At 42.6% G+C, this 285,884-nt stretch overlaps 16 protein-coding genes across 28 annotated transcripts; 11 read left to right on the top strand and 5 right to left on the bottom strand.

Moving 5' to 3' along the window:
* The first annotated feature begins 4,821 nt into the window (after nt 1–4,821).
* ppap2d (phosphatidic acid phosphatase type 2D) lies at nt 4,822–21,857 on the top strand. Its single transcript, XM_056401914.1, has 6 exons — nt 4,822–5,655; nt 17,388–17,545; nt 17,693–17,979; nt 18,118–18,175; nt 19,878–20,054; nt 20,282–21,857. The coding sequence occupies exons 1-6, from the start codon at nt 5,448–5,450 to the stop codon at nt 20,384–20,386; spliced, it is 993 nt and encodes a 330-aa protein (XP_056257889.1). The 5' UTR covers nt 4,822–5,447; the 3' UTR covers nt 20,387–21,857.
* Nucleotides 21,858–27,286: 5,429 nt separating this feature from the next.
* On the top strand, nt 27,287–37,977 carry LOC130184535 (uncharacterized). Of its 4 annotated transcripts, none has more exons than XM_056400486.1 (16): nt 27,287–27,458; nt 27,636–27,778; nt 28,385–33,474; nt 33,682–33,788; nt 33,922–34,047; nt 34,157–34,199; nt 34,336–34,377; nt 34,483–34,581; nt 34,689–34,799; nt 34,886–34,978; nt 35,117–35,194; nt 35,316–35,357; nt 35,448–35,486; nt 36,101–36,199; nt 36,487–36,562; nt 36,674–37,977. In XM_056400486.1, the coding sequence occupies exons 7-16, from the start codon at nt 34,367–34,369 to the stop codon at nt 36,716–36,718; spliced, it is 693 nt and encodes a 230-aa protein (XP_056256461.1). In that variant the 5' UTR covers nt 27,287–27,458; nt 27,636–27,778; nt 28,385–33,474; nt 33,682–33,788; nt 33,922–34,047; nt 34,157–34,199; nt 34,336–34,366; the 3' UTR covers nt 36,719–37,977. The 4 variants fall into 4 exon arrangements, with proteins under 4 accessions (XP_056256461.1, XP_056256460.1, XP_056256458.1 ...); XM_056400485.1 differs by having other exon boundaries at nt 36,487–36,586; XM_056400483.1 differs by lacking the exon at nt 36,674–37,977 and having other exon boundaries at nt 36,487–36,664.
* Nucleotides 37,978–44,246: 6,269 nt separating this feature from the next.
* adgrl1a (adhesion G protein-coupled receptor L1a) lies at nt 44,247–185,948 on the bottom strand. Of its 3 annotated transcripts, XM_056400918.1 has the most exons (27): nt 185,801–185,948; nt 185,304–185,713; nt 95,843–96,027; nt 82,337–82,550; nt 80,973–81,082; nt 74,392–74,406; nt 65,870–66,077; nt 65,385–65,649; nt 63,577–63,904; nt 61,863–62,156; nt 60,360–60,463; nt 59,150–59,335; nt 58,902–58,940; nt 57,035–57,215; nt 56,761–56,883; nt 55,597–55,805; nt 55,331–55,504; nt 54,551–54,760; nt 53,885–54,105; nt 53,514–53,580; nt 53,263–53,354; nt 52,907–53,075; nt 52,486–52,641; nt 51,214–51,310; nt 48,234–48,356; nt 46,711–46,728; nt 44,247–46,557 (listed from the first exon to the last, which is right to left on the bottom strand). In XM_056400918.1, the coding sequence occupies exons 3-27, from the start codon at nt 95,910–95,912 to the stop codon at nt 45,635–45,637; spliced, it is 4,596 nt and encodes a 1,531-aa protein (XP_056256893.1). In that variant the 5' UTR covers nt 95,913–96,027; nt 185,304–185,713; nt 185,801–185,948; the 3' UTR covers nt 44,247–45,634. The 3 variants fall into 3 exon arrangements, with proteins under 3 accessions (XP_056256893.1, XP_056256892.1, XP_056256894.1); XM_056400917.1 differs by lacking the exons at nt 185,304–185,713; nt 185,801–185,948 and adding an exon at nt 133,303–134,206; XM_056400919.1 differs by lacking the exons at nt 74,392–74,406; nt 185,304–185,713; nt 185,801–185,948 and adding an exon at nt 133,303–134,205.
* Nucleotides 185,949–191,825: 5,877 nt separating this feature from the next.
* On the top strand, nt 191,826–200,508 carry LOC130185883 (adhesion G protein-coupled receptor E5). 2 transcript variants are annotated; one of them, XM_056402630.1, is made up of 19 exons: nt 191,826–192,146; nt 193,993–194,073; nt 194,358–194,519; nt 194,616–194,768; nt 194,903–195,043; nt 195,439–195,561; nt 195,714–195,757; nt 195,863–195,967; nt 196,260–196,413; nt 196,636–196,758; nt 196,860–197,050; nt 197,142–197,303; nt 197,471–197,665; nt 197,929–198,146; nt 198,253–198,313; nt 198,411–198,502; nt 198,730–198,898; nt 198,983–199,078; nt 199,400–200,508. In XM_056402630.1, the coding sequence occupies exons 1-19, from the start codon at nt 192,116–192,118 to the stop codon at nt 199,439–199,441; spliced, it is 2,343 nt and encodes a 780-aa protein (XP_056258605.1). In that variant the 5' UTR covers nt 191,826–192,115; the 3' UTR covers nt 199,442–200,508. The 2 variants fall into 2 exon arrangements, with proteins under 2 accessions (XP_056258605.1, XP_056258604.1); XM_056402629.1 differs by having other exon boundaries at nt 195,427–195,561.
* A 693-nt stretch (nt 200,509–201,201) lies between these two features.
* On the top strand, nt 201,202–204,605 carry ptger1c (prostaglandin E receptor 1c (subtype EP1)). Its single transcript, XM_056400515.1, has 3 exons — nt 201,202–201,593; nt 203,050–203,952; nt 204,094–204,605. The coding sequence occupies exons 2-3, from the start codon at nt 203,062–203,064 to the stop codon at nt 204,298–204,300; spliced, it is 1,098 nt and encodes a 365-aa protein (XP_056256490.1). The 5' UTR covers nt 201,202–201,593; nt 203,050–203,061; the 3' UTR covers nt 204,301–204,605.
* Nucleotides 204,606–204,740: 135 nt separating this feature from the next.
* Nucleotides 204,741–210,635, top strand: slc27a1a (solute carrier family 27 member 1a). Its single transcript, XM_056400507.1, has 13 exons — nt 204,741–204,859; nt 205,428–205,595; nt 205,682–206,076; nt 206,726–206,893; nt 207,522–207,591; nt 207,685–207,776; nt 207,866–207,975; nt 208,099–208,308; nt 208,390–208,516; nt 208,623–208,760; nt 209,034–209,198; nt 209,318–209,464; nt 209,574–210,635. The coding sequence occupies exons 2-13, from the start codon at nt 205,429–205,431 to the stop codon at nt 209,729–209,731; spliced, it is 1,947 nt and encodes a 648-aa protein (XP_056256482.1). The 5' UTR covers nt 204,741–204,859; nt 205,428; the 3' UTR covers nt 209,732–210,635.
* Nucleotides 209,955–215,809, bottom strand: trim35-13 (tripartite motif containing 35-13). 3 transcript variants are annotated; one of them, XM_056400512.1, is made up of 7 exons: nt 215,434–215,804; nt 213,176–213,381; nt 212,120–212,215; nt 211,801–212,031; nt 211,666–211,688; nt 211,442–211,560; nt 209,955–211,350 (listed from the first exon to the last, which is right to left on the bottom strand). In XM_056400512.1, the coding sequence occupies exons 2-7, from the start codon at nt 213,281–213,283 to the stop codon at nt 210,812–210,814; spliced, it is 1,116 nt and encodes a 371-aa protein (XP_056256487.1). In that variant the 5' UTR covers nt 213,284–213,381; nt 215,434–215,804; the 3' UTR covers nt 209,955–210,811. The 3 variants fall into 3 exon arrangements, with proteins under 3 accessions (XP_056256487.1, XP_056256486.1, XP_056256485.1); XM_056400511.1 differs by lacking the exon at nt 213,176–213,381 and having other exon boundaries at nt 215,434–215,809; XM_056400510.1 differs by lacking the exon at nt 215,434–215,804 and having other exon boundaries at nt 213,176–214,539.
* Nucleotides 215,810–216,678: 869 nt separating this feature from the next.
* On the bottom strand, nt 216,679–220,065 carry vac14 (vac14 homolog (S. cerevisiae)). The gene has a single exon (XM_056400506.1). The coding sequence runs from the start codon at nt 219,921–219,923 to the stop codon at nt 217,551–217,553; it is 2,373 nt and encodes a 790-aa protein (XP_056256481.1). The 5' UTR covers nt 219,924–220,065; the 3' UTR covers nt 216,679–217,550.
* Nucleotides 220,066–220,093: 28 nt separating this feature from the next.
* On the top strand, nt 220,094–222,794 carry LOC130184552 (zinc finger protein 287). The gene is made up of 4 exons (XM_056400509.1): nt 220,094–220,543; nt 220,642–220,760; nt 221,427–221,532; nt 221,635–222,794. Exons 1-4 carry the CDS (start codon nt 220,267–220,269, stop codon nt 222,543–222,545), a joined length of 1,413 nt encoding a protein of 470 aa, XP_056256484.1. The 5' UTR covers nt 220,094–220,266; the 3' UTR covers nt 222,546–222,794.
* Nucleotide 222,795: 1 nt separating this feature from the next.
* LOC130184722 (zinc finger protein 93) lies at nt 222,796–231,258 on the bottom strand. The gene is made up of 9 exons (XM_056400762.1): nt 230,684–231,258; nt 230,489–230,567; nt 230,314–230,398; nt 227,709–228,389; nt 226,735–226,766; nt 226,209–226,557; nt 225,379–225,515; nt 225,148–225,253; nt 222,796–225,062 (listed from the first exon to the last, which is right to left on the bottom strand). Exons 1-9 carry the CDS (start codon nt 230,980–230,982, stop codon nt 224,449–224,451), a joined length of 2,382 nt encoding a protein of 793 aa, XP_056256737.1. The 5' UTR covers nt 230,983–231,258; the 3' UTR covers nt 222,796–224,448.
* Nucleotides 231,259–231,380: 122 nt separating this feature from the next.
* On the top strand, nt 231,381–234,133 carry pgls (6-phosphogluconolactonase). 2 transcript variants are annotated; one of them, XM_056400521.1, is made up of 6 exons: nt 231,381–231,512; nt 231,886–232,176; nt 232,268–232,375; nt 232,757–232,858; nt 233,123–233,263; nt 233,573–234,133. In XM_056400521.1, exons 2-6 carry the CDS (start codon nt 231,913–231,915, stop codon nt 233,717–233,719), a joined length of 762 nt encoding a protein of 253 aa, XP_056256496.1. In that variant the 5' UTR covers nt 231,381–231,512; nt 231,886–231,912; the 3' UTR covers nt 233,720–234,133. The 2 variants fall into 2 exon arrangements, with proteins under 2 accessions (XP_056256496.1, XP_056256497.1); XM_056400522.1 differs by having other exon boundaries at nt 231,459–231,512; nt 231,902–232,176.
* A 444-nt stretch (nt 234,134–234,577) lies between these two features.
* Nucleotides 234,578–244,198, top strand: colgalt1a (collagen beta(1-O)galactosyltransferase 1a). The gene is made up of 12 exons (XM_056400508.1): nt 234,578–234,964; nt 237,174–237,284; nt 237,381–237,498; nt 238,126–238,260; nt 238,387–238,591; nt 238,707–238,826; nt 239,008–239,084; nt 239,215–239,321; nt 239,437–239,569; nt 239,652–239,779; nt 239,875–240,081; nt 240,187–244,198. The coding sequence occupies exons 1-12, from the start codon at nt 234,735–234,737 to the stop codon at nt 240,452–240,454; spliced, it is 1,839 nt and encodes a 612-aa protein (XP_056256483.1). The 5' UTR covers nt 234,578–234,734; the 3' UTR covers nt 240,455–244,198.
* gmip (GEM interacting protein) lies at nt 242,743–256,095 on the top strand. 3 transcript variants are annotated; one of them, XM_056400503.1, is made up of 21 exons: nt 242,743–242,878; nt 244,358–244,448; nt 245,040–245,136; nt 245,327–245,393; nt 247,597–247,722; nt 248,870–248,934; nt 249,062–249,169; nt 249,327–249,407; nt 249,664–249,825; nt 249,994–250,131; nt 250,730–250,920; nt 251,053–251,144; nt 251,240–251,302; nt 251,433–251,513; nt 251,594–251,733; nt 251,868–252,044; nt 252,138–252,275; nt 252,397–252,596; nt 252,729–253,053; nt 253,553–253,655; nt 254,612–256,095. In XM_056400503.1, exons 1-21 carry the CDS (start codon nt 242,836–242,838, stop codon nt 255,265–255,267), a joined length of 3,144 nt encoding a protein of 1,047 aa, XP_056256478.1. In that variant the 5' UTR covers nt 242,743–242,835; the 3' UTR covers nt 255,268–256,095. The 3 variants fall into 3 exon arrangements, with proteins under 3 accessions (XP_056256478.1, XP_056256479.1, XP_056256480.1); XM_056400504.1 differs by lacking the exons at nt 242,743–242,878; nt 247,597–247,722; nt 248,870–248,934; nt 249,062–249,169 and having other exon boundaries at nt 244,369–244,448; nt 245,045–245,136; XM_056400505.1 differs by lacking the exons at nt 242,743–242,878; nt 247,597–247,722; nt 248,870–248,934; nt 249,062–249,169 and having other exon boundaries at nt 244,408–244,448.
* A 103-nt stretch (nt 256,096–256,198) lies between these two features.
* Nucleotides 256,199–274,058, top strand: lmx1al (LIM homeobox transcription factor 1, alpha-like). Its single transcript, XM_056400514.1, has 9 exons — nt 256,199–256,797; nt 258,979–259,067; nt 259,845–260,034; nt 269,990–270,222; nt 270,948–271,111; nt 271,286–271,363; nt 271,459–271,579; nt 271,682–271,837; nt 272,372–274,058. The coding sequence occupies exons 1-9, from the start codon at nt 256,754–256,756 to the stop codon at nt 272,527–272,529; spliced, it is 1,233 nt and encodes a 410-aa protein (XP_056256489.1). The 5' UTR covers nt 256,199–256,753; the 3' UTR covers nt 272,530–274,058.
* Nucleotides 274,059–274,477: 419 nt separating this feature from the next.
* Nucleotides 274,478–275,867, bottom strand: LOC130184560 (coiled-coil-helix-coiled-coil-helix domain-containing protein 5). The gene is made up of 4 exons (XM_056400523.1): nt 275,726–275,867; nt 275,366–275,506; nt 275,115–275,266; nt 274,478–274,825 (listed from the first exon to the last, which is right to left on the bottom strand). Coding segments are annotated over exons 1-4 (324 nt in total). The 5' UTR covers nt 275,728–275,867; the 3' UTR covers nt 274,478–274,796.
* A 139-nt stretch (nt 275,868–276,006) lies between these two features.
* Nucleotides 276,007–285,663, top strand: atp13a1 (ATPase 13A1). 2 transcript variants are annotated; one of them, XM_056400502.1, is made up of 25 exons: nt 276,007–276,651; nt 277,521–277,610; nt 278,075–278,338; nt 278,450–278,605; nt 278,753–278,822; nt 278,914–279,020; nt 279,669–279,798; nt 279,939–279,994; nt 280,142–280,268; nt 280,406–280,543; nt 280,648–280,768; nt 280,914–281,071; nt 281,390–281,565; nt 281,658–281,768; nt 281,869–281,994; nt 282,081–282,189; nt 282,372–282,565; nt 283,151–283,247; nt 283,338–283,522; nt 283,816–283,930; nt 284,030–284,226; nt 284,340–284,482; nt 284,616–284,727; nt 284,815–284,958; nt 285,059–285,663. In XM_056400502.1, the coding sequence occupies exons 1-25, from the start codon at nt 276,142–276,144 to the stop codon at nt 285,167–285,169; spliced, it is 3,747 nt and encodes a 1,248-aa protein (XP_056256477.1). In that variant the 5' UTR covers nt 276,007–276,141; the 3' UTR covers nt 285,170–285,663. The 2 variants fall into 2 exon arrangements, with proteins under 2 accessions (XP_056256477.1, XP_056256474.1); XM_056400499.1 differs by having other exon boundaries at nt 278,072–278,338.
* Nucleotides 285,664–285,884: the final 221 nt, after the last annotated feature.

Raw genomic sequence — 285,884 nt, 5'->3', positions numbered from 1 at the left:
AAAGTCATGAACTTATAATTCATCAGGTGGAGGATAATGTACAGAATGTGAATGAGAGTTCTTTTGATTTAATTATTGAACCTTTTAGTCTGAGATGCTAGATTTTGACAGAATTTTCCCTCTACAGTTTTTATCCATTAAAAGTTTTGTGGGAAAAGCAAAAAAGACCAGAAACTATAGAGATAAAATTATAAAAAATAAAAAAGGGTTAAATTTATGGACATTCAACTTTGAGAATCTATTGCATCCCGGGAGGATATTACATCCTTAATGTGTAAAAGTTAGTGCTATTATGTAATTCCATATCTGGAAAATAAAATAGTAATCCTTTAACAGTTTAATCATCATGTTTAATCATGTATTTACATTAAAACAAACAAATAAGCACATAAGCATCATTATCATTATCTCATCTGGCATTGCAAGATAACAGAGGAACAAAATGTCACAATTAGTAGTGGGACTCACAAAATGTCATCACATGTTTATTATTTGCACTTCTTGAAAATTCCCACCTCTGTCTAAATTCTGGTTGAGGTCAGTAAATGTGGTTTCACTTTCTCTGTTTGTACTTTACTGGGGGAAAGTTTCATGGCAGCAAAACAGGATGGGCTTTGGTTCAGGTATGTGTCATCACACTGAGGAGCAGACAAAATGATACCTGCGGTAGGCTACCTATATGAATGGCGATGGTCATGTAACACAGTAGCAAACAACATACCCAGAGTTGTTACTGACTTTAGTAGGATTGTACTTCAGTGAAATAATGGCTGACAGGATGTAGGTTATCATTTGATACATTGGATGGGAAAAGCAAGAGTAGTTGGTTATTGCGAACCAGCACTATCCAGTCATGTGTAGTGAGAAATCCTGTGGCCTGTGATGACACATATGATGGAAATACAGTGAGAAATAGAATTGTTTTTGTACTGTTTGTAGCTTAGTTGGCATTTTCAGGTGCTGTAATACCAAGCCAAATGGTATGAACCTGAATGAATCATAGTTTCATTTGAGAGGCACAGAGGAAACCCAGTGTCACAAATATTTCAAGATGGCCGATGCTCCAACATTATTAGTGTGGGTGAAGATGGACAACTTCAATACTAAATTAATAGAGGAAATGGTGCAACGAAAATATCAAAGAGGGATAGAAAATCAGGTCAGAATTTCCCGAGGGTGATGACACATAATCATTGTGACTCCACCCATCTTAGATCCACTCTTCAATTACTACTGTTGATATACACGATATTTACTTCCTCTGACTTTCTCACCCATTAAATGATGATTTACAGCCATCTAGTGGATGTAAATCAATAATACAGAAAAAAGTGAGACGTGATATTGAAGACAAAAAGAAAGTATCAGGCTATATAACTAATTACAATATGCTTTATGCTGTATTATCTGAACTGTGGCACTGTAATAATTTTTATGCCTGACTATACAATAATTTATTTATGGGACGGTGAGAAGGTTCTGGGTTTGAACCTGGAGCCTGGGGCCCTTCTGCGTGGAGCCTGCATGTTCAGTGCCTCTGTGCGCTCATTCTGAGCACTCTGTCTTCCTCCCGCAGTTCAAAGACGTGCAAATTTGGTTTAATGGTGACTCTAATGCCTTACTGTACTGTGAGATTTTTTAGCCTTATATTATGAAGTTTTTATACCATTCTTCTTCTTGGTTTGAATCCAATTCTTGGACCCTTTCTGTGTGGACTTTGCATGTTCTCCCTCTTCTTTGACGTTTTTATGCCTTACTATAATGTGACGTTTTTGACATTTTTACAATGACATTTGTTGACATTTTTAGGCATTGCTATACTATGATGTTTTTTGACATTTTGATGCCTTACTATACTATGATGTTTTTTTTTATTTTTAGGCCTTACTAGACTTTGACATTTTCTGACATTTATATGCCTTAATATACTATGACGTTTTGTGACATTTTTTTGTCTTACTATAATATGATGTTTTTATGACTTTCTATGAGTTTTTACACCTTACTGTACCACAACCTCTTTCAAGGTAGTGCAGTGATTAAAGCTGTTGGTTCAAATCCTGATCTTGTAGTCATCCTCTCTGTTTGGAGTTTGCATGTTATCCCTCTTTTTTTGACATTTTTATGCCTTACTATACTATGATGTTTTCTTGAAATTTTTATGTCTTACTATGCTATGATGTTTTTATGACTTTCTATGAGTTTTTATACCTTACTGCATCACAACCTATTAATGCCTTACTTTGCTTTGATGCTTTTTATGTGTTAGAATATAACAAAAAGGTTGTTATGTCTCAAGGTAGTGCAGTGGTGAGAGCTGATTCCTGGCAGTCAGAAGGCTCTGGGTTCGTATCCTGCTCTTGCATTCTCTATGTTTGGAGTTTGCATGTTTTCCCTCTTTTTTGACGTTTTTATGCCTTGCTATACATAGACGTTTTATGCCTAAATATTATATGACTTTTTTTTCTGACTTCCTCTGCATCCTCTCTTTTTCGGGTTTGCATGTTCTCCCTCGTTTTTATGCCTTACTATACTATGACGTTTTTTTTTATTTTTTTTGTCCTACTATACTATGATGTTTTTATGACTTTTTATGACTTTTTATGCCTTACTGTACCACAACAACTTTATGCCTTACTATACTTTGATGCTTTTATGCTTTAGAATACAACAGGTTGGCTTTCATGTCTCAAGGTAGTGCAGTGGTTAGAGCTGTATCCTTATAGTCAGAATGTTCTAGGTTCAAATCCAGTTCTTGGATCCTTTTTGTTTGGAGTTTGCATGTTCTCCCTCTTTTTTGACGTTTTTAGGCCTTGCTAGACTATGACGTTTTTTGACATTTCCATGTCTTACTATACTATGATGTTTTTATGACTTTTTATGACTTTTTATGACTTTTTATGCCTTGATGTTTTTATGACTTTCTATGAGTTTTATGCCTTACTGTACCACAATGTCTTTATGCCTTACTATACTTTGATGCTTTTATGTGTTATAATACAACAAAAAGTTTGTCATGTATATAATCTTATATAATATAATGTTTTGTTTTATGCCTTCATATAACATGATGTTTTTTGAAATTTTTAGGCCTTACTAGACTTTGACGTTTTTAGACGTTTTTATGCCTTGCTATACTATGATTTATTTAGTCATTTTTATGCCTTACTTTACTATGAGGTTTTTTGACGTTGTTATGCCTTACTATACTATAACGTTTAACGCCTTAATATAATGGTAAGTTTTATGCCTCACTATACTGTGACGTTTTTGACATTTTTAGGTTTTGCTATACTATGAGGTTCAAATTTTTACGTCTCACTATACTATGACTTTCTTTGTTGTTTTCATGCCTTACTATAGTATGGCTTGTTATGCCTTATTATTTTACATTGTTTTTTGACAGTTTTGTGCCTTAATATAATGTTATGTTTTATGCCTTCATATAAAATGATGTTTTTTGATGTTTCTATGCCTTACTGTACTATGACGTGATTATGCCTTACTATACTATTACTTCTCATGCCTTACTATACTATGACTTTTTATGCCTTACTTACTTACTTACATTCTTTGACATTTTGATGCCTTATTATACTCTGATGTTTTTTGAAGTTTTTATGCCTTATAATGTTTTTTTTTATGTATTTATGCCTCACTATATTATGACATGTTTTGACATTTTAATTTCTTACTATACTTTGACGTTTTTATGACTTTCTATGACTTTTTATGGCTTACTGTATCCAAACATTTTCATGCCATACTTTACTATTACTTTTTTATGACTTTCTGCAACTGCAAATGCAACTTTATTGAAACAACATGCTTATTAAAATTTTATATGTTTGTATATGATTGTATATTCTTAATAATTTCTTATTAAATTTAAACATACATGTCTATCTTTCATATTTACATATATAATATGAACATATACTGACAGGCTTTGGTTTATATATATTTATGCAACGAGTGTATAAAATAAAAATACAAAAATTCTTTTTTCTATTAGGTAAAAATGTATGTCAATATATGATATTGTTTCAATTTCTAACAGGTTTCATATGTAATTTTTTACATAAATAGGCTATACTTTAAAAACATGATTTTACGTCACATGTACATATATTACATATATATCGAAATTCAACACAAATCTACACCCTTGTTTATTTGCAATAAACAACAGCAGTCAGTGTCTTTACAGTCTCATCATGCTGAAGCTGTGCCTTTGTCTTTACACCAGGTGGCAGGAAACCTCTGTTCTAAAACACACGGTGAGCGAGGCATTAACAACTACTAGGAGTTGATCACTGAGAAATCAAACGGCCTGTGTAGTTAATTGATTCAGTCAAGACACCTGAATTCGATTAACTTTCATAAACGTATAGGTTTCCTGAGATTTTTTTCCAGTTCATATCATGTGTTCAGGTTGTCTTTGGTCTATCTGTCTAGTGTATTGGCAGACAGCCAAACACCAGGAGTCAATATTGTGGAAAAAATTTGCCAGGCAGTCTTGCATGTATAAGGGCATAGATGGAACAATAAATATAATTTTATTAAAAAATGAAAATTATAAAAAATGATAATAGTGTCGAACCCGGTCACACGTGGGCACTTTTAATTCTTTCATTAAAAGTCGATATTAAAAAGATTCGATTTTTTTTTTTGCAGATGTTTCTTTACTGTTGGGTTTGTGAAAACGAAAACAAAATTCCCTAAATTTGTGTTATTAGTCTAGAGAGGGGCTGAAGATGTGTATGTGGGACGTGTCCTCACATGGGTGGGACAGTTGAATGGGACAGGAAACATCTCAGTGGAGAGGACCACTCACTGAACAGCTGTCAGGTGGATCCAACACGTTTTGAGCTACAGCCTGATCGTCAGGCTACACGTTGATTTTTGTTGGGTTTTTACCGGAGAGGTTTTCAGATCTGCAGCTGCGTCAAGTCAAACCGCATTACACCGGAAATAATACGATTTTTCGACCAAAGTTGTGGTTTCACAGTTACTCGACCGAGTTTTAATTAAGAAAGAACTTTATTTTGAAAGTTTGAACCAGTTCTGTGTGACATAAACGTGAACGCTGGTCGGCTGGGAGCATATTGTGGGCTAAAACACGCTCCCACTTAGGAGAAGTTTGTTGTGATTTAACTGAGTTGTTTGAGGTCCGTCCTGTTTCCAATTAACTCCCACCTTTCTTTGTCTCAGCACTTTTTTTTAATAACAAACGTGAAACGTTACCTCATCTAGCTTGTCGGTTGGCTGGTTGACCGGGGGCTGCTGCTGTCAAACCTTCGTTGACATGGATTTGTTGCACCGACGAAGGACGGACTGAAAAGTTTGGGAATTTCCATCATTTACCAGCTACAGCAGCGACAAACGGACTAACTGCAACTACTTTTTTGAAAAACAAGTTGTAAGTAGCTTATTTAGCTAAAGACATGCAAAAGTTCAACTCCACCGGTACCCACGGCAACACGCTGCCCCGGGACGCGGAGCTCCAGCTCCGGTTAGCTGACAGCGGAGGGACCGGGGAAGGGAGGGAGAACGGTGCTGGGAAGCATTTCCTCACCCAAACTGAGGAGGAGAGCTCATTTTGCACCAAGAGAAAGATGCTTGTCGGCTTGGATGTAATATGTCTTTTTGTCGGTAAGAATAGTTGTATATACTTAATTTACATGAATGGTTTTGAGCTCAGGCAAACACTTCAGTGTTATTAGAAAGTGACCATAATTCCTATTTGAATGTACCGTATACCACTATCACTGGTTGTTTCAAAGGTTTGTACAGATATTTTTTCAAGTGCCCACATACTCGCAGCTGTGTAAATCATATTGACTTTCTCAGGGGTTATGAGGAGGTGAAACGACGCTGGTTTTCGTCAGGGAAAAATCACATTGGATGGGAATTTGTTAAAGTTAACGAAGCTGCAAAGCATTTTTCCAGGAGTCAAATGGAAACTGTTCAAAGGAGCAGAAAACTTTCAGCTCGGTCCCCGTGGTGCACGTGGGGGCAGAAGGCAGAGGGAGGGGGGTGGGGGTGCAGAGTTGTCCCAGGAATTAATATGTTCCCATGGTAACCCTCAAAGTTCCCGGGAGAAGAACGTGGGAATTCTGATAAAAACATGACCGGTGCTTGTGTTCTCGTGCCGAAAATTACCTCTGTTCTATAAGTGCTTCAGTCTCTCTCTCACTGCAGGATTACTGAATGTCAGACACAAACAACTTACAGCGCTCAGCTGGAAAATTAAACAACAGTTTTCAAAGGGAAAATTAGAAACATCAGTAACAACATGTGGACAACAACTCAGGGGAAAGTGACATAACCATGATGTAGTGGTCAAAATGAATGACTCTACAAATACATACTTTGGATTTAATAAGATAATTGTGACAAATGATTTCTTTTAATCATGAAGTAGAACATCAGTCATTGTGTTTTTACATTTTATTGTACAAAATCATATTGATTAGTTTGTGTACCAGCCCTCACAAAACCTCAAGGTTTTCAATTTATAATGGAGAAAAGTCATCTTGCAATTTTTTGTTTTTTTACTTGATAAATGGCAAACTGTTTATAGATAATAATGACTGTTAGATGAGTCATAATTACCACTTTCTGTAAGGGCTGCATATGAAGATGATTTTTTCTTATCGATTAATCTGCTGAAAATCTTCTAAATCAACTGATTAATCATTCTCTAAAACATCAAAAACACAGATATAAATGCCCATGACAATATCCTACAGCACCAGTTGATGTAATTTAACATCATGTCTTGTCTGATCAACAGTCCAAAACCTAAAAATATTCTTTTACAGTAAAGTAAGACCAAGAAAAGCAGTGACTCTACCACTTGAGAAGTAGGAACCATTAAATGTAATTTTTGCCTCAAAAAATTACTTAAAGGATTAAATGATTATCAAAGCAGCTGGAGATGAACTTTTTTTTCATTCAACTAATTGAATAAACTACCCATCCTTGGAGCTCTACTATCCATCTTAACGATAGCTTATAGTATAAGAGTCCAAATTAAAAAAAAAAAAAAAAAAAAAAAAAAAGTTAGTCACCAAATTCCAAACTGTTAAAATATTCCATTTAAAATAATGGATTGATGTTTATATTAAATAAGTATTCAATTAACATGTTATCAGGTATTCAAAAATGATTACTCTAAGTCACAGGAATTCCTTTCACAGTATCAAATAATTGATATGCCAACATAAAGGCAGTGTTGAGATGCTTGGTATAAGTGATTCATATGTCTAAGTAGTGTAAACTATATACTCTATAAATAGCTATAAATCTTGTGTCTACAGCTGAAATATAGGGGAGGAAAAAGAACAATATTTCCAACTGAAATGTTGTTCATTGAAGGTTCGAAAACATAGGAATACCCCTGTGAAGTGCCAGGAGGGCTGGGTGATAAAATAATACCAATAATTATTGCAAGTTTCTTCAATAGAAATATAACAAATGGTTGATGGATGTTCGATATATTTGATTTCCATGCTAGCATGCAAAGAAATGAATCATGGACTGCCAATCATGTTGTGAAGTGAGATACTTGTACATAATATAATTCCATAAGTTTCATGTTGTCATATCACATGACTATGACTATGGTAGGGAGGGGAGCATCTGTGTTGTGTGAGTGAGTAGTTATTTGGACCTGCAGCACGAGAGAGGCGGAACCCGTCTAGGCAGACCGACAGGTCTCAGCCTTGTTGGCAGTTAAAGCATAGGAAGTAGTCCGGCAAACAAAACAACAGTGTGAGGCAGTTAGTTTCATTACAGTATTATTCTTCACCCCTGCAGGTATGCTATTAACTGTTTGCTCTGCATACTCCTCAGCAGCTTTGTTCTGTGTGTAGGAAGTGGCGAGCAACCCAGCATCAGTCAGCACGATGGAGGAAATGGTCACTTTCAGTTCTCCTCCTATGACACGCACTGAGCGCGCCACTTGTTTTCTCACTAAATTGTGTGCCCTGACCCCTCCTCTTAACACTGAGATTGAATCATTTAGCCTCAAGGTGGACACAACTTAGAGGATTTATAGAGTAAGCTGGTATTGTGACTGAAATATACTTTAGTAAATTTGAAGGAAGTCCCCTTCTTGCTAGCAATGTAACAATCACAGAGGTCCTAGTTTGAATTGATTGACACTGTGAGTACAGTAAAATACCTTGTTTTGTGTTTTCAGAATAAGGGTTGAATGTTTTAGAGATTTCCTGACCTATTTAGTCTCGTTTCTCTCCAGCAAAAATAAGACAAAACACAGATGTTGCTTTGCATTTATATCAAACACAAAAGAGTTGTTTTCTGAGGTCAATAACCTCAACATTACCTAATAAACAATATGTAGTGAATTGTTCAAATAGTTAAACAATACTAAAATCAGAGCATAATATTGGATAATACAGTACAATATGATGTATTGTTACACTGGTAGAGTGTATTAGCTATTAAGTTACTTACAGATTCCTGCCTGTCTGACTGCATCTTGCATATCTCTGATAACCACCATGGCAGTTATCAGCAGAGGCCTGACCCCGACTCATCTGTGGGCATTTGGCACTGAATGTCATCACTTATTGGAAATGAATTGAACCCTTCTTTTAGCTAAACCCTCTTATCTCTGACTAACCCAATTTTCCTTAAAAAATGCCATCATCGGATTCTCTCAGACGGCTGACCCGCTGGCATTATTCATTCCGTAAAGGGGCTCATTCACCACTGTAACTGTGGAATTTTACCCTGAAGCATCCATGCTCATTATGCTATCAGCTGAAGAGGGATTCCACAGTGTTCTGAGGTTTTCACAGCCTCTCCATGTGTATTAGTGTTATCTTTGGATTTTAAGTCATGACATAAAGGTAGTATTGTGTGGCATTATGAATGAGCTTAAATCTGTCTGTTGACTGCTAGGATATTGATGTCATTAAGTGAGGCTTTGACTCAGGTTACCTGATCATACTCGTAGTCAGCACCGGGCTTGTCTAACATTGTCGTATTTTAGTAATAAGGCTGCGTTGTTTATGGGGCTGTTCTGACATGCACACGATGGATGCTTCACAGAGATTGATTGTTCTGGTTGAGCTCAGTGTCAGTAAGCTCCATGGAAGCTGCAGAATGCAAATGCCTGAATCTGTTCAAGTGTTTGCTTGTGTGTTAAAGTGTATGCAAGGGACTGTAGGGGTTTGACCAGGACAGAGCTGACAGAATCTGTGCCCTGTGGCTGCATCTAAGATCTAGTGTCCAGCCAACCAGAGGTCAGGAGGTGTCGGGTGTTTGTCATATCTACCAAGCATGCAGGGACAGGCCTCCCAGACTGCACTTCTGTTTCCCTCCTGCACAGGTGGTCTGTACTCTGTCATCACCCCAATAAAGCCAGTTATTGCCTCTCTTAAGAGTAATTGGGAAATGATTGGAAGTGGCCCCCATTATTAGCTTATACAGCTTAGAGAAACATGACAATTGCCACTAGACTTGACCTTCTTATAGGGGTTAATTGAAAGATTTCAGTTTCATACTGGATATACATAAGTTCTTAGGCTCGGTTAAATGAATACAATAGAGAAAAATTATTCACACTGTTGATAAATTCCATACATTTATCTATTTAAAACAAGAAAGTGATCGATTCAATAGTAAAAACAGAACTAGTTTTTGGATACTTTACAAAGAGAAAACTTGAATCTGTTGATCACTGTTGTGTGCGAGTGTGTTTTTTGTTCTAGACGTGAAGCAGCATGCCAGGACGAGAGGTTAGGTTAGGAGAGGATAGGTATCTACCTGAGTGATCTGAATTCTAAAAGGGATTAGTCTTTCCAGCTTATCTCTGCCTTTGCCCCCTTCTCTTTTTCTCCTCTTTTCTTTAGACAATCTCTATTTTGGGACTGAAGGTGTTCCAGCAACATAGCGAGGTGTGTGAGTGTGTGTGTTTTATGTCTGTGTGTGTGTGTGTGTGTGTGTGTGTTTTGGGCGGGTGGCGGGTTTATGTTAGTAAGATTCCTGGTTCTGTTCTTTTGGCAGAGAAAGCTGCCAAGTGAGTGAGACAGCAAGAGGCCGACACGTCACAGCATGTTGGTGTGTACAGGGCCAGGAATATTAAATTATGGATGTGTATTTATGTGTGTGTGCGTGCTTATGTGTGGGTGTGGGTGTTTGTTTGCGTATGCGTCATCGCGACTGCTAACGCAGACACCCTACTACAGCTGCCATGTGCGTGCTGTTTGTTGACATATTCGCCGGTGCTGTTTTGCTGTGCATTTTAGGCCATGATCAAACACACACAAAGTTATGAGACACATTGGCGTCACTCTGAGGCTGACAGATGGAGAGCCATTAAAAATGGCTCAGTCAAATCATTAGCTAGTGGAAGAAGTGATCTTGCTTACTCTCTGTCGTTAGTGCACTAATGCATCTCCCTCCCATTTGAAAGCACTGCAAAAGTTCAGGAATTCATTAGCTGCGCCCTTCATTAGACCGACTATATGGCTGCATTCACTGTACTTTGCTGTCAATATGTCTTCCTTCACCCATTAGCACACCAGAGCCAGCTCAGGCCTTAGAGACGTCTCAGTTGCCTGAAGGCTGAGGGGCAAGTGAGAGCCTGAGTCGGCAAGCACCCAAGGGGAGGGAGAGTAGAATGAGGCATGGAAAAAGAGAAGGGGCTGAGGGTCTACTGTAGGGGTCAGAGGTCAGACCCAGGGGCGCCTGAGGGATCTTATCTACAGCTGTCTGTTTATGTCGTAGTGAGGAAGTATTATTCAGAGAAGCACTGGAAAGGTTCAGACACCAAATAGCTTCAAATTAACTTTTAATGAGACAGCTGCAATCTTCTTCTCGATGACGGTTCCATAAGTGCCCAGGGTGGTCCATAGGTATTAGCCGTAATGAGTGAATAAAGATGTGAGTAGCTCTCTAATCCTCAGTGCTCATTAGCTAGAATGGGTCTGGAGAGGCTTACCATCAAAGTACTGTATGTACCTGTATCCGAATACAACCTGTAGCCCTGCATTGTGTCTGTCAGAATTAATGACTCGTTCTCCTCCTATTTTTGGAGACTTAGACACCCCCCTCCTGGCACCATGGCATGGTTACACATCATCAGGAACATTTTATCATTGTGTCACATCTCACCTGCTGGAGTCTTTACTCCCGTCATCCCCTCAAGTTCCTCTCAGAAGTTGCTCCAACTGCATATTCTTTTGACCAAACCAAAACAGCCCTGCAGCCCTCAACTCTTTCCATACATACAGTAACACCACAACCAGGCCGCTCCATGCCAAACACCTCCCCTGCAGTCTAAACCACAACCCTGTGTCATTCTCACATTGCAGACTGCCAGCCCTCACCTCACTGCGCACACCCTTACCTTCTCACCGCAAAACCCACCAGATAACTCCTTTAAAGTTTTCAAGGTGCATACCACAGTGGCGGGTCCTTTATGTTCTTGCTGAATCAGACAGGCAGACAGACAGCCCACTTCAGACCTCACCACTCATGCCCTGAACTCCAGAGCCGAGCTCCAGGAAACAGGTCAGTGAAGTGTGGAGAGAACAGAAGCAGCTGTGGGAGGCATGTCTCCACTGGCCAGCTTCAACAGTAACAGTGGAAGGGGCAAGCAACGATGGTGCGATGGTGGAAGGTGAAGCAACATAAAGGCAGCTCGCAAAAAATATCATTTTGCTTCACACACTCTCATGGCTTTCTTTTGCTCTGTGAATTTGTTGATTTTGCGCACCAAAAGCTTCAATAAATATTAGCATATTTGGCTACTGAAGTACTTTAAGCTGCCTCACTGTTTCTCTCTGGGCCGTTTTTCCCACTGCATATGAGGTGGATACATGCATCGTGTGTCTTTTAAAAACAGAACAAACCTGTGTGCCTGAATCAATTGAATCGGATACTAGCTGATTTGATCAAAATATTGCGAGAAAAGGGAAGAAGGCCCGCTATTGCCTACAAAAACATGTTTTTTAGGTGGGTGTGGGGGTGGAAGGGTAATGCGCCATAATAACTGAAGCAGTGGTTGTCTTCTAGAAGAGGCTGTATGGGGTCCAGCTGCAGCAGATGCTGATGATAGCAGATGGTTAACAAAGATCCAGAGCTTCTGTGGCTCCTCAGTCCCTCTTTGTTCTTCGCTGATTAATCTCTTTGTGCTGCCAGCAGGGCAGACAAAACAGATCAGTCTCCCAGAACAACAATCCAGCAAATTATGGGAAAAGAAATGGGTGTGTGTCAGTGCAGGGGGCTGCTGTTCACCCTTATTCCACCTCTCCACTACCTGGATTGGGCCACCAAGGAAGAACAGGAAGAACCACCTTCTAGGACACTCACATGCACTCACAGTACTTAGTAATTGGGTCTGTTGCAGTTTATGGTTGCCAATCATAATCACCGCCTTGGTGCGAATGACTTCACCTCCTATTTAAGTGTTACCTACCATACAGTGGTGTGTGTGTTCATTCTTTTGTGTGCTTGAGCTTGTGTGATGGTGTGCACTCTCTTCCCAGACTGCTTCTTTAAACAAAGACTTTTTTATATCAGCTGAAATGTAAAAAAAAATTGGCTGTGCCCTCAAAGTATCTGATTCTAAATGAATAGTGATTAGATAAAAGAGCAGATCATGGCCAGTTTATGGAGACAGCTTTGTGCAGTTAAAGTCATTATTGCACAAATAATCGTACAAGCCCACCCAGCCCCACTGCTGACCACTGTTTATGAGCATGTTAGGCAGACTTATAGTGTTGTTACCAGGGATTATCATGCTCGCAAAGATTCAAATTACAACACTTCACAAGTCAGTTCACTAGCTTATTATTTTTTAGCAAGGTTGACTTGAAAGTAAACAAGCAGCTCAGAATTTTGTTGGGAAATACTGGCACATGCAAGCTGGATGAGAGGCCCAGCGAGGGTGGACCACCCCTGAAGGGTGCTGTAGCAAGCTGGTTCCACAGCTCAGGCCCAGCCCAGTATAAGCTGCAGGCCAGATGGACCTGTGTTGACAGGTCACTAATTGTATGTCCTCCAGTCCTATCAAAGGGCAAATGTAGAACGAAGCCTGTACAGTCAGATATTATTGGGTGTGATGACACAGATGGCCCTTGTTGTGGCTTAGATATAGCTTTAGGCTGTGTGTCATGCTAATCTATTGGGATGCACAGGGTGTTTGTCCTACAGCAGCAGCAGCATCCACACGAGTTCATTTAGGTCTGTGATAGTGAATGGGCTGTTCCTTTTCTTTAGGATTGTTTGATTGTATGTGGTTTTCTGGCTCTAGCATGGTTTATTTGGTTGGTTAGTGTTTTTTTCTAGGTGCTAGTGGGTTTTTTGCGGTTTGTTTGGTTGTCTGTTAGTCTTTGTGGCTGCAGGTTTGGTTTGTTTGCATCCAAGTGTGGTTTTTATGTGTATGTGAGTGTGTTGAGTCTGTATGTGTATTTGGGGGTATTCTGCTGGTCGAGGCGGGGTTGTGTTTACAGAGCGGGTCCCAGCAGAGCCCAGATCTCTGACCCTCACATTCCAGAACCACCACTAATCGCCTCCGTCTGCTGTTCTCCATAGAGAAACCCTTGCAGCATCTCTCTTGGCTCCATCATTACAGTTTTCTCTCACCCTACCATTACTGCCCTCACCCTATTTGTCAATTTTCTAGCCTTTTGGCCATGCATTTCAGCCTAGTTTTAGTTTATGTATTGATCAGCAGATGTTCAGCAATATGACCTGAAAGTATGTCGATGAATAATTACCATCTACCCTCTTTTCTTTGCACACTGTCTTTAATCACTTTCTGCATAGGTTTTTTTTTTTTTTTTTATTTCTTGCTTTTGGTTGTTGTTATTCTCCTCTCACAGTGAGCTCATTCTGGGCTGTGGTCATAGATGTGTAAATTAGAACCAGAAAAGTTTCTCAGAGTGAGGCACATATCCCCTCTGCTCTCATTCCTCCTCATCTCCTTCCTCCCTCCCTCTCTTCTGCCCCCTCCTCCTTTCTTTCTGTCCCTTTTGACTATTTGAAAGCATTCCTGCTTTGAGTGTCAGGCCCAGCGAGCAGCACATTTTGGCCTTGCTGTGGGAGCCGACCCACTCCTCCACCTCCTTTTGGGTCCCCTCGCAGGCCTTCCTGGCCTGGCTCTCTTTTGAGCATGTCTTGGCCAGGTGCAGAGGTTTGCTCACAGCTGCCTGACAGATGATGTGAGGGTCTCTAGAGTGTTTTTGTCTTGTTGTGAAAACTGTTTTAATGTAGTTGTAAAGCATAGCGGCTGACTGTGAGCCTGTAATTTGTATAGGATTGCACAGATACTCAGTAACTTTGCATATGATTTCAAGCACTATTGTTTCATATTTGATTTATTGTACAGCACTGAGACTGGCTGCTTACTCACACATTATTCAGGTTAAGGTAAAGTTTGTGGCTTTGTTTAATTGGGAAACTTTGCAAACAACTTTGTTTGTCACTGGAGTGACCTTTGATTCTTGGCCTTTGGTGCCGTGCCTGTCCATGAACTTCATGCAAAAACAGGAAAACAAGACAAGCCATCAGTACTGGCAGGCCTGAGGTAATAGAATATGCTGCTAACTGGCTGAGAGCTTCATTATTCCCATTAGACCACCATATGAATCTAAAATGATCCCTTAAGAAGCCCATGTTCCTACTGTAACTCAGAGTGTTTAGGCCTTAATGGAGAATCTGTCCATTACCTCTCCGTCAATGCAGCTAAATATTGATTATTTAGAGAGGCCTGGCCATATTGTGGAATCTGATGAGGATACAAAGAAAGTCTGTTAATGGATGGTATGGAAAGCAAAAAACATTTTTTGTTTCCTATAAAACTGACGTAATTTAAACCCAAAACCAGTAATTTTATGGCAAAATAGATGTCAAATGCTGTACTTGATGTAAAATCTGAGCACACAAAAAACACAAAAGTATGATTTATGAAAAAAAACACATTTCAGAGAAAATAAGGCATGCCTGAGTCTGTGTAAAATGGCTTACAAAGCACTTAGACATTCATTATAAGTTTTCCACTTTTTGATCAAAGACAGTATGAAAGAAGCTGCCCCAATCAATGGTCATTATTAAATATTACTCTCATTGTTAAAAGTACATTGATGCATTGAATACAATGCATACTGATAATTTTGCCATTTTGATTCATAGTATTCACACAAACATACTAATCTGCAGCACAATCATTCTGTTCCCCCTCCTGTCACACATTCAACACACATGGACACCAGGAGGACACCAAGCCAGCAGTCTGCAACTGTTGACCGTGTGTTAGCTGGTCTTTTTTTTTTTTTTTTTTCAGTTAAAACGTGTTTAAAATGGAGTGTACTTCATTTGAAGCAAATTTAAAAAAATCCCCACTCACCCACTCACTTTAAACTAGACATGAACCAGACCATATCTCTGCAGGTCTCCAGGTATGATACACACAGATAAAGGGATTACGATATGGGGATTAAGAGATGTGTGTGCAATTTATGCAGGTGGCAGAAATGATCCAGGAAACCCTCCTACCGGATATTTATTTTTAAATGAACAGGAAAAATGGACTTAATCTAGTACTCCAACCGTCTTAGTAAATATAAAACCAATCAGAATGACTTGAAGCACAGCAAACTGTTTTCTGTTCCTAAAGACATGTAATGTAACTGTACCTAACAATAAGGTTATGTATAGCACAAACAGCACCTGTATGTGGTCACGTACAGATGTGTGTTATTTTGAGCTACATTAGTGCGTGACTTAGCTGAATTTACGTAGGTGTGTGTGAGGAGATGCCCGTGACTGTGGCGACGGATTGAGATGCGCGAGAGATGTGGGTCAGATGAGAGGTGTTTCCTATCTCTCTCTCTCTCTCTTTGTTGGCGTCACAGCTGCTGCTATCTGCCTGCAACGTGTTTCCCTCCCTCACTTCCTTACTCAGGCACATTTAAAAAAATAAAAAATAGAAGTGGGCTGGCTTTTATCTGTGTTTTGTCTTTCTGTTAGGGCAGCATGACTTTGAGTACAGAGGTCACTAATGCACACTTTTTCGAGTTCAGTTATATCCAGTCTGGCTGTATCTCAGGTACATTGCAGTCACACAGCAGTTGAGAGTTGTGTCTTTATTATAGCTGATAGCCACAAATCTATAGATTATTATTCTAGTTTATCAGTTTGGTGAGGCTCAACGAATCATATGGGTGTTTTATTAGTGGACCTAATGGTTGTGATAGCAATCACACAGAATAATAGCTAAAACTGAAACAAAGCCAATGTGGACACAGTTACCGTACCTAGGTCAGGTATTCATATCCTGTCCTTTGTTGGTTGAAAATTATTAATATATTGCACTTAAAGCCATGTTTGCATTCTATTGTTTGCATGTTTGGGTGTGTGTTTATATGTTGTTCCTTTTGGCCTGATTTTGAGTGTGTATCCTGTGCACTACTCAGTCACGTAGTCTGAGAGATTCCCTGGCAGGAGCAGTGTTTTGGCCTGGGTGCGTTCCAGCCAACCAGCAGGCCTGGGATGACAGGGAGAGGCACAGAGGTTAATGATTAGTCCCATGTTCTCGCTGCATTCCATGGGGTGACAAGGGGACATGGGATAAGGGACAGAGAAATGGAGCAGGCTGGACAGGCCTTTGCAGGGCTATTGGCTATTAGTACATTAGTACAACACAGAATAAAAGCAATGCAGTTCAGCCCTCATTTGTAGGAGATACAAACACCCTCTCATCCTCTTGACAACATTAAAATGTTGCACAACTTTTACCCAGTGAACATTCACCGTCAGGCTGTGAGGTGTGTTTGCTTAAGTGAGTCAGACCTTGACCCCTCTCACCTGATACAGATTAGTGACCAACCAGGAAGTGTAGTGAACAGATATGTAGGGCAGTTGTTAATGTAAGATAAAATGGACTGATTAAAGTAAGTGCTTTTCAGTAGAACAATATGTCATTGTTAAACTATACCTTGTCCTTCTCACAATGTTTATTGTCCCCTTTTGCACACTGAAATTTTCTGTGCAACATGCTCTCTAATATCTTCTTCCTCCTTCCTCATCTTAATTCTCAACTGTCATTCCCTTCTGTCTGTCTTCAGATGTCCATCATCTCTCCTTCTCCCTGCTCCTCTGGTGGAAGCAGCCATGTGTGGAATGCTTGATCCCCCGGTGATCTGGAAGTCATGTTGTATCTCAATGCCATTCTCCTGTGAGACAGGAGAAGGCCTCCTTTATGTTAGTCTATGCTACCGACTATCTCTGTATCTTGCCGTTTCTGTGATCCTCGTTGCACAGACCACATGCTCACAGACATTCATCAAGCCATCTTTTGTTTTTTGTCTGCCTCCCCCCTCCCCTTCTCCCCCACATTTCATCAGCCTCCATCCCATTCTTTGCATGTGAGTTGAAGGCAGTGACTCCGTACAAAAGAGGCTTTTTCTGTGGAGACTCCAGTATCACCTATCCCTACGTGGAGAGAGAGGCCATCCCTGACAGCCTGCTCATCGCTGGCGGTATAGCCATCACTGGCCTAACGGTAAGCAGTATACCTGCTGAATATTAGTACACTGAGTTAAAGTTGTCATCAATTTAATATGGTTAATGATGCATGTGTTTGTAATAAGAGTAAAACAAGCGGCTCTGTGGTATGACTTTCGTTTCTCTTGTCTTATTCCTTTCTCAGATTGCACTGGGTGAATGCTACCGGGTGCGTTTCCGAGGTGTACACTCGCGGGCTTTTGTTCGAAACCGCTATGTGTCATGCCTGTACAAGGAGCTGGGAAGCTTCCTGTTTGGTTGCTGTGTGGGTCAGTCTCTCACCAATATGGCCAAACTAAGTGTGGGGCGTCTGCGACCCAACTTCCTGTCTGTCTGTAACATCACCTATGCGTCCATCAACTGCAGTCCAGGCAGCTATGTGTCCCAAGTCAACTGCAGGCAGCATAATCAGAAGATGGTGGAGGAGGCAAGGTGTGTGGTGTGTGTGGTGTGTGTTTTTGCTCAGAAATGATTTGGTGTGTTTGCTAAGGGTGGGGTGTGCTGAATTTTAGCTTGAAAAGAATAGTAAATATCTAACCTTTGGCATGTTTCATTGATTTTCTCTTTCAGGAAGTCTTTTTTTTCTGGCCATGCTTCCTTTGCAATGTACACCATGCTCTATCTGGCAGTAAGTCACCTCTACCTTACAAACACACACACTCAACCACACACATCTGGAATGTGACCTTCACCATTCAGCTGAGCTTGTGTGGTATAATTACAGTATTTGGTTCTGTGTTTACAATGATGGGGGAATATTATAGCTCTCACTTTCGTTTAGTTATTAGAGAAAACATCAATCCCTAGAGGCCAAGAACACTGTGTGCAACTATTAACTAGATAAGCTAATTAAACATACACAAACACGCACATCAAGGCATGTGCTGTTGAATATATTCACACTTCCTGATCATGGGGGAGGAGATCTTTGAGAGCAGCAGTTCTCCAAACGCCTCCTGCTTCAAACTAAAAGAGCTGGTGAGACAGGGAGGGTGTGTGGGGTGGTGGGGGAGTTAGAGAATGAGGGAGAATGTTTTCCACGGGGAGCATGAATAGATGAAGAGACTACGCAGACAGTGGAGGCCTTGTTGTGGGTCTCATTTAGAGGGGGGGGATGTAGGGCTGAATATGCCTGCTGAGAGATCGACAGGCTTCTTTCAGCAATAGACACCCTCTAAACCCCTCCTCCCCTCCCCAGCCACCCCTCTCTTCATCTTTCTCTTTCTCTCACACACTGCCCAGTAGTCATGGATGCATTGTGGGAGAGAAATGACAGTTAGAGGGAGACAAAAGCGCATTATTTTCCATAAAATATTAATTTTTCTCAGGTATTCCACCTCTTTAACCCTTAAATTATGCTTTAAAGTGACTTAAATATTTTATTGTGTGCAGCTAAATTGAAGTGAAGATGGTGCTGTGGAAAAAAAAGAGAAGAAAAGAAAATCTGCCTCTTCTATTTGCACTTGTGCACTATAGAAGTGTAAATGAAAAGCAGCTCCTTTCTGAACAAAAAGAGATAGACAAGGATGAGTAGGGGGAGACTGAATAAGAGAAATAAAAGGGTATAGAACTGAAGGGAAGAAGTGTTCTGAGAAAACCGAGGGCCTCAGTGTTTGTTAACCTTATTTTCTCTCCTCTCCACATCACACTCCATTGTTTCTTTCTCCACACACACACACACCACAGGCACAAGCACACAGCCTTGCATGCAAGTTTGCTGCTAGCTAGTGTTTCAGCAGATTGTAGACAACCTGGAGAGAATGCGTCAAACCTGTAGCTACATGCCACCCGCACCGTGGCCAGCTGCTTGAGTTTAAGGCAGGGACAGTGACACCTGCTCTCAGTTGGGATAGGGGAGGAAGAGAGGGACCTGGCGAGGGTCGGTCTAAGTGCAGGAATGTAGGCCACGTGCTCCCCAGTGGTTGACGGGTCCAGACAGACCTACAGCCACCTCGTAAAGTGAGCGCTGCATCTGAATCACGCTTGCACTGTGACCCCATTTTTACAGACACAAACATCCATTCTGCACTGTAGCACTGATGCAGGCGACGAGGATGAACAAAAGGAGGAAATGAGGTTTAGATAGTGTTAATGGACTCTTGCCAAGCTTCTATTTCCCCCTCTGGGTAGCAGACTGAGTGGATGTCTATGTTTCGCTTAAAGGGCTCTGCTTGCATTTATAGAACTTGAATCATTAGACATAATTATCAGTTTATGTTTGTGGGGCATACATTAACACACAAAAACCCTCATGCTTATATTCACGTGTCTGTAGTGATGATCAAGTCAGTAACAATATAATAGAAATATTTCTATTCTTTTCTTTGCAGTTTTACCTGCAGGCACGGTTGTCGTGGCGAGGAGCTCGGCTGTTGCGTCCACTAATACAGTTCCTCTTATTGATGATCGCCATCTACACCGGCTTGAGCCGCATCTCTGACTACCGTCACCACCCCACCGATGTCCTCACAGGCTTCATCCAAGGAGGGCTCACTGCGTACTGGGTGGTATGTCGAAAATCACTGTTGTCTTAATAGTTGTCTAGAACAACAGTTATCTCTGTCTTCACGGGATTTGTTTCTCTCTGCTCTCTGTTGACTGAGTTAGCTTACACAATAGGCTCTCGCCTTCGTTTTTCCCACTCTGATCTCTCTGGTGCTTATAAACAATGGGTGATTGACAGTGTGTGTGGTCTGTGTATATTTCCTGACATGTTTTATGTCTGTGCCCGCAGGCCTTCTACATCTCCTCCATGTTTAAGCCGTGCGCCCGTCCAGACCTGTCTCCCACTAGCACGTCCCTGGAGAGTCCACTGTGCAGCCAGCAAACTGTCTGTTAGCAGGCACATGCAATCATTCCAGGAATCAGATGATAAGAGAAGACTGACTGCAGAAAGACAGAGAGAATGTCAGATAGCGCAGGTGAGCAGCAGAGAGAAGGGAGAGTAAGTTTTTAAGAAAGGGAATTATTCTAAGAGAGGGACACAATTAAAAGTCTACACATGCTTGCTCTTTTGGGCATACTGCTACACATACAAAACATACATTCACACAGTAATCTAAGATACAGTGAAATACAAGAAGCACATATGACTGTGAGTCAAACCCGTCCAGTGAAAAGAACTGCATAGTAATATTTTTTTATATATGAAAAAATAAAATAAAATAAAAAGTCTATTTTTCAAGAGGATTTTTAGAAGCTGCTAATGTTGATAGTTGCCAGTCTGAACTTGTTTTCTTCTGTGATGGAGGCATTTGGTCAGTGCATTTGGTTCGCTTTCAAAGCAGAACTGCTCGCTCTTTGGTCTTGGGTGAGAGAGGAGAAAACGCCCGCCTCCTCTTTGTTTTTGATCCTCTGCTCAGCTTTGGAAGACATTACCCCGCCGCTGTGAACTGAGACCATCAGACCTCAGATGTAAAGACAGCTCTGTACAAAGTTACAGAACTAGCAGCGATAAGGAACAAGCACTGGCTCCAACTTCTAACCGTTTTTACCTTCCAGTGGCCTGATGTGTCACTGCTCTAATCAGACTGCCCTACAACACTATGACTAAAAAATAACCTATATGTAAGCAAAGAAGACAGTATTTGTGCTGTAATACAATGTTATCTTTCTTTTTTGTGAGTAACCAAGGCAGTGACAAAGAGGAATCAGGTTAACTTCCTCCTCTTCGCTGCCACTTTTCTGTACTAACCACTTTTGACTGTGTCTCAGAGGCGGAGTTTTGACTGAATTTTTTAACCTTTGACTCTTGCCCCTGGACTCCAATCTCTGAGCTGCACCTTGATTTATGCCACTCTGTGACAGGAGAGCTGACATGGTCGTGTGACCCCAGCGGCCCTCCTGTGCATCTTTATTAATAGCACTTGAACGTACATAATGGAACCTTCTAATTATAATCAATATTATATATTTTATCACAATTTTAAATAATCAGTGTTTATTTTTGTTAATGTCAGACTCATACACTATATTTGTTTTTTTTTGTTTTTTCTTGAGATGATAATTATTCAAATTGAATGTAAATAGCTATGTCATTTTATAAACTACACAGAATTTCAAAAGTATTAGTTCCAGTTTTGGACAGTTTTTACATGTTTATGTTTGTATTTACATTTGTGTTGATCAGGTACGGAGACTTACTATTGTATCTGTTGTAACTACTAGACTGAGCCACGGATATTATCAGAAAGCTATATTTTTTGTGTTTTCAGTTATTGTTCCATGTTTGTTTTGTCTGTGAATGCCAGAAAGGCAGAAATAACCACTGTAATCAAAAAACCAAACCAATAAAATGAATGTTGAATGTTTTTAACTTCTTATGTCGTCTGTTATTTTTAGGGGTCAGCAAACTGAAAAGCAATGCACCACAGTCTCTCATGCCTACCAAGACACACAGTCAGAAAGTCAGTCAGCATACAGTAGAGCCATTCATTTTTTTTTTTTTTTTTACAAACAGGATACCAGCCTCTGTATGGGCTGAAACAAAATGCAAACACTGAAATGATAAGTGATTTAACCTCTTGTTGTGTTTGGAAGCTTCCACTCCAGTGTGCTCCTCATTTCTTTCATTACTGCAGCTCTCTCTCTCTCTCTCTCTCTCTCTCTCTCTCTCTCTCTCTCTCTCTCTCTCTCTCTCTCTCTCTCTCTCTCTCTCTCTCTCTCTCTCCCCTTCGCACCCTTCCTCGGTCTGCCCCTTCCCCACTCTCAGTCCTTTTCAAGTGCAGTGGAGCATGATGGGTTGTTTCAGGGGGTCATGCTACCATGGAGATGCTTAGAAAGATACAGGTTGTACCGTCTGAGGCATTTTCTTTCATTTTTTTTCCCTCTCTCCAATCTACTTCCAGGCTGAGGGAGGAGAATAAAAAGCAGCCCAGATTAGTCAGAGAGAGCAAGAGACAGAGAGAAGGAGAGAGAGCTGCAGTAATGGGTGTGTTCATAATGCTGAGGTAAGGGAGACAGACAAGCAGGAAAAGTGGTCCAGTAATGAAGGGAAGGAGTAATGGAGCAGTTGGCAGAACAGATGGGGTGGTAGATTGGGGAGAGTGAGGGTGATGGGTGTGGGGCGTCAGGGTGGGAAGGAATGCGATCGTGGTTTTCAGGCCTGTTTTGTTTCATAATACTGTAACTAGGGAGACATATTTCATTCCTGAACAATGTATATGCCTGTGCTTGTGTGACAGGTTCTTGTCTATCTGTGCCTGCTTCACTCCTTGTTATTGTATTCTGTTTTGGTGTGTGTGACTGAGCTGAGCGAGAGCTTGGCTGCTCCACTGAGCTGAGCACACACACCCTGTCAAACATGACATCTCGTTTACACTGTGACTGGTGTCCTCCTCACTAACCCTTTGGCCTTAATGAAAATGAATCAGGGTCGACAAGCAGAGGCAGATTCTGTGTGCTCAGATTACTAAGGTCCAGGCACATGGGCCTCACTATTTACACTGCTGTGGCTGTGCACACAGTAGGAACAGTAGCCTTGCTCTGTGGTCATTTAGAATGGGGGGGGGGGGGGTATTTGAACCCTTATCTCAACAGGTGAAAGCCATTACTGTCTACACGCTTCACTGTGAGAGAAAACTAAAGCCACTTTCTCCCTTTTACTCATATTTAACTTTGGGGAATTCCTTGATAAGATTATGATTTTTGTGAAATTGGACAGGTGCAAAAATAGCAGGGCGGATGCGAGGGAGTCCTGATTCAAATCAACACACAGATAAGTGTGCTGAGGAAGGCACGTAGCTCACCTGCATAGCTCTTTCTGTTTGAGGAAAGGACACATGTATCATACATGTTTTTTTTGTCGGACATTGATAACATCATCACGGCATTTGCAGCTTAGCCAAATTCCATTTGGGAAACTCTGGCCTTGTTTATGTGATGAACTGGCCCTTTTGATGGACATGTAAAAGATATCTCTTTGCACAGCCCTCACCTAACTCACCCTATCTTTGTTTACTACCAACTAAAAGCTGCTTAAGGCTGTAAATTGATTCAGCTGTGGAGAGGAAAAGAAATTTCCTTGCATATGAATTTTTGTTAAGTAAGAGCTTTTCACTGTGGGTCTCCAAGGCATTATAGATGTAGTCGCTGGAACTCTGCTGGCCTCTTATCCAGCTGTAGTCCAATTCTTAATAGAATTAAAAAGGATTAATGGGCTCTTTAGTATGCTCAAGTTCAGGCCTGCTCCCCCAGCCTCACTGCTGTGCATATTTCTAAATCTCCCACAGTAATGACAGTCAGTGAATGCACTGGCTGCAGACATTAGGACAGCAAGTGGGCACATTGTGTCCTGATATGGGTCTGTGAAAAGCATTAGTTTGCATGTTCCTGGTGAGATGAATATTCTTGCTTCCCCTGTCTTCTCTCTCTGCTCTTCAGGGATTAGGATGTGCCAAGCCGTGTTGGCTCAGTGAGTGAGCCTAGAGATCACCTCAGAAAACTGATCTTCAAAGAACAGTGGATAGCAGGGTCACAATCACTGCCAAATGTGGAGACATTGCTGTTTGCGTGTGTGTGTGTGGGTGGCTGATGTTCGTGTAGTTCCTCACATACACAACAGTAAATGCATACCTAATTTATCAGTCCAGCACATATGCACATGTAGATAGTGCGCATACTATCTGATGAGGGCAGTGTCATTTTGCTATCTGATCAGGACAGCATAACGTAGCAAATCAAGGCTCTGTCAGGTAGTGCAGCACACAGTACATACTGTGAAGGTCAGCCTAGGCTGAGTATCAGCTATTTTTGAACATTATATGAAGAGCAACATTCAAGTCAGTCCTTCTATGAACATCAAAGCGAGTAATATGATATACCTTACTGCCCTGGGAGAGTCATTCTCAGAAATGTGTCTGTTACAAGAGTGTCAAATTTGTATAAAGAGGATACAGGACATTTTCTAAGAATCTAGTTTCGTGTCAGCTTTTCAAGAGAATAATTAAACATCTGTTTGCTCTGAGCCGAACATTTCCTCAGGGGACAAATATTTAAATATGTGCAAAGTTTGTTGAAATGCAAATGTTGTCTTGAAGATCTCCTGTCTGCAGCTCAGCCAATCATAACATGAAGCTAATGGAGCAGAAGACACATTCATAAGCCACTATTTAGCACCGTAGAGGTCATATTATTGTCTCTGTGAGGCTGAAAAAGTGTTACGAAAGCACAAAACAATGGAAGGTTACCTGATAAGACACGGCGCCATAATGTGTGGTGTGTTTACTTTAGTGTCAAGCTGAATGTTTTAGGATAGGGTGACCTTTGCTACCCGCAGCTTCTCTTTGTTGAGGATGAGGCAACCTCAGCCAGTCTTCTTGTTCTGTCACCTGTAAAACAAACCAGAAGTAAACATATCGAAATAAAAATCTTTCTGGGCACAAGGGTTAAACTGACAGGTAAAGATTTGACGTAACATTCTCCAATAAAACAAGCATATCTAAACAGACCTAGACAAGACATGTTGTCGATAGGGATACTAAACCACTTTGTTTATATTGTGCGGTCTGAAGGATTAGAGATTTTGTGTGTGTGTTTGTCTGTCTGCGTGGGTTTGTGTTCATGTTTGCTCCGTAGCTTGCAGGCTGCTGATGGCTGACTGGAATGCGAAAACAAGATCATGTGAATAAAAACAATAGTTAGGACCTGTGAGGTGTCGGTGACGATTGCAGCAGAGAGGGGGGAGGACAGTCCAGAGTTCCAAGGTCAACAAGCATAAGCCACACACATTCACGTGTTGTTGTAATGTAATAGTGACATGACACTCAGCCCATGTTAATACGGGGGGGGGGGGGGGGGGCCATGAAAACAGTCCATTCATCACTTAAGCAAACTACAATATATTACTCAAGTCAAGCTCATAAAGTTGAATGTATACAACTGACCTCACTGCTTACTCTACAGCTCTGAGGAGAAGATCTCCCAAGAGACATGTCGTGAGGATAGAGTTGGCATTAGCAGTGTGTATAAAACATGTTGGGTCAGTGTATGCATGTGTCTTCATTTGTGTGTATGTGTTGAATCTGACTTTTTGCCCACTAGGCTAACATGGTTTTGCCTTTAAATGTGTATGACTATGCACATACCTACATCTGTGTGTCTGTCTAAGAGGCTATTTAGACCATGAATCACTCCTTCCCTTACACATACCATCATAATCAAACACATACACCACTATACTCTCCCCCACAAATACTATCACTCTTGCCTACATATACCATACATTTGCGATAGAATAGTGGTGTGTGTGAGAAATATTGATGTTATTTATAATAAATTAAAGAGAGAAATGATGTGTGTGTATGTGAGATAGACCAGCTGAGTGTGTGAAAATGGTGGATGAAGGTTTTATGTGGTAGAATAGTGGAATGAGTGAGTGAGCACATCATTGTTTTTGTGCGTGTGAGTATTATGTCTTGTGGAGGAGAAAGTGATTGTGAGTGTGAGGCAGAGATTGTGTGGTGAATGTTTATTAGGAAAGGAAGGAAGTGTGATTAAATGAGTTAGTTCACATTTTCAGCTCCTGATAGGCTGATAGGCTGAAGGCTTGCTTATAGTGAGACTGTGTCATTTTTGAAAGAAGCAATAACACAATCTTCCTCTTAACAATCAAACATTAAATTTATTATTTGGAGTGGCTATAGTTTTACTTGGTCTGATATGACCAATGTTTTACCACTAATTTTAGCAAACTTAGATAGATATCACTGAATAACTGACATCTATTTACTGACTTTGTGGCTCTTCTTGCATCACTGTTACACTGCACTGAATCATGTCAAAGCCAAGCATTTTAATGGTTTAATGTGCCATTATTCTGTAATTGTTAGTTGTGGCCACTGTTCACTGTTTCAGTTCACTGTTTTAGCCTCATACATCAAGTCTCCTTCTTGATGTATGAAGCCAATGTGAGTATAAAAGAGTGTAAATGTGTGCGTAAGAGTGAGTATATAAGAGTTATAGCGCAGTAGTGTGTGTGTCTGTCTATAGTAACAATGGTGCTATAAGTGCAGTGCAGTCCTAATTACTAAGTCTTCGACAGGAACCGGCTAGAATAACATAGAGAATTGAAGAACCACAGGTGCTGAGGTCACACTTACAATACTGAAGCACAGAGAGCCAATGAAATGTGCTTGCTGGAGCCCAGATGACTGTTAAATACAGTGCAAGCCTCTCCTGTGTGTGTATGTCAGTGTATATATCCTTTCATCATCATTTTGCACATAGCTTAGTGCCAATAGTTTAATGAGTATGCACACAGCAGACACCCGGTAATATTCCTGTGATTCCTTGTAATAAGTGAGATGAACTAGCGAGTAATTTGTGTGTGTAACACCGATCCACTAACATCACTTGCCAAGGAGAACTTGTGTAATATGTACAACAATAAGTATATATATATATATATATATATATAAATACATAACAATAAGTGTAAGATATCCTCTTTAACAACAGTAACAAATCATTATTAAATCTGTTGCCCGTGCTCATCTTTGTCTTATTAATTTAGCAGGATATATCTGGTCTTTTTCCTGTTGCCACTGGGCAACAGGTGGACTACAACAGTTTTTTACGATGGATTGTTTACAGTAATTTGGTGTAATTGTTGAACAATGTCAATCTGACAGTTACAGCTGCTGGCTACTATTGTTATTAGTGTTAAGCTTGTGGGTTGAGTTATGGCTGCCTCTGCCCTGTAATTATGTTTCTCCTTCCCCTTGGTCGTGGTGACAGATGATGGCAGCAGTGGAAAAGCCGGTGAAGGACACCTCCTGTTGGAAGATGAGGAATGATGGTCGTGACAGGGAGGCAGTCCCAAGCATGAAACCGCAGAGGCATCTACCTGTCTAGACACAGAACAGCTGTCTTCAGCAGGAGCTGACATGCTGCAAAAAAAGAAACATTCACAAGTAAGTAATCTAGTCTCAAAATTCAAACAATAACTTCATTAAAGGGGCTATTTGTTTGCTATAAGTTTTGCTATTGCCATATGTCAGCGTACATTACTTTGCAAAGAGCTTCAGTCATTGTTGCATTTACAGTACAAAAACTTACAATATGCCCTCTGAGAAACACTATTTCTTCAGGACAGACTGGACGTCACAGTGACGAGATGGGCCAACTGGGCTGGAGCTACCTGGTTAGCATGCTAACTTCAGAGGAAAAGAAGTGATAGAAACAGAGGAAAAATAAAAGGGCTGCTTTCCACAACTGGAGACAAGTAAGAAAAGTGAGTAGATTTAAGAAAGTAAAGAAATGAGGTTTGATGCTAAACTCACAACATTTGTTCTAGACTGGTAAGTAAACAGCTGTTAATGCTAATGTTGGCTATGTAGCAATAGCAAAAGCTTACATAGCTTGTATATATGTTTATAGCATGTAATGAAGCTGTGAATTGATTTAAAATAAATGAATTGCCATCATCTATGTACTGGCAGTCGGTTGAGTTGTCAGCCTTACATCAAAGGAAGAAAAAGCGGAGATTGAGATTGTGGCACACAGTAGGAGTTTTTCACAGCAGATATTTTCACTTGTCATAGCAGCAAAGTCACAAGTGGCACTAATAACCCTAATGACGGCTCCACTGAGTTTGAGTGTCCCAGTAAGGTACCAGGGCCATCGAACTTGAGCACCTAAATGGCACACAGCCATTGTTCATGTTTTCAGTGCTTTTCATGCTATCACATGTCTGACTGTCTGCTGTGAAAATGGCTGGCACATTTTTGTGAAGTCTTTAAGTGTGTTAAAATGTAAATCTTTTTTTTTTTGCAGTCTCATTGTTCTGTTCTTTTTTCCATTCTCCTCTCTGCTTTTTTTTCCCCCTCTTAATTTTCAGGTGAGCACCGGATCACCTCACTGATCTGCAACACAACCAAACACAAGGCTTTGTTTATTTAACAATAGGACCCAGTCAAGTGTGAACAGCTACAGAAGGGCTGCCTTGACAAAACATGACAGTGACAGACGCACTGACTTAACCGACATTCTCACAGCACCGCAGCAACTCCCCATTTACAAATCCCCATCCCTTAAAACTCCTATCATGTCACTCATAGCTTCAGGTGAGACAGTCTTGGATATGCATAGTGAGCAGCTTATAAAAGAAAATGAACCAAATGGGTAATTTGATGTGAACTTCTTACATACTTTCTCATGAGTCCATTTAGTGTGCAGTGCATGCCGGTGCTTGTACATGTCCTTGTTTGTGTGTCAGAACAAATAGTGGAGTGTGTGAATTGAGTTGTATTGTATGTGTGTGTGCATGCTGTGTGTATATTTACGTGTGAGCCTACAGAAATAACAAAGGGCACGGTATAAAAAATATCTCAATTGTTTCTCAGGGATTATCCCTCACAATGTAGGGCTTTATCAGAGGGCCTGGACTGCTGTAACAAGACACGCTCGCCCTGGGTTCGCCCAGCCAAATTCTCAGAGTTATGCCAGCAACAAATCACAGGGGGGAAATAAATGAAGAGAGCAAAGAAAAGAAACACTGGGAGTGGGGGGGACAATGGCAAAGGAGAGTAAAGAGCAGAGAGAGGGAGGAAGAGAGATGACAGGGGAAGAAAAGTGGAGTGAGAGGGAAAGTGGGAGAGAAAACAGAGTAAGAAGGAGGGAGAAATAGAGAGAGAAAGGCAGAAGTTTAACTGGAGGCCATGCTTCAAACAGAGAGGTTTGTTTTCTGACAGAGATCCCTCTCAGGAGATTGAGCTGGAAAAAAGATTAATAGAGCTTGTCCAAGTTGCTCTATGATATTGCGCAACATGTGTCTCAGCAGCATATGAACAAAAGCTGCTGTGCATCATACTGTGCAGTGCCTTCCTTGACGTGGCAGTTTGCAAGTTATAGCCTAATGTAAATGATGCAACCACACCAAGCCTTTCTATTCAAACACTGATAGGCCCTCTGTCAGCAGATCTTTCATGTTTGGCTCTGTGGAGGAGAGGTGTTTGTGATTGGGTTGTTTTATTTGCTTCCTTTTATAAGATTTTCTCAGCAGGATCAGGTTGCTGTGCCCAGGCTAACCACGCTCTGTAAAGGGGAGCTGTGGTTTTGGAAATGAGACGGAGAGTTAGGGGCTTTGATATGTGTGTAGGAGGTATAGATGGGGTGGGGGTGTACACAGTATTGTGTGAAGCCCTTCGTATATTCATATATTCCCATGACACCTCCACTCCTAGCAAAGAATATTCTGGTATATAATTGCCATAATGTAACCGCATAGCATAATTGAATGTTTATGTATTACAGAACACACTTGGCACATCGCTATACTGTGTGTGAGCTGGGTGAAACCCAGATGAATGTGATTACTGCCTACATATTTTTCTGTATGTGTGTTGGTGTTGGTGTGCTTCCTGTGCTGGACATGTGTAGCTGTCCCTTGTGGTGGTATCCAGTCTTTGCCAGTGGGGGTTTTGGGCTTCATACTGAGCCGACTGGACGGACCAAAGTTTGTGTAACAGTCCCAGCACGATTTTCTGTTCCCTAAACTCACCTCTCTTTTTGGTCCTTGTACTCAGAGTGAGGGATTATGCTTATTACCATTTACTTGAAAGCACCCCTAGTGACTTGATGTTTTTCCTAGCTACAGTTCAATCACACAAGGTTTGGATTCAGGGTGAATGCAATGTAAAGGCCTGTGATGTTGGTCTCTGCATTAATAATGTAACTGGAGGAAAAAAAAACACTTTAGAGTGTGAACATGATACTGTTTTCTTAAAAGGAGTCATATCTGGCTTGTATATGCTGTTTTGGTCGCGGTTGGCTTTCTATCGGGTGTATTTTGAAACTGCTGTGGAGCTACGGAGGAGCACGGAGCAGCCAGCACTATTGTCTCAGAGCTACTCAGGATTCTCGGGGTGTTGCTTTGCCTCAGTGTTGACTCCACAACTCACATGCCCTGAATGGTGCACCCAGTTTTTGTTTTCAACTTGAGTTCATAATAATGAACCGTAAAAACTTTATGGGATTTAATTTAGTCGTCCTTCTTACCTTTGAAACTCTTTAAAGAGAATGAAAGATTTGGAGGGGAGAGACAGGAAGAGAGCTGTTTATCTCTCATCACTGCTCTTATGAACAGAACAAGAATTGTAATTATTTACCCTAAAAGTCCTGTTTGGACTGTTTGGAATTTAGTCCTTCATCCAGGCTGCAGAAACAGACGCACAGTGTTTGTGGGAGTGTGGACCGTGGGACATGCATGTTCCTAGCCTTGTGTGTGTTTTCAGGCTGTCCTGCGTCATCACTGCTCTCCTCTGTTTATGCAGAAGCTCTGAGGATAACGAGAGGCATGGTCGGATATCCAAGCCTCCCACTGTCACTTGATATCTATGGAAAATGGATCAGATGATTGGACAAGCCCACTTCCACACAGTGTTTTTTCTTTTTTCATTGAGGCCTTAGCCAAGGAGTGATGAAACCTTCAGGAATGATGCAATGTTAAGCTGGTTAGACACACCAAACTCGGCTAATAAGTAAATATACTTGGCTTCTCTGTCACTTGATCTACTCCCACATCCAATGCAATAAATTATATTTAAGGTGGAAACCTGAAAGTATGTTTGGGAAGCACATTTTTACTCATCTGCGCTGGTGGACTCTTGCCATCAAAGAGAGACAGGGAAGGGCAAAGGAGAGAGGGGCAGAGAGATCGAGGAAGGGGAGTAGTCAGAGTTGAAGAGATAGAGAGGGGCCCGTATTGAGTGACACAGTGTATGGTCTGTGTTTTCTCGGTGGACCAGAGAAGATGCAGTGTAAATGAAGCGTGCTGCACCATGGCAGCTTCTGCTTTATCTTTGCACTGTGCATGTGTGTGTGTGTGTGTGTGTGTGTGTGTATATGTGAAAGAAAAATGACAGAGTACTGAGAGGCCTTTGTTCTTCCTCTGTTCTCTAATGGTTAGAATAAGTTGGGAGGACTGCCATTCTCTGTCTACGAGCTGTCTCTGAAGATAACAGGAGGAAATACGCAACACAAATGTGAACATGGATAAATACAAATGCATCCACCTTGAGTAGTGGAAACATCCTGTCACAATACAGAACTCCTAGTGGGCTGAAGGATGTGTTTTTCTGACACATCCCTGTGCATATCTTTCAGACCACATGTATAATACATTATGTGTTTCCCCTTTTTATTCTCATTTGATCTCCAATGAAATTAAAACCTTGTGGTGATCTTAAAAGCCAGGGCTAGCTGTTTATCTGTGAGTCTCTGACCCATAGGACAAGGGCCTCCCCTTGTGTTCCACACGCAAAACTACACTCACCAACCACTTCACTAAGAACACCCGTACACTTGCTTATTCATGCAATTATCCAATCAGCCAATCACGAGCCAGCAGTGCAATGACTAAAATCATGCAGATATGGGTCAGGAGATTCAGTTAATGTTCACATCAATCATCAGAGTGGAGCAAAAATGTGATCTCTGTGACTTTGCAGGGCTGGTTTGAGTATTTCTGAAGCTTCTGATCTCCTGGGATTTTCACACACAACAGTCTCTAGAGTTTTTACTCAGAGCGGTGTAAAAAAACAAAAAAAAAAACACCCAGTGAGCAGCAGCTCTGCAGACAGAAACACCATGTTGATGCCAGAGGTCAGAGGAGAATGGCCCGACTGGTCAGGGCTGACAGAAGGGATATGGTAACTCAGACCACCACTCTTTACAACTGTGGTGAGCAGAGAAGCATCTCAAAAACAACATCGAACCTTGAGGTGGCTGGGCCACCAAAACTGGACAGTTTAAGACTAGAAAAAGAGACTGGTGGTGGTAGCTTGATGGTGTGGGGAATGTTTTCTTGGCACATTTAACACCAGTCCCTTGTCGTTTGAATGCCACAGCCTATCTGAGTATTGTAGATGACCACATGTATCCCTTTATGGCCAAAAAGGCTTCTAATGGCTACTTCCAGCATGATAACTCGCCAAGCAAAAGTCATCTCAAACTGGTTTCATGAACCTGACAATGAGTTCATCGAACTTCAGTGGCCTCCTCAGTCACCATGTCTGAATCCAGTAGAACACCTCTGGGATGTGGAGGAACAGGAGATTTGCTGCATGAATGTGCAGCTGTCAAATCTGCAGAAATAATGTGATTGAATCATGTCAACATAGAGCAGAATCTAGGCAGCAGTTTCTGACATGTTGTGGAATCAATGCCACAAAGAATTGAGAGCAAAGGGAGGACCTTCACATTATTAGCATGGTGTTTTTAATAAAGTGCTCGGTGAGGGTACATTAGAAATCCATTAGAGGTGTTTTTTTCATAATATGAGCAATATTTCATCAGCAAGACCAGTATACATACTTATATTTACTTAAGAAATTAATATGTCCCTCATGATAATTTGAGTGAAAATCTGTGATGAGTGACTGAAGGACAGACTCCGAGCTAGTCAAGTCCTGCGCGTTGTGTTGTTCCTCTGTTTGTTTCTTTTTTGTTTGTTTATTCAAGAAGGGAGAAAACAATATGATGATATTTACATATATATGACAGATTTCATTGGAAGACTGGTAAATGAACAAACTGGTTGGTATAGAGACAGAGGGGACTGCATTGTTTGTCCCTTCTGTTTCAATAGAAGGTATGTGTGGAGTTATGTGACCACAGTAAGAAAAACAATAAATGAACAAAATTGTAAAATTACACCGCAGGTTACCCATACTGTATAAATTGATTTCATAAAAGATGAAGAAAAACATCTTTTGAAACTAATATAAATCACATTATCGTAGCCCAGTTCAAGAGCAGTATAAACCTTAAGCCTGCCCCTTCCTGTATCAGTGCTCTTCCTCATTCGTTTTGTTTGCCCACACGGAAGACGCTGCCTTCACTCTTACCTTTGACTATCCTTCGACAAAATGACTCTTCAAATCTATGTTTTGGCTTCTGTGATAATATCATCGGGTGCCACCACAATAGGTAAGAGATGGACCTTTGTGAGCATATATATTTCTTTCCTGTTTTTCCTTTTTTTTTGCTGGGTTTATTGTTGACTGAACACTGAGTTAATACACTGTTTAAGTCTAATCTACTTTTTGATGCTGCTTGTGTTACCATTTAAGAATGTTTCTCTGAGGCCTAAAAAAGTTAGTTAATGATACAATGTATAATTCTCATGTTTCAAAGACTATTCTCAAAGAAACACTTCCTGCTTTGACATCAAAAATGGCGATGGTTTTAACTTCGCACATGACTGCCCTGCTGGATCTGAGATATCTGCATTCTATGACAAGGTATTTTGATTAGCTTTCAAACTCTGTTATAGCTCATAGTTTGTTATACAAAGTAATGTTAGCAAGGTCTTTAAGAAATAGACAGAAGGAAAGAGAAAGTGAAAGTAATCCTTTTCTTACTGTACTCCAACAGATTCTGATTGCTATTGCCAAGCCTGGAAAACAACCTGTATATTCGGATGAGGTGAAAAGCATCGACAACTATTCAGTTGTTACAAGAGACTGCAGAGACCTGGAAGTAAAATGCTTCATTTCTATGGTGAGTTTCCCTCATAGTATTTATATGAACTCATTCTATAGAAGTCAGACTGGCTTGTTGTGTTGTAAATATGAAATATTGACTCACAACTTTGCTTTCGCCTTTCAAGGGTCGGCTTGTGAAAGAGAACTGGGTGTTTTTTAAAATTACTGGTAAGGCAATGAGATGTTGTGAATGCCTGGTTCACTATTGACCCTGATCTTTCAACGCTGATCATATACTGTATGTATACATATATATCATATATACATTATATGTACAAGTATCTCACCTCTTTACTTTTAACAGAGGAAATAAAGGATCCTGAGCCAGATTTACCATGGAGCCTCAGTGAGTGGAAGTTCATTCTGTTAATTATTCCAATGTCTCACAACATTAAAAATATAATTCAAATGAATATTTGATTATGACATGTTTGCATTTTGTCTGTGTCAGCTGGTGTGATAAAGCTTGTCATTGGGATCATTGGATCATTGGGATCATTGGGATTATCGTGCTTGTTTTGTGTTACATTACTTGGAAAAAGGACATGAAGTGAGTTCTATTCTGTGTCCAACAACAATCAACTATTAATGTGATTTATACACGTAGATATCACAGAATCTTGCATGGATTCAGAAGTGTTTGTTTTCTTGTTTCAGGGGGCAGCACAGATCATCTACACTGACTTGCTTCTGTAGATACCTACTGACTTCCTGTTGTCTCAGAAAGGGGAATTCCGAGGCAGAGTTAACAGAGACAGCAGAGACTACGTGAGTCTTTTTATGTGTGAATGTTACTTTTAGAACAGATCCCTGAAGTTCTGTTAATCTTCTACATCTTTTCTTTGTCACTGTAGCCTGGTTGACATACCTCCTGCCACTGATCTACAGGGAAGTGGTGGAAATGATCCTGAGCAAGATGACACTCTAAAAACTGTGCATGTTCACAGGTTAGGCTGCCATGAAAACATCTATATACACACATACAAAAACATGGTGCTTGTCAAAACCATCAAAGTGTGTTTTAAAAAAAATAATAATAAGGAAGTCTAGACTGTTATCTGAAAAAGCTGCATTTGTCTCCATAGTGTTAATCCTAAAACTGATGGCAACAGTCCTTACAACAACGGTCTGGACCACAACTTGAACAATGAGTCAACTGAAAAGTGAGAATGAGAATTGCTGACTTTTTCTTGTGCCTGTAACCAGCTTTGCTTGAAAGATTTAGTGGAAGTGTCCCTTTAACTGGACAGGTAGTGCCATTCTTAACTGTTATTTGTTTTACAGTGGCGACATAAAAGCCCCTGATGTTGACAGAGCCATGAACAGGTAAACTGTTGGTACTGGACGGATTGTTGGTGTGTTTATTATCAATTCGTATTATTACTATTAGATAACTATTGTATATGTCTACTTCAGGGACTTGAGGGATGATCCAGGAGGAAGTGACGTTGTGACGTAAGTCTGTTATCTAACAGTTTAAATTGTGGTGGATACTATCTTGCAATAGAGTTGAAGCGATTTTTAAATTTGCACATTTTTGCATAGCTTATATAACACACTTTAAAGAGTTGCTAGAAGATGTGAATTGAGAATGTGTCCTTTTGAAAATGTGTATGTTTATGTTTCTGCCTCCAAGAGATTAATCACTTTTTTATTAGTGGTTCATTTTTAGATATTTATCATTTATTCTATAATTTATTATTATTCATTTTATATTCATAATGTAATTACACAGGTTGTATTAGCTTCTGTTACAGATGTTTGCAAAATGATAAGTAAAGAAAGTGAAAAAGAATCCACAGTGATAAAACATGATTAAAGCTAGAAACATCAGATGCAGATCAGTGTGAGGCTGAGATGAAAATAAACTACCAATTACCAATACTAATATTAGTTTTGGTAACTTGAGCTGATGACTACAAACTGATGTCAAATCAAATCAAATCAAATTTAACTTTAATTTTATCAAAGGTACAAAAAGGAAAAAATAAGAATCGAATGGAGATAAAACTAGACAGAAAGTTTTTCTCTGCCCATCCTCATAATAATGGCTGTGAATTCTTCTCCAGGGTCACAGACATGCACAGTGGATGTGTGTGTGATGATTTTGGTGATTGTGGTCGTGAAGATCATGAGGCAGAAGGAGAGTCGCTGTTGCCGAATGAGCGGTGAGACTGGTTCTCTGTCACTCTGCACTCATAACTGTCCCCAAAGACAAATCTCTGTTGCTTTCCAATTTCCAGTCTCCCTCATACCTTGTTTCATTTGGCCTGTAGACAGCTGTCAGGAGTAACTTTATGAACTGCTCCCCCCAACCCGCATCCCAAAGATGAAGGGCCAGTCTGAACTTTCAGAACTTGTCTGACATGTGCTCGGAAAAGTGAGCACAAACCAGGCTTTGCTGCAATTGTGCTGTTAGGTTCACGTCTCTATTCCTTGTTGTTTCTGTCTCTAGAGCTAACATCCAAGGTCCTGACATGACAGGTGGAGCCGAAGCTTTTGTGAACAAGTGCGGCTTTGACCCAGACCAGGTCAGCAGGTGCTTTGCTGCACCAGTAAGTAGAAAGCTTTCCATACCCGCTTTAGTATATTTTTTTGTGTTGTTTTTCTTTTGATTTCGCTTTCCTTTTGGTTTTCTGCAGAACACTGACGTGGAGTCTACACCCAAGATGAAGAACGTTATATAAATAAATACTAAACAATAATAGTAATAATAATAGTAATAATAATAATATAATAATAATAATAATAATAATAATAATAATGATAATGATAATGATAATAACCTGTATTATATAACCAACATTAAGTATTCTCACTATCGGTGTATTGGGTACATTTACTGGGAACTCCTTTGGGATCAAGTCAAGCAATTTTGTTTAAATGATAATTCTTTTCCCACAATGCTTTTCTCTCTTGATCAGCATGTCTTTTTTCACAGTGTTAGAAAATATATTTTTTTTACAAGCCTTATTAGATGAACGTTACATTTTGTAATCATTACATCAGACAATGATTACATTAACTGACAGTTATCACAATATAGCTTCATCAATCAAATGGAAGACACTGGTCTCATTAAAATAATACTAATAATAATGATGGGATTTTTTTTTTACTGAGAGTATTAAATGCTTGGCTTGACGAAAGGATGGGTGGACCTGTCAGAAAATGTATCCCATACACAGGTGAGACAACTTAATTAATGCACCTATATATCAGATATAATGTAATGTATGGCATAAATAAATATTTATAAAATAAACTGATATATCTTATATAAAATATTCTATATTATTAAAATGAAAATGAATAGCTTTTCTTTAGTTTTTCTGTTCTTTTTGAGTTTATTACATGTACTTTTTTTTATATTTTCTAATCAGTTGTAAATTGTAACTTCCTTTGTTTTTTGCTGACTAAAATTATTCTGTATTAGTCACTTGCTTGCATTTCACTCCGCATTTGATGCTATATTTTTTATCACTTATGAAATCAGTATCATTTCTTTTGCTTTATAGTTCATCGATTTATACTGTATATGTAACAATTACAATATTGAGCTATTAAAAATTATTCTATGAATTATTGCCATGAATTTTGAAGTGATTTCACTGCCTGGTCATTTTTACCTTGGTGTCTTAACTATTGAAGGCAACACAGAACACAGAGCAGGGAGTATCAGCTTTATACCACATGGGGGCAGTGAATAGTCATGAGTCCTACAATACTGAGATACATAGGCAATAACATCTCTTCTTACTTTTGTTGAGTAATGCCAATGCAATAAACACATATTTATTCCAGACTGCAATAGCTTCAAATAGCTGCAAATGTATGAAGGCCTAAAATGTACTTCCTATTTTTACGTATTGTATTTTTTATGGTCAAACACCGTGGGTGGAGCTAAATATTCTTTGGGTTCAATAAATGATTATAGTGCTGTTGAGTAGCTATTGTTCTATGCAATCAGTGTGTGTGTTTGGGTTGATAGATTTATTTCCTAGTATAGTTATTGCTCTGATTTATGAATCAACCAATAAAGGAACAGTAAGTACATCACATATCATTTGATAATTTAAGTGTTTTTTGCTGTATGTTATAGCACTTAAAAGATTTGTTGCCCCTGTGGCTTGATGTATGGTAGTAATTACAGTAACACACAAACACTCAGGGGTTCAGGCTGAATTTAATACATCTATTTCCTCTATCTCTTGGGATCTGCTGAGAGCTGCTGTGAGTCTTGGTTTGTCGATGTCTGATTCTATTTTAAGCTTCTCTAAATGTGCAATGACCTTGAAAAAGACGTTTTTTTTACCCCTCAGATGGACTGAGAGCCGGAGAGTGACTGTGTCAGGGGTTAGAGGCTTGGTTGCTCATGTTTGCTATGTCAGTGTGTGAAAGTGTTACTGCAGCACCGGTGGAAAGAGGGTGATTGAATGGTCAAGGCCTCTGAGCCTCCCCTCTCGGGGAGTTTCACTGAAGGGACATGAGGGAGGGATGCAGGGGCTAGGAGGATTGTTGGATGGGTAGTGCAGGGGTGAGGGGTGGGGGTGGATCATCACATGTCATCATACATGTACAGCATACAGAAGGACATGAAAAAAAAATGAATAAAAAGGAAGAGGCAAAGTTTCAGCAAGGCTGCAATTACACATGAATACTACATGCTCTGATGCACATAATAATAAGATATTGACTAATTAGTTACCAATCACACTCCATTGTGAGCGGGATTATGAGCAGTCAAGGGAACAAAAATCAGCGGGAGCTGAACTCTGATCATACCACATCAGGGATAAGGAAGGCTTAAGGGAAGCTATGGGCCGCAGTTTCAACACTTAGGTTTGTTATCTCTAACTGATCTCTGGCTGATCACTATGTTTATGCTTACTCTGGAGTGTACTATAGGTCGCCTACTGTTGTGTGCTGCTAGGGCTTAATAGGCCGCTGCAAGCAAACAGTGTTTCATTCAGAAGTCAGTAAGCTGTACTCACACTGCAGTTATTAAAAGATTACATCAGGGATCACACCACACCGTATGATTAATTAACCTTGACTGATGCTTTGTAAAGCTGAATCCAGCTGAGCGAGTATGCCCACAGGTCTGCATGTACATACACATACATATGAGATGGTTGAAAGCATTACTGTAGCTGGGCTCTCTAATACTGACTCAGGGTTACTGTAGTGAAACAAAGCCTTGCTTTCTCCAGATTAGTATGGGACCAGTCCTCCCATCCTCCCTGGTACGTGATGCTCTTATTAGTCCCTGTCCAAACACTAAGAGTTTTGGGGCTCTGGGTATTGTTTCCTAAACTGACAGCTTGCTTTATTTCTGCATCTCTTTGATCACCTTGTGTAGTATGCTTTGGACACAGGCCAGTGTTTGGCAGAATCATCATCCCAACCACTGGGTCAAATCTGCATATGCATACAGTGTATGGTTCAAAGGGGAGCTGACTCAGGAAGGTGCTGGGTGACTTGGCTTCAGTCCCCTGCTTCCCATGGTACACAGATGAGCAACACAATGCTGTCGTAACCTGCAGGACAGCCCATGAATAAAACATAGCCACCGTATTAGTGCTTAAACATGTCTTTTCTTTTCCAGTTTGAATCATGGGGTATAATGAAGCTTATGGCACTGCAAAAGATTAATAATTCCTGTGTGCTGTTATGCTTTTATCACACTGGCACATGCACAAACACATAAGTAATTATGCTGTGCATCAGCGCACAACCATACGTACGCACACACAAAACTGAGCCCCTTTGAGATGTTTGCAGAGAAATCCTGAAGCATGAACGGAGTATATTTTCAATAGTTTTTTATTAATATGTGCTGATACAAGGTCGCTCTGACCTGCAATGACGCAAACACTCACAGAAAATCATCCCCTTTGGCCCAGACAGCTGTCAAAGCAATGACCATGAGAAAAAAACAAAAATCAAATAAAGCAAATGAACATCATTGCTCAAAAAACAAACAAAACAGAAACAGAATCAAGGAGTTATTATTAAACTCAGTTTACAAATGTCTCAGCGGTACATGATAAATTATCCATTTCATAGAAAAGTCACAGAAAGCTCTGTAAATGGTGCTATATGAAGAACCCCACATGGCACAATGTCAGTTCTCATTGTTCCTACCAATGCCTACACCCTGCTATGTAAAACCACTAGCACCCAATAATATAATCCCATAAATATGAGCATGTCGGGGATGTCCAATACTGACCAGGTTCTGCTGTAACGAGCTCATTAATACAGCCCTTTGCTGATTCTCAGAATATCCCATTCGCACCAGCTGTAGCCAGCTATTCTACCTCTGACGACAGACGCAGACCCTGTGGGGCTGCGTTTTTTTTCTGGCAGGCCTGTGGATGATCATGGGATGGAGATCACTATAGCCATGGACAAGCACATGCAGGCACAGTTCAGCTCCTCCCCACTCTAAGAGACAGTGCACTCAGCGGAGATAAAGGACGAAATAGAAAAAAAAAATCATGCCTACAGATTCAGCTTGCTCCTGCTGTGGACAGATGTTCATATGTAAAAAGCTGATCCACATCTGCAGTGTATAAAACTACTGAACCTGACTGAATAAGTGTATTGTACATATGTCTGTGTGTCAAAGGATATGTTTGTTTTGGTTTTGGACCTCGGGGTCTCTATGTAGAATGGGCCTCACATCTTCAGCATTGCATTGAGAACCCCATTCTACCTAAAAGCCCCTCTTGTTGTTGGTCCCACCCTGTGCATCAAAGATGGCCGCTGGCCTGAATTGCTGGCACAGCTCCCCATTCATATTCAAGACAAAAAGAGAGAAACAGCACAATCCTCATCTCTGGGTTTATGCCATACCCCTACATATTCTTAAAACTACTCTATAAGTACTGTATAGTAGTCATGTGGATACGTAACAAGAGACCAATAATAAAATAGTACTACTTTATCATTGTTTACATTTGCTTTTTAAAAATCTCTATAGGAAAATCCTGTCGCATTACTTAGAACTCCAAAAATCTTGCTTTAATCAGCTGACGCGGCAGTGGATTCATATTCACATTTTTTTTTAAAGGAAGCATCCATTAGACCGAACAACAATCACATCATGTTTCTTCCTCGACAGGCCGATCTGTTTTATTCTATGAGCGAACACGAGAGCCGACATACCAGGTTGATCGAGTTAAACCACAGAGTGATAACCTCTGGGCTGCAAACCACCAACAGCCATGTGAGACAAAGCAGCACATCCATCTCCTTATCTCCACATCCAACCCTGCGCAGGCTCACTGCAAACCCGCCCCACCAGCCGCCCTCCCGCTCCCACCGCCTTTGGCTATGAATTTGTGACATCTGTGACATCTCTGCTGATGTTGTCCCCGCTCCGTACCCTCTTGGGCCAGTCTTTGCAGACATAATGACCCTCTGCTTCTCTGCTGCTGTTGAACACCCTCCTCCCCCCACCCACAACTGCCCTCCTGGTGTGATATAGGCCACACAAATCGCTGGAAAAAACAATAAATGAAAAAAAAGTGTGTGAAAGGGTCAACTGCAAGAGAAAGGACAGTAGGCCTGCTGGGACCTCTGCTGTCTAATGATAGACTCAACAATGCCACAGCTCACTTTCCACTGACACTAAGCTGCAGGGGTGAAACAGCACTGTGTCAGAGGTTGGGCATCCCACCTTTTAAACAACTTCGCTCCTAACCACTGAAGCACACGCATGCCAGGCTTGCCACCAGCATGGAATGGGAATTGTGTTAAACATTTGCAGACCAAGAAGGAAAAAGAGAGCAGGGAAGAGAGTGAGGGTGAGTTCACTGCAGTAAATGAGTACCCACGGTGTTATTCTTATAATCAGAGGTTTGGAGGGCTTTGAACGGTGGAGAAACTCCCGTTATGTGAGCCTCCGTCCGACAGCGTGGGCCCCAGACCTTCCTACTGTATAATCACTATCATTTACCACAGTACAGCACTCCTCTGTTTATTGAGATATTAATCTGGGGTAAACAAAGCTTTTGACAAAACAAATTAACACTCTCAAAGAAGTGCAGCACTAATGGAGTCCATTGAGATTGATATTAAAATGTGGATGAGATGGGATGGGGGTTGGGGGGGTTGGGGCTGGAAAAAAAAAAAGAGAAGCAGGCCCAAGGTGACGCACATTCGTCCTCTCATGGGGGGTGCCTGTCTAAACAGTGTTTCTCCCCGGGGCAGGTCCCAGCTGAGCACTAGAGATCAGCATCAGCACATTATGTCAAATGCAGTGACGGAGGGACGGAGTTAATGGTGATGGTGATGAGAATGATGAGGATAAAGATGATGATGGCCGTCTTGTGTTTCCCATTAACACTTCCACCCTGGAGTGAATTGTTTTATCTTTTGTCCTGCTTGTTAAAATACATTCAGTTGTCCTCAGTTGACCAGTGAGTGCTGTCTCAGTACGGTGCCCGACAACTGAGCCATGAGATCCGTGCGTCACATTGTCCAGCACTGCAGCAGAGCAGAATACATATGCATACTGTCTTTTCATTTGTAAACACAGACAGCTCCCTGGTTCAGGTCCACATCCAAGTCATATACCATCAAACCAGTATTGCACATGTTCCCCCTATGGCTCAAGAGATGATACAAGGGCCTTCTTTCTGAGCTGCGTTGCACTCCGTGGCCCATATAATGTTACACAAATGATTTGAATAACAAGAATAAATGGCGGCAAATCCTTGTAATCCCTCTCCCTTATCTGTCTTTAACCCTCTCTCTCTTCCAGCCCCAGGAGCCACAGCTAAAAGCTGTCCTTTGGGTCCTCTTAGAAGTGGGACAGTCAGGCCGTAGCCAAATGTCACACTGCAGAGGATGCATCTATTTTCTGCTCACGTTCCGTCTACTTGCCACACTCTTTCATTTGCCGCAGGTTTATGAGGGAGAAAGTCCCAAAAAAACAGAAACAATGCCATGAATAAATCAATGTGAATAAATATTCCAAAAACATACATTAAAACTGATAAATAAACCATAACAAATACCTATAAATAAACCGTATAAGAAGGCAAACTCTCAGTTTAGTGAAGGTCAGACAGATTTCAGCTGGATGAAAGGAGCTTCATGAGCAGCTCTCTCTTGACAGCTAATTTCTCAAATGTATCGCTTGCATAAGGTGGCATATTGGAAACCTTTTTCCTCCCGATCGGTCAACCCTGCTTGTTATTTTCATAGTATGTGGGTATCTCATGTCTCTGGAGGCGGTCTGATTTCTCCTGTCCTCCTCGTACCTGAACGCCACGACAAGAGCAACTTCCATTTGAGGCGGAGAAGTAATGGCAGCACTCGGAAATACGTACCCCCACCCCTGCCCCTGTTTAACTGATGTGCATTCAAGACACGTCACAAAAAAATAGCCTTTCAAATGTGTGTGCACATACAAAAGTCTGGTGCACAGCACATGCGCGCGCACACACACACACACACACACACACACACGCACACACACACACGCACACACACACACACACACACACACACACACACACACACACACACACACACACACACACACACACACACACACACACACACACACACACACACACACACACACACACACCACACACACACACACACATACTTACACACATGCACACAGGAAATTAATGAATTGTCACATTAGGCGCTGGAGTAATGCTGAAACTATCTTCAAGAAACAGCAAAATGCAATATTCTCTGATAGCAAAACAAATGTCATTATCATACATGCTAAAACCCATGTTGTTAAAAGTATGTAATCTGGTTATATCTTCCAAATAATACAAGAACAAACCGAATCACTTCATGGATGTTGTCGTTCCCCCACAATGCCTTATCGTGCCTGTGAGGCACAGCATGACATTTGACGACATCTATCTTGCTTGGCCCACACCTCCCGCCCCCACCACCACCACCCCCTGCTGCCCTCGGCAATTCCACCCTGGGAATGTCAAAGGCCAAACATTAACAACATGTAATGGATTATATTACATAAAAACTGTGCCGGGATTTTTTTTTTTTTTGTTCCATTTTTCATTTGTATAAATAAAAATCTACTACACATTATAATCTCTCTCTCTGTGGCTTTCTCTCTCCATCGGATCACTAAGGAATTTCACTGAATGGCACAGTGCTGGGGCACAGAAGAGCGAGAGATCAAGCATCGGGGGAGAGAGATAGAGTGTATCATTCAGGTCACAAACTCCAAAACATTTTATTTTTTTCTTTTGGCTGTTTGTTGCAGTACAAGAAGTCATTTTTCATAGTATTTGTTACTTTTTGTTGCTTTTGATCATCTGGTGTCTCTATTTACATAGCAGGAATAAAGTAGATTCATGTGTGGTTTTTATTTACACGGTTATACCAATTGGTCGACCGGTGTGTTTGCGACGTTTACAGTCTTGGTTGTCACAGCCACACGCAGGAAACAAGTCCACTTCAACTGGCTAGGCTCTAACAGCAAAGTACAGGGGAGGGGGGCGGTGACACCAGTCTGCTCCCGCAGCCCCCGCCCCTCAGAGGATGCAGACCCAAAGTCAACAAATTGAATACTCTCTTCAAAAACAATGGCAAGGCAGTCATTTAACTTTTCAAATGCCTAAAGCAAACAACCAGAGAGAACAGTGGAGAGGATTGGCCAGTCTTATGTGTGCAGGTTCTCCTGCTCTGGAAGGGTGGTGCAACGCCTCCTCAGTCTCCGTCTCTGCCTCTACTCCACTTCTGTACATCGTTGTTGATTCATCACAAGAGAATATGAAGGCAACTACACTGAATCAGCTCCCACTGCCTGCTTGGAACAAAAGCTCTTGCTCCGTTTGACTTAGATGGAGCACTGTTTTCACTTTTGATGTTCGGTAATGAGCACTTCTGGATGAGTGAGTGTATGTGTGAGTGAGTGTATGTGTGTGTGTGTGTGTGTGTGTGTGTGTGTGTGTGTGTGTGTGTGTTTGCCTTGTGAATGTTCTAGTTTTTTTTTTCTGGCTCAATAAAAGATATTTTTGGCAACAATGAAGAGCTTTCTGTGAGACATTTTTTAGGTTATAATAGTGTACTATATTCCCTGTCTCCACAGCTAACTACTCCTATCAAATCATGACTCAAAAAAGACCTATGGATGGTAAGAAAGGGAAATGAGATAAAATATAAAATGATATTCCCATCTCCGGAGGCAGGTCTGAAGAGAAATTACATAAAAAACTTTAACAAAGTTTTAGAGTTTTGAAATATTTGAAGGTAAAGGGGGTGGATTGGTACATTCAGAGTGCTGGACTTGGCCTTAGGGTACCAAAAGAACTGGGGAGGACTGGGGTTGGAGAGAGCAGATGAATGCTCTGCAGAAAAACACCCATCGCTCATCTCCATAAGACAGAGGAGGGTTAAAGATAAAGGCTGCTCCTGCAGAGTCAGCCATGACTTCCCCTGAAGGTCACTCTGTTTGCTCATCTGTTAGTTAAATAAATGTCAAGAGAAAGAAAGGCAACCAAACAAGCAGAAAGTGGAGAGATGTGAGAACGAGGCGGGCTAGGAGGCGGTTCTGGCCATCACATTAGTCCCCAACTTCCTCCTTCAGGCTCCAGTCACAGGCTGGTGACCAGCTGCATTTGTCCGTCTCCCTCATTGTGGGCAGGCTCCTGAGCCTGGTGTCCCTCCCCACTCGGTCTCCGGGGTGGGGCCTGGTAGAAGGTCTGCATGGGGGCCCCACGAGAGCCAAGGGCAGGCCTCCCGGAGCTGTAGTACAGCTCCTCAGGGGGCTGGGCCGAGCGGGGCACCACCTCCAGGGGCTCAGGACTGCTGTCAGGGTAGGGTGAGTCTCGCAGGTTGGTGATGCTGGTGTACAGGGAGTCACGGGCAGGGGAGTCTGGCGCTCTGTTGCCTCCCTGCCCCCCAGCACTCTGGCCACTGTGGCCACTGTGGCCCAGGCTCTCGGTGAGGTCGGCCGTATAGCTCTCCGACTCCTCTGGATCGCTCTGGTAGAGGACAGACTGGGCGCGCTGCAACAGCAGGGGCTCCTCCAGAGCTTTATAAAGTAGCTCCACATCCTGCGGGGTGCGCTGCCGTCCGTCTCTCAGAAAGTCCTCATCTTCATCTATGCTCATAGATGGCTCTGGCCCGGCACCCACTGTCCCCCGACCAACCCCACCGTGAGGACGTCCCCTGGCCAGACTGCCACACACCCTGTCCCCTACTTCACCCACACCTCCCCCACTTCCTCCTCCAACACCACCTCTCAGGTTGTTGTGCACAAGCTCCGAGATGATCATTTTCTCAAAGGCCGCGGCATCAGAGAGGTTTCGTCGAATGCCGCCGCCGCCCAGCGCCTCTGAGCTGCGGGGATTGAGGAGGGGCGGGGGACTGTCTCCACCCCCGCTACCTAGGAAGTCACAGCTGCCCCCACCTCCACCCCCTGGGCCACTGCGCAGGGAGTAGCTGTTGTTGAAGTTACCATTCAAGGGCAGGGTTTCCATCCCACAGGGGTCGCGGGCCTTAGATAACGTGCTCTCTGGACCCAAACACAAACAGAAGAGAGACAGAAGACTGAGGGGTTTGCCGCTGTTACACAGACAGATTCAAATGTCAGTAAGAGAAAAAGAATAAATATGAAATGGTAAAATGTAACCTGACAACGATGTGAACTGAGGTGTATTACACTCACTTGGGTCGCGGAAGGTTCCTGTGCATCCCAGAGAAAGTCGTGCGGAGTGAATAAAATGAAAGACACTAGTCAGTAAGTGTTCTTTAATGATGCAACATTAACTTGATGTATTAGTTTTAAAGACATTTCAAAAGGGAACCATTAAGGGAATAAAAAATATCCCTGTCCATTCGCCTCCTTTCTCCTCTCTCCCTCTCTCTCTCACATCCAACCTCCCGACTCTTACCACACGCACAAAAACACATGCACAGTCACATTAATTTGGATTTATGCAAACTTAGTCCTGTTTGTCTGACACCATATTCCTCCAACATTAACATCTAAGCAAATGCTCTGGATATTTATTTACTACTGCCGGTGACACCTAGATACATACATTATTCATGCAATACCTTGTACAGTAGCAGTAATGTTTATTTTACGAGTTTCCTTCAACACACCAAAGATGTACTTTTTCTCCCAAATTACCATCACACAGCAAAGCAAAAGCCAGTCGCCCAAAAAGTGAGAAGCATGTTCATTTTTAATATTTAATGTGTAGTGTGACTTTAATCAACGCTCTTATTCGTTGGTGGTGTGGGTAATTAGACATTCTAATGAAGTGCTCTCCCTACTTCCTCTCCCACTCTCTGCTAAAAATGTCTTGGCTGCCAGGCCTGTGGCCATCAGGCTTGACGTATTGTGCGGAGAGGATTTAAAATATTTAACAGAAACGCTGACTTAAATTTCAGTCCTCAGACACTAGGCCTGATACACTCGGCCAGAGACCAGCCACACGCAGTCATAGTTCTCCCTTACCAAGTGAATACTGCTGCTGTAGAGGAGCAATTACCAGAACATGTCTAATTCAGCAGTTATAGGCATCCAAAGAGTGCAGGGGGAATGCAGCAATGTGATAAAACAGCTAGCAGGCTGTTTAAAGAGTCCCACTCTGAGATAAAAGCAAGCGAGCAGACACACACACACACACACACACGCAGGCACTTACAGTGAGCACTCACACCTGACCGACCTACATCCAGATGGACTGTGCCTGGCCAATGAGCTAGCTGTCTGATCCCTTACTACGGCCGTCATGATTTAAGCCGACTGCTTTTTCTGCCCAGGAACAGTACAACTGTCCTCAAGATTCCTGGCAGTCACAACTGCAGCTAAAACTTCTAATCAATTTGTGGCTGTTCTCATGAAGATTCAAGATCGAACCAGATGGCTGGTTAGGCTGTAGGCTCTGTTTGGCACTGTTCTGCTCAGCCTAGTGAATCTGTCTGACAGCTACATAGTCTGAAAAAAACAAAAACAAAACAAAAAAAACAACACAACACACATACACGCTCACACACACACACACACACACATACACATGTGCAGGCACTGAAACACAGCAATGGGTGTGTGTGTGTAACATGTCAAATTACTGACAGAGTAAGAGACAGAGGGACAGCAAGCTGAGCGCATACTGGATACACACACATGTGCTGACAAGACTGCACGCACACAGACCGGAGTGTTTACGAGGAGCTAACCGGTAGAGTTGAAGACACCGGGTGAGGGCGGGGTGAAGCTCTCAGCCAGCAGAGTGTTGTAAGGTGAGGTACCAGTGCGAGTCTGTAACACTGGGTTTGTCAAAAGGTGGTTGCCCATGGTCGCTGCAAGACACAAACATGAAGAAAAAAAATGAGTAGAATCATAAACAGGCTCTTATCTTTGCCTCAAGTGTAAGAGCAAAGCAAGCACAAGCAGAAATGCTGCACACAATAGGGGCAATATTCTGAAACTCACGTTTCCAGGCTCGGTAATAACATCTGGAATCATAAAAATATTTACTGTTTATTCAGATGGGGTTATTTTTGTTGTGCCGACACTTTATGGAGTAATGCATTTCACAGTGTTCTCCTCAATGTTTATGCCTGCTGATTGTAACCTTTGAGTAAAAATACAATTGCAGGGGGAAAAGGAACTGTTTGGAGCATTGCCATACTTTTTTTTTTTTTTCCCCCTTTGGCTCCTGACAATGTAGTCAGATGTGGGGGAGAACAGTAATGCATGCCATTATGTAGTCTAAGGGTGCAGCCATTGAAACACACTTAATTTCACAGTGAAATGTGAATGCCGCAACAAGACAAATATAATTCAAAGAAATGGCACACTGAGAATGTTGTATAATGCCCATGTATGGCTCAAGCCTGAGGCAACTCGAACAGAAATGCCATGAAATTAAAAATAGGACAGCATGACGGAGAGTAGTCCAAGGCAAAGTGCAACCTTCAGGTCTCACGCCTACCGTTCATCACATAGCAAGGGAGCAGGGAATTCTTTAAAAAAAAAAAAAGAATAAAATATGCACTCACACACAGCTATTTATTTGTCATATTCTGTCCTCTTACACTTCCCCTGTCCATCTTTCTGGCATGCCACACAACTACCCCCCCCCCCCCCCCCTTCTCTGGCCTGCTCTGCTTTGTCTCACTCAACCACATTTTCTCAGTTCCTCATGCCAGAATTTTTTCAAACACCACCAAATTAGTTGGGATTAGCTGCCTGTGTGTACTATCTCATAGGAATATCCTGTAGAAAATTAAAGGAACTAGCTTTAAGTGGGGAGAAAAAGTAGGGCAAGCGGAATCATGGGAGAGCCTGTGTGTGTGTGTGTGTGTGTGTGTGTGTGTGTGTGTGTGTGCGCCTTGTCTTCTGGACACATTACTATTGTCAGGAAGAGATTGCGGTTCATGAAGAAGTGAAGTGGAGAAATCAAAGAGATCCGAGATGCCAGTGATAACAACGCAGCGTCTCGCCTCCAGATTCGGCCTCTTTAATTACTCCTCCATGATAGCGGGGCTCTCTCTATATCTCCCTTTCCCTCTCCCTCTCTCCCTCCCTCCCTCCCTCCCGTGCTCCCCTTCGTCTTCCACTTTCTGCCAACTGACAAACTTTTCTCAGAAGCACAGAAAATAAAGGCTTCACAGCACAGTTGTTTGTGTTTGACAGCACAACATGGAATGATCCACATTGTGCATCTCCTCCAGGCCTGCTGATTCGTGACAAAAAGCCACAGAAACCCGACCCGCCCACCCGACCACACACACACACACACACACACACACACACACACACACACACATACACCTCATCCATCCAGCTCACTTGTAGCACCCCTCTTCCTCACCCCCTGCCTTGCTCCTGTCACTCTCCTCAATTAGAATAATTACCCCCTGTTCGCTCACACGGTAATCAGTTCATTAAAAACAAAATGGATGAAATTAGCATAGAGAGTGACGGCTGATTTAGCAACTGCTTCTGTGTCATCATCAACACCCCCCCCCCCCCCCCCCCCCCCCCCCCCCACCCCAAATCTGGAACTTGAGCCAACCTTGATCGTCTCAGTGTCACTGATGGCTGCATCGGTGACGCCACCGGTTGCTGAGGATGAGACAATCACTATCTTAATAATTCCCAATGCCCTATTCATGCGCTGTGCAGAGTTCAGAGGGGACTGCATGCGTCACTACATTCACGTAGAGAAGATATGGAGGTGTGTTTGGATGTGATTAATCCCATGCAACCACAAAAGCCTGAGAGGAGAGAGTTCAAACTAGCGCCGGCTTGTATTGCAGTATTTTGCCATAATGATGTTCACAACACCTGTAATTTTATGACACACGGCCTGACCCAACAAGATTTCTGTGTAACTTATGTGGAAAATATACCACAGAGACCATGACAAAATATATTATGATATATTGTCTGTCTCCACCCTTGTTCAAATTAAATTTTTTTTTAATGAAAAACTGGAAATCAGAAATTAAAATGAACAAATAAAGCAAAACAGACTTTTCTCTGCCAGTGGCTGCAAACCGTTTGTGGAGAGATGAAAAATGGAATTATACTCCTTGAGAGATGTGAACTAAGATATGGTCTAATGACTACATAGCCTCCTTCTTTAAGTTAACTTAACATTATTGACTCACAAACTCAAAAATACACTTGAATAGGCTTAATTACAGCAACACATGGCGCATTACCGGCATATGAACTCACTAACACCAACCACACACCCACACACGTATCCACATAACAGAGACGTTGGGCTTCATATATTTCTGCTGCTGCTAAGCGCTTTTACTGACCAGTGGCTGCCACTGCACTGCAAACTCAAACCCACCACCCACCCACCAACCAGCCTTCAACCATATGATGTTTAATTTAAGCTACTGCTGCCACTAACTGCCGTTTGCTGGCTGGCCCATTTGCTGCAAGGAAATCTGAATCATTAGTTAGCCTTATTCACAAGGCCTTGTCCTGTATACTGTCACATACACACATTTAACACTGAATAATGGTACTTTTCCTGGCTCTGTACACTCTCATGGTTTTTCTTTTTTGTTCGATTGTCTTCACTTGTGTAATATATTAGAATGTGTATGTATGTGAATATGTATTTGTGTGCATTTAAGCGTGCATAACTTAATGAAGGGGAAGCGGAGCAGTAACAGAGTATGGCCTCACCGCGGTTCAGTGTCGGGGTGCTGTTGATATCTCCCGCCATGAAAGAAGATTCTGTCTGCTTCCGAACCGTGTCGTTCCACATCCTGCGGATCCGACTCTGGAAGAGGGAGCAGAGCACAGTGAGCGGCAGCAAACAGACAACAAGTTAAATATAGAAACACGGCGGGTAGACTTTGTAACTCAGTGGGGCTGCTGTAATCAAAACTGTTGGGCTCGCTCTAATCCACAAAGAACAATAGGCAAACAAGCCAGATAAAGAGACAGAGGCGTTGGGTAAATGGGCACACAGCTATGTCATGTTATCATGAGGGGCGCTAATAAACTCAAGACATGATTGCAGTAGCTGATATTGTTATTTGGAAGCGTCTTATTATATTGTGGGAAAAGCTTGTTTGTGAGGATTCACTATTAGTGTGTATGTTTGTGTGTGTGTGTGTGTGTGTGTGTGTGCCATTACACATATGCCAGCATGCACAGTACTTCCAGATGTCTTGTATGGTGCCTGTGTCTATATATAGCACACGGACTTCAAAGGATATCTTTATTAATGAGTCAGCTACTCACTGGTAAGCACGGGGGCTGCCAGCAATAAAATACACATAAAAGTGAAATTTCACAACAGAGGTGTGTAAGCTGGCTAATTTGAGCAGATTTTCACCAGAATCATCTAATGAACACATCACACTGTAGATCACCATATAACAAGCTTTAATACCGTTATGTCACTTGGAACAAAATGTATAGCAACACTGGTGTTTCACGCGCCGCGCTTCTCTTTGTCACTGGCAAATGAAAACAACGTGACTATGGGCTGAAGAGTAAGTTAAGTAAACAAATTCAAATGCTTCGCCAAGTAATCGGTGAGTCATCGGTATTGATCAGCAATCAAACCCCCGCAGATACACTCATTTCATACTTCAGAATCTTACATAACAGATCTTTTAAATAAGGCAAAAAAGAATATAGCAGCAGGGAGAGGACACTTCCCTCCTTTCTAAGGTTATTTATTTTGTTTTGACACTATTTTTTTAGAGTGCTGCAAAAAAAAAAGTAATTCCTCTGAAATAAGCTGATTTATGCTGAAAATAAGTAAAATCATCTTGCCGCATAGGCAGATCTACTTTTCATTTGTTCTAAGAAAAACACAATTTTAAAACTCAACAGTGGTCTGATTGATGTGTAAAAATGAACACACAGGTGCGCCTGCACTGTGTATGTGCATACTGCTTTGTGTGTGCCGTAGTTTTATGTGTGGGTCTATCCTGCCCCCACCTGTCTGTGGGCCGCTGCATGGCGAGCTTGGCTACCGCTGTAGTAGCGGTTGTTGGCACGCAGACCTGAGTTCTTCAGGGAGCCGTGGGAGCTGGTGGTGGAGGTGCGGCTGCAGCAGTAGGAGTGACGCAGACACTTACTGTACTCCTTATGGACCTGTAAAAAAAAAAAAAAAGAAGAAAAAAGTCACCACCAGCACTACAGGAATGTTTTAAAGCCACTCATAAACACAAACACTTAGGGTGGATGCAATGTGAAGCAACAGAGGCTTTTATCACAAGGCTACAGCAAAATGTACTTAATGCAATCAATCTAACACACTGAATGTGCTGAACATCCATCCATCCATCCATCCATCCGTCCATCCATGCATCCATCCATACATCCATGCATCCCAAACACTAATCTTTTATCATATTACCTTCTTCTGCAGGGCACAGTGGAAGATGAAGATGAACATGCCCTGGAAGGCGTTGAAGGTGGTGAAGAGATAGGCCATGATCACTGTGTTCTCGTTGATAAAGAGGAGGCCGAACGCCCACGTCAGCCCCAACAGGAACAGCAGAGCAATGGCCCCCAGAGCCCACGACCTGATGGAAGCGGACAAAGAAATGTTAATCAGTGACACACAGGGAAACTGACTCATCCAGCTGACAGTGTGGTTTATTTATCATACATTTGTTTCCTTGAGAAAAAAAAAAAAAAAAAAAAAAAAAAAACACCAACAACAACAGTAGTTTCAGGGAGTATGACTCTCATTGAATAATTTGAACTCACTTTATATTATCCAGGCGGCTGGAGTCGGGTTTGAGTGCTGAAGAATTGCGAATCATCTTGTGTAACGTGATCATGAGGAAAATGAGGTTGAGCTGAGGACAGAAGATAAGAAGAGTCAAGTAAATGTGCAGTGAACTTTACAGTGTGCTTCAAAAACCTCACAAAGCAAACATGGGGAAATACTTTTGGTTTTACTGTGTCATATCAAAAATGGAGAGGGGAATAATACTGTCTGACAGTAAAGCTAATACCATAATAACAAATGAAACGGGTCCAATGAAGCTCCAGATGAAGTAGTTATCCACTCGCAGCCAGCATCTGGAGTGACACAGAGGAGAAGAGAGAGTTTTACATGCAGCTAAGCTCACGAACAAACACGCACACACTCAGACATGCGCGTGCGCACACACGGGCAGGCATGCACACACACTATTTCCCTGTCTCAGCGGATTATCTTATGAAGGCTAATCATCAGGCTTTGGCTAAGTGTGCTCAGAAAAGCCAGTCCACGGGGAGGTGCAAGAGCCGTTCACACAGCACTGCATATTACATTTCCAGCTGGGGGAATAGCATAATCCTACTTCTCAATCTGCAGGTGCAAAAGGCCTGTCTTCACACGTACGCTTTCTTGGTCCCATAGCTCCTGTAGTCTATGGCCGCGGAGATGCCAACCACCAGTGCAGGGAAGCAGTAGCCGCACAGATAGTAGTACTTTTTGCGGGAGTACTCGCTCTCAAAGACCTCCACCAGCATGAGATAGAGTTGCACACCCTCCAGACACATCCAGGAGAAGGCAGCCAAGAAGAAAAAATGCAGAAGGCCAGCAAAGATGGGACAGGCAATCTGAGGCAGGGAGAGAGTAAAGGGACGAGAAGAAGATGAGGAATGGAAATAATAAGATGAAGAAGGAGAAACAGTTAAGATCAAGGCATATAACTGAGTGAAAAACAGAAGAAACCAGAGCAGAGTCAGAAGCTCAGAATACAGTAGTAGTTCTGGACATTCACAGAGGGAAAAAAGAAAAGCTGCCCCCTGGGTGACTGGCTCTGTGCATATTATTGAGTGGTAATTCATTACTCAGTGCAGTAAATGTTTTATAGAGTAATGTAGTAACACACCACCTCTCCACAGTCTCTTTTCAAGTTGTCACTTGTGCTACACTGTAACTCTCTATGTTATTTTCAAGTTGGAATATAAAGAAAAAACAAAAAACTAACCAGACCCTATTCATGAGCGAGAACCTAACATCCCGAGCTGGGAACAGACGAACATGTTGCTACAAACTCACGTGGTACTCTGTCTTGTCGATGCCGATGAGGAAGAGCAGCTCAGCGATGAAGAGGTTGATGCAGAGGTTCTTGTGGATGGTGTTGCGGTCGGTCTGCAGGCCCCGCAGGAAGCAAAAAGTGGAGATGCAGATGGCTAGACACACCAAGGAGATGACAATCCCCACCCAGGTGATCACAAACAGGATCAGTTCATGCATCCGGCCCTGGTACTGAGGTCCGTATAGAGTCGGGTAAACAAAAGCGGTGGGGTTTGAGAGTGTGGACAGGGAATATGCGGGGGTACACAGCAGAATCGGGCAAATAGAGAGAGGACAAAGTATTGTAAGGATGGGACGGGAGATGAGGAGTACAGAGATAGATGGGATAATAGCGAATAGAGACAATAGGGGATGGATAGACAGAAGAGGGGGAGGGGAGAGAAAACGCAAAATTGCTTTATTTAATATTTGTAAATATATGCAAGGAGCTAAACTGTAGAGACAAGAGACAAGGCGGCCTGAAAAAAATACATGACATTCAAATTCATGTGAATGTCAGCGAGAAGTAGCAGGACATGAATTTGTAAGCGTGTGCCTCCCTGAATGTCGGAGTGAAAGAAGGAGAAGAGAAAATTCAAAACAAAGAGCTTGTCAGCCTTGAGAGGGTACATTAATGTGCATATGTGTGCGGGTGTGTGACTGAGAGTGAGCGAACGCTAATACTCGCACGAATGAACGTCTGCATAAATTACTCGGGCTTCCATTTTAAACCGTGCGTCCGCCACGCCCTTGTTTACTTACATCGGGCTCGTGGTGAGCCATGAGCACGGCGAAGTTGGTGAGGTGGCTGCAGGAGCAGGTGGTGTGCGTGTTGTTGGTGTCCAGCAGCCTGCAGCCCTGCGACGACCACTGCCCCATCATGGAGCGCTCCGAGTAGTTCCAGAAGGAGCAGTTTGGAGTGTAATAATTGTCCAGCTGCGGAAGAAGGAAAACAACAAAGGGGGAAGATGAGAAGAGTTCATGTGTGAGAATGCAAATGAAGCATGATGAGGACTGAATTAGGTCACCTCCAGGTGTTTGAGTGTGAAGACCACCGGCTCAGTGAGAAACACTCTGCTGGACTCTTTGTTGATAGACGCGGCGATTACATGGGAATTGACCGCCAGGCGCTTCTTTTCATGGCTCGGCCCGTCCACTTCCATCTTCACTGTGGCGTTCTCAGTGGACAGAAAGGATCCCAGGTTCTTATAGAGAATGAACACCACCTTGACTTGTCCTGCGCGCGGAGGGAGAGACAAGCGCAAAGATGAAGAGAAAGTGAATGAAAGAAAGAGAACGTGAGAACAGGAGTATTAAAGAAAAGGAAGAAGAAAAAAAAAAGGCAGATTTTTTATGAAAAGGAAGATACAGACAGAGCGATGAAAGAGAGCAGGAGGGAAGTGAAGGGGGGAAAAAGACCAAATACAGAAATGGGGGCATAATATGGTAATGGCAGCGAGAGTGACAGAGATAGAAAGCGGGGAGTGACAGGGCGAGCGAGAGGGAGACAGAGAGAGAGAGTTAGTGAAGGTTAGAATGATGGTAAGGACCGTTTCATTTTGACTGGTGGAAGAGAGCGAGATTTAATGTGGAGGGCAATGGAACATTCATCCCTCAAGCATTCACAGATCTCTTATTATTCCATATGAATATTTCATGTGCGTTTGTTTCAATCATTCTAATCTCGTTCCCACTGCAGAGCCGAGCGGAGACAGAAAACAGAAAAGGGTAGGGGATGAGGGGCCAATGGAGGAAGGAGGGGAGCGGTGGAGTGGAGGATGATGGGGTGGGGTGGGTTGGGGGGGTGGGGTGGGGGGTGGGAAAGGGGGGGTTAGAAACAAGAGAGATGAGAGAGGGGGATAAGATGGCGGAGAGACGGAGCGAGGGAATGGAATGGGGAAGAGAGGGAGTGCTGAGATTGCTCTGTCAGACTGGGGCCGATTGTAATCTACACGCCTTCCCAGCTATTCTATTAAGACTGCTGTTAAGAAACCATCAGGAAAAGAAATTGTCTCAGCGCTTTTGTTAATCTGATTAGCCTATTATTATGAACCAATAACTTAGTCAACTGCATGCAGATTGTTTTAAGCTCGCATGAAAATGCAAATGGAAACATAAGGGAGTGGGCTACAGAGGACAGTGCAATTTTTCAGTCCTCGGGGCGAGGACGGGGAGGGGTGGGGGTTGCTGACCGTTGCGGCTGTACTGTTTGATCGTGGAGGCTGAAAGCTGGATGGTGCTGTCACTGGCGTAGTTCTGTGGAAAGGACAGGTCCTGCAGGTCCATCTCTGTGTTTAGAACATGCACCTCCAGATCTGATGGTGGAAACACAGCATGCAAAAAAAATTACCTCAGCGCCGTCCTAGACTCAAAAACAGACCCTGGAGAGATGTAGCAAACAGCGGTCCACACTGTGGTTCATCCATACGCCCACCATAACTACCGCCATTCATACTGTTTTCTTACCGATGCTGGGCGCTCGGTCAGAGAAGCGATTCCCATACATGTTGTTGGCCAGCAGGAAAGCGCCCTTCTCCAGGACGTCCAGTAGCATGGTGGCAGTGTGGGCCTGTTCTGTGCTGTTCATGTCCTGCCACGACCCAAGAGCCTCGGGACGCAGCAGGTTGTCCACTGTCTGCACCACCGCCTGTCACAGTCAGGAGGTGTACCGTTAGTGGCTGTCACTGAAAACAGTCATTAGAAAGGAACAAGTACTAAAAGAAACCAGGAAATAACTGATGATTAATAAAATTTTTTCATCTTTTTAGATGAGTTCAAATTCAGTCGCTTTTTGTCACTTGAGTAGACACAACACTGCAAAGTACTCATGAAATAAAGACCCATTCCTAGCAGCCATTTAGTACGGCACACAATTGCACATGTGGGACACAAATAAAGCAGTAATGATACGTTATTGGTTTTGTGCCATTTAGTACACAATTCTGAGTGCACTAAATGGCACAGAACAATTCCATAAGAAAGTGATTAGTATGCAGATTCACAGATATCCAGATAACTTATCATTAGACAATGGTTCATTAACACAGTTTCTAGCAGTCTGCCCTCTGTTCTCAAAAAGTGCCATTAACTATTAATTAGCTAGTCTGTAATTATCACTTAGTTCCTGATTTGTTTATTACTTGGTCCTTGATAATTATTCGTTTTATGTATCGAGTTGTAAAGTGTAACCGTATTAGTTGCGCACTTCAAAGTACAAAGTCGTCGCTATTTCGTTATAATTTCCTAGAAACTCACCACTCCCCTGCACTACATTTATTACTGTGCTATGTCAGACATATTACCATTCTATTTCACACTTACAATTCATTTAATGGCAATTTTGATGGTTGTATCAGCTATCCAATTTATTGGAGTAGCCTGCTTGATGAATCATGTAATTCTCTTGCTCAGGCCTCTCAAAATGAAGGATTGACTGCCGTATGGAATAAAGAGCGTTGCTGTTAACAAAATGAATTTAGCATCAGAGCCCCGCTGCCACAGCAGTGAGTGTTTTTTTGGGTTTATCCTCTGATCAGTGGGGTTACACTGAGCTGGTTTGCAATGAGTGACAAAAAATAATGGTCCAGTTACATACGACACAGCAGCCTTTACTTCATCCAGCAGAGATCAGAAGATGCGGTGTCATATTACAGTATGCTGCAGACAGGTCAAGACACACAAAAGAGCGTGTGCTGCAGAGTGCCGCATTTCATCATTACAAAGAAGCATACACAAGGCCTTTTCATCATATTAGATTACAGCTTTCTCAGAACCACAGATATTGCACAAATATTGAAAAAGCACAGAAGGGTGTAGTAACACAAACTGTTGCCTTCCATGCTATCATCAAATTACATTTTCTCAGAGCCGCAGATATTGTACCTTATTGTGCAACACAACGAGGCCAGTGCCAATATTGTACAATTAGGCTCTATCGCAGTGCAACAAAGCAAAGATTATGTCACAGAGAGATGACTTCCACGTTAAAGGAACCCACATTTCAAAGACAGTGTACACCACCAGCAATAGAAAAACTACAAATCAGCTTTCAATGCTCAGGGAAACACTACACCAGCATTTAAATACATACTGTACATTCTGTCTGCCAGGATATATACCAAAGCTTACTCACACTGCTCTTCAACACAAACGAGAAATTCCATAAGTGATGACTCCAAAGGCAATATAAATCATAATACAGAGCACTGAGCCGAAGGAATCTCATGTACAAGCCGAGTCTACTCAAGGATTTATCTTCCTTCAGTTATTTTAAGTCACACAGCAGTCCTACTCCACGGGCATGTAAAGGAGGCAGATAAAAGAGAAAAGCTACCTGGATGTAGGCCCGACAGGTCCGCTCTCGCTTCTGGAGCTGGAAGGGAGAAAACAAAGGCTGGAATTAAACAGCTAAACTAGAAAACTGTAAATTAAAAACTCACCGGTCCTTGCATGTGCACTAGGGGGGTAAATTCACATTAACCTCAGCGTTCTTTTCTAATGCTTGAATTAAATATAGCAGGGGCGTGTGTGTGTGTGTGTGTGTGTGTGTATACTTATGCGTGTGTTTATAATTTCTTCTACCTTGTTGTAGTTTCGTGCAGCTGACTCCTTGTTTCCAGGCCTCAGGGCCTGAAGCTGGGCATCCAGTATGTCCAGCAGTTGCTCGATCAGTCGCACGGACGAGCTGACATCTCCCGCCTGGATCCGACCCCGCGTGTGGTTCACCAGCTCTCCAGCGATGTTGGCAGCATTCTCACCGCTCTTTATCTGCACATGAAAACACATGAACATGTGTGTGTTTACATACAGTGATACCGTAAGGATGATAAAACAGATGTGCTTTGATGGGCTCATGCACAGCTGCTGGAAAATTCACACTGTTAAATGTTCACATGCACACTAAGAATACACAAAGGTTTTGTGTTAATTTCAACACTAAAAAAACCTGCATAATGTTTGTTCAATAGTCAGATTTTCCCCAGACCTCTCTCCAAAAAAAATAGGATCTGTTTTATCTGCCCCTCTTGTATCATGTTAACAACGATGGACCTTGTAGAACAAATTGTCAAGTTTTTTATTCTCCCTTGCGCTGTTTCACTTGAAAATCACACCCTTAGCAACCACTTTGCAATTGCAATTGATTTTTGCCAAAAGGAGAAGGTAAAATGGATTCTTTCAATGATGTTACTTTTCAACATGATGCTACTTACCCTTCCAGGCACATGCACACACACTTAAAAAACATTTTAGAAAGCCGGTCAAGGGTCTGCAAGGTTGAATAATCAGAGGTTTCTCCTGCAGAAATGTAGCCACCATTAACCAGTTTACTCTTATTTCACTATTACATAGACTTTGCAAAAAATGTAAATTATTATTGTGAATATTGTAATACAATTTCGTACTTTAAATGTCAGCTAAAATTAAAATCACTGCGCATCTACAGACCATGATGTTAAGCAGCTGCACAGGTATAATGCATTATGAGACTATGATGGAGAGAGTGAAGTGGCAGAATAACAGTGGCAGCCTTTGCAAGCTGTGAAGCCTGATTCTTAAAAATAATTTAAACTGGCTGTAATTAAAGTATATTAGTGAAAAAAAGAGAGTTAATTAAGTATTAAGAGCAGATGCCTTGTAATGAAGGGCCACTTGAAATGAGTCTGTATTTTAATCAGGCCAGCCTTGGAGATATGTTAATGTGTGTGTGGATGTGGACAGGGAGGATGGCCGGGGCAGTGGGACAGAGGAAGGGGACAGACCCATGGCCAGGGGGTAAGGCTCCAGGTCTCACCTTCTGGGCCACCTGGTTGACCCACGGGGAGGTGCAGTTACTCAGGTCAGGACCCCGCGGGTTCCACATGACCTGTTCCGCCAAGCACTGGAACGAAGCAATGCCTGGAGACGAGCACAGGGAGAAGAAACAGAGGAGGGAGGGGGGGAGTAATGGAGAGATAATAAGCATTAGGTGTCTGCAATTAAAGGGGAAAGTGTGGAGGAGAGGGATGAGCACAATTTTTTTTTTTTTTTTTTTACCCAAGAAAAATGGAATGAAATGAATTTTAAAAATGCAATACTCAAAAGTGTTTGAAGATGAGAGGGAAGAAAGGAGGAGGAGGTTGAGAAAAAAGTCTGAGAGGAAATGGGTCAGAAGTGGAAAAGGTTAAATAATGGAGCGTAGGGCAGTGAGAAAGTGAGGGAAGAGAAATGGAGGAGGAAGATGGCAGGGGGCAGAAGTGGCTTTCATGCTGTAAAAGGAAACAATTTAAAAGGACCATATGCACACGTAACATTTACTCTGCACACACAGGCACACACCAGAGACATCAGGCTCGATCCCTCACTGTCAAGTAAAAAAACACCTGAAGGGAAGCATCTTCCACCAACCCTCATTTCCAGCTAGGTTCAGAGAAAGGACACCACGCCGGGATAAAACCAGAGAGGGGGTCTATCCGCTCTTCCTAACACAAATAACCAACGTCAAGTCACAAAGACAAGGCAGAGAAAAGACGAGAAGTGGGACCAGAGATAGAGAGAGAGAGAGAGAGAGAGAGAGAGAGAGAGAGAGAGAGAGAGAGAGAGAGAGGAAGAAAGAGAGCGATAGAAGCAGAACGGAAGAGCGGAGACGACAAAAACAATGCTTCAACACTTCACAGTTGTAGACGGATCAGAGCAGATGTGGCGTTGCATTTCATACCCACTTTTTCTCTCTCTCCCTCTGATTTTTTTTCCCCCTCTCTCCCATTTTTTCCTCTATTCCCTCCTCCATCGACCACAGATTGGGTTTGAGAGCTCTGCCAAGATGTGGCAATTAAGCCAGCTGCTAATTTAATGTTACTGCCGTTCTCGCAGAGAGAACATACAGAAACATTGAAAGGCATTGGAGAGGAAGATGGAGGGAGATGCCTTTTTTTTTTCCCCCCTGTGACTAAAGAGGGCTTTTTGATGGCTGCATGTACAGAGGTATAGAAGCTAGCATGAAGGGAAGTGAAACTTGTGTTGTCTAGCCTTTCATTGCATTATTTGCCACTTTCAATCAGCTCCGTTTCTGTGGGAGATGAGCCTTTCATTTGCGGAGGACGGGCTTTCATCTGCCAGTCCACGGGGACTGTGCCTGCTGGTGGGACCAACACAGGGACAGGAGAAGACAACAGCGGAAAAAAACAAGTGTGAGAGTACAAACATGCTGATCACTTGGGCACATGCACAGAAGAGATATACCGTGCATACTTGTTTGTTTCACGGAGTGGAAAAAATGCGCACACGTTTAAAAATACACAACAGCAGCTGTCCTCACCTAGAGATCCTTTGGGACACGGTCGGTCTACCGTTTCTCCTCTCTGCGTGGTGGGCCACTGGACACCGCGCTCCAGCTTCGCCTCGCAGACGTGGGGCTCTGGGCCTTGAGGAGGGCGAGGTGGCCGGCGGGTGACTGGCACAGTGGCTGTGATTGGTCGAAGATCGGGGTGCTTGTTGATGGAGCCGATTGGGCGTGAGGTCGGGGCCAGAGGGCGGGCAGTGGAGGGGCTGGCACTGGAGGTGAACGGCCTGGCTGGAAGAGTGGTGGTCACTTGGGTGGTGGTCAAAGGGCCTGAGGTAACCCCATAATAATACAGAGAGAAGAGATGAGAAGTCAGAGTTAGAGGCACAGAATGAGTGAGAGACATTTAGAAAGTTATAAGAGGATGTAAGGGATTTGTTAGAGAGCAGCAACACCCAACAGCAATATCCAAAATAAAAAAATAAAAAATAAAAGGGATCAAGAGAGCGAAGGACACATGCATATGAATGTACGTTGTCTCTCACAAGTTGAGTTCAAAAGTTAGCCCCGCAATAATTGGGGTGACAAATACTTTTTTGAGCCTCTCAAAGCCTGCTCTCCAGAGAGGGGAGGAGAAGCAGGGGAGGAGATGGAGAGAAAGCATCATCACAAGTCAGTGGGAAGTAAATAATTGATCAAATGTATCAGAGAAGTCACCATCACTAACAACCAAACCTAATGCGAAGATAAAAGCAACACATCACAACTACAAAATCCTAACTGATCAAACGCGGAGTCAGCGCACAACTCCGTGAGTGCTCCCGCCCGTCTGTCTCTGCCTCGTCTCTCTCTGGGCATAATCCGAGCTTTATACAGGCCTTTATGCAGCTCAGATATACAGTACATCCAAACCTCCCTCTCATATTGATGGACTGCCAAAATGCAGTGTGGTGTTCTCGTTTTATCCTCCCTCTTATCATTTCAGAATGACTTTTTCATTATCCATGACACAGAGAAGTTGATATGAAGTGCTACCGCAGTCATACCTGAGAAGCTGCGCCTTACTGTAACTATGGCTGTGGATGGAAATACAATGATTTGCTATCTGAGGCATCCAAATGTCAGATAAGAAACAGTCACAAACACATTCTGCATGGGCTGTTTGAGTGTGTTCCCTGGTCAAGCAAGAAGCCTCATTTTTGTATGTGTATGTACTGTACATGCTGGAAATGACAGAAAAACAAATTTCTAGATTCTCCTTCATAATTTCACATTTTATGAATATGACATAAGGATAAAGAAACACAATGGTTTTCTATATGTAAATCCTTAATATTTGTATCTGTAGACCACTCTCTGCAGCACTCCTAATATTTCTGTTCAAAATATTTGCCGTGGTGTCTGAGTCAACAGCAGATGTGTTGATACTCAATTTACAATCCTATCAGCTCACAACTGGGTCTACAAATATTAACCATCACGTCCAATGGTAATTCTAAACTTGAGGTCAACTGTAATGTCAGATTTAGGAATAAATCAGTTTCAATAAGACCGCACTACCAGCTTGGGTCAGTCCAGCTAAAACTCAGCTAACTCTTGAGTCGTCATCTAGAAAGGAATTGGGGGGTAAATTATACATACTTTTTGTGACAGCCTCATACATCTGCACCAATTTACAGATGCAAAATATCTCACAATTGTAGATTAAAAAACTAAAGTTGCTGTGTTTCTTTGTGCTTTCACTCCTCACCTGTGGTGGGGTCTGGTGGTCCAAACTCCAGCGGGTAGCGCAGCACGTTATAGTTGTTCCAGACATAAAGCTGGTTGTCTCGAGGGTTGTAGTCCACAGAGGAAATATACTGATAAGGGTTGGGGAAAGGGATGTTGACAGGCTCCTCGCGGGCACGGTTAGTGTTGTAGGCGTACATCACCAGGTCACCGCCTGCTTCGCTGTCATCGTCCTGGTAGACCGACCGCACCGCGTATAGCACGCCACAAGCCATGAAGGCGTTGGACGCCATCCTCTTGTCGAAGCTGGTCTCCCAGGTGCCTTCAAAGCGCAGGGTGTAAGGGTTTACCTACAGGCAAGGAAGAGATGCTGAACTCAGCCACTCAGCCAAGGCTTAATGTATAAATGATCATACTGGGAAGCTTGAAGAGAGGTTTTGGTTTTGGGGGAATTTTAGTTATAGAGGTCATAAAAAAGTTACATACTCTTCAAGAATAAAAGAGCAAGACTATTAGCGTTTGGTTTCTTGATATCCTTTTTTATCTCTCTATGTGCAGTTTTTTGAATGGTGAGCTTAAGCTTCCTTACAGACGCTCCATTAGTTGGAGTCTACGGTAAAGTAGCAGCTCAATGGAAATTAGAACACTGGACTTTTAAAGGAGACAAAAAAAGATTTAAAAAAAAGAACAAAAAAACAAAACAAAACAGTTAAAAAACTATACAAAACTATAAAAAACTATCTATCAAAATTGAGCACCTATCAAGTCTCTAATTTTATTATCAAAATAGAAATGACATTTTCCATCGTCCTCGTGTTTACAGGACCCTACGGCAGCACAAATTGTACTTCTAATACAATAATATTAAGATTTACAAGCACTAGTCAAAATATTGAAAAAGTAATTAATGCGTGAGCTTCGGAGGAGAAATATACATATATATATTCTGCCTTTGCATAAAGCTGCTTCTGTTCAAAATACTTTCAAACTGTATGTCGAGACATAACAGAGACCGCTACATGTTGCTCTCTGGGTAAGCGGGAAAAATAATAAATCTCCCCAGAAACCAAACAATTCCTTAATGATGGAAGTGATCACTTTCTTGTTTATTACTTTGTTGCTCCATTATTCTACACTCTCATAGCTCATGCAGGGTTTGATATTTTAGATGGATAGTTTAACTTATGCAGTTTGAAAAACAATTTCCTGGTAAGGTCAAAGATGGTGATAATAAATGGGTCCCGTCTCTTGGAACAACACATTAATTGAAACTCTGATTATGTGGGAACAGGCTGCCTGATTGCAGTTTCGTTTGTTAAGAAACAAATAACCACCTTGTATGAAAGTATGAAAGAAAAAAAAACTCAAATGTTTTGAGTTTTTCCAAGTGAGTAAAGCAAATTAATGTGACTTTGGATTGATGTATTTACAACAATGTGTAGAGCACATGCTTCTAAACTGTTGATATACAAACGAGTAGACAACCTAACGTTTGAAGCCAGAAAGAACCTGGTTGCGGTTCCTTGTCCTCCACCACATCCACAAAAACCAATCAAATATTTACCATACCAGTGAAGATTAGTTTTTGAATATTACAGGATTTGAAATTAGGCCTGACCTTTTTGCAGATGATGTTGACACGACAACAACAAAGCGGTCAACAATATCTCTGCATCTCATTTGTCAGTGCACTTGTGTAACCTGAACGGTAAGTCATTCATGTGTGACATATGACCTTTTGCCGGACTAGCAAAATGAGATTTTGACATAATCCACTCCTGCATTTATAATCCACATCTCATCCCCTTCTGTGCCGCGCTGCTGTCCCACCTGGCTGACCACCAGTCGTCCGTTGTTGGCCTCAGTGGCGTAGATCACCCAGAGGCCGTTCTCGTCCACAGCCAGGTCGATGTCCGATTTCCCTCCCCAGCGGTAGGGCGAGGTGTCGTGGTAGTTGGCATTTGTGATAATGGCCTCGCCGCTCTTGATGCGCGTCCGTAGGTCGTACTTGACTATGTTTCGTGTGCGCTCTTTGTTGTAAAATACTGCACCGTCGTACACCACGAACCCAGTGCCGTCGACTCTGTTTGGCAACCTGTTGACAGAGAATCACATGAGTGGTGCAGGAATGCAAGAGAACAAGTCAATTTATCTACCCTGCACGACACAATCCTTCAAGACGGCTTCACGGCGAGCAAGCTGACACCACAGTGGAACCGTCCTGCTATCACCATCCATATCCACATCAAAAGCCAATAAATCAATACAGCAGCAGATGCTATTTGATCATCCAGGACAGTGGGAGGCGCCCTCACTTGTAGGTGGTGGTGGGTCGGTTCTGTTTGAAGTCTTCCCAGGAGGCATATTCATACAGCATGTCCGTGCGATAGGGGGTCCAGGGCATGACGTACAGGCGGTCCCCAGACTGCAGCGGGTCCTTACACCACGCTCCCGCCTGGTGCTCCGCCTCCTGCAGAGAACTGGCCGCCTGCACCCGCAACAGCGTTCCCGGACACACAAAGACTGGAGCAGAAGAGGGGTGTTGGAGCAGAGAGGTGGGAGAAAAAAGGAAGACACAGAAAATGACAACAAAGCATTGTAAAAATGAAAGATATCATGGAGATGGCAGGGGAGGGAGAGAGGAAATGGGAAAAGGCCAAAGACCATGGAATACAGAACAGGAGAGAGACATGGAGGGGGACAGAAGGAAGATGTGAGTAGATAAAAGTAAGTTAAGAATTGAAAAGGAAACAAAGAGAAGGAGGAGAATGGGACAGAGGGGGAGGGGGGGAGTGAGGTGAGGTACATTATCAGATTTAAAATGAAGGAACATATAAAAGCTCATTTGTAGAACATCAGCATTGTGGTTGGAAAGCGTCTGGATATGATAAATGGGAGATTTCTGGCTGCTGCCGCGGCTTAGATGTAGTCTCTAATCTAATTTATCTTGGCCTATTTTTTATTTGATTGTACATTTTTTTATTTCAAAGGCCTCTGCTTCCCTGCTCTGCGACTGGGTGGTAAAACAGTAATTGTGGAGCTTGTTCTATTAGGACTCAAATTTGGCTCTCAGTCAAGAGTAATGCCTCAAAGAAAAAAAAGCATCCTGGGGTAATGATGTGAGGTTGGCCAGGCCTCCCCGTCCGCCGCAACTGCAACTCAGCTTCATACATGTAACAGACACAAACAACAGTCCCTATTCCAAACAGACATAGATGCACACACAAAAATACATGGGAACTCTCACACACAATCCATAAACTAACCTAGCGCGCACACACACACACACACACACACACACACACACACACACACACACACACACACACACACACACACACACACACACACACACACACACACACACACACACACACACACACACACACAGGATGTCTACTTTAGACAGGTGGAGGTCATCCGCTTGGGACTAGTGTAAATTGGCTGGTTGACGCAGCGTGTCCCTGCCTGACAGAGAGAGTGGCCTGGGACCACTGGGCGTGCCAGGTGATCTATGAGAAAAGCTGTTGGCATCCTCGCTACTCTGACATCACAGCGGTACCAGCGACAGAGAGCAAGAGAGAGAGAGAGAGAGGCAGTTGGAGGCACTACAGAAAAGAAAAAAAAAAAAGAAAAAAACAGCTGAGGAGTCCCCATGTCTCCTCTGCCAGCTTATTTATGTGGCTCTCTGGCTCGGGGTTGCGACAGAACCAGACACCTGCTGGTCACCTCATGATTGAACGCATCTCTGAACTAATTGGACGCTGCTGGGGCATTTGGACGCAGATGACATGCAGCACACATGGATACACAGACGGACAAGACACACGCATACCATCCCAATAAACACGCAGACAGTGCATGACATGCATGCACACACCAACATGCATACATACACACATACACTGTCACTCTGTGAATGTTAGAGTGACGGATCAGTCTAGGCTCAAACTGTCTTGAATATTTCATGGAGTCTGCTGCAGGAGGAGAATCATAATAGAGAGATCGGGGAGTTACCTCAGGCTTTTGGAAATCCAGCTTTCTCGTATAGCCTTCTGTCATACTGTTGTTGATAGTGGCTGGTGATCTGTAGCGCCAGGCCACTTAGGAATTAGCCTGTTCTTTCTGAGGGGGTCCAACAGGGATTGAGACTGGCAGCCAAACAGGAATCTAATCAAGCTCGGGCATAAACAAATACTCTGAATACGGACTCTTCACGGGGAGGAGGCTTGTCATGCTCCATTGTCGAACCAAACTGCTCACTCGAAAGCAGGGACGCCTGAGGTGTTTGCTTTGCAAATATGAACGTGGGTGACTGAAATATGCAAAATAATGTTCAGAGGAATGGTTAAATCTGGCACTTTCAGACAGCCGAACAATGAAATCCTTGACTAACATCTTGTCAGCCCTCCGTCACAACACAATCAAATGACATCTTTATCAGTCCAGACGCTGCACGAGCGCATTGCTAATAAGCGGAAGCTGTGCTCCGAAATATTTCAAATAAAGGCCATAAAGGGTGAGGTATTATCGGGAACAGAAAGCTTTGGAGCGGGAAAAAGACGACCAATAGAAGTAGGACACTGCCTCAAAAGTACAATGCTACTGTAAATAGAGAATTAAACAGCATGCAGAAAGCAAAGCAGTGGCTTTGCATGTAGGTGACCCATAAACAAAGCCAGGAACACTCTGCCTCAAGGTAGAATAAAGGACAAGCCTGTTCTCTACAGCAGGATGACCTACTGGAAAAGTATTAATATGCACGCTAACATCCAACTCATCTGTTGCCACGATACAGTGAAACTGATTACAGTATTACAGTACAATAGAAGGCAAATAAATATGTAATGCCTCTATGGAACAGCTTGCCTCTTGATCATTTATCCAACAACAAACACCAATCTTACATTCAAATATTAACAAAATCATGAAGCAATAGTAAATCTGACCTCGCTCTGATGCCACTGGATGACGTATAATACAGCAGCTGTATAGACAGCGTGACACAAAAGCTTTCAAGTGTGTTGGAGGTCTCGCTGATGAGAATGGGTGAAATTTCTCATAAAGAATAAAGTCAAAGAAAGGAAACCTAAAAGACATGCCACTGAAGTATTATACTACAGGGTCTATGCTGCTTAATTCACAGCATTCTGCTACGATTCATTCACCTTGGCTGGTGTTGTTGTTATCAGCTTGTACTGGTGTGACCCATCAAGCTAATTAACATTGTACAATAAGGGAGAGCATAACCTAACCGCTGTAAATGTAAAAGTTTTTGTGTTTTATGATACAATACTGTATATAAAAATATTATATTAGCAGAATTTCGGGATATAACTGTGCTTCACTATTTGGAGTTTCATGACATCCACAATGATCATGTCCAGATTAAAGCTCTTGATAAGATAATAAAAGTTTAGGATTGGATTCAGAGCTTTGGAGGCTGATGTACTTAAATCATGACCAGCCATAATATAAAAGGTAAGAGACAGAGAATGCAATACAATCTATCACAGCTCCAAAATAGTTGTTGCTGTCTGCAATACAATTTACTCTCAACACATTGTGCCCGCCATAGTGTAGCCCCCAAAACATTGATTCTGTTCATTATTGCGCCTAACCTTGCAGCCCTGGCCTAAATTGGTTGCAGTCTGTACTCTATTGGCTTCATCATCACAACAACACTGCAGCGCAGCATAGACTAACAGTCTGTCATCCTCTGCCTTCCTCCTCCATGTTTCTCTGTTCCCTCCTTTCCCATATGAACCCTGCTGGCTGCCTTTCAGCGAGCCTCGGTTTATTCTAATGAAATGGTCGTTGGGTGGGCCCGGTGTCAAAGGGGCTCATCAACGGCCTCCAGGCTGTACACACAGGCCACAAGGACACACACACACACACACACACTCACACGCACTCACACGCTCAAAAGCCAAACAGAAACAGTGGCTACGCTTCACACCCTGCAAACCCTGCCTAGGGGGCTTCATTAACTCTGACCTGCGCTCCCCAGCCTGCCTTCCTGTTTACCAACTCTCTCTGCCTCTCCTTCGCTCTGCCTCCCTCTCTTTCCTTCTGACTATGAAGGGTGATTGTAGCAGCGGGAAGCCAGAGCAGCCAAACCCTAGCAGTAGAGTCTGTAGTACAAGAGGCTATTATGACCACAGTATGAATGAGGTATTAGGCATTAGGCATTAAGCATTAGGCGTATTTCTTGAGATTAGGCATTATCCTAGTCTGGCAAGAGCAGGTTAGCTGGAGTAAGAGCCATCTGGGATTATGTGAGATTGTTAGATTAATAGATTAATTCCTATTTGGGTGCGGATGGAAATCTTGTAGTCATGATCATCCCAGTGAAGTCACTAGGCAGCGCAGTCACTTCTTTACCCTACAAACTAGCCAGATGGCTAATGAAACTTACCTTATCGGGGATTAAAACCCAGGCTGTAGCTATCATACTCTGGCATGCCAATTACTACCACACATACAGAGAAATACTGCTGTAATAATTGGCTATTTATCTCCATAATCCCTTTCCCAGGCACAGGTCAGCTGTTACTTGTCAATATGAGGCAGCAGTATAAAATGATGAAAGCGCCAGAACTTTCCTGAAAATGACAGTAAATATCTCCCATAAGTGTCTGGCAGCAATTTGTGATCGACTGGTAATGCAATTAAAAGTGAGCGCTGACAGCTTTAGGCTAAATTTAGACTTTTCATTTTGGTTGTCTTCTACGATCCGCAGTGTTTTGATGTTTGATGTGACAGCATCATGGTGATGGTTAATGTACGACTTTGATGATCTAAACACCCCCTGCCAATGGTTGGCAGCTGTTTCTAAAGTGGTGTCCTCATGGTGTTTGTGTTTTTTGGTTTGGTTCTTAGCTACAGGGATCTGAGGGCTCTGCTGGCTCAAGGCTTTGCCCAGTCCACAGTCATGGCCTGCTCACAGGACTGACTGCTGAGAGCATGCTGCTTTAATTGAATCCCACACCTGTTACTGGCAGGTGCAGCATGCAGGCAGCAGGGGGCAGAATGGAGCATGGCATGGTACCCCACATCCATGCTGGACAGCTAATGGGCTTTAAGGGTTAGTGTGTGCGCATGAGTGTGCAGTGAGTCTCCTGATGGTATGCTCTGTGTGTGTGTTTCGTGTATGTGTGTGTGTGTATGGGAGTGTGTGTGTGTGTGTGTGTGTGTGTGTGTGTTTGTGAGTGTGTGAGTGTGGACGTGCATGTGTGCAGTTCAGAGGAGAGAGACAGAGAAGCAGACAGAGAGAAGAAAGCGTGAAGAAGGATGTGAGCGTGTTCTGTGTGTGCAAACAAGGAGAGAGAGAGGAGCGGAGTAAGACAGAGTAAATAGGTTATTTCCTGTGAAATGAGAATTAGGAGTGAGTTAATCTGCTGAGGAGTGACATATAGTGACAGAGAGAAGAAGAGAGAAATAAGGAAGGAGAAGGGAGGGGCTCCCATTGTGTTTCCGCTTCCTTTTAAACTACAAGGGGGTCAAGTCATGGGAGTAAAAACACAAAACAGTACAAACAGCCGTGCACAGACATATACACACAGACATACACCCTAAGGACTCACACAAACTCTCAGACAATGCACACATGAACACACTGTCCAGACAATGGAAGAGGCAGGTGTCAAACCGGCACCTTTATCAACCCAAACATTCACCCCAGAGAATACCCTTCACTGAGACCAAAAAGCTGGCAACAGCAAGAGATACCGTCCATTGAAAGGAAAGTCTTATCTGCCTTGGAGTGAAGCTGACACTGAGTGACAGGAAAGTTGGTCGGGACATGGTTGCAGAGGCTACAGGCTGCAGATACAGTAGACGACAGAGGGGAATACCCTATACTGGCTGACTGAGGCTTGAGTGGTGGGGTAACAGTGAGCCTGCACGGCTGTAGCATTAGCCTAGCCTGCCACCACCCTACATGTCCCTGCCTCCTCCCTCCTGCTCTGAATCAGGCCTCCCTGAGGTGCTGTCTCTTCATAATGGTCCTGAAACCAACCGCTGTGTTTTATATTCATGACCACCTGCTTCACTCACTCACCTCTCTGTTCTTTGGCTTTTAACAATGCAATGACTTCTGCGTGTACAGTCAATCCCCCACATCTCCCTGTGCTACTGAATACGGTGTCTGCAATGCCTCGGTCACATGACTGTGCTTGTGTGTGGTGGGTCATTCCTAATGAGGTGATGTTGCCTGACTCATCGTCTCTATAGCGACCGGCTGCTCTCCCTCTCTTGCTCCACTCGCAGCCATTCTTTGTGTTTTCCTGTCACACGATGCAGTGGTTTCTTCCTCATTCCCTCTCAATTTTCCAAATCACAGGTAGAGAACTGTTCGTGTGAGCAACGGTTTTGTCCTTGCACGACAGTCTCCATGGAAATACCAGGACTGTGCACAGTCGTCTAACACTGCTTCCTTCCCTTGCCCCTTTTCCTTTAGAAGCAAACAAACTGGAGGTGAGAAAAAAAAATATGGCGGACACTTGTTTGGTTGTGTCAGCAGTGATAAAGGAAATACTGTAATGATGTGGGTATTATGCTCCCCTAGACTGTCAGCGAAAAGGGTGAGAAAAGGGACAGAGACAGTGATTGGAAGACGGAGAGGTGGCTGATGCCGACATAGTCTTAAAATAGCCTGACAGTAGGTAGATTGACACAGTGTTGGACAGTCATTGAAGAGATCTCCTGCGTGTGACATCATCACCGCGCGATGCATGTCATCCCAATCCCAATCTGTCAATCAGCTGATCAATCAGTGAGGATTAATTCGACAGACATGGGCAAAACACAAGTCTGGAATGTTAAATCAGACATAAACAGAGAAATGTGTGTTTAACAGCAGTGAAGGGATGGAGTACGGTGGGTAAGGGCAGGAGTGCAGACAGAGGAAAGGGGTATTCGTTTTAGTGTTAGTGGGAGGAAGAGTAGTAAATAAATATAACCAGTTGGGTGAGGTGCAAGCAGGAGGAGGAGGAGGAGGAGGAGGAGGAGGAGGAGGAGGAGGAGGAGGGTTTGTAGCTTCCTATTCCACCACAAGCGGGGAAAGTGAGCTAAAATGGCTGCTTGCGGTGGGAGAAAAATGTGAGACAATGATCCATGTTAATGAAAAGCCATGGACACGACACCAGACAAAGAGGTCCATAAACCAGTTAATGGCAACCTCTATAAGAGTTAATTCCTCCAACATATGGATCCAGCCATGGGGCCAGACAGGGAAATGGCTGAGGTTGAGACAGATGTGAGTAGGGGAGGAGGTTCAGGGAGAGTTGAGGAGGGTGAGGACCTGAGGGGGGGGGGGGGGGGGGGGGTATTGGCTCATTGGGAAGCTGGCACTGATGGCCACTATACTCTCAGTCTGACCTTGGATATGGGTCAGGTCTATCTCTGCTCTTTAAGACGCTGGTGATTGAGGTGCCTGGCAATGCTGATTGGGGCTCTTTAGGAGTGCTCATGGCGGGGGCCCTGCTGCATGAGAGAGGCCTTTACAAGCAGCTGGAGAGGATACACCTCCCTCCCCCCCCAGCCCCCTCCCCTCTCCTTCCCCTTCGGAGCTGAACACATAAGGAACCAGGAGGGATTGACTGATGTGGACGCGGGTAGAAGGGGGGACAGTTCACAGTGCATGTGCAACAAAGAAAACACAGAGGTGGTGGTGACAAACTGTAGAAAGAGAAGGGGGGAGGGAGAGGAGAGGAGGAAAAAGAGTGAGAGTGTAAGAGATGCTCAAAAAGAGCCTGCAGCTGGTTGTGATGGCCAGATGTGATCTGAGAGATAAACCAACCAGAGAAAGGCGAAAGAAAGAGAACAAGAGAAGGGGAAGGATGAGAAACACAACAGAGAAAAATAAGCAGAGATAAGTAAGGGGACAGTGAGAGAGAAGGAGTTAAATGGAAGTGTGACCCATTGAAATGGGAAGAGAGACAGAATGAGAGAAGGACACTGAAGCACCTGAAAATGGGATACTGTAAAAATGATCTGAGAGCAATTTTGGCCATTTACTGTGTTGTCTTAATGTGGTGTTTTCTTTTTCTTTTTGCTTTGAGTTTACAGCAACGAGAAACTTTGAATCGGTCCTGAGAAACTAAAAAAAAATAAAGTGGATAAAGTATGGAGAAAAAGGAGCAGCTGAGTGATGCAAAGAGAGAGAGGAGGAAAATCTTTCTTAGATCTGGAGGGACAAATAAATCGCAAGAGCGAAATGAGCGGAACAATACTTAGGAAATGCAAATGAGAAAAGTGCATTATCAGGTGTGTGTGAGGCAACGGCGTGAAGAAGGAGTTGGTTTTTGAAACGGATGGAACAAAGAGGAGAGATTTGCCATCCATGAGATGATAGAAATGTATGCTGTCTGTAAGTCTAGGCTGAGATGTGCTACTTCGTACAGGAAAGGAATGAAGTTAATCTCTCGTTTATCTCTCATAGATACTGGACTGACCTCCCATGATGCCGTTTTGTGTGTCTGTGCTGGTGTGTTTGTGTGCATGTGTGCATGTGTGCATGTGTGCGTGTGTGCGTGTGTGCGTGCGTGCAGGTCAGGCTGGTGTCATCAGAACCAAGGAGGAAATCTAGAAGGATTTTAGAGTTTTGGTTATAAGTCAAAGAGAGATAGAAAGAGAAGGGCAGAGGAGGCGATTAGAGATCGAGAAAGAAAAGGGAGGGATATCAACATCAAACATGACCACTACACAAGGTGCTGGGTTAGGGGGGGGTATGGGGGGAGGAAGGGAGAGACAAGGGAGGAGGAGGAAGAGGAGGAGGAGGAGTAGGGAGGAGGAAGGGGCGAGCTGTGGTTGTTATGTTCATTGTGGTCTTTACCTTTTTGATCCACTTCTATTCAAGCATCGGAAAAAGGAGAAAGAAGGAGATAGAAAGATAAAAGAGAAAGACAGTAAGGAAGAGAGAGAGGGAAAGTAAAGAGAATGAAAGAAAAACAGGTGCAGGAAAAAAGAGAAAATTGAGATTAAATAAAACGCTGTCCTTTCTCTCTCTCTCTTTTTTTTTTTAAAGCAAGTTATCTGTCTGTGTTATGGTTGGCTACTCAGAGAAAGGATGGCTCAAATGGAAAATGAGGAGGGGAAAATGGCCTGACCTGGGTTTAAATCCATTTCCATTTCATTTCAGCTTTATCAATAATCCCCCAACAACACAATCCAACCCCAACCACACACTCTCGGCCCCCACCTCCACCCCTCTTACTGCCACATCCCTCCCGCTTTCCCTTGTGCCCACAGTGCCGCCCCAGGAACCTGTTGGAGAGAGAAAATGAGGAAGAACATCTTTGTGCTTGTGGTCCTATTCAGCTGTGGAAAGAGACGGAGTGGGAAAGGCAGAGAAGGAGATGGGGGATGGTAGGTGGAAAGGTGGAAAGTGGGTGGTGGCGATGTCTCTATCTGTGGCTAGTTGTCTTCGGAGGGATCATTGCAACCTTCTTTCTCCAAGTGCAGTCTGTGTTGACTTTAGAGCGGCCCCCTTCATCTAAGGAGAGCGGTGCTTTTGGCTTTGCTCAATTTACAGAGTCAGGATGCTCGCTACAGAAGCAAGCAAAAACACTCAACCCATCGACCGTCCAATCAATGGGGAGCTGCCGGCTTGCCTGGCCGATGCTAGCTCATCAAAGAAAAAGAGAACAAACAACAGGGGAAAGGGAGGGTTTGACAGACTGGAACGTCTCAGAAACACAGAGAGAAACCAAGAGACACTGTCGGGGGGGTGGGAGGGGGGAGAAAAAAAAATGGGTAGACACGAAAGAGAGATGAGAGAAATGTCTACAGCGAGCTCATCACACACAAATCAATAGGTTGGTGTGTTGAGTCACACCCAGGACTCAGCAGACATGAGCAGGTAAGGCGTGGCTCCCTCGGCATCCCGTGGCGCTGTTTGGAACCTGCTTGTGCTGCTGCGCCCGGGGAGGTCCGTGAGCAGCTGGAGACTCGCGGAGGAGTGAGAAAAGGATCTGCCGCTCCTCCTTTCACATTACAGGCACTGGCACACGCCTTTCGCTCTGTGTTTGCTGAGGCACAAGTGGCGTGCGAGTGGATCGTCACTTCTCTCGGGACAAGACGTGTCAAAAGGCACTCGGCTGGTGGATCCCTGCTGTGAGCGTGATTGTCGTGTGTGTATGTGTGTGTGTGTGTGTGTGTGTGTGTGTGTGTTGAGGAAAGTCTGATGTCGCCCGGGGAGCCCTGTGAAATTGTCACGACACCTCGTAGGGTTGCCCATAATGAAGGAAAAAAGGTGAGAGAGAGAGAGAGAGAGAGAGAGAGAGAGAGAGAGAGAGAGAGAGAGAGAGAAAGAGAGAGAGAGAAAGAGAGAGATGTAACGAGTGAAAAGGGAGTGTTAGCAGCAGTAGCCTGATCTTTGTGGGGGATGGCCTTGCATCTTGGCAGCGGTACAGCAGAGGCAGCATCGGCATCAGCAGCCACACTGATCATTTATCATCTTATGCCAAGATCAAACTGGACAAACAACCTCCATGAAGACCTGGGGAATGGCAGTCATTTTCAGCCTAGAGGGGTAAACATGGCAAAGTTATGAAAGTGAGTCCTGTGAAGCTAGGGCAGGGGGCAAGAAAGCATTACATCCCCGCCACCAAATGCGAGTGCAATCATTAGCTCCAAGGTTAGGGGAGGGGGAGACTGGCCATCCAGGGCTTTCATCCTCACTGAAACAACTGCAGGGGGTGCATGGGAACACCAGAATTCAGCAGAGCTTGAAGACGTGGAGTTTTTCTTTTTTTTTTTCCCCAGAGGAAGCTACTGACAGCAGAACTTCCTCTTCGCTTCATGCAAGTCTGAGGTTACATGGTATGCTAAATGAATTGTTCTAAATGGGCCGATGAGTATGTTTGCCTAAACAGGAGGAAGATAATGTAAGATGAACAGCAGTGGTATGTAGAGAAAGAGAGAGAGAGAAGGAGAGAAAGGAAAGTTCTTCAATGCTGCAGAAAGGGAGAAGAAAAAGAAAAAGAAGAAGAATAGGGGAAGTGGAAGACCTCAGTCTGTTCACTCCATTTCTTCTGCTCTTGGTTGTCCTGAAATATAGACACTAAACACGCACACACACACACAAGCGCGCACATACACACACACAAGCACGCGCACACACACACACACACACACACACACAAACACACACACACACACACACACACACGCGCACAGAAAAGAGACAGAAACTCATCAAACTGTCCTCACAGAGAGCAGGAGGTTAGTTTAAGGCCACCTTGGTTGTTTGTGTGATTCATTCAGCATTTCTCTTTCAGGGCCCTTTTGAGAAATAAGCCACTGGCCTCTCTCCCCTTAATCACTCTGCTCAGCGCTCTCTACAACCCTATCAATTACTCCCACACTAATGAGTACAGCTAGAAACACACCCCCTCAAATACACACACACACATTGTTGAAGTACTGCGGGACAACTTAGCCTCCTCCGTCTCTTTCACACTGCTGAGAGATAGTGTGTCCTCTCCAGCTTCTTCCGTCCTCTCCCCTCTCTGCTTTCTCTTTCTCTCGCTTTACATTTTTCACAGTAGTGTCATCCCATTCTGCGGCGTGAGAGAAGCCTCCTGCTTCTCATTCACCAAACATTTATGAGCTCCACGTCTAATGGTGCCCCTATACATATTAATAGAATTTCATTTTCAGCTACATCAAAGTGTTTCCTCTCCTCCCCTGAAAACTTGTCATATTACAATGCCATTATTCCTTCTACTGACAAACTCTTCCAGACAAGTCAACTATCATTTCCAGGGGCTTTGTGTCCAAAAAGCGATGTCTTGTAATGAATAGGCACTACTGAATACATTTGTGGGGGAAGAATCAATTTTATAAAGTGAAACAGTGGCAGAGCTACAAAATATGAGCGTAAAAGTGGAGAATATGGAGTTACCTAAGATGCTCTGCAGATCCTGTAGTGTACAGCGTGAATAGGGACTTTTAAAGCCAGTTCTTCAGCTACCTGTACTGTGCATATTAACAAGATAAATCACAGCTGATGAAATAGCAGAGGCACAACACTAGGTGTAATGGCTCTGGCATAGCTAGCATGGATGACCCCATTGAGAGCATTAGGAATCAATAATGACGTAGCACAGTGTCCTGGAGGAGGGGGGGGGTGGTGGGTGGTGGGTGGGGGGCAGGCAGGTAGAGTTCTCGGTGTACATCTGTGTTAAAACAGCAGTGTAGGGTTTCCACTGCAGTAAGTACACGCTGCAGCTGTGTGCATGGATCTGTGATGTCTTAATGGAATCCAGCAGGCTACAGCAGGCTGTGACAGTGTGAAATGAGAGTTCAGTTGAGCCGTTTTGTCTTGCTCTGTTCCGGCTGGCAAAAACAATGCTATGTGGCGGGGAGGCCTCGCAGGGCTTTTTGGCTCGATGAGATATGATTTGACTTGTAAGCGGATGTTGTATTTTGCCAAGGCGATCCCACGCGCAGCAACACACACAAACACTCATATTCCGGACCCTTGTGTGAGTTCAGCCAATAGAGGTGTGTGCGTGTGTGTGCGTGTCAGCTCAGCTCCGGCTGTCACCTCGCCGTTTCAGGTGACTGGTAACATGGCGCCTGTGTGACACGCACATAGAGGACCCCGTCACATCACACACACCCATCAACATTGCTGTCACAGCATCTCAGCTGCTGTGACACACAACCTTTACATATCATCTCTCTATTGTTCACCTTTTTGTCAAGACAACTGGCGGAAAACATGCGTCAGCCTTGGATGATGCCAGAGTGCCCAGTGTTCCCAGCCAGACGTGAACGATGGGGCATTACCAGAGCGATTAGCAGCAGCAAATTCAATTAATCTTGACAAATCTCTGCTGAGGCAGAACTGAAGAGAGCGACGCAGCCGCTCTCCTGGTAATTAAAAGTGGCCGAGTTGAGTGGCGTGCGGTGCGACGGTGACTAGGTTTTGGGATGAACAGTTCCAGCTCTGAGTCTGAATGTGTCAGGTCATATTTAGTTTGTCAGCTGAGCACAAACACATAGAGCAGCCGCAGTGAGCGGGTTGTGTGCGTGTGTCACGCGTGCGAGAGAGAGTGTGTGTGGGATGAGAACAGCGGCGGTTGTGTTTCTCCAGTGGAGGAGAGTGGCAGAGGACAGGGGTAATTGGCTCTTCTTTGTCACCTCAGACAGGAGGGACTTTTCATCATAGAGGGATCAGCTTCCAATTTTCTAAGCCGCGCCATACTTCAGACGCAATCAACAAAGTTTTTTTCCAAACACGGGGAGGAAAAATGCAAGTCAGCAGCTATTTAATCATCCCTTTGATTGCCTCGCGGAGAGAGAACAAGCTCCCTTGTGCAGTCAGAGGGAAAAAGACAAGGTTAGAATGCTTGAGGAGAAGGCGGCAGGTACAACCAAGCTACACTACCTATGACCCCCCCTACGGACCATACAATACAGGACACCAAGCTGCAGCACAGGACTAGCAGAGGACTAACAATCGGACCCCAGCTAACATCGACTGAAAGCCAGGTGAGGAGAGGGAAGAGGAGACTTGAGAAGAATACTTGTTGCCACTTGGAAGGCTGTGAAGAAAAGCTTCACACCAGAGAATAATCCCTAAAGGCAAGACACCCAGCCAACTTCTTCTTATCTGTGACTGTAGCTGCAACCTGACTCAACAAAGTCTCTCTAAAGGTAAACCGAGGGCACAAAACCACTGAGCAGAGGAAGGGCAAAGACTGAAAGAGGTGCTTTGAAGTCCCTGAGTTTCTCTGAGCCTCCCCCATCAGAGCTGAATGGTTGAATGGTTTGAATATTCGTTCCACCTGTAAAAGGAAAAAACAACAGAGACAGCGGAAGAGACGCAACAGAATGATAAGACGTGGCAGATTGATGGACAGAATAAAAATAGAAGAAGAATGAAAGAAATAGGGCAGTGGATGGAGATTAAAGACCTTGGAGTGCAGATGGGAAGTAAAAGAGAAGCAGGATACAAGAGACGAGGAGTTAAGAGAGGTGACACTGACTGTGATAGATAATAAGCAAAGGGAGGATGAGTGAGGGACCTCCGAGAGAAGACATGAAGAGGAAGAGGGAGAGGGAGAAGAGGTGAGCAAGGTTAGCGGCTTGGCGTGGTTCCCGTGGCTCGCCACAACATCTGCACCTGAGGACAAAGCAGAGAGAATCACCCCATACCCCACCTGCACCCCAAGAAGACCCATGGCCCCCAGTTTCCCCTCCACCCCACCCACCCAGACAAACCCAACACCCTCATACTTCCCTCCACCCCTTCCTGCAACCCAGTTCTGCCTCTGCCCGGTGGAGGGGAGCACCACTGTGCCTCCCCTTGGTGGAGGGGAGCACCACTGTGCCTCCCCTCCAACCAAGTGCTCCTGCACAGTGAGGGGATCAATGCTGAGAGTAATAATACATGAGAGGGAGGAGGGGAGACTGAGCGGAGATTTTCACATGAGCGAGGATCAACACAACACCATATAATCCTTGCTGTGTCTGCTCCTTCGGCTGTGTGAGTGTGCACTTGTTTGTGTGTGCATGCTTTCTTGCTGGAGGAAGAGTCAGGGGAAAGAGAGAGAGCAACTGTGAGTCCCCTCTTTTTTGCGAGCGTGAGGTAGACTCATGTGTTTGTTTGTGTGTGCAGGCGCGTGTGTGTATGTCACACCTCCACGCAGCTCTGAGCAGGACCGCGAGGAAGTCAGCCGTTACCATGGGGACATTAAAATGTGTGGCGCTCCAGGTCATGTGGTCTAAAATAAGCCCTTTGCTGTTTGTGTTAACATCCCTATTGTGAGGTGCGGCATACACACGACGCCCCCTGCCTTCCAGTCTCACTGCGCCCAATTTAAATTTTTATTGGAAATCAGGGACAGCAAAGGTGTTTGGCACCAGATAAAGGCAGTGGCATGCCCCATGGGTCAATCAGTGTGCGAGAGTGGGGCGGTGTGCGTTACACTGCTGTGATCACCAATAAGGGCTGACCCCGTTTTTGCAGTGGGTGTGTGTGAAGTGCTTATCGGACCATGTGTTCGTGGAGCATCTTCCCCCATGTGAAAATCCCTCTCAGCTACTGGTGCGTCGCTCTGTCGATGAAGAAAAAAGGTTTAGCGCTCGGTGTGAGTGTGTGCGTGTGTGTGTCTCTGTGCAGTGTAAGTGTACGAGAGAGAAAGAAGAGAGAGAGACAGAGAGCGGGTGAAGATGACTGTCTGTCTTGTTTTGTTTTGCTCGTGTTGAAAGAAGCCAAGAGAGAGCAAGTGTGCACGGGTGAGTGTATGAATATCATTTGTCGTGGGTTTTTTTTTTTTTTTTTTCGGGGGGACTGAAGAGAGGGCAAGAGGTTCAGGTGGGGGGTAAAGGGAGGGATGGGAGGGTTGAATGGGGTGAGGGGGGTGGGGAGGTGCGAGGGGGTGACAGGGTCTCAGTACTCACTGTAAGGGACACACTCGTACTGGATCTCCAAATACTTGTAGGTCCCTGGGCAGGGGTCTGGGAACACGTCCGACCCCGCTACCACCACACACTGAGTGCGGTTATTACACCTGCGAGAGGAGACAGATTGGGGGAGGAAGGGAGAAAAGAGAGAGAGAAGGGAGGAAGTAAGTGATAAAAAAAATAACAAGTGCCATTGTAAGAAAGACAAAGAGGAGTGGGTAACAAAAAAACAACAACAAAAAAAAAAAAACATCTTCAGGCTCTGAAAGATGGAGAAAACGGTAGGGAAGGGAGTAATTTCACACTAGACTAGATCATGTGACAGCTGCCCCCGAGGGGAGGTGGGAAACAGAGAGGGAGGGATGGGGGGGACAGGAAGGGGGATGAAGGATAGAGAGAAGGAAGCAGGGAGGGAAGAGGCAGAGAGAGGGCGAGTGACGTAAGAGCCTCCTCTCCTGGGGGATTGTGAGTGGGAGCAATTAGAGGTGAGAGAACAGGGAAGGACGAGGGGGGCTATGGCAAATACTCTACACCACACACACACAGGGAAAACATTCATATGCACATAATACCTAGATCTAAACCACATCGCTGCATGCCTTCTCACGTTTGCTCACCCCGAGAAACACACACACATACACACACACAGAAGAAAAGATACACATCCGCACACACATACTCACTTATTCTCGTCACATAATCCTTCTCGATCCAGCTTTTAGCATCTCTCCCTCTTGCTGCCTCTCCCTCCCTTCATATCTCAAATCTCTGCTGCACTCACTCTATCATCTCATCATTTCTAACAGTCTCCCTCCTTCCTTTAACCCCTCAATTCACTTCTTCAACCTCCCCCCCTTCCCTCCTTGCTTTTTCCCCAAGCTAGCACCCTGTGCCTCCATTACATGTGTGATGGATAGCTGAGAGAGGGCTTCCATTGATCTGAGCTCAGAGGAAGCAGATGCTGAGCACAAACACAGAGAGCAGCTGTAGGAAGCCCTACAAATTCTCTTGCAACAGTCCAAAACATGTGCATACTCATAGACACACACACACACAAACACACAAACACACACACACACACACACACACACACACACACACACAAACACTTGTGCATGTTCGCGCAGCCAAACATATACACCACCATACACCGAGATGTGTAGTGGTGCTCTGCACAGAGCAAGCGTGCTGATTTCAGTACTCCACACAAGACATCAACACCCCAAGACACCAACACCTATGAACAGGCAGGAAATTCTGGACAAACCATGTTGTGAAATAGTATCCTGTTTCCTCGGACCAATAACAAGCTCTGGCTCTGCACAAACACATACACAAGATCCAAACAGATCAATAATTACCTCTGTGACATTATCTTGAAGGCGTCTGGCAGGTAGCACTGCACGTTCTCCATCTGGAAGGGGTCTGCGTCACAGATCTTGTCGTCAGTGCGGCCGTAGTTGGCCGTCTCGATCATGATGACATCACTTCCAGGGCAGCGCAGCTCGATCGGGTAGCCTTCGCACGCCAGCTCCCGACGCATCAGGCCGAAGGGCATCATTGACCGGCTCAGGGCTGGAGCGGAAAGAAGGAGAGAGGCAAAGTTATTGATAATTCAATGAACCTTAACACTTTTAGGAGGCACTTTATTATTCGACCACATTGTAAATATGATGTGTGCTATTTGACAAGCGCAGGCGGATGGAAAGCGGTTCCTATTGTCCTCATGTGAAACACAAATTAGCAACTATCGACTGGCCTTCACTGAGTAGTAATATTTCAGAACAGTTGATACACAGCCTGTTGGAACATCACAGATCACATATTGGCATGAAGCATTTGCAGCAATACCAGCTTCTCCAATGAGATATTGCACCACTTGTGAAACAAACTGTGAGGAGTTCCAAACATTAACAAACTCCTACACACAGCCAGGCAGCAGCTCATCATAGTCATCCCCACACCAGAGAAGAACTGCGTGTCCTTCAGAGCATCCTTTCGTTTATTCTACCTCAACAAAGTGCCAGAGCAGCACCTTGGGATTCATTCTGAATAGGAGAAAGCAATAATAGAACAAGCATTAAAAAAAAGAAAAAAAGAAGAGATTTAATGTCTGTGTGCACCTTCACCTCTGGTGTGTACAGCATCTACACACCCACTGCTGTTAATCAGCCATCTGAGAGGCATGTCAGTGTGCTGCAGTGGTCAGCGATGGGGCTGTATGTGGAAAAGCATCAGTAGGAACAGCAGGGTACTCGGGGTTAATCGCTGCACCAGGCTGAGAGGCATGAAAGAGGGCTGCAAAGAGGCACTGAGAGAGAGAGACGCTCGCCGTCTCTCCAGCTCTCTCTATAACTGCATACATTCCCGACTGCCTCTATAGTCAGTGTCACACACACAAAAAAAATAACAAAATGGCTGCCGACTTCCTTTACAGTCCAGGTGAAGGGAGGGGCTCAGGCAGAATAGACGTATAGAGAGTGAGTGATGTGGCAGTGAAGTCATGTGTGGAGTTGAAGAACAACCAGTGTTTCTCTGCACTGAGGCTCCTGCCAGTGACTGAGAGAGCTGCTGTCCATGGTCCTGAACTGACAAAACTTCTTTGGGGAAAGTAATATCAAGTGTTGGAGCTGTGTCAGAGGCAGTGGTTGAAAAGTCTAAAAAATCCTTCCTAACCACTTTTCCTTGACCTCAACGGAAAATGTCGTGTGGTCAAGGAAAGACGTGAAGGAGGATTCCTGAGGATTTAGGAAAATCTGACTGCACTTACATCATGCTAGGTTATTTCTTTTAACCATCTTTATTTAAAGGCTGTGGCTCAGGAAGTAGAGTGGGTCGTCCGTGAATTAGAAGGTCGGGGGTTCGATCCCCGGCTCCTCCAGGCCACATGTCGAAGTATCCTTGTGCAAGATACTGAACCACTTTGCTCCTGAAGGCTGTTCCATCAGTGTACGAATGTGTGAGTATTGTAAAGCGCTTTGAGTGGTAAGCAAGACTAAAAAAGCGCTATATAAGTGCAAGTCCACTATTTACCATTATAAACACATTGAAGATAAATACAGTGACAACGTCAATGCTGTAGGCCTACAATTCAAGTATGGTTCCCTGTCCAATACAGAATTGGAAAGGAAAGGATGTTTTCAGTTTATACAAAGGGTAGATTTAACCATCACTCATAGGAGGCTACAATACAATAGATATTGTTGTAAACAAAAACTAATAATGATTACAACATGACAGGGAAATACAAGTAGAGAAAGTTTGTCCATAACTGGACAGATTTGAGTGAGAAGAAATCTATATTTATGGATTTGGAGTTCAACCAAGCATGGAAGGATTTCCACAAGTTTTGGATCGTGTCACAAGCATAAAATAGATGCTCTGTTGTTTCTACATTTATGTGACTGCTGTGGTGACACTACAATGGTACATCGCTTTAAATGTTGCTGTCACAAAGAACTGTAAAGGATGGTCCAGTGTTTCCTATGCTAAAGGAGTTAGGAAAGGAAGCGCTGAAGAACCTTTACTTTTTGACCAGGTCTTATCATGGCTGCCACTTAGATACTTCTGGGTCCTTTCATTCAGTTATGAACCTACCAACGCAAAAAAGACTATTTGACTGCAGCCAGAGATTGGCAGGTGTGGACCTGACCAACGCCCTGAAGGAACAGAGGGCTTTGACTGAGTTCTCCTCTGCAATGTCAGGAGGGAGGACATGCCATATATTAGGCTAATAGTGGGCATACTGTCAAATCTGAACAGGAGAATACTAGCTCAAGTCAAGCAGGGTGGAATCTAGAAGATCTTTCTTGATAAACTGAGGCTGTCACTACACAGTACCCCACCCCCACCCCCCACCCCCCACCAGACGGTCTCAGCAGCAGACGAGGGCACTGAGTCAGCCCCTCTCCCCTACCACTGTTAGTGCTGAAACCCACAGAGCAGAGTTGTTTTCCCTTCCTGACTCTGAGCTTGCACTGCTTAGGTTTCAGCCACTGCCCATTCAGGAGGAGTGCCCATCTGGGTCAATGTCAATGTCAGTCATCCCAGACATGCTCCGCAGCGATGCGCTAAATGATTCACTGCCATTGGACTTGCTCATATTTCTAAATGCCACCCATTTATACAGCGAGGACTTGAGTTCAGTTGTGTAACTAACGCCATTAAGGCTGAATGACTAGCACAGACAGACTTCAAATCTTTTATGCCTCGCCAGCATGCAGTGCCTGTGCCAAATCACAAAGGCCTAGATGCAAAAGCGCATACTAATTAAAGCACACAGAGATGCAAACAGCAGGCGAGGCCAGACAAACAAGTCCCCACACAAATGCAAAAATCCACACAAGCAAATTAGCACATACGCAGACAAACGGGGCAGATGAGTGTGCACGTTCACAGTCAAGCACACGCATTCTTACATGCATGCATACACACAGAGTCCTGGTGTCACAGTGGGATTACAATACATAGTGTCAGTGTGTGGCCTGTTCTCTTAACTACCCTGTGGTGTAAGTACACAGCAGCGTACAGCTGGCCAGTGATTAGAACCACACAGTGAGCCAAGAGGAGAGTGAAACTGAAAGGGCCCACCAGGAGTGATCACACTCATTCCACTTACACTGTGGACCAACACAACAGGAACATTAGCCCCTAACAGAGGGGGCAGATCACACTTTAAACATATTTTACATACCTAACACACTTTCTGTGGTAAACATTTCTTGCTATTCAGGGCCATCTGCTGCCACGCCGCTGAGCGCTAACGCAAATAGCGTCAAATGAAGAGCTCAGTTTTTGGGCAAAACAGCCCAAGAAGCTGTTGATTTAATTTCTTGGCTGTTGGTTAAGTCAGGACTAGGCTGTTTCAACAGCAGTGAATAAATATACAGATCATTTCTGCACTGTTTTGATCAATAATGGGCCATTTCATAGCTGGTGCTTATGCTGATCAGCTTATGTTTGTGTAGATTATTTCAGCTTGTTACCACCACTGTTTCACCATCATGTTTGGTATATAATCATTTATTTAGTCAAAGTCTTATCAAGTGCTCTGGGGGAAAAATCTAATGAGTGTATTCAATGTCAATAAAGTAAACTTAGTGAAAAATAAATAAATAAATACCTCACCACTCCAATTTTACACTGAATGTGATGTATGAACCCAAATCCATTTTCTTTTCCAGGTATTTCCTTTTCTGGCCCAGCTGTTACGGTATATATTTAGCCATAATTGAGCACAGCCATTATTGAGTCGGTACACCTCAACGGTGGCAGCAACCATGATAACTAGCCTATTTCTGGCACCATTACAAATCTCTTCTTCTGCCATATTGTATCGTATTTCACACCAACATATTTCACACCTACGCACCCACTGTTTGACAAGTTCCGGGTTTAAGGTGGAGTTCACTGTGTAAATACAGCGGGACGCGCCTTACATAATGATTTACGCTGACATTTTTGAACAGCGTATTCACAAACAAAGTGTGGAACTTAACTTCAGGGATTCAGTGTCTATGTGTGTGCGAGAGAGAGTGAGTGTGAGAGTGTGTGTTTGTGCGTGTGTGTACGTGCTTGTGTGTCAGCCAGATGGCCTGAGGCCTAGCTGGAGCTGTGGCTAGCTCTGAGCTGAGATGAGATGAGCAGAGGATAAGCTTGGACTGGCCATGGGCTACGATTGTCCTTCACTCTGCAGGAATCCATTAAGGTTTCAGGGTCTTTTCAGCCAACACACACACACACACGGCCATTTAGTCGTGCCTGTCAGACTCATAATAGCTGGATGACAAAGTGTCTTTCTCAGCAGCAGCCATATGTATAGGTGGATCTAATCCCTCACTGTGAGACTGTGACTCATCTCCCTTGGTATATAAAACTGTGTTGTTAATATCTGTCATCCGCAAGAAATGGTTACCAATTGTCACACAGACTGATAATGATATACAGTAAGCCAATTCAATAATTATATGAGCCTATTTGCATGGACATGGCGGTGTGCAAGAAACAGCAATCTCACACACACATACACACACACACACACACACACCCTTGTCTTACCTCAGTTGTGAGGAAACTCGCTGCCACAATGCATTCCCTAGCCCTTTACCTACAATAATAATACAAATACATGTCTAACCCTAACCTCACAATGATGGTTTCAAACCAAAATTTGTCCACCCAACAATAGAAAGACATGTGCGCGCACACACACACACACACACACACACACACACACACACACACACACACACACACACACACACACACCAGAGAGGGGCCTGGTGTCACTCCAGGGCAGCTGGTGTGAGGGGCTGAAGCGGTTGGCTTCATAATAGAAGCTTCGTACAAATTAAGAGCAAGAGAGAGAACTGATTGGATTTGACTCATTATCCTCACATAGTAATTAAAGCCTGCGGGTGGATAGATGCTTGGACCCTCAGTCAAGAACATAATTTTGCAGTCGCCAAGCTAGTCTTTGCGTACACGTCTTCTTTCTCTACCATTACGAGTCTCATTTTTTTGCGAAGATCCAACATTATTTGGAGACGAGTGGACATGACCTGCAACCAAAACTCAAGAAAAAGCTGAAAGAAAATCTTTTTTTTTTTTTTTATGTCGAGTCTGAAACTACATTAGAAAAGAAAAGTTCACCGAATGAATAGACAGATTTCTCTTCATTGAAACAACTTTCCATCATCAGCAGGTTGCTTTCAAACATAAAAACATTTTGATGTAAATGTCTTAGACAATTTGACCTTGGACTGTGTTATCACAGATCCTCTATAGTGTGTTTTCTCGGAAATAACTTAATGAGAAGGTTTGGCCTTGCAGGTAGCTAGAGACTGTGATAGCAACTTTGCAATTGAGTCACAATAGGAGAGATTATACTTGTGGAGCTTTGTAGCCCTAAGGCTGACTTGTTAGCTGGCTGGCTGACTGTCTTTTGGGGGCTGAAATGTGATCAGCCCTTCTTAGCCCCTCTGTCTGTTCCAGCAGTCATCTCCTAATGCTACTCATTAGCATAGCACTGAAGCATAGTACCAGTGCAAGGAGTATTGGTAGTTGAGAGACTGGCTGGCTGCTGATGAGGTGAGATTCTTGTTATATTATCATCCTTAAAATGCACTTTAAGTGGCATAAAGGCTAATAGGTGAGTATCTTCTTTTTGCCCAGAGATAGCAGTAGAATATTTAAAGTATACCGCATACATCTACATATGCCCGCTTATTCAGCTCTGGCCAAAAAAGCTAACTCCCTCATGAGTTTCAGGTTAGTTCCTTAGTAAAGCTGGCGAAGAAGAACAAGTAATTTTACAGTCACTGGACAGAACTGAGAGGTCTCAGTGACGGGAACCCCTCTCTAGCAGAGAATCATCCCTACCAATTTCTCCAGTACTTTATCAGCTTAGTGCTGTATCTTAGCGAGTCACTTAGCGTTGCAAGTTAGCGTAATGACTCGCTGGAGCATGGCTTGTCAACACAGACAAGCTGAGGCGATGTGGCCAGAACTGTCACATCCAGGCAGCCTTCAAGCTGAGGAGTTGTGACAAAGTGACATCCTGAGACAAACCTAAAGGCCTAACATGAGGGGATGGGGGCAGCGTGAGCTTGTGGGACAGTGTGTGTGTGTGTGTGTGTGTGTGTGTGTGTGTGTGTGTGTGTGTGTGTGTGTGTATATGAATGAGAGAGGGTAATGCTGGCCTCAAAGCTAGGAGGCTATCTCATCTCCTATGAGTCCTCCGCCTGTCAAGCGGAGGAGACAGAGGAGATGAGATGAGGAGCGACTGTACGGGGAGTCACCAGTCGTGCTATAAGGTCAGAGCACAAAGCAGCACCAAAATGACACACATCCACTGCAATCGAGCTAAGTCAAGCTAACACACAGGGAGGGAGGAATGGAATGGCACAGCGAATGAGACGGGGTAAAAATAGAAAAAGATAGAAACCATCAAACTAGATGCTGGCAGAAGATGAACATGACGACCGTTCTTTGTGGAAGCACAAGGTCACCGACATAAAAGGAGCAAGGCAGGCAGATTTGTGGGAGAGGACCTCCTATTGTTCTGATCTGCTCACCGCAGACAGCCTCTCTCCTCAGCAGCCAAGTCCTTTAACTGAACTGAATTACAGCACAGCCCCATAACATTACATCATTCATAAGAGAATTAAACGTGGCCCCGCTGGAAATGGGATACACGCACCCTCATGCAACACATACTGCAATGATGCACATACACACACCAACATCCTCGCAGGCAGACATACACAAGCCCTAACCCTCATTCATCCTCAACCTTGAGAGAACTCTCAATGTGTGTTGACAAACTTTGCTGGGGGGGGCAGGACTAGCAGGCATAGCAGAGCGATTAAGACAGGTGGCTAAAAAGCCACAGAGACACTGAGCACACACACACACACACACACACACACACACACACACACACACACACAAACTTGAGGAGGGAGGCGAGACCAGACGTGCTCATACTGTCAAACCACTTCATTGCTGGCCCTGGCGCCTAATTATGCAATAAAAGTGCCTCAGTTGGGGGGTTGGGTGGGGGCAGTGTAGCTGCGTAGCTCCCAAAATAAAAATTGGTCTGCCTAAAAAGTAGGAGATTCACCCGGTGCACAATATCCTCCGTCTCCCCAGGGAGGGGAGCTGTGCTACAGCACCAACACAACTCTATTCTGTTCTCTGTTTCCAGCACATATCACAAGAGGCAGGCAGAGAGAGTGAGTCAGACCTAGATTCATATAAACACTGTGGTGAAGTAAATCTGCAGGTGCTGCAGGAAAAACAGCCACAGGGATGAGGGGAGAATGGAAGAGAGAGAGAGAGAGACGCAGAGAAAGGAAAGTGAGAAAGATGGCGAGAGACTGAAGAGAAGAAAAACGTGATAAGAAAAAGGAGCGAGAGTGAGAGATAAAGTGTGGAGGAGAGAGGGGGAGACTGAGTGAGTACCATGCAAGGCCTGCTGTCAGCAAGATGTGTATGTGCATTTGGAAGAGTTGCAAGTCGCATCCAGAGACCTGTTAGGAGAGATGAGTGTCAAAGCCCAGCCCTGCCGCTGCATTAGACACTTAATTAACCTCCTTATACGCTAAGCCAAAGTCTTGAACGTGTGGGCAGTGTATGCCTGTGTGTGTTTTTTCTGTGCATGTTTATGAGCTGATCGATGTGTTTGTAAGTATATGTAGGTAGATGGAGTGTGCAGCATTTCTGTACCTTCATGTTTTATATCTATAGACGAAAAATGGGTGTAAAATGCGACTGAATCCCTCTTATCCGTACATGCCATCCCGTTCACCTGCAGTGCAATGAACATATGCTGTGTGTTTCCTCCTCTTTGTGATTTTTTTCGTTTTCACCTCAGCACCATCCCTTGATCCCTCATCCAATTTCACCCACCCGGAAACTCTCTCATTTACCCTCCCCACCCGTCCTCGTCATCCAACCCTCATTCTCTCCATGTCTTCATTCCTCCCTCTCGTCCTGACCCCTCACCTCCGGTTTTCCCCCATTCCCTTCCCATCCCTTTCTCCTCCTGTACACCCCTCTCTCACCATTTTACCATCCTCTCCACTTCTCCGTCGCTCTCCCTACATTGCTCTCTCTCTCTCACTCCCCCAGCTCCACTCTCTCTGCCCTTGGCTGCCAGCCGTAAGCTGCTGCTGGTAATTATCAATCTGCAGTCCACAAAACACACGAGAAGCAAATGCACATATTCTCTAGGACCATGACATGCTTTGACACGAACACAACAGCACTTTTGCACATGCTCTTGAACCAACACACACACGCACAAACGTATGCACGGACGCACGCACGCGCACACATACACACACAGAGTCCTTCACGGCTACAGAGCCTCAAAGTTACGCAGCAAGGCCCTGAGAGAAAAGAGGCAGCTATCACACGACTGCACAAACAGGAACACAGTCCCCAATCCTTTATGTAGGAGCTTGTTTGCAGTACACAAATCAATGTACACAAACTAACATACCCTGACGCACAAAACTACGAGCAAACACAAACAAAATGGGCACACAAACACGCACGCACGCACAAACACACCAACACTGTGAACGAATGAATAAACAAAAACGCACAGCCCTTGTATGCACGCAGACACATGGGAGCGGCATGCGTCATCTTCAAAGGGAGGTTTGAAAGAACACACTGCCACTCCGCCCCGACCTATCCCACCTACACCCGCCCGCCCCCGACTCCCAATATATGTTCAAAGGCCATCCATTAACCTTTCACTCACACAGTCCTCTCTGTGATCTACTGCTCTCAGCCAAGAGCTTTGAAGAGCACAGCAACCCCTGGCACCAGGGATTGAACGAGGGAGGTAGCAAACAAGAGAAAGACAGAACGAGGCAAAAGGAACGAAAGGAAGGGAATGACAACGACAAGAGATGTGCACTGTTAACAGATAGCAGGCACAGGGTAAGGAAAGGAAAACAGAGGGGGGTGGTGATGCTCTGGGAGGGAGGTTGAAAGTGGGGTAAGGGGGAAAAGGAAGAAGATGGAAGAAAAAACAAAACAAAGAGCAGGAAAATGGAAGTGATAGAGGGGCCATGAGATGGGCCAACAGACAGATAGAAGGCCGCCAGAAAGGGGGGGAAGACATCACAACACAGAGAAAGGGAGTAATAGCTGAGGTGTTAGAGGAGAGGAAGCAGAAAGATTGGATGAAAATCAGAGTCGAGTGTTTGGAGTGAGAGAAGTGCGAGGCATGGACTGCTGCTAAAAAAGACGGGGAGGCAATGAAAGCTTGAAAACACACACACGAGAGGCAAAGATAGAGAAACAGGGTGAAAAAAACGGCTTTACAGCAGTTCTTTATTGCAAAATCCTGATGATATGCAGCAATATTCACAGCTGCTGGATTAGCAATTAGTGTCAGAGAAGCCTGCGGATTTCATCTCTTTTGGCAGAGGAAAACATAGTAATATAACATATTCAAAGGTCATTTTCAGACAAAATGAGAGCGTTTAGTTGTCTCTATAAACACATACACAACCAGCCGGTTCTGATGGCCTTGGCCTACAAAACAAAAAGCTGCAACTTGTCTGTATATTTCTTCGGATTGTATACATTTAAGTCCAGCGTCTGTTTGTCATCTGTCTGCCTGCGACTCTGCAACTAATACTTGTATTAAAGAAAACTGTTAACAGGAACAAATTGTTTTACTGTTTTATCCGGTGAAACAACTCTGCTCTTGACGATACTTCAGAAGCTGACACACGTCATGCCAAACACGTCACAAAGATGTGAAATATACAGTAATTGAGGGTTAATGAAAAATAAAAATTCAGCACATCTTTAACAGCGGCAGGTGTAGCACATAGGAGAAGAAAGTGTGTCTGGAAGGTTATAAAACTGTTTCAATGTAATTCATTATTCTTGTCACGTGATTCTGATCAGCTAATGCCATGCACAACTCCAGCACACAAGTATGCTCAGTTTTCCAGACTTGCCTGATAAGTGAAAAAGTGTAGAGCTAGGGGTTTACAAAACATATATTAAAGAAATACAATATGCTGTTCAGCAAATTATACAACAACAAGAAGTCTAGTGCACATAGCAAGGTTAGCGGCATTGCTGCTTTATTGCCTCCTTTCGAAATATTATTGCTACAAGCCTGTCAGAGAATCAATTCTTATGAATTAGTGAGTAGGTCGCAGTTTTGAAATTATCATTTTAATATTATAGTATTGAGGGACTGAAAGTCTACTCTTTCTCTCTCTATGTGCAAAAATTCAATATTGGATGTGGTATCAGGTCAAGTATTTTTTAGATCTTCACTCAGAATTTTAAATCTAGAGTTGAGCAACACTTAGACCCAAAATAACTGTCAGCAGCTTCAGTCATAAAAAAGCATCTGGCTCGCAAAGCCATGGTGAATTCTTCATGTGGTCCGCCATGAAAAATAACTACCCATCCCTGCATTATAGAGAGCAAAAATACTGCATTGAGATCAGTCCCCATTCAGACATTCTTCCAGCATCCAATGACAGGCAAGAGACTAAAGCTCTTTGTTGGGAAGATGTGTAAAAACAGCCAGTCCCCCCCATCCTTAAATAATAGCTAGGGGAAAAGGCACAGAAGAAAAAAGCCAGGGAGAGGAGGGGAAGACAGATAAAAATGTCTGCGTGTGCACTAAAGGACCAGGGGCCTTTCCACACGACTGATCTGAGAGCAAAGGCTTAAATACAGGGGAGATGAGAACAGATTCCACCAGTCAGCTGGCACCGGTGTCCTGATATGAGTGGCACACACATGCACATGCTCACACAAATGCGCTCTCTCTCACACACACACGCACGCACGCACGCACGCACGCACACACACACACACACACACACACACACACACCCACCCATCTGGACATGTGAACACACTCATATAAACACAAAAACCCAAACAGACTCTGGCTTGTACACATCACTATGCACTCATGGACATACTGCACGCAGACGCACACACACACACACACACACACACACACACACACACACACACACACACACACACACACACATACAGTATATTACATGTACACTACTTGCAAATTCACACGCAACATGCATTACAGACTGAAAGGACCTACAAATAGCCTTATAATGGTCTGGCTGCCACCAATGGTGCACATAAATACAAACACACACATACACGTACACGGATGCACATACAAACCCGGTGCTTGGGCTGTGCTAAATGAAAGCATCATCACGTACGGCGCAGCTGCCTGCAATGCCTGCCACATTAAGCAAGCCTAATGGGCTTTCAGAGCAACAACACAGTGCATGGGTTGTACATTCTCGAGCATTCTGTGGAATCAGCGGGACATTCTGTTCGTCGGGGTACGCATGTCAGTCTGTCAGGGGGCCTGCCGGGATGGTAAAGTGGAGGAAGTTTGTATACACTGCTATGAATATAACTTCATTTGTCTAGGTTTCTAAGAGTTTGCATTCATGAATGAAAATATTGTTTTTGTTTTCGCGCCGCCACTGCATTTCAAAGGGATTTGAAAGGATGAATATTCACTATGCGAATATGCGCGAGGTCTGTAGGAGAGAGCAGGTAAGAAGTATGTGTGCAAAGCTCACGCTGGTTAGGAACATTTGCGTTTAAGAGCTGCTTCCAGAGGAGAATAAATGTGTGAGCGTTAGGGGTAAATATTAGAATGTGCAGCCAGGAGTAGAGTGAGGTTAAAGCATGGCAGATTAGTCGGGACACCGAGGAGGCGCAGGGGTACACATTAGACTGTGAAGCCATGTGTGATGATCCTGCAGGTTTCCAAATGAGCTCTGATTAGCCTGAGAGTGATTTCAGCAGCTCTCGTCACATCAAATCTCTGCCCTTCCCCTTTAAATTCTACTTCCTCGTTCTCCTTTCCTTTTCTCTCCTCCTACTCCTCCGGTCACACTATAATAGAGAGAAAGCATTTCAGCCAAAGTCTGGCTGCAAAAATTATACACACCCAGACGGTATGGGTGTTCATGAACATGTGTCAACGTGCATGTCTGTGAGCCTGACTCCATTAGAATCTTAATTTCATCAAAGCAAATGTTGTGCCTGTGCTTTGGGGATGAATACTGATAACAGTCAATTGATTATTAATGCATTATTAATACTCCCCAAGTGCCAGGTCACACGGATAGTTGGAGGCTCATTTTCCTTACAAGTACACACATGCACACACAAACAGAAAGCAACACAGTGCCAGAGGCCAAAGGTGTCCAACGGAACAGAGCGTACGCTGCACAAATCCGATGTTACAAAAGCAGCCAAATTAAGATGGGGGGGGGGGGGGGGGGGGGGGCAGCACCTACTCAAATTAGACCGCACCTGGCCAATCAGAGCTTACACAGAGGGACTGCTAAAACCAGTGCTGACACAGGTGTACACAAAAACATTTTCATTTTAACCTCCCTCCCTCCCTCCCTGGGTTTCTTCAACTCCTCCTGCTTCATTACTAGCCCCTCCCTGCGGCGACCGTGTCTCTCCCCGATGCTCCTCCTCCTCCCCCTCCTCCTCGTCCTAGCTGTCCATCACCCAGCGGCTGGTTGGCACAGAGCTGACTGAGAGCATACAGCAGATGGTGCGATGCTGTCTGTGTGGCAGGCCACTAGCAGGACACCCAACAGCCCCTCCTTTCCCTCCTTGGTCCTCTGACTCCCCCTGCAATCCCTGCTCCTTCCCTGCCACACCACCTCCAACACACACACACACACACATACATACACGCCCTCCAGCATCACTCCAGCCCAACCAGGTCACCTGCTGCCGAGCTTAAAACAGCTATGGCGCACACACAGAAACACACACAAAACACAAAATGAAATATCTTATGGTACATGCTACATTCAAAGGAGGTCACACATATGGCTCCATTACATGCACGAATTCCCCCCTTATACTCTTTGCCACGCTCCAACCGACATCAAGATGACAAGAAATTTTATTGACATTCACACATACACTCTCACTCTCACCTCGCTCACACACTCCCTCCCTCTCTGGCTCTCTCTCTGTCTCCTGTAGAGACAGTTTGGTTAATCAAGTGCAGCGTTTCTTGCCTGGTCAGCAAGTCAATATACTGTACTTACAACCTTCATCACGAAGCAAACGTATAAATATTACATCCTTATTTGCAATAACCTGGTCAGGCCACTTACAGGGCGCAGTGAATCCAACAGGAGCTCATGTGCAACATCACAAGCCGACTCAGTGAAGCAATAGGAACATATACAGTTTTGTATATACTGCATACATTAATGAACACGGAATACATACAGACAGACATGAGCGGTGTTCAATAAAACTTCACAATATTAATATTTAATACGTACCTTGCGATGATGGAGCAATGTTGCTGAAAGCTACAGCGCAAGTAAAGATGATCCAGACTGCAAGAGCCATGTTGGAGGCTGACCAGGGGGCAGGGCAAGGGGCGGGGCTAAAGCGTAGCGGCGGTAAGCAGGCACAGGTGTGTGGGGTGGCACTTCCTCAGCTTACACCCTCCCTGAGGGTGATCCTGCAGGCAGAGAGGGACAGAAATAACAGACAGGTAAATAAATGCCCGATAAAAATATTGTATCTGTCTGTGCAGAGAAATGATGCTACTGTTCTGTTTTTCATTCTCTCCCCTCTCAGTATGGCGCTCGAATTAGATAATGTTGGAATACGTGATGGTTACTCTCGTGACTGGTACGCCACACTAAATGTTTCATCAGAGAGGAGGAGAGGAGAAGCTCCCCCTGTGGTGGTCAGGTAGAATGATCAAACAGGGAGATCTGAGGCCATTTTGTGCAGGATGGCATGGCAACAGCTGTTGCCACCACCAGCTCATCACTCCACAGTGCTTGAACGCTTGATTGAATCAGACATGCTACATATGTTTTGGGGCTGTTAACAGTGCTATATTCAACATGTGAAAAACACATGTCTCCTGTGTGTGTGTGTGTGTGTGTGTGTGTGTGTGTGTGTGTGTGTGTGTGTTTGCGTACGGGCATGCACACAAAGTGAGACAGTGAAAAAGTGGTGACTCAGTCAGCAGTGCTGTAGGGCTCACACATCTCATTTGCCTAATGAAATAAATCACTATAAGGAACTTGAGCTCTGATTTTTTGACAGTGGAGCCTGCTCTGCCCCTCCAGGGGCTAAAAGACAGAAAACAGTAGAGACGGTATTGTTCGAGCTAATACTCCTCCTGCTGAGCTTGCTTATAAAACAGACAGATTGGACTGTGTCTGTCTGTGTTTGTGTGTATTTGTGTCTGCTTGTGTGTGCAAGTTTTTTTTGTTTTTTTTTGGGACGGGGGTGTTGAAAGGATTTCCTTTGATCTCTCTAACCCTCTATCCCCTTTATAAGATTGATCCTACCAACTTAGATGGTGAAGGGCATAATATAATAGATTAATCATTCATTCACCTCCCACCCTCTCTCTCTCTCTCTCTCTCTCTCACAAACACATACAAGTTCAGCTTCTTGTGCTTGTGTTGGGTTCACGAGCCTCCGGTCCTTTTCAAACCTCAGTAATTCAAGAAATCCAGATGTCCTCCATTTCATACAGCCTTAAATAAAGTATAATTCAACATCATTCAACATTCAGGGTTAGAGACAGCATTTTTCCACATTATAGCAGAATATGTGATGTTCTCAAACACTGTGGAAAAAAATCTAACAATAGTTCAAAGCAAATATTCGCAGCAATAGGTATTTAATTTATAACAGTAATGCTAATCTTGATTCTAAACTAAAAGTCAGGCACTTATAATAGTACTAGAAAACTGGCACCAAAAAAAAAAAAAGTCCCTGAATTTTTTATTTTTTTTTTTTTATTTGTCATACTTGCTTGTTTGCTCAGGAGTGAACACACACAACACCACACAGACACGGCCAAGCTCTCTTCTCCTGGCAGCTAAGATGGCAGGTCCTGAGTGACTGGGTGGCTTCACCCCCTCTCGTCATCAACACTGATTTGGCTTCCCCTCCACCTCTCCAACCCCTCCCTCTTCCTGACCTTCTCTGATATTTACCCTCCTCCCCAGTGGCAACGCCCGGCCCACAGCCACCAACCTGCCTGGGTGCCGCTGTGCGTGGATTAGTATGTTGGATGACGTGGAGTGCGAGCAAGACAAAGTGCGAGAGAAGGGGAGGGCAAACAGTGAAGAGGGAGAGAGAACGAAGGCGGAACACGGAGTACAAAGAATCATCCGCAGCAGCTGTTCTTTACACCAGGGTTTATTTCTATCATAAGCACAACATGCAAACACACAAACACACAAACACACACGCAAAACCTCTGTGCTAGTGCAGCCTGTGCTTTAATTTGAGTTTGTTTGCGACCACCCTCTATGACCAGCAGCTGAGAGAAAAGGACACGCTCAGAGGGAGGGCAGGAGAGACAAAGAAAGAGTAGAAAAGCAGTAAACAAATAGCAATAGACATGTGATGTAGTACTGTAGAAGCCTTGGCTGCTCTGCTCTCTCACGGCCTTTTACTCTCCTGCTCCCTCCTCTCTCTCCACCCTCCGCCATCTCACTGTATTATTAATGTTCAAAACGTGATCCCCTCCTGTGCAGTGACAGGGCTTCGGTTTTTTTTCTCCAACTTTTGTGGTTTTAATAAGAAAAATCTGTCTTTCCTCTTGTTTCTTTTGACGCTGCCTCTGTCTGTACTGGTCAACAATAGCTCTCCTGTGGTCTCAGAAGATGAGGAAGGCCGAGGAAAGAGAGCAGGGAGGAGGAGGGAGGGCAGGTTTGGGGATTGAGGGAGGGAAGGAGAGAGGGAGAGAAAAGTGCCGGGTGGATAAATTGATTTCATTTTGTGACAAAAAGAAAGCTAGCATTACACAACACTCAATTTCAGTGTGGTAAGAGGGGAGAAGAGAAGGAATGAAGGAAGGAAGTGAGGATGGGTGGAAGCCAAAGTGAAGGAGAGAAGAAACAAAGGGATGATAAAACAAAAGAATGAGGGAACAAAAAGAGGGGAAGCATCATGCATCCTGAGTAACTAATAAACCCAGAACAGGAGCAAAGGAGGTGAGGAACAAATGAAGTAAGTGATGGGTTGCTTTCTGTATAACAAGAATAAATAAGAAGGAGTGGGAGGGGAAACTGCTGAAAATAGCCAAGTGAGAAGAGCAAAGGAGTAGTAAGAAAGCAGCACGTAATGGCAAAGGAGAAAGTATTTCTTCTGCCTGCGTCTATGAGTCAGTCTGCCTCTGGGTAGAGGAAGGTTAGGAGTCTTTGGAGGGTGCGAGATGGGTGTCTTCGCCCTCCATGCTCTCCCTACTTGGAGGATGTTACGTGCCCGAGGCCAGAGGCTGACCTTTTGCACTGATCACATCCACCATTATTATCATCACTGTTTCTCTTCTAATAGAGCAGAACATCATATCCCTATGAGACGGGAGCCCACCAAATGGGAGAGCGGACAGCAATTTGGACTGCACTGGTGGAGAGGTGAGGAGGGCGAGCAGGGGAGAGAGAGAGAGCGTGACAGTCAGTGGTATCAGCACAAAGACAGACATGCGGCTGTCTAAATGGAGCGGCGGTGGAGTCACACTTAAGTATACAGCTCTGTCATCTTGTTTCTAACGCTACCCTCTGTTTCTTCAGCTATTAATTTACAGGCTGCCTTGATCCAAAGCAAATAACCTCATTATCTACTTCTATTGGATCATTACGATAATCACCGCGATCATTAGGATCTGTTTGCTTTAGCAGACACGCTCATCAAGAACAGGGTGTCATAAGTCCTTTTTTATACGGGGTGGGGGGGTACTGTAAAAGGCTGCGTATGTCTGTCATGATAACTACTCATGTTTACCCCGTCATGCAAATCATTTCTGTGCAGAAGAAAGAGGCATTTAGGAACATTACCTGACCAGAATCAAAAGGAGGGAGAACAAAGAGTTTACGTAGACAATTTTTGCTGCATAATTAAAAAAGCTGGCTCAACTCTCAGAGCTGCTATACGGCTTCAGACTTTCTCCTGTGTTTCCCCCACTGAGGGGAAACCGATATCAAGGTGGGAAAGACACGTATGATAAGTGTGAGTCGATTAGGTGTGTGTGCATGTGTGTGTGGCTGGCCAGCCAACGGTCAGGTGAGGTTATAGAGCCACACTACTGACTGGACTATCACTGCAGCTTTAAAAGTGAATTTCCGACAAAAGAAATTTGCCAAAGATGCTTTGCACACATTAAAATGCTCTGGAAACTGCTAACATCTTAATAAGCATTTCAATACATTTGAAGATGAAGTATGTTGTATGAACAAGTGAAAATCATGCAGGGCAATGGGGGGCAGAGCGGGGAGCGGGAAAACACAAACACACAAATTTATTCGGTTGGGAAAACACTCATGATTGATTTAAAGATTTGACAGACATAAATTATGACGGTCAGTTTCTTCATGCAAAGAGAAGTCTTTGCATCTTAAGATGAAGCACCAGCATTTCCCATGCTATTAGGATTGATGTTTATGCCTCAGATGCTTCAACAACAAATAGTTGGTTTAGTAGCAAAGCTCCCACTATGAAGGAAATGATTGGCTCCTAGCAACCGGCTCAGTCGAGTGTGCAAAACTGAATGGCAATCACATCTCACTTAGAAATCAGAAAGTGATGCAAACTGCTGCATTAAATATTTGTAATCAAGTAAAAAATTCAGTTGAAATAAACATCCAACATCCACTTAAATTGGAATAAACTGCACACAGCTACATTGTTTTACTCAGTGCTGTTGGGATTTGGTATCAGTCACACGTCTGAGACAGACACTTTATTCCAAAAGGAAAGTATCACTAGACTCAGTGAAGGCTAGCCATGTAGTATTAGAGTTTGATGAGACTGCAGAGAATGACAAAAACGTATGCTTCGCCTGGGGGCCTCGAAGTAATTCTCCCTCTGACTCATTGGTGCTGAAGCTTTGTCACACTCCATACTCTTTTGTACTCTCCTGAGTTAGGCAAGAGGGAGTAATACATGGAAGTGTAACAATAAATGAGGATGTGATAGAATTCATTAATTACTTCTTCACCTCCATAAAACTAATCACTTGCCAAAGTGAATATAATTATCTTACTTTTTCTTTCGAAACGTAACAGACATACCATGAAATATCATTACCATCGCCATCTGCGAGCGAGCTTTGCTGAGTGGGAGGCTGTGTTTTTACTGTCAAACCTGCCTTCCAGGATGCCGAGGTATGACAGTTGAATTTAATTCAATGATTATTCAAATTAGCCAAAGTGATGATTTGGACACACTTCCACTTGCAGTGTGTGTCAAAATCAGCCATTAACACAGAGCACATGGAATCAGATCAGTCTGATTATGAGACAGTGTTTGCCTCAGTCACTGTGCTGAAAGTGACATCAAGGGCAAAAGCCTGGCACAATCTGATGCCATTATCTATGAATTTCAACAGGAAACCATGACAGTTTAGCATTTAGTGTCCTCTAACTCTAAACTCCAAAAACATAGGTTTAACATAATTTTCCACAAATTGTGCAATCCCACCTCTGTACACCCAACAGCAGCCAAAACAAGATCGAATCAATGTCACTGCAGAAAAAAATATGATACCAGCTTGTATAAACCGCTGCCCTCCCACAATCCTTCATTGTTATCTTCCAGTTGGGCCTATCACTAATCTCCCTAATCCTTTTTGGTGAGGCTATCGCTAGCAAAGACAGCATAATAGCATTAGATATTATTCCTTCACAACAACCTGATTCTATTGCATTTGCATTGATGCTCAACAGCCCGCACGAGCTTGGCCATAGTGAGAACTGATAGCCTACTGTAATGTTTTAACACTAGAGCATTCATTCAGGATGGATAATGTTGTTAGGCTAGCAGTGACTACACAAGCACATTCAGGTCAGATCATCCCAACACTTCTCCATTTACTGTGGTAGGTCAGTTAAGGCCGGAGCTCTGGTGTGATAGTATCTCACTGGCTGCAGCAGCAGGGCTGTTTATATAATGACACCATTGTGCCGGCTGTGTGCAGATGGAACATCAGAGCTCTTGTAATGGCCTGTGTATTAGGGCCAATGTGTTTGATTACTGACTCAGGGAGAGCGGGGATAGGCTGTGTAGTCAACAGGGAATAAGGCTCCCTCCAAAACAGCAACCCAGGGAAAAAAAAGACCTATTTGAAGAAACCGAAGCAAAGAGGGAAGAGACAAAAAAACAGGGGGAGACTTTAATGGAAGTGTGCTTTAAGGGAATGCAAATGAGACGAGGGAATCTGCAGAGCTGCAGAACACAGCGGAGGGATATCAAACAGGGCTAGTGTGGCTGTCAAAGAGGTAAAGGCAAAGGGAAGGGGGGAGGGAGAGAGAGAGAGAAAGAGAGAGAGAGACCCTCTCACTTTATTCAACAGACACTCCTGAACCACTTTTTCCAGCTTCAGCATCCGCCCTCAGCTCCAGCTCTCCGAACACCTCCTCATCTCTAGAGTCTACGCTTTAACGATTGTATGTTTCCGAAACAGTAGCAGTTCTCAAAAAAAAAAATAATAAAAATACTCAGTGCTTATAAAGCTGCCAGTAAGAGCCCAATATTCCTGAGTGACAGTTGTACATGTTAATCGGAGTGCACGAGTATCTGAGGAGGGTTCGCTGTGTGTGATAACAGCACGGCATCTGTGAATGACTGATAGAGATAGTCTGCCCCTAGCCAGCCAGCCAGTCACCGCGCAGCAGAGAGAACATGTTCCCCCGGCCTGGTCTTCAGTGTCTCTAGTGTGGCCTGTGATTTATTCTAGCGGTGGAGAGCTTGTCACTGTTCATTATTACTGATGCAACAGGAGGCAATGCCACCACCCATCAATGCCTGGCCCTGTGATGCCCGCCACAGCTGCCAGAGGAAGTGACCTCACTGCCCACCTGTCTTCTCACACAAACACTGGCTGCAGCCTCGCTCTAATGGGCTCTAATATCTTACAGCGAACAAACCTCTGACCCAGTTTGGCAGTCACCTCTCAAGCAATCACCAAAAAACTGTACATTAATTGCAATTTTGCATTGACAAAAGGTGAAATTTATGATCTAAAAACATAGAAATCTCTTTAAAAAACACCTAGGGGACGCAGAAAGTTGAGCATACCAATTTGTGCTACACGTCTCTGTGCGCTGTGCCACATAACCTTGGCTTGTTTCTGGCTTTCTGACTTTTTATCTCACGCTTTCTACTCCATTTCTTTCCCGCTGCTTCTCAACCTCACAGTCAAATTAGATATGCTCAGTATCAGTCAACCTGTGCTGTCAACTTTGTCAGCATGAGTTGCGTCGCAAATCAATAGCAGGAAATGAATAATTCACTGTGACCATTAAGTCTCAACAACAAGAGTGATAACTGCCGGCCCTGACATTAATCTTATGAGCCACCAACAATGGATTATGATATAACATGATAATGTTATGAAATTGTACTCTCTGGTGAATCTTGCTCCCTCCCGCCCTTTGCATTGAGCTGTTCCCAGATGTCACTTGGCTGTGACTGGCAGGCTGCCACCCCGAGTGCCTGTGCACCGCCAGGCTCGGCTAGATCCATCTTCATTAAGGACAGAAGCGCTGTGAGTTGTGTGTATTATTATCAGTGTCTATTAATCTGCTCCAGCAGGGCAACCCCGCCTCACTGTTGCGCTACAGTACACCCATAGCCAAGCATATGCTGTGTACAAACACGTGACGGATGCACATCACACAGACAGAATTACACGCAAAGTTGCTATGCATCCACACAGGCACACAATCCTTTAACACTCCCACCTATTCACAGCTCTCTCTCTCTCTCTCTCTAATAGTTAGCACAGACTTAAACAATTTGCAGATAATGCATGCTCACCCCTAATTGGGGACGATAGACAATAATTGCGTGTGGAAAAAACTCATTCGTAACTATTTAGCTACCTTTGGGATTCACTCAAGGCGAACACCCGCTGCTGAAGTGTTGGTGTCAGTAAGATGCATATGATCATGGCTCGAAGCATTTGCACACATGTTCACCCACATGCACACTCTCACACATGTACACACAGAGAAGAGCCCACCGGGGCGCCACATGTGATGTTGACCTAGTTTAGATCTGTGGCACAAAGTGGAGCAGGGATTCAGAACAAGAAGAGACAGTGACATTTAAAAATAGGTTGACATTCTTTTCATCTCATTGCTGAGACCCTACAATGGAAGTATCCATCTTTTGTGTCAGTGGCACCATCAACTAATTATTCCATCACATCTTCAACTTGCCACTTTGGGGATCCTTGCCTCTTTATGCAGGCGCCGGTTTGAAGTCAGTGAGACTAGTTAAGAGTCTGGAGGATCAAACTGACCAGAAACAGAGCTAAGACTTTATATACTTATATATTCTAGTGTTGAACAGTTCAGACAAATCAGTCACTCTTTGCTTCATCATTGCTGACTATAAATGTTTTTCTCTAGTTCACAGTGAAGTGGTGTGACCATGTAATTTGAACATCTAACTGTATCATGCTTTGTATTTAACTCGCCCAAATTGTTTCCTACTTTTTCCTTCATTAAACATGTTTCATCCCTTTCACTAAATTTGGTTAAAGAAAAAAGAAAAAGAAAAAGAAAAAGAAAGTCTGCTGCAGGCTGCTCACTGAATGTGAAGCGGACGTTGTTGTTGTGCTATGGTGCGTTCAAAGGTTGTAAGAACATGCAAGTCTTAGCTGTCAGCTGATAAAGAGCAGCCCTTTTTTATTGTTAACAGCCACTAAATCTGTGATATGCTTTTCACAGTATCAACGTTTGATTCATTTTCCAGGTTCCAGGTTTAGATGTCTGACACGATAGCTTGAGAGCGCTGTTTATTAGAGAAGCTGCTAATGTCTGAGCTTTACACTCACTAGCATATAAGTGGAACAAACGCACAGAGCATACTGAGCACTTTATGTGCGTATGATTCTCACCTTTAATGTGAGTGCACATTAACTAAACTTAAGATGACTGTATCTGGACTTTTATCAACCCCGTGCCTTCTCTCAGTTGGGCAGTAGAGTACCCAATTTAGTTTTTAGTAATTTAACTACGCTGCAACTTTAAAAAGTGCAGTTTCCTTCAGCCTCTCCACCTGTCTCGAGTTATCCAGATGATTTTCGTTGCCAGAGCACAGCGAGTGGGTGTTCGCTTGTTTATCTGGATGCAAACATGTCTACCTTTCCCAAATGCACGTCTGAGAGGTTTGTGTAGTGCAATGTTGTGTGTGTGAATGTCTGTGTGTGTTTGTGTGTGAGTGATGTATCTAATTTGATAGTAGTGGCCCCAATCTGCCTGCCAAGGTTATCCAGCTTTGGGATGGGCAGAGTGGGCATCAGGAGATTCTGACATAGCAGGCCGGTCTGACATGCCCCAATTCTAAAACATGGCTGTCACTCACTTCCTTTAACTCTTCCCTTCTCTGTCTGCCTTTGTCACACTCACATATGCCCCCCACCTCCACCCCCACCACACACACACACACACACACACACACACACACACACACACACACACACACACACACACAGAAGGATGCATACTGATGGTGTCCCACATACAGCACAGTAGCAGCCTTCATAACTACTCAGGAATAACTGAGTGGAAATAAAAGTGTACATGTACACACGCATGGACACATGCAAACACGAGTGTGTGGTCATCTTATTCAGCTAAATCTCAACTGAATGTATAAGCATTTATTCATTTGTATCTGCAATTTGCAACGACTGAATCAACAGAGAAATTGCTGGTGTTTGTATAAATGAGTCTGAGCAGGAGTGGCAAAAATAGGGTGCTATAGGAGTTAATCAATTCTCCAGCACAACAATAGTGTAATATGTCTATTACTCAGGTGTGCACATGGATTAGCTTGAAACCACACAGACAACCTCAAGCTAAGTGCAGAGCTACTATTTACAAGTGAGTCTCCTCCTCTTTGTCTCCACCTCCGCTTAATCTGCCTCCTTTTTTTTTGGTTTTGAACAACACACACAACCGCACAAACAAGCAAGTGCACACATTCGAGCTTTGATGTCCCATAGGAGGGACAGGCGGTGGTGGTCTGATTATTAGAGAGGAGCAGTGGGAGACACAGCCCAGAGCCCAGAGCTCAGGGCCTCAGTCAGTCAGGCTGTAACAGGTGCTGCTTTCCACTGCCTGCTTCTGTTAATTACCAAAAGCGCGGTGCTGCAGACGCTTTGCCGGGATCCACACCAGGTGAACACCCATCAGAGCATGGAGAGGATCCAGAGGGTCTGTGCCGAGCGCCTCCCCCACCACCGCCGCTTATAGACTGAAGCTAAGCAAGTACACACACAAAAACACAGACATGAGAACACTCCCATGCATTCACTACACACGCACTTGTATATTTTGTGTGTATTTTGTGCGCTGGCGTAATGGTTACGCCTTGAGACATTGTGCACCCAGACACACACCTTCAAATGAGCGCACATACACCGCACTGCCTCTGCCCACACTTTCTTTTTCTTTCTCTCCGAATACTCATTTTTCCCTCCATCTCCTCCTCGTCCCCGGAGGGCCCGAGTACATCAGTTCATCGACACATTTCGTTCTGGTCGGTGGTCTCCATGGAACCTCCTGTTTCACGTGACCTTTCTTCCCCTCGCCGTTCCGGGAGTCTCGGGCGCCTGGTCACTCTGAATCACTCCCTCCGTCTGCCTTTGTTCGGGTAAAAAGGTTCGGCAGAGAAAGGGAACTGAGCACATAAAGGGAGATGAATCAACAGACATCTCATGGCGCCTGCTGCTGCTATCCAAGTGAAGGATAGTACTGTTTGTACTCACCCACCTTATCACCCCTCCCCCCTCTACATATCTCTCTTCAACCTCACGTCTCTGCCCCTCCACAACCCCCACCGCCCCTGTTTTGTACTCGCATGCTCCCTCCACCCCTCTGCAGTTCTCATCCTATTTTCACATCTCATCATCAGATCCCAGTTTGCTTCATTCCCATCAATAATGGACGAGTTTTTTGACTGGGTGAAAATAAATAACTCTCAGCCAATCAAAAGGGGGATTGCAGACATTCAGCCAGCTGCTGTCAGCCAATGGGAGAGGAGCTTTCGTGGTTCAAATGAGATCAGAAGTGAGTTGGTACTCTGATCCCATTGAAAGGAAAAGTAAATTATTCAGGTGACACTCTTGCTGCAAATTCCCCCTAAACCAGCACAGCCGTTTTGGCTCAATGTGGAGGGAACACTGCATTTTCCACACAGTTAAAGATTTAAAATGCAAATAAGCATTCACTGACAGCAGCACTCAGTCATAAATTGAAACACCCTTAAAGATAACTAAACACATGCAAATGAGCTGATTAGTTGAATATGTAAATTAATACATTATTTGTAGAAGGCATTTATATGTTAATTGACACACTGGCTCACTATAGATTAATTATATATATATTATACATTAAGTATAGAAAAATGTATAGCAGTTGATACAGTTGAAAAGATAAGGATAACAATTAGCTGCTGTTAGTACTCTCTAGAAGTCTCTTTCTCTCCCATTGATCTGACGTATGGCACTGACCCAAGTTACAAATTGAAGAAATCTCATTCTAATGTTCATGAAGCTGAGCAGAGCTCCTTTGAATATCCACGTCAAAGCAGACCGCTGGCTCTGCATTCAAAGAGGATGGGGGGGGGAGTGCTGCTAGCTTTAAGCTCTGTAGGTTTCGCTCTCTCTCTCCCTCTTTTACTGTCTCTCATCCCCTCAGTCTCTTGGCCCCCTGACCTGTGCAGGTCTCACGTTCCTGACTCCTCTCTCAGCTAGCAGCCGATCGATAGATGGATCTGACTTTACCCTGACTCAATAACCCCTCATGCACATCCTCTTCCTCGGAGGAGTGTGCGCGCCAGTAGAGGAAGGGTATGTGTCTGCATGTGCAAGTTTGTGCTTGCAAGGCATGGTTTTGGGGTCTTTTGGCAGAGCTGTGCATGTGCGTACGTGCGTGTCTGTGTCTGCCAGCTCCAGTCTCTCACCCCAGGGCCTAGAAGTCACGGCAGTGAGAAAACAGATTGATTTCTGCCCTCCCACGCACAACAATTAACTACACAGCGCTCAATTAGACACACGCTGGAGACGCCTTCAGACAAGCCTTTGCCTTGACCTGGGATCTGTTTCCTGCAAACCAACCTATAGTACATCTTTGTCCCTCCAACAAAGCGTCAGAGGTGCGGAGAATGGTGAGAGCCAGTGATATGATAGTAGGAAGGTGTTTATGTGCCGTGCTCGGGCAAAATTAGCTCTAACTGTTGTTTGCAGCATCTTCCTCGGAGAATGTGTCCCAGCACAAAATGAGCCAATATTATCTTTAATGATGTCGATGGTGTGCAGTTTCATTATCGCCGGTGTTCACACACTGCTCCGCAGCTTGCGCCACTAGCTGAGTAAGCGGAGTTGGGATGCTAATTTAAAAGGTAGAGGGATTCCAGAGGAGCGTGGAACCCTCTGTACCAGCCGCTCCGTGTCCACCTTGAGGGACCCATATCCGCATAACACATGTTGATCATCCAGTAAAGGACAAACAAGGTTGTCATCCCTCTGTCAGCTTTCTGTCACTTTTCATTTTTCCATGTGAAACACTCCAGTGAGCATGTCTTTCTCTGTATCTCTCTCTCTCTTTCCTTGAGCCAAGACATTTGTTAGAATTTCAACAATGTCCTCCCACTGCTTCAGTAAACCAGGCTCTGTTTGTTTACTGGCTAAAACATAGATGTCTATTGTCTGTCTAGTCAAGGAAATAAAATGCAAGTGCTATTTACCATGCTTAATTCTTATCCTACAGTCTCATTAATCCAACTGTGAATGTAATTAATTTCATATCTATCATTCCATTTTCACCTTTTCCAGCATTCCTTCCTGAGAATACTATAATTAACATCTGATTCTAGTTATTGTAAGGAATTATCAAATTTGCAACAAATTCACTGAACAAGTGAATAATCCTGTGTACAAAATTAAAATAAGTATTTCTTATTAAAAGTAGGAAAAACAGGTCATCAGCACATTAAGATTGAGCTGTGACAATTATTTCCACAGATGCTGGCGCTGACGTTAATTGTGATCCACTGCTGCATGGCCAAGTCATTCCATGGTTTAAGTGTGTCATTCATAACACGGGCTAAGGGAGATAATAGAATTTGATTGTGTGTGTGTGTGTGTGTGTGTGTGTGTGTGTGTGTGTGTGTGTGTGTACATTTGTGCATGTTGTGTGTGTTTATGAAAGACAGAAGATGGAGCAAATGAGAGAGAGACAGAGACAGAGACAGAGAGAGAGAGAGAGAGAGAGGATTCATAGAAGTACAAGCTCCAGTGAGTGTTAACATTTCTAATTATCTCAGTGTCACGTCTGGAGGCTAAGAAGATAACACCTGAAGTCACCAGGGCGGCAGAGCAGGCATACACACATACAGACTATACACACATTCACACACAAACAGTCCCACAAGCTCCCACACCTCCCACCTCCTGCACCTCCATGCTAGGCCCTCAGATTTGTCTCTCTCTGCATGATTGCCTCCACCTCTCACTACTTTTTTTCTATTCTCTTTCCTAATTTCTATTCTTCCCTTTTGTTGCACTCACACTCTGTGTGAGGTATATGTGAGGTCCAGCTTATGTGGGCTCTCCACTGTTTACTTACGTATGTACTGGTGTCAAGATCTCACCCCTGCTGCACTTATATGCTGGCAAGGCCAGGAATATGTTGTGTGTTTCCACTGATGTTTATCCTTGTCATGCCTATTGAACACAGCTTATGGCCTGTGTTTGATATTAAATCCCATGCTGAGGGGCTATCTGGTTGCTCCACTGATCAGATAAGCACCAGAGGGAAGGAGGGTGGATTTAACTGGTTTTAGTAATCACAACAGTCCATCCCCCTCCTCTATCCGCCGTACTGTACATCCCAACTGAGGGATTTGCATTAATACTGTAGGCTATTTTGAACTCTGCTACCATATAAATTGTAAACCCCTTTTTCTATATATTGTACAGCTCGCTTCAGGGCTGCTGAAAGAGACTTTCTCTTTCCAACCTGTCCTGTTTCGCCTCTGATGCCCTGCAGACGGCCTTTCGCTAGCGATAGCCATGCTCCTGTAACTTCCTTCTCTCCGTCACCCTGCAATCCGCCAACCCCCCTCTGGCCTGCTAACCGCAAGTGGTGTGAAATCTGGGAACATTTTCACTTTAGGTGCAGGTCAGGGTGATTCACTGGGTGCTGGAGACCTGACTTGCGCTCTTTGAGACTGTTTAAAATGACAGAGGCAGTCACACGAAGGAGAGCCTTGAAATATTAATCACATTAGAATTAACAGAGCTGTCAATCACACCAGATACAGTCCATCATCCTTGTTCCCTAACTGCGTGGGCTCCAGTGCCACTGCCATCATCTGCAAAGTGACACAAAGACAGAAATGCCAATTTTCTCCACATCTACGATAAACACAATGAAAGCAAATATACTACTAGACTGCTCTACCATGAATAAAGAAGGAGCTTGCATACAGGCCAACAATGCCTGCTTGTCGGTGAAGAAGCACAAAAATAACGCTGCCCATATTTACAGGCACACAAATCACAACAGCCTGGTGTCAGCGACCCAGCATCCCGGTCAGCAGCACAGTTCGCCCCCTCACACCTCATCATCCAGTCCGCTGACGCTACCTAAGGCCCGGTAGCCTGTTCTGTGGCCCAACTGGTCGGCTTTAAAAGCACAGAGGTCTGATGTGATTCTTGGTATTTTGAACCTCCCAGCTCCTATGGAACCCAGAGCTGTGTTGCAGTGACGTCATAGCTAGAGCCCTGATTGGTCACCAGATGGCTGCCCTGATTGGATTCTGGCCCAAACTGTGCGGGCTGAATCACTGGCTCAGTGCTGCTCTGGATACTGATCCAGCCCACCTGCGCTGCCCGGCAAACACACGCACACATTCATACATGCACACAGCCCACACTTGGAGACGTGGACACATGCACATAAGCCAAGACGCGCACACAGAACAAGTGTCAATGACATTCAATTAAAATGCTCATTCATAAAAATAAGTCACTTATCTGCCAACAACTGTACCTTCCTCCTCTTAATCTGTCTTTACCTTTTATATGTCTTGTCAATTGATTTTAAAGTGCCCCTTTTTGAAGATTATGGCCCTTTAAAATCTAAGTGCCCTTGTTTAACTTAGCTTAAACGACTTTCCCTCTTTGCTTCGTGGGTTAGGCCCCATTTCAACATTTCTGAGCGCTGTCCTGGGAGACATAAAGTGAATGAGAAAGCAAGGGCATTCAAAGAGAGAGAGGGAGAGAGAGAGAGAGAGAGCTTTGCTGTGCTATGTATCAGTCTCTGAGTGTACCGAGGCTTTTACGCATGTATCTACTTTCGCTCACTGTCTCTGTTTAGCTACGTGAAGCAATAAGTAGCTCTTAAGTGCAGGCATTCTCTTTTAAATACACTACGAATGGACGTTAGCTTCTACTTGAGCCTTGAGAGGCACTCCTGAAGCTTCCCTGATTGAGACATGAAACCAGAGCACTCCTCTATTCCATCCCCTTCCTGCAATCCGAAAAGCGATGCCTGCAGCAAGCTCCTCTAAAGATACCCCTGGCACACACATCCGCACCAAACACAGTTCCCTGAGGACAGCTGCAGGCATACTGCAGTGACCATCCCCAAAATCAGACCTCCAACTCCATTCCTGGTGAGTCCCAGAGCTGCACAACACTTTTGAAACAGCAGCATTACAATTATCACGTATTCCACTCCTGCAAAAACCTCATCAGAATTTCTCCTCTCTGATGTTTCAGTATCCCTCTGTTTTCTTTATGCACTTCAGGCTCACTCTCTCCACCGCTTCCCGTTGTATCGGCAGGCTGATCAAACACTCGCATCTGCAGCTTTTTCAATCCCTCCAGAAGCGAGCGAGAGAGCTGCAAAAACCCTCTTATAAGCCCAAAGGAAACAGAAGCACAACATTTGGCAGTGGGACAGACCCCCTGCTGCACCTGTGCCCGTTCAGGCAGATCAGCATTTAGCTGCGGCCGCCTGCTGCCCCGGGGACAATGAGAGGGGAATGGACGGATGGACTGAGGATTTGAGAGGAGGACTTGGACACCGTTCCCCAACCTGTGTGCCAGCGTTATGGGTCGAGTGGACCAAATGTCTACTCACTGGCACTAACACACAGCTGTTTGGTGATCTGCCTTTGGGCCAGCCCCCCACACACACACATACACACACACCCGTGAAGAGGAACACATTCAACATCTTGTCCAACACTGCCATCTCCTCTTTTTTTCTTGACTATAAAAGAAAAAAGGGGAAAAGGGAGGGTGTACATGGAGGAATGAGACTGAAATCATGGCTGCGGTTTACAAACACTTGTAATTACCACACAGAGTTTGATTTTAAATAACCATATGCAGGAAGTAACAGATTGACTACTACAATGTAACTACTACAACGTGTGCTGCAACTATACCCCAATCTACGCCACCTTGCTCTGCATTTCAATGCGTGCTGGCGAGGTTTCAGACCCGTCTCACGCTTTTTCCCCCAGCAGAACAAGCTTCACTCCCAATTCAGAGAAACACCATCCCTCCTGGTGCCAAAACACTCGCTCACCCCTCCCTTATGATATTTAAGAAAGCTGTTGATCACACCTGTTCCCGCTCCATCCTCGGATGTGGGAATCACGATAAAGGGAATGGCATCAAATGTGTTATCTGCTTAGGAGCTGTGACGCTGCGTCTCTATGGCAACACTCCACCCGGTGTTACAGTCACTTTGCTGTCTTTTCTTTCACTGCCAGCTATTCTCCAAGACAATCTGGGTCCTGTAAAAAAGACCAACAGGAGTGGACTGTGTAGGGGGAACTAGAGAAAGACGGCAGGCCCAAGTCTCTCATGTAGGCACCTGATGTAGTTCTGATATATTTTGCCTTAATGTTTCCTCAATTTAGCAATTAAGGCTAACATGAGGAATTTGGGGATGCTCCTGTGCTGTTCAATACCCATGTTTAGAAGTTATTATTATTCACCAAGGAAGATTTAACTCATGAATCTATTCCCCTATTGACTATGAGCTATGTTTACCTAATTATGCACAAAACAGACATTCATCAGAGTGGCGTTTGTTTGTGCCGATGTTTGCTCTTAAATAAATGAACAGAGAAGCCTGTGGTGATGCAGTAACACCCTCCCCTGGGAGCCTGGTGTCCTGCAGGGACGTCGATCTGCATGGTGACAAACTGTTGTTCCGATCGATACGGCCCATTATTGATCGTTCGCTGATGATCAATGTCTCCTCCTTGTCTGTATCATTATTGCAATGGGTGACATTAATGAGCCCTGGTGCTCCCATTATCCCAGCCTATATATACTCTCACACCTTGTATTTTGCACTCACACATACAGTACGCTCTCAGGCACACAGAGGGAGCTACAATACCCAACGTGTCATTTACTTAATTAGATCATGACGTGTGCAAGAAAGCACACACGTGTGTGTGTGTGTGTGTGTGTGTGTGTGTGTGTGTGTGTGTGTGTGTTTGTGTGTGTGTGTGTGTACACACACATGCATGATTACACAAAAGCCAGAAATCTTGCCATGGAGTCTGTAGCAGTATGATAAACTGGACCTCGGTCCACACAGGGGATAAATGGAGAGTGAGAGCAGCAGAAGGAGAGCCAAGATGAGAGGGGAGGCTAGAGAAAAAAGACCAGTAGAGATGTACACTAGCCTTATCACTCTCTCCCTCTTTCCCTCTGGTTCTGGAGCTTTGCTGGAGAGAGAGCAAGGAGAAAGAGTGAGAGACTGAGTCTCTGAGGCTACAAAGAGCTGCGGGGGAGTGGGGGTGTGGTAAAAAAGTAAAGCTGGGCACGGACGACCACTTTACCAACTCATTTCCCCTCATAACTCCACCACTGCATACAAACACAGACACACAGATGTACTGAGGGCGTTAAACAGACAGTAATGGAGACATGAGAAGAAAAGACAAGAGAGACAGCAGCGCCGAGGGGAGCCTGATGGGAAAAGACAAAGAGGAGGGGAGGGAGCGAGGGATGAGGAGGGAGATCGAGCACATAAAAGAGTTGTAATTTGCCTAACGAAAGAAGAGAGTGACAGATAGTAGAAAATGAGTATGTTGAGGGGAGGAGAAAATGATGGGCTAGGGAACATGTTGGTGGGTTAGAAAAGGTTGAAGGAGAAACAGAGCGCAGATGAAAATGGGAGAAGGGCAGAGAGGCAAACGCGGGAGGAGACAGAAAAGAAAGTGAGAATAGTGTGTGAATGTGAGAGCTGCTGGGCCTGGGAGAAAACTCACGAGGACAGGGGGATAGAAAGATGGCGGTGTAGAGTGAAAGGGGAGCTGATGAAGATGAAGGAGGGCCAGGGTGGGGAGGGTGGTCTTTAATCAAAATCTTTTTCAATTAATTTTACAATTAAGGGGCTGCTCGTTAGCTTTGGCACACACAAGAGATGACATTGCTAGCAGTGCTATGCGTGTCATTAATATAATGATGACAGATTGGCGCTCCTGTGGGACTGCCTATGCTTCTTGACAGCTGGGCCTTCCAAACGTCACCTGACCGGCATGACATCACCTAACCTCATTCAACATGGCTGCTAGTGGTACGAGGGACACGGCCAAGACACAACAGCTACTGCACACCCACTTGGCTCTGCCAGGAAGGGCAATGACACAGCTAGAGTAGCTGCTCCTCTACTTCTCCCTTCCTCCATCCTTCCCTTCATCATTCATACAAGGATGTACGCCCAAACAAACAGTGAAAGAAAATAAACTCACTGCCCACGTTTTTACAAAAAAATACCCAAGGTGCACTTGTGTTATGGTATCGTACTGTATATTGTCTCGCAGACAATCAATCACTTGAGGAGCAGGGCACGCGTACACAAAGTCACACACGCACACACATCCACGTACCACACACTCTGCTGGAGCCTGACTCTCTTATACACTGTTGTCATGGCAACGCCATTAAGGGAGGACACTCAGGCTGCAACTCTGGTGAAATCAGCCCGTCTCTCCTCTACCTCTCTCTCTCTCTCTCTCTCTCACACACACACACACACACACACACACACACACACAACACACACACACACACACACACACACTTTCCTTTTCTTTCACTGCCAGCCATTTCTATTTGTCTCCCTCCATTACTTTCTCTTCCTCGCCCATTGTCCTTCTCCTCTCCTTGCATCACCCTTGGCGCACCTCTCTGCCCGTCTCTCTCCATTACTGTGCTACCTTTTCATCTTCTCACCTCCCGCCTCCCACTTCCCAGGCGAATGTAAATATGTCATCTCACTTCTAAAACCCTCATTGCATTTATATCTCTGACTTTTGTTTGGTCTCCACCCACATATTCCGAGGACCTCTCTGTCCGTCTGTGCCTTTGCCTGTCTCTCTCTCTCTCGCTCTCTCTCTCTCTTCCATCCATCCTTAGAGACACAGAATACATTTGTGATTGAGGTGGTACCTCTCTTCTTGTGCCCTCTCCAATTAAAGGGGAGATTTACAGGGGGAATCAGTCAGAGGGCAGCCTTGGAGGACAGCTTTAATAAGGGCTCTATGCTGCACCGCTCTCTTTTTCATGCTCTCTCTCCCTCTCTCTCTCTCTTAGGAAGATGGCTTGCCATTTAGCAGGTGCGAGGACAGGAAACAGGGGAAACAGGTTACATGATAACCCCTCCCTGACAGGAACATTAAACAGTGGCCCAGCCGTTAAAAGCCAGCCAGCCAGCCAACAATGATCAATGCCAATTTGCGGGTGTCCCAATGCAGTTAAAATAATCACATAAAAACAAGCTCTAGAACTTCACTGCTAAGCCAGATATTATTCAAGCTCATGCCTCGAGACTCAGCTGCCACATTAGTTCCAGCAGTCATCTCATCCATCTTGTAGCTCACTAGCAGTTGGTGGGCTCTCTGTGTAGCTTCACAACTTCATGATATTGATGGTGCGCCTCAACAAATAATAGCTAGTTGTTTAGAATCCATGCCAGTTCAGGAAAAATTGCTATAGAAACGCCTTCCCGTGCCTTCGTACGTATCGCGATTAGTGCTCGTCCCAATGGGCCACCTGTTTGCCACAAGCCAGAGCATCAAGCCTCAACCCCCACCCATCCTGATCCACTCCAACCCACTTGATGAGCTAGATAACACAGTATGGTGGAGAGCACACACAGGATGCCCCCCAGAGAAATAATCTTGAGATACAGCGAGTGAATACGGAGGATAAGCAGCAGGGCCCAGGGCTAGCAGGTGGCCTGCATGATGAGAAGAGAAGTAGCATAAAAGTAAAGAGGGACAGAGATGAAGAGGAAAAGAGAACCGGAGACAACATAAGGAGTGAGTAAAGGAAGAGGAGCTGGCTGAACGAAAGAGAGATTGATAGGGAAGGGCAGAGCAAGCTGAGAGTATTCTTCATTAAAAGAGGGACGTGAGATGTAGGGTGTGAGTAGGTGGTGGGATGTGAGGGGATGTGAGTGGAGAGAAAGGGAGGAGTGGGCATTAGAGGGAGACGGAGGCATCTGCTGCTGCTCCACATGGATGTTTATCCAGCCTGTGGCTTCCTGAGAGACGCATAGTAGAACTTCTCTCCCCGGAAGCCGCCTCTCACATCACTCTGCGGGTCTGCATGTGTGTGTGTGTGTGTGTGTGTGTGTGCAGACAAGTCCAGATACATTTCTGTGTTTAACAGTCATTGCATGTATTACACACACTGGCCCAGTATGTGTGCCTGCACCTGTCTAAGTATAGCATCAGTGTCTCTTTTCAGTGTGTGCTAGTTTGCTTTTCACCAGTTCTGGTTTGGTGTCAGGGTAGTGTAAAGCAGCGCAGCCCCCTTTAGCGGGCTGGTGGTTGTGTTCAGCCCTGGGTGAGGGGGAGGGTTGGAAGTGGATGGAAGGGATGGCGGCAAAGAGTAGAGAGGAGCGTACATACTTAGCTTCATGCACAATCAGTTGGGAGGCCAGACTGAAGACTGAAGTACCGCTTAATACTTACAGTACGTACTGTTGATACACACTGACCACAGAGTAGTTGACTCGGAGCACAAGAACCGTGTTGAGGCTAACAGCAGCGACGGCATGAGAATTCTCTCTCAAAATGGAGGGGAGCAGAGAGCTCTGTGTTGCAGCATGGCTGTTATGAATATTTGAAGCACCCATATCGCTAGACTCCTGGTTGTTGCTCGAGGGGGGAAACATGGGCGCGGGCACAGAGTGGTTGGCAGTGCTGAGAGGCCGGGATGGAGGGGGTTGGCGGGCAGTGGCAGAGGCAGCGGCCCATCCTGAGGCTGGCAGCAGGCGGCTCAGTGAATGAAAGCAGGGCAGGTCATGTGTGGGTGGGGAGGCGGGACTCTCCTGCTGCTGAGACAGATGCCACGGTTGTTAGGCTTAATTTCTTCTGCCAAGCACCACCCAGCACTGGCCAAAAACAAACTCAAATGCTTGTGGCCAGTGTGTGTGTGTGTCTGTCTGTGTGTGTGTGTGTGTGTGTGTGTGTGTGTATGTGTGTGTGTGTCAATAGAGAGAAAGAGCACTGTTTGATTCGGTATCAGGCTCTACCAGGAGCACACACAAGCAGAGCAGTAATCGTTTACTGTTCAATCCCGTCCACCTTGCATCTCTTCCTCTGTTCTCTGAGTCTCTTTCTCGGTCCTATCTCCATTTCTCACCATCCATCTTTCTGACTCTTTCTAGTCTGTCTTTCTATCGCTCTCTCTCTCTCCATCTTTACTCCATCTTTCCCTCTGCAGCAAAGCTGGCTCCCACTGCAGTGAAAATAAAAAAGGCAGAGAGAGAGAGGGTGGTGGTGGGGGCACAGAGAGACTGAGAGAGAGAGAGCGAAAGAGAAGTGAGAGATGAAGAAAGAGCAGTGTGGTATTTGGCTCAGTGTTGCATTATTGGCTCTGGTTGATCTGATCTGAGCAGATTACAGGAATACAATACTCACAAATCACCTCTGCCTCTTGAGCCTCACACCCTGTCACTTGCACGCAAACACAACACACAAACGCCAGCTCTCTACATACACACACACACACACACACACACACACACACACACACACACACACACACACACACACACACACACACACACACACACACACACACACACAGGAACTGACACACCCTCCCCTGAGTCAACACCCACACCTGTGGCGTGTCTAGTCATCCCGTAGTTGCTGTTCTTTATACCTAACATTACATTCACCCGCAACACTCGGGCGCACACGTCATTCACCACACCGCTGCCTTCCTTGACAAGACACATCACCCATGCAGCAAGACATAATTACCTCTCAACTAATAATTACTCAAATTAATTCTGCAGCAAAAAAGACAGATTCTAAAAGCTGAATGTATTCGTAATGTGTTCATTATAAATGAACACTTACCCCCCCCCCCCCCCGTATACTCTGTTGCTCTTTCTTTCTCTTCACTCCTCGATTTCGCTCAGCCCAGCTGGGTTGGAGGCTGTCAGGGTGGGGGCGGGGCAGCAGCCTGTGCCAAGGCCAGCGCGACATGTTTTGCCACTTTACTTACACATCAGTTCAGAGTATTGATCATGTTTGTGCAAGGAAACAAAGAGCTGGGAAGTCAGAAAAAACACCACTCAGGATTCATCTGAAACAACAGTCACCATTGCCATTCAGGAAATAAAAATACTGCCAACACACACACACACACACACACACACACACACACACACACACACACACACACACACACACAAACCTGGCACACACCCCTCAACTCCCAAGGACGAACACATCATACATACACTTGGACGCCTACAGTTAACAGGTGAAGACAGATTCAAAGCATCACAGCAGCCTCCACACCCAGCTCCCACCGCACCGCACCTCACCAACAAACACAAACGCACACCACCACCAAATTCATTTCATCTGTAGCACAGCAGGTCTTCAGATGCTGATCCATAAACATTGATTTACACTTTGAAAGCACTTATTCATTTATTTATTTACTCATTCATTTACTTATACATTTAACGTCAAAGAAATCATAGCCGCTGTGGTTGACGTCTGGTAATTAACTGAATCGTGTGGGATTTTTTTTGGTTTGTTTATTTAGCTCATTGGACACAAAAATGAGAGCAAAGTTTCTGTTTCTTATGAGAGACTGTGCTGCTCCTGTGTATTTATCCATCAATCAAAAAAAAAAAAAAAGCGCTCTCCATCTCCTGCTGCGTTGTGGACTGAGCTGTTGGCATCTCACAGTTTTCCTCTAAGTTGTCAATGTAAGACTTTCTTTAATAAAACTGAGCGAAGCTGCAGTTAATTGAGTTACAGTGCTTTAAAAAACCAAGTTACACATGCGCATTACATTACAAACGCTAGAGTTGCCATTGTGCAGCACATCAGTAATCTCTCTCACACACACACACAATGGCGAAAGCTCCACCAAAGCGCGTCATGGTGTCTGGGTGGTAGACAGGCTTCGGAGACAACAACGGTGAAAATTAAATTCCATTTAAGGCTAATCCCATTTCCATCCTCTGCCGAGTCTCACTGCTATTGTGACAGTCAAGGAAATCTGTCTCAATTGTTCCATTGTGGGGATTGATGGTGAAACACGATACAGCATAAATAATGGAGCTTGACCACCAAGAGACAGGCCCTGAAGGAGACTACGACAGGGTCAGACAAGCGTGCTGCAGCCAAGGGTGCTGAAGAGGGGCAGGAGACAGACCCATACCCGTACAGAGAGAGACAGGTGAGCAGAGAGAGTGAAAGCGAGGGACTGCCAACAATGTGTGTGTATTTACACTAAGTCTCTTGACATTTCACGGACAGTGTTGTTTTGCTGCGGCCGTTGCTGACAGAGATGACGAGAGAAAAGGGGAAAGATCCGAGTGTACCACAGGCTGCAGGACAGACAATAGCCTTGTCCCAAACGTCCCAAACATCAACCCCCCACCAGTGTCACACACATAAACAAACAATCTACACACACTTCCTGGTGCTGGAAGTGAGTCGGCCACTGGCATCCCAAGGGAGAGAAAGCAAGAATAAATTATCTTGCTTCTCTCGAGTAACAGCTCCTCTCCGATCGAGAACTGGCATTGCATAGTGTTGCTCTCTCTACAAGAGTAAATATACTCATCTATTACATGAAACAGACTTTTTCCCAGTTACAGTGTGCCAGGAAGGTCAGGATTATTATTTAATAGAGTTTAATCTGAGGTAGAAGTACAAACTTTTAATTTCGGTACCCTGATGATGACAAGAAGCAAAGATGGAGGACCCTCCCTGAAAAATAAGACACAGCTATAATTACACAGAGGAAGGAATGAGGTGTTCAAATGTAGCTACATTTATGTGCCAGAAGAGACGGGAGAGATGCTCATCTCCTGGGCTCATCTAAAATGATGCAGAGACGACAGGAGACTGACACATAGAGATAGATGCGCAAACACCATCCACCTACTTTCCCTATTTGCATTCATTTCACATCCAACTCGAAATTCACATTCAATTTTACAGTCAGTTCACGTTCAAGCTGGCACTCAAATTCAGCCACTTGTGCATGCAGCCTGTATTCGTGGGTCAGTGTGGTTAAAGCTGACACTTTCTGTCAACACACCCATCACTAACCCCCATTACTCACTCACTTAGTCTCCTCCATCAAGCCTCACTCGTTCATTTGCCCCCCCCTCCCCTTTCCCCACACACACACACACACACACACACACACACACCCACGTGCACCAACTCCCCTGCAAATCTGCACAAACACACACAGTCATCGTCGCCCACTTGTTTGTTTAGCAATTTGTTCATTTGCTCAGGCCTTCACTTGTCGGCAATATTCTCACCCACTCATTCGACATTCATTCATCGTCCCAGCCACTCGGCCTCTCATCTGGTCCTCCAATTTCTTCCACCACTCCTAAGTCACATGCTCTCTCTTGCTCTCACACACTCACACCTTCTACTTCTCACCCATTGTTCCCAGTCACACACACACACTTTCTCTCTTCTTCTTCTCCCTCTCTCACCGTCTCCGTCACACACTTCACATCCACATCTGCCCCTCCCCTTCATTAACCCCATGGATGACACAGTCCCTCACCTCGCTTCCCTGCTCATCCTCCATGACTCTCTCAGGCTAAGACTGCTGTCTCCCTCTCTGTATAGATTGCCTCCCCCCATTCCAATAAAAGATTTAAGAGCTCCTTTAAGTGCTAATCAGGTTGTCATCCGTGCAGCCAAAATCAGAGGCTTGATAAATAAAGGCTTGTCTCTGTTGGCTAGCGGCTCACTGTGTTTAAATAGGTGACACCGGAGTGCATTCTGAGCACACCAGATCGATGCCAGAACCCTTGGGGGTCCCCTGAAACGGTGAACAGAGACAAAGCTTAGCGCTCAATAATAACGCAGGGATAGGCAGCTTGCTCCCTATTTTCAGAGGAATTCTCCCTGGGCTTGTCCTCCACTCCCCTCGCTCTTTTTTCTCTCTTCCTCTCATCACGACAAGCCTTTTCAACTTGCCAGTTGGCAGAATTGCATAAGCATAGAGACCCAAAACCTTTATTTTCGTGCATTACACACAAGGTTAAGCTGTTGCACTGAGGGAAGTGCATTAAAAATACCAACAGGCACAACTATCACTCCTATCTTCAATCCCCCAACCAGCACACTCTCTGCTGTCCAATCATCCCATCACATCCCACTATGGCCAATTTGCCGCTATGCCCAATCTCTCCTCCGCAGTCAGACTGCTCGCCATCACTCAAAATAGCATATTGCCAGCCCTCGCTGTCACCCTCCACGCCGTATCACCAAAACTCCCAATATACCCCGCACTGAGTCCAGCTTGATAGACACGTGCTATCACTGACCCATGCCTACACACTACCGTAACACAATGCTCCTCCTTAACTCTCCTCAGCCCCCTGCCTCATCTCACCTTGGGTCCACTTAAAATCCCTCCCATGAAAGCTCTACACCATGCAATGGCAATATAAAAAGGTCCACCTCTCCCACTGTGGCTCTTTTACCTCGCTTTGATTTTCTGTCCATCAAGGGGGCGTGGATTAGCGCTCTCTTGTTTATCTGCTCGTCAGTTTTATCTATCTATCACTAAGCCATCCGCTGTGCTGCAGCGGCCTCGGCACTGCATTAATCCCCTATCAGAACAGCCAGCCATCCATCACCCCGCTGTCTATCACGTCAGATCCATCATCCGCCCATCTGTCTCACACTGCCCATGCTCAGAAATGATCTACTCGGAGAGCCCCACTGGCGAGTCACAGGGGGTGGGGAGGGACAGCGGGGCACGAGGAAATTAGAGGGAAATGCAGAGAGAGAAGACGGGGAGAGAGGGAGAGAGAGAGAGAGAGAAGACCGTACCCTGCCCTCCCTTCCCTCTCCCCCTCTCAGCCCGCATGCTGCTGAAAGCATTGTCTTCATTTCACTTCATGTTTATTAGCTGTTGTGTTTGTTTCCTTGTAATTTGTTTGTTTTCCTTGCCTGCTAATTCTAGCCAGTGGGAGAAGTGCCAGTGGAGGGAGAGATAGCTGCTGGGGACGGGGGTCATAAATCCCATGAAACCCTGATGTAGTGAGAAACCCCGGCCCCTCCTTCTCCGGCACGTTAGAGCAAGGAAGGGATATTGTGTAAAGCCTCCAGCTTTAAAACAGCTCAATATCTGGGTTCATCAGGGGTCATTTGTATTTCCATCCATATCTGCTAGCATCAGAAGGTGAGCAGAGGAGGGGGGGGGCTCATGAGCAGGAGAGAAGATGATTGTAGGGCAAACGTTAGCACTCGCAAAGGAAGGGGGAGTCCACACAGGTGCATGTAAGTGCAGGGTGCAGGGGCAAGAGTGTGTAAACAGGCACATATTAGAAGAACCGGTGAGCACACAGACATTCAGGTCTGCAAACCACAAATGGTAGTTGAGCAAACAGGTATGTATGTATGTGGGCTGAAGCACCGTAATTATTTAGACTAGTTGACAAATAGAGTCTGTGAGGGCAGAACAAATTGTTTAGAGGGTAACAGAAAGAGCACAGAAAAAGGTTAATGTTTCAGACTGTTTGTACAGAGAAAAAAAAAACAACCAGGGTTATGGAAACAGGAAGTTAAATATGCAGCCTAGCAGCTTTGCAGAGACCCAACTTAGTAGTAGACCTGTGTGAAAGTGTTTATTTAAATACACTCTAGAACGTCTTTTCTAACCACCTCAGGGCTCCTGGATTTGCCCCGTCGCCATGTATCTACATGATGTGTTTGATTGCCGAGTAGCCGAGCAAAACATCTTTGTAGCACCACAAGGAAAGCGGAGGGACTTTGTGTCGATGTTGTGTTGCAATGATGAATTTGCAGAGCCTCGTAACACAGACTCTGTCACTTGCAGAGTCAGTTGTAAACATGAAAGTCGCTTTGCTGTCGCCCCCCAAAAAAAGGTGTTCTCCTCTTTTGTTTTCCTTTTGTTTATCCGTCGCTAGCCATGCTGCCGTTTGTGCAGAAATGCCACTTTGCACAGAAGCAAAACTCCAAAAGGAAATCAGAGTGCAGGTGAATACCTGAGTACAGCAAAAGATTGATTTTGAGATCAGACAATTGAGTTATCCTTTCTTCAATTCTCCCTTTAATTCAACTAAGATAATCCATTTAACGTGTTTACATGACAGCTGCAATAATTTGACTACTGCCTAAATCTGGTTATAATTAAGTTACAGGCATTCATGTAACCTCTCTGAGAGTAAAGTAGTTCTGTAGTATTAAAGCCATTCTGTGAAAATGCCGCATAGCACTGAAGGTTGGCGTTTCCTTGTGAGTCTTTGAATTATATTCATATAGTTTGTATAGTTCGTTATGTTTGTAATCTTTAGAAAATGGAAGTAGCACCGGTTCTGCTTGCCTGTAAGTTTAAAGATCATTCAAACACTGTCTTTAGGCATTCATCTTATTAACTATATACAGTGTATTATAATGCACAGCAGAAATGCCAGAAGAATACAGAGTGCTGCCCTTTGCATTTGTTTGAACTTGTATGCTAATTATGACCCGAGCAGTGGTCCATGTTATATGATTAAATAAACACATAGAGGAGGAGTTTTAATTTCTTCTGCTTGTCATTACATGGTTGAGTTTATCTTCCAGTGCTCGCTGAATTTTTCTCCTAGAATCTACAATAGCTTCCAGGATCCTAAATAGTATATACAATAGCGTACAGTGTTAGGATGATACTGTAGACTTAAATGCCAAGCATCAGAAATCTCAGTCCGGTCAATTGTTTTTACCCCTGTGTAATCGAATGGCCTTGTAGGATTACGGCTCGGACTACACGATGTCCTGTAAATAGAAAGAGCTTTCTGAATGTGGCCAACCAGTTGACAGCTGAGATTCTCTTCTGTGTGATACCAATATCGGTGGTCCTCCATTACACATAGAATATGAGGAAACAGAAAGTGTGAAGCCTCTGCTTTTATCCATAATGAGCCTAAACAAACATCTCTAAACAAATGTTCTTCTTCCACACGCAGCTGAATCAGAAGAGACAGCTGTCAGAAAGCATCCATATCCATCCTGAGTTAGCTCTAATTAGATAACTACTCTGCCTCCTCTGGCCCTCTGTGACAGATACTGCTCAATCATCATACCGGTGCTGAACACTACTCCAGTCCGACAATATACGGTCTGCAACAACAGCGCGTATTGCTGTTACACAGTGACACCTCACACACTGCACACGTCTCAGCACGGCGCTAATACACGCATACACTGTACATTTGTGTGCGGTGTGAGTTTGTGTGCATTTGTATGTGCATGGGTGTTCACATGCGCATTAAAGCTGGACGTGCGCGCACTGAACCTGCATGCTGTGTGTCATTTTATAAAGTACAGTAGCAGTGTGCGTTTGCTTGTGCAGTAAAGAAAAGATATAAATTGTAAATGCTGCTCTTGCAATAAAAGGGAGAAACCTTCAGTCTATAACAGCTGCAATTACCAGTTACACAAATATACAGAGAGACAGGGGAGAGAGTCGCAAACATAAACACTCACTCGGCCTCATAAACACATACCTACATTATTTCGTACACACTGAATTAATCAGCTCTTAGACAAATAGCTGAATAAATACTGTGGATAACCAGATCAATATTGTACACTCAATTCATTTGAGTTCACAGAGATGTCAAATTCTGCATAGTTCCACAGCACACTGATTAAACTGGCACCACATTAATTCAGTAAATCAATAAAACCAATCTTTCAAATAAATCAAGTCGCATGGACGGCTAGAGCCAATTGGAGGGCTAGGACACATTAAAATTCCCTAGCTCCCACTACATATCTATGTCAACCAGGCAGCACACTGATCTGCTATGTGGATTCCACAATTTGTGGAATGAAAATGATTAATCCATGAAACAATAACCAGGGTGCCAAGAAGGCACATGGTAATTCTATAATGATCAAAGACTCAATTAAATCCTTTTCCATTCTGTTCCCTAAATGCCTCACGTCTGTGACTGCTGAGCAAATGTGTGTGCTTGTGTTTGGTGGTCAGTTTGTGTTTGTGTGTGTGTGTGTGTGTGTGTGTGTGTGTGTGTGTGTGTGTGTGTGTGTGTGTGTGTGTGTCTGTGTCTGTGTCTGTGTCTGTGTGTGGCCTCTTTGTTTTGTCTCAGGGCTATGAGGTGTCCAGAGGTTAAGCTGTGGTCTGGAAAGAGTCTTTTGTGGTTAGATGACGTATGACGAGTGGTTCATGTTCATACTCTGAAGCACTACAGGATGGGGGCACAAGTGGTATGATATTAATTATTATCGAACTCTATGCATATTCATACCCTGACAGACAAGCCAGTGTATTTCATTTTATTAGAAATATGTCCTTCACCATCCACCATGGAGCCTTTGATGGTGCCCTTCATTTTATTCTGCTTTTTTTTGTCCGTGTTTCAAATGAAAGTAGCAAATCACCCAGTCGCTAAAAATTGCACTGTACTGTATTGTATACTGTATAAACCCCCAAAAAATAAAACTTCACATAACCACGGAAAGTTTGCTGAGCATGCATGGTCATTTTTAGCAGCACGTTCATAATGATCCACACCTGGGCGCTTGCTGTTGCAGCTTCACTTGAAAATATGAGACTCTATCCACTTAATGGTAGTCCAAACTCCAAGGGAGGTCCAAGGTGTCCCCAAAACAAGACAACCGAGAAATTCTTCTGCTACCCTGTTTTCTCACTAGTACTGGGAGGTAACATAGGCCATAGAGGATGTGCCTGACAGTTTTATTCTCACGCATAGGGACAAAATATATATATGATGTAGCCTGTGATAAAACATTTAGGGTTACACCACAACAATGGGCCATTGATTCTACACTGTAGAAATTTCAATGAATACTGGGTACTGTAGGAAAAGTTGCAAGCAGTCAAAAGAGATCTGAAAGAGGACATAAGGATGCACTGTAAAACAATGTGTCTTTAAAGTTGCTATAATAAATGGTTTTGTTAACAATGGATGTCGTATGACTTAGTGTGTTGCGAAAGGCATCCCCCATAGAGAATTACCACCTAGCTCCCTTCAGCTCTATGTGTCTTTGAGCCCGATGTCTTAAGTTTTACAGCCTGCCGTTTACCGTTTTGGTTCAGTCACCCCATCCCCACCATGTACAGCCACTGCAGACACCTGTTTATGTGAAAAAGCACAGACAAACCCGCAGTCTACCTACACAACACCAGACAACAGGCAGTGGAAGTTAGTAACTAGCTGATAAACCTAGCGGCGCATATACCAGCTAAAGTGTCAGATAGTTCCCTCAGGAGTTGGTGGAAAAAAAATAGAGCTAAAAGGAGAGAGAATGTCTGCTAACACATTTAACACATCACCTTTATAAGGTGATATTATAACAACGTTACAACTTGTTCCAGAAACTGATTAATGCAGGTTTAAATAGAAAATTGTGAAATTGCTTGTTAATGCCAGTTCTTGTGAAGACCACTTCAAGACAAGTGTTTGTTTGGTCACAAACCTATTTGTACCTAAAGTCTCATCTCATCATTCTGACAGTTTGGAGCACATTTACTGTGTGAGCTCAGAATAACATAAAAGCAATGTTGTAGCAGTCTGATGTAAAAAAAAAAAAAAAAAAAAAAAAAAAAAAAAAGCAGCAAAACGTGTGCTGTTGCGCTCATTCACTTTTGTGCACAGTGTCAGAGGTGAATCTATGATACCGCAAGTGCACGTAGTATTTTCCTGTGGTTTGTGTCCATATGTGCAGAGGAGCAGAGTGCATGACGATTGGAGAGGAGCGGGCGGCACAGGGCAGTCTCAGGTGAGACATGCATAGTCCCAACATAATTATAATCCTTAATTAATCCACTCCGGATGAGCTCTCTCTCTCTCTCTCTCTCTCTCTCTCTCTGTTTATGGACTTTTTTCCATCATGGTGCACCTCCCCCCTTTCTGTCTCATCTGGCATCTGCTTGGTGTATGTATAATGCTCTAGGTGTTTTTGCAGCTGTTTATGAATATACGTGCCCTTTCACACCTCTCTCAAGGAGCTCCATCTCCCCTCCCCTCCCTCCCCTCCCCTCCCTCTCCTCTCCTCTCTCTACCTGTTCTCCCTCCAACTCCCATCTTGGCAGACAGGCAAACAAACAGCTTCTTTTGGTCCCGTGTTGTTTCTCGGTGTTGCCTCCTCTCACAGCTCATAGCACGGACACAGACAAACACAGAGACGCATAAACACAAACACGCTCACACCAGTCCAACACTGTATACTCCGAGGGGATTGCTGCTGACACCAGAGCCGTCCTCTGTGGAATGACTCAGGTGAGTCTCAGGTGAACATTGCTGCTTGTCAGGGCCAGGCAGCCAGACATACACACACACACACACACACACACACACACACACACACACACACACACACACACACACACAAATAGAGTTCCTCTCGAGTCTCTCCTAAATCTGCTGCCTAACTGAATGCATTGATAGCTCAGACGATGTTGAGTAACTCCTGTATTAGTCAAAGAGTGTGAGGGGTCAGTGGCAGAAAAGCGAGAAGTGGATCATGTAAACGGAGGTGTAATGAAGGAACATTGGAGTCCTGCAGCGGCAGATGAAGGGTATGTTCATGGCACTAAGCTGAAGGTAATGAGGACAAAGGTGTCAGTATTGACGCTGGCAGACAGAGAGCGCCAGGTGTGAAGAGGAGTGACAACTACTCCTGCCATTACCACTCAGCCTGCTCTGGCCAAGCCAATTAGAGGGGCTCATCCACCACTCTCGTTCGCACCCTCCGTCAAGCTATCAGAAAAACAAAAGGATTGATTGGACAAGCTATTAGGTCAATTGATCCCTGTTTCCTTTCATCTGTGTGCTCCTCCTTTTTTCAGATGGACAGATTGGATGTGGAAAGCTGCTCCAATTACCTGCGGACAAGGGTTTAACTAAGATGGCCTGACCTATTCAGTGATTTCAGTTTCTGTGTGAATGTAGCACTCAGTTATCATAACCCTGCAGGAATAACGTTGTTATTGTTTGCTACGGCATCTGAACATGTGTTTGTGTTTTTCTTTCTGTACGTCTATTGGCATACATCAGCATCCACACGTTTTCTCTGTGACTGACTGTGTGTTTTGCTATAAGATGCAAAAGGATCAGCATCAATCTCACAATGTTAAGAGCACTGTTACCATTATACACCTTTGGCAGGAGCTGCCATAACTGATTTCCTAAAATGCCAGACAATCAGCAGGGCAAGATTATTGATTTGTGATTATCATTCTCAAGTGCCCTCAAAATTGTGTCTTGGCGCACGGCCTTGAAAACCCATTAAATACATGTTAGGAAATGAAATCTGACAAACACAGAGTGAGCTGATAACTGGTATTTGAAGTTGCTTTTAACAACATGAATAGGAAAATCAGGCAGGCTCAAAAGGGCACTCAAAGCAGTCCATTACAGATCACGGTGAGAATTTGTTCGTAGAAACTGCAGCAACGCACTTTTAAAACACCAATTCAGAGTCCCCCCCCAGTCTCCCCCCCACCCCCCGACAAATCTGTGTAAAATTGAATGAATCGCTGGTGAGGCTGATTGGTCACATTGATTGAGCATCGCTGGGTCTTTTCACTGCTGTACACCAAGTCGTCTTTCACTCGATAGACACAACCCAAATACACCAGGCACTCAATCCAATGTGTTGCTACATGGGCCCATCCAGCTAATTTAACACCCACTCCATTTATGAAAAAGAGTCCTCGATCGATTCTTTCTGTTCATGTGCTCCCGTTGCTCCTGCTCATTTTCGCCATGCCGGCGCCTACACATGCTCAGGGCTAGCAGCAATTGAATTGAATAAGTGTTTGGTAGGGTTAGATTGTAAGATTGGCTCCTTAAAGCCCACACCTCCAGCCTTTCTCCAGCTCCAGCAGAGACCAGCAGCCTGCAGTTAAGAGGCTGCTGCGTGCATGGCTGCATGGACAGAAGCCACACTGCCCGTCGCTTTTGCACCTCGACCATTTTCGGCTTGTTGCCCATTATGTACCTTTCCGCCTTTGCTACTGCACTGTCTACTCTGCGCCCCTCTTCTATTTTCTTCCCCTCTCCTTATCCGTCTCTTTCCAATCCATTATTGCATGTTCATCCTCCTAAAATGTAATCTAGCATTTAAGGGGAAAACAGCCAACACATTACAAAAAGCCTTAGAAAACATAATAGGGTATTTTTGATTGCAATAATTAGTCCAACAACAGCTGTTTAAAACCATTTCCAGTGTGTTTTGTCGGCAGTGGTAAAACGCTGAACCACAATAACTGTCATTATAATCATAATGGCTTTCCTGTCAAGACAAGTCTTATCAGGCTGGTGACAACCACAGAGCTGCCACTGCCAGGTAAACAACACTGCCTGCGAAGGAGAAGCTACATGGGGCTATTCAAAAAACAGTTTCTGGGTCAATTCGGTGAAAAACTGACACAACTGAAAAGGGCGTAAAAGTTTATCTTTTGCTTGGACACAAGAGGTATATAGGTGCACCGCAGCACCACATGGGACGCTACAAAAAAAACAAAAAAACAAAAAAAAAAACACATGCATTGCAGCACTGCCACATCCATCACTGGACACATCCACCCAACTGCACTGAAGCTACAATAGATATTTTAAGTCTTTCACCCATTTTTTTCCTTCATAATAGCATCTGCCAGTGCGTAATTATTGTGTTGAAAATATCAGCAAAAATGTAATAATGGGCTGGCAATTGCTGTTCCAAAATTGTTTTGGTAAAGGTCGCAACTAGTAGTTCAGTTATCAACATGATTTTGGGCTCTATGGCAAATTTATGTTTTGAAAAAAAAGAAATAAAAAATAAAAAGTAGACAACCAGACACAATTCAATCTCACAAAGGCTTGTTTTCCATGGATTAAAATTGCAAATAACCTTCAGAATTAGAATAAATCAACATGGACCATGAACTTGATTATTCAAAATAAATTCCCCCTGTTCAATAGACCATGAGCAGCCGGGGACCGGCAGACTAACTGGCAAAGCCTGTAGTTCTAATCAGATATCATATCTGGGAGCCTTTCATCATCAATAGGCAGCAATGAGATTAAGTTTATCATAGAATAAACTGCGGTGCCAGCGCACAAGTCCTCTGTTCGGTACTGGAACTAAAGATTCTCCAATCATTCCCTCCTGGAGGTTTAAACAAGCTTACAGTGGTAGCATGTGTTTATGTGACGGATGTGTGTGTATGTGTGTGTGTGTGTGTGTGTGTGTGTGTGTGTGTGACTACATCAGTAAACATCTGGATATGCTAAATATATGGGGGTGCAATAATTTTCACTTCACATCAAAATTTGAAAATGATTGTCTAGCACATAGACAGAGGGTCGATGATTTCACTGTTAAAAAGCGACGGCAGTCGTGACCGGACTAATATAAAAACCAAACGAATAAAAAAAAATGAATGGCAACATATTTTGTGCTGTGAAGCTGTAGCTACATGTATGCAAGTTTATATATTTATATATATATATATTCATTGTCCCTTTTGCATTGTGTGCTAAAATTCAACTGGAACAATTTTTTCCCTGAATAGAAAATTTTCATTATTGCGCATAACAATTTTAGAATAACCTATAACTCTTTAATTTTGTTGTGTGTAATGTTTTGTTTTTTTTTACAATAGTAACCACAGTTTTTATCGCCTGTTGAGTTAAAGAACAACGCACACAATTTTAATCTCAAAGTAGAAAACAGAACTGAATCGTGGACTTGGTGAATTCTTACAGCCGTGGTATATGGTCTAGTTCTTCTCTGCTTTTTGAATTATGTCACTCGTTTCCCCAAAGCCTACTGCAACTGTAGAATAATGTGTTGCTACTAAAAGCCACCCTCGTTTTCATTTCACCCCATTCTATGCATGAAAAATATGTCAGTGTCCTTCACAGGTTAAGGACAAATCTCCATAAAGTGTCAAAATCAACAACCCTCTGCTGACATGAAGCATTCAATACATGTCCCTTGCTGTAATTAATAGCCACACTGGCAAAAAGGAAACATTGTGAAATATCACCAAGATATGAAAAGCTTACAGCATCTTTTTTTTAAATGAGGTGGATGTTATTTTCACATTATTCATTAATAACCAGAATAGATGCAATGCATTTAACTGTCCTGTGGGCGTGAAACATCATAGGTCATTTTCTGAAATTCATATCAGTGCTCTTTCTGCTTATTTTCTGTTAACATATTCATTTAGTCAGCCTTGTCAAAGAGCTGTGAGGGGTGCACAGGCCTACATATTACACAAAGGAGAGAGGAACAGAAATGCAAAGGAAACATATGACCACTCACTTTGGAAACATTACACACTATTGTTCTTATTGTCATAAAAGTACCATGCGTGCATATACACACATGCTGTATACGAAAGCGTGAGTCCGTGCATTTGTTGTGTGCCCACATCTGCAGCGAACACGCATTTTTAAAAACCAAATGCATTTGATAAATATGAATCAGTCAGTGCAAAGACACATCAGGCAGGTTCTGCAGAGCCTCCCCAAATGCTGGAGTCACACACACTGAAATAAATCTAATTATGATTAGTGACTTATTAAAAGTCTGATGATCATTAATGCCATGCTAATGTATGACTATTATTCACCCATTGAAAGCCGAGAATAATTTTTCTGATGGTGATGTGACACACAGACAAGGGGGAAATAAATCCTTCTGTCTTCCCGGGGAGAGTGTTTGGCAGTAAACCAATTCCAAGTCTAGCTTCTTGAATGCCCAGATAACACAATCAGACAGTTGCAATATTGCTGTTTTACCACCTGAAGAATTTGAATTTCATTCAGCCCCTTCAGAATAGTAGACATGCCAATTTTTCCCCAAGAATTGGCAGGACAAACACAGTGCACCCCGCTGGAATGAGGAAAAGGCTTACCAGCAGAAAATAACTGTTTTCAGGGTCTTTCTTCTCTGCCTCCTCAGGTTCAATTTTATCATAATAATACAAAAAGACAAAGGGTTTAATTTCTGCCATCATGACTACAGTGTTGGCTGTTGATGTCTTTTTATTAGATGTTTTATTATTACATTGGGAATTAGTCTAGCATAGTCACAATAAAATAGCGCCTCAGTTTTCATGTTGTGAACCCCTAAACATTACAGGGTCACATTTGAATATATGAAGGGGGATTATTCCTGCTGTGGTTTTATGCTGTAGTGAAATGATAGCCTACATTTATTATTTAAGACATGAGCCCATCAGGATGGCCATTCACAGACATTCTCTAATTGGAATTTCAGATAAATTAAGTTTAAGGGGAAATTAAACTACATCTCATTTTGTTGGGGACACCCTGGAAAATTCCTCAAGGTCTCCTGGGGCTCCCCAGACCCCTCTGAGAACAGCTGGCCTATAGGTAATGACTTGACTAGGTAGAGGATTAATGGTGTACTCTGGGACATGGGGGATTGGACAGAGTGGTTCACTTTCAAGCTCTACACTTTGCTCTGATGCATTTATTCTTCTAATAGTCAATGAGCTACTTAATTTTTTTCTCTCTTGGAGGGAACTTCTGCTCAGATAAAAAAAAAAAAATGGAAGAAGAGGAAGAAGAAGCAGTGAGAGGAATGTTTGCCAACATCCCAGGACATCTCTTTTCATTTTCTACTTTTTTCTGTTAGGTGTGATGCCAAATAATTCCTTCAGGAAAGAATTTATTCACCCCTCACTATATTTCTGGCGATTTAACAGCCTCATAATCCGCCTCATTTTTTCCACCGTCACCTGTACAACATTTGCAGACCTGAATCCTCCACCACTGAGCTGTTATAGGACAAGCAAACAGTCATTTTTCTCTCTGTTCACACACTGTACGTATTAATTAAAATTGCCCAAATCTATCAGTGTGCAGGCCACGGTGCAACGCATAGGCCCACAAACAGGAGACCCACTCACGAATCCGACCAATTCCGAGCATCCAGCAGCGCATTTTAAATATGAGGCGACTGCCGTTGACGCACCGTAAACACGAACTCTGTGTCTGTCAAAGCAGACAATATCAATAAATAAATCGGCTTACACGCCTGAACACCTCACGCAGGCTGATACTGGAAGCACGGGTGGTGCACATTTACATGCTGTTACTGTCGCACTGTTGTTTACATGTATTAAAGAACACATAACATGAAAACTGCTCTTCGTTCCTACCTTGATTCCACCAATCTCCTTCTCCTTGATTGCTCAGTGTGTCTCATTCATTCTTGCTTCCCTCCTCACTTGCCTCCTTCTCCTTCTCTCCCCCTCTGGTTATCACTCGTTTTCTCCTCTCTGGTCCCGTCTTCGTGCGGATGCATAAGAATTAAAAATTAATAGCCTGCTATCTTAAAGACAAACCGACGAAAAACGGTAGAGGGGGGAAAAATCCACCCGACTAAAAAAATATGATAAAGGGAGTGGGGTGGGGAGTGTGGGGGGGGATCCTCATGGACAGAGCAGATTCTCACGAAAATGCGCCCGTGCGGGCATCAAAATAAATAACAGCGACGACACCATTGTCCTGCTTAAAAACAGTAATAACATGCGAGTTACAACAACGTCAAGCGCCGACGGAAATGTGGAACTGAGGTGGAATATGAACAAAATTGAAGTTGTAGTCGTGCTGTCCGTCCGTCCCCGGTTAGATGGTGAGCAAGTGAGCAAATGTGCCACCGTCGCAAAACGTCTGTGTAAGGCAAATGAGACTCTTGGATGTCTGATGTCTATCAGTTCACAGGAAGGGATCGCCACTTTTTTATTATTATTATTTTTTTTTTTTTACAAACTGTAGACTATTCGCCCTCGTGCGGTCTCAAAAAAAAGCTCTAAGGTTTGAAATAACCCGTTGGAATTAGGATAGTCTACACAGGCCATCTGCGGTTATCCTGTGCGTCCTGACGCACCGAGCGGATCACTCGACTATAGTTTCCCTCTTCGTCGGCAGGCAGCGCACACTCTCATCAGGACCATTCACACGGTATTTTCTGCCACTGCAGTTCTGCATCAGGCCTATTACAACCTGGCGCATTCATCATTGCCTTTCACATACACTTCGGTTGCCTACAGACAGTTTCAAGACAGATTTTATAACCAACCCTGACTTAAGGCAAGAAAAATTGCTTCTGCCCGCCCACTAGTTAAATTGCCTCCTATGTATAACACTGGCACGAGACTTTTTTTTCCCCCCAGAGTTGCCTAACCCACGTGGTTTCCCAAGGTGGGGTTTAGGAACCATCAGAGGTCCTTGAAATGCTCATCTAACCCTGCAGAATTAGGTATAGTTTAATTTCACTGGTGTAATTAAGAATAAAAACTCAATACTTGATTCACAGGTTAACTGTGTCCAATGTCATCTCCCACTCAATGTGACACATTACTCTATTAATTCTGTATAAAGTCATTTCAAACAGCTGAACTCCTCTCAGATATAGTTTGTTTAGATATGTTTTTAATGTTCTCATGCAACTGAAAACCGTTTCATTGAAAGGAGTTTCTGAAAAATGAGACTGTTTAATAAGAGATGAAGTTGTTTTCCCTGTTACTGCATGTAATCAGCATACGATTGCACCTGGTTGTGAGAGAGACCTCAAACTCATTCAGGTCGATGTTTAGACAGAGTCGCGGCCTCAGTGTTGAACCGTGTATTTCGGCTAAAGGTTTAACTGAGCCATGAAGATGTATTCAGAAAGATCCAACCATTTTCATGCCGTCTGCTCAGTGAATTAATAAACAAAGCAGTAACAACATTGTGTGGGATTCATTTACATGCAACCTTACAACTACAACTCATCTGTATTATGAGATTTGCGGATTCTTCACTTAAGTGTGCCACCCTGAATTTAAATGCATCTCAGTGGGCTTTTTATATTTTTTCATTAGTTTTACAGCACTAAAGTCAATGTTTCTGTCTAATGTCAAAGCACTGATTCTCAGGAGGGACCAGATCCTTATAAGATAACAGTTTGCCACCCCTGTGCACGGGAACAGATGGATTTTTCTAAAGATTCTTTTTTCTGTTCCTTCCACTCACAGACAAGTTGCCGAAAACCAAGATTGAGTGCTGCATTGGGCCGAAGGAGCATCATAAATTGGCAGTTCAGGGGATCTTCAGGATGTTCACAGGTTAGAGGGTAAAAAGAAAATAATCAGAGGAATACAAAGCTATGAACAATTGAAAAACCTTACTGGAAATATGATTTAGCTGTTGAACAGCACATACTGGGCTTTTTATGGGAAGACAGTGAGTCAGGGGATGACACACAGCAGCAGTTTGGGGCTGAGCTGGAACTCCTAGCATTCCAGGTACATGTTGCTCCTCAGACTGCTGAACTACCAACATGCCCCGTACTAAGCAGTCAGGTTTCTCACTGGCAGTTTTCTCCTGAAGGTATAAATAGAAAAATGGCCTGAGGCCACTTTAGTCTTGTTATTATATGTTAAATGTAGCTGTGCGGATTGATGCTGGTATCCCACGCAGTCTCTGACAAAATCAATTATTCACTTTCTTACAGCATTTATTGGTAATTTACTAATTCTTTTTATTCATCTAGCCAGTTACCAGATCCGGCATAGGCTTTACATAGCACTAATAAGAATATTAAGTCTACAGGCCATTTATTATGACATATTATGACATCCTGTAGTACACATACAGGCTACATGCTGCATTACCTGTATCGTTTATGTTATACCACATTTTATTCAAAGCCATGAACTGTATCATGCTTATCATACAGTACCATACTATGTCAACATCACTGCATAGAGGAAAGTGTAGCACCAGGAGGAAGCACTACAGAGTGTTATGATAATATTTTATAGTATACAGATAAGTAGGTTTAGTAGATGGAGTGCATACAGTGCATACAAACACATAGGGAGGTAGTCACATCCATACATTTACACATCTATAAATACATACATAAAATGTTTTAAAGCAACATTTTACCCATCAGGCAGAGGCATATTTTTCCTGTAAAGCGACACTGTGGAACTCTTGAAAGAACAGATAAGACATTCTTTCCCCTACAAATGAAAAGTTGAGTTCATTTGCAATAAAAAGCCCTTTTCATTTCAATTCACTCAGGCATTTTGCTGCTACAGTGTTACTTGGTCTGGTTTATAGCTAATGTTATAGTAGTTTATAATGGCTAATGGTAGCTAACTTTAGGTGTAACTGACTGTGTTATCCACTGACTTTAAGACTCTTCTTTGTTTGTGTTACTGTTACACTACATTCCTAGACATTACCACAAAAATTAAAATAAGAAGCTTAATATACACTGTATGTCCTTAGAGTGACTGAAACATAAGAATATTGGATACTGAGGGGAAATGTAATGTGCCTTAATCCTCCAATCGCCACTTACGGAGATCCTTTACTGGTGGAAACTATTTTGAACCCACTGACTGAACAGTAAAAATATCTCAACACAGACTATATAATATTGTTCTGTTTAATATTTTCAGCTCATCCTTGCTAGGCGTGCTTCTCATTCAGGATTAATCCCAGGTCGTCTTTGGTCTCCAGGTGAACACACAGGGTAGTCTACACTGCCAGATGAAATTGTTTAACATCCATATCACATGCAATAATTGCACGGGTGCACAGTGCATGTTGCAATTTTTCTCTCCCCTCTGAAAATGCCTTTGTCAGTTTCTATTATGATAGCTAAAATTGGGCTCTATTGAATAGGCTCTACACGCCTTTGCCACTTAGCCTTCTGTCACACAGCACCTACTCTGTTATACTGCTCTCAAATCCAGTCAATTGACCTTCATGGGCTGCCTGACTCATTGCGCCAATAAACAGCTAGCATAATGTAGTTTGTGCTCCATGGCAGTCACACACTCTATCCCTTTTTTTTTTTTTTTTTTTCAAGATCAGATGTTATTTATGCAAAGTCACAGTGCTCTGTATGATCAGAAGAGACTGTAGGCAAACCTCATCCCCTACTGTACAGGATGGATCACTGAGAGCCAAATGTGGACAGATTTACAGCATCAAGTCAAGCTTAGCACAGTCTGAGCAGTTGTTCATCACATCCCGGTCTCTTAGCAACAACTATAGTGACTACACGTGATGAAGTGCTGATTGCCCTACTAAACACAAGCATTGGTCTCTTGTTACAATTACTGCAGCGCTCACTGCTTGATCACTTAACTCATAAATAATATAATCTTAGGAAGAGTATATATGTCTTTGTGTGTGTGTGTGTGTGTGTGTGTGTGTGTGTGTGTCTGTGTGTGTGTGTATTTGTAGACACACAGACACACAAATACATATATATATATATATATATATATATTTGTAGACACACACACACACACACACAGATATACAGTAGGTACTTGTCTTACATCGTTGTGAGGACACTCACATTGACATCATGCATTCCTCGAACCTTATCCATCACAACTGAATATATATATTTCTTATAAATAATATTATCAACATAGTGGTCAAAAATTGAAATAATATTATACACACATATGTATATACATATACACTGAATAGCTTATTTTACCTCTACATGTGCATACAAGCATAGTATACAGTTACTTTATTACTAAAGCATAACAAACACATTCATTCAGATATGTCCAACCTTTTGCAGAGTTCACTGTCTTTAAACATCATTATTACCTGCCTTCTTTTTTTCTGAAGTTAATTAAGTTAATTAAGTTACACTGCATCTCAGTATTCAGAGGTTGTAGGCCTATTGTCTGGAGATGCTCTCAAATAAATAGATGCATCTCAGAAAGACACAAGAAACTGTTTTGGATTGGATACAGATCAAAAGTCCAGCTATATTCGAAATAGACTTCAATTTTTAAAACACCACAACATAATTACTTTCCTACTTTTGCCCAAATAAAATGATCGAGATAAGTGTCAATAAATGGAGTGGTTAAAATAGACAGGGGATGGGAAAAAAATGAAAGAAAAGCCAAGATAAGAGGCTGCCACTGTGGAGCATTGTAGTGGTTTTGTACTGGTGTGTGGGGACGATCTAGCACTGAATAAATTCATTCAGGCTGAACCGTGACTGTGAAAATTTCAGCCATTGTTAATAACAATTCTTTTTGTTCACGAGTGTTCCATGTTGCATTTATATTCTCAATACAGCGATGTCTTGAATGATAAGGCAGACTTTATCAACAAAGCATCAGTGGTCCTGTTTTACTGACTATTTCTTGTTTTCTCAAAAGGAGAGAGAAAATGGACTCTTACAGCTGGCATATTTTAATTTGTTCTAGCTCATGTTTGATTAATGCCAATTTTTCCTAGTCAGAACTCATGTTTATGCGGCACCATTATTTACATAACACCTTGTCCTATTTGCAAATAGCTCCTATTTTCACAGTTATACAGCTTCTTGTTTCGCAGTGATTGACAAATTACCTCCTTTACCACCAAACACAAAAATCACATTTTTCTTGTTGCAAGACCTGCTACAAAAGTAGATCACATTTTTCTATGTGCTTTATAAAGTAATCAGCTCAATAATTTCAAATTTGTATTTTCAAGCAAACAGTAGTTGCAATAAATGAAAAGCTATGCTCTACTTCATTATACCTGCATCTCTTTTCAACATGTTGCTCTGTTGTTTAAACATGAATAAAGATAGCTTTTCATTATTAAAAGAAAAATCAATATCCTATTTGTGATATGTGATGGAAAATATAGAAATAAAAGCAAACTACTCCAGAACTACCCTCGCTGCATGGAGAAAGTCTTTTCATGCAGTTCCTGTACACAGTGTAGTGGAGTAGAAGGCCTGTACGCATAGATATGAACACAGTGGCAGGAAAGGAAACTGTATGGCACTTCCTGTAGTGAAAGGGGAGGAAACCAATGAAAAGGATTTAAGAGTCCAACAAAGCCAAACAGACATCAGTATTTGGAGCCAGCAAAGCGTTGGTGTAACACCTCAGCTTTTATATAGCAACCCTGTGACCACCGGAGCGCTCTTCCCATCACGCTCTTTCCATTGGATGGATGTTCACAGCAAGCGCAGCATTTCAGCTTTTTCAGAGACCACATCCATAAAGACACCTCCACCACCACTCTCTCTTCTTTGCTGTCTCTCTCTCTCTCCCTAGGTCTCCCTCTCTCACTCGCGCTCTCAATCTTGCTCTCTTTTTCACTCGCTATGTCTCTGTGTCTCTCTTTCCCTTTTGCAATATGACATAGAGTCCATTATCTGCTCTTAGCACTAATTGGTGTATTAACGCCATGCTGTGGGTGACACAGTGAGAGAGAGGAAGAGAGAGAGAGAGCTAGAGACGGAGAAACAGAGAAAGAGAGAGAGAAAGAGAGAGAGAGACGCAGGATGAATATGGATGAGGCAGAGGCAGGGCGGGAGCGAGGCTCTGGGGGAGGCAAGTACAGAGTGATTCTGCGGGAGTGAGAGAGAATGGGAGGCCAAGGTAAATCTTTTCAGCTACACAAGTGGTTAAGAGCAGCATGGCAAAATGACGAGTGAAGGGGAAAAAAAGAAAACCATCCTGTAATGGCTTGTTTTTTTGTTTTTTTTTTCAGTTGGCCTTCTCTGTATCCCTTTCTATCCTGCTCTCACCGTCACCACTTTCAACCCAATTATCCACTCTCCCTGGCGCCACTGGCAGCATATGGAAATGTAAATTGCAGGCGAGATGTTTTTTTTTTTTTTTTTTTTTTTCAAAGCTGGTGGAAGGTAAGCAGCTCTTGAGGATGGGGAGAGTAGGAGGAAGAAAAGAAAGATGACAAACAACTGAAACTGAGGGGCCGCCTTTAGTCCCAATAGCTTGTCAGTTTTGCTACTCTATCAGATACAGAAATCCACCCACGGAAGAAATTTTAGTAGACTGAGGTTGATTTATGCTGCGGCGCACATGCACACTGTGGAACCCAAATAAAGTTTGTGTATGAAGTGCTTGCATTAACTGTGATACTATATGTGTACACATGTGACACTTTCAGAGTCATTAAATCAAACTGACATGTACAAATACTCCATATATGTACACGCACACACACTCTCCCTATCTCCATTCTCAGGTTCACACATGCCCGGTGCAAATTTCACACATTTAATTATATGCAGAGACTCCAATACAGTTGCATGCACCACAGAGGTACACTTCCTCTGTGCTTGAGGGACTTTTTCAGACCGAGGCCAGGATGTAACCCCTCAGGCTGGTGAATAGCTGCTGAAGCTCAAGATGCAGAGATCAAAGGTGCTCATCTTCTCCCATGCATGTGACATTGAGACATGCACAGGCTGATTATTCAGATAAGCAGATCTATCCTCGGGGGTGGAGGCAAAATGGAAGCGAGTGTTTTGTTCATTATCATTAAGATCTGGCTTTTCCTCTGTTCACCTCTCCTCTCTCCACATGCTCATATTCCGCCCCCGCAGTGCTGATGAAGCCAACTTCTCAAATCCGCAATTTGCTCAATTATTTTCAATTATCCCGCCATCGCTGCTTCTATCATTCCCTTTAGTTCAATTGTGAGCAGAAATCACTTGTTGATTGACAGCAAAGGCCAATTAGAGGCGGGAGGAAAACTCAAACCCCTATGGTAATTACTGCTGATTGGTGTCACACAGGCATTTTACAGGCCCTACCCACAGAACTGAAATCATTGTATTGATACACGTCCTTTTCACCATACAGCCACTCTTGTATTCTCACTTCATTTAAAATGGATTCTTGCTCAGGTAATTTAAAGGTAGCAGTATTACATAATGATGTGCTTTAACATTTCTTTATATGCCCATAGAAAATGGTGCACTGCGAGACCTTTCAAAGGCAATATTGAGATAGTATGAATTTCTATCTCCTAAGAGCACGATGTCTGTGTGCCTTTAGCACATTAACTTCAAGGTAGTGCTGTCTCAAGGCTTTAGAAAAACTCTTCAGCAGCGGGCACGGGAATCAATGATGAACTGCTTTTGAGCCGACAAAGAGACCCACAAATTCAATATACCTTCAGCAGTTTTGCTGGGTTTGTTCAACATTTTTTCAGTAACTTAATGTAAGGTAGTTCAGACAAAACAGAAAATCAGTTACTTCATATATTTTCATTTTGTTGTACATCTGTGGTTATTCTATGTATTATTAGGTTTTGTATGCAGTAATCCATTTATTTCTTGATTTTGCCGTCAGTAATGAAAATTCCAAATTTGACCTTGCTACTGCTGTTGCTTTGAATAAACGGATAGAGACAAATACAGATAAATAAATCCACCATGTATATTTACCGGTCAGGATTCCAAATACCACAGCTGAGAGTCACTGTTGTGTTGAAAAGTCGTTCTATTGGCTACCTGATCTTGACAGTTCTTCCAAAACCATCATAATTACAGGTTAGCCGCACTGTAATCTCATTAACAACAATACTATAAATGACTGTGCTATAAGTGTCCATTATTAGAAACATACATTGATTTAATAAATCTTCATTCAGCTTCACCTCTGGTTAATTCAACTTTGGAACATGCACCCCTGTCTGGCTGTATCCACACATCACATGTGTCAGTACTGTATAATTAATCCAAAGCAGTGTATTTACTGACCTCAAGACTCAAATGATGAATATATCAAATGACTAACACGATGATAAAATTACCGAGCACTGAATCATCACTGTTAAAATACTCTGATAATCACTGGTATTTTGTTACAGGTAAGAATACACAGCGTTTCAATCATAAAAGTCAATTACAAATAAAGATTCTAATTCCAAAGACCTTGTTGCTCCTACTTTATCTGTTCTGCTTCCTTTAAAATGATATCAGCAGATTGGCAAAAATATATTTGAAGGAAATGTACAAAAGGGTAACTACATGCAATTCATATTTCATGAAGCATATGTAATGAACAGGGACAGACAGCAGTGGGTATTCTGTGATGTTTCTACCAAGGCGTATCTGTTTAAACAAAAGAATGACTTTGGCTCCCGCTGTCTTTGAACTTTTACATATAAATAGCTGCACTTCATTGTGAAAAGGTAAAAAAAAAAAAAAAAAGATGCACAGTTATGACCAGAGAGTAATCCTGACTGCTGCTGCTATACTAAGCATTTCCAATTTAAACTAATCTCACAGATGCACTTTAGTTTTCTGTAGTTTAAGATTACTTCACTAAAAAGTGACTCAACAGGATAAAAAATTCAAACTTGATCCTCCTCTAGTCTGCACTACCCTGTAAGAAACAGCTCATGTGGGCCACAGCTGACGACTTGCACTGTTGTTTGTGTCGAAAGGGCCGCCTATGCAAGCAGTAGTTACTCAAGACTCCCATAATGACATTATGGGCCTAATGAGTTTTAATTGGGAGGAGATCTTAACTTGCAGGCCTAATTGCATCTGATTAAAGACAATATTAGTTTTACTGCTGGCAAATTGGTTAGGGAGGGTGGGTGAGTGAGTTTTGGACGGATCGATGGTGTCCTTGTGGAAATATCCTAAATGTCCTCCAAATGGTGATGAAGAGAAAGCATAAGAGGAGGCCGGGCCAGGTTAAGAAATCCTCAGCATTCAGTGATGGTGTGTTAAGGGGATGCTGTGGAGGGGAAGGGATGAAAGGAGCAGGACTGAAGGGAAAGAATTCATCCAGAACAACTCTTTGTCTCAACTCTACAGCTTCTGAAGACATACTCTGTGATTGTGTGAAACGTGCGCTTTTATATTCAAGACGGAAAAAAATGTAGAAGATTCAGTTACACGGTATCTTGCCTTACGATTTCTCCATCTGCTTCCTAACAGTTCTATCTTTGACTTCCCAGTAGCTGAACTGCATGTATTTTTGGATATTACTTGGCTCATAGTTTTCTCAGTAGAAGTACACTCCGGAGCAGTGAAAATCTAACCTTAAACAAAATTTGCTGTGTAATTTGTGTGCTCTTTGACAGTTAAATCAATATTTGAGAAAACGAGCAGCTAACTCTCAAAGATGGGAAACCAGAGAACCCTGCTCTAATCTGTGACGCCATCTGTTTTCATGGACTCAGAATGTTTTGTTGAGATTTCATGTCTAAATTAGCTTTATTTCCACTAAAGCCAACTGGCCTGAATCTAAAAATATGGCCACATCTCCATTGAATTACAATAGGCAGTGTATCTCTCTCTACAAAGTTGGCCTCTTCCAACCTTAAATCCAGCAGGACTCACTGCTCATTGATGACATCGAAGCACCTACTGAGGCGAAATGCTTCTTCAGAGAATCAGGCCTAAACCGTTCAAAATCATAACATCAATATGCAAAATTGCTGTCATGGGAAGCTTTATAATGGTTTCACTGGGTGAGCAGACTCCCTGTTTATGGACCTTGCAGTTACGTTATTAAATAATTCACTAATTTGCATTTAAGTAATTGATTAAAACTTGCAGCGCAATCACATCAACCTGAGTTATTATGCATAAATATACATATTTACATCCATACACCATATGAAAACATACTCATGCCCACATACACACAAACAAACACACATACATACAAAAAAAAAAACACATACGCTACTTGTTCCCTCTTCTGTGCCACCATAAATACATGCCCAGGATCGGGGGTGATTTAAAGCCAGACACAGGAGAGTATAGTAAATTATGCGTGTATGAGGCTTCATTTCCTCCTCTTCTTAAGCACTTGCTTAATTGCCATTCTCACCTGAGCAATTGTATAATTTCCTTTATTTTTCTCCTCCTCTGCCCAGAATATGAGTCTATAATGAGCTGTGGGTGTCCCCCAAAGCTAAGCCTGGTGCCTTGAAATAGGTTTCACTAATTTACCAATTAGTCATAAGATACAATTAGTGTGCAAGTTCCCTAAGTCCATGAATGCCCCCACCACCGGCCTCCCCATTTTGATTGTTCAATCTCTGCAGCGATCATCACTCCATTACTTGGCTCATGCTCTCGCCCTGCTTTGTTCAGCCTCACTACGAAAAGCGAGGTCCCACCTGCACTTTGGATATTACTCTAACCCTATGTGCCTCAGAGGGAATCGGTGAGGGAGTGGGAGTGTGTGAATGTGTCTACGTCCGCAGCTCTGGGTTTCTGTTTAAGTGCAGCTGGGACCGGTTTCACTGACCAGAAGGATGAGAGTTGGTGGGGTGGGGGGGTTGGGGTGGGGGTTGGGGGGGCGTCTGGAGACTAGAAAACTTATGAGAACTGAGACAAGTTACCAAGTAGCAAAGTGAAAGTTTGCTGGAGGTGCAAATCTAATTTATGGTTGGAGAATACCGTGTTGTGTTTCTCTCCTTGGTTCACTCAGCCATTAAAACTAAACCTGAGGACAAAAAACGAAAAAACAAAAACCAAATATCAACGCTACTGTGCTCGCTGTTGGTTGTTATTATCCTGTGCGTGAGGCTGTGGGTGAACAGCAATCAATATGTGAGAGGTCATTTGTCAGTGCCTTTTTCTGTGTGAGGATTGTTCATTTTTTTCGTTATGGCAGCACAGCTATCCTATATGGGATTTATTGTAATTGCAGTAAATTCCCCTCTGTTTTCATCACATTAGTGCAGGTTTGCATGCATGTCTGCGTAGGTGGGCTCAAATTACTTACAGATCACTGAGGGGAAACTGTGTCATTTGACATCAGCCGTAGTGACACCTTAGTAAAAACTGATAATTAATTATAATGACATTATCATACTAATCCTGAAGAAAAAAAGATTCTCCCTGTGTTGACCTAAGAAAAGTTTCCAGTTAATAGATAACATTAATTTTGGTTCCCACTGCAAGAGCATCTACAGAAGACAAACTAGTAAAATGATGCATCGTCATCAATTAAAATCTACAAATGTGCATTAATTTAGGTTTGTGAAAGTAAGAAACATACTGAAATAAATGGGTCCAAAAGTGCAAACATGATCTATGAACTAATCATAGGTTAACAAAGGCAAGGCAACACGTGTCTACACATTTGTACTCATTTGCAGGAAATGTTGTGACCAGATTTTAGCTTCAGCACCTTCTCGGATAGAAGAGGCCGAGGCAGGAGTTTTTTTTTTTTTTTTTTTTTTTTTTTTTTGCATCGATTGTAGTCGACATGAGGAGACACTTAAGAGTGTGATCACACCAAACATGTTTGGAGCAGTTTATTGGAACTGTGGAACTGTCACTGTTTCATTTAGGCGAGCAGGAATAACGCCATTCACTCTCCAAATAACAGCAAATAACTATGCTGAGACTGAGGGAGGGCTAACCACAAGATAGCAGGAGACACTCTCTTTATGATCTCTGTCTGCACAATTGTAGCTCTCACAGTTTACTCCAGAAAAGTGTCTGGTCACTTCCAATGAACATGTGCAAGTTAGAGTACAGATTACAGATAATTAAGATCATTATTGATGATGATTCACTTTGTCACCACACAATTAGGCTCTGTTTTATACCATTTTACTACTGATGGTTGATCCTGCATTTAAAGTTGTAATTCTTGATTTTAATGAATTTAGTGACACCCATGGTGATATTAGCAAATGTCTTTTAAAACTACAGCAAGAACTTCCTTTGTCAGAAATGTTATTGTTTCTAGCACAGCCAAACAAACTCACATTCTCTTAATAAAGAAGTGGGTCAAAAGTAATTGCAATTGGAAACTGATTTTACAGTGCACATGGTACGAGTAGTTCTCCACACAACAGCAGTGCATGACAAGGAGTTGGTCATCTGAGGAGTTGGAAGTGATCAAGAAGGCGGCTCCTTCTTGCTCTGACATTTCAAAAAGTACAAATGATCCGCAGACGAGAAATATTGTCTTGTTTTGCAGACATTTTTGGATGAACTGCCGCAGTGACAAATAGGCTACATAGCATGTCCTGTGACTGCTTTGCAATAAAAGCTACTGTGTGTTTCACCAGCTGAATGCTTTCAAAGGGTAGCAGCAGTAGGAAATGTTTGGTATGCATTAACAGTAACTTAATACAGCTCTGATACAGAACAGTAAACAGTGAGGCCACTGTGTGGCTGGATTGCATCATTTTTTATGAATCTCTCATGCACGTTAAGGTCATCTGAATGCAATCTCTGCCACTGAAAATGAATATGGAGAGAGGCAACTACCAAACCACCAAAAAGGAGTTTTCCAAAGGCTGACCTTTGACCAAAGGCTAACATTAGACACTGGTCATAGCTTAACAAGCAAATGTTAAGGTTTGAATTCAGGATGGGTGAGTTTTTGTTGTGTATAAATTCTTTTTTTTCATATGAGTAAGAATGTGTTTCTAAACGCCAAGCTTTCTCCTTCCCTGGCTCATAAACACAGCTTATCATAACCCTTAATAACAGAGTGTGCTATGAGTGACAACCAGCCAATCATTTAACAGGTGTGTTGTTGTTCAGTTGCACTAACAACAAAAGCGTGTGGAGTGAAAAAATGTGTGCAGGCGCTGAAGACGGTAAGGAAATTGTTTGTTAGGGCAGTTTTTTGGTTTATTGAAAGGGGCTATTCATAAGTTTTCTTTGTCACCAAATGTGGTTTCTTGCAGGAAGCGGGTGGTTGTGACTGTCACTCAACAAGAGCTTCAGCCATCGTTGCGTTTACAAGACAAGAAGTTATAATACATCCTCTGAGCAGCGCTACGTCTTCAGGGCAGATTGGAGGCTACCGTGAGTCGCTATCAGAAAGTGACGAGACGGGCTGGGGTCAGCTGGTTAGCGTGCTAACTTCAGCAGCAGAAAAGATGTGACATAAACAGGAGTTAACATCGGCGTTGCTTTCCACCACTGGAAACAGCTGTTGGTGAGTAAAGGAATGAAGTTTGATGTCCCATAGTTTCTTCTAGACTGGTAACTAAACCAACTAAACTGTTAATGTTAACGTTGGCTATGTAGGAATAGCAAAACTTACAAATATCTCCTTTAAGCCCTCATGATATCCAAACACCATTGTGTGTAAACTGTGTAGCAAAACTGTCTCAATCATGAGTGGCAAAACAACAAAATTATTTATCACCTTCATCACCTTTGCATTATGTAACACCTTGTCAGTCGCGACCAACACCTGCTACATCTCAAGAAACAACCCACAGTCAGTCCACAATGGAGAGGCGCTCAGCAACAACACCATATGACAACCCATGCAAATGGTACAAGGACAAAGCCCACGCAGTAGCATAATACTTTTCTCCTGGTGTTTATTAACAATAGGCCATTAAAAACTAATTTTGAACTGTCCGCTTTTTCTTTTTTTTTTGGCAAGTTGGCGTCTTACTATCCGATATAATTGCTAAGACAATCGCATGTTCCCCAAGGATCCTCCTGTTATATGATGACTCAGATCCGACTCTTACAGCTGGAGAAATGATAGCATGGTTAGCTGGACTTACAGACTCACTACCTGTCAATTCCACTCTGGATCAACACGTTTAATGTAATTCTATATATGAAGCTTTCAGACACCAGGAGTCACGGAGCCTTCCTCTTGAACGTGAACTTAAATATCCACCTTTTCCTCACTGGTTATTTAGATGTAGCGAAATAGGTGGGTGTTGCCATTGACTGGGTTAGATAATGTATTCTATGTGAACATCAATCAAAGAGCCGATCAAAATGTGTGTCTGCCTTGTTGTGAGGACATCTCTGAGCAGGAGAGGCCCAAGAGAAATTCATTTTCACAAGTTTCAGGACAATCCTGGAGTAAAGTCTGGTCTGTGACTAGACATGAGACTCTGTGAGTCTCTGTGTAAAAGAAAATGTTCCTTTATCGGTAAAAACCTTAAACCAGTGTGTAATAGTGTATAATTTAGTCAATTAAGCTGCAAATCAGTTAAAGAAAAATGTTTGGTGCATATCAAATATACATATGCATATATTTACTTGTCATTCACATCACAGCATCTTGTGTCTCTGATAATTCTTTTCTCAGTCTCCCCCCCCCCCCCGCTCTCTCTCCTTTACTGTACCTACCTCCCTCACTCACTTCCTCTCAGAGGTTCATTCCCCTCATGCTAATGGACAACCCCCCCTCCTCGTGTCTATCTAATCAAAAATCAATTAAAAACACCTCGCCGCTGAGTCTCCAGAGCCGAGCCTAGGTTGAGGGTGGAACAGAAACGCTTCCCGCACTCTCTCCCTCTTTCTCTCCCTCTCACAATATCTCCCTCTCCCTCGCTTTCTCTCTCTCGCTCTCTGCCTCTCCCTCCCTCTTCTGCTCCTATGGTGTCCCTCTCTCGCTCTCCCCTAAGCTCCGCCCTCCTGTCTACTGGAAGTTGGCAACATGATTTACGAGAACGGAGAACTTAATTTATATATTTTTTTCCTCTTGCATCCTCTCATTTATTTATTAGATTTTTCTCCCAGCCGCCTCTTCCTGTCTCTGGCGTGGAGGGGAGGCGGAGGATAGAGGGAGAGAGAGGATAGGATTAGATGGAGAGTGGTCTCGGGGCAGACCAGTAGACTGGCAGGCCTGCAGACATGGAACAGATCTGTCCCACACTTAATGGCATTAGTGCCGTCCCTGAAAAGGGGAGGGGAGGCCAGCAGGGAGACAGGCTAACATATTAAAACTGCTTCTATACCAGACGCTTGTCTACTCCACTCAAACTCCAACTCCAACTCCAACTCTCTTTCTTTCTGAGTGTATTCGTGTGTTGTTCGATTGAGTATGTGTCAATTGTTCGGTCGAAACTAAGCTCTTAGCTGAGACTAACTATTCTCTCTTCAAACACATTTAAAAACAGCAAGAAGAATTTTTCTAAATATGCTTACACTGCACACACATGCACACACAGCACAAAGAACATGCCCTTTTATCCTGCACACATGTGGATTCAGGCAGAAAACTTGCTCTCCTTGTGTGTCAGGTGTAAATGGACTTGAGCTCAAAGGCTAACATGGCCCTCGGTGGAAAGTGACATCCCTGTCGACTCTGTCTGGGTGGATAAAACTACAATCACTCCTTTCTCTGCACTCTCTCCTTAACTCATTTACACTTACCCTCTTCCCACCAGGATTATACACATCTTACAGATCTGTGTGACTTTGGTGTGATCTGTGTCGGATTGCTGACTTTCAGCACACCTTCCAAAACTAGATCCAAGCCCCACAGCACCCTCAGAGGCTCAAATTACCCTCTCTAACCTGCTTGGACAGCACACTCATACTACACACAACCACTGTTCCAGAAGCATTGGGGGAAATGCATACAGGAATTGGACAAGAAAGAAGGGGATGAAAAAGAAGGAAAAGGGCAACAAAGATTGGAGTCAGCAACAAAAGACCAAAGACAGAAAAGAGTCGGGGAAGAGAAAGAGGAAAGTGCTCTCCTTAAACATGCACATATCAAGTACAGAAGACCATGGAGTTGCTGGGGGAGAGGAAGTGGCCGGGGAATGTGAGAGGACACTGACAGACAGGTGGAGCCAACATGCTGTGTCTTTTGATGGATGAAACGGAGAGTTAGTAAATATACATGGACCCCGCCCTCCAGCTCTTTCAGCTGTCTCAGCAGAGCCCGGTGTGGATGGATGGGGGGATTTTTTTTCCCCCCTCGCCTTTAAGCAAAGGTTAAGTTAAGACAGTATTGTTGTGGATCATGAAAATATTAACAATATTTCTCCCTCTGTCATGCAAGTTTGATTTATCCATCTTCCTCTGTGCGGGATGAAGAGGAGGAGGATGGAAAGCTGAGACAGGAGGAGATGGTTATAGACACTAACAGCCCGGGGAGTGTTTTCTCTTTATCTCTGTGTCACAAAGGCCACCCCAGGTACTGCAGGTGTGTCTGGGAACAGCTTTAGAGAGAGCTATTGATCCTACTGAGGACTCCTACTGTATATAGCCAAGCTCTGCCCACATCCTAGCACCCTGAGGAAAACTATACAGGAACAGGCCATGCTAAAGGTCACCCTCTGATGGAGATAGGGAGCTGCCACTGGCTTTGCATACCCATTTAGTTTCTTAACTGGCTTGTAACCTTATGACATTATAAGTCAATCCTCATTCTCACACACATTCAAAGCAGCAGTGATGTATAGTGACAGTTAACACCTGGAAAATAAGGAAGGAGGCATGAGCTTACTAAATTATTATTAGTATATTAAAGATGTTTACATTTTCCAAATGTGATACATGATTAGGGCTTTTCTGTCACTAAAACACCTTGTCATGGTTTTTCAAGATGCTCCTGTCAAACTTCTCAGAAACGGATATTTTTATCTACTAATGGCTAAATGTGTTTGTTTGTTTTTTTTAATTTCATTAGAACTTACATTATAAAAAAAAAAAATTTCCCTTCTGTCTTAACATAAAAAGAAAAATGGCTCCTTTAAAGAGCAAGTTAATATTTTTGTATATTTTGTATTTTTTTTTTCCACTTCAGCTCAAAACAAGATCACAATTTTCCCAGAAAAATTCTGTATTTAACTAAGTTCCTGCATAAAACTGCATGAATATTTCTTTTAAACCTCCCATTTAATGAATAAATACATTTTATTCCATTCAGCTGGCAGATCAGTACATTCAACACCCCATTCACTACACACTAAATTGTAAGCTATTTTATATACGTGTGTGTTTTTCAGCCTTTTCTTTAAACACTGGACACTGATTTGGTTGGTTTGGCGCCATGTTATGCGCAGCTGTATGTGTTTAGCCTGCAGTTAATTCTGGATGGGAGTGAATGTCCATTAAATGTAATCTTGTTTTTCAGTCCAGCGCTCAAACCACAACTTCAGAGGATTGGCCACCGATGAAGACATCATCCATCATCCCACTGACGCTCTGCCAAAACACTTGGAGATAAATATGGAGGCTTTTCAAGTTGTACCTGTCTTTGAGAAACCACACAATCATAAACACATAGAGTAAGCGTACACACACTCATAATTCCCATCTATTTCTGCATATCAAAAGTGTAAAAAAAAAGAAAAAGAACTCTTTTGTGCCTATTCATCAAGCACCACTCACTCTCAGCAGCTTCACCGCCTTTTATCCCGCATCATTATTTCACATCTTGATGGCTGCTGCTGTACGTACGTGTGTGCGCACGTATGCAAGCTTCTCAGCTCACCTCCTCAAAAACGTATGAAGAAACCCAAAATGATCCACTCAGAAATGCGAGTTCTTGGTTTAATGAAATAGTGCTTTTAGAGTTGATCTGAGGAGCCCACTAGAACACTTATCTCAGCATCAACAGTGCTGCAGAAGAAAAAAAAAAAAAAAAAAAAAAAAAAAGAGCGCAGCCTTAATCGGATTGCTGGAGCTCTAAAAGGTTTTATGCACATGGGTTCCTCTGCAGGCTGCTGGGCTCCAGAGCCAGGCTGGGCACCGAGGCCTGACTGCCAGCCCGACTCCGTGGCTGGACTGGCTGATAAAGTCCAGAGACTCATTGGTGTCTTTGTTAGCCGCTACGAGCTCACGAGTAAGACGATACTAATTAGAGGCTTTGAATATGTGATTCAATCAGTGAACACTACACTCAGATGGATACAGAAGCGCACAGATACACAACACCCACACTTTTTCCATACTAAAAAGATATAATATGTAGATATTATGGCATGAGTACACGCACACACATACACATTCACACTTTTAGACTCTGATTTGCTTTTGTTCTCCTCTTCCTCACTGTACACCTACACATCAGCCCATGGACTCACACTGAGGAATTCATCTATCAGTGGTTCGCTGTGCCCCGAAGCCAGTGAGAGCTGCAGCAGACATTGATCAAACTGACTTCTAACATGAAGAAGTTCAAAATCGCACTTTTCAAATCCCTTTACTGCTAGCAACCTTCCACTACTGAAATAAAAGACGGCACACACACACACACATACACAAAATTGCACATTATTACACCCAGCTGTATGTATTCCAGCAAACATGAGAACACAGACGCAAAGATTCCCATTCACACACGCCGCCTCTCGCAACATAACCCCGATATTTTTAGCTCATTCTGTAATAACAAAAGGTATTTCAAAAGTGACAGTGCAAACAATTCAAAGACAGGATGCACTGTTTTCTAAAAAAGGAGCCAGTTATAGGCTCTGGGGTGAATTCTTTTCTATGAATTGTCAAAGTATCAATCTGTGCTCTATATATATATATCTTTATTTCATTCCCCAAATTTTGTTCTTTTTACTCTAAAATTAATTAATTTGGTCCCTTGAATTAATAATACTTCCCCTCAAATTCCTGTATCACACACTCAAATCCCCTCTAATTATTAGCACTATCACCTTCATTCCATTTGTCCTTTTCTCTTGATAGATGCTTGGATTTAGTACAGCTTTATCAGGGTTTTAACTATCAAGGACAACGTTGCAGCTATCATCTTTGGAAACATTTCATATACACTTATACTACAGGAACTCTTCTGAAAAAGTAGGAATTCAAGAGTGTGAAGGCTAAGTAGTTTCAAATTCACCCCTGTCAGTTTGCCACAGACTGACAATCTCTCCCTATGGTTCAGCGATAAGCTCTCTCAACTACTCAAAGAAAAACTGAAATCTGTGTTCCTCCTCCAAACAAAGTCTGTTTGGCTTCCACTAAAGTCAAGGAAATGTACCATCTTTTTTTTTGCACAGCAGCTCCAGAGTTATTAGCCTTTGTTCCAACTGTTTTGCATATTCAGCCTCCCTTCCAGCCCACATAGATGTTAATGCACTCCCACACAAACAGATCGGTGTGAACAGGGCAAACATATTTTCCATCCCTCTCTCTTTTTCTCTCTCTCTCTCGCTCTCTCTCACACACACACACACCGTCTCAACTGTCTTTCGCTGCTGTCTTTTCATAAAACCCACTCATATCAAATGCAACTATGCGCACACACGTGTCCACAGACACACACACACACACACACACACACACACACACAGAGGTGCACAAAGTAAGTTTTTTGTCTCTGGCAACCACCTCGCAGTGTGCTGTATCAGCTGAAATAGGATCCATCTCTAAGATCCCGCTGTACCTCTCACACATACTGATGTAGCCTGATCTCCTGTCAGTGAGACGGCCTGCAGGGAGCGAGTCCGGGGCTTATAGCACAGCCTCCAGAGACCATCTCAGCCAGATGCTCAAAGAGCTGGAAAGCCAGGAAACAATAGCCACTACAGACAGCCAGGGATATTATGGGGGCCAGGGAGTCTGCACCATAGGCCCGTGCTGCTTTAGACTGCCTTATATGACATCACCACACAGCTCACGTCTGGCAGGTCACAGCTGTTTTGACATGAGATGAGTGCGGTATAGTGATACGCCTCAGGACACACAGCGCAAACGCACAGCAACATGCCCATGCACACTTGTACAAAGGCACACACAGACACTTATTTCCCAGTAGCAATGGTGTCACAACAGTGGGCTTGAAAACAGACTGTGTCAAAGCGAATATACTGTACAAAGGCTGTGTGTCACTGCATGATAGCATTCAAATGAAACCATAGCCAAGGCGCTGACTCTGAAGTGGCTGGCTTTCAAGGTGCTTAAAGAAAAAAATTGTTTTTACTACCTGGGATTTATTTTGGTTTATTATGGCCAACAATTATACAACAATTTATTCAGTAATTTCACCGTTTGTAGCATTAATTTCTTGTGCATGTTTAATGTGTTCATTCACATGCCTGGCTGGAAACAACAATAAAAAAAAGTTTGTGAATGAGAAGAAAGTAGTAAAATCATCAGTAAAATTTATGGCTAATATAGTAAATATGAAATCCTAATGTAAGATTATAAAACAAATCTAAGACTATTTATTATTCTGGAGTTATTACTAAGTTAAAGGCAATTAATATCAATTCATCAAAACTCTCTGCCCATGTTTCATGCAACAGGACCAATTCATTTACACAGAAGGGCATGTCATTAATATAAAACAGCACAGACTCGCCATGTTGTGGCAATGCTGCATTCATTTCTTCCTGCAATACTCTTCTTTCTCCCAGGAGAGGGAGGCGCTCCACTCTGCTCACTGCTATGTGCTGTACTCCTCTCCCTTTTTTCTCTTCTTTATTACTCTCTTTTACATGAGAATGTGTAAATATGGAATTATTGAGAAATTGATTGTTGCTCTCTTCTGTCCAGTGTGGCCTTCCTCCCATTAATCTCTAATGCCTGCATAAGAAGCTAAAAATCCATCTGGGGCCTTCGCTGCAGACAATTGTCTGAAAGACTCGTTCCATCCAAATTGAATTAGAATCAATGTGGAACATACACAAGCAAGAGCATCATTAGATCAAGAGACGCAAGTAAACAGAGGGACTGAAGGAGACGGAGACGAAAAGCAGCTGATCGCTCTCCTCCTTTTCAGGCCATGTTATCAAGCCTTCAAATGAGATCAGCACGAATGAAATTTGGTTTTGCTTTTTCTGTTCTTCAAGTGTTCATCGCATCTGTCGCTTGCTTTCTCGCACAAGCAGTGTGAGCACACACACACAAAAAAAAAAAGCTCACAACTTTTCCAAGTGAGTGTTGAGCCCAGCCTTGAGCCTTCAAGTCTTAATGTAAGCACCACTCTCTCTCTACAAAGAAGAGGAGGGGGATGCAGAGTTGGAAGAGGAGGAGGAGCACAAGGAGATGGTGGAGGAGACGGGAGAGGAGGAGGGGAGGAGAGTACAGCAAAGGAGAGAGGAAGTGTCGGTGAGTCATGAGCAAAGACACAGCTGGCGTGACTGGGCTGTTTGAGTGAGAGCAAGATGGGTGACACAGACTGAAAGAAAGATGAAAGGCTGTGGGAGGGTACAGTGGAAGAAGAAGAGGCGTATTATAGTGAAGCCGAAAGCAGGTCAGCGACAAATGGAAATACAAGCTGATTGATATGCCTGTCACAGTGGTAAAAGCTGGGGATATGAGTTAGGGAAATATGGTTCAGAACCGCGAGAGGAGTCAGCAGGAGATTAGTAAGTGTTAGATAGCGAGATTTGGTCGACGGGAGATGAAGAGATACTTTGAAGAGAGCAAAGCTAAAAAGCAAAGGAGGATATGGTAGGCGGATGATTTAAGTAATTTTGAAACTGATACAGTTTGTAGGCAGGAGAGAGTTGTGTGAGGGGGCTGAGACAGAGAGAGGAGATATGGTGTGAAAAAGAGGGATATAGAGAAAGTAAGATATGAGAGGGGGTGAGATAGAGATAGATAGGCCGGCCTGGAGTGAGACAGAGTTATCGGCCATGATCGATCTGGCCGGCTGATGCCAAATGGGGGGTGTAATGATGGGTAATGATATGAGCCTGGAGAGGGAGCACAGCGTGTGTGTGCGTGCATGTGCGTCCTGGGTCCATGACCACACAGCGGCTCACACTTTCATTAATAAAGCCAATTCATCGCACCTCAGAGTGAGGGTTTTATACACAACCCCCATAATAATCTCTATATATATATATATACACACACTGTACATACATGTCACTACAGTCTCTGATCTCGCTCTCTCCATTTATCTTCCTTTGTCTCACTCTTTCTTCTGATCGAGACTGGGTGCTCACTCCCTCTTTCGCTCTCAGTCCGACGCCACTCTTAGTGCATCTTTCTCTCCCATCATGTGCGGCCTGTCTCTTTTCCTTCCGCCTTGATTTTTACATTTCTTTCTAACCCACCATGAATCTCTATGAATCTGTTCATCTGTTTTTCAAATTAGCCAGTCAAACATGCATTGCAGCCGGGTAGTGCAACATTTCAATCGATAAAGCACATAGTACATGCACGCACACGCGCGCACACACACACACACACAATGACATGTTTATCTGCACACTCTTGGCAGACCTACTGACTCTTAAACAGTTTCCACAGCAACATGAAGTGGCTAAGAATAATGTATTCTGTTATGGCTGGGGATGATTAGCATTATCCTGTTCTGTTTCAACATCAGTGTGACTCCTCATCTCACACTGGTGTTTTTAAAAGCACATCAGAATTGATTGTAACCTGCTCAATGGAATAATAACAGAGGGAACCGGCTTGGCTATATGATTTAAATGAGCAACATATCAGGGGGAGGAGAAGCAAAACTACACAAACAGGCTGAACAGTCATAAAAATGCATGTCCACTGGCACCACTGAATGGATGGACTACTCTGTGGTCATTACTATGGAAACCAAATCCAATCCAATTCAGAAATTTAGGCCAAGATCACATCTTTCAGAACTGACTATTTTCCAGCAACAATATTTGACCATCACTCCCTGGCAGGCTGAATCGGTGACAAGCAGAATACTAAGTTGTGTTTCAATCACAAGCAAACCAGCAGCTCCACATTATTTTAAAACAGGGTGTATTTGAATTTTGGTTCTGATTAAATGCATTTTTAGTGAAACTAAATGTCAGAGGCTGACTTAATTTTTTCTGAATAGTAAAATAAATCCATTAAAGTTAAATTTTAGCACAATGTTTATTATCAGATTTTAATCACGCATTGACTTGATGGGGTAACTATATTCCTCCGCCCTCTCGATTAAATTATGAAAACATGATTCAGCTGAGGAGTTCAAGCCAAAACCAATTAAACTGAAACAATGCAACTTCAGCCGAGTGAAGGGCAGAAGGGGGCTGCGACACCACACCCTGCTGACCCAAAACTCAGCGCAGAGGAAAAGTCCTTCTTACTAACAACAAGCTTACAGGCAAATCATGAATTTGAGAAAATAGGTATTTAAAGCTCCGTGGGGCGTTTTCAGATTTGTGACTTTGGTTGAGTCTGTTACCGGTGTGGCAAATACCCTGGATTCAGCTCCCCATCACGGCGTCGCACTGAGACGAGACAAATGGAGAATAAATAGAGCAGGTGACATGAAACTGTCATAATGAACTGAATAATAAGACTGTAATAGCTTGCAGAGGTGAGATACGTTTCATCATGAGCTAAATCAGTCAGTCAAATGCAGCTCTCTCTTCACCTAACCTCACTGTCCCTTGACAATTATAGCCACGGCAAAACTGTTCTGTGTAGCAGAGGTGAAATCTGGTTCGTCCACAAAATGGTGGACAGGGTGGATTCAGTAAATCTCGCTCATACTGCTATTTAAAGGGCCACTGTGTTGTGGTAATGAGAGACAGATAACCCATCAGCATGCACAGAAATATGTTAAAGCAGATCTAATCGTTTCATTATAGTAATGAACAAATAGAATCACTGTACCTATTCTTCTTTATAGCATACACTGGGAATGCCTATTTGTTGACCAATGAAGCAATAGGCTTTCATCTTAGAGACATAAACACAAACACCCACATCATAGTGCCATCACAAAGTATAAATATGAATACACACAGAAGATGGAATGTAGCTAAAACACAGCATGTCGTTAGAAATTCAAAGGCTATAGAAGATGCAGCGCCATTGAAAAAGCAACACTAATTTACCATCGCATGAGGGACGTGTTACATACATGATGCTTTATTTATGAAAATAGTGTACAGCCAAGGATTCCAACATAAATAGTCCAGTGTCACGCAGAGTTGTTCCTAAATAATTAACTTTTATTTGGTCAGTGACTGCTACAGTTAGTCTACTAACTGAAATGAACCAGAATGTACCTCTATAAAATATTATATGGTAATGCAATGTAAATGAATACTAGCAATACATTTCAATCTTTTCACATAAATCAGAACAGAATACAAGTAAAAGTATAAAAACATGAAAATAGCTATGGAATGTGAAAATGGGAAAACCCCACTACGCTTCAGGAGCTTGTGAACAGAGGCCCAGTCCCGGCATGTACAAGATACTGTACACTGTACAGTGGCTGCCAAAGTAAAACAAGTGCCAGTTGTCTTCACACTCAGTTTTGGTGTTAAGTAAAGCTCATTAGCCTAGTGGTGGTTTTTTTGTTGTTGTTGTTTTTATCCTTTTTTACATACATAAATGGAGGTACTTTAAGTTAATGTAAAAAAAAAAAAAAAAAGTTGGAATTCTCTAGTTTAAAAACTCACAAACGAGGGGGGGGGGGTTTCTTTTTTTTTTTGTCACGAGAATCATTTATCAAACCACTTGCTGTAAACTGCTATTTCTGTTTTGTCTCAAACATTATTCATACCGAGCTAGGACCTGTCAGTTTGAACAAGTAAACTGGCTCTTTCATTCACATTATGTAACTTGATTTGACACAGGCTTTTGACAATTGATAACTCAAACGGCGATGAGTTCCTGATGAAAGCCTGCTGAGGACCAAATATAGGAGGCAGTAAATGTACACCAAGCATCGGCCCATTATCTTTTCTCCAGCAACTCCTCCTCACAACTTCACAAGCTGTGCCTAAAAAAACACTCATGTGGACAAACTGGCAAGTGAGAACGAGGAAAATAAATGAGAGGGAAAGGCTGGTTAATGAGAAATGCTATTTTTACTGCTTTGATGTCCCCCATCCACATAAGCACACAGCTTAGACAAAAACAAATTAGAGATGTCGACTGCTTCCCAAAGACATTAAAAACATATTAGCACAACAACCATTTGAGACTGTGTCCGCACACATGCATATGTAGCGTGTGTGTGTGTGCGCATTTCAAATTCAGAATAAGTATTCAAAGTGTTTCTTAGCGCTTGTCCACACTGGCTGGCATTATGCATATCACTGTGAGCAGTTGTTCCTTATGGCTAATAGGAGGCAAAATATCAACATAATGACACCATAGTTTCTGCACAGCTAAATGACTCACAGGCATAGTAGCATGATTCATTTCCCCACTGAGAACTGTATAGAATACAGATCAACAACATCGACGTGATGATGAACGCATCAAGAAGGATCTAAAGGCACTTTGTCTAACTTTTGAAAGTGATACTGATCATCATTTTTCTATCTGCTCCTCAGGTAGCGTCTATCTTCTTATGATGCAAGGATTGATGGGAGGGAGGTCAGCCAGCGGAGACGGAGAACTAGAAACGTGTGGGGAAATTTAAAAGCTCTAGCCAAACAAGACCTACAAATCCAGAAAGCAAAAAAAGGTTAAAGAGTTGTCCAATTACAAGAGAGTTACATGATTCACATTACCATAAAGATTTAATCGTTTGCCACCTCTTGCTTGTTGCTGTGGGTGTGTCAACACTCATAAGCATTGTTTGAGAAGTTTTATAAAATCGCTTTGCTCTGTTACAACTTCAGAGTAACAGGAACTAAAGAACAATCCTTTAGATGCATCCTGATTAAACAATGTGGTTTACACATCCAGCCAATACTCTGTCTGTGCAACAACTCCTTCAAACTACGCAGTAAAATGTATCGTGTATATTAACTTACAAAATGATCTATATGATCAGCACTCTCTGACACAAACATTGTTTACCAGTTCTGTCAAAAAATGATTAGTATATGTTTTTGTGATCTACCATGTCATGATCTGCCCTGAAAGAACTCTGCTTGGACCTACTTTATCTTGAAATGACTTATCTTGTGTGTCCACTGTTTGTTTTACTTCTTTGTCTAGTTTCCCCGCTGTTGTGATTGTCTGCCATGCCTTGATGTGTTTCACCTGTGTCAATTATCCTTGCTTCCCTTGTGTCTTTTAGCCTGTTTTCCCCACTGTCTTTGTCAGTTCATCTCTTCTACTTCTGTTCAGTTTCCCCAGTGACTCTCGTGCTTCTGTTCAGTCCCCTGATGTTTCTACTGCTCCCTTTCCTGTTCCTGAGTCCTGCTCGTCAATTGGATTTTCTGAGTTTAGTATTCTTACCGGTTCTTCCGTCTTGCATCACCTGTGTGTAAGTCAGTTTTGTTATTAAATTCCCTTTTTGCACATACCAGCCTTTCTTATTGTCTACATTTGGGTCTTGAAATTACTCATTTTTAGCAGTACAAACTGACCAAATGATGCACTTAGCAGCCATTTCATGTCCTTGCAGACACCCTCCAGAGAGGCTTTCTCTGTTTACACGGCCTCCAGGGCCTCCAGATCCTGGAACCTCTCAGTTCATTTTCATTTTCAATTTCCAAGGAGCATTATCAACAGTTGCATAGATCTAAAACCAATCAGCAATAAAACGTTTGATGTAGTGCAGACCAGGGCCATTTGGTAAATTAAACTTTTACCCAATCCTGTCAGTAGTACAGCAAATCCATCCTTCTTGTCCTTCATCCTTCTTCATTTAGAGAAATCATACCATCCAGTTTGTTTAATACTGTCGCAATAGCGGTTTTAACAAACCTCTCCACATCAGCAGTAGCCATCTTGGTTGTTAATGAAAATGCTTCAGCTGTGGTCCTCTGTCAGTCATCATATCAAACCTGCCCCATTTTAGATAAATGGTTGTGATTGGCCCGATCGTCTCTGGACAGATGGAAATCTGTCTGAACAGGAGGGGGGCCAGACCCATCTGCGAGAGCGAATAATGAGCTTGCTGATTGGTCTGGTTTCCAGGCTAAAGAACCACCGTCTCTCATGTCAAAGTCACACATTCTGTTGACCCAGACATCCACCAAAACCTCCCTCCTAAGAGGTTTTGTGGCACTATAACACTGTCAGGCCATAAGTCCTGTTCGACAGTTAAACTCATCAACATTTGTCATTTTTCTCAAAGAGGATAACCTCACCTGTTTATTTAAAGTAATACCAGTCGGATCACCACATCATTTGCAGGGAAATCTGCAAGACTTTGTAAAACACAGTTCACCAAACAAATTGAAAACCCAGCAGATGAGTAAAAATGACAGAAACAGAAAAATCAACAAAGGAAGGAGGGTTGAGGGTATTCATGACATTAAGTGAGCGGTAATGAGTGACACTGAGAACTCGCTCTGTGTCTCAGGGAAAACAGAGGAGACGGGAGAGATGAGGGAAGATTGGTTAAAATGAGGAGAATAGAAATGGCTGCAATAACTGACCACTGACTCTAGACCACAGTCAATATATCTAAGTGGATTTTAGCTGTGCTGCGATAGTAGAAATGCTCCAGCACGCCCACACTGCGCGCACACACACACACACACACACACACACACACACACACACACCAAAACAAACTCAGAATTGGTTTAATTCCACCAGCTAGGTTTGAATGTGAGAATAGAAAGTGACATTATACACACACAGTGCTACGGTTTCGCGCCTGCCTGCAGCTTCATTGGGTAGGTGGGGGCAGCAAGGTTGCAGGCTGCAATATTAAACCATCAATCACCCCCCAAATTAGGCATTTTACATCACACAAGCACTTACAGCTCTCTCTATTTCTCCCACAGGTGGGGTCCAAGCCAGGGGAAAAGAGATTACATCACAAAAGCAATGATGGTGCAGCAAGACCCATGAATACATTACACCATCATATATACGCAGAGCATGGGTTGAAGGCAGCAACAAAATAATAAATCATAATGAATAATATCAAATCAACAAATTATTCTTTTCTCTAAGGTACATGGAGTATGTATTATGTGCTGGAACTTTCAGCACGATGCGTCTTTGTTGCAAGGCAGCTTACAGTAATCAAAGGTAATCAAAGAAAAAAGCTATTTGTATTAACTGGTGTTGACAGTATCTCATATCTGATTCATTACTCAATACAGTTTTTGTCTTGTGCCCATGTTAAACACAACTAACAGCTCATTTCAATCACCCATGGCGGAAGAGACGGCGTCGTGTCCACTCTGCCATTTCTCATGTTTTGATGATAAAAAACATCTGGGGCATCAATGAGCTGGGAAGCCATTAACAAGCACAGAGGAGGACAAGCAAAGAGAGCAGCAGAAGATAGAGAGGAGGGGAAAGATGAGGTTAAAGGAGAAGCAAAGGAGGAGGAAGAAAACTGTATGGGGAAAAGACAAAAAGGGATAGAGAGGGTGAGGGTAAATGAAGCGTGGAGTTGCATTTATCCCAATTAGCAACTGCAGGGGTCTTGGGTGAGAAGGGAGAGAGTGTCCACCCCTATTAACAGTGTTTACTGACATGCCTGCTGATTGCAAGCTGGGGAGAGAAACTGATTGCACAGCTCACCTCTTTGCAAATTTTGAAAAAAAAAAAAAAAAAGTTGCAAACACGTATGCACAGAGTGACACACACACACACACACACACACACAGTTTTTGTCTACTAAAACTATTTCTTGTTCCCACCTTCCTTCACATCCTCTTTCCTCTCACCACCCTACCTCTCTGTATGACTCCCTCATTCTCTCTCAATCTGCCAGTGTACAGAAGTTGAAGGTAGATTTCATATGTCCCAGTGTGAGTCCCCTCAATTCTCGTCCTCCCTGTCTCTGTAGCTCTGTGTTGTGTGGCGGTGATAATGGAAATAATTACACTAGCTCCATGTCTGTTCCACAGCACAGCAGCAGCAGCAGCAGCACAAGCAGGCTGTGGCACCATGACGCCCGCTGCCCGGCCACATCCTCACACACTCTGGAGAATCACAGTTCAAGGGCCTGCATACTGTCACACGGAAAAACAGACACCAATGAATAAAATGGTGTTTGTATTTTTATTTTTGCAGCAAAGAGAGTGCACCAAATATGTGGAGAGGTGACAGAAAGCCTATGGATATTTTTTTCTGCTTTAAGATTTCACTCCCTATTCGTTCTACAAGTATTTCAGCGGGCTCGAATATGTTATGCGATTTCAGTGGGATTTGCTGGAATCTAGTCTTACAGCGTTGCTGAGATAAGCTGCCCGTTGGCGAACATACTGCTGCACTTCTGACCCTCCAATACAAAACGATATAACCTCTGAAGCACAGGATTGCAGTTGATACAAGGGAATAGAAGAGCAGACAATAAAGAGCATGAAGGAAATGTGTGAGTTCCTCTTGAAGAGGGGGAAGGACAAAGGAATAGAAATGCAGAACGGCATATCTCAACAAAACCAGAGGGGAATGTGCATTTGGCAGAACGAAAGGCCCGGAGAGGTGAAAATGGAAGATAAATAACAAATACAAAGTACTTGTTGGGTAAATGAATACATGAAAAAGCGACATTTCATTCACTGGCTCCGGGAGTTTATGAACATTGTATCTCTGCAGAATTCATGGGCAACAGTTATGTATTCTGCATTTTACATCACAAATGAGTTGAGGCAAATACTGTAGGTGAGCAAAATGCACTTACATGACTGTCCTGAAAAACAACAAACACAGTTCAACAGCTAGGCACAAAGCCTTTGTGGCTTTCCAGGCAGCAGAGTATACAGTCACGTCTGAGTACAAACAAGGGCACAAAGAGAAGCTTTGGACCCGGTGGAGTTGCCCTCACTCCTTTTTTCTCCTCTCCTCTTCTCTCCACCTTCTTCTCTGGGTCTGACCTCTCTCAGCCCCTCAGCCCAGTCAGCTCCAACCCCAGACTTCTAGCCTATCTGAAGAGAGACATCTAGTGGTGCAGAACGAAACCCCCATCTACCCCCGGACATGGAAAGCGCTCTCTATCCCAACCGACTTAACTGCACATCACCATTACGTGTTCTCTTCTCTTAAAGGACCCTTAACGAAGCCACATTAATCAAATTGAACCACTAACTGTAGCAATTATTGGTGTGATTTGCACATCACTCGCTATCAGCCTCATACACCTTTCCCAGAGGGTTTTTTTTTTTCTTTCTCTCTTTCTTCCTTTCTTTTTGTGGTAGGAGTGGTGTGCTGGTAGGACAAAATGGAGAACAGTTGATTATGGATGAGGTGCCAGCTTTTGTGGCTGATCAGCTTGGTGTGTGGTACATAGGAGGAGTGAAATTTAATATTACTGACCAAGGATGATTAAAAGCCACTCTCCAGGTAGGCAGTGTAATTAGAAATCAATTAAATTCAGAATGAAGAAAAAAAAAAAAAAAGCCTGAAACTTACATTTTCTTTTGCCTTTTTTGATTCTGAAAGTTAACAAATGATTTCTGGTGTTTTCGGATATCAGCTTTCAAAAAAAAAAAGTGAAACCGAAAATACCTCACGCCACATGAACTGCAGCAAACTGGGAGAACGAATCAATCACACCTCTCAAGCTGGTAGAGGGTCTCTTGAAGGGTTAATAACGGTGTTCAAATTAATGTGACAGGTTGCATACAGGATGCCATTATTCTCTCCAAAAGGGGGTAGACGTGACAATTATGACTGGACGGTACCTTTAAAGTACCTGTCTCACCTTATAGGTCTGACACTAAATCAGCTGACACCAGCATCAAGACACTCCCTTCCAGTCAAAAATCTGTTGAATCATGAAGCTCTTGAAAAGCTGATCTGCCATGACTGCTCAATGGGCTCCTCTGATAAAGCCAGACAAGGTGGTATTACACCAGCGAGCCCCAATCAGAGCGGCTACAGTCGATCTATCATGGTGTTATCTGCGGAAGAGGTATATTACCTGGGGCCCAGACAGCCCTGGGCATGCGTGGATGTATGGGGCCGATAGCAGAGCTAGCTGTCATCCCTCTGGGCTGATTAATGAGGAGCTCGGCCCAGTGTTTAATGTGTTTAATATGGGCCGCTGACGAGGCCGTCACACTGACGGAACCCACCCGTCTCTCTGACTGATGAAGTCACCTGCGGCTCTCCCTCTCTCACTCCCTTTCGCAGATACAGTAAAATAAAAACTAACACACACACGCCAGCAAAAATCACGCCTTCTCTGCCTTCCCCCTGCATAATCTCTGCCATTGTTTACCAACATGCAAGGAACACTTTAGGTGTACCTGAGAGATGTGTAAATCCTTGTATAATCCCATTTACATTATCCAGAACAATACCCTGCTTGCATATAGTAACAGTTCATCTTTTTTCAAAACAGACTGATGTAAACATGTACGAAATGCTCAGCAATCAGACTCTTCCCCTCCTTTCCTCCCTCCTGCTCCATGATCTGTCCATTACTTTGAGTCCACCTCACTCTCTTTTTCTTTATTTCAGCTCTCCTACTCCCACCTGCTAATTTTCTCTTCTTTCTGCTTTTCTCTCTTCCTCACTATCTGCTACCTTCCCACATCTCTCTCTTTTCATCTATCACCTCCTCTGCAATGTTCTCATTTAATCATCCCCTCAAGAAATATATTCACCTCCGAGCCACCGGGCTCCTATTAGATCATATACTCTGTTGTTACAGCTGTTATCATGGCCAATTCCTGCGCTCTCGGGGTGGCCAGGGGCTGCAATGTAAACAGTATGCTTCAGGAAATGCACACACAAAGAGGAGCGAAGATGCATACTGTAGGAAGTAACCTATTTAAAAGGATAATGGCAGGCAGATTGTAAAGGCAATGTGAGCGTGATGGTACTTTGGCTCACAGCGGCACATGTGCAAGACTGGCACAGATGTGTTGACAACCCAATGTTAACAACATGCTGTACATCCCTTGTTGCTTTCCTTACACACCATGTCTGTTTTCACACCTTTTTCGCAGCGCACATCTCTGTCTCCCTCATGTGAGTTCAGGGCTAAAAGTAATAAAATCTACCTGGTAGCAGTTCGGTGCACTGATATTCATAGCAGCTGGCCTGGATAAGCTTATTTTTTATCGATTTTTTTTTCTTTTTTTTTTTTTTTTCCTGGCAAGCAGTAACATTTAATATTACATGTTCAGAGAGGTAGCATCTACAAGACTCAAGTGCTAAGTGCTTGTTGAGTCACCCTTACATGTGTGGGCTAGATTGAAAATGTCATTTTCCAGTCCAGAGTCCAATGTGGAGCTGCACAGTATGGGCTATTCTCCCACAGGGAGCCTTCAGCTCTCCATGAGGCAGGTACAGATCAAGCCAGGGAGCTGGGGAGGTGGGGCAGGGTGAGAGTGGTGAGGGGTGGGGGTGCACTCAGTCCCTCCAGACTGGAGTAATGAAATATCAGGTCTCTGAGAAGCTTGTTTTGCCTTCAGGGTGGTTAGCTAAGGCCCAGTTTAAGTTTACATTATAGACAGAATCCTAATGATCCCTGGCCCAGTCCTCCTACTGTGGGCTTAGCTGTTTTTAATATATATGGATCTACTTTTTTAATTATCTTCATGTCATGTTACACTTCCTTTGCACCGCCTGTGAGAGGGAAAAAACAGGCAAAGCGTGGCTGCTACTCCCACTGCAGCCTTCCCTGTTCTAGCCACCCGAATCCCATCTGCACATTTACTCACACGTGCACAATTTGCACGCAGCACACACACACACACACGCATGTGTGTGTGTAATGGAAAGAGAAACAAATGAACACTTTCATGTGAGCATACAACCACGCACAATTGCATATGCATCAGCAGCAGAACATATGTAAATCAAATAAATATCTATTGTAGTTTATGCACGGTAGCAAAAACCTGATGAACACACTGAAGACAGGCACATCAGGCCAGAGCAGTGAACATGAACACGGACGTAATCTGCACACAGGGAGGAAATAAAATCACAAGATTGAAACAGAGCTGCACATATTGTTTGCAAACAGTGGCAAATGCAGATTTTGAAAGGGTCTAGCTTTTGTAATACATCTATTACATGTGGCTAATCCAAGTACACAAGCACACAGTGTGTAGATAAGGTATGGGGCAATGTAAAGAATGTTTTCAAGTCTCAGTTCCCAAGCGATGTATCATAACAATAATCACTGTCAGGCCCAGAATGAAGGTGTTTCATTCAGAGAGGGGTTGAAGGCAGAACTGTGGTAATTATGCAGCCGTAATGGAGTCGGTGCCTAGTGAGAGCCTAATGAGCTTACTGAAGTCTACCATTGAGAATTGATTACTGGGAAGAAAAAAAAAAGCGGTTGTGCTTGCAGGAGAGGGCCGATGGAGGTGAGCTTGTCTCCATTGTTGTGCACTTAATTGACAGGGAACAAACATGGACTGAAATTCCCCAAGAGCAATTAATAATAATGAAAGGCAAAGAAATCTTTACACAGGGAAAATCCTGATCTAGAGCCTTTCATTGTAATGTCACCTGTTGGGAGGGAAGTGTCTGATCTCACTCTTAATGCATGTGTGCCAGTGCATCTCACTCTCGCTTTTCCTTTCTGCTATACTCTGCCTTAATGTACAACATAAGATAAATCTGTCTATATCAGCAGGAAACTGAGACGTCTTTCCTGGGCTGGAAGAGCTGTCACAATATGACTGCAGAAGATAATCAAGAGAGAAGCATTTAACTCTTAAAGCAATGAAAATGAATCTGACCTCTGTGTGCTGCCGAAGAAGTAAGCAAGCAGACACGTGTGTATGTTTTTTTTTTTTGTGTGTGTGTGTGTGTGTGTGTGTGTTAGGGCTGTCATGATATCAGATTTTCACTACACTATCATTGTGGCCAAAGAATTCACAATAGGAATATTATCGCAATATCTATAAAAAATGTGATAATAATAACAACAATGCTATCAGTCAAACTCATCTTTAATTTAGTTTATCTTGTGTTTTGTGTCTTTTTTTTAATGAATGAATTAGACTCAAATATTAGCGTAAGGAGGTGGAGAGTGAGTCTGTAATCTTAACTGTACAAAAGTGTACAGAAAGAACAATTACACTTAGTGGATAGTGAAAAGGAAACAAGATCAGCTGATAGACAAAAGGCCCGACATCTGCCATCGCAATATTCTGTGTATTATTAACGCCATATCAATGGTTGAGTCTTTAAACATCAGCGTCATCATCAATACCGGTGTATCGCAACACCCCTATAGTGTATATGTGTATATGTGCATGTGACCAGTGAGTTAGTGTCAGTGTGTTTGGAAAGAGACTGTGCTCAGTGCAGAGGAACATTTCATCTGATCATCACATAGCAGAGGAATTTTACTTTAAAAACAAGTCTAACTAATGACAGTATAACATCCTCTTTTTCTTTCCTTTTTTTTTTTTTTTTTTTTAAAACATGTTCAGGATGTGACACGACCCCCCCCCCAAAAAAAAAAAACAGACTAGTCTATTAGTATGGTGAACAAGCTTCCTTTCAACACAGCTGCCAGCCACAGACAAAGCTTTCAGACTCAATTTTCACACATACTTCACTCAATAAGTGCTCTCTCCGCTTTTTACACTTTTCCTTCATTACCAGCCTTTTCTTTTTGCCTCTCGCTTGTCCTGTCTCATCATCTCTCTCACCACCAATGTTTATCCAATTTATTTACAATTACAGTAAGAGAAACAAAAATATTTATTTTAATTAAGAAAACTAAGTTATGAAGGGGATGATTCTGGGTGGCAGTGACCATATGGACGCTGGTGATACAATTCTGGCAAGTAGGTGGTAACAGATGCCACAGACCAGTTTATTTTCCCTAGAAGCACGGATTCAAAGTAAACTTGGTCTATTCTTGTGAGGTGCTTTCTTAATTTTGAGAGACAATGTTTTAGCTGCAGTATTATTTCACTTTGGGAAGAAAAACAGGTGTTGAGAGCCCAAATGGGACATAGTCCTTATGAGTCCTTTCACAGTTGTTTACTGAATCAACTAACTTTGTTTGTCTTCTTCAACCAATATGGGCATTTAAAAGTGGGAGATCTAATGAGCCTTTTAATAGTTTTTGAACTACCAAAGCTTATAAATTAATCCCAGATGACATGTTTTGGGGTAAACGTGAAGCTTAGGAAGTATTTTAGTAGCTTTATCAGAAGCTTCACATCCACTCAACCTGCTCTCCCTCCCCAATCCTCCTCGCCTGAAGCTCAGAAATTTCAAATATGCACAGAAGCAAAAATAACTCAATGAAGGCTTGTGCGTGCATGTGTGCGCGCGTGTGCATGTGTGTGCGTGCATGAGAGAGAGACAGAATTAGTGTGCACAATCTGCCCATCTGCCATGAACAGACAATGCATTTCTTAAAATGTTGTCATATTCCACATTCAAGGCATAGTACTGACCATGTGGCAGAGGGACCCAACACACAGCACATAAACATGCAAGCTGTCTAATGGGGAAATCTGTGGAAGCTCATTTGACAGCTCCACTCAAAAAAAAAAATCCCCCACGCTGAGTTTTTTTTATTTTTTATATATATATATATGCACAGTGAGCTGATGTTTAACCAGTCACAGTGGAACAACAACAACTGAGCATGCTGCAGCAACTGTTTCTTAATTCTTTCCTTGAGAGACACCGGATTATAACACAGTCTTATGCCCACAGTATGACCATAATATATCCACACAGAGGGTTACAGTGTTTTTGATCAATACAAACGACTCAATGATCATTTCCCTCTGGTTTATGATCTCTGGCTTTTAAACCTGCACTTTCCGGCACATACTCAGTTCATACAGGAGCTCCTCTTCTGCTCTTGCTAAATGATGGAGGACAGTGCTACAAGCGAGAGAACAGCGTTTTACCATTTGTTTTAACATTTCAACTACAAAGGCAGAAAAGCCTTGCGCCTGAGCCAAAGAAGCAAATGACACAGCAGTATTATTATTTCAGTGTTTTGTATTTTGTGTGGTGATGTATTACCTTTTTACAGGCTATTTCTGTTGGATCTCTGGTCTAATTAGCCACCTTATTCATCTCACTTGTGAACATATGACTTCATTGTTTGTTTCAGTTACAGACCACCGTGGATCAAGGGAGCGGGGAGCAGCTGGGATGGGGTGGGGTTGGGTGGGGGGCGTTGGCTGTGTGGGAGGAGATGAGCTCTATTAATGTTGTTGCAATTCGTGCTGGTTGCCAATAGAGGTCTTTAGAGGTCATAGATTACTTAACAGACCTTTAAATCAGCCTACTGCTGCCTCAGGGGGAAGTTTATCATAATACTGCAGATTTTCTCTCTTTTGGAAGGTTGTTTTTTTGTTTTTTGTTTTTTTTTAATGGTTGCAAAAGTAAACGCACAGGTGAGAGTAATTCTGAGCAAAGACCTTAGCTCACAAATTAGCTCCTGCATATGTACTTATAGATTGAAACAACAGCTCAAGCACAGTGGAGTAGTGTTATTACTTCTGTTAAGTGAAGGAGTGTGGGAACACTTGAGGATAGCGGCCATCGGAAAGCATGCAGAGCTGAGTTTACACGTTGGTGTGTCGAGCCACAGAGGCGTGTTGCTATAGAAGCAAGGGCAGGTTTTACAAAGGGACATTACACACCTACACACTAAAGAACTGTTCACTTAATGTGCTCCTGAGGGACTGGCTCACTGCAGCTCATTCTATTCATCCCTTCCCTTTCAACCTTTCAATCATCAGCACCCTCTCTCCGTCACCCTCTCAGGGTGCAGGTGTCTAATTCTTTAACTCTTAAATATTTCATGTTCTTTAATTTTTCCTGGGCACTTAAGTGAACTTTTACAATGTGTCTGCCTCTCTCTCTCCTTACCGCTTTCTTTATTTCTCACCACTCACCAGATATCTGCTTTTACTGTGATAACATTTTCAGTGCAGATGTACTCTACATTATCATTATGAAATTAACTGACCCTAACATTTTACACTGAATAATGTAGGCTAACAACACATTTCCTCCCACATGCTCTCTTCATCCTTCCAAATGAACCGCATCAGTCACAAAACCGTGGACCTCAGCGCTGACAGCAGTGACAGTAACTTACTTTATCATGGCGTTTCAAATCTACATTGAGGTTATTAAATAGTCGAATGGAAATCCCACAATGACTTGACTGGGCCGCTGAGGTTTTCTATGTGTGGGTGTACCAAGGCCAAACATTCATCGCGACTAGAATGATTAGAAACAGAGGAGAACCAGTGCTGAATATTAATCATACATAAGAAATGACATAGGATTGGAACAGCATTTACAGTCTCCCCCCATGCTGCTATATAACGAAGAAAATATACCAATGAAATGAAAAGCCTTTCAAAGTGCAATTAAACACTAGCCCTGACTTAATTAGATTGCCTGCAGACACCAAGGGTTTTCAAGTATTTCATTGAATCTCTCTCCCATTCTCAGTTTGACCCTGACCATTTGAAAGTGGACATTTTCACCTGCAGACTTTGTCCGCAAGTTAAAATGCTATTCATGAGCAGTTTCACTTCTCCATTTATAGAACCACTTTGCCCCCTCAGGTACACTGCAGTCCAGCTCTTGGCTTCAATTCCATCCCTCCACTTCCATCAGGCAGTGGAGGAGGAGGGGGGGGACGGGACAGCAAGGGGGGGAAAGAAGGATGAGGTCTGGGGAGTGCATACCCCTGTAGAGTCAAACAGGCCCAAACATTTCCAGGCATGCATCATGGGATCCTGCGGGACCACTGTGATTAAGACCTGAATGAGATGAAGGGGTCGTGGGTTGCAGTCAATCTTTTACAGGTCTCTGGGTCTCTCATTACTCATTGATTGGTCACCTGGAGCAGCAGCCCCATTCTGCAAAGTGCACTATATTATTACACCACAAAAAAATTATACTTTCAACAAACACAAAATCATACACATACTCATACACCCACTGGCGACACCTGGACTCTGGAGGGAGGGAGGGAGAGAGAGAGAGAGAGAGAGAGAGAGAGCGCATAGAAGAAGTGTTTGAATAAATTCTATCTCAATAGAAACATGCTCCTCTGTGACAGTGTAGTGTGTGTGTGTAGTGTGTGTGTGTAGTGTTGTGAGTTGTATTTCCTCGTTCCTTTTTGGGTTTGGCGGTGGAGACACATTGTCATGAGGACGTTTTCTGCGGTTGCCACAAGTGACTGGGAGATTATAATTGAGGGACCCATGTGCTCTTGTGTTATGTTTTTGAAAAACACTAATTACGTTCTCATTAGAAGATAATCAAGGATAAACCAGGTATTTAGCTGAAATCGAGCACCGATGGGGATACACCTAACACTTTAAACATATTATTACCATAATTAATACTGTTAACATTCACCCCTTTGAGTCAGGGAGCCCTTTTATTTAAAAATGGAGCAAAGTCACATCAGATTGTATTCGTTACATAAGGGGGATTACAACAATAGGATACTGATGTCTATTTTTGTCAGATGAGTAGGATAATTTACCTGTAATTTCATTTGAATGTGTCTAAACCTCTGGTGGAGTTTCTCACTTTCCAGTTCATGAGATTTTTAGAGAAGGTGACGCATATCCATTATAAATGATTGGCCTGTACAGCTACAATACATCACCTGTGCCCTTAACATGGCTAATTACGCATTCATAGGCCATAAGTAAGCAGGAAAAATGAACTGTCTGTGCTTGCATTGCTTTATACTAATTACCTCAGTAAGCCAGATGCTAATTAGTTTTATTACCATCCATATGGTTAATTTTAATTTATCAGAAAACTGGCAAATCTGTGCTTTGCCATCACGATCTAATATCTAATGTAATATTATTATAAAATATATGTTTACAAAATATATTTCAAGTGGAAGAAGTTGTTTATAGCAGTGGATACAGTATGCTCAAATAAGATGCCTGAAACAGGAATTTTGATTCATTACAATTCAATTAGACTGGGGTCATGACAGTGGCTCTCCTGGGCAGCTCCTGCTGGCGCAATAAACGTCAGCCAGCGACACTCTCAGACAGAGATCTCTAAGAGCATGCAACCTGCAGAGATAGGGGTCAGCCATGTTAACTGGATCCTTGGAGAGCAGAACAGATCTATACCCCGCAGGTGAGTAGAAAGACCACCAGCTGCAACAGGACCAGAGTATTACAGCAGACACCACAGGACCACTCAACAGACACTGTAATGTGTGCTACTACTGCACACAGGGATTTTGTGAACTTTTTTGTGAGGCAGTATATTCAGAAAGTGTTCAGAGCTCTTCATTTTTCACATTTTGTTACATTGCAGCCTTATGCTAAAATCGTTTCATTTTTCCTCCCTCATCAATCTACTCTTAGTGCTTCATACTGACAAAGCCAAAAGAGAATTTTAGAATTTTCTGTAAATTTATTAAAAAGTAAAAACTGAAATATCACACTGGCATTAAGTATTCAGACCCTTTTCTCAGTATGTTGAGGCACCTTTGGCAGCGATTACAGCCTCAAGTCTTTTTGGGTATGACACAACAAGCTTTGCACACCTGGATCTGGGGATATTCTGCCAGTCGTCTCTGCAGATGTTCTCCAGCTCTGTCAGGTTGGATGGGGACTGTCAGAGGACAGCAGGTCTCTCCAGTGATGTTCAATTGGGTTCAAGTCAGAGCTCTGGCTGAGCCACTCCTGCATTGTCTTTGCTGTGTGCTTAGGATCATGGTCCTGTTGAGGTCTTGTTTTCATCAAGGATACCTCTGTACTTTCCCCCATTCTGCTTTCCCTCCACCCTGCCCAGTCTCCCTGTCACTGCCGCTGGAAAACACCCCAGTGTGAAAAAACTGAAGGGGTCTGAGTAATTTCTGAATGCACTGTATGTACGTATGTACAGGAAGTGGTGGACATGGAGGAGATACAGGCCCAACATGTACAGCGTATATCTGTCCAGCACATAGATACAGAGGCTCAGTTTTTTTTTTGATTGAACTACTCTGCCCATGATCACATGGAGGGAACACGTCACACACTGCAATGATATAGTTCTGTCATTAATGTAAGTTTTTGCAGGTTAGTTTGAGATCATTTGTTTCCAGTAACAAACACAAACTTTCAATAAGTTATTACTGTGAGCCCTGTTCTTGGAATAGCAATTCCAGCAAATCCCTAAATTTTAGTTCAACGATCAATTTAACTTGCTAATTATTCTTTTCTAAAAAAAGCCCTTCTGAACATCCTCCACTGTTGTTGCAATTCTTTTACAACCTGTGAAAAATCTTAAAGGTAATCGTGACCACATATAGTAAACACACAGGAAACCTATAGAAACACAGTGAACACACAGGAGCAGAATGCCTGACAGGAATACTTTACGATCAATAGTAATTTATATCTGTTTCAAAGTAATATCCATCTTGTGAAAATTAATTATACTGTACAATCTTCATACACAACATGGCAATTAATTAGCTCATGTTATCATTTTATTGATCAGCTGCACCATCCATCATAACAGACCAAAATTGCGCAGGTTGCAAACAAAATGTGATGTCACCCAACTTATCCCAAACAACCAAAAATGATGATATAAACCCAAATTACGTTTCAGATACTATTCTTCTAAAGAAATCCAACACATCTGTAGCTGTTAGGGTGCAGCATGTGAAGCCAACCTCAGTGACAGAGACGGACAGGGAAGAATGGAGCGGGGTGAGTGTTGGGCCACCCTGGACTTGAGAGCTGAGCCATAGCTCCTGGTGAAGCAGGCCAAATTAAGGAGTGCATGGTGAAATCACAATGGCTTTGAGGGCCCCTGGTCCTCTGCTCCGGTCCATCTCCCTGACAGAACCTCAGCACTCTAATTAAAGGTTATGCAGATTCCTCCACAGCCCATCCAGAGAGCAGGGCAGGACAACAGGGATACATAAGTAAAGAGCCATGGTAATTACTGGTTTTCAGTATGCAGTCATGAGGAAAAGATGATATGAAAGGCGCCAGGCACATGCATTAACCTACGTTGACGGAAAATAAAAAAGGAGATTTTTATCTTTTTTTACTCTTTTTTCATGTGTGACAGCCAGCCATATGAGAACTACCCGGAAAATCAGTTACCCTGCAATCTCAGTTAACATGAATGACACCCAGTGTATAGTATTCTGTCCTGCTGTGTCACTGCCGCTGTGTATTAATTTTTTTTTTCTTCTGAGACCATAGAAGTGTAAAAGTAGCTGCTTTTCCAGGGTTTAGGGTGCATGGTAATCCCCTGCCTGTGTGGTTATGGAGGTAAAACACATTTCCGTGCTCATGCTCTGTAGCACGTTGCACTGGTGTGTGGCTTAAGCTCCGAGCAACAGGGAAGGGAAGATTCAGCCATTTTTTTTTTTTTTCTTAGGAGAGAAATTTTTTTCCAGTGTCGTGCTGTTGGACGCGTGTATTTTGGGGATTAGTGGCTTAATCGACCTTGTAATGGGGAGATCAGAGTGGCATGCAGGCATGGAGAGAAGTGCACACACACACACACACACACGCTGATACACACATATACTGTATCCTCTCACGCACAGTCATACTTAGGCAAACACACTTAAGCACACAAATCTGTGCATCCTTACTTTATTAAAAACACACACCCGACATCTGATTCTCTCCTTTATTTCATAGGCCACCACACCGACCGAAACAAACTACAACCTTTTCCTTTTACAGAGAATGTGTGCACCTCACACACACACACACACAACACACACACACACACACACACACACACACACTAATAACCACATACTTCTCCCCAACAGCCAGAAAATGTACACTCACACACACACAGTGTATCAGAGTACTTTGGACACCTTATCGCTGCTTCCACCCACTTCTCCCTCTGTAATATGCTGCGGTTGTGCGGGTACATTGCGCTGCAGACCGAGGGCTCTCCGGGGGGTCAGTGTATTGTCTCAGTGAACAATGAGCACTCTGGCTAATGCTCCTGTGGACTCGAGAGGTCAGCCGTGAGAGTCACTCTCCGTCTATGAATTTCTTTCAGTACATGTCCATCTCTCTCTTTCCCTGAGGGTCTGTTTGCCCACTCTGCCTGGGTCACGCCTTTCTGACTGGCGTGGCGGTCAGAGTTGGGGTGGATGGGTGGGGGTTGTATGGGGGTAATCCGTGTGTTATCTCATATCAGCGGCACTCGTGGAATCCAGTGCAGAGCGGGTGATAAGATGAACAAACAGTTGGGATCATTAGAGCGAAGACATTGTGTAATCACCGCTCTAATCTCCCTCTAATCCCAACATCTCCAACCAGCCAGAGGCTGCAAAGCACGCGGGCCCATACACCAGTCCAACAGCCAGGCCTCTGTGCGCGCGCACACACACACACGTGATGCCACTCAGGCAACAGAAACTCTCACACAGAACTAAAACACATGCAAACAGTGCAGCCAAGCAACACACACACACACACACACACGCCAGCTCTCCCCACATTCGACTTTTTTTTTGTTTCTAAACTAATAACAGGCTGTGCGCACATGGCCAACCCAGAGGAAAAAATCAATACTCTCTCAGACAAAATCAAGATTTCTTTTATCCTTCTATTTTTCTTTTTTTCTTTTTTTTCTCTCTCTCTCTCTCTCTCTCTCTCTCTCTCTCTCTCTCTCTCTCTCTCTCTCTCTCTCTCTCTCTCTCTCTCTCTCTCTCTCTCTCTCTCTCTCTCTCTTCTTGATCTCACTGGAAGTCCTTGGCGCATCAGGCACTAGTCACTTCACTGGCAGATCTTTGGTGGTACTCATCCTCTGAGGCTGATCGATTCAAATAATAAGATATTTTCTCAGGATGCTCATCTCGTTTCCCCGACCCACGCCTCCTCCCTGGCCCAGTTCATTCCCAGTTCATCTGTGTGTAACAAAGCCAACTCTTTTTGCCACAGCAGGTCAAGCCTTCCCATTCCAGCGTCTGCATGAGTTTGAGAGGAACGACTGGATCGGCTTCAGCTCTCTCATCGCCCCCAGGACAAAGAATCCAGCCACAGATGATGAGCTGGGAATGAAGCCTGCAGAAGACAGTAAAATCCTCAGACCTGATACTGTGCACACACAAACACACACACTGGACAGACAGAGAGAGAAAAAGAAGAGAGGCCAAGGTGGGAAACAAGGGGAAAGAGGGTGGAAAGGAAACCACAGCCTCAAATCCATCCATATTGCCGTCTTTTCATCCATGATGGGAAAGACAAATGGAATACCTCTGTTTCAAGGCTTTTACAGATGGACAGTAGAAGAAAAATACCCAAACAGAGGAGGGGCTGAGGAAGATGGGCAAGGAGGACTGAGATTGTTTGCGTTTTCTGCTGGATGCAGTGATTGCATGCTGGCAGGGAGATGCTAAGGCTGGGAAGCGAGGAAGACATGGAGAGGCAGATATAATGCAGCATGTTTTTTTTCCTCTTTTTTGTAAAGCTTTGGCACCATCAAAATGCCTCAGTCATGCCAATAAAGCCTTTTTGAAATTAATTGAATTGACAGAGGCAGACAAAGACGGGGGAAAGAGGGAAGAGAGGGGAGAGAGGTGTCAGAACAGGGAAAAGGAAAACTCATTACAAACCTGTTTTTTTTTTTATATAATATATAGATCCCTCATTTGTCTGTGCAGTTTGTTTTATTTATTTGAAGTTAGTGGCTTAATGAGATCCCAGTGGTACTACAATAGCTAAGGATGAGGAAAAGAGAGAGCGAGAGAGAGACAAGAGAGATGGGAGAGAAATAATCTCAGGAAAAAAGGGAGGGAGAGATGCAAGCAAGCAAAGAAACAGAAGAGAAGAAGGGCTGTGGATCAGAACAACAGAGAAAGTGTAATGTTGGCAAAAGAGGACAGGAGAAATTATACCATAATGAACCACTCACTGTAAAATGTATTACACAAAAATATATTAGTTCTGTAAAGCTCAACAGTTGCTTTTTCACTTTGTTTGTGCACCCGTTCTGACAGATATACATCCAAACTCCTGTGAAAAGACAAAGGCATGTTCAGCCAGGGTGCTGGGAGCCCGGATGAGATGAAGCCCAATGCAGATTGCATACCTCAACCCTGGCTGAGAGAGATTGGCCACTGTGCCGCGGCACCCGGCCAGCTCTTTGTGCCGAGCAAAGGAATCGAAAACAGATGCCACATAAAATGCCCTGGCATGGGGGCTGTATATTGATTCATTTGCTGTATTTTCTCTCTTTAAACAATGCTGCTTTATTACTTAGCTAAATATGCTGTATGGTTGCATGAGCATGCAACGTGAGTGAGTGACTGTGTGTGTGTGTGTGTGTGTGCTTTGTGTACATACAATAGACCTGGTCCAAAATTCTCTCTGGGCTGCAGCAAGCGAAAAAGAGTTTTTTTTTTTTTTTTTTAAATCATCTGAGTTGCAAGTTTTAAGTGTCTATGATTAAAGTACACACAGTTCCTTTTTAAGATCTGCAGATAGATATTTCCAAGTGTAATCTTAAAATGTAATAATGCTTCTCTGCTACCTGGCAACATCTTGTTACCTGAAGTAGAAGAAACAGGTGAGGCGCTCTCCAGAGAACAAAGATTGACATTCTCCTGAGCTCCAGGTCAGAAGATTCAGAATGACTCAAACACAAACCTCCGTTTCTTTTTTTCTTTTTTTACTTTTCTCACTAATACAGAGCCATTTTTTCTTCAAGTTGCACTTGAACATGTAGACCAGAGCTGTATGACTTCTTTTTTTCCCTTTGTCAGGATAATCTGTATCCCGTCTTAATGTGCTTTTTTTTTTTCTCATCCTGAGTAATTGCCTTCCACTTGGCTCTTAGATGATGTCCCCTTCTCTCTTATCTCCTGCTTCCACTCTCACACTACTCCATCCACACAGCATATACTGATTCCTTTCACCATCACCAAGGTTCATAGCTGTCTCATAAATGTCAAGGTCTCACTTTTCCAGAGTAGGATATTGCTTGATGCCCGCTACCTTATGTTGTTTGCAACTCTTTGTGAGGGGAGGAGGTTGTGGGCGGCTTTTTTTTTTTTCTTTTTTTCTGTTTTTTGGCAGGGTTGGACGGGGCGGAGGGGGTAATGAAAAGGTATGTGTGACGAATTGAGGCAAAGGGCGAGGAGGCAAGCTGTGTGGCGATGAAGAGAGGAGAGGAGATGAGGGCACAGTAGAGAGGGGAAAGTCTGTGAAAAAAAAATGCAGAGTTGAAGGGTTTGGAAGAGCAGAATCAGCACTTATGCAAACACTCTGAGGAGCTAGCACCACACACACACACACACACACACACTGACACACATACACACCTGTACACAGCCATCCAGCGAGTTTTGCTGTAGCACAGTTACGAATATCTTCCATATCAGGATGTCATACTGGGCAGAGTCGGCTCTTGGAACAGCGACTCCCTGTTGCGCTGTGAGGCTATTACATGGTCTAACAGAGCTCGACTAATAACATGGACCGGATCAGCCACTTCCCACTTCCTCGTCAGATCATCACGTATCACAGGAGTTGGGGCATTTTACCACCCACTCATGCCAGAGACCTCTCTCAACCCTAATCCCACACACAGAAACACACACACACACACAAAGTACTAGTCTTCTCCACTTGCAAACCTCCTAACCTCCCATACACTGCATACGTCCTATAAAACATAAATTAACTGTTGCCATTGGTCAGTTGGCAACCATCCACTGACAGTGTTTTATGATGCTTTGTTGCCTGGCTGTTCGGCTGTTTGTTGCCGTTAATCTGTTTGAATAGCTGTGGGGGGGCTTTCCAAAAGCACTTCCCGCTGAATTTAATGTCTTGGTTACTGAGCACACATCTGTCTTTTCCTCAAACACAATTTACACCCGAATTCACAGTCCAGTCCTATGCACATAAACACCTTCAAAGCCCCCCCAATCCCCAAATCCCTGTTTAGTAATTGTGGGAGTATGTATGTGTGTGTGTTTGTGCATTCTGGGGCTGTTAGGTGTTTACTACTGTCAGCGTGAATTGTGTTTGCCACTGAATGGGTGATTTCTTTTTTTTTTTCAGTTTGTGTTTTGTGCTTTGCTGCTGATTGAATCAATTCTATTGACTGACCTGAGCGATAAAGAGAGATGACACGTGAAAATCATTGTATTAAACAGTAAGGTCTTATCGACTCTCATAATGTTGCAATTGCTGCAAGCTGAAATGTCTCCCTGATTAGGTTTTGGATCACATGCGCTGCTACCATAGCTTTTAAAATAGATCTTTAAGGTTCGCTTCAGTGCTTTCAATGGCACAAAATGAACCTACAACAACAGAGCAGAGAATAAAAGCGACATTGGTCCCATTCTTTCTACAAAAGAGTGCTGTGCTCCTCTTCCACAGCCAGACAGAGGCGGTGATTTGGCAGTCGTCTGCAAGGTAAACATAAGATGCAGTATTATAGACAGTTTAATCAGTATGCTACATTTTTTCCGAGTGTATACGTTAGTGTCAGACAACACATTTGGTTCCAGGTTGCACAAGATTGCATAATAAGACGGCGGAAACAGACGACAGGCTGTGCGTATGTACAGAAACGGGTCCTTTGGGAAGCTGTAATGGAACACCATTAGAGGAGTCACAAGCACCAGGCTGGATGGCTTTATTTGCGAGCGGTGGCGCACAAACTGCCAAGTGTTTTCACCAGGATGGAGCATTTTACACAAGACGCACCCACAGGCATAATGTCTGTCGCTCTGCCTCGCTGTCTGTCTCTCACTCTCCCCGTCTCTTAAACCAACACGTCCGCACACGCACACACATTCCTGTCAAGCCCCTCCCTTGCCTCAGTCCTCCATTTTTTCCCTCCATCAACTCAGTGACACTCAGCAGTGGGCCGTGACATTACAGAAAAACAGAGCAAGGGAAGGAGAGAGAAGGTGGGGAGAAGGTGGGGGGATTGGGTGGGGGGGGGGGGGGTGAATGAAGGAAATCGAGAGAGGAACATTGAAGGCAAGAGGGAGAGATTTATAGAAGGGGTTAGGAGGGCGGGAGCTTGAAAAAAGATTGAGAGGTAGCAAGTGGTGGTGTGAGTGAGAAGTAAGTGAGGGACATGTGAGTGATTTCCTCAATGTCATGAGGCAACATGGGGGCGGCTGCAGCCACGGGTGAAGGAGCGGTGAAGCAAGCTTGATGGCTGATGAGAGGAACTGGTCGCTTTGAAAGAAAGAGCTCAATAATTCAAAGGGAGTTGGAAAAAGAGGGAGTGGGGGAGAAGGAGGCGACAGAGTGGGAGCTGCTGGCTGACAGGTGTTTAGAATATACTGTATGCAGAGGGCTGGAGGGTGGGAGGGTGAGTGTTGATCACCCACGGGTCAGAAAATTATCAATCAGCAGCAGCGCCGCTTCTGCCGCATGTGGACGTCAGACGTGTCAGAGAACACCTTGCAGGTGTGCCAGTGCTTGTGGTCCAGAGGCAGAATTCCTGGCAATATTCGCGGCGCAATGAAATCTGTCGTGCTTTGTTCCCAGGTAAGCTCTTTGCGCAGGACATCACTTGGGAACAATTCATTCACACTGGCAGCTGCACAGTATAGCCACAATCAGAGCTGCCACCAGCCTGCAGTGCAGACACCAGCAGAGGAATTATACTCTTATGAAAACCACGGGGAGTCCATTCAGGGTCACAGTGCTCAATGCATAACTCCATCCTGTATAGCAAATGCTGTGTAATTTGTCTCAGCCAGCACAGTGTTAAAAATGAAAGTGGAGAAAATTTGCTGCACATAGAGCACAGTGAACTTCCATTTGCCTTGCGAGAGGTACGACATCCTGCACTTACACAGCATGTAATGAGGGCGACACGGTAAGAAAAAGGAATGAAGGGACATTAATTCAGAGATTTTGCTCTTAGCTAAATTAATGTTGAGCAGGATGAGAATTAAAAAGAGGTCACAGTGGGTGAAGCTGTGACAAGAGGACACAGATTAGAATTCTTCATAATGCAGTAGCTTTAAATTTATTTCTAGGGGCCAAATTCTATTCTCACCATGTTGAAAAGTTTTAGAAATCTGGAATTGTTCCTAAGTTGGATGATAATAGCCAAGCTAATTAGAAGCAGGCTTCAATTAAGAATTAAGCAACAAGATAATCTCAGCCATTTCTCCAACCTCCAATTTGAGCGCAGATATTCATTTATTTGAAAAATGGTATTCATTTTCCCACATACATAAATATTCATCTCACTCGCTGAAATGGTGCTTTTCAGCTTGATAGTTTTCCTGACATTAAAGCTGGCGCGTGATGGGGCTGCAGTGCATCCTGCTGGCTGAGCACAAGCACAACAAGTCTCACACCCTCCCCTACTGTATATGGCCACTTGTCCAACTTCTGCTTTATCTACAGTTTGTCATTCACAGCAGGAGCTCCCTGCAAACTCAGCCCTGATTTAAGCTAAACTGGAAAGCACAGCCTGATTTCCAACAGGACTGATAAAACCCCTGAAGCTCTTTTAACTTTCTTCCCAGCTGGGAGACGAACTGGATCTATGACTTGGAGAATTTAAAGCCTTTGAATTATTTTAGAGTTGCCAAACATGTCGGCTGTTATCACATGACTAACTCACCACCGCACTGTAGACAAGACTGAAGACTGTAGACAGATAAAACACACTGATGAGGCTTAGAACTGTGCTGTTGTTGTTCTTGAGGCAACTCCTAAAGCAATACCTCTGACAAGTGTTGACGTCCAAATGAATTATTCTGTATTAATCCCACACAAACAAATGCTTATACATGTAGTGCTTGCATAGCGTTTGGGACAATGGAGACAAATGTATAAAGCAAAAGAACATGAAAAATCTTCATGTGTCAGATGTGAGTTCAAAAGAATTTTAAAATGCTTACACTACCACACTGCACACCACTTCCAAACTGAGGTCTGGGATTTGGGACTGCAACTAGAATAACTACTGTTAGTACTACAGTGTTTGCTCACACTAATTGCCACTCCTTTACTGCACATTTTGTCAGTGAGCCAGGTATAAGAAAAGAAAAAAATCTATACACAACCTTAAAGCTTGTTGTTTCTTTGTTAGTTTGCAATAATTAAAATAAACAAATACTCATATAAAGCCGGTCATAAGTCTTTGGCATTGAGTTCTATATGATTCCACCTTTCAGCACTATTTTCTCTGCGACTTTCCTACTTAAATGTATTTCCAGTGTACTTCAATTTTTGTAGCGTAAGCAGAAAATTTTAGCCTAAGCACTCTGGTGGATCTTAACACTTTTGCACTCATTGCTCCTAAAAAGACCTATGGGTACAACTCTGTGTTGTTCCCTTTGCACATGCATGCTTGGACACAACTAATGGTATGACGTTATGAACACTGCTGAGGATAGTGCAATGCAATTATCCTAATGTTATCGTGTGTAAGGGTTTGATCATTTATCCCCTGAGCAGCCCCTGCAGCTTTTTGTTTATTTATGCTCTTCAAAAAGTGAAAACACATTTACATTTATACTATAAACGCTTGAACTCAAATGATGGTATAATCAAGTTCAAATGCGTTTCATGCAATATGAAGTACATCAGTCTATGATTATTAACTTAGTGATGTTGGATGGGTCTGAAGGGGCTCACTTTAAGACAAATGGGCTATCTCAGGCTTATTGCTGACAGTAGTGAATGCTTAAATCCACATTAGCCTAAGACATCAGCACTCTGTAGTGTGCAACTGCTGAGCTGTTAGTGGTTCAGTCTGGCTTTGAATACAGTACTTATTTGCTAAGATCCCCAGTAATATGACCATAATAATATAATAATCACATTAAGGTAATTAATCTGTGGTAATTTACTCCATACTTTGCACAGAATATTGCAACTCCGAATAATAATTTCTTTAAAAGGCTCTGCCCTCTACTGAGAACCACTCCTCTGCTAACACAGAGTGGTTACAGTATAAAGTTGGCTCAGTAACATCATAAATATCCTCATTATTAACCATTAAAAGCATTAAACTACCATCCTTCAACCACTGTGCATCAAATGGACCTCATGAAGCATAAATTTCCCCAAGTTAATCTGGCTAATAGCCTCAAAAAGGTTAGTAAACAGTATTCTATGAAATATTTTCACAAATGTATTGCAATACAATAAATTATGCCTTCCATATACATTTGGGTGCAGCAGTAGGATTTGGCAGCTTTCGAAGGAGCGTTATAATGTCTGAGAATCCACCCATTATCATGACTACTGATATATATCCAAACATGATACACAATCCAAACTAGTGCACTCGTTTCTAAAATGTGCAATTCTCAAGTGCATTGAGACTTACTGATATTCATAGACTTTGTATAAAGAGCATATATCAACAGACTGTGAGGAAAAACAGAACATTTGTTTAGCTCATTTCTGGTCAAGATTAAATATTGTGCTTTTCACTGTGATAAACGATTTGAGGGAATTGAAATTATGAAGCTTTTAAATAATAAATTGATTTTTATGCAATCAATTTTGTGATTCGTCATCAAAATCAAAATGACTGCCGGTTATTCATGCCTAATATGTTTTTACTATAACATTAAGATGTATTGTTCCAGTAACTTATTATGCTAAATTTCACCTTTGCAGTATCACTAGTACAAATCTATACAAGTCTGCTCTTTGCTATGGTGTTGTGTTGTCTGATGTAGCTATATCATTCATTCTTTAGAGGAGAATATACTGGGGTAAGGCTGGCTACCTAGCTCCACCTCCAAGTAGAAGAGGTGTTTGGCCAGAGCCTGAGGCAAGGAGAAGTAATCCATGTGGATGAAACTAGGAATGAACTTTCCACACTTTTCTCGCCATGAGCACCTCAGGAGACAGAGTGTGTCCTCAGAGACCTGTGCAGCAGACCTGGAGAGAAGAACAGACCCTCATAGGTGTGACTATAGATGCATATTTCAGTTTATTACTCTTTTCTGCTGTGTACACTCCACTTGCAAGTGATCCAGGAGATCTGGCGTTTTTTTTGTGAGTGACAAAGGTCAGCCTCTCCATCACTGTCCTGATAATGGCAGCGCAGGGGCAGGATAATATCTGCATCATGTTATTTGTGGTCTGACTGAAATGATTATTCAGAATAGATAGCATTGGAGAACGATTCAAAATTCATCCACATTCACATCTCTTAGAGCATGGCCGTGACCCTTGGAGAAAATTAGAATTAGACGAGTCCAGTTCAATCTCTTTAAGGGGAATTAAAGAGGGAATCTGCCACTCTGCATCAGCTCTATATGAAAATGACAGTATTTAATGTTGATTCTTGACTCACATGAGTTCAAGTCAAAAAGACTGGTATTTTCAGATGTTGTTCAGATGTTGGCAGGTTTGTGTGAACTTGCAATTAAGTAGGCTAAAGATAAAGTCCTCTACCGTTACTCTAATTACTCTAAGTATGTGTGTGTGTGTGTGTGTGTGTGTGTGTGTGTGTGTGTGTTTGTGTTTGTGGGGGGGGGGGGGGGGGGGTAAATACAAAATGCTATATTATGATGATAATATTATATGACAGACCTATTACATTTAAGAATATATTTAGGTTACAAAAATTTCAACATATACTTGCAGGGCCTGTGAGAATATAGCTGCTAGGTCCCAGCTCCACCACCGAGCACCAGGCACTTTGCAACCTCTGACTACAATTGATAATCAATTATAAATATGAAACCACATCCCGCAGTGTATCAATCAGAATGAATGAATAACCTTCTTACAGGATCAGCAGCGAACAGCAGAGGGACAGTGTAAACTCAACATCAGCTCCAACCCACCAACATACAAAGAAAACCTGCACAATGTTCAGGACTACACACCACGTTGACTAGCTAGTGCGTCCAGGTACGCAAGCAACGCGGCTGCTGACGTTCTCCTCTGAGGAAAGAGTTACAACATTCAGTGTGTGTGTTGTTGTAGTACTCACCTGTCTACAAGTTCTGCGAGGCTTGTCCACCGTGAAGTCCTCAACAGTCTGCTCCATGTTCAACATCTGTGCTCTTTCGGTGTAAGGAGTCCACGCAGTCTCTGTTCCGCTCGTCACAACAGTGACAGGAACTGTCAAAACCAGCAGAGAGGTCGAGTAGCTACACGTAAAATGTCCCCAAGTGAAGTTCCACCATGAACATGTGGCAGATATTAGACTCTGAGGTTCTGCAGTAGGCCAACATAACTGGTTAGCTTTTGGGTAAAGTCGGGCTCAGGTTTAGCATCGTAAGACATGACTAGCTAGGTGCACGTTAGGTAAACACAGCACGCACCTTTCGATAACGCAAGACTCTTGGGTGTGTTTAATTTGGGTCACCTGTCGTCTGGTCACCGGGTGGCGCATGAGGCCTAAAACAGCAGATGCCATTGTTTATTTTTTACCTGCCAAAGTACAACAATATTAGCCTCAAACCATAATAATGCTTTTTTTCCTACTGTTCACAAACTTCCTGGCCCGCACCCCTTGAGACTCCGCCAGTGAAAGTAACCATGTAGAACATGAGACATTTTAATTGGTTCTATTGACTACGTCTCTCCGCCAGACATGAAGCTCTGCCCTCATGTGACCGCAGACACACCAGCAGTTTTCACATCGCTGGAGCTGCAGCTCTGGCACATATTTGTTCCATCTTAACACGGTTTATTATGACTTGTTCATGTGACTCTTGTTTTCACCCTGTAAAGATTGTTACTAATGTAGTGAACTTCAATACTTGAAATAAAAACACTCAGGTAAAAGTACATACATACATACAAAAAAAAACTCCAAAAAGTACCAATTTTACGAGGGTACATGTAATTCCTTAAGTAACTTAAATAAAGTAAATGGACAGGAAGGACAAGTCAAATTAAGCTGCAATGCAAAATCCCCAGAATGTACCTGGATGCAGTCTACATCAACAAGGCAGGAAAAGAAAGAGGTTGCACAGGTTTTTTTAAGTGACTGGTCGATAATTCAAGTTGTTTGTATCAGATTTATATTAAAATGTAGCTAGCAACTGCGTCAATGGTTGTTCACAGTCCAGAACTCATTACTGAATCTCAACATAGAAAGAGGAATATACACAGTGGAAAAGGAAGCGCTGGAAGGACACAGATGTTTGTACAGCCTGTGATTATTATGGTTATGAGTTATCAGTGTTCCACCCATTTCCTACCGGTAATGTTGTTATGACTAAATGTATATGGTTAATGTTACATCTGTTAAAAAATTGTACCTATGATGCAGACGTCACAATAAACAAGGACATGTCAATAATAAAATAATTAAATTGATTAACATGTGACTGATTGAATAAAATTCTTAATATTAAGTGTAGTAAGACTCTCGCGCAGGGAAATGGCCACATGGGTACTACAGTGATACTCAACAGAGGCTTACAACAAAAGGTAAGAGTTAAAATTATGATAGGAAATGTCCTATATGCTGTATGAAAAATTAAGTGCATACTATCTAAGAATCCAGTCCAATATGATTAAAACTAACCCTGCCTAAAAGATTCAGGCTTGGACCTGGGAAGTTAGAGAGGGTGTTGCAATGCAAAAGTATTTCTCTGTTAACATAAAACATGGTTTGATCATTTGCCCTGGAGCGGCCCTCTAGCTTTGGTACTGTACACGTAAACCAGCATCGTGTTAAAAATGCTGAAGTCAGCATGTTAAAGAGTTTTCTTCAAACTTGCTGAGTTTGCTGAGTTTGTGGATCTGCCTTAATTTCCAACCCAATAACAGGAGGTAAATTGTTGTTCCATATTGCACCTGATAAGAATAATTCTCAACTCTGAAATTTACCTAAGACCTATTACCGTCTCAACTTGGAGACTACCTGTCCTAATCTGCACCAGCAAGAAGAATTTTTACACATTTTTTGTAAAGTAAACAAACATGAAAATTGCCCCAGATGCAATAGATCCATCCACAGCCATAGATTGTGGTAACTTAAAAAACTAAGATAGTGCAGAGGGGAATTGTATACTAGAGACTAAAATTCAACAAATGAGATCATGAAATCCACTGGATATCTGATGTCTCCAATGCTTGCTGTTTCATTTTCAAGAGGATCTTGTTGAGTGAAGGTGTTATACCCACTATTCTCCACTAGATAACGCTATTTCACTATGACAAAAACTTCACAATGAACAGCAACACTCCATTTTGTTTGAGCATGAAATTGCGATGAGTCTGTTCTTTCTTTGAAGGCACAGAGAAGTGGCCATATAACACAGGAGCAGAGTTGGGAATCACTCTCAACTGACAGCTAATCTTTTAATAATCTATCTCTATAAGTCTTTAATGATACGTGTAATGTATATGGTCATAAAATGTCAGAATGGGTCTCTAACCACTGTGCTGAAATTAGAAGTTACAGATGCCAGTCAATAAGCTTCTGGCTGAGTTGTTACACTTACACTAAAAGAGCTTTTTCACACCAGTCTTCACATAAAAAGAGGAATTCTCCCTGCATTTACCCTAATTTAATGTTGTAGGTGTCACAGCAATGTCAAGAACAACAACACCAAAAAATAACAACTACACATAGCACCGACTGTGATGTGTTGCACTAAAGAATTATAGAAAGTAAATATAAGTCTTAACATTTTTAAACGCTGTCAGCATAATTCAAGCTGTAACACTCTGTACCAAGTTTGTCAGCACTTCCTCCACTGTGAAGTCAGTACAGTTTATCTCGAAGGTGTGAGGCACTGGGGACTGCATGAGCGCAATAATAATATATGTGTCATGACTTTTTCTCACAGTCATATAGAGGAAATATCATTTTGCACCTATTGTTGCAGCGTTCAGTACAGGGGAGCAGGGTGCTCTGCACTACATTCAGAAGCACATTCGGGGTTGTTAGTGTCACTTTGAAGACACTCAACATCCGTTCACATGAAAAACATTCTAAATGTTTTAAGATAAACTGTGAATCAAACTTTAAAATCCACTGATAGCACTTTGCTATTAATCAGTGTTGATCTACAGCAATGTGAGAAAAAGTTTTTAGCACAATCTCACAGAGTTCTCATTTTAGTATGAAATCTTATGAGTTACTTTAATCAAGATTTAATGCAATGAACTACAATATACCAGTAACCCACAGGAGGATATCCGTTAAGATTAAAGTAATCTTAACAACCTTAAATTCAGCTGGAGGGAAATGTACTGCTCTGCTTCTCTTCTCTTGTGAAACATCTGTCTGTCTTTTATTCTTACTAGGCAGGGGCCCTTGTAAAAGAGAGGAAGTGGAAGGCAAAAAAGGGAAATGGAAATTTGACATGAAACATTTTTTTTTATTGTTTTACATATTATATAGCTTCCAACAGAAGGAAAGTCACACAGGGACAAATAGTAAAGACGAAAGGTGGTTTGACATTCTGTCTTTATTTCACTGTTTTGGCCATCTCTTTCTCTCTGCCTCTAACGAGAACTGCGTGGTGGGCAGACAGGATCTAACAGCTCCACCAGCAACACCCTTATGTGGTTCCTGAACTAATACCTCAAGCTTAACCATGAACCTCCTGTAGAGTGAATGTTTCACACTCCAGTGTGTGCCATCGAGTTGTTCCCAAAATATTTTCACTGGCTTTTCAAAAATGTTTCAAGTTTGGTAGACCTAAACCGCTGGTGCAAGAGAAAGTAATTATAAAATATAATAGCCATTATCACTTTTACTGGCCAAGTAAAATTGCATGAGGAAGGACTTTATCTATTAATAACATTATTCTGAGCTGTAACTGTTACAGTGTGATAGCTGTGGAAATATGTGTTAATGCACTTAAGACTGCAGTTTTCTTGACTAAGTCTCAGTCATCGATATAAGACAGAGACAGTGGTTAGACGAGAGTGCTCAGTCTCCACTCTGACCTTTTTTTCAGAGTTTGACAGGAAGTTGTAGAGACAGCTGGGCCTCATTGTGGGCCTTCCTCATTGTTTGAGAATTCAGAAAGAAACTAAACCAAAACAAAAGCATAACCAACACAAAACCTCCAAAACTCTATATGCACATTATTTTGGTATGGGCAGGAAGAAGGTCATGAGATAACAGGATAAGCCCTGGATGTTTGCCATGATCATATTGACTGGAAATCACTTTTTGAAAAAGAAGCAAGGATTAAACTGTAGAAGGACGCAACTGTGGAACACATTCATTATTTGAGTTCAGAGTATGTACAGAGAAGATCTCTGGGATGTGGGCTCTGACCTCATCATTCATCATGCAATGATTCACCAAGTTCAGAGCAGCATTGACTGGGGAGTGACCACAATACCCCCCCCCCCCCAAAAAAAAGATTAATTATTCACAGAGTCTGACCATGATTTTAATGTGGATTCTTTGTCTGGGCCAGTGGCATCCATTGCTCCTCAGTTAAAATAGGCCACAGAGTAATGTACATTTCTTTATTATTTGTCATTCCTTTTCAGTCACTTCTAATAATACCGCAAATAAACTGCATTTTGCTGTCTTTATATAAGACTTGCATATTTACAATTAATCATTTGATAGTGATTCATTGTGAAAAGAGCACAGTACCATGTATTTTATCTGTGGCACTCCACTCCTCGATTTTCTATTACCATTTACATCAGCACTGCACAGCATGTGCTGTGGACTCAAGCTGTCACCAAAGAGGAAGACGGCATTCAGAATCAGATCCACGTTTCACAGGACATTATGTACTATAAGTCTGTGTGCTACAGTGAAAAGGTCCCTGTTTGAGGTGTGTCAGTTCAAATTCCACTATTTGTTCTTTGTTCAGAAAATTTATATTGTCTTTAAAAAATCGCGCTTGGTGTCATTTTTGTTGCTTTCAAAACGCCCCGGGTTTCCCATCTTCACACTCTGCTTTTTAAATCAGTCTGTACTCTATTTTTGTTTTCGATACATCCTCTAATATCTACTCAACCCAACAGCCACAATACAGCTACACAGAGACAGAGGTGAAGGAATGAAAGCTACATTACTTTATTAAAACTGTCACAGATACTCACATGTATCCACATGGTCAGTAAATGTTGTTTTATGGTTGTATGGTGGTAACTTTGAATATAAATATTTTAATATTTAAAAAAAAAACTGTTGAAAAATAGATCTAATGCAAGCTCTTCGTGTCTTATAGTAATATCTCAGACCAGACTTTATTCCATAATATAATTCAATAATACATATATATATATATATATATATATATATATATATATGTATATGTATATATATATATACATATATAGTACATAATATCTACTACTGTTAAATTTATCCCTAATTTGGATGGAGTGTATATCAGATGATTAGTCATTTATTTTAAAAATAGATTAATCTCCAGGCCTATTTACAGACAGGGGGTTTTTTTTCCACAGGTCATGCTAACGTCAGTACATTTCATGGTCCCCTGTGAGCATGCTCTGTTGCACAGCTGTGCACTGCCAGTCCCTGAAGGCCTGTGATCTGTCACTTCCATGTCCCCACGCCATCCTCAAAGCCCAAAGCCCACATCATTGTTTAGAAGTGTGAAATAATGCAAAAACCACCCTGCTTGTCAGTGTGCATTGAGACTGGTGCTGGAAAAAAGAAAGGTCGCTGAAAAGTTTGTTTTGTTCCATTAGCCTGATCTTCTAGACGCCTTACAATGTGTCACATTTCCGTACATTTTGAATGCTCAGTACATCACCCACAGGTCTGCATAAGTGACAGGGGCGTCACCTTGTGATGCATGATGCATCAAAAATTTATAAATAACATAAGAACATCATGTTCCTTTATACAACAGTGTCACTCAGTTAGACACACCGCATTCAATTGACAGGCACTTTCTAAAACTTATGATAAAGTCTGTGTTTTTTTGTTGTTGTTCCTCAAGCATCAATCTTTTATTGCAAAGCTTTTATTGAATAGAAGTACAGTAGGTCTGCCTTCAGGGAAAGGGGAAATATATATATAAATATATATATACTTCACTGTTCTTTGTTCATTCTTTTCAAATGAAGCTCAAAATTGTTACCATTGTTATATTGTCTCAGGTTGATGCAGTCAGAGGCAGAAGCCATATATATGTCATCACCATAGTTAGCAGGCTGTGTGCTAGCACTCCATCTATGGGAGGGTACACCAGCCAACAGGACTCTGTAAAACAATGACCATTCTCACAGGCTCAACTCCTCTTGACCTTCTCTCTGTCACGGTACCACGAGTCCAACACAGTGGAAAGATACAGCAAAATAAGCAAAGATAGAGAGAGACATAAATCTCATATGCTGTTATATAAGGACTGACTTAATAAGAGAAGTTCCTGAAAAATAATTCCTGAATGCACTCTCCCGCAAAAAAACACTCTACTGCACTCTACTGTGCTACTGCAATAACCTCTGTGGGTGTAATTCAGAGAGAGAGGGAAACCCCTCCCCAGAAAATCTTGTCATCACAATATGTCAACTCAGCAGTGAGAGCAGATGAAGACTCAAAGGGGAGAGGGAGACGCAGACAGAGACAGAGAGAGAAAGGAGAGCTCTTTGTATGAGATAAGAGACTACTGATTCCTTCTTTTTATATACTTTATTTGCTGGTATCAGCATCTAGTGTATCCACTTTTTCCACGAGTCACACAAACAGCTGAGGCAACTCTGGAAAAAGTTGAGAAGAGAAGAGAAGAGAAGAGAAGAGCTGGACCATTTGACTGTGGAGAGTCCCCACGTTTATCTTTTGGTCGTTTTAACTTTCCTTACACTGATCTGGACAGTTTTTCCCTCTCCACCATGGCAGGCAGGTGGAACATCCTGATACTGGGTGAGTCACATCTGTCAACCATTTGCAAATGGAAAATCATCTGTTGTAAGAAAGCTTAAAAATGTTCTGTACTCGTAGAAAGGAAACCAACTGGCCGCAGTAGCCTACAAGCTTATGTCATTTATTTTAAGATGAAATTTCACACAAAGTATAGTAGCTATTAAGGATACTATATATATATTTAAAAAAAAAAAAATAGATTAACGACTACTAATAGTTAAGTCAAGTCGATTTTATATAATAACATCTATTTCTAAATTCGATGTTTTATCACTTTGTTGTATCACCACTGAGATAAAATCTGCCAGCGACTTATCTAAAATCCCACTGGCACAATTATAATAGTGAGAAATTTAAGGTATCACAGTTGTTAATGTGAGGGTCATCGGCAGTAGCCAGAGCTTGAAGTCTGGGTGTTGGTATTACACATAAGAAAGTGTAATACTGAGCACAGCAGCTTTTTTTCTTTCCAGGCACTTGTTCACAGAAAACCTCAGTTCTTCTGCTTTTAAAGTGATATTTATACACTCTGACCTCACCACACAGTTGTCCCCAATACTAACCACAGTCACACACATCTGTCTTCAGAGGAGGAAACACTGTGTTGCCATGGTACAACGTAACAACACTGCAATTCACTGAAACATTTTAGAATGTCAGAATCACAAGCCGTTTTGTGGTTTGTTTCTTTGTTTCTTTGTTTCTTTGTTTCTTTGTTTTCCTGAATTTACATCAATCAGTTTACATAGTCATAATAATAATAATAATAATAATAATAATAATAATAATAACTTAAATTATATAGCATTTTTCAAAACAAAGTTACAAAGTGCTGTAAAAACATAAAAACAAAACAATAAAAGACACAGAGAAGAGAGGCAATGTGTATTGCATAAGTACTTGTGTTAAAACAATGAGATCAATAGAGCAACAAAAGAAAATAAAACCAAAAGTAAGGACCAATGTTAAAATTTAAATCAAGAATTAAAAGCTGCTTTATACAAGTGTGTTTTGAGTAGTGATTTGAGGTGCAACGACTCAGCACGCCTGATCACACATCATGAGTTCAGCTGTGCAGAGAGCAAAACAAATTATCTGACAACCCTTAAATATATTAGTTCTACATTATGTAAATGAGTTCCTCCATAAGTTACTCTTTATGTTCTCCTTATGTTAGTTATTATATGATCAGTTACGAAAATCACCAGAAACATGCTGTACTTTCCACTTAGCTGTCATATCAACAGTCTCTAGGTGACAATTTTTACAAGGTAAAACAAATAGTGAAAATGTTAACAGATATGTTAAAAAAAACAGTTTGACAGCTGATGCCTGAGCAGCAAACATCTCTAAATATAAACAAATAAAACCAACTTTCTTCAATAACTCTACTTAATTCATTATATAGATGAATGATATAAAAGATAATGTAACTGCACTTTCTTCCTGTTTTCACATACATTCACACATCTGGTGTCATTCTGGAAACCACTGAGGACTGACTCTGCACTCAGGATATTTTGTGTTTGCAAAATGCCAACTGATGCTTCCTCACTCATAGGAAGCCGAGTTCTCCAGGCACCCTTATGTTGTTGGTTTTGATTTTTGAATGGTGCAGATGCTGTTGGAACAATCTCAGGAAATGAGACAAGAGAATGAGGGCATTTACCTTTTCTGCAAAGTATTTTTTAAACTCTGTGGTCAAATGATGTGGTCAAACGGATCCTAATGCCCCTGCAGCTACACAGTCATACAGATAGTGTCGATTAAATGGGTACTTGTGTAGCAGATGTTGCAGTAATGTTCAGAAGGTGATGAGCTGACTGTTGCCTGCTTGCTTTTTCAGCTCTGTGCCTCTCTCTCGTCATGGTGCTGTCAAAACCATCCTGTAAAGAAGGATACGCTCGTAAGGACAAAATATGCATCGGTATGAAAAACAAATTTATCTTCACACATAACCTGCCATTTTATGGCATTTGTCACAGGTTGCTCATCTTTGCATTCAGAAATTAGAAATATAGGCTATAACATGGTTTGCTGAATGATTTCTGTGCAAGATCACGTATAAAAATTGAAAAAAAAACTTTCTGCTTTAAAAAGAGACTGCTGCAATATTTAGATCAGAGAGATTTAGATCAATCTAAAATATATATTTCATTCAAGCACTTAGTTATGGGAGATCCATCCTTTTCATATCCCTGTTTCCTTAAGATTATGATGAATGTAAAGATGATGAAGATCCTGATCATGGGTTGTGTGGAGAGGATGCAAAATGTTTCAATACGAATGGCAGCTACTACTGCCAATGTGATGATGGCTTCAGATCAACTATGGCTGTGAGGTTTACAGCGGATTCACCTGCAAAATGTAAAGGTAAGTCATCTTTAATATTGAATGGCAGATTCTCTGATTCATATTTGCAGTCCTTATTTAGATATGAAAACTCTGTTGTTCATATTTTGCTTTAAGATATCAACGAGTGTTTGGAAGAAGAAAACCTCTGTGGACCTAATGCTACCTGTTTTAACACAAATCCATATTACTCCTGCATTTGTGAGGCTGGATTCAGCTCCAGTACTGGAGTGGAAAGTTTTCGTCATGGTGACAATGTCACATGTGGAGGTGAGATGCTTATCAGCGTGTTTGTTGTGCTGCAGAGATACAGTATGTGTCTCTCTATGTGGTTATGGGGAGAAAACACTGATAATGGTTTCCGCTCTCAGCTGTTCTTAAATGTCTTCTTCCTCCTCATATAGATGTTGATGAATGTCTGGAGGAAAATGTGTGCGATCAGAATTCATCATGCATCAACACACCAGGCAGTTATCACTGTGTCAGCATATCTGGCTTTCAACTGAAATCTGGCAAATCTAACTTCTCTGGGAATCAGGAACAAGGTGAAGATGAGGGCTGTGGCATGATATGAAATGAGTCTTATGTTGTTTTATAAAATAATATATATCGAATGAATAACTAAACAAAAATGGAGCATAATTGAACCAAGATTAAAAAATTAAAAATTGATTTTAGGTCTGAATTCTGAGTTAGTTGATCGTTAATACTTATTTAAAACTTGTCTGGTAACAATGCAGGTTGGTTTAGTGAGTCCTCTGTTTTACCTATATCTGGCCTGCTTTGTGTTTTTCATTTGATATATTATCTGTAAAAAATACTATCACGGACCATTTTGGATATGAACGTTTGAGTGGACCAGGATATTTATTGTTCCATCAGCACTGACTGAAACACACAGTGCAACCATTTTCCTCTCCATGATTAGTTTCCATTTCAGATATTTGTGTGATTGATAAGACAATCTGTGGAAATGGAACCTGCCACCGTGGAGCCAGCGGCCATTACTGTGCATGCCACGCAGGCTTCACTAACTATGGCAAAAATGGGTCTCGCTGCACCGGTAAGAACACAGCAGCACCCAACTTTTTCAAACATCCATTGCTGCACCAGAGTTTGTTCAGTAAATATATAAACATGAGTATAGGTATCCTCATGATATGAATCCTATGGTCATCAGCAAGCTCATTTAATGAATCAAACTTGTTTCCTCAGCATTAGAGTGTGATGTATTCAAAGATATGAGCGGTCTAACAGAGGTAACTCCGCACCAGAAACTGTTTTATCAACATATATTCAAACATATATTTAAAACGTCTGTCGTCTCATACTTGTGTCACATTTTCCCCAAATCGCCCTCCAAGAAATTTCCAGTTGCACATGATCTCATAGCGCAGTTGAAGGAGAGCTGTCTGCAACTTACCGAGAGTGAAAGTCCAGCAGAGCTTTATGGAGAGGACCTACTAAAGGTATGTCTGCGGTATTATTATGATTACAATTATAACAACAATCATACATTTATGCATTTATATTAGGCAAAATCTCCCAGAGCCTCATAACCAGCACATAAACAGGAAGTTCTGCTCCCTTCAAGCTCTGTCACATGGTGTTCAGATGTCCATGCACAACCTTGTAGACTGTTTATGTTGACCTGAGGTGGTATGTAGCCTGAAAGTCTGACTCTGTCTGACTCTGTCTCCTGTTTCTCCCTGCACATGCTTATGTTTCTCCCACGCTGTCCCTCCTCTCCTGTGGCTGCAGAGACTGTTGTCTATAATTGACGAGCTCTTGTCCAGCAGCCCTTTCAATGATAACAGGAAAGTCTCCACCTTTCTGGACATAGTGGAGAACGCTGTGAGGATGATAGGACCCTTCACAGAGATCCCAGGAAAAAAGATATCCTCCACTCACACAGGTTAAATTGAAATATATAATGAAGCAGTTGTTGTTGTTTCATTCTTTCTTCAATCATTCTTAAAAACATGTACAATTCATTTACAAAAACAATTTGGTCTTTCAAGAGGTTTACTCTTCTTCAGATGTAATCTTTTTTTGGTAGATTTCTCTTTTGCTCAAATCTTTGCTGAAGACATGCAATGCATGTTCATAAATTGCTGATCTTTGTATCTGGGTCCAGAGTTGGAGCTGCTGGTCCATAAGGGAGCTGACTTACCCAAGGGGGCTGTGACTGTATCATCTCAGCAAGCTAAGATGGACATCCAGCTGGAAACAGCTGCAGGAGACCCCTCCTCTAACCCTGGTAATGATCCTTTCTAATTTTCTAAATTCCTCATGAACGGAAAGATCTGAATGTAATGAATGTTGACTTAATCGAGTGTTATCCTGCTATGACTGGGACAGGCTTTACAATGGTGTCCTTGCTGACCTATGCAAACCTGGAAGACTCTGCAAAAGGCTTCTTTGGTGGGATGAAACCAAAGAAGAACGAAAACTTTCAGATCAACTCCAAAGTGGTGACTGTCACCGTCAGTAACAGAAACACAAGCCACCTCAAAGAGCCCATCAACATGACTTTCAATCATCTGCATGAGGTAAAGAGGAAAGACTTTACAATGACAAGACAAATATTACATCTAATGGCCTTTATTTCCATTTAAATTGGTCTATTCCTTTCTTTTACAGTCAAATGAAAGCCACACCTGTGTGTTCTGGGATTCCTCAGAGAAAGGAGGGACATGGTCCACTCGTGGCTGCAGAGTATTGGAGTCCAACCCTGAATACACTGTGTGTTCCTGCACCCATCTGAGCAGCTTTGCCGTGCTCATGGCACTCTATGACATACAGGTAAAAACTCTCAGTCGCATTCATGATAATACATAGCATATCATGACTCTCACAGTTGAGAGTCTACAGATGAAACTTCAGTCTATTTCTGTGTACAATAAGGTAACCCTTCTGTCTCTCTCTCTCTCTCTCTCTCTCTCTCTCTCTCTCTCTCTCTCTCCCAATAGAACAAGTTTGAGTTGCAGCTGATCAGCTGGGTGGGTCTGTCCCTTTCACTCATCTGCCTCTTCATCTGCATCCTGACGTTTTCTTTCATCCGCTCCATCAAAAGCCCAAGAACCACCATCCACCTGCACCTCTGCATCAGCCTCTTCATTGCCATGCTTATCTTCCTTGCAGGCATCTCCCGTACAGAGAACCGGGTAAATACTCTAACAGCTTGTGTAGTCAAAAATTCATTCCTGCACTGTCCAGGCGAGTGCAGGAAAAGTTTTCGACACTTTCAAAGGAATAGATGCAGAGTAACAACAAAAATACTGAATGATTTATGTGTGTGCTGAAGATTCATAAACAGCAATTCAGAAAGTAGTTTCTCCCTATTTCTTTCTCCCCATTCTGCAGCATCCTTTGTCCTTTTTTTTTCTCTCCACTGCTGTCATCCTCATCTCTCTCCCTCCTGCGTTAGGTTGGCTGTGCAGTGGTTGCAGGGCTGCTGCATTTCTTCTTCCTGGCAGCATTTTGCTGGATGTGTCTGGAGGGCATCCAACTTTTCAGGATGGTAGTCCTGGTCTTTAACACCAACTTCAAAACCCTATACATGATGGCAGGTGGCTATGGAGTCCCAGCTGTGATTGTCGCTATCTCTGCCTCAGTTAACGCTAAAGGATATGGCACTGAGAGATAGTAGGTTTATTGTCCTGATGCTGATCTTGTTTTATTTTTAATTCAAGATTTAATCGCAGTGTATGTTGACATAGTCTGCTAAATAAACTCTCAATATGCATTGCAGTTGTTGGTTAAACCTGGATTCCATTTGGGGTTTCTTTGGCCCTGCCTGTTTCATCATCATTGTAAGTAAGAAAATCATTGAGTTGAATACAGTAATATTCATAAAATTGACTCCGGTGCCTTTTTAACAAAAAAAAAAAACCTTCCTTTACCTTTCAGGTGAACATCTTCTTCTTTCTCATCACTGTCTGGAAGTTGGCACAGAAGTTCTCAAGTTTAAATCCTGACCTGGATAAGTTGCAGAAAATAAAGTAAGTCAGCAGTTACCCACAAGCTACCGGCTACAATTAGGCACATGTATATTGTTTATGTATGTATGGACATGCTGTTTCTGTGTGAGTCAAGTATTTCCTATACAGAAATGCACATTTTCTGTATCACTGACTCCCCCACTAAAGAAAAAGAAAAGCTCTCTCCTGTTTATGAGTGCGAATGTGCCTCAGATTTGGCCCATATGTACCTTTGCTGCCTCCTGCAGGGCATTCACTGTAACTGCAGTGGCTCAGCTCTGTGTGCTGGGCACCATGTGGATCTTTGGATGTTTCCAGTTTGAGGAGGGCACCATAGCCATGTCTTACCTGTTCACCATCCTAGGCAGCCTTCAGGGGGTTATGCTCTTCATCATGCACTGCCTGTTTTCTAAGCAGGTCGGTGATGCCCCTCGTCAAAATAAAGAACAAGAACTTTTCCTGGTGTCAAAACTCGTATTCTAATTCGTATTCTGGTTTAAGGTGAGGGAAGAATATGGAAACATCCTGTCGAAATTCTGTGCACCTCGGAGGAAGACCTACTCAGAGTTCGGCTACTCCCACTCCGGCAAAACTCATGTAAGCTGTTATGTATAAGTCTGATTATGAGCCATAATTGCAACATAGGAATGTGCGGAATTAAATGTCAGCATAGTTTAATATTTGTAACATTTGTAATGAGCTTGATGAAGAGACTTAATGAGGTTAATTCATTGGTTGTTCAGTTTTGGACAGCTTCCAAATGCAAACACACAATTCTTGTCCAGGGTTTGAAAATGACAAGGTATTATAGGAGCCAAGCCTGTTCTGGTAATGAAAGTGTGCTCTCAGTGTCTGTTGTGACTCATCTGACCCCCACCCCACCCACCCCACCCACCCCCCACCCTCTGTCATCCTCAGGCAACCAAGAGCAGCCAGGACACCGGAGAGTCTCACATCTGAGGAGCCTACAGTGACTTTGGAGCAAAGCATGACTCGTTTCCTGAAGACTGCTGTCTCACACACAAAGCCAACTGCTGCACTCCCATTAGTGGCCAATGCACCCTTTTGCTTTACTGCAAAATGTTGTAAACAGTATTATCACAAGCTGGTCTTTGTATTTTTAAGCTATAGAAAAGGAACTGTTGGTTGTTAATTTAATACGAATGAATGATTTCCTTCAAAATGAGAAAATGCCATTTGTCAGTGAGTTTTACCAGAATACAGATTATTTTGTCATATGTAAGCAAAGCTGTCAACATGACCCATGAGTATTTTTCAAATGGTAAACAATGTCACTCATTTCAGAAAAAGAAATCTCCAAATGTTTCGATTTTTCACATGTGAATTTTTTTTTTTTTTATTGATATTGGACCAAAATATCAAAATGACAGATAATATGAAGAAGATCAGTTTATCAGGTAAATCTAATATAACTTAGTGGTGTCATCCAGGTACTTCATTCGACCAACAAAGACAATCTGAGAGATATTTTTAAGAGACAAGCACTTTCTTTTTATCCACAGTATTTAAATTGTTACCATGAGCAAAAAAAGGAAAAAGAAGGACAATAGTGATAAAGAGATGGATTTTAAATATATGTTTGTGTATATATTGCTGGGTTATTCAATATATTTTAATATTTGACTGCATTCCTGCTCCATTCAGCATGCTGTAACATCTTTAATGTATCCAGATATTTGAAAAGATTTTTTTATTTACTATGCTAAAATAGGTTTCAAAACTTGAATTTTCCCTTTTGTTATTATTGTTTATCGCACGTTTGGAATTTCAGATTGATGCTTATTTACTCATTATAATTATTAACATTTTCTGTCTTTCACAGTGTGAATTAATAATGGCATCTGTGTGTGTGTGTGTGTGTGTGTGTGTGTGTGTGTGTGTGTGTGTGTGTGTGTGTGTGCGTGCGTGCGTGTGTATGTGTGTGTTTGCGTGTGCGTTTTTAATATTTCTCATGCCTCTCTTGGAAGCTGGAATTATTTTATTTGAAATAAAGTTACTTTTGAACAGCTGAGAGACAAATCATTTTTCTTTAAAGTTCATTATGTAAGGGACCTTTTGCTCAAGAATAGCAACAACAAGACATCAACAAAAAAGTAATGAATGCAATATTTCCTTCCTTTCTTTCCACCTTCACATCTCCCTGCCGTTTCAAAGCTCTTTGCTCACTGCTGGAGCACTTATCTGTTCACATGAAAGATAGAAAGAGTTGTTCATACTGAGGAAATGGAAGTGTTTCTCCTCTTTCTTCCTGTTTATGTCAGATCACAGGAACCATGGCTTCAAAAACGAATCGCTACTTGAATTTTAACAACCAAACGAACCTTAAGTAGCCCTGAAAACATGTCTTTTATACAGTAAATATATAAACATTAACAAACTTTGGTAGCATTAATGTTGATGCATCTTTTGGTTTATACGCACCTTCTGGCTCCTGGTTTTTATATTTAATATATTCTAATGTATCAATCTGGATGATGTTCAGCATGGGATCCAAGTATTTTATTCTTGCAAACAAGATCCAACAAGTGTAGCAGAAACCCTTCAGGCATCTAATAATCATCATGCACTTCCAAACTCCTCTGATGTCTGTCTCTGTGCATCATCCCCCCTGTTATCTGTGTGTTTCGGGGGAATTATCATAAAGAATTAAAACACATTGGCAACAACTGACTTTGGATATGGCTGTTCCATATAACACTGGATCAATATTACATAATGAAAGCAATAACCTGAGATCACTTAAGGTTCAAAGCATCAGCAGAGGAGATGGATAGAAAGGAGGAAGGCAACCAGAAGAGGAAGGAAAATGCAGGTCTAGCATGTGGAGATAAAATCGCTGCCAAGCCTCTGGAAAGAGAAAGAGAGAGAGAGAGAGAGAGAGAGAGAGAAAGAGAGAAAACCCGGACCCAGGAGAAAGAGAAACTGTCAGAGAGGCATGGGAAAAGAAAGGAAGGAGGGTGAGAGTAAGTGATTTTGGACAAAAGTGATGAATGAATGAGGCGAATCACACAGCTCTGCAGACAAGTGAGACACAGTTATTTATTCTGAGCCAAAACAAACGATTCTAGAGTTCATCTGGAGTCATCCGGAGGTAAGTTTAATTTATTATTCATAACCAGTTAATGGTAATAGTAATTCACTTCATAGACAAAATACTAAAATATAAGAAGCTATTTAATATGTAAGAAAGACTAGTGTATGGCTAAAGAGATGGATCTCTAGGAAAGCTGGGATTCTTCATTAAGTTCATGTATTTAATCCACTTTTATTATGAATGAGAAATGTGATGAGTTAAATAAAGATTCTGACATTGTGACTATACTGAAGACTTTAAGACATGGATAATGAAGGGGAGAGATCTATTTAATTTTAAAAAACCCTGTGTTCAGCAAAAGACAAATCAAATAAGAGATTTTGTGTCGCAGCTTTGATGTATAAGAAAACAGTTTCCATGGTAGATGATATCACAGTTTCCAAGATAACTTTTTCTGTTACTGATGAATACCTCCCGATTCTGAATATCCTATTTTTGTTGGGCAGTTCCTCGGTAATTTACTCTCAGTCTCCAAGGAATTTGTTTATTTTTATGGAGTTACAGTCACTAGTGAAGAAGTTGATAAAATAAATGAACCGCTTGAGCAGTTGTGAGTTATCGGTGCAGGCACAAGGAGGAGCAGTGGATTTTAATCACTTTTACTCAAGCTCCAAATGATTTTTTTTTTTAACCTTTGGAGGTCAGCGGCCTCAACGGGGTAGAGCGGTATCGACCACAAAGAGAGACTCAAAAAAACGTCTTTCCAGAAGATGGAAAAGAACCATTAAATTTAGCTACAGGTCTGATCTCCTTTTTATCTTCTTATATAAAGACATGTCAGCTCCTGGAACCTTTGCCTCAGAGGCCTCTTCTATGACTCCCATCCACATACCAAAGAAAATGTGTGTACATTATTTCTGTGCCCTTGTGACAAGGCAAAGATTGAAATCCTTCTGGATAGTGAAAATCCATTAACCTGTTGGTACACCATTCTGCTTATAGTTCAACAATAGCAAATATCAAGTTCCAAAACGAAGACATGACTGTTTTCAAAGAGGGTAAGAGATGCTGTACATGAGCATGGCAGGTGTATGACAAGTGAAGTGAAACTCATTATTTTCCACAAACAGTAGTATTTCTGAAAGTTTGCATTTGTGAGCATGCATCTATTGATTTATTCCCAGCTAGCACTTCAGTGTGCATGCACTTGCATGATTGGCAGAGACAAAAGCAGGGTTTAATCCACTCCTCTTCATTACTGCCTGAGAAACTGATGGTTTTCTAATTAAGGTCTAAATCCCAAGTGTCATTGGCAGACCACTTGCTGTAATCAGTGTCTGAGCTGCCCAGTGATACATGTATCATACTGATACACGATTTTGCATTCAAGACTACTCTGTCCTGCTGTCTATGATTTACTTGAGACACCTTTTAGCTAGCAGAACAGGATGACATAAAAACATTAGTGGCTTTTTAACGGAAGTATTTTAACTTTGTCTGTAATTCTCTGTAGACGACACTAAGGATGAGGACACCGTCTACACTTATGACTTTATTTTCTACCTCTTCTACACCATCCATCCTCCACCAGAACATGAAGATGAATTCCTCTGAACAGCCAAGTACCTTGCTGAACAGCAGCACCTGGCCACCCATCAGCTCTTCAGGCTTAGGGCTGTCCTGCCTCAGTATGACATTTGGTGCCGTGTCCAACCTCACCGCTCTGGGCATCCTAGTTAAGTCCCGTGTCCGCTTCCGCCGCCAATCCAAAACCCCATTTCTGCTATTAACAGTGGCTTTGCTAATGGCTGACTTCGGAGGTCATATGATCCCAGGGGCCTTTGTCATGTATTTGTATAAACAGGAAGAGAAGCAACCCACATTCTGTCAAATCTTTGGGGCGTGTATGGTGTTTTTTGGCTTATGCCCTTTGCTGTTCGGTTGTGCGATGGCAATGGAGCGCTGTGTGGCCATCGCCAAGCCCTTTTACCATGCTACTGTTATTACAGTGACTCATGCGCAACGAGTTGTATTATTTCTAGCCTCTCTTGCACTGATGCTGGCAGTTCTACCCTTATTTGCTGTAGGGACTTATTCTGCCCAATTTCCCGGTACATGGTGTTTCTTGCCGATCCATGGTCCACAGTCTACAGCTGACACCCGTCTGGCTCTGGCCTTCTCAGGTCTGGGCCTCACTGCACTCACTCTTTCCCTGCTGTGCAACATCCTGAGTGGTGTGGTACTGCTGAAGGCCAGAATAAATCGCCACAATGTCAATGCAAAATTAAAAGCTCGCTGCACCTGTTGTCCATCTTCTGCGTCAACTTCCTCCGTGTTTTGGTCGTTGGAGGTGGAGATGATGGCGCAACTGGCAGCGATCACTGTGGTTTCCTGTGTGTGCTGGAGTCCCTTTCTTGTGAGTGCTACTCTTTTAGACCACAGAATATGTTTCTAGAGCCATTCTGACAGTTAGTATTCAGGTATTAAGGAATATCGTAGATCATACAGTAATAGCTACACCTCATCATCGTGAGCAATTCTGTGTTTCTGCTTTTAGATCCATATTCTTGTGATGAAGTTGAACCGAAGCCCCAGAGATTCAACTGACGTACCAGATGGGCTCACTCTTCTGTGCTTACGTATGGCCTCCTGGAATCAGGTCTTGGACCCCTGGATTTACATCTTACTGAGGAGAGCAGTGATTTCCAGAGCTTGCTGTGCTTTCTACCCCCACAGACCCAGAGTAACAGCTGATGGCTCATAAGCAGGCAGACCTTCAGTCTGCAATAACCATGTTGCTCTTGGACTTTTTCTCTTACGGACTGCAATAAATTATTTCTTCCATGTGTGTTGTGACAAATGTAAGCATGTCAAAGTTTGCTGTGTTATTTTCAACAGGGCTTATGAGGCCCATGTTCAGTAAGCAAAGAGTGCACAAACCAGCAGTGTGAATAACAGATAGATACGGACTTTCACAACATTTCCCAACATTGATTTAGTAGTCTGTGCCGGTGCTACTATCAATTGCAGCCACCTGCGAATCGGGTGGCTGGGCAATTGGGCGGGGTTAATATTGTCCAATCAAAATGGAGAAAAGCTTGACAAGCGCCGGGTTGAACAAATGGCTGAGCTGCTGGTGGAGGCTCACTCCCGGGATGGGCGGTGCTTCTTTGGCAGGGACTCTGTTCAATATGGAGTACAGAAAATAGCCTGGTCCACACTGCACTTCCCTGCTCTCTGTCAGATTTCGACCATTCCTGCCTGTCGAGCACAAATTATGAACTCTCCCCCCCTTCAGATGCCAGCCTATAGGACTCGCTCATGTACGTTTGATATATTTCCGAATATAGTGTGAACGTAAAACTGTTTACTACTTCACAACAATTAGCGATTAGCAGCGAACTGTAAAACTGTTGTAACTCTTCAAAACTAAAATCGTTACAGCGTAAATATCCTCGACGTTTCCGGGGGACGATTTCGATACTCGATAGTTTCTGCGAAAGTAACAGAGTGACAAGTTGTGCTGGCCGGAGGGGTTAGCGGGTGAAAGGTGATATCGCTTAAGTCTATTGATTCGTAGGTAAGTTGTATGCGATACATGACTATAGAGCAAGTTAGCGGTGCTAATCTGTGTAACCTGCAATGGCGTCTGTTTATGTGCACTGCTTAAATGTGAACTGATTGATAAGGGATAACTCTGGTAATAACTTAATCCCTGCTCAGGGTTTTTATAGAGTTGTTAGCCGTGGGTTACCTAATAAATATTTCTTGTATGTATTTGTGTGTACAAACCTGTAGTTATTTAACCTAATGAGAGAAAGCCCTGTAGGCTTCAACTGACGTCCACTCCTTCCTATAAAACCTGTCTTTCTTCTTTGTCTCCATGACAAGAATGCACAATGCAGCTAGTGTCTCAGCCTCTCTGGGGTCTATGGGACTTTTGCATCTCTTCGGGGTGTCCTGGTCCTGGAGTCTGGCAGCAGGCCTTGGGGTATATCTGGGCACAAGAAGCTGGAAATACTTCTACATTGCAGCGCGTACTGCCAAGAGAGACCTCAAGTAAGTTGAATAATGTCCAAATAAAGCTGTGATGCTTGTGGCTCTTCATCCTCACTTACCTCTTTTCTCCTCATCCTCCTCACCAGTGGCCTGTATGTGCTGTTGAGAGTGAAGCTGGCTTTGTGGCGTTACATGCGCAATGGGAGCAACATTCCTTCCATCTTCGCTCAGACAGTAAAACTTCATCCAAACAAACCAGCACTTATCTATGAAGCTACAGGGGAAACATGGACCTTCAGGCAGCTGGACGAGCTGTCCAACGCAGTGGCCCATTGGGCAAGAGGTCAGGGATGGGTTTCCGGGGATGTGGTGGCTCTCTTCATGGAAAGCAGGCCGTTACAGGTGGCACTATGGCTGGGCTTGGCCAAGGTTGGGGTGGAAGCTGCGCTCATCAACTTCAACCTCCGCCATGATTCCCTCCTGCACTGTATCGGGGTGTCAGGGTCACGGGCTGTTGTATTCGGAGCTGAGCTTGCTGATGGTAAGACTGTTTAACGGCAGGAGTATTTATGTTTTTTGTATAAATTCTATATCAGTGGCAGGGTTCATCCCACCACTTATTCATCACATTAATTAAAAAGCCAGACGGCTGCATCGCTATCGCTAAGTGAAATATTGATTGACCTCAGCAACAAATCAAATGTTTTGTCTCTTACATCATGTGAGGCGGTCAACATTTCTTCATGTGGTGTCACACTGTTAATCTTCAGTCTGTGTATGGAACATAAACTGTGATAATTACTTTGTCTCCGACATGTCATGTGGTCAGAACATGCTGTTTGTGGCCACATCACCAGTAAAACGCCTTCTGTTTCTTTTTCGTGAAGACAGTTAACAGTTGCTTCACTTTGTTTGTCTGTGTCTTCGTGGTCTGTGGTCACTGTATCTATTAAAGTGTAGCATTTGTATTTAACAGTTTTAAAGTTGCTGTGGTATGGCTACAGAGATGAAATGAAACTCTAATTACTTTGACCTCATACAAAAAGGATCATTTATCGAGGTACCATTGTTACAGCTCATATTTAATTTCACTCACAACATTAGATATGTATTTACAGAATATTCTTATGCAAGCTACAACGCTTGCACTGACCTGACTGATGTTCTCTCTTCTGATCTCCCTCTGTCAGCCATGTTGGAGGTCAGTTCCTCCATCACCCAGTCCATGGTACGGTTTTGTACAGGAGACCTTAGTGCAGAACAACTGGCCTCTCTGGGTGCTCAGCCTCTTGACCCAATTTTAGCCACTGCATCGAGACATTCCCCTTCACCTTGTGTTCCCCCTAAAGGCATGAACGGTGAGATCCTTCTCCTCCACTGAACTCAACTTTGGCTCTATTTGAGACTTAATCTGTATGTTAATGAGTAGTTTCCTTTTACATAACCCTCTTCAGACTTTTCCTTACACTGTGTTTGGTTGATAACCTCTATTATTTATTTATTTATGTTTTTTGCTCTATTCTGAATTCTCAAAGGATATGCCCCAGAGCGATTCATTTTTCTCGCTTTGCTATCTAGTTTCTGAACTGAAATTGCTTCCCAGTAATTATTTAACTCAAGCTTGATGAGGTGAATACTTTGTTTTGCAGAACTTCAAGAGATATTAGTCATTTTGAATTCAAGACAGATATTGACATTTTTCTCTAGACAGCAAAAGCTGTCTGGAGTAGATATTACTGTCTTAATAACAAACCATATCCCCATACAATAGTCAATCTGTCTTAGATTAATGGACCTACAAGTCAGCATTAAAGGTGTGAGTCTGAGATATACCCTTCATAACAAACTAGAAGGCTGTTTTCCCCAGGAAAACAAAAGGCTGAATGAAAACGAGGCACTAATGGCATTCTAGCAGTGAATGAAATGCTGTGAAGACACTTATTTACAGTGTGCAAATGTAATACTCTGTTGCATTGTGTTCTGCAGACCGCCTGTTTTATATTTACACCTCTGGCACCACAGGACTTCCCAAGGCTGCCATTGTGGTTCACAGTCGGTACGTTTTCTTGAACAATCACTCACACAAAAAGCATCACCCTCCAGAGTTGTAATGGTAAATGTCTGTGAATCTCTTCTGTTTCCATGACAGTTACTACAGAATCGCTGCTTTTGGGTACTTTGCTTTTCGCATGCGCCCTGATGACATCATCTATGACTGCCTGCCTCTCTATCACTCAGCGGGTGTGTGACAGTACATTCCAGCTCTGGTTCAATACAGTTTTCCCCTTTAGGTTTGCATAACTGAGGTGTGAGCTTTCTCTTCTTGCCAGGGAATATCATGGGAGTTGGGCAGTGTCTGATTCACGGCCTCACTGTAGTAGTGAAGAAGAAATTCTCTGCCAGCCGTTTCTGGGAAGATTGTATTAAGTACAACTGCAGTGTAAGAGCTTATGCTTGGAAAATATTGAGAAGCGCTGTATTTTATGAGATCAATAACTATAAAACATTCAACAACATGTTGAACTAGTACTGCTGCAAATAAAAGACTGCTTTCCCTTCGTAGGTGGTGCAGTATATCGGGGAAATCTGCCGCTACCTCCTGTCTCAGCCTGTGCGGCCGTCGGAAAAGGGCCACAAAGTTCGGCTGGCGGTGGGAAATGGGTTGCGCCCCAGTGTGTGGGAGGCCTTCACAGAACGCTTTGGGGTGGGGCAGATTGGCGAGTTCTATGGAGCCACTGAGTGCAACTGCAGTATTGCAAACATGGATGGCAAGGTCCGCAATCCACCGTGTTACTTGTGTCTCCACTGATAAAATGTGCATCAGATAACAGTTTAACTCATTCTGTTCTGCCAGGTGGGAGCCTGTGGATTCAACAGTCGCATTCTCCCCAATGTGTACCCCATCCGTTTGGTGAGGGTCGACGAGGACAGCATGGAGCTCATTCGCGACAGCCGGGGCCTCTGTGTACCTTGCCGCCCAGGTAACTAATACATATACAATTAATGACTTTGCTCGAGGTAGTATGGGATTGTTAACTTTTTGAATGTCTGAAAGCACTCTTATTAAATTCCTCCATGTCATTGCAGGGGAGCCAGGGCTTCTGGTAGGTCGTATCAACCAGCAGGACCCGTTACGGCGATTCGATGGCTACGCTAATCAGGATGCAACAAGGAAGAAGATAGCTCACAATGTCTTTAAGAAAAATGATTCTGCATATTTATCAGGTGGCTAATCCTTTATATTCCTTCATATGCGTGTTTGTGCTCCAGTTACATTTCAATAACATTGCATCTTAACAGTCAACACAGTTTGCTTTAAGCTCACACAAAAGTTCAAAATGAAGATATTTATAGCTCCTTAAACTTGAAAGTTGAAACCCTGAGAATTAAAGGCAGTGTTCCTTTGTCAGTGCTAGTTAGAGGTAATGGTTTATGATTATTTAGCCATACTAGACTAGACATGGAGGTTTTTTTTTTTTTTCCATCTGTCTACTCTAGGTGATGTGCTGGTGATGGATGACCTGGGCTACATGTACTTCAGAGACCGCGGTGGAGACACGTTCCGCTGGCGAGGAGAAAATGTGTCCACCACCGAGGTGGAGGGCATACTCAGCAGTCTCCTGGGTCAGACTGATGTGGCAGTGTATGGCGTGGCAGTGCCAGGTGATACTCAGTGCTTTTAGCATCATGTTGGGAGCATAATTGTTGTTTCCCTTTTAATGCATATTGCTTTTGACAGTACTCATGATTTGACAAGCGTTTCTCTCCGTGTCTCATACCAGGTGTGGAAGGTAAGGCAGGCATGGCTGCTATTGCAGACACTACAGGGACTTTTGACTGCAATGATTTCTTGCAGAAAGTCCAGCAAGCGCTTCCGCCATATGCTCGCCCCGTGTTTCTGCGAATCTCCCCACACGTAGACACCACAGGTAAGCTGTCCTAATATCCCTCAGTTCATAAAAATGTGAACCATCACTGATGATTTCAAGTCAGTAAATATAATCTATATGTTTTTTTTATCTACACATTCCTGCATAGGTACATTTAAAATCCAGAAAACCAGGCTGCAGAGGGAGGGATACGACCCACGTCTCACAGCCGACCAGATCTACTTTTTGAACACTAGAGCCGCACGTTATGAGGCCGTAGATGAGGAGCTATACAATGCTATAGCGGAGGGAAGAATGTCTCTATGACATGGAGGCCATAGCAAGGCAGTCATGGTGCCTCGGTGGAACAGGTGCTATAGAGAGAGAGGATAAAACGCATGTGCTGGTTTTGGGATCAGTAAGTCTCGGTGCACCGCCTGCCCAGATTTTAAACGTTCAGGGAACAGAGTTGAGAGGACTACTTACATAGACAGAGTACTGTTGCAGATGATGTTTTAACACTGTATGAGTAACACACCAGGACATAGTGTGAGGGCATTTATTCCCTTTAATAACCTCTTTTTAATTATTAAATGAACACCTCAAAAAGCCTTTGCGCATCACCGAACATAAAGAGGGCATCTCCCACGACCAATCTGAAATAGGAGCATGTTAAAATATTGTGGTTAGGACAGCACGGGTGATATCAAGTCAAATGTCGTTACAGGGTATTTTACCCATATATGAAATATGCTGCAAGATTAATTCTGTGTAGGATTAAGCAATACTTGAGTGTGAAGCTATGGAGTTGCTGCCATGTGTTTGGATGAGACTGAAAGGCCAGACTTGAACATGCTGCACACGTGGCTACTAAATCAAACACTAACCATAGAGTCTTACAGCATTGGAAAAATAATCTCACATGTCATATTTGAACCTCTGAACAACACTGGCACGGGTTTGCAAATACACATTCTGTATGTGCCTTATGCGAAAACTTCACATCTGTGTTTCATTTTTTTTTTTATGCTCTTCATGGAAAGGAGCTCAAAATCACAATAGTGATTGTGTGCCATTCAAAGTTGAGGCACACATAGTCACAGTCATTTTATGTAATAAATCTTATCAGTGTAGTAATATATGGGTGTTAAAGATTGTAAAGCTATTTACAGTTTCAAATCTTCCAGACTACATTTGTTTTGTTGTAACTCAAATTAAATATTTTAAAACATGTCTGTGTTTGCGTCAGTCATTCATTAAAAAAAAAAAAGAAATTTAGAGGTCCATTTTCAACTTTCGAGGCAATGAAGTCCTGTTAGTTGAAAATGTCAAATCTTTATAAGCTTATGCTGCCCTTGCTGTCTTTCATTGGATTTTTATACGATGATAATTTGAGTCAAATGTGAATTAATGGTCTGTTGACAATGATATCCTTGCAGGCAGGATTTTCATTGGATGCTCTTTGCAGGCAGTGCAAAAGTAGGGAAAAGCTCTGGGTGTGATGACATCCATGAAGGTGTAGAGAGGTGTTCTCTCTCCAGGGTCATAAAAGGTCACCTTGCCTCGGTCCATGTCTAAAACCACTCTTATCACTTCCGGCGTCTTGGTCATATTCAGTGGCTCCCATGGTGCCGTGCAGGCCTTGTGCTCTCCGTTGCGAAACCTAATAGTCCAGAACCCCTCTGCTGGTGTCAGCACGTGCTTTCCTTTCCTGTTGATGGACTCGCTGGCTATTCCCACCACCCAGTAGGTGTTGTCTTTAACCTCCACATCCCAGCTGTGGCGTCCAGAGGTGTAGCCCTCAGCAGCCAGCATCTCGGCACTGATGTCAAAGCGTTCTGGGTTGTCCGGCAGCTTGAAATTCTGGGAAGCGGTCTGCACCACCGTAAGATCCTCTGAGAGGATGAAACAGCTCGCTGCTGTGTTGGGATCCAGAATCACAGGATCTCAAGAGAGGAAAGAAAAGTAGAAGTTACTAATATGGCAGGAAAAGAACTGAACAATAACACATGACTAAATATTGTTTGAGGAACTCACGATATCTAACTATTCTCTTCATCTTCTCCCACACTTTATATTTCAGAGAGCCCAAGTGCTTGGCAACATCAATCAGAGCACCAGAAATCATCTCTGGATCAAGGGAAGTACGCCAGGTTCTGAGGAGATACTTTAGTGGTTAGATGTTGACAATTGTGTCTGTAAAGCTCAGTTATTCTAAAAAATAAGTTTGACTGGATGCTAGGTGTGGCAGTAACCCTTACCTCTTTATTGTTTCCTTGTAATTCTGGAAACAAAAATGAAGAGAACAACCTTCACCAAGTGATGTGCATATGCATGTAAAACAATATCTGGGTAAGGTTTGTTGTAGAAATTGTCTATAGCAACAGCATATCTACCTTAAGAAATGGGACATCATTAGATTTCATCTCCTGTTCTACTAATCTGATCGTGTTGGAGAGAGATGTCATTTCACTGTCCATGTCCTCAATCGTCTGGTTAATCATCAGATTCTTCTGTTCCTCCTCGGCCTTTAAAGTGGAAAGCCTGGCAGCCTCCTGCTCTTTCAGGAAATGGTGAAGGGCTTTAAACTCTTCTTTGATCTGTGTTTCAGTATGTTCAACTTGGTTCTGGAAAGACAAATGACTGATGGGTAATCACCGTCTCCACACCTAGGCTCTCAAAAGTAACATTTGGTACTGATGGGAGTGACTGTACCTTAACATGTTCTGTCATTTCCTCACAGACCATTCTGGCCTTCTTGTACAGTTGCAATTTCTCTTTCAAAGGCAGCAGTGCATTCTTCAGTTCCTCCTACAAAGTCAATGACAGCGCACGACACTTAAAAAACAAGGTCACTCTGGCAGGTGGCCAAGCTGTCGGCACAATGCGGGGCTTTCAGCTGCCACATACTCTTCCATGGCAGCATTCCCTGTATGTAATGTAAAGCTGTACAATACAGCAGCATCAAATTAAAGGGACAAATCTATGGAGAATGCCCTAGTAACAGCTCTCATGCAGCTTAGAGTCCAGGTAGGGGCACAATATGGCAACCAGTAAACTGATTTGAGATTAATATTCAAGGTTTCCCCGGTCCCAAGAGAAGGCCAAGGAGGGCAAGAGTAGAATGAATGTAGCATCACAGAAACCTTGTGGGAGTCGAGTTTCAGTCCTCTCGAGACCCCCAGCAGCAACGGGAAACCAAAAATATAAATCTATTATTAGAATGTTAATGAACTCTGCCCAACACCTTCGCACATGTCAGCATATCAGGTTTAGGGAAGCACAAAGGTAGTAAGTAAATCAAAATCAACGGAAAAACACAATAAAAGAATGTGTTTTCTAAATGGTGGTAAGCTTTAAATTAAAATTATGTCCAGCTACAATCTGGCACATCTTCTATCCATGCAATGATAGAGAGCCACTGAGATTTCATTTATTAATTTGCAAATTGATCAGTCAAGCTAATCAGTTATGATTGTCAATCATCTTCCCATTTTAACCGTGAAGGCTGACCCCCACACTATTGTTGACCTTAGGTAGTAGTCTTTGAAGACATGCTTCAAATTCAGCAGTGTGACAGACACATTCAATAAACATTTCTTCATCATTCATTCCAGAGGCGATCATCAGGAGGGAAACGGACGGAAGAGTTCTTGCTGATGCAAGGTTTCGCAAGTAGCTGATATTGAAGATATGCAGCTTACACAATGAAAAAGTGCCACCTATGTGAAATATATGAGGTGACCAACACTGTGACTTTAATATGCCTACCTTACAGTCATGAGCACCTTCCCCGATGGGATAGAGCCTGTGTCCGATGTGTGCAGCTGCCTTCCCACACACACCACAGATGGGTTCCAGGTCCTCCAAACAGAACATTGTGAGCTTTTCTCCGTGTTCTTGACATGCCTCCGGGTCATTTCTGCCTCTGCTTTCCTTGAAGGATTCACAGGCTCTCTCCAGCACGCTGCTCACCACTATTTGATCCATGGATGACCGGCGCCAACACAGAGGACAGAAGTGTGAATCCCCACTGCCTTGCGTCTCCCAGCTGTCTTTTAGACAGGCTTTACAAAATCTATGTTTGCAAGTGAGCACCACTGGCTTGCTCAGAATATGTCCACAAATTGGACAGGAAAGGTCATCTTCAAGATGAACACGTCTGGTTGCCATTCTTCTTCACGGGGGCTTTGATGACAAGGCGGGATCCAAGGCCCCTCCCATGTCTCCGTAAGGCTATCTCATCTTAACCTCAGAAATAAGTGTTAATACCCTTAGCTCCCGAAGGCATATCCAATGTTATGCTGTGCTGCGTTGAGCATGCACATTGCGGGTTCTCAAATAAACACCACACCTCAGAATAAAGCAAATCAGCTTTCCATTTAAGAGACTGTATCTGTACATCTCTAGCACAACACAAGCATGACAGTAGGTGACAGTGAGTAGGGTGACAGTGGATTATTCACACTCAAGACGGCCTTTTGATTGGCGTTATACGATGATCACCTCCGAGTTATTTGAGAAGGTGAAACAATCCGTCAAAGTGTAATGAGGGGTTTACAGAGAAACAATGTTCAAAATAAGAGTCCGGGTTGGAGATATAAATAGACAGAAGTAACCGATTTGGACTGAAGTTATGTGAGTAAAGAAATATCCTCCTGCTGACCACTGGAACATTTTTTTCACGGTCAAGTTTAGCTTTGGGCAACAGATTTTTAAGAACTGACACAAGGTTATTTTTAAAATACCTGAGTCAAACCCCCTTCTGGTATAAAAACACTGAACACAGCTCACATTACTCACCCAGCACACCACTGACTGTCTTCAAGAGCAAACAGAGGGTGATGATTCATTTGTTAATTTCAAAAGTATTTAACAGTTAGATAACCTTATTTGTATTGCAATCCAGCACTATATTGTGGGAGTTACATTACAAGAATCAATGTTGCACCAAAAATAGGCCAAGAGCATAGATAGTGATATAAAAGCCTGGGGAATATGATCCTACCACAAGAAAACACTATGTAGACCTGTGCAGCTTTAACTCTAGTGTATAATACACTTTATGTGTGCTCTTCAATCTCACACAGGCTCTGTTAGGCTTCACAGCCAGCTTTAAATCATGCATATATGAGGGTAATCACAATCTGCTGTATAAGTTAGTTTATAGTTACCTTAGAAATGATTATGCTGCAATTTAAAAGTTTTAAGAGAGTAATACAGCCAGATGTGATGTATTTTCGTGTCTACAGTCCATTATGATTTCCTCGAACATATCACAGTGCAGCATGACTATGTAAACATCACAGAATTCCTTTTTAGGCGAAGAGGCAAGTAAGAGTAATTTAGTCATTCATTGAACACATTCTGTGTAATTTAGCAAGTGGAAATCACTCCTAAGCAATCCCTAACCAAATAAGTGATTATGATTTGCATCCGTGCCAGCGTCAGGGCAGCAGTTCAGAGCAGTTGATGGTAACAGCCAAAAGCAGTTAACAACAGTGACACACACACACACACACACTGAGAGAGAGAGAGAGAGAGAGAGAGAGAGAGAGAGAGAGAGAGAGAGAGAGAGAGAGAGATATCCCATCCCACCCTGCCTCAATTCAAAGGCAGTTTTTTGTGCTTTCTTTAATTCCTCATTTTCCATAAAGTCATTTAAAGTTCTGAGATAAAAGAATGAATGAAACAAAATTTAATGGCACTTTTAAGCTGTGAAATCTTCATATAAATCACGTGTTGAGTGGCAGATTAACTGAAAATTGTTTCTAAATGGATGAGGTGAAATAAGCAAACACAGAGATAATGAGGAGCTGACAGTCAAATTTCTACAGCGCATAGATTACTGAGCCCACAGGGAGGAGCAGGGAGTCCTCATGAAGTTGTTTTCTGGGTTTAACATTCAATAATTCTTCATATTAAAGTATATCATACACCCTTGATCTACATATACATGATAAAGACCCACTTTTAAACAAAAAAAAAAAAATACATTAAACCATTTAAGCTATTTTAATTCAGCTTACCTTACAATCCTTGAATGCCTCCCTTATAGGATACACTTTGTGATTCATATGCAGCCCTGATCTGTGGCACATAGAGCAGACAGGATCCAGATCAGCTACACAGAGGAGAAACAGTCTGTCTCCATGTGCCTCACATGATTTATGTGGAAGTCCAGGGCTCTTTTTAAAGCAGAGAGGACACTCTTTAGTATCATGTTGTATCCAGAACTGCTCCAAACAAGAGTTACAGAAGCTTCGACCACAGCCGATGCAGCAGAGGACTTCTGGAACCAGGAAGATTTCCCCACACACCGTGCAGCAGGAATCGTCCACACTCTGACATGAGATGTCAACCTCCATCTGTGAAATTCAACGCAGCACTGATGGGTCTCTACCCGGCAGTAAGACCTATATTCCTCATGCATGTACAGTATGTACTATGGGTGATCAGCTGCTAAAGTCCTGCAGCGACTGAGAGAGGGTGACAGACCCAGCGCCTCTAGTTTCACATTAAATCAACATGCACATTAAATCAACATTGACATTAACTGCGGTAGATCGGTGTCATTTGGAGCAATGAGCTCTACAACATTCATTCATATCAAGGTGTGTAATCTTATAATATTATTTCATTTATATGTCTAAAACTTATATTTCTTCTTCTGGTTCTATGTCCTTGCATATAAAGACAAGTTTTCAGTCCTTTAACTTCAATTTCTTTGTCTCCAAATGGTGTAAAAACAGTAACAGTTGCTTTTGATTTGTATATATTTATGTAATTGTCAGTACAGTTAATAGTATTAATAATTAAGTATTTACTGTAGTTATTCAGTATTAAGGACAAAAAAGCATTTAAACCAAGATTAAATTTTACTATTTATTAAAAAAAGACCAACACTAAATGCAATTTTTAATATGCTTCAATAGAGTCTATTCTGTATAACATAATCCTAATCACAGCGGAAACCTACATTAAATAAGTTAAATGAATATATTTAGAAAATTAGAAGTGAAATTGATAGAATAGTCTACATTTCCAGCTTGGTGTACAATGAGCCTAATTACTATAATAAATTGAGAGCAAAATATTGACTAGACTGTTTTCAAAAGGCTGCTGGTTGTGCAAGATGTAACACAGACAAGAAAAAGGTCATTAGTAGTAGCATGAATGTTTCTGCTGCTTTTTTCTCTCCTCTCCTCATACACTTAACCAGTATTTCTAATTACATAGGTTTTGTGTAATATATAAATATGGGGGGAAAAAAGTGTTTTCAATCACGTGGTCCACTTTATTGATTTTCACATAGGAATGACAAAAGTGCGAATCTTTTTAAGAATGCAAGACAAACAGACACACACACAAACAAAGAGAAAAAAAAAACATATTAGCTGAAGAATACATAAGAAAAAAATTGAATTAAAAGCTTAGAGGTGTGTTAAAGTTAAGGTTTCTTATCAGCTGCAGTAACAAAGAAATGGCAAGAGGTGTAATTATACAGGCCTACCCAAAATTATTACTATTAGAGTTCAGACACCCACAGCTTCAAAAGTTTAAAATCTCAGTTGATCCGGGTCAATACTCTACACGTGAGAATTCTTTTCTGGCTGACATGAGATTAAGGCAACCCTGAGCGCATGCTCTAATCATGCTGCTCAGAGGGATACGCCAGATTAAATGACAGAAGTGCACTATTTAACACTGAGATGCATATCAGACTCACTTGAAATACTGTGGACATTTCATTTAGCTGCAAAACATCTCAGCTGCTGACAGGGCATGAATGAAACTTTATGGACATATTATCACCACCACTATTCATAATGTAAGATGTTTTATGTACATTATCAAGATCTACAGTACAGTCTGAAATTTATTAAATCTGTTTCCAGTTGTGTTTCTTATGTTACATAACATCTCCCTCATTTTTAACAAAGAAATGTACAAACATAAGAGTTGTTTCCTGATCATTTATACCCAGTGTTTCTCTGATAAAACAATTTTTAATCATATTCACTTAATACTTTTTGGCTTCAATAGCATCTTAATAATCTTTTCCAGTAGAACTATATATACTTATTTTCCTTCACTCTTTTCCTCTTTCTTCTCAGTGGCCGGAGGTCACTATGGCACAATGACTTCACATCAGCTTCCTGTCAGGGTGGTCAGAGGCACGTCCAGAGCGCTGGTGTCGGACCTCCAGATGTTTGCTCTGGACGCGGTCGAAATGCTGGAGCAGCTCATTGTAATCCATCTGAGTGTGAGAGGCGCGTTTGGAGGCCACTTGCTTTTTAGAGTCCATATACTTGGACTCATCCACAGTCCTCATGAGCTCTGGGTTGGGGACACAGCGCAAGCGGTGGGAGAGCAGCTGGAAGGCCTGGCTCTGTGGCAGCAGCATCAGCAGGCCGTACAGTGCCTTAATCAGATATGGGTTGTTCTCCACATCCAGGAGCTGCAGACGCAGGTAGGTGAAAATGGGGCTTTCTATGAGCTGTACCAGTTTGTCCACCTCCATCAGGAAGTCTACTGTTACTTCTAGATCTCCAAACTTCTGGATGAGATCATAGGCGTGTTTGTAGTTCTGTGTGAGGAAACAGAGTGACACGGTGGCCACAGGGTTGTGGCACCAGGAACGATACAGGCAGCAAAACAAAGCACAGCTCTCCTGAGTGCGCAGGTCTTTCAGCTGGTTGCGTAACTGGAAGAGCTCGGCGGAAGTGAGCAGGATGGTGTTGAGCGTCTGAACCATAGTGGAGGCAAATTTGAGGTCCTCCTCCTTCAGCAAGATGTCAGCCATGGAGTGGAAGATGTTCTCTGCGTGGAGCAACAAACACAACTGCCTGATGATGAAAGCCCCTCTGTTTTCCAGAAGCTTCCTCTCCAGACTCAAACGTTTCAGCAGGTTGATCATGAACTTGTAAAAATAGGAGTTCATACTGGGAGTGGAGGGGGATGAGTCCAGTGCTTTGGAGCCTGTGCTATGCTGCTGTCCCGGCTTGGCACCCTCTGGGACCTTGAGCTCCAGTTTGCCGTCGGTGCTTTCGCAGGAGCCAGCTTGGTCTGTTTGGCCGGCAGGAGATGATGCTATCTCAGCTAACACCTCCAGATCTTTCAGTATCACCTCATCGGACTCATCAGACAGTGTTTTCAGCAGCATGGGAAACAAGCTGTCTGTGTGGCGGAACATTTTGCGTGGTGTCTTGATGTAGAGGTGGTAGAGCCATTTCAGCACAGCTATGCGGGTCATCATGCCAGTGGAGGAGTCGTGGAGGTGGCGGCCCAACACCTGAACAATACCGTCCAGGTCCAGAGTTACCTGAGGCCTGTCAGCACTCGCTGGAGTAAAGAAGCTGATATTACTGAAACCAACAGATTCTTGTGATGCATTCAGCATATCATTGCTGTCTGCCTCCGTCTTGGGCTGGCCGTCTTCCCTGGACGGCGACCCTGTGCTTTCACTTTTCTGCTCCTCCTCCTCCTCATCATCCTCAGGAGTCACCAGCTTCATCAGACTGTGATTACAGGCGCTGGCTGCTTCTTTAGTGTTTTTCTTTCTGTCGTCATAGGAAAGGCAAGGCAGCACTGCAGTTAGGATACCAGAGGAGTAGGGGAGCATGACTCTGCCCGCAAGCTGGATAAACTCTCTCATCCAGGTCATAGCCGTCAGCTGGATCAGGTCGTTTGTGAGTTTGGTCTCATCTGCGACCTGGCAGTGGATGACCAGAATGTTGGCCATCTCAGCAAATTTCACGCTGGAGGGAGTCTTTTTAATTTCCTTGAGAAACTCTCCCAGCACCACCTCACACGTCTTACGGATCTCCTTGCTGTTGTCCCCCAGGATCTGAAAGAGCCCATCCAGGATTTCAGGGAGGTAGTCCAACAGGTTGATGTCTGGCACAGACTCCAGAACGTGGATCCAAGAAATGATGAACTGCCTGGCATACTGATTATTGGAGTAGATCCTCTCTCTCAGCAGGGGGACAAACGCCACTAAGTCAAACTTGTTGCTCTCTGTCACTATGTCTTTCAGCAGTCTGTCCAGGAGTTCAGATCCACTTTTCACATTGGGATCCGGGTCGGCTGCAAGCTTGCTGAGACCATCAAAGAGCAGGTTGAAGTGGGGCAGCACAGCTCCTCTTGCCACTTTGACTATATTATAAAGGGCCTCACAGGCATAGTAGCGCAAACGGCTGTCTGAGTCATTGAAACACGTGAGTACAGGCTCAATAAGCTCCTTCAGATACAGACCTGAGTCCTTTCCGAGGGCGATCGAGCAGGCTGCCAGTCCGATGAGACCCCCCTTACGGCTGTGGGGGTGTTGGGAGAGGGCAAACTCCGAGGCCAGAATCTGGATAACATGCCTAATTTGAGTGGAGTTGTTCTGAGCCACAAACTCTCGCACCAGTTTCTCAATTTCCAAAGCTGCGACTTTCCTCTTCTCGTACAGTTTGTCATTCAGAGCCCTGACAATGTTGGGCGTCAGAGGCGAGAAGTCCTTCTCCGTGTTCATGTTCGCGGGTGTAACGGATCCTTTCCACTGAAATCGATGTTGATGCGCGAGGAAGCAGTATGCATTTATGATCACTTAATAGAGAAAACAACCGTTTCATTAGCGAACCAGGAAGTCTTATAATACAACGCAGCTGACCGGTTGCATCCGCCGGAAACACGTCACGGTTGCTACGTTTATTTGGGTCCCGCTTTGAGAGGACCGTAACCTCAAATTAGCTTCATTGGCAACGTATTCGGCTAATGCATGTTTTGATTTTTATTTTAACCAAAAATTTAGTGTCTTAAATTTGAATCCTACGTTTTCATTTAGCTGGTGAAGACGGGCGTTGCAGCCAGCAGCGATGGCGAGCCGCCTCTCTTTTCACTCACAGCTCTCCTCCATCCTGGAGACGATGGCCAGGTCTGCCCTGAGTCAGGTCTGCAAACTGGTGGATGATGACTCGGCTGAGCTCCGGCTCGAGTTGTCCCGGCTTTTGTTAGCCAATTCAGCCCTGGCAGAAAAAATTAACAGCCTGGAGTGCGAGCTGACCATTGTGAGAAGCGACGCCCCCAAGTTGTGTAAAAGTTATCGCAGCGTGGGTATACAAACTGCCTGCGTCAGAGACGGGGATCCTCATGGTACCTTTCTTCACAGTAACATTAGCTCAGCAGATTTTCATGCCACCAGCATTGCTCGTGTATTTTACTGGTGTGTTTTCCCCTGTTTGACTTCTCAGTGTCTGGGTCTCCCACCATAGAGGGGATCTTTGGAAAAGACTGGTGTATGAATCTGTGGAAAGACAGAGACCCATATAGTCTGGAGAGAATCACAGACTCACCTCAGTCCGCTGATAAGGTGAGAGGAAGTTATACAGAGGAGGTCTTTATGAGCTATGAGCAGTTATGTTTGCAGGCGTCCAACATGTAGTAGAAAAGACAATGTGCAGGTTTAAGTAGTCCACAAAACTTATAATACATCAATAATATCCATCTTCCTAATCCTCTCATGGAAAACTGCTTATGCGCAATAAAGCAACAGAAATTGGGCAAGCAAGTGTAAAGATGCCCTGATATACCAGAACGTCTGAGGCTTGATATTTAGATTAATGGTAAAAATGTGCCTGCTAAAACCAGAACATGTATGTCACATCATGTTCAGTATCTAACAATATGAATCATAAAGGTGAAGTTATTATAAAACAATTTGTTCTACATAGTAAAAACATGAAATAACTGTGAAAAATGCTCATTAAAATCTCTGAGTCAAACAGGACTGGTTGAAATTGATTAATGTTTTTTTTTCAACCAGTCCAAACTACCTAATATAAGATATTTATTTTACAAAACAATAATAAAGAGAAAGCCAGTAAATTACCACATTTGAGGAGCTGGGACCTGAGGGTGTTTTTACAATTTTCCTTGATTATTGACTTGAACAATTAATTAATTCATTAATTGGCTTATCATTTCAGCTCCTGTCACAGGAAATGTCACATTTGGACTTTTTTTTTTTATTTTGCAGTCTGTGGCAACGCAGTCTGAGCAAATTACTGTGACTGAGATCAAAGAGGAGGATTATGTGGAGGACGGTGCCAGCAGCTGCCAGCAGGAAACACTCAGTACAGAAGGTAAGAGAGTGACGGAGCATTGGCATTTAGGGAGTACACACTGCAGATTTAGCAGCTTTAGATGATTTTTTCAGTGTTTGTATGTGTATTTGTATGCGACAGAACATGAAGAAAGTGCAGCCAAAGAACCAGAACAGCTGTCAGTCGGTTACTCGGCTGATGGCAGCACTTGCAGCCTGTCATTCGATCAGGAAAGAGAACAGGCTGTTTCTGCAGATGCTATTGAAGAACCATCTGTGCAGCTGGTATCCATCAATGACACAGAGGCAGAGGAGGCCTTCAGCACTCACATCATTCCAATCGAAGAGGATGAGGAAGAGGGGGAGGATGATGATGATGATGATGATGATGATGTGCAGTTTGTTCAAGAAAGTCGGCAGGAGCCAGCTACGAATGCTGCGGTTGGGCCCAGCCCCAACAAACAGCAAACATTACCCACAGACAACAGTGAAACCAGCAGTGCTCTGGATAAAGATTTACATGATAACTTAATTGTGCTTAATGTAGAAACTGCCAGAGATCTAAACAAAGAAAAATTCCCATGCCAAATATGTAGCAGGACATTTTACCACAAGGGCACTCTAACACACCACATGAGGTCACACAAGTCCAACTTCTGTAACATTTGTAAGCAGCATTTCCCTCATAAGAACAAGTTAAACTCTCACACCTGCGTGGCTCCAGTTCCTTCTCAGAGAGTCAGTAAGTCCTGTGAGCTGTGCGGGAAGACCTTTGCAAACCCATCGGCTCTGAGGATTCACTACGTGGTCCACACAGGAGAGAAACCCTACAGGTGCAGCTTGTGTGGCAAAGGGTTCACCCAGAAAGGCAATCTGAAATGTCACCTACGCATCCATACCGGAGAGAGACCGTTCCGCTGTGTTAAATGTGGAAAGACCTTCACGCAAAAGGTCAACCTCAACCATCATTTAATGGCTCACAGAAATCGTGAGGGAGAAAAACGCACAGCTAGAAGACATCTTAAAAACCTAATGGCTGAAACCTGTCAGTGAGCGATTGTGGTGCAAGATCAGTAGCTTTACTTATCTGAATGCGTCATGTAGTAATGCTCACGATGATGTAAGGGTAGTTAATGTCATGTTTGTAATGACTTGCAGTCTGTAGTAGCACTTAGAAAATCAGGAGTGTGGAGCAAAATGTCCTGTTTTTTTTGTCAATTGTGTTTTAATTCAAGCATTTACCAGTTCAGTGTCTTAGTTGTCGTTTGTCTTTACAATAAAAAAAACAGTCATGGATGTTCACTTTGTGATTACATCTTTTATTGATATAACTCTTCTTTTTAAAGTATATATTTTTTTCGTCTAATCTAAATTGAAATTGCCTTGAGTATAATATTTAACTCTGACAATCTGAACAAAGCACATCTGACAGGGCCTTGTAAGGGTCATGCAGGTGTGAGTGAAAAAAAAAAAAAATCAACAGCCCAAGATTTCTTTCTTGGGCTCGGAGAATTCATTTAGTGAGGTCAGTGTGGTGTGTTCAAGGAAATCGTAATATTACAGGCAAAACAAGTCCTTACTACCACTAATTGCTCTGTCTAGGTGATGACAGTTCTGATGAGGATTTGTAGAAGGAAAGAACAGAAAAAGAAATGGTTAACATTTAGAAAAAAACAACTGACAGTCCCACTTGACTGCACAATGACAACACAACTCGTCTTTCTACAATAATAACGCAGCCATACAAATACATTTTCGAACAGTGACACCATTTAGACCTGAACAATCTTTGTAAGTCATTTGAATATTATGTTACCAACACGCATCAACATTTCTTTTAAACAGTCATGTTTTTCAAAGATCCACTTTCTGCACAGTTAAATGCCAAAAAATTAGACATGGCATACGGTAAATACAAAGCATAAGTGAGACATGGGTAATGAAGCAAACTGAGGATTGTTCTTCTGCTTTGTTGTGAAGAGGTAGTTTTGAAGGTTTATGCTACAGGTGTGCAAACAATGGAGCATTTGTCCAAAATAATTTCGGCATCGTTTGACACAGGCCTTTTGTGGCCTGATATATATGACACTGAGGTATGTGTAACATGTTGCACCAGCCATATGACATCATGCATGAATAAAATGGGAGGTATTTTTTGTCATAGCTTGGATCAGAAAATGTGTCTCATTTAATCTATGACAATTTCCTTATTAAGCATAATGTGACATTGACTTTAAAGGCAAAAAGAGGGAATCCTACAGTTTGGCAACGGCTAGGGATAGACCCATTAATCTGGCAGATATCTGGCATTTTGTGATCAACAGCACCAGCCAGTGCTGCACTCACAAGGCCGTTTAGGTCATTTAGGTCAAAGGTTTTTTTTTTACGGTTAAGTTTTTTGATTACTCGTGGACATTTTTTTTTTTTTTGAAAATAATGAGTAGAGTGCGGAGTGCAAATCTACTTACGCAAACAGACAATGCACATTTTATATTTTCAAATATTTGTCTGTGATAAAGTGAATAATACATGAGAGTTAAATAAATGTTCATTTAAATTCAGCAATTTTGTCAATTTCTTATGATTTAAACTGTTGTATTTTATCAGAGGCAAAAAAATAAAAACAACATAATATCGACATTACGTATTACGCCATCGGCCTCTTGCTCCCTAAATATCGACATCAGCCGGTCTACTAGCAACGGCTCTAATCCCACTCAATCAAATGGTACACTAGAAAGGGACAGATATTCATATTCATTTGGCTGCAGCATTTCTTATGTCAATAAAACTAAAAACTCATGAAAACATTTGACAGCAGCACTGATAATTATATGGGCTATAAAATTTGCTTTTCTTTAATTTAGAAGAGGTACTTGGACATATTGGCACATGTTGAGCTACTCTGAGTATTACTGAAAGCACTTCTTGTGGCTCCATGTGGCAGTTTGTCTAGTCAAGTGAAACACTGGTGGTGATTTAAACCGTACTTGTATGCATAACATTTCCCACAATCCACACAGCTATAAGGCTTTTCACCGGTGTGTGTCCGAAGATGTATGTTCAGAGAGCTTTTCTGGGAAAAACTTTTGGCACAGTCTGGGCAGCTGTACGGCTTCTCCCCCGAGTGCACGCGTTGGTGCAGTTTCAGGTACGTTTTCTGAGCAAACCGCTTCCCGCAAACTGAGCAGCTGAACGGCTTCTCGCCGGAGTGTCGCCTGATGTGGACTTTTAAACTGCTCAAATAGTTGAATACTTTCCCGCAGAATAAGCACTCAAACTGTTTTGTTAGCTTCAGAGGTTTTGGCTGCATGGTGACTTTTTTGGTTAAGTCCGTGTGGATATCGTTCGTGTAGTCAGAGTATTCGATGGCGGCTGAAGGAGGATTTGTGTTGTCAACCAGAGTGCTCATTGTTGCATCATCTATTAACTTGTCCATAATTGTCGGTTGTGTGCGTTGCTGTGTTTGACTGTCAACCGTCATGGGGAAGTTGTTTAACTCCCCTGAGTGAAGCTGCAGCTCATCAACAGATCTATGAAGCATGTTGTCCTCCTCAAAAATCCCAACAACTGTTAAATGAGAATAAATGCAGTTAAGACACAGAAACTTTCAGGATTACAATGATTTGTTTAGTTTTTTTTAATCCAAACTTACTTTTTCTGTTATCTGTGAAACCCATCTGCTGGCCAATGGGATGATCATCATATGTCTCCTCCTTGACAAAGATGAGATCAGGTTCTCTCTCCATCAAATCTATTGCCTAAAAAAACGACAGTTGACAAACAGCTTTTAAAATAAAGTCATTTGGTCATCTCAGCTTACTAAAAAATCATTGCATTGAAAAAAAAACAAAAAAACTTACCAGTGGCTAAAGGATTCACTGACCTGTGCTCCCATGCTTGTCATAGCAGCAGGCTCCATCGTCTCTTTTCTGTGAGAGGGGAGTTTCTCTTCTCTCCAAAAGTCCATACACCAGTCCTTTCCAAAAACTCCATCGATGGCTGGAGCAGGCTGCTGCTGTTCTGGAAGACGAAGCGGATATGAAATTGTGACCTCCTGTGTACGGTGATCGTAATGAAAATATATACACAAAGATCAAACAAAACTTCAGAACAGCATTACTGTTTTTCATAAAGATTGAATGTGAAGGGCTGACAATGCAGATCTTCACTTAACTGATTTGATTTGGTTGTACACTGAATTGGAAGTTTATTAGGAAAACCCTGCTAAAACTAATGCATCCTACAGCAGCTGTATAATAAATCCTACCTTCATGACGGTTATAATGTTCAGCTTGTGTTGAAGCTGTTTTAGTGGGGTGTTGATTCAACTTTATGGTAATTTTGGAGGCTTAAATTGTATTGCATTATACAGGTGTTTCTATTACTTCGTGTATATCAATAAGGGTGGGCTGAATAACAGCAACACCTTTGTATATTGCAACACAGCTAAACAGCACCACAAACGACATTCCCCAAAACTGCCACACAGCTAAATCAATGCCTCTCTAAAATGATCCAAGTAAAAAATGAACATTATAACCTTCCTGAAGATAGGATATATTGCAGGACCGTTGTATTAGAATAGAACAACTGAATGTAGTCTCCACCAAAGGGCTAGCCTGACAAATATAAACTGTGGTTTTGCTGGGTAAAACCCCCACCGCTGAGGCAGCCTAGTAACGTCTGTCTGTCGAGCTGTCTGACCATCCTGACCTGCAGGGTGCCGCCGGCTGACACTGTTGACATGTGCCGGATAGGTCTGTGCCTCCCTCGCCGCTCTCAGCTGGACCTCCAGTGAGTAACACCTCTTCTTCAACGCCTCATTCTCCGTCTTGTGCAGGGACATCTCGGTGTGAAGGACGGAGGAGCACTCATCAGCTAGGTTGCCTATTTCAACCAAAGCCGCCTTCGTCAGTTTTTCCAGGATAGCCGCTAACTGCGTCCGAAAGCTCCGGTTTGTGGTGTCGCACATCATCTCGACGGGGAGGCTGAATATTACGAAATTTTGGCAAAATTCCCAGCGTAGCAACGTTGTTGACGTTGTGCCTTGATCAAATATGCGCTATAGCTGTGCCGCAGGGGATTGTGGGAAAACAGTTTGCTCGTGTTCCGACGTTTACGAGGAGTACCTGAAGGCAGCACAGTACAAAAACTGACACCCCGTTTTCGCATCTTAGTTTTTGACAGTTTGCCTTATAAAAATTTACGTATTATTATTTTTATATGTATTAATAAAGGCCATGTTAGTTCTAATGTCAATCAGTAACAGCCCTGCACGGGTGAAAGAAGTAAAAGAAGAAGAGTGCGGAAAATTTCTGTTACAAGTCATCGATTAAAAATTTTACTTCAGAAAAAGTATTACCCTCAAACTACACTCAAAGTACGTATGTTTAATGTAGTTAATGAGTACGTACTCATTATGCAGAAAGGCCAGTTTCTGAATCATTGATATTTTATCACGAGTTTCAATTGATGGATTAGAGTGTGTACATGACTTTAATGTTGGTAAAAGTGGAGTTAATTTGAATAATGTAATACATTGTTAGCTTGTGAATTCAATCAATAAAGGGATCAATAAAGTTGTATCTTAACCTGTAACAATACATTTATAATAATTTATATTATAAAGTCTAATTAATTTGCTGATTATATTTTGTATTGTTAATCTGAATCTGCAAAGTAACTAAAGTCATACAATGTAGTGGAATAAAAAGTACAGTACTTCCTTCTGAACAGTAGTTTAGTAGAAGTATAAAATAGCAGAAAATGGAAATACCCAAGTAAAGCATTGCATTATACAGAAAAGTGTTTCTGTTATTTTGCCCACCCTCATTGATATGAAGGGGATAGACAAAATAATAGAAACACCTGTCAGTTCTTAGTACTGACAGACAACAGGAGTGATTTATTGATTCATTCAGTCTTCTGAGGCAGTTCAGAAAAGTGTTTTCTTCCTGTAACCTCAGTGTGTATTTGTATACTGTAGCACAGTATCAGGTTTTGGTCAGTTTGAGAGGGGATTAGTTGAAAATGATACATGAAAGAAAAGCAAAAGAAAACATGTACTGACACATTTCTATCACAACAAAGAAGGTGATGCACTATTGTCTGTTACTCAAAAATCTGGAGCAAAGATAACTTTATTGATTATTATTTACTCATTTCAATCAAACAAGGGGAGAAGTACATTTGGTGGACTGCTTTAAGTGGTGCCATTAATTAATGTTGCACTAAATGTTGGTGCACCAGATTCACTACGATACATGTTCAAACTGGGATCTAAATGTACTGCAAGGTGTTTTTTCAGATTACAGTTCTTTGTAAAACCCTTGCCACATTTGATACAAACAAAAGGCTTTTCTCCAGTGTGTGTACGCTGATGCATATCAAGAGTGCATTTCTGAATAAAGCCCTTTCCACAAATAGGACAGCGATACGGCTTCTCCCCAGTGTGTGTGCGCTGGTGTGTATACAGATGCCCCTTTTGAGCATATCTCTTTCCACACAGCGTGCACCTGAAGGGTTTCTCTCCTGTGTGACTCCTCTGGTGTATTTCAAGCTGACTAAAGCATCTGAAGCTCTTGCCACACTGCAAGCACCCAAACCTCTTTGCAGCTGAGTTCCTCAAGTTGTGAATCTTCATGTTTCTGAGCACACTTAAGCTTTGGGAGGCAACATTTTGCACAATGCTTTTCCCATCCTCTAGATTTGTGTGCACAGGTGCAAGCTGTGGATTCCACTGTGTTTCCCTGGTCCTCCCTGCTCCAGGGAGAGACGACTGGGCTCTCAGGGTCACAAAGCTATCAGTGAACATGGGCTGCTGATGTTCTGGGATGGATTTGGGATGCTGCATCACATCTGGACTCTTCTGAGTTTCTGTGACGGCTTCTCTTCCTGTTGACAGCAAGGGAGCATGTTAAAATTTTGAATATGATTGACCCTAATCAACTTGAAGAAGGCCACAACCTGAATGCACTGGTATCAAATTAAAGCTGCTCTTTACACTATTAGTGTTGCTGGAAGTTTGACTATTTAAGACCATTATTTCTTATTATTATTTTAAAAAAACTTAATACAAGATCCACTTATGGTCGCTCAAGGTCCATTGTATGACACATACAGTGGGACAAAAAAGTATTTAGTCAGCCACCAATTGCGCAAGTTCTCCCACTTAAAAAGATGAGAGGCCTGTAATTTTCATCATAGGTACACTTCAACTATGAGAGACAGAATGGGGGGAAAGAATCCAGAAAATCACATTGTAGGATTTTTAATGAATTAATTGGTAAATTCCTCGGTAAAATAAGTATTTGGTCACCTACAAACAAGCAAGATTTCTGGCTCTCACAGACCTGTAACTTCTTCTTTAAGAGGCTCCTCTGTCCTCCACTCGTTACCTGTATTAATTGCACCTGTTTGAACTCGTTATCAGTATAAAAGACACCTGTCCACAACCTCAAACAGTCACACTCCAAACTCCACTATGGCCAAGACCAAAGAGCCGTCAAAGGACACCAGAAATAAAATTGTAGACCTGCACTAGGCTGGGAAGACTGAATCTGCAATAGGTAAGCAGCTTGGTGTGAAGAAATCAACTGTGGGAGCAATTATTAGAAAATGGAAGACATACAAGACCACTGATAATCTCCCTCGATCTGGGGCTCCACGCAAGATCTCACCCTGTGGGGTCAATATGATCACAAGAACGGTGAGCAAAAATCCCAGAACCACACGGGGGGACCTAGTGAATGACCTGCAGAGAGCTGGGACCAAAGTAACAAAGGCGACCATCAGTAACACACTACGCCGCCAGGGACTCAAATCCTGCAGTGCCAGACGTGTCCCCCTGCTTAAGCCAGTACATATCCAGGCCTGTCTGAAGTTTGCTAGAGAGCATTTGGATGATCCAGAAGAGGATTGCGAGACTGTCAGATGGAACCAAAATAGAACTTTTTGGTTAAAAACTCAACTTGTCGTGTTTGGAGGAGAAAGAATGCTGAGTTGCATCCAAAGAACATCATACCTACTGTGAAGCATGGGGGTGGAAACTTCATGCTTTGGGGCTGTTTTTCTGCAAAGGGACCAGGATGACTGACAAAGAATGAATGGGGCCATGTATTGTGAGATTTTGAGTGAAAACCTCCTTCCATCAGCAAGGGCATTGAAGATGAAACGTGGCTGGGTCTTTCAGCATGACAATGATCCCAAACACACCGCCCAGGCAACGAAGGAGTGGCTCCGTAAGAAGCATTTCAAGGTCATGGAGTGGCCTAGCCAGTCTCCAGATCTCAACCCCATAGAAAATCTTTGGAGGGAGTTGAAAGTCTGTGTTGCCCAGCGACAGCCCCAAAACATCACTGCTCTAGAGGAGATCTGCATGGAGGAATGGGCCAAAATACCAGCGACAGTGTGTGAAAACCTTGTGAAGACTTACAGAAAACGTTTTACCTCCGTCATTGCCAACAAAGGGTATATAACAAAGTATTGAGATGAACTTTTGTTATTGACCAAATACTTATTTTCCACCATAATTTGCAAATAAATTCTTTAAAAATCGGACAGTGATTTTCTGGATTTTTTTTTTTTTTTTTTTTTTTTTTTCTTCTCTCATTTTGTCTCTAATAGTTGAGGTGTACCTATGATGAAAATTACAGGCCTCATCTTTTTTTAAGTGGGAGAACTTGCACAATTGGTGGCTGACTAAATACTTTCTTGCACCACTGTAAATGTGTTGTCCCGAGTCAATTAATACATACATTTTACACATTGTTGTGCAGCCAATCTTGAATTTAATACTCACTGTTGTCACTTGTCCTACCTTGTTCATTGTCTCCGGTGTCCACCTCTGACGGCTCTTCCTTTACAACAATTAGATCAGGCTGCTCTTTTGGTGGGTTTGGAAGCTGATGAGAAAACATTGTATGAATTTTGCCTGTTACACATGAAGGATACGGTTCAATATAACAGCATAACACTGGTCAGTGCAGACTTACTTCAGCCGCAGTTTGCTCTTCGCCTGGATGCAAACTGCTCATCTCAGTGGAGGAACTTATGCTTTCCCATGGGCTCTCACTAGGATGCAATAAACTTAGATTAATACGTCAAGCAGGGTGGAGCTGACAGCAAAGGTTATGATGGAGACAGACACACTATATCTACAGGCTACACACAGGGATCAACAAGCCTACCTCTTTATGGCAGGTCTTGTCCTGTCAGGCTCCAATATTCTGTTTGCTGAGCCGTCCCTTACCACTGAGCATGCTGCTGCCGCGGCGTCCTGTCTGCCCCCCTGTGCGATATAAAGCAATTTCTCCATCAGCTGCAGTTTCTCTGTGAGCGAGGCGATTTCGTTCCGCCCTCGAGTTATCTCTATTTTCAGCATCTTCGACTCGATCTCCACCAGTTTGCTTATTTCCATTACGGCTGTTTTGGATAATGCGTCCATGATGGAGACGAGTTGCGTCTGAAAAGAAAATATTGTCGACATGGTTTGAAGGTTTCTGTGACACACGAGATGCGCACAGACAAGATGCTTCTCGCGGGAGGTCTTAATGTGCACTGTAAAATGTAGTTACAATGTAATGCACGAGTGCCCACAAGGAACGCGTGAGTGTCCCTACCACAGAACTCAAGTGGTTGATATGGATACACTGTTTCCATCTGCCGGGTGGGAGGAAGATAGCAACCATTCACAAAACTACAAAATCGACCTGTAATATTGTCCCAGCTTCTCCATTGACTTGACAGCGTCAACACCGCTCTAAATATTCTGAGGTTTTATAATTTGCCATTCAAAAAAAAAAAAAAAAAAAAAAAAAAACAGAAAAAACTTGTTAGTCGATAAGCTAACTTTTTATGTCCTCGTAGATACTTAGACTCAACTGACCAGAAGGCAGTGCGGTTTAAACACAGAACGTGATTGGCGGGTGAAAACTCCTTTCAGGAAGTAGTGCGTTGAATTACATTTGCCGACTGAAAATCCTCCTCATGACAAGCTGCACCTGAGATTCGCACAAGGTAAGAAACCCTATTTTTTTCCGGAAAACTGTAGAGTTTTGTGGTCAAACTTCAGGTTTGTTTAAGATGTCTAGAAATGAGCTTCTCTTCCTTATATTTCTGACTGTGGTTAATGCAATATCCTGTTGTGGTTCGTAGCTTAATCTCCAGTCCTCTGTTTGCATAGCCCCAGCTACAATAAGTTAACTTTGGTCTAAATAGTTTAAAGGAGAGGTTTTGTACCCACACAAGCATTTTATTTGATGTATTAGAGTATTTGATGAGGAATATTTACAGACACATCATGATGACTTGCAAAACTGTTTGGTAATTGACTTCCTTATATTGCTCAAAATCAGTTTTGTCCTCTCTCTCTCTCTCTCCTTCACCTCAGTAACTCTTTTATTCAGACAGTGCTCTCATGGCTGGCAGAAGAGTCGTGGTCTTCCCCTCCTCAGCGGAGGTCGGACCGGTGCTGGCCCATCTGGTGACATCTCGGGCCGAGAAGGCCATCGCCTCTCGTGGCAGGTTCACCCTGGGGCTCTCTGGAGGAAGCCTCGTGTCCATGCTCAGCAAAGAGCTGCTCGCCCTGCCACAGCTGGACTGCAGCAAGTGGATGGTTGGTTTCTGTGACGAGCGATTGGTTTCCTTTGATGATCCAGAGAGCACCTACGGGCTGTATAAGGTAAATTGATCAGTAGTCTGTTTGCATGCATTGCAGTTACATTTGTTCTGTCACATCAGAGTGAAATATAACTCCTTTGCTTTTTTTCCAGAATCAGTTGTTTTCCAAGGTCAACATCCCTGATAGTGCGATCCTAACCATTGATTCCTCTCTGCCAGTCAGCGAGTGTGCTGAGCATTACACCCGCAAACTGAAGGAGGTACACACATCTCTTACATATAGAGTACCATTTTTTATAGGAACAAACACACAGTTTTTTTCATGTAGTCACAATCACTGACTTGATGAGGTTGAGATCGGGGCTCCTTTTCCTCTTATTTCTCAAGATAGTTCTCCATGACTCTGGCTGTATGTTTGGGGCTGCTGTCATGAATCCAGAATGTATTTGCGACCGATTAGATGCTTCCCTGATGTGTATTGCATGATGGAAACAAAGTTTCACTTTTGCGCAGTACTGCATGTTTACTTTTCCATGCTCAGTTCTGTCTCAAATTTCCCACATTCCCACACAAGCATTTCATGCTTTAATATTTTCCAGCAGAATTTTTACAGTATTGTTTTACTTCTTTTAAACACACAGGCCTTCCCAGATGATGACTTCCCTGTGTTTGACTTATTACTGCTGGGGATGGGGCCTGATGGACATACCTGTTCCCTCTTCCCAGACCACCCTCTCCTGGAGGTGAGAGCTGTACTTTAGTGAATCTAGCAGGTATACAGAGAGAATTTGATATTTCTGACTGTATAATCATTAATAGGTTTTGATTTAGGCATGACTTGAACCTTGTGGTCTTTAAAGTCATCTCTCATAGCATGTCTGTGAGGCAGTCAGGCTTGTGTTACCTCATATATTTGACTAGTCGTGGATTAAGATTCTCACAATTGCAATTTTTGGCAACTGTATGCATCACACATGATGATTGGGTTTGGTGTACTCCATATTCAGGAAACCAAGAAGATTGTGGCCCCCATCAGTGACTCTCCCAAACCACCACCACAGCGTGTGACTATGACTTTTCCGGTGGTGAACTCTGCACGCTGTGTGGCTTTTGTATCAACAGGAGGAAGCAAAGCACCCGTTTTGAAGGTAACATTTAGAGACTTTTCTTGAACATACACAACTCAGATTCTGAATCTTAAAAAACTGATATTTCCATGACTCAATAAATCAGCTTAGACTAGATCCAGGCACAAAAGCCAGTAAATATGAGACAGATAAAATAGAACAATGCAAAATAAAAATAACTGAACCGCTTCTGCAGGTTCAGTTACTGGATTTGATAGTTAACTGACAGATGGCACCAGTAGAAAACCTAACAGGAAAAATGTGAATATGGTTCATACCACTGAGTTAATTTTGCTGTTGTATTGTAACACAGTGACCATTTTCTTGCAGGAGGTGCTGGAGGGTAGAGAGGGTCCAGCGTTTCCAGCAGCCCGTGTTGTCCCAACCAATGGCGAGCTGTTCTGGCTTGTTGATGACCCCGCAGCTGCCTCCCTAACTATCCAGGTAGAGAGGCTAGGCTCAGGGGCCAAACTGTAGAGCTTTTTCAACACTGGTGTGAAAACATGAATGAGGAGACTAGAAAGTAGCGCAGAACATTCCTACTTTCATATGAAAGTGTAATTGGTTTACACAGGAGATATAGTGACATAGGCTATGGAGACATTCGTTGTAATTTCCAGCGTAAGAATTAGCACTTATTAGAAGTTGGATTGTGTCTGTGTGCGTGCACCTTAGTGTGTGTGTGTGTGTGTGTCGGAGGTTTAGATTTATTCAGGTATGGTTTGAAGTCCCCCTACACAATATGTTTTGCCTATGTTAGTTCAGATGGATGACCTTCACTGTGCAGAATAATTAATATTTGACATTAAAAGTCAGTTGTGGTTCAGTTGTGCAACATACACAAGAGTGATGTAGAAACTTGCAGTGCACATAAACTGAGAATGAAGGTTGTCCGATGTCTGATGCTTTTTTTTCTGTGGAAAACCCATATCAGATAAAAGCATTATTAGCAGAGTATTTCTCAACGTCTTAGAACATGTCTGGATTGGTCCATTTTCTTGGCTGTGAATTTTTGGGAAACTTGATCTTCATAACACATTTAGGTTGACAGTCCATCTGAATCATACTAAATCAATATAGGCTACTGTAAAAAGCTGTTTGTTCACACCCCTTGTAAACTATAACGTCTCACCGTTAACACTGAAAATCAGCAGTCATTTGGAACTTGGGCGCAACTAACAACCATCCATAAAACGTATTTTCATTAGCAATAAAAAAAATAATAAAATGCTAATTAAACATTTGCCTTTTGTTTTTACTGTGCATTCCTGTTCCGTAGTCCATCCCCTTTAAGACCACGGCACACCCCACCCCTTTAAAATGCAACTTCGCAGTGTTGTCACATCAGGAGCTGCTGCACAGATTCTGTTTATCTGTCATGACCGCGAAAAGTAAAGAGGCGACTTTTCAATAGTGTCTTATCAGGAGCCATAACCGTCAGAGACCTAGATTTGTTTGTGAGTTTTTAAATACTCCTTAATTTATTACCGCAATGTCCCGTGCAAACTTCGCCTGCCTCCCCGCCGCGCTGCTCCTCCTGCTCCTGTCCTGCTGCAGCCCTGCCCGGGGATATTTTGCGGAGGAGCGCTGGAGCCCCGAGTCTCCGCTTCTCGCTCCCCGGATCCTCGTCGCCCTGATCTGCAGAAACTCAGAGCACTCTTTGCCTTATTTCCTGGGCAACATTGAGCGCCTCAACTATCCCAAGGACCGTATGGCTCTGTGGTAAGTTTCTGCAAGGAAATGTTGCTCTTCTCTCGCAAGCTAGGAAGCAGCTAAGAAGTTAACTTAACGTCAAGGTCTCAACGTTTTCGTGTTTTTGCCTAAGTTTTCCTACTAGAAATAACTTGAATAAGTGTAGCATAAAAGTGTATTGCTGTTTGCACGGCAGAGTTGTGGGGAGACGTAAAAAAATGCGGGTGGACCCGCAAAGAACGACGGATTAATAATCGTAACAATGCAGAAAAGTTGTACTGCGCAGGGCACATCCCGAGTGAAAAGAAAAAAGTACCACAAATCTCAACAAGCAGTCACAAGGAAGAATCAACACAGTGTTCAGACGACGGTAGCCACAGTCTTCTGGACAGAGGTGAACACATCTGGTCACTGCTCCTCATCAGAGTAGCCATGCATTGATCTGTATACGTGGAGGGGAGGGGACGGGACTCATTTGGCCACGAGGGGAGCTCTATGGTTTAACACATAAACCCTAACAAAGTGAGATATTGTTCTCTCTGCACTGCCCATGAATACACACATACTCATATCTTTAGGCTACTTCAGATCTTCTCCCCCAGCTCATATCACTTCCTGACTACCAGCTAGGCTTATATATGATAAACCTGAGTCCCAGGTGAGAGATTTATATAATTCACAAAAACACTACACAGGTCAATTTGCCTAAGTAGCTTTCACTATAGAGCAGGGCAACTTTGAATAGTTGCTTTACATGCTAAGTGATTATGGAGCCTAAAAACTAGTTGTTTTATGCAGTATTGTGGGTCCTATTGGCAATTTCCCGGACCTAACACAATTGCAACACTGCCCGTCATTTGTGACAAACTTAACTTTCTAAGGCAATTATCAAGTGGTTGTGAAAATTGGTGTTTTAGACAGTGTAAACATCTGTCTACCTGGCTCACGCAAATGCTGAGGGAAGTGAAAGGGAGGTGTTCCTCACATAATAACTAAACAACATGCTCCAACAGCCCACCTGTGCTTAAACCCTCAGAGCTCTGAGCAGTTTCCATGACTACCTGGAGGGCTCAAAGAAGTGTGCTTTTCACTCATCAACTTGGTGAACAAGTTTAGCTCTATTAAGGGACTTTATGCGTGTGAAATTGTTAAATTTATCCTTTTTCTATTTGGTGGACAGAAGTGCTTGTGTAAATAAGTTTTGCGTAAGGGCAGTTGTGTTTTGACATGTTCTGTAAACACTTTCTAAGCTACATCTGGAAAATGCAAAGAGCTATGTGATGTTGTAAACACTACATGCTGTTAGTTGCTTTTTGCTGAAGCCTTTCACAACTGCTTGCCAAAGCCTCACAATCAGAGTTAGCCAGGCTGTCATTTAAAGCTTTGGTGTCTGCAATTAGTCCTTCATTTCTGCTTCACCAGAGCAACGAGAGACCAGATTTAAGTGGAACACCAAATGTAGATGTATGTTTAGAGCATCAGTAGTCCTTGGTTCAAAACTGTGCTTTTAACAAACATTTATTTGAGCTGAAAATGAGGTGGAAGAATCAGCGTAATTCACAGTTTGAGGATTTAAGACAGATGGACAGCAGGAGTGAGGGGAGAAATTGTTTAGCATGGAGCTGCTGTGTTCTCTCAGATCCATGTGAAATCTTTCGCGAGAATCCATCCTGGCTTTTGTCCGCATGGTTCAAATACAGTACACCACATGGCTAAAGAAAGAAACGCTTTGGATGTTGTGTTGTGGGGTTTGATTTCAGTCGTCTGCAGCATGAGATCACACATACAAGGTGTCTGACTCAGGTTCATGTGCCTCACGCATGGCTTCACCCAGTTTGAATTATTTCCTTTTCTTCTAACCTACTGCAGCCAAAGGTTTTACTTCTGTAATTCTGTTTCCGGTCTTATTTCCTTGATGTAACATTCCTTAAAATGTGATAACCTACACTAAAATGATATCAACCAGATGTACAGTCTTTTTCTGTTGTTATGTTGGTATCATTATCACTTGTGTCAGTTCCCACAGATGCGGACAATGAGCGTACATAATGTGAACACAGACTATTGTCATTTGAGTCTTGGTATCGTCTTTCAACTCTTTGTCTCAGTGTAGCACTAGTGCTACATTCAGTCATTGTCACAGTTTTACTTTTCTTGGCCTCGGTTGTCCATTATGTTCAGTCCCTCTGACGTCGAATGCACCTCATTCTAATCATTTACATTTGTTGTATATTGACAGGGTAGCAACTGATCACAACGAGGACAACACCACAGCCATTTTGCGTAACTGGCTCATCCAGGTGCAGAGCCTTTACCATTATGTGGAATGGAGGCCAAAAGATGAACCCAGGTTGGTAACTTTCTGGTGGAAGTTTGTGTTGCCGAAAAGGTTGGCATGCAGAGCCAGTAAAATCTGTCACATCAAGTATGTAATTGTCTCTTGCAGACGTTATGCGGATGAAGATGGTCCGAAGCAGTGGACAGACCTCCGTTATGAGCATGTTATGAAGCTTCGGCAAGTAGCACTGGAGGCAGCTCGTGAGATGTGGGCGGATTACTTTATGGTAGGTCAACAAAAGTGCTCTTTACAGGCACAAAAAGCACAGTAAAAACGTTTCTATTTTAAGAACTGAGCCCATGCTGCTACCCAGACTATCTTTATTGTTCAATAGCAGCAGAAAGATAAGTACAGAGTTAAGTCCAAGGAACTATCTCAATTGTAATTAAAGCACCAGGGATGGTGTTGAAAATTTACCCGCATACATTTTTCTGTCTCTTGTGGTTAAGGTTCATCTGGCCGGGTTCAAGCTGGATCCATACACTGACACAAAGCTTGACTCAACATGAACCATACTTTAAAACGCAGCTCTGTTTCCATCTTCTATTTGTATTCCCCTGCCAAGCCCACTTTGCCTAGCTTCAGTGGGGTATAATTTTGGAGGAAAGTACATCCAGAATTGCAATAATTTTGTGCAACAGAATTGTTTTGGAAACTCTCACAGCCTTCTCCCTTTTTCATCTTTTTGTTTTTTTAATGTCAATTTTAGTTCCCAATTCAACCTTCATGACCTGTTCAACATTTCTTCTGAAGGTTTCTGAGTAGTATGCCCCATATACACACAAACACACACACACACACACACACACACACACACACACCATTAACAATTTACCTTCTTTTCTTTGTGTAGTTGGCGGACTGTGATAACCTCCTCACCAATCCTGATGTGCTCTGGAAGCTCATGAAAGAGAATAAGACCATTATCGCTCCCATGCTTGATTCCCGTGCAGCCTATTCCAACTTCTGGTGTGGAATGACCTCGCAGGTACTTTGGTGATGATAGGGTGTGCATGATTGTTAATGTCAGGTATTTTCAAAGGGCTTAGTTGCTTGTAATGAGTGCTCTCAAATCCTCTCTGAACTCAACTGTTAATCAACTCGGCTTCTTCAGGGTTACTATAAGCGCACCCCTGCCTACATACCCATAAGGAAGCAGGTGCGTAAGGGCTGTTTTGCCGTACCCATGGTCCACTCCACCTTCCTGATAGACCTCAGGAAAGAGGCATCCAGGCAGCTGGCCTTTCACCCGCCACACCCAGACTACAGCTGGGCTTTTGATGATATCATTGTGTTTGCCTTCTCTGCTCGGATGGCAGGTATTATACCATTCAGTGCTTCAATCTGAAGATGTGACACATTTGTCTTTAACGTTTTAACCTAAAAGGCTGAACTTCAGATTGAGAAAACATTTTCATCTACTCCTCTTTACAGATGTGCAAATGTTTGTATGTAACAAAGAGACCTACGGTAACTTCCCTGTGCCCCTTCGATCCCATAATACTTTGCAAGATGAAGTTGACAGCTTCTTGCACTCCCTGCTGGAGGTCAATGGTGAGTAGCTTACATTCAGTCTGAGGGCTTTACTTCTGATTCAGCTGCCTTTTTTTTTTTTTTTCACCGGCTTTAAATCTATATTCTACTCTCTGCTGCTTCATCTAATGATAACTTTCAGCTTAGATTTCTGTGTATCATTCATACCATTTCTGCATCCATCTTCCCTCTCACTGTGTAGTGCGAAATTCCCCAGTGATGCCTTCCAAATACATACGTGTTCCTAGAAAACACCCTGACAAACTGGGCTTTGATGAGGTGAGTAAAGAGTGATGTGAAGATGGACCCTGCAAAAATGGCTTTCTATCCACTTCTGTGCTGAATGCTTCCCCCTGCTGTTCGAAATCTGTAATCGCATTGACTGCTTCTGCTGTTGCTCCATGTGCAGGTGTTCATGATAAACCTGCAGAGGCGGACTGACCGCCGAGAACGTATGCTGAGGGCATTGTACGAGCAGGAGATTGCTTGTAAGGTCATTCCAGCCGTAGATGGAAAGTAAGTTCACTCCGTTAAACGAATACTTTACACTTATTAAGCACATGGTAATCACTCTTGTCTGCACTCTCTCATTTCCCATTTTGTGGCATTTGTTTTTCTCTCTATACTTCAGAGCGATGAATATCAGTGAAATTAATGCTATGGGCATCCATATGCTCCCTGGATACAGTGACCCATATCATGGTCGCCCACTGACAAAAGGAGAACTGGGATGTTTCCTTTCCCACCATAAAATCTGGAAAGAGGTGAGTCTCAGAAGCCAAGCATTTGGACATTTATGAACCAGACAGATGGGCGGTGTGATGATAAAACCGTGTCTGACCTTAGATCGTTGAGCGACGCTTGCACACCTCTCTGGTGATCGAAGACGACCTGCGCTTCGAGGTCTTCTTCAAACGTCGCTTGATGAACTTGATGAGTGAGGTGGAGGATGAAGGACTGGACTGGGATCTCATGTGAGTTTGTACTTCCTTCACAGTCTTTAATTTAACCCCGATTCCCATACAATTGCTTTTGCCTCTCATTCGTCCTTTTCAATTCTTTCTTATAGTTATATCGGTCGGAAGAGAATGCAAGTGGATCACCCAGAGAAAGCAGTGCCTAATATACACAACTTAGTGGAAGCAGACTATTCGTATTGGACATTAGGTTATATGATATCATTACAAGGTGCTGAGAAGCTTTTGAAAGCAGAACCACTAAAGAGGATTTTACCAGTGGATGAGTTTCTTCCTATCATGTACAATAAACACCCTGTGTAAGTGTTTGTTCCCTACCTTGTACAAGCACACACACATGATTTACACTTCTGCTGGGGATTTGCTCTGCTATGTTTTGCTTGACATTACCGTGTCCTCCACAGGTCTGATTATATGGATCAGTTTGAAACCAGGGACCTGAATGCGTTTTCTGCAGAGCCTCTTCTAGTGTATCCAACACACTACACGGGCGATGAAGGCTACATCAGCGACACTGAGACCTCCACAGTGTGGGACAATGACAAGGTCCGTACAGACTGGGACAGAGCGCGCTCAGGAAAAACCCGGGAGCAGGCTGAGATCAGCACTGAGGCCCAGAACTCAGATGTGCTCCAGTCTCCTTTGGACAGTACGGCACGGGACGAGCTATGAGAAGAACTGCATGCGAGCCTTGGAAAAATTCAGAGGTGCATAGAGCAAGCCGCCTTAGTTTTTTTAAAATCATGTTTCATCTTTGGTACTTTGGATTTTGCATCACAGCAGGGATGTGACATCAGAGTTTGTAGAAAGATTTAATTTATCCAGATGTAAGAAGTTCAAAAGGGATCAGGTCATGTTTTCCATCAGGTTGTCCGTTTGTAGTTTTTACTTTATAAAGGCACTAGACTTGCCATTTGGAATGGCATTTGCAGTACCCAGCTTCTGTCTGTCATACAGAAATGAACCTATATATTAGCAAATAATGCAATTGGACTGTTACATTTCAGTCACCGGGCAATTAACTTTGTCCTAATTTGACATTACACTGTGAATGCTACAGATTAATTAGGCATTAGCCAAACTGTTGAAAATCATGATTTGATGGAAGCATTCATGTATTCAGTCAACCAGTATCATTCTAAATCCATTGGTCTCTGCTGTCAAAAGTCCAAGAGGAGAAATATCTGCATGTCTTTTGTTTTCATCTTTAGTATTTTCTCTTTACAAATTTCATATTGCTGTGTTTTGAATAATCATTAGCCAACACTTTAAATGCTTGCAGCATATCTTAATAACACACAACAGAAACACAAGCACACAGAAGCTTTAGATTCAAGGAAATGCTGTGAATGCCTGAATGCTAACACATGTCGTTATTGCTGTGTCCCTTGTCACCACTTTTGACTGAGTTGTTCCCAGACTATTGTCGCCAACCAGCTGTTGACATGGTTATAAGCGAGACAAACCCCTGCACACACCTCAAACTTGATGGTTTGGGAGGGACACGGTTAAATATTCCCTTTATGTTCCCTCAGAAAGAACCCACCCAACCACATCCAAGCACACGCCAGTTTCTACACCTCGTAATCTTCGACAGTTAAGTCTGAGTTATAGCATTTTTTGTAAACACTTGATGAAAAAAAACCCTACGAAAGAGAACATGTAAAGTTTGCATTGTCTTGCTTTTACATATTTATTTTGTCATGGTTTCTGCATTACATGGCCACACTAGATCTCCAAAGAAGCTGATTTCTGTAAGGTACTGTTGGGAGATGTTCAGCCACTGATTTTGCACAGAAATGCAGTGGTGCATTGTGCCAACAAAAAATAAAATGTTTTATTTTTAAAAAAAGAAAAAAAGTTGAATGTTATTACTGTTATAGGATGCATATTACTATGGTTGTGTGAACATTTTCTCTGAAGGTTGTGCTACTTAAACTGGCTGTGTGCTTTAGCCAGTAACATAATAGTGTGAACAAACAAAAAGCATGAGGAACCCCTTCACTTAACAAAATGTAGTGCTTTAAAACAAATGTCTGTGTGGTATTGTGGCAGAACTTTAGTTTGTTTAGTGTATTTTGAGTTGGATGGCTCTGTTACACTAACTGTATTTGAGACCTCATTTACACCTGCACTGTGACACACAGTGGTGACCCATTTATTACACTTACACATAATTGATTATTGTTACTGTGACACACTGGGTAACCTAACCACTGTCAAGCATGTACCACTTACTTTGTTCTCAGTTTTTATTTATCTGATTAATCAAGCCCAGATGTTAAATAGAACCAATTTGAGGACATTTTGTACGCCAATGTGTTCCAGTCCTAGACAACTGTGCTGTAAGACTGAACACTGAGGTGTACCTTAAGTGGGGTCCAGGACTCTTTTAATTATGTCTGATGGGGCCATTAGACATAATCAAAAGGTTCTTGGAATGTTCAAATGGAGCTAAAAGGGGTGGTGGGCTTCATTTCACACCTCAGTAATTCCTCACTTTTAACCAAGTGCTCACTGCAAATATAAAGTATGCGGGATGATGAGAAGTGCAAAGAATTTACCAAATTATGTATTCTGATGTTTAGTATCGGCTATTAGATCAGCATCTGCCAATATCTGCAATCTGTCAAAATACACACCGTGCAAACCACTTGCACTCTGACGTTACCCACAACAAGCTGCTGAGATCACAAACCTTTTTTTTTTTTTTTACTAAAACACTTCAATCTTAACACTGTGGCACCTTCTGACTGTGGTGTGATAGTGTAGGTGGGGCCTACAGTGACAGAGAGATACACTTCCTCTTCCCGTGGTGGTGAAAATGTTGGCTAACCTCCACTCTAACAGAGGAAGATCATTTTGAAAGCACAAACGGCAGCAGGCTCAGAGCTGCATGCTAGTAATTTATCATAAGTGTGTCAGTGCATGTACACACTGCAGTGCAGATTTCCTGCCACCTCAACGGCACTGTTTCTTATTGTGTAGTGCAGTGTGACCTTAAGGGCAGATGATGTGCGAGTGGTGTTGGTAGAGTCTTGCTTAGTGCAGAAATGGAAGATCAAGTGCCAAGCCAGGGTTCCTCTCAAGCTACAGGTGAGCACAAAGAATGTGACATTTCGAGGTAATTTTTGGGGAAGTGTTTTGTCTCACATCTTTTACAGAATCTGTTGCCCATCATGCTTTTATGTACTGAAACAATGTTGTTTGGTGTTTTTTCAAAAACCCTTTCAAACCCTGCCATTGAGATGTACATTTCCTCATTTGTTAAGATTATTTTTAAATGGATGAATAGTCTCTTGATGTGTGCCGATTGGAAATTTGCTGACATCACTGTAGTTTCATTATACCACGGGTGTTGCATGTGGGTGCATGCACAATGTGCCTGCATATTCTTTGTCAATGTGTCTGTAAGGAGGTTTATGGTGCTGTGTGCACCCTCATAGTCAAATGAGGACTGGTGAACTTCCTGAACTCTTTTCTAATTTGTAGTTTTATTTAACAGGATGTGGATTTCTTTAATCTATCTAATCCTAGAATATTAATTTAAGATTTCACAGAGATTGGTGCAACAGTTGGTACAACCCCTCATTGACTACAAATTGCTACAGTATTTGGGAACTAGCCACAACGTCATTTGAATTCATGACTGTCAAATTGTTTTCGGTCATTGAAAATACTGCCGTTATACAACAAACTAAAACAGTCAAAGGCTTGTCTCTGATTAAGTGGAGTATGACTGGAACACTTGGTTTTATAGTTGTGTTCAAACATCTTACTTCCCTCTCACTTCTTATTGTTGCACTGTAACACTGCTGGTGCAAAAAACAAGGACTTTATGTTCATTGTGGGACGTGACACGAATTGCAAGCAGGATGTGGTTGACCAAAATGGAGCCATCTCTGTGAAAGACAGATTGCTTTTTTCATTTTTGGCATATGTTGTAAATCATCAGGTTTTAACGTTTTGGTATGCCCCGAGGTAAAAAACAAAACAAAAAAAAAACAGTTAAATAGTTTGAGTAGAGTAGGTAGAGGTTTTGCCATCAAAATGAACCACATTGTTCCTCATTATATTTTAGTTCACATTCAGTCAAAGAAGTGTGCAGAAATGTAAAGGAAATGCTGACTCCAGGGGACAAACTGAAGTTTGATGTTTCTATCTTCAAGTTTTATTATGTTGTACGTTAAGTATTTAGATGCTGATTTTGTTGAGCTGCTAAGAAGTAGTGCAGTGGTAAAATACTGTAAACTTCAATAATCTCATCATCTCAACATGTGACCAATAGAAATCAGGTCAGAGCTGAATGGGTTATTCACCGTTCCAACCTTCATATTTTTCTTTGTTGTGCGGCTTTACAAAATAAAGAGAAACCTTATTTGGGGATTGCGTAACGTGATCTGCAATCTGTGTGTATATCCTCTTCTTTGATTCTTCACAACATCTTTAAAGACTCTGGTTTGGCCTTAAATTGTATACATTTAGTGTCAGCATGTCTGTCTCTTTCATGACCTCAAATCTACAGTGACAATCTTATTATTTTATGTATCTTAGTTTTTCCATTTCTCCTTTTAGATGTGAAGAAGGTGCATCCTAAATCTGAAACCAAGCGATATAGTGAGATCTTCAGAGATTTTGATAATCTTGATTTATCTTTAATCTCTTCGTAAGTATTATTCACTTACATGATGGTTGTTTGTCTTGTCTCCTGCATCACTCGGCTTGTACATTTTGAATACAGTGAGGGAAAAACACAGTGGTTAGTAAGGTGTCACTCAAAGATGCTGTAAGCTTTTCTAATCATAGGAAACCATACAGGATGAAACAAAGCCATAATCCATCATCTGATCTTAACTATCTATGCATGATCTCTCAATATAGATTATTTCAATGGAGAAAGTTCTTATATAACCTACGCAGCGACGGTGCGTCACTGGAAACTGCTCCTTTTGTGGGACGATACCTGCCCAAACATAATGTGTGAATATTGTAAAGTAGAGGTGCAGTAAAAATAAACTGGCAAACCAGTATAAATAAATGTACTGGAAAATGTACTGAAGGACTATGTGATACTGATCAGCCCAACAACACGTGCAGATAGGGTGTTACCTACATCTGTGTGGCAGGCAAGCACATGGAAACACAGCTGCAGGTAAATGTGAGTGTTTGTATATAGTACGCTCCTCGACAAGCCCCCGAGAGGTTTCGCTATTTGACTGTGCATGTTCCTCTCCCGATGCTTTCTTCCTGTGCTCAGTGCAGGGGAGGATCTGCTGGCAGACATTGACTCGCAGCCCATCCCAGAATCCATCACTCCAGACAGTAGGGAACTCGTAGACCAACACAACGTGTCTGTAAGGGATAAACCTAGTTTTTAAAATCAGCGCAAGAAATTCTTTTACTGTTGCTTATGTTGTTGATGATGTCAGTTTATCTCATGTGTTGCTGACTTTACTGATACGACAAACTGTAAATTCTTGATGCATTTTGTGAGGATTAGTGAATCTTTTATAGAGTTAGAATCTGTTTTGTTTTTTCCAACAGGGTGAAGATGCGTTTTGTTCACAGGTACGCTCTGAAGTCAATAATGAAGCAGAAGGAAACTCATCAGGTATGATTTGTGTGTATGAGAAAGGTATATGTATGTGTATAGGTGTGTGTAGGCTCTCCTGTGTGTGTCGGTATAGGTCCAGTTGAATTGAGTTCCTTGTTGACTTGTAGTGGTTAAAGCCACTGGTTTAATCACCTGCTTACGTTAACATAGACCATGCTGTTACTGACATCTAACATCCCAGCGGATCCTTACTGATGATGTGCAGGAGCTGGTGTCAATCTGTGACACTTAATACAGTATCTCCTCTATCTCAACTTGTTTTCTTATAATTAGCCGTGAGTTGTAATTGCTCTGCTGTAACAAGATTAGGATAAAGGGAGAGGATTAAAGCGGGAGACAGCTGCTCTCAGTTTTTTACCTTAGACACAAGGGGAAGACAGAGGGGGGGTGCCCTAATTACACAAGCTAAGGCAGTAAATATAGGGGAGATGGAGAAAAAGACTAGACTTACTCATTGTACTTCAATATCAGTGCAGCTCAAAGAGGTCACAGCACACAGTACGAGATTAGGAATTACAGACACAGATTTGAGGACGACAGTGGAAATAAAAGAGCACAGAAACGTTTCTCATTTCAGACTGTAAATGGGTCTTTTTATGGTCTTTTATGTTCAAGTCCAATGTGCACCTGGTGAACGGTGGTCACTGAAGCTGTATGCCATTTAATGTAATTCCTGATATCATTCTGCAAAAAGACAAGTGTTTTTTTTCCTGTATTTGTACATTTCCTGTTATTTAACCAACTGAAAATGACACATTACCATGGCATGCTCTTTGGCAATCTGGTTTCATGTGTTCCAATTGATTGGGACTCCATTATACCCCCCCTCCCCCCCCCGCTCGGTCACACACCAGGAGGTAAACCTCATTCGATGCTTCTCTAAAGCCTGTCACTCCGCAATCTGGACCTGACTAGGATAATCCCCAACCCAAGTGCTAGAAGCCATAGCCACGAGGCAGCACAGATTCTGCTTGAGGGCTGACTGCTGAAAGTGCTCAGAGCTCTCCCTAAATCAAAACATAGAGAGGAAAGACTAAGCGCTGTTGACCTTGGCACACGATCTTGCCACAAATCCTTGGAATTGCCTGTTCTTTCTTGTGAATTTTGCTTGAAGACAGAGAGGAACATTTCATCCTGTTTGGATTTTTTTTATACCGCTCTAACTGGATTTGGCATCTATGTAAAGTGATCAGCCCGAAATAACATCTGCATGTCTGAGTGAGGAACTTGTGAGAGAAGCCATTGCACTTTTTCTGGCAATGTGTGCTTCCTCAGTTAAAACATAACTGAATACTTGGAACTGCACTTTGGCGAGCTAGAAGAAGTGAAAGTTCTTGAAGTGCATCTGTGTCCTAACTTTTGGCTAGAGGAGAAAGTTAGGATCTGTACTAATAGATCTTAACCACAGCATTTATTTGCAAAAGTTGTGCTGGAAGTGGGACACAACAATAAAGAGGAATAGAGAAAGTGGTGTGGAGTGCTTTTTGAGAGACCATGTGATTGTCACTCAAACATCGTCCGCCTTTTGTTGGTGTGAGTCACAGAGGAAGAACCAGAGTGGTTGTCATATCAACACCCTCTCTGCCAGACCACAGCTGTGACATGGTGGTCGATGATACTGCACACTGGCAATGAGCGGTGTTTGTAACCCTGCTCACACAGCACGGCTTGTCTCTTTGTAGTTGACTAGAAGTGAACAGGTGTGAAAGGGAGGGGCCGGGCAGAGAGAGGAACAGGGGCCAGGAGGGAAGTTATTCAGCCAAAGCTGTTTGTCTTTGGTCGAAACCCTCCTCTCTCAGATCACATCCCCACTGTGACGACTGGGAGACTGACAAAAAGAGATTTTTGCCAACCACCAACTGTGTTGTTCTTGCATGCAAGAGATGGGTACATGGTACTGAAACCTACTGGAAACCACAGGACCTTTATTCTGACGAGCAGCTATGACTTGCCATATGCAGTCATTATTTCCTGTTTTGGGTTTATGTAAACCTTTTTTTTGTTTTTTTCGTGTCTGATAAAGTCTGGGAGCTCGGGCTGGTCACTGTATGGTAGATAGATATTTCTTTTGAGGCTGAGGGCCGTCTGAGTCTTCCAGGAGAGACAAGCTGTGGGGTGTAGCCCAGTCGACACTGTGAGATCCCTGGGTACGGCTCCAAGTGTATGGAGCCTGCGGTGATGCTGATGTACTCCTTCTCAGCCCAGGAAGCAGACCTGGCACTCTGTCGCTGTGAGGATGGGGTGGAGACGGCACTGCAGTACGCCAAGTTGTGGTGCCGCTATGCCAAAGACCTACTTGCCTGGATGGAGAAAAGAATCAGCTTGGGTAAGTGGATATCCAGCTGAGTAAAGGAAATAGAGGCATAGTATGTAAATTATTGTCACAGCATGTCTGTGGTGTCTCTATCAAGGCCATGTCAATGCATTAAATATGACCTGCACACAAAAACAGAAATAAATGAGGTGCTTGAAAATCATTTTATCCAATATGCAGTTAAAAGTACCAACATTCATATTTTTGGGCTATGAGTACCATGTTGCCATAACATGGCCTGTCTATATTATTTCTCTCAGTGAGGATATCTGAGGGTGGTGCAGTTACCCCAGTGAGCTACGCACTGCACACACGCACAGAAAGGATTAGAGAGCAGATTAGCTGGCTAGAGGGGGTAATAAAGGAGATGGGGTGCCTTTGGAGTTTATAGACAGTGATTACCCTGGTATCAGCCTGGACAGGTGCCCAGTGTCCAGACTGGGATGCCAAGCATGCAAGTCTGTTGCCAGTTTTCAAAATATAGGAGAGAGTCCCCAGCTCAGCTGTGTAAGGAGTAGTGTTTGGCAATAGCAAAAGATGAGCAATGCTAGGTGGAGTTCAGCCCCTAACTACTGCGGATTACACATAATAGAGCAACAATGTGGGATACGTAATAGCAACAGTACAGTGTCTATTAATAAAAAGGGAAGTGGGATCAAGAACCACTGTCAGAGGAGTGCTAGAATCAGGGTAGGCTCTGTAATGCTGAAGCACAGCCGGACTATCCATAGACCATTTCCCAGTTTCAGACATAAACACTGAAAATAAATGTGTCTGAGTTCTTCTCCTGTTGTAGTTCTTGCTAATACCAAAAGCTGACATAAAATGCAGGCCAAAGCTGTTTTGAAGCATATCAGTTCCTCCAACAAGGTCAAACAGACCACAGACCACAGACCAGAGCCACGCTGGAGTCCTGCCTGACGTACAGGGGGTTTAATGAGCTTTTCAGTAAATGTCAGGTTATAGAGGGTAGTGGATATCACCAAGTTGGTCAGAAATGAAGCTTCAAGCATCATATTAAGGCTATACACTGATAACAATAATCAATATTGTGGTTTCAGTCAGTCCACAATGTAATTGTGCTGGTCTTGTCTTGATGCGCAGTATCGTGTGAATAACTTAAGCTGAAGAAAAACTCAACAAGGATTTTTGTTGACAGAACAAGAATTTGCAAAAAATGTGATAAAGACGGCTGAAGGAGCAAGAGCCAACGTGGCACAGCAGGTACAGCTTTGTTTATCGGATGTGTACCAACGAGGATGTTGTCATGTTAAAGATGTCTGTATCATTTGATCTCTCTCGGCTATATTTACTGTGGAAAAGCTGTCTAAAGTGGTTGTTGCCTGTGTAGGACATGATGCCTCTACAGTACATCTACACGATGGCACTAGAACAAGACATCAAGAACAGTGTGAACTCTAGAAAGACTTCTGAACTGCTTCAAAGCCGCTGTTACCAAGTACAGACACCTTCACACACACCCACACCCACACCCACACACACACACGCACACACACATATACAAAAAGTTTGAGGTTGATAAAAATCTTCTCTGTTATTTAGGGGCAGGTGTGTTGCTCTGACTTTGTCTTTAATCCAGTATCTCTGTCCCAAAGGCCTTGGCCGCCAAGAAGAATGAGATTGACAAGTGGCGCAGAGAGTTTAAGGAGCAATGGGCAAGAGAACAAAGGAGGATGGTGAGTGAATTCACAATCTTGTTTGTGACTCAAGTTGAGCTCAGTTTATTGCAACTGTCAAAACTAATTCTCTCAATTTTAAGACATTCCGACTGACTGGATGTCTGAACAAGTATCTAAAGCAAAACATCAGCCTCTGCCTGTTATGATTTTGTTTATACCTATATAAAATTCATGTTAGACTCTACATGGCGCACATCGTAAAATTAAACTAATCTGTTTTTTGTTTTGTTTTTTTACTTCTGTGTGTGTTCAGCACGAAGCAGTGACCGCTTTTAAAAAGGCTAGGCACCAGTACTTCCAACGCTGTGATGAGCTAGAAAAAGCTAAAGCTGTCTCTGCTAAAGCTGTGGACGATACGGCTGGAATGAAAACACTGGATAAGAGGAGGAAGTCTAAAGATGAAGCCAAGAGTAAGGTGAATGTCTCCTTAATGCGGTTCTACTACAGTTTAATACAGACAAAATATGGTATATTATAGGTTTGGTTATAGTGTGTTTATGGTGATTCACAATCCAATTTAAGAAAAATGATACATATATGGGGTTTGTTTAGCAGCTCTCTGGTTTCCCTCTGTCTCCTCCAGGTGTTGGAGGCAGAGCTGCTGTACAAACAGTGTGCGAGTGATGCCAAGACGCACCAAGACGAGTTAGTGAAGGTCAAAGAGAGAATTATTTCCCACAGCCGAAAGCTCATCTGTCAGGGAGACACTGTGCTCAAGGAGGTTGGTATGAAATCCATGAAAATAAACGTTTGTCTTCCTGCCAGCATCCTTCTGAAAAGGTTGTTCAGTGCAGCAGCCATTCATTTAATCTAGTTAATATCACAATCCCAGTGACTTGGGGCTCTATACAAACAGTTATAGCAACATCAATTAAGGTGTAGTCAGCCACTCTCTGTTTCAGAAGAGAAGTTACAATGCCTACACCACCAGTATATAGAATGACACAGTCGTGCTTAAATGTGATTGGAAGATGTCTTCATCCTCACTTCTTCACAAATAAATGCATGTCTTTGCTTGAATATAATAATCTACCTAAGCAGTGATTTATGGTTTGCAGCTTTGCTTATATAATCTAATAAAATAAATAATTTACTTTTGTAAAATTTCAACACATCTGCCACGTTTTAATTTGATTCAATTCAATTTTATTTGCATAGCGCCAAATCATAATATACATTATCTCAAGGCACTTTCCAGAGTAGAATGTTACCCAGCAGTTCCCACAAAGAACAAGCACTTGGCAACAGAGTTTTACCATTTTAAAAACCGTCACCATCACCGCTTTGATCTCCATATTATGTCTCTTCTCCCGCATCAGGCCACAGTCAACATGTTTTACTACCAGCGGCAGCAGACAGAGCCTGTTCCCCTCGGCTACTACAACCTGGAGGTAACATCCAGGTCCCTAGAACCCGGCGAGCCCTACCTGCTCTACATCCGCAGCAAGCGTCGCCTCGAGCAACCTCTCCAAGTCTTCAACTTTCAGGAGTATGTTCCTCAGGGCAAAGGGTACGATAAACTATTCACTTGTTATTATTTGTTAAGAGTTTTCAAAATTGGGGAAAAGCAGGAAAAAAAAGTTTGTACTTTTACTAATATTTTATTCATTAAAAATATTGTATCATCCTTTTTATTTGAAAGGAACAAACGAAAAACCAGCAATACTTTCAGCTCTATGCAAGACTTTTCCCCTATGGCAGATGAAAGCCCTTACAGAAGACTCAGCGATGGCCGTAAGGACTCTTCATGATTGTGTATATGACTGTATTAACAGACAAATTTCCAACTGAACTTAATTTGTGTTTTCCTGTGTTTTGGTCTACTTCAGGGAAAATGGGGTACAGTGATAGTGAGAATATCGGAGGCAGTTTGGAATCTCTGTCCAGCCCTGGTAATAGCACAACCCTTCATCTGTGTCCATAACTTTTCTTTCACATGCAAATGAATCCCTTGCAAAGATAAACATGATTGATTTCCCCTCTGTTGTGTCTCCTCTCCACGGAAATTATGCAAAATTGAAGCTAACATTAACAGAAGGAAAACCGCATCCACTTTGACAGTGTCATCTGACGACCTGGACGAACGGGATGCGTTGGAAACAGGTTAGTTACTCGCCTTTTATGCCTCTATAAACAGAGTTCTGAGAGTACTGCATGATTTAATCCTCTCCCTCAAACTACAGACAATGATTGTCAGCCGATCAAAGTGCGCACATTTTCACGAGCTGCAATGACACACCGACTCAAGAAGATGAAGAGCAAGATGGCCAAATGCAAGCAGTGCGACAACTACATTGTTGTCAGTGGGGTCGAATGTGAGGAGGTATGAGGCCAAATGTTTGGTTTTTTTGGGGAGGGGGTGTTGGGAAGAACAGCAGCTTGGGCTAACATGTACACTGGAACGGTCTGGGTGAGCTTGTTAATGTAATCTTTCCTTCTCCTTCACGGCGCCATCAGTGCGGGGTGGCTTTGCACAGGAAGTGCATGGAGGTGTGTCAGCTAGAGTGTGAGCACAGGAAGGGAACGGTGTTCGGAGTTGACCTCTCAGTGCTACAGCGTGACAGGCCAGACGAGGTGCCCTTTGTGGTGCTGCGCTGCACATCTGAGATTGAGAGTCGCGCTCTCTCGGTCCAGGTATTGTTTACCATACCACAGTGATCAAAATGTAGGTGGTGTCAAGTGTTAGCTGTGTTTAATAAGTGTTTTCTGCTTTTGTTTTCCTCTGAGGGGGTGTATCGTGTAAGTGGGTCCAAGCCTCGCATCCAGAAGCTCTGTCAGGCCTTTGAGATGCAAAAGGAACAGGTGGATCTCTCTGACCTCTCACCGCATGACATCACTTCCATCCTTAAGCACTTCTTCAAGGAGGTACAGGAGCCACTGCCACATAAACTTCACTGAATTAAACAGGTTTATTATATAAGGTGTTCATGTTAGACTATAGATCTGATGATTTCTCCCTGATCTCACTGCAAAATCTCTCTTCCAGTTGCCAGAGCCCTTACTAACCTTTGACCTGTACAACGACCTCATGGCTGTGGGAAAGACCATTCAGCTGCTGGGCGAAAGGCAGCTGACACCAGACACTAAGGAGATAGAGGACATCATTCACAGCCTCCAAAAGCTACTACAGAAACTTCCTTTGTATTGCTATAGCACTTTGCAGCATTTGATATCTCACCTGCAAAAGTGAGCATGCAGCTTGGTTATAAACCTCTCATTTACCCGTAGAGATTAGGTTACATTTACTGAGCATGCTTGCCTTAAATATCAAACTTTCCATGAGCTTTCCTTGAATTTGTCCGCTCTCTGTCTTCACAGAGTTTCAGAAAACTACGAGAACAAGATGTCCCCTAGCAATTTGGGTATTGTGTTCGGGCCAACACTGTTGCGCCCTCTTGTGTCCACGGACATGTCAATGATTGCCCTGCTGGAGTCCACCTACCAGGCTTTGCTTGTTGAGTTCCTCATCACACACCATGACACAGTTTTTGGCCTTCAGCGGAGACCCAGTACGCCCCCTCCCCCAGTCCCAACTGTGCCTCTTCCAGACACCCCTCCCAGAGCTTCCTGTCCCTTGGATAGGGACGTTTACACCGGTCCGGAGCATGAAAACTCCTCCAGTGTGCGGCCTCGCTCACTTGAAGTAAGTGCTGCAGTGAAAAAGCGTTTCGAACTTTGTGTAGTATCCTTCATTTGACTGCTACTTGTGTTTAAAAAAGATCAGTAGCAGAGAGAGTTTACGCTTGAGCTACTTTTCCTGATTAATTTACCTTAGCACCTGGCATCTTAACCTCAGGTTTATTCTGTCAGGATTAACACACTGGACAGCTGCTGCATTTCCACTGCTCTGCCTGTATGGCCTTTCAAGCTTCCCTATGTTGCAGTTTCACTACTATTGATTATAGATTAAAAAATATATATTCACACTGTCTATACCAGAAGACAGAGGGACACAAAAATAAAATGACCTGTCCCTCAGGAGTGGTTAGAAGAAGGTAAGTGATATAAAATGGCCAGACTCATCCCATGTAGTTGTTCATGGCCTTTTCCCACAAGAATCACTATCGCACACTATTTCAGGTTTAGCTGTGGTCTGTAAATACTTGCAGAAATCCACCACTCAATCTGTGTCGTTCCAACAGAGTCGAACAATCAAGAGAGATTCAAGCGAGGGTTATATATCTGACAAGTCTTCATCCAATGAGGCAGTGGACCAGCTGAGCCTTGAAGCCAATGAGAGAGCAGGTAGGCGGGATGTAGTGATAGAACAGTAACTCCTGACTAGAATAGATGAACAAAATAATTATAGAATTTAATCCTTGGTATTGATGTCTTAGGTATTTTTGTTAGAATTTTTAGTTGATGGTATAATGAGTTATAGTTTGTTGTTTTGGCCTGTACCTTGAGGAAGAGTTTTAATGAATTTTACTCATACACCTCCTAAGTTGTTTACTGTATTTCTCATAGGCTGGTGGTTTGTTCTAGTTTACAGTTTTCTTCCTGAGCACCAGATACTGTGGGTGCAGAGTGGTCAATGGTGTGTTGAAGTTCCTATTTCTTCTCTCGCTTTACTTTTTGTTTCCTCTAGTTATTTTTAGAAACAAGACTTCCTTCCACTTCTTTCGCTGATGCCTTCTAGTTACATTCATCTGTGAAACCGTGTGAGTCAGGTGGTTTAGCTTCTGTTAGGGATTGTTTTAAAGACACTTGATTTTGAATGCTTTTCACTAACATGTTGACTATATGTTAATTTCACTGTTGTCAGAAATCGTGCTGTTACTTTTGAGTCTTGAATTTCTACAACAGACAGGTCTATGGTTTCATCTCTTCTTCGCTTGCTTTAATCTTGCTGTAGTTCTGAGCTGTTCTCTTCTTTGTGGCTACGGCTGCATGCAACTTCAAGGCTTCTAATCATAACTAAACACATGCTCACATCCTCAAATGGAGAATAATAGATTTAGTTTTTTAAACATCTGTTGATAATGTTGAAATCAGTGCAGTCTGCTCTTCCCAGAAGAACTCTGTATGAATGGTTAAATGTAAGTTTTCAATCAAGGTATTGCTTAGTATAGTTAAGTTTAGGTTCTGTGTTTGCTTAAATCGCCTGAAAACAATTGGCAGGGAAAGCAAAGTTTATTGAAATCAGTAGTGTTTCTACTACTTTTATGAATTACCCCCTTGTTGTCCCTCTTCTGCCCCAGTCCTGGCTATAAGAGGGGTATCGACTGGTCATCATGGTGAGCCGGTGGGAGGGCCAGACTCTGATCTGGGGACTCAACCACGCTATCGCTTCACCAGACAACCTGTGAAGTATCACCGGCATCATAACCCAGGAACCCGACTCCCCAACCCAGGTCGTGCAGCCAGACAGCCTGCAGCCCCGGTGAGGAGCCGTCCAGGGAGTGCCGACAGCAGCCGCAGCTCCTCTCCAGAGCCTGGGACGCAGAGACTTTCCCAAGACTTAGATGTCCGCTGTAAGAACACCCACCAGCCCCACCAGCCCCTCCAGCCCCACCACTCCACCATTGCCGCAGAGAGTAAAGGGGATGCACCGCTAAGCCCCCGCGATGTTGCGCAGTACATGCTGGGACTGGACTCATCACTTACATCACCTGCAACTGTGACATCATCCAGTACAACACAAGAGTACTCTCAGGGGGAGGCAGCTGGGTGTCAAGCTGATTTGAACAGAAATATGTCCAATAACAGACAGAGTGCTGGACAGAGTCGGGCTCTGTGTCACTCACCGAGGACATTTCCTATTGACCACAACCTGACCGCACCAGCGCAGAAGATCCTGTCCGGTCTGAAACTGAGACGCAGCCACTCGGGGAAAGACGAGCAGCTCTTTGTCTGAGAAAGAAATCCTCAGCGGGTTCACTGGAATACATTCACATGCACACTGGAGATCCTTTATATCACTTTTATTGTGTGCACTATTATTGTGTGCAATGACTGCAACCACTATCAACATTCATGTAGTTATCAAGAATAAAATACTCCCGTATTTTACGCACAAATTTCTCCCCTTTAACATAAAATTTAACTGTCTTCAAAGAGTTACCTAGATGGCGGTTCAGTTACCGAAAATGTTGTAAACTGAGATTTGAATCTCTCTTTAAGGGAACCCAGTTGAAAAGGTTAGGTCTGCTGCTTACCAGGATGCCACAACCTTATTTACCACTAATCTTCTCTAAGATTTTGATCTGTTGAACATCCAGGTGACTAATACCCACGAGGACGGAAGAGGTTCATGTATTTATCACTTTTTCATATTTCTAGTGCATTTGAATGTAACAAGCAGGTGGTTTGAGACTATAGCTTAAAAGATGCAAAATAGCACATGTGTATCAAGTTCTTCTACATTTTGTCCCAAACAAACAAGACTGAAAATCTGCAAAAAACTAATTCAAGCCAGAGTTTGTTTTCTGTTTGCACTTTTTAATGTTTTATAGGCTCCAGATAAAAGAAACAACAACTTTGTAGTACATACACAAAGATATGATCTATTTTGTGTCATTGTTAAGTTATCTCAACAGATAACAGAATGAACAGAATGATTATTTTTTTAGTTTCATGCACCTTTCCTGTTTTGACACAAGGGGGCGGTATTCTCCCAGTGTGAGGGGAGAACATACCAGACACAATAGTGGAAAGGCAATAAACCATTTATTTCTAATTACAAGCACGGTGTTTTGAGATGTCACTTTTCTTATCATATCCGCCTTCCTACATCAGCCTTCTCATGCCCGGACCTGTTTCCGTATAATGATGGTATAAAGTGAGTGAACATTTTTTGATGTCTGGAATTGTTTGCCTGTGACTGCTGTCATCTTCATTTGCCTTTGTTCATTTGATAATATTTCACCAAAATCAGGCAGTTTAAACACATAATAGAATATTAGAGCCATGATAGATTCTTTTCCGTGAAGAAGCCGATTCATCTCCCCTTTGGAAAAAAAACAAAACAAAAACCGCCCTTTAAAGTCTCCATCTAACCTTGAACACAAATGCAAAAGATCATCCCCATCTGAGTTATCAATAGGCTGCATCATCGCTCATCTTCCCTCATCATCTTCCGCACCTTCTCTCTCTCTCTCCCTCCCTCCCTCCCTGTCTGTCCATCTCCTCCCTCTGCGCCTTTTTTTTTTTACGCACAAAACAAGTCGGAGCGCACACACGGCTACCGGAGAAAATAGGAGAGACAATAGACAATAGTTTGGGTCATCATGGTATTTGGATTTTTACCGTAGGCAACATGCGCGCCGGACGGTGAGGTACAGGTGAACCATCTGTAAAACACGTCTGTTCATTTACTGGCCCGTAACTTTGTCCACGTTTTGATGTTGCCAACCGAGATTTCAGGAGGAGTGTGTTTCACCTCAAGGTAGGACTCCGAAACTCAAGAACAGGTTGTCAGTGTGAAAGCTGACTTGTGATTTCCATATAATCGTGCTCCTTGTTGATGTGTGTCTCTTGTTTCCGCAGCAGGTTTTTTTTTTACACTTAGTCTATAGTTATTTGTCGTGTTTTTAAACATGCGCAGGTAAAAAAAAAGAAAAAAGAAAAAATGAAGTCACAGTGACCTTGCTGTCTGATAAGTTACATGATCTTTCATTTTGGTCTGGTAATCCAAAGAAATAGCCCAAGATAAGGCAGAAGAGAACCAGTTTTATTAGACTTTACAAGTTGATGGTTCAGAATAAAGCACTTTGATGCGCATGGTGAATAATATTTCATTGCCATGTTAGTTTACAATTGTTTTATGTGTACAGTAATCTCATGCAATTGTTGGACCAAAACGGGCATGATGTAACCTATAACAACTCAACTTTGTCATGTGGTTTACTATTGATGGCACGAAGGGAATTCTGGCTTTTAATAGCTTTTAAATTAAATAATTCGTCTCATAAAAATATGTATGTATTTATTGTTTCAATATTAGTGCCCGAGAACAGAAAGGTTTGTCATCACCTTCAAACCGAGAGGCTTCATACTGTTTCTTTGAATGTCAGTCTTTACAGTAGCTTTGATTGTATTGATCCTATTGATCCTTATATATAATATAACAATATAGCCTCCAGTGAAGTCCAAAAGTCTCCCATTCACTTTTCCGTTAATTGTAGCTCCAGGACCCACAGGAAAATTAATTAAATCTTTCTGTGCATTTTTATTCCGGTAATCATTGTCAGAGTATCAGGCTGTTAGTCTCAACATGTAATTGTCGGTGTATCACACGAATATGTCAGTAATGTATTCAACCCGCAATTAGGGAAAATGCCAAATCAGATTAGTTGAATTAACATAATTCATTAGTTTTATTTGATTCCTTCATTTTTTCTGTGGCAATGCAGCAATCACCCAAAATTCAATAGCCCGTTTTATATTTGCTGGATTTTACAAGCTCACCCTGCAGGCCTCTCCAAATGTGATTGTAGCCTAAAATTCAGAGGGATTCTTTAGGCTACAAATAGGTCCATCAAAACAATTCTAAAAAAATTCCAAATAAAATGTATTATTAATTTTGAATATAAACTATAAACATTGTGATATTAATAGCTGGCCTTAAAAACACCATAAAGCCACTACAAAAATCTACATAGTTACAGTGACTGTAGGAGAATTAAAGACATTTTTCATCAATTTTTCTTCAGCAAACTGATTTTTCTCTGGATTTGTCGTTTTTTAAAAAGACTTTTGTAGGTTATAAAATGCCTTCAGCCTCTTTTCATGCTTTTCCCATCACATCACGCTTTAGAATAACTGGAATTAATATAATTAAATTATTGAATGCATTTTGGAGGAAGCTTTAAAATAGTAAAGCTTCATAATATTCATAGGCTACATAAAAGTGTTTGAATTTATACTCTTATTTTTAAAACTGAAAAAATAAATTATTTTTTATAAGACAATAGGCCTCCGTAAACGTTGGCATTTTCATAATTTTACACTGTCTTTTAATAACTGTGTTTATCTATCCTTTACTAAATATGTCGAGTGATATTTAAAGGCTGATATTCACGTTTGAAATATCAGCTGACTAGATTTAGGGCCCTGAACGGAACTTGATATTAACCAAAAATTAAGCCTACACAATGGATTAATCTTTGGTGCTCACATGTATTTTTCCCTTTATTTTTTTATTTTTAGAGATATATGCCCTGTTTTTTTAATATTTCCTCATTTTTATTTTTGATACTTCTGCCTTAAATAATTTGTAGCCTATTAAATCCAAATTGTGTTATAGCGTGTTTGTGTGTGTGTGTGTGTGTGTGTGTGTGTGTGTGTGTGTGTGTGTGTGTGTGTTCGTGTGTGTGTGTGTGTGTGTGTGTGTGTGTGTGTGTGTGCACGCGCACGCACGACTTCAGTTCGGTTCATTCAAACTATGGATATAAATGACGGTAACTTAAAATGTCGCCCAAAACTACTGTTAAAATTTTCCAAGTGACGTTAATGTTCGTGCATCTTCCATGTTTTGTCTTTATTACTTTAATATAAAGTATATATCTACTGCAGTGGTTCATCTGATATTTTAGAGAGAAATTACGCATTTTTTGTCTTTGTGTAGCGATCACACTGAGGGAAGGAGAGAAGGGATGAAAACAGAGGAGAGCCAGCAGTCCTGTCTGCAGCAGCCTCCATCCTCAACACCTTTTGGTGAGTGTTATCTGACAATTTGTTGCATCAGGCCCAGACGAAATAAACTCACACGAAACAGTCAACTTCATCACCATGACAGAATATGAATCCCCATAGGAATATTATGTGAACTATTTCAGCATAAAATATCCTCATATTAATCAAGAATGATTAAAAAAACATTACTGATTATTCATATGAATTCACTCTGCGCAAGACGGTTATGGGATTATTAGATTGACACCTTGACACCATTAAAAAATGTCAAAACTGCTGTGTTGACTTTCAGTTCATATTAAACACACACACACACACACACACACACACACACACACACATATAGGCTATGTATATCTATGGTAGTATAGAACATGTTCAAGTCCAATGATATGATAATAAACAACAATAAAATAATATCAATATATAGTTAAGGGGTTTTTTAAGTCAATAGAAGTATTGTAGAGATCTATAAAATCTTGAGATCAAAAAAATAAGTAGATGTGGATGGCTTTAGCGTTATCAATGATGCTTTCACTTTTCCTCCAATTTGGAGAGGACAGCTGTTTTTCTGCGCCAAATGATACAATACTCACACAAATCTGTGTGACATAGTGAAAACATATAGCCTGTCGGTGAAGCAGTAGCCTGTACGTTTCTCAGATGGTCATGGAGGTAAATTTGAAGCGAGTCATCATTTTAATACGTAGTGGTGTTTTGGAGACTTTGACCTCATGACCCCAGTATTTTAAATATAGTGGCTTCGGCTTTGCCTCTGTCTCCCTTTTCTCCCTCCAGGTCCAGAGTTCAGGGGAGGGGGAGAGGTGTGCGCAGGCTGCGAGTCTCCCATCGCCGACCGCTTCCTGCTGCGCGTGAACGAGCGCTCCTGGCACGAGACCTGCGTCAAGTGCGCCGTGTGTTTGAGCGCGCTCACCGGGACCTGTTACTGCAGGGACCGCCTGCTGTACTGCAAGCACGACTATGAAAAGTAAGAGCAAACACACACACACACTGAAGTAGGGTTCACAAATGAGTGTGGTGCAGCGGTGGAAGAAGCTACTCAAATCCTTCACTTACACACATTAGGCCGAAATAAAGGCAGAATTGCTCAGGCCTCACATCAGTTACAAGACATCAAGCTCATCTACAGGTTGAGAAAGTTTTAAAGTTATCAAAAAATGCATGTCCTCTTCATTAAGCTGAAACAAGGCTGTTTTTCAGAGTTGATCAATTTTGGAGATTAATTTTTCCCTCAAGTTCCAATTTTCTGTCTTTCTCTCATGTTGCAAGTAAAATCTTAACTTGCAAAGAAACAAGTAACAACTGAAATATCACAGTTACAGAAATACTCAAGCAAACTACCGGTATCTCAAATATGTAGCACACATTTCCAAAAACTGACAAGTATTCATGAAAGCACTGAGGAGAATGGTTACTGTTGTAAAGCCACAATTCTGTCCAATCGGAAACAAGTTGAAGTGATGTCACTCAGCCTCCTTGTTTGAAAGCCAAGAGGAAGCTAAATTCACACATGATGTTACAATAGCTGCAAGTTTTAGTGACAGCAATTTGAAATGGATATTGATATGATCACTATTCACACGGCTGCATGCTAATGTGGTCAGTGTGTGCTAATGAAGCCCCTTATTAGGCCTGTACTTAAAACCAAATTTTCTTTTAATAGTCAAGTAAACCTTTGTGAAAGGAAAAAAATTAATTAAAAAGATAACGAGGACTATATTAGAGTTAGAGGATTGACAAAAATTTTGACAGTGATTGAGAGTCTGCCGTGTGTAATGAACTGCTGAATATACTTATGAACTTGCAAACAAAAGCATAAATCTGAGGAGAAAAAGAAAAATCAAAGAAAACCACTAAAATTATACTCACAATAATACTCAACATGCTACATCTATCAAAAGAAATTCATATTAAAAATTCATGTTTGACCCCACAAGTCTGTCATTACAAATGATGTGTGTATAAAAGCTTTGTTCAAACCTACATTTAGTTTTATTTTGAATTGTTGTCAGGATCCCTGAGTTTCATTATGTCAGGCTGAAGTATGAAAGGCGTGTCTACAATTACTGGAAAATGTAGAATTTTACATTTACTGACAAAAAAAAACATACGAAAGAAGTTCAGTAACACTGATTCGGAAAAGCCTATAGTGTTGTCAGGCATGTGTAAGAGTGTTTCATACATCTGTGAAGCCGCTTAAGGGGATTTAAGGGACTATTAAGGTTTCAAATTATTAATTGGATGTTCCTGGTTCCATATAACACAGCTGACTTTGACAGTTGTTAAGGGGAACAACCCTGCTAAAAAATTGTAATAATTTTTTGATGACAGAAATCTATAGTTGGCTGTTCGGGATTTAGAGTCAGTTCATAGGCAAGTAAGTGTCTGTTCAAAACTGAAATTATGGATTTCAATTTAAAGGGCCATTTCCAATCAGTTTTAACAATCACAGTGCCATTTGAATTAACAGCACTTAATCCTGCAATTCCATTTTTTATAGTAATGCACCACACAAATACTAACACATTATACTGCAATGTAAAAATGGAAAATGTTTTTCATTAGATGAGACCACTCTATGGTCATTTTTGAGGCCATATTGTGTGTGTGTGTGTGTGTGTGCTGTGGTCAAAGGGTGTGCCTGTGGTGGGAGCTCCAGGGGTAGACGACTGAAGGACGAGCCTGCAGCTTGTTATCATTGTTTTGAAAAGTGTCAGACGGCATCCAGCAGCACAGACTCTCCCACTGTACCTGACATCTGGACGAGAGAGCGCGAGAGAGAGAGAGAGCGCAAGAGAGAGAGAGAGAGAGAGAGAAAGGAACGTGTGTGACGTTTATCTGGAAAAATGAGTGGGAAACGTGGAGGCAATAGCTTATCATAAATGAAGCACTGGGTTCATTTTCAGTGATGGGATGAAAAAGCGTATTTGCTCTCTTCATGTAATGACTGTAATTGCAGATCCAAATTAATAGTCAGCGCCTCATTCACTATGGTGTTGATTTAGTCGCCTATACATTGCATATGGATAGTTGCCCTGTTGTGTGAATCGGTGCCAGACTTGGCACACAGTTCTGCCTGTGACCTTCAGTGGATCAGCAACAATGTCTCCTTGTTTTCCCTTGCAGTCTGTCCATCAGCGCCTTACACTACACACTCCTCCCTCCCATCTACAGCAGGTGTGTGCATTGTGAGGCCAAGAATTTGGAGCGTGCTTAAGAATTTTAGGGTAATTTTTAAAATTTTGAGGGGACGCTTATTTTCTTATAACAACCTTCTACTTGAAGCTTTGTTCCATTCTAGTTCCAGCTGGTTCACAGAGGCAGAGGCCGATCGACTGCCTGATGTCTGAACACAGAAATATGAGCTTTCTTAGCATGTCAGGCATTAAATTAATTGAATTACTGATGAAGATTGTGTGGACGAAATAGATATGTGGTGAGACAGCATCTTGCAGGCTTTTCAGCTCATACTGGGCAATTTTCCATGTCTCCTTCATGGAGTATCTCTGGCTTGTCCAAATATTTTTTAATTCATCCTTTGCTTTGAATTACATCACCCAGCACACACAGACAGGCAGACTTCTCCTCCCTGAATCTTTCTCAGCATAAACAGTGAGCCACAATGTACAGTGCTGTTACCCTGCTCATCTGCTCACGCGTGCTTGCTTTCTGTTGGCTAGTTAGTGTTCAAAGAAAAAGGTGAAATATAAATAACTGCAAATAGTGTTTTGGGGCAGATAGCGGGGATTTTTTAAATAATTAATCTGTTCTGATGAGGTGAAAAAATAAATGCACGTATGTTTCTAAATTCAAATGAGAAAATAAATCTAATTTGAAATGGGACCCATCCCCCACCCTGATTCATCTGGACTAAACTGCCTTCGAGGCAAAAGTTTATTCAGCATTTGCATGTTTAATATTTTCAATGGATACTTTGCTTCAAAAAGTATTCTGAACTGATCAATGTAAGATTTCAACATTACATTTTTCCACTTTTTAAGCATATATCCGTAAATATTCAACCACCATGTAGAACTTAATAGAATGTAGGTTCAGTTCTGAGTCACATTCAAGTTCAGTCCCTGAAGCTTTGCGTAATAAATAAGTGTTAACCCTACTGCCACTCATAATCAGTGTAAAAAACAGGAGGTATGCCTTCAATTTCCCATGGTCTCAATCTGTTATGGAAATGAGGGGATTAAGACACAATAAACTCAAGTGCATCTTGTGGATTTTTCTTGTGGATTTATTTCTGTTTTGAAACCTCAAAAAATTCTCTGCTTCTCCATCCTGTTATGGACCAGATGTTCAGAATAATTTTGAGGCAAGACTTCCCTCCACACTCTAAATTCCCATCAGGATGTTTTTATGCATCACTTTTTACCGGAAAGATGAGCACAATAGTAGAAATCTGGATGGAAAATATTTACTACATCAGAAAGCTGAAGTCTGAGTAGTAGGATTTTTTTTCTTAAGATATGAGATGTGGTAGAAATTTGGGATTTTTGTTTGAAAAACAATCAAAAGCAAAGCAAAGCAAAGCATTTTTTTCTAACTGCATTTGCTCCAAATTAAAAACACATTTATTTTGAATAAAAGTTACAGGAAGATGACATTTTAATTAAGACAATAAAAGCCGACTAGCAGATGGATATGCACAAATCACATGCACCCTCAGCATCCTATGCTTTTTACACAGTCATTGTCTGGCTCGACAATATGGTTCCTTGCCAAACTGAGGAGTATAAGGCCAGTGTTCCCTGGTCAACAGTGCTGAGCCCAGACAGAATGGAGGGTAGTCTGGCTGCGCGGAGCCTGCGAGCTCCCTTGTAAGCCCCATAAAGGCAGATTCAACCCTCTGAAAAACAGGTCACCAGGGTGGATATTCACTAAACCTTGGGTTTAATACCTCACTCTGTGGGGTGGAGGGCACTGAGACGACATCTAGGCTTACTAACCCTTTCACTGCAGACAGAGAGAGGGAGACCCCACCACCACAGCTATGGAATCCCCCTCTGCTGATCGGGTAGCTATATGTGAGTCTAACACTAACTGTCTGACAGAGTATCCTCTTAGGTTACAGTGCATTTATGTGGGTGAACTTCTGCATCTTGTTGCTTTAAAACACAGAGACTAAGAATAAAAATTCCACCTTCTACCCCTCTTCCCCCTTCTAAACCCCCACACCACCTTCCATCTCTCTCCGTCTCTCTATCCGTTGCCTCGTTCATCACTGTCTGCTTTGTAATAATATTTCTCCATTCCAAACCTCATTTCCTTCTCGTTGAGATTGATAGCAGTGATGACACCAAACAGTTTATCTCCCCGTTTATCCCTTGTTTTCTCTTAATCGCCTCCCCCCCTCGGCGCCTCTTTGTGTCTCAGGATGGGAATGGGAGGAGGTGGGGTGGCTGATTGGGTACAGTGCTAATTAGCCAGTATTCTGGGGCTGTCCTGTGATGACAGGCCTGACACCGGGCTGCAGGGAAATACCATTAGAGAGAATTATGCAATGATATGTCAGAGAGATGATAAACCCTTACTTCGATCAGCTAGCACCTTAACTCTTACTCATAAATCTCATCCACAGTAATGAATTACTTCAAATAAATAAAGAACCCACACTATTACAATTTTAAATGATATGTTCAACCAAACAAAAAACCAATACCTTATTTTTAGTGGTCTGTGACTTTGCAGATAGTTTTGATTTTATTTGCTCAGGTTTTATGGTGCTCACAGAAATGAAACTTTACATCTAAAAATGACATTACATTTAAAACAATCAACAGCATTGTGTCTTTTAAGAAACAAAATCACGGTTGTAATGGGCTGGCGGCAAAAGACTCAGAAACTGATATCTCAAACGCTGGGCTAAAGGAACAAAACTATCTTAATAAGTGATCACCCCTGCCTATATAATGGGTCTGCAAGTGAAAGGAAAGTTTGTGTTTCAGTGTGGCTTTGCGTGACTCATGGCTATACTGACAGCTCAGAACTGTACAGTATGTATAAATCCCAGCGAGAGGCTACACATAATACATACATGTGGTTCTGAAACCTTCAAACACTCCTCCCCTACCCAGGAGTCTTACATTAGCAAAACCTGCAGCTCAACAGATGATGGTTGGAGGTGTGCCAGAGGAGAGGAAAGTGGGGCTGTAGGAGTTGTTGTGCTCTGATGGTGTGCTGTTGAAGAACAGTTTAAATGAAAGAACATCAGGTGAAATCTCAGTGATGGAGAAACGGTTCGAAATGGGATAAAGAAGGTAAAGTCAAGGTGTTTTAGGAAGGGAACAGCGGCAGGGATGGGCAGATTTTTGTCTGGGTGTATGTGCGTGGGGCGGGGTGGGGGGCTGGGGGGGTGGGTGATATTGCCACTGTTTTTGCATAATGTGAGATGAGACCCCATCATCTTTCCTCCCCCACAACAATTTTATAACAGACAGCTAATAAATGTTTCATGGCAGAACAAGCTGCTCGCCTCAGCTTTATTAAATCTGAGATAATAAAAGCAGAGAGGGAGAGGAAAAAAGAGAGAGAGAATAGGGGGTCGCACCAGAGAGAGGGAGAGATGGGGAGATCGGCGTAGACTTTTCTCAAATCGACCGGCTGTATCTCCTGTTTCTGGGGCAACGGGTCCCGCTGTCCCCCGCCACCCCCTCCCCACTGCTTCCCGCTCCGCCAGAGACAGACAGGAAATGAGAAACGGGCAGACAGGATATTGCGTTCTGGTGGCCTGGGGATTAACTGTGTTATCTAAACTAACACACACACACACACACACACACACACACACACACACATGCACACACACCCACTCACGCACACAAACACACATCTATAGCCTCACACATAGCATTCATTCTTGGTAGCATCAGGTGTAGATCACACACACTCAAAGACACATATCATGCAGGCCATGCACGTCATGCAGGTTTTTAGTTGTTACTTTACACAGGTACATTACATTAGGACTTGAATATTACAGGCTTCAGTGCTGCTCTCATGTAGAGCTGGTCTTATTACTAGTGTGAGCGGTTTTACAGTGAGAGTCATGACATGTAACTGTATAACTGTGAGACTGGCAGAGTGTTTGTGCAGAAATGCCTCTAAAGATGTATTCCATACACTGCAGGCCCTCGTGGTCATTAGACAGCAACGATTATATAGCTTTTGCAAATTTTGGAGGACATTCATTGAGCAAGAGGACTGTTTATGATGTTACTCTGTTGATGCATGGATGAATACGGTGCACAAATGACAGCATCTGTCAGTGTTTTATTGATGTTTGTACCCAGGCACCTTATCTGTGTTTACACAAACTGTGCATATTTGTGTTTATGTGCGCCTGTGACTCTATATATACTTATGTGTGTGTGTGCATGTGTAACTATATATATTTATATACATGTGTGTTTCAGTGTGTGTGTGTGTGTGTATGTGTGAGTGAGTGGTGGCAGGGGTAGCGAGTATTGTGGGGAATGCTGGGAGATTTTAATAACACAGAAGCAGTGCAGGGAGATTTAATAAAAGGAGATGATGTGATTACTGAACCCTGGCTCTGAGCCATTTTGCTTCACAGAGCAATATCCGCTGAAAGTGCGCACACACACATCCACACAGACACACACACACACACACACACACACACACACACACACACCTAAGAAATGGATACTAAACAGAATACAACTTAAAAGTTAGATTGTTGCATATCATTTGTTCTTTTTGCATCTATCACATGAATCCTTGAATGTACCTTCATTTTCAGTGAATGTGCATTTATGTGACAGACAATACAATCATTCTGAACATATAATGTATGTGGGAATCACAAGCTAGTACATGAATATCTCTCCATATTACATGTTAAGAGTCAGGCTTCTTAAACTACAGGTTAGGTATCAAAATGCCTGATCTTTGATGAGCCACAGTTCCAGGGTGAAACCGACATCTGTCCAGGTTGGTTTTTTTTTAAGCCATCTCACATACAACTGTTCCAAACCTGGAATTAGTCTGAGCAAACCCGTACCTGTATAAATATTCATCAATTATGAAAGCAAGCACAACAACTGTAATCGCTCTGAGACAAATACATATTTATGGAATGATTGTGTTGCGGTCCAGACAATGTCATGCTTGTCAGAGCTCACAGGCAAAACAATGCCACATGACACAGCTTAAGGAGATGAAGAAGATTCTGTTATTCTGTTTGTATGCCTAGGATCTACAATAAAGCAAGCAAGAAAAAGCTGATTATAGCCACCCAATACTTAGAACACATCACCTTTTTCTGCCTCTCCACATTTGATCTCATAATCAGTGTGCTTGTAATTAGTCATGCCCCCTAACCCCTCCGAAATCCACGGCACTGAAGATGAAGTTGCCTGCAGCCAAGGTTCTTGAAGTTCTGTACATCACAAGCTCTCAAAGTTGACTGTTCTATTCAGTCTTCTGTCTGCACTTACATCTATATCCTTTGTAATCCTGTATACAGTATATCATGAATATTACATCACTTAATTAAAGGATATCCCTTTAAATCCAAAGCAAAATCCTCTTCAAAATATCTTTTCAGATAGACTTGTACACAGCTGGTCTTTACTATACCTCAGCTGTGTAAATTCAAATTGAAATTCCGTTTTTTCAGAGTGGTAATGCCAGATATACTCTCTTTGTAGGCCCTTTTTCCCCCGCTGATTCCCGATGCGAGCAAAAACATGTCTGCTGGGGATATTCAAAACAATGTTCTATTTTCTATTTTTCTATTTGAAAAAATCTCCACATAGATGTTCCAATACAAAATAGTAAAAAATGTTGTGAAATTGAGCAGTAATTTTGTATTCAGATACACTGGGAAAGTTACAAGAATGCAAAACTGAGATAGCGGGCATGTTTGACAAAATTGTATAAATTTGGTGTGGAAGCTAAATTCACTTAATTCGTGTGACTGCTCTTTAACCATCATGTCCATAGTGATTTATTGGAAGCTACACCCTGGTCAGGGCCAGTGTGAATGATACTTCTATTAGAGGGATTAGACTGATCTACTTACAGACCCCCCTCTGTGGCAGTTGCCCCAAGTTGCCTTCATTTGCCATGTTGAGTAAATTCCTACCGTGCTGTGTACACCCCGATTAGGGAGTGTGGGACTTAACCAGCAATATCATCAGTCTTATGTCAAGCAATCCTGTGACAATTCTGTTCTGTTGTATTTTGTTCACAGTGAAAGGAGGCATTTAAGTTGTTGAAGTCTGTGTTTGGATGGAGAGTGAGGCTGCACGGAGCAGGGTGGTGATCATTCTTCTTTGTTGGAACATGTGTTAGGTGCCAGATATTATGATTAACATGTAGCTTCTTGTAGATATTTTACAGCAGAAACATTTCTCTAAGATTCAATGTAATGTTTCTATAAGAAAATGTGTTGAGTGACATTTAGTCACACACAAGGTCCCGTCACAACAGATCTGTGTATTGCTGCTTATAGGGATACTTGTGTTTGCATTGATGTTAAGTTAGTGACACTGTCATTTGGGGAATTTGGGGAGCGTTTGGCAGATGGATTGAGAAAGATTAGCCGTAGCAGCTGCGTTTGGGACAGAATCACAGATTAGGAGCACTAATGTGCAGACCTGGCTCCTTCTTTACACTCCAGATTTGGGCAGCAACACCTTCCTATCACTCAGTCAGGGAGCTTCAACACTTCTGCCCTTGTCCCTTCCTCCCCCTGTTCCCTCCCCTCTCATCCTCCCTTCTTTCTTATTCAGGTTTGTGTTTTGTTCTTGTGCTGGTTCAGCATCCACTGATCTCTCTCCTTTTCACACCTACGCTCTGGCCACCTGGTAACTCTTCCTGTTGAAGTGATATTCTTGTGTTCCAGCATATGTATACTTTTTTCTCATTGCAGGTGTGTTGCACCACCAGTATGATGATGGGTGATGGTACGGTGCATCTGGATAATTTGCCAGTGTCAGACTAGGTGTACTAAAACTGTGAATGGGTGTGTGCAAATGACTGTGTGCATGCCTGCGCGTGTGCTCGTATGTGTGTGTGAGCGTCCATGTTTGTGTGTGTATATGTGTTTTAGTGTGCATAAGTGAGAGGGGAGAGATTAACCCCATGCTATCCCCAATCCCTGGTTATGAGTTTACAGCGTCTGTCTGGCCATCGCACTGTTTAAACAACAATCTAATTAATCCTGTCTTTATTAGTTTCAGTGAACTGGGGAGGCAGGCTGGGAGGGCATGAGGGAGAACTGGGAATGCTGGCAGAAAATACTAGGGAGGGAGGGGGAGGAAACCAAGTGCGAGAGCAGGGATTTGAGAGGAATTTAATGGCAGAGACTTAGGCCCTGTGAATGGAAATAGGGTGAAGAGATGGTGAAGCAGGAGAGAAATTGAGGGGTTATAATATATCACAGGAGGAGAGATGGAGGGACAAAAGAAGGAAAGTGGTCATGGGGAAAAGCAATGGACCTAACAAAGACTCTATTTTAAGCTTCATTCATAATGTTAAATCAGTGCTTTAAGATTTTGGGTGGTATATGGATAGACTGAGGTTCACCAAGCAGATCTCAACATTTAAGGAATTAAATGGGAAAGACTTTCAACAGGCAGCTCTCTCATCATAAGCTAACTACTGCCACCTGCTGTCTTGAGAGAGAAGAGAAAATACAATGTAAAAATGCCGACTACTGTAATTCCTCTCAGCAGATGTTCACCTTGTTGCTCTGTGAATTGGGTAATGTTTATACGACCTTTAATTAAGAGACTATGTTAATCTCCAGTATCTGACTCGGAGCTCCATGTCTGTGCCTCCATCTTTAATTACCTTTCCATTTCTGCACTCCCTGACTCCCATAATGCCTTACAGTTTATATAGATAGCCTTCACATATAACATCACTCTGTGTGCCCCCAGGCTGTTTGTAAGAAAGTGCAGCGCCTGCCTGCAGGTGATTGGACGTTCAGAGTTGATCATGCGCGTGCTAGGCCAGGTGTACCACCTGGGCTGCTTCAGCTGCTGTGAGTGTGAACGCCGGCTGCAGAGAGGTGATGAGTTTGTGCTGAAAGAAGGCCAGCTGCTCTGCCGCATGGATTATGAGAAGGAGAGGGAAATGCTGGCTGCTATCAGTCCCACACCAACAGAATCAGGTAAAGTAGGATTGTTAGGCTTCAATGCTTCTTTCTCTGTACCATATAGAATATAATTCAAAAGCTGCCTGGCTTACATCTTAGGGAAATTCCCTTTTTTTCATATTCATACATGCATGCAACATATTTTTCAGCGAATCTCAAACACATTCCTCCATGGTAAACCAGCGAGCAGCCCCTGAAGTGCAATTAAGGTTTAAAGAGGTTACGTCTCTTGCTGCTCCCTTGTACAGTTGGTAGGATATACAGTATATATACACTGAACTGGACCTCAGGCACTGAGTTGGTTACTGATTCAGTAACCAATGGCATACAGAGTCAGTGACGTACAAAACAACTGCTTGACACAATAGCACATCATAATTGTTAAATTATAAAAACTGTATGACATTCAAAGAAGTTTTCCTTTTTAATTCGATTTTCACAATGTTACTTCAGTTTGTGTGGGTGAAGTGTGTTCTGGTCACTGAAGATAATCTGAAAGGTGGCCACTGGTTTTTACAAGGCTACAGTATATAGAGCTAAACCTTCAGTGCACTGGAAAAAATTGGCAACAAACAGCATTTTACTTTCTCAGTTGTTCCCTACCTACTGAACTAGAGCCCACAGCTCCTAGACACAACAGTGTTAAACACTTTCTCATCTGTTTACCAGATTTCCCTGCTTTTAAATCTAATGAAGGATTTTTAAAAAAAAAAGGTTTTGCTTCTGCTTACCTTCCTCAGTGAAAAGTGAGGATGAGGACGGTGGAGGCGGCTCTGGTGGGGGAAAAGGTGGTGATGAAGGCAAGGAGCACAAGCGTTCAAAGCGACCACGCACCATCTTGACCACACAGCAGCGCCGTGCTTTCAAGGCCTCCTTCGAAGTGTCCGCAAAGCCTTGCCGCAAGGTGGGTGGACCAGCTTGTGTTATCAGTGGAACTGTGTGCCAAAAAATACACTCTTACCTCACTGTTCTTGTGTGTCTTTACAAGTCTGTTTAGTAGTTTTTCTCAAGCTGTGTTTAGACACAGTAAAGTTTGTATTTTAAAAACGTAAAAACTGTGTAAAAATCTCCCCTGCAGGTGAGAGAGACACTGGCTGCTGAGACTGGACTGACAGTACGAGTTGTACAGGTGTGGTTTCAAAACCAGAGAGCCAAGGTGAGACTTTACATTATTTCCTGAAGACACGTTCTATGTCATACATAAACACACATGGAAAATTCACAACAACGGCATGTGATTTTGTGCCTCAGATGAAAAAAATAGCTCGTCGACAGCAGCAACAACAGCAGCAGCAGCAGGAACAAGAGCAGCTGGGGGGGACCAGGAGAGGACAAAGCAGAGGGGGCCGCCAGAGCAATGACGACAGTGAGGGTAATACTTAATGAAACAAAAAGAAGAATAGAAGAAATGGGGGGGAAAACAACAAAAAACATATTAAATAGCATGACTAAAGGGATTTCCATCTTCTCACAGATGGATCCAGTACTCATGGCATGGATGGGATGCTGGGATATCCCTCTCTGCCACGTCAGCAACTACTTGCCCTGGACCCCAACATCTACGGTGGAGAGCCGTTTCGACATGGGCTTACACCTCCCCAGCTGAACAACGAGCAGCTCCACTCATATGGTAAGACAGGAGGGGAAAGCTGCAAGTTTCAAAAGAACCCATTCCCTCAAAATCAACATTTTGTCATTATCTCCCCCAGCCTCATAATTGTTGAAACAATTCAAAGTTTTGGGACCATTCAGCAAGTTAGTGTCTGTAGTTACAGTAAATGTCAATCTTCTTCCAAACTACTGAATTTAAAGGTGCTTTGCACACTATAGACAATTAATTGCACTGCTCAATATTTTCTTCATTATTTCCTTAGAAAATATGCAGTAAGAAATAGCGAGGGAAAACTGGAGCACTTGAGTTATGTTGCATTAGCTGATAGGAGGATGTTTGAAGGACATTTTCTGCTGGTTTCAAACTTTAAAAAGAACAGATGTTAGGAAAAGGCTGAGATAAAACTCTGAGGACTGACTCACTGGCTTAAATAGGGTTTTGAGTAAAAAAAAAAATTTCCATGTTCTTTTCGTATTTCTCTGTACTGTCTCTGATACTTTAAAGAGACAATTCCACTTCAGTTGTGCACACTCTCACTGTTTTTCACTGTAGACTCAGAGACAGTGTTCCACGACCTGGACAGCGATGGAAGCCTCGGTCACCTTGGTGACTGCCTCTTAGCAACAGGGGACGGCGGTCTCCTGGCAGGGCGAGTGGGAAACCCCATCGACCGTCTCTACTCCATGCAGAACTCCTACTTCACCTCCTGACCCTTATAAACTCTCACCCTTTCCCCTCCTGATCCACCTTTCACCTCAGAGATGCAGCTAATGGAGTCTGTCCATCAACATGCCTGTGGGACCACTCTCCATGAAACAGCCTACACCCAAACACACTTCTGAGCTTTTATCACAGGCCGAGATCATTACAAGTCAGGCATAGTCATAATATCACTTTGCAGCAGATGAGAATAATGTTCCCACCATCTTTCCTAGATAAGAATCATATGCTGGAAATACAGACACTGTAAATGTCCAAAATATGTTAAAGGACCTCAATTTCCCTTGTTGTATTTATGTGAAGCTCAATGAAACACATTTCATGGCACTTTCCAACAAAAAACTGACTAACAAGACACTTATCAAACATATTAATATGTATATCATGAATTACAGATGAAAATTGATTGTTGAAAGTGAATTCATCAATCAAGTTACATGTATGTAGGAGTCTTTGCAGGTCTTATGAGCAGCTGAGGGTCTAAATTAAATTAGTATATTACATAACTTTTTTCTTTTTTTTTTTGGAGGGACTAGTGATTAATTATTGTGCGTGAAAGACTGCAGCGTATACAATATTGTATATGGATTGGAGTACAATTTTGCTCTCAGGTTAGTGTGTATGTTTATGTAACCTGAGCCATAACTCAGGATATTGTGCTGAATAGGATTACAGTTTCAGTTGCCCACTGATTTCAAGAACGTAGATTGTAAAGAGGAAGAAACTTTGCTTGTAAAATTATCATTTCAAACTACATTTAGTTTTTGATAATGCATGACAGGTATAATATGGACCAAAAAAATTACATTGTTTTTAGCATTGAGACAACACTACAGGGTCATTCGAAGAGCCTTATGCGGAAACAGGGTTGTGTAAGTTATTATTGCTTTGGCTTTCCTTTTTTTTTATCATGTAATCACTACAAAGCAGTGCAGTAAAAGACAACCAATAGATCTATAATGCCCAAAACTTAGGACACTGGGTACATGATGATGTACGCCAAATGTAAATGTGAGTATGACTGTGTTACAGTTACTTGTTGTAGTCACTTTCTGTAATTATTTCTTTCTCAAACATCTCAAATTAGATGTTGTTAGGTAGATATTTTGTACATTCTTCTGTGATAATCAGCAAATATTTAAACTGTAGCATGATATCTATGTGTCACAAAGTAGGTCTAAAGAAAAAGCCTGCAAACTGAAGTTGGATAGCAAGTTTTTCCTGAAATCATCAGGATTCGACTCACAATGTGGTGCAGAATAAAATAGGATTAGGGTGATACCCGTTTCATTTAGGTGCCTGTGATCGGCTACAGATTGTGACATTCTTTCATGACATTATGTTTGACACTGATCACTGACTCATGGTATTTTTACAGTGATATTTTTGTGAATGTAACTTATTTGTGCGGTATTAGGCGAGATCCTATCTCACTTTTTTTGTTCAGTGACTGCCAGGTGATGTGCTTTGAATGTAATGTTGCCGTATCTTCAATACAATCTGCGGTTTCATCTTTGGAGTGCGCTTGCCTTTTTTGTCCTAAATACAACGAATGAAGATACACTGATTACTTGCTCGTCTAGTATGAACCAATATTATACTTGAAAAGAATGAATGCTTTCTCCCTCCACTACCCCCTTCAGCGCTTTAATAATTGACCCAGAAAAGTTCTGTTCTGCTTAGTGGTCACAGGGCTCCTAACTCAACATCCTCCCTCTGTCTCTCTCAGTAGTCCCACTGATTAGAGGTCGACAGCCTCCTCCCTCTCTTTTCTTCCCAGACTCCCTATTTCTCAGTCATTGAGTAGTCAGGAGGGTTTGTGTGGGAGTGATACATTCCGGTTTAATATTTGACTCTGACTCAGACCTGGAGAAGGAGACGGTGGGAAGGACAGACACAAGCATCAGAAAACAACAGAGGATGATCACACCGGATGAGTAATACAAGTCTGATATCAATTTTAATGAAATGGTTCAGCAAAAACCCATACAAACCAGGCATCCTCACTTATAGGTAAGTATATAACATTTACAAGAAAAGTAAAAGGATTCACCACCCATCTAACTCACAGTGCTGTAGCAATCCCCTACATCTTATTGTAGGGGATTGACCGGATACACACATTATGTCACAAAGGAAAACAGATGTCCTAGCAGTCACTGTACATACAGTACCATGGCTGGGACACGTGAAACCAGCCCATCTGCGTTGCTGTGGGGACAGGTGCAATCTGAAGGTGATGGAAGGTGTCTGACTGCTACGATGGCTGAGGTATTGGATTTGTAGCTGAAAAAAGAAATTGACTTTATTGGTATGTGAACTATTAAAGTAATACCACCAAAACATGGCACTGTATCAGCCACATACTGCTGATATGATAACCAAAAATGTGTGATTTTAGAGCCAACTGCTCAAGATGTCCAAGAGACCATTACACATTTGAAATATTCCTGCATGCACAAACCATTTAATGTCATTAAAATACACCCCTGCCTCTTGAAGAGACAAGTGAGAATTAACAACTGTCCATATGTGATATTGGAGTTGTGCATGGCCAATTCCAACAAGGACTTACCCACTCCACTGAGGTCCACTGCCTCTGCACAGCCCAGAAAGCGGGCCACATGTGGTGAGCAGGAGGTAGGTTTGTCCTGGTTTTCTCTCAGGCAGCGCTCAAACTCCACAAACTCCTTGGAACAGTCTTGTCTGATCTTCTGGATCACTGGGCTATCAAAGCAAATGTAGGGGTTAGATACAAAGTTTTGATCATGTTGGTGTAAGGAGGCCACATGGGTGGGAATGGGCACACAACTATTTTTGCCTTACTGTGATGATGTGCACTGAGCAACCTTCATCTTCAGTTCATGACACTTTTGCTGCCATGTTGATGGGTTGGAGGCCACACATGACCCATATTCTTCCATTTCTTTATGGCAATACTTTGCCGTGATATCCATAGCAGCCTGCCTGAAAGGTGACAAATGAATGTAATTCAGTAAGTATTTATGGAGCCATTAACCTGGTAAACTTTCTATAATAAGCATAAACAATAAAGTAGTTATGTGAAGTCTGTTGCCCGATTCACAGTCACAAATGTCTTTATTCACACTCTGTATCTTGTTCTCTATCTAGACTGTGGGATATGGTAAATGTATTAATGATGTAAGCCATATTAAAGATTCTTACATGTTGCTCTTTAAGGCTTGTCTCAGTCGAAGAGGCTGATCAATCAAGGTTACAGCAGCAGTATTTCGGCATGCGGTGCCATGTCTGTGCGGCGACTGCACCGCGCATACCCATTACTATTTGGTTGGATCACATACAAGATTTGTGAAACGGTTCTTTAATGCTATTGGTTCAGATTTGTGTCAATCTCAGAGCATAGTTACTCCCCTATAATGACGACGAATTTATTAAAGGGGTAGCTACTAAATCGCATAATTGAAGCATTTAACGACAAATATACCCGATATTTTGTCAAAAAGATAGTTTTATTCACGTGTTGTAAGACAATTAACATAAACAACACAATTTAACTGCGTGGAAAATAATAATGTTTGATTTTTGCGGTTCAACCATTACGTGTCTTTGCGTGTTTACGTATGCGGAAGCCACGGCCAGAGAACGAGCGATTCAGTAAACGGGCTCTCAAGGCTGAACAGAACACCGCTCCGTGTGTACAATTGTATTTTTACCGGTTACGGCACGACGGGGTGGTGGTGGATGATAGAGGGGGCCAGAGGAGTGAGAAAGGTACAATGAACGACGCCAAGAAAGCGGGGAGTATGGCTGTGGACGGGATCCGAGGACCGGGTGAGCTGCAAATGGCCCCCTCTGTGAACCACAACCAGCATGACAGCGGCACCGGCGACGAACTGGTGAGCTCGGTGACGCTGTACAGGCGAAGGCCCCGGCTGCTGCACGGCACCGTTCTCCCGTTTCTGGCTGTTCTCTACCCGGGATGGCTGTACGTGTGGTTAGGAGTATACGGTGCTTCCGAGTATCCGGAGGCAGGCCTCCTAGCGCTGGCAGCTATCGGGATCGCGCACGTCCTCACAGCACTCTCTGGTTATTGGTCCGTGCACGCGCATTGCTGGCTCACTTGTTCCAAGGTAAACGTCATTAATGACAACAATAATACTGAGATATTTATGGGGAATCCACTATTTTCCCTACGCTTACATAGAGGTCAAAAGTCAGGGACAGCATGAGCTCAGGAGCAGGCGCGGAATCAATGACCTGCTCAAAGGTATTACAGCAGGGCAGGTGCTGGGCTTCAACCGTGGATGATATGTTTACCACAAATTTGAATCAGCAATGACATTTCTCTGTTTAAAGGGCACTTTCAGTCACCACTGCCACATTTTTTCTATCTTCATTCATTTTCTTTTGGGAACTGTTGACATGATAACTTTGATTATTTGACACTTATATTTTTACATTACACTTTCATAGACAATGGCAGATTGTTATCTGTTGTTTCTACCAAGCAGGCTGCAAAAACCTGTGTGACTTTCTTTGACATTATACTTCCTTCAAGCAAGAGAATGTTGATATAGAAACAAAATATATATTGTGCAAACATTAAGACCAATCTTTGATTAATATATAAAGTTATCTGTTTGGGTATGGAAAATCACCTGTTCAGTGTCTAGCTGCAGTTTGTGCATGGTAATGGAAAGCTGTACAGCATTCAGAGTATTTCATAGAAACCTTACTAGCAGTGTTGGTGTTGCACTGCCAATTTAAAAAAGATTTTGTGTCATGACACAATATTAAAAATGTTGCTACAATATTGTTATATAGATAGATAATGGTTAAAAAAAATGTTTGTGCCTGAACATCTTATTGATCAAGTACCTATTTGTCGGGGCATGTCTCCTTTGAGAGGGACAAAGCTGGAGAGGCACACAACTATACCAAAAATAACAGTGCCCTGCCACAGTGTGTGAATTTGTCACCTGTTCATTTGTATTCACAGGAACCAGACCCAAACAAGGCTACGCTGGCAAAGGTCATACCCACCCCCAACAACGGCTCTGCTGAGCTGGTGGCACTACAGAGGGACCAGGTCAGTTCACACGTTTCCACTCAGGATTCTCCAAGTTGTCTTAATTGGGAACATGTGTCGGAACTCACATTCTCTGTCTACCAAGCTTAGGTTCTGACACATCTCTTGATCTTACAAGTTGTTTGAAATCAATATTGACTTTGTCACTCCTGTCTAGTGATTGGTTTGGCATGGCTTCAAAGTAAGCAAACAATTAAACTGTTATTATTTTCTATTGTCATTTGTGATTGGACATTTCTAAAGAGAATATCATTATCTTGATGCACTCCTCTCTCATATACCATTAAAGCTTAAGTAGAAGTGGTAAGGTTAGATTAATTAAAGTGTTACAATGTGATTTCCCTAAAGCATAAAGGGTATGAACTGATTTTCAGATATTTTTTTCCAGCCTAAGAAAATATTAATGTGCCTTTCTTGACTGAATGCTGTAATTCAAAATGTCTTTTTGTTGTTCTGACCAGCAGGATGAGAATGGGGAGGGGACTCTATCTTTTGAGTTTCAAAAGATTCGTTACGTCTTTGACCACAAAGAGAAGAAATATTTCCTTCCAATAGCATTTCCCATCAGCCACCCAATGGGCTACTTTCAGTCCTGGCGTGGCTACCAGGAGGAAACTGAACTCAGAGCTGCGGAAAAGCGCTACGGCACCAATCGTGCTGAAATGGTGGTGCCAGATTTCCTGGAGCTCTTCAAAGAGAGGGCCACAGCTCCCTTTTTTGTTTTCCAGGTATGTGTATGTTTAAATATTTCTTCATAATTTTATTGGTTTTATTGTACATTTTGTAGGGTTAGGGTGTCTTTATCCACGTGATGTTATCTATCCTCTGACATCCACCAGGTGTTCTGTGTGGGGCTGTGGTGTCTGGACGAGTACTGGTACTACAGCGTTTTCACACTGTTCATGCTGGTGGCATTTGAGGCATCACTGGTCCAGCAGCAAATGAGGAATATGTCTGAGATCCGCCGCATGGGAAACAAGCCCTACATGATCCAGGTAGGCTTAATGAAAATTTAAATTGATTATATTTCATGTTAAATTTACATTTTGTCTTGCGTCACAAAAATGTGTGTTTATAGTTAAACTAGTTTCAATGTCTTTAAAACAGAACATCCTACTTTTATTTGATGTATTTTCTTCTAGGTGTATCGCAACAGGAAGTGGAGACCTATTTCAAGTGATGAGCTTGTCCCTGGTGACATCGTCTCAATAGGTAAGTGTCCTGTCAACATTTTTATTTTCACCACAAACATCAGATTCATGCTGTTAGTTTGTGTTTTATATGTGCACTGTGTCCTGCACAGGACGTTCACCACAGGACAACTTGGTACCATGTGACGTGCTGCTACTCAGGGGTCGTTGCATTGTGGATGAGGCCATGTTGACTGGAGAGTCTGTGCCCCAGATGAAGGTTAGAGGCAAACTGATATATACATGATAACACTGTCAGTGTTTCCCTTAGGTTGACTGCTTTGGGGTGTATGTGCTGCTAGTGGTGTGTCTGGGACTAGCTTCCTTGCCATTAGCTGCAGAACTACTTGCATCCTCACTGCTGTCTCCACATTGCTGATATTTTGGACTGACTTTCAGATTTTTGGGGTTCACGTCTGTCCAGCTTTGGTTTTTTAGGGATTTATAACACTTGCTGGAAAGCTTGTATTGCATTCAGCATAACAAGTTGTTAACCTGTCTCTGCTCTCCTGTGCTCTGTTTCACCTTGTGTAAGGGGAGGGGCTAAGGGCTAAGACACACATGGTGAAACAGAAACAGAGAAGAGGAAAGAAACGTGACCGTAAAAGACAGCAAAACACAGTAGAGACTCTCACACTGAGCTGACATGAAACAAATGCACATAGATTAGCTAAATAACATAAATGAAATATTGCCGTATTTTTTTTTTTTTTTTTTTTAATATAATCCCCACCCAAGGCACTGGTGGTCAAACGCTGACTATACAGAACTGAGGGTATGGACTTTGGAGTGTAAGCCTCAATTATTCTAAATGGCATGAGATTATTGTGCGGTGATGTAATAACTGCTGACATCATGGGGTGTGCAGGAGCCAGTAGAGGACTTGGACCCAGAGCGAGTCCTGGACGTTCAGACAGACTCTCGACTCCACATCATCTCTGGTGGGACAAAAGTGGTCCAACATAGCCCACCTTTAAAAGCTAGTGCTGGACTTAAACGTAAGTGCCAGCTCCTCCCTTCCTTTATCTTTTACTAATAACGAATACTGGCTGTTGAAACAGTGTATTCAATAGTCAGTTTATCGCTCTTTATCATCAAAACAAGGTACAAGTTCTTAAACCTTTTCCTTTTTGTGCAGCTGTAGACAATGGCTGTGTGGCCTATGTATTGAGAACAGGATTCTACACCTCTCAGGTGAGGAAGTTGCATAGTATGACTATATTACTACACTCCCCTTTTTCTTGCCATGCATTTTGATTCCAGTTTTGACAACATATGAGTGGAAGACATGTTGAGTCAGATCTGAAAGCGTACTGATTGCATGTACAAACCTTCCTCCAGGGTAAACTATTACGGACCATCCTCTTTGGTGTGAAGAGAGTCACGGCAAACAACCTGGAGACTTTCATCTTCATCCTCTTCCTTCTTGTGTTTGCCATTGCTGCAGCTGTTTATGTGTGGGTAGAAGGTGAGGTGCATAGAATCAACTCATTATGATGTAATTCTTATTTAACACAGACATTATCCCTGGCAAAGTGATAGCTAATAGCGGGAGATGAGGGCATAAGTAATATCTAAATACTGTGCTTTGTATTATGCCCTCAGGGACCAAGGATGTCAGTAGGAACCGCTACAAGCTGTTTCTGGAGTGCACGCTAATCCTCACCTCGGTGGTTCCACCAGAACTCCCCATAGAGCTTTCTCTGGCAGTTAACACGTCTCTTATCGCCCTGGCTAAACTTTGTAAGTTTGTTTGTGCTCCTGTCCTGCATATATCAAGAGACCTGGACAAAGCAGCTTGTGACAGCAGTGGTTCATTCGTGTCTTCTTTTTCTCTTCCTGCCTAGATGTATTCTGTACAGAGCCCTTCAGGATACCATTCGCAGGGAAAGTGGAGGTTTGCTGTTTTGACAAAACGGGAACACTGACCAGTGACAGTCTGGTTGTACGAGGAGTAGCAGGCCTTAGGTAAACTCTGCCCACCATTGTCAGTGTTTTACTTTGAATATCATAATTTGTAAGGCATAAATACAAAGCATATTATACTATGGTTTAAGTGAACAACATTTCAATATTTGCAGAGTGTATTGAGTGATATGTGTGTTTATGACAGAGAAGGAAAGGAGGTGATGCCTGTATCTGAGATCCCAGTTGAGACACATCGAGTGGTAGCCACCTGTCACTCACTGGTCACTCTGGATGATGGACAGCTGGTCGGAGATCCATTGGAGAAGGCCATGCTAACCGCTGCTGACTGGACTCTCACTAAAGGTACAGGAATATGACTTCCACTGAATGCACAGTGCAGGGCAGTGGCCCTCTCAAATTTGTCTTCCTGATTTGCATTACAAACTTGCACCACACCTGTTGTGCTCTTTTTTGTCTAATTTACCCCGTTCATCTTACAATGATGCTGTTCTTCGAACGCAGGGAAGCATTTGCATTTACTGTTTATGTTGCATTGTAAATGATGTGTTAGAGGCTTCACTTTTAAAGTGGAGATCTTAATGCATTTGGGTAAGTTTGCTCTTAATGGCACAATGCTTAAATGTGTCTCCTTGCCTTGTTAATTCTCGTCTCTTTGACCAGATGAAAAGGTGTTCCCACGAGGCATCAAAACCCAGGGACTTAAGATTCACCAGCGTTTCCACTTTGCCAGCGCTCTGAAGAGGATGTCCGTCCTGGCCTCCTATGAGAAAATGGGCTCCACTGAACTCTGCTACATCTCAACTGTGAAAGGAGCTCCAGAGACACTCAGAGGAATGGTAGATACAGACACCATCCTTAATATATACTCTGCTATTTTCTAGCCTAATCAAGAGTACCTACTGGTGTTCTAATATGGCTCTGTTTGTAGTTTGCAGAATGTCCGGCGAGTTATGATGAAGTCCACAGGGAAATGTCTCGTGAAGGGGCAAGAGTGCTGGCCTTGGGTTATAAAGAGATTGGACACCTCAGTCATCAGCAGGTTCTTATTAAGTTTACTTAAAACTATCTTGTGTGAGTAGTCTTGCCTGTCAAAAATAGATTTAGTTTCAAACTGAGCTGGATATTTTTGTGTCAAATAGGTCCGGGAGATTAGCCGCGATGCTCTGGAGTGTGACCTGCATTTTGCTGGGTTCATGGTTGTGTCCTGCCCCCTCAAGAGTGACAGCAAGGCTGTCATCAGAGAAATTCAGGAAGCATCTCATCATGTAAATAACTTGACTACATACAAGTATGCACTCATACTCAAGTAGAATGGTTTTAAGAAGGATGATTCCTGTGCCTCTGCTTCAAGGTGGTGATGATCACAGGCGACAACCCTCTGACGGCATGCCATGTAGCAAGAGAGCTTCACTTCATCCAGAAAGAACACACACTTATATTGCAACCTTTCCCCGATCAGAGTAAGACAAGTCACCATTTTACAGAATTACATGTACTCAAGTAAGCCAGTAGATAACAGAAATAAAGGTTGTAGCTAAGGGACACAAAGATTCTTGTAGTAATCTGTTTGCAGTAGGTTTTTCTGACCGAGGACACAGACAAAGTGCAGAATTATATATCATAGTGCTATTTTCCTTTACAGGTGAATGGCAGTGGGAATCCATCGATGGCACTGTGCATGTACCGTTGCCCCCTCCCTCTGTTTCTTCATTCGTGCATCAGTTTGACTTGTGTGTAACAGGGGAGGGGCTGGCTAGACTGAGCTGTGACCCTCGGCTACTCCACACCCTCTTACCTCACATTCAAGTGTTTGCCCGTGTCAGTCCAAAACAGAAGGTAGGTCCTGAAGCAGCAGCTGTATGTGTCTTCAGACTAGTAGTCGTTCCCATTCAGTTGAATGAGAAAGTGGTCTCAGCCTTTTGGACCTCACTGTACAACACTATATTTTGTACTCTTAAAGAAAATGCCAGCCATTGATAACTGGCTGAAAATATACAACCCCTAACCCTGAACATAGACATCATGTTGAAGTTGTGTTTTTGGACATTTTTTACTGTCTGTCTCAAACATCAATAACCAGATATTGTGTTTTTTGTCAAAGAGCAAAGGCTTTTGCTCACCAATAAGTCAGTGAGATCCATCATAGACGAAGCAGAGTTTAGACAGAGAGTAGTCTCAGTAGTCTACAATACAGTGCAGCAAAAAGCCATGTATTTTAACAAGGGGACACCGCTCACTTTGTCTGACAGGTATATTTCTCTGGGGGTTGTTGAGAGGCTTTTTGGGAAATCTAGGGAATCAGTTTTTTGAGTGTGATGGATTGGTGGTACTCTATGTAACAAGGTCTCTGAGGGTGAGCTGAAAGGATGTTTTGGTTTTAGAAGTGATCATCTATTAAGATGGTTGTCTGTTGTGTTTCAGGAATTTGTGATCACCAGTCTAAAGGGTCTGGGTTACGTAACACTGATGTGTGGTGATGGTACAAATGATGTTGGAGCTCTCAAACATGCCCACATAGGTAAGATTTATCAACCACCGAGGCTTACAGCTTTTGTGCCAATGCATGACCCCAACAGTAAGCAGTGACGATTGTTTTGTTTATCCTCAGGTGTTGCCCTGTTAGCCAATGCCCCTGAGCGCATGCCCGAAAAAAAGAAACGGGGGAGAGAGAAGGAGGCCTCCACGGCAGAACCAAGACCTTTACCACCTGTCAGTTCAGGAGGCAAACTGAGCTCCAGGGCAGCCAGGCAGAGGGTGATGGCCCAGAGAGAAGAGCAGCTTGCAGCACAAAAGGTGTGTATCTTCAGGAAGTACCTCCTCCCTGATTCCTGAGGGAATAGTTTACCAATAACTTAAATTTTGTCCTCTCTTATTTTTCCTCCATATGCCAGCTAAAACTCATCTATGTTCATAGGTCCACTGAATGGAACATGCTAACCTGTATTCCCATTTTAGCCCCCCCCCTTACTGTACCAACATTGACAAAACCATGTATTTATAGCTCAAAACAGAGAATAAATGTGCTTTTTATTGAGTAATAGAGTTTAAATGCACTGGTCTAAATGTGAGGGTTTCTTCTGTAACAGGAGAGAATCAGTCAAGTCTTACGGGAACTTGAAGAGGATCAGGTACAAGTAGTGAAGTTGGGTGATGCCTCCATTGCAGCCCCTTTCACCTCCAAGCTCTCCTCCATACAGTGCAGTGAGTAATGTGTTTTTTTCAACTTTCAGCTCTTGACACAGTGGGCAAAGATTCAAACATGAAAATTTCTGAAACGTGTCACTTTGTCTTTGTCCACAGTCTGCCATGTAATAAAGCAAGGCCGTTGCACTCTAGTGACAACGCTCCAAATGTTTAAAATCCTCGCTCTCAATGCCCTGGTACTGGCCTACAGCCAGTCTGTACTCTACCTCGAGGGGGTCAAGTTCAGTGATTTCCAGGCGACCCTGCAGGGCCTGCTGTTGGCGGGATGCTTCCTCTTCATCTCTAGATCAAAGGTGAGAATTTATGTAGGAAAATACAGCCTCTGCTTATCTTCTAACATGTTAAATGTCTACTGGTTTTGATAGCAAAATAATTAAGAATCTTCTTTTCTCTCCTGTTAACACAGCCACTGAAAACGTTGTCTCGAGAGCGGCCCTTACCAAACATCTTCAATCTTTATACGGTGTTGACTGTGCTGCTGCAGTTTGCTGTTCACTTCTGTAGTCTGGTCTACCTTTACAGAGAGGCACAAAGCAGAAGTCCGCCCAGGTAAATCACAGTGAGACAGAAAGAGAGAGAATGAGAGAGAAAATGGAAATTCTGCTTTACAAGTTAAATATTTACATTTAACATTACATTAACACATTGTAATAACAATGCACTTGTCCTTTCTCTCTTGCAGAGCGGATCAGTTTGTAGATCTTTATAAAGAGTTTGAACCCAGTTTAATTAACAGCACTGTGTACATAATGTCCATGGCCATGCAGATGGCCACCTTTGCCATTAACTACAAGGTACTTATTCTTAATGCTATTACTATTTGTTATCTCTCATTCAGTATAGTATAATAATTTCACAGCATTTCTTATTGTGTGTGATAGGGTCACCCCTTCATGGAGTCACTCAGCGAGAATCGACCACTACTCTGGAGTATCGCTCTGTCAGGTTTAGCGATTGTGGGACTTCTTACAGGTTCCTCACCAGAATTCAATGAACAGTTTGCTCTTGTAGATATTCCAACTGAGGTGAGCTGACATTATTTTACCATGTACTGCTTTGACTTAATAGACTTGCAATTATGACATACCCCATGAGGTAACCTGCTTCCTTTTTACTTCCTTGCAGTTCAAATTGATCATTGCCCAGGTTCTGGTGGTGGACTTTGTTGCTGCTCTGCTGGTGGACCGTGTCCTGCAGTTCCTGCTGGGCAAAGGAACTCTCAGGCTGCCTTCTTGAACTCAGTGCCAACAGTGACCGCTGCCCTTACCAACCAAACTGTAAAGGGAGAGAAGAATTTGGATGAGGGAGACAATTAAAGCTGTTGTGACATACACAAAACAGCCGAGACAGACATGGCAAGCAGTACTGTACACTCCGTGTATCCCTCCCTTCCTCCTGCTCTGATCCTCCTTAACCATCTGTGTTTCTGTATTTTCATCAGCTCTGTTACAACTCTCTTTCTATTTCCTTCATGACTCTTAATTTCTTTCTACCTTTTCTCTCTCTCTTCATCTGTCCCTCGCCGCTGCTACAAAAGGCCATGAAGACAGCAGTATTGAGTGGAGTGCGAGACTGTGTGCCAGCCAGTGTGAAACATACAGGCACACAAAAGGGGCATTCTCTAAGAGAATTGCAAAAGTGTTTTTGAGTTTTTTTGATTCCTCTCCTTGATTTTGTAAAAAGTGAAAAACATCTCTAACGGACTTATAAAGACTTACAGATACAAATTATGAAGTCTGTCAAGTGTTTTGTCAAGTACAAGTACTGATGTGCCTGCGCATGGAAAAGATAAGTATGTTCAGCTGGTCATGAACTTTTCTGGTCCCAGAAATAGGTAAGTAAGGAGTGATGAGAGTATAACAATACACTGTAACTGTACAAAGAAAGACATTCATCCAATGAAACCATTTATCTCACAGGACACATGATGTTGGCCGGAACAAAAAATGAT

This window comes from Seriola aureovittata, chromosome 17 (genome assembly GCF_021018895.1).
Source record: "Seriola aureovittata isolate HTS-2021-v1 ecotype China chromosome 17, ASM2101889v1, whole genome shotgun sequence".
Lineage (NCBI taxonomy): Eukaryota > Metazoa > Chordata > Actinopteri > Carangiformes > Carangidae > Seriola > Seriola aureovittata.
The sequence above is the reverse complement of the archived record's forward strand: the minus strand, read 5'-3'. Positions and strand labels throughout refer to the sequence as shown.

Excerpts from the sequence above, each read along its gene's own strand:
- LOC130184560 (XM_056400523.1), bottom strand. Across the intron at positions 275,267-275,365 it reads GCTCAGTGCACATCATCACA|CCCAGTGATCCAGAAGATCA; the intron begins GTAAGGCAAAAA and ends TTGCTTTGATAG. Across the intron at positions 274,826-275,114 it reads AGTGGACCTCAGTGGAGTGG|CTACAAATCCAATACCTCAG; the intron begins GTAAGTCCTTGT and ends TTCTTTTTTCAG.
- LOC130185883 (XM_056402629.1), top strand. The coding sequence starts at position 192,116 with ATGGCAGGCAGGTGGAACATCCTGATACTGG. Across the intron at positions 194,520-194,615 it reads TTCACCTGCAAAATGTAAAG|ATATCAACGAGTGTTTGGAA; the intron begins GTAAGTCATCTT and ends TTTTGCTTTAAG. Across the intron at positions 198,503-198,729 it reads GATAAGTTGCAGAAAATAAA|GGCATTCACTGTAACTGCAG; the intron begins GTAAGTCAGCAG and ends TGCCTCCTGCAG.
- lmx1al (XM_056400514.1), top strand. The coding sequence starts at position 256,754 with ATGTTGCCAACCGAGATTTCAGGAGGAGTGTGTTTCACCTCAAG. Across the intron at positions 259,068-259,844 it reads TCCATCCTCAACACCTTTTG|GTCCAGAGTTCAGGGGAGGG; the intron begins GTGAGTGTTATC and ends TTCTCCCTCCAG. Across the intron at positions 260,035-269,989 it reads TGCAAGCACGACTATGAAAA|GCTGTTTGTAAGAAAGTGCA; the intron begins GTAAGAGCAAAC and ends GTGTGCCCCCAG.
- LOC130184552 (XM_056400509.1), top strand. The coding sequence starts at position 220,267 with ATGGCGAGCCGCCTCTCTTTTCACTCACAGCTCTCCTCCATCCTGGAG. Across the intron at positions 220,544-220,641 it reads CAGAGACGGGGATCCTCATG|TGTCTGGGTCTCCCACCATA; the intron begins GTACCTTTCTTC and ends TTGACTTCTCAG. Across the intron at positions 220,761-221,426 it reads CACCTCAGTCCGCTGATAAG|TCTGTGGCAACGCAGTCTGA; the intron begins GTGAGAGGAAGT and ends TTTATTTTGCAG.
- ppap2d (XM_056401914.1), top strand. The coding sequence starts at position 5,448 with ATGCAAAAGTTCAACTCCACCGGTACCCACGGCAACACGCTGCCCCGG. Across the intron at positions 17,546-17,692 it reads TAGCCATCACTGGCCTAACG|ATTGCACTGGGTGAATGCTA; the intron begins GTAAGCAGTATA and ends TTCCTTTCTCAG. Across the intron at positions 18,176-19,877 it reads ACACCATGCTCTATCTGGCA|TTTTACCTGCAGGCACGGTT; the intron begins GTAAGTCACCTC and ends TTTTCTTTGCAG.
- ptger1c (XM_056400515.1), top strand. The coding sequence starts at position 203,062 with ATGAGGACACCGTCTACACTTATGACTTTATTTTCTACCTCTTCTACA. Across the intron at positions 203,953-204,093 it reads TGTGCTGGAGTCCCTTTCTT|ATCCATATTCTTGTGATGAA; the intron begins GTGAGTGCTACT and ends TTCTGCTTTTAG.
- pgls (XM_056400521.1), top strand. The coding sequence starts at position 231,913 with ATGGCTGGCAGAAGAGTCGTGGTCTTCCCCTCCTCAGCGGAGGTCGGA. Across the intron at positions 232,376-232,756 it reads ACACCCGCAAACTGAAGGAG|GCCTTCCCAGATGATGACTT; the intron begins GTACACACATCT and ends TTAAACACACAG. Across the intron at positions 233,264-233,572 it reads GCAAAGCACCCGTTTTGAAG|GAGGTGCTGGAGGGTAGAGA; the intron begins GTAACATTTAGA and ends ATTTTCTTGCAG.
- LOC130184535 (XM_056400484.1), top strand. Across the intron at positions 34,979-35,116 it reads AAAACTGTGCATGTTCACAG|TGTTAATCCTAAAACTGATG; the intron begins GTTAGGCTGCCA and ends TTGTCTCCATAG. Across the intron at positions 35,487-36,100 it reads GGAGGAAGTGACGTTGTGAC|GGTCACAGACATGCACAGTG; the intron begins GTAAGTCTGTTA and ends ATTCTTCTCCAG.
- gmip (XM_056400503.1), top strand. The coding sequence starts at position 242,836 with ATGGAAGATCAAGTGCCAAGCCAGGGTTCCTCTCAAGCTACAG. Across the intron at positions 245,137-245,326 it reads TAGACCAACACAACGTGTCT|GGTGAAGATGCGTTTTGTTC; the intron begins GTAAGGGATAAA and ends TTTTTCCAACAG. Across the intron at positions 250,921-251,052 it reads TATGTTCCTCAGGGCAAAGG|GAACAAACGAAAAACCAGCA; the intron begins GTACGATAAACT and ends TTTATTTGAAAG.
- trim35-13 (XM_056400510.1), bottom strand. The coding sequence starts at position 213,577 with ATGGCAACCAGACGTGTTCATCTTGAAGATGACCTTTCCTGTCCAATT. Across the intron at positions 211,561-211,665 it reads TACAAGGAAACAATAAAGAG|AACCTGGCGTACTTCCCTTG; the intron begins GTAAGGGTTACT and ends GTATCTCCTCAG. Across the intron at positions 211,351-211,441 it reads GAAGAGAATAGTTAGATATC|ATCCTGTGATTCTGGATCCC; the intron begins GTGAGTTCCTCA and ends TCCTCTCTTGAG.
- atp13a1 (XM_056400499.1), top strand. The coding sequence starts at position 276,142 with ATGCGGAAGCCACGGCCAGAGAACGAGCGATTCAGTAAACGGGCTCTC. Across the intron at positions 280,544-280,647 it reads TATCGCCCTGGCTAAACTTT|ATGTATTCTGTACAGAGCCC; the intron begins GTAAGTTTGTTT and ends CTTCCTGCCTAG. Across the intron at positions 281,566-281,657 it reads CAGAGACACTCAGAGGAATG|TTTGCAGAATGTCCGGCGAG; the intron begins GTAGATACAGAC and ends CTCTGTTTGTAG.
- colgalt1a (XM_056400508.1), top strand. The coding sequence starts at position 234,735 with ATGTCCCGTGCAAACTTCGCCTGCCTCCCCGCCGCGCTGCTCCTCCTG. Across the intron at positions 234,965-237,173 it reads AAGGACCGTATGGCTCTGTG|GGTAGCAACTGATCACAACG; the intron begins GTAAGTTTCTGC and ends GTATATTGACAG. Across the intron at positions 238,827-239,007 it reads CTCCCTGCTGGAGGTCAATG|TGCGAAATTCCCCAGTGATG; the intron begins GTGAGTAGCTTA and ends CTCACTGTGTAG.
- slc27a1a (XM_056400507.1), top strand. The coding sequence starts at position 205,429 with ATGCACAATGCAGCTAGTGTCTCAGCCTCTCTGGGGTCTATGGGACTT. Across the intron at positions 208,517-208,622 it reads CTGTGTACCTTGCCGCCCAG|GGGAGCCAGGGCTTCTGGTA; the intron begins GTAACTAATACA and ends ATGTCATTGCAG. Across the intron at positions 209,465-209,573 it reads CCCACACGTAGACACCACAG|GTACATTTAAAATCCAGAAA; the intron begins GTAAGCTGTCCT and ends ATTCCTGCATAG.
- vac14 (XM_056400506.1), bottom strand. The coding sequence starts at position 219,923 with ATGAACACGGAGAAGGACTTCTCGCCTCTGACGCCCAACATTGTCAGG.
- LOC130184722 (XM_056400762.1), bottom strand. The coding sequence starts at position 230,982 with ATGTCGACAATATTTTCTTTTCAGACGCAACTCGTCTCCATCATGGAC. Across the intron at positions 230,399-230,488 it reads AAGAGCAAACTGCGGCTGAA|CTTCCAAACCCACCAAAAGA; the intron begins GTAAGTCTGCAC and ends TTTTCTCATCAG. Across the intron at positions 225,254-225,378 it reads TGACAAGCATGGGAGCACAG|GCAATAGATTTGATGGAGAG; the intron begins GTCAGTGAATCC and ends TCGTTTTTTTAG.
- adgrl1a (XM_056400918.1), bottom strand. The coding sequence starts at position 95,912 with ATGGCTCTTGCAGTCTGGATCATCTTTACTTGCGCTGTAGCTTTCAGC. Across the intron at positions 58,941-59,149 it reads CTGCACGAAACTACAACAAG|CTCCAGAAGCGAGAGCGGAC; the intron begins GTAGAAGAAATT and ends TCTCCCTTCCAG. Across the intron at positions 57,216-58,901 it reads CCTGTCGGGCCTACATCCAG|GCGGTGGTGCAGACAGTGGA; the intron begins GTAGCTTTTCTC and ends TGACTGTGACAG.